General features: G+C 39.1%; 2 protein-coding genes and 2 pseudogenes across 3 annotated transcripts; 1 reads left to right on the top strand and 3 right to left on the bottom strand.

Annotated features, from left to right (window-relative positions):
* Positions 1 to 646: 646 nt before the first annotated feature.
* Positions 647 to 26,579, bottom strand: Olfml1 (olfactomedin like 1). Its single transcript, XM_003462464.5, has 3 exons — positions 26,020 to 26,579; positions 22,105 to 22,393; positions 647 to 2,968 (listed from the first exon to the last, which is right to left on the bottom strand). Exons 1-3 carry the CDS (start codon positions 26,146 to 26,148, stop codon positions 2,178 to 2,180), a joined length of 1,209 nt encoding a protein of 402 aa, XP_003462512.1. The 5' UTR covers positions 26,149 to 26,579; the 3' UTR covers positions 647 to 2,177.
* Positions 26,580 to 50,329: 23,750 nt separating this feature from the next.
* On the bottom strand, positions 50,330 to 238,043 carry Syt9 (synaptotagmin 9). 2 transcript variants are annotated; one of them, XR_010049865.1, is made up of 7 exons: positions 237,688 to 238,043; positions 184,187 to 184,538; positions 174,026 to 174,572; positions 107,909 to 108,029; positions 106,399 to 106,570; positions 104,238 to 104,362; positions 50,330 to 52,711 (listed from the first exon to the last, which is right to left on the bottom strand). XR_010049865.1 is itself a non-coding variant. In XM_003462437.5 (7 exons), exons 1-7 carry the CDS (start codon positions 237,830 to 237,832, stop codon positions 52,703 to 52,705), a joined length of 1,476 nt encoding a protein of 491 aa, XP_003462485.3. In that variant the 5' UTR covers positions 237,833 to 238,040; the 3' UTR covers positions 50,330 to 52,702. The 2 variants fall into 2 exon arrangements, 1 of the variants encoding a protein (XP_003462485.3); XM_003462437.5 differs by having other exon boundaries at positions 104,238 to 104,367; positions 237,688 to 238,040.
* LOC111754731 (U6 spliceosomal RNA) lies at positions 51,110 to 51,210 on the bottom strand (annotated as a pseudogene).
* LOC100724061 (poly(rC)-binding protein 2-like) lies at positions 140,528 to 141,624 on the top strand (annotated as a pseudogene).
* Positions 238,044 to 254,930: the final 16,887 nt, after the last annotated feature.

Raw genomic sequence — 254,930 nt, 5'->3', positions numbered from 1 at the left:
GCTCTTAAAGCTTCCCAAGTAATTTTTTTTTTTTTTTGGAAGGGGACAGGATCTGGCTTATAAAGTCAGAATGTCCTTGAACTCTCAGGGATTCTCCTGCCTCAGCTTCCCAAATGCTGGAGTTATAGGCACACGCCCCCATTTCCTGTTCACAAGTGATTATTACAGGCAACCAAGTTTAATATGCATCAGTGTAGTCAAGGAGACATCACTCCTCCCTCACTTAAATCCAATGAGAGACTCCAGAGCTGAAAAGAAACATCAGGTGTTGCAAGACCTGCATGCTATCAAGCAAAGTAGCACATTAACAGAAGTTTCCTGGAGAAAATGTCTTGACCTAAAAGAATTCTAGCTGCAGGGATATAAGTATTGGGGTGAGTTGTGAAGGGTAGATGTCAAATCCTAGTCCTTGCAGAATCCATGCAAATCCATGCATTTCCTGAATGGAAGATGGACAATTTATTACAGGCAAATTGTCCTTTTGCCTACAAAGGAGCTATACGTGCCAGACTTTCCCTGTGGATAATTCCACTCCATCCTCCACTGGGAAGCTGACCACTTTCCTCATATCTGAAATAGATAATGTTACTTTATCCATAGGGAAGATAAAGGCCCCGGACCCATGGAATGATTAATATCGCCATACTTACTTGTTCATAACTGCTTTATTCCACAAAAGATTTGGGCTTTCTCTACCATTCTACTAGAATTGTGGATAATTGCACTGTGTCTATGGGCTGGTTATTGTTCTTCTGCCAAAGATCTATTCAAATGCTATGGGTGAAAAATCTTCCTTCACTGCCTAAGGTCACAGCCAGAGCTTGGCAAAGACAGGCAAACAGCTGCAAATACACAAAGCAAGCCCTCTCATGTGACCAACCTGGAAAGACAGGGGCCTCAGCATGAGACACAGACTGGCACCACCACCTGCACTTGTGACCCAAACTCTGCTGAACTGAACACACACATGGAAAACATTCTGAAGAAGGTCCTCTCTAGAAGCACATGCTGCCTTCTGGACTAGCCCAGCATGTGTGCTGTGGCCAACAGCCACTTGCCTGCTATCTGGCTGCCCTCCAGATCCCAGAGTATTTACCAAAGGTCTCTGTGTATTGGAGACTGGTCACGGTAAACTTCACACAGGCAGCACTCCCTGAAAGCTTTTATACTGAGGGCATGTAGGCAAATATTTATTTATCTAGTGTCACTTTTATTATGGTTAAAGCAAGAAAAAAGAAGCAGATGACAGCTAGCTAAAAGACCCAGGTGGCGGGGTCTTCACTCTTAGGCTGCTTTTTTGAAGGAAGGAGTTTTTGAAAGACCAATAGGAAGACATGAAAGACCTTGTGCAGACATGAAAAAAATGGCTGAATGGGCAAAACTTATTGTTTTTAGGCTGAATTGCTGAACACGTTAAGTTATAAAAGACTGAGTGAGCAAAAATACATATTTGATGCCTCCTTGGGAAATGGAAAGACTATGAAGAGTGCAGTATTTTTTAGCTCTTTCATTCTGGAGTTGTGATACTTTGAATAATTCATCTAAACTCTTATCTCTAAAGGGGCAATTGTAAAGGCTTACAAATCTCACAATAGAAAAAGAGAAATGATGTGCAAACACTTTGTAGCTAGAAAGTGGCATCTAAATGTTAATGTATTTATTTGTTACATCCATCTACCTTGGTGAAACAGCAAAGCTACAGGAAATAAAGATTAAGTATAGATAAGAAATAGTACTTTTAGTTGGGTAGTGAAAAAAATTGGAAGAATATTTATCAAGAATGAAGAGACTGAGCAAAAGTTAGAGGAGAAAAACCCACTGAGTATCAAGAAGGAACATACAATTTGAACTGTTGGAAAAAGAGGCCAGAGCTAAAGTAGATGCTAGGGATCAGAGAAGAAAAAGCTGGGAGTAAACTGGATCCATATGTGGGAGGCCTTGAAATCTAAGAACTTTGGATGAGTAATAGATTCTTCCTAAAATTAAAAATTTCAAAATGATAGACTTATCTAAGCTATTGGAAGATACCTAAGGCAGAAACATCTGGGAAAGGATGCATATGTGTTCCCTTTCCTGGATCCTACTTGTCACTAGAAGTGTACTACAAGGGGATCTGGTCTCAGTGTCCTGGAAACATTAACCAAAATCATGTTGCTATCCTTCCAGGTTGCAATTCATTACTTCAAAGGCAGTTTTTTCTTTGTCTGGAGTTTGTAAATGATCTGGTTCCCTTCATTCCAGGCGTACAGTTGCTTATCTCTGGGGTTGTAATGGATCATGGAGTGACTTCTTGGCCGCCTGGGAAAGAACAAGTTGGGCAGGTCCTCGTCATTGATTGTACCCAGGGGGTCATAGACACATGTGATTCGATGAGGACCTTGGCCACCAAAATTGTAGACCACATAGAGAACTCCACATATGAGAAATGAGGCTTCAGCGTCCTGGCTTCTGCATGGAGTGTTCCATGAGTGCTCGATTCCCAATGTGTCAGGGTCAATTTTTGTGAGGACCAGATGGCTTTGGATACCTGGGCCTGAGTGGATGGCCCAGAGCCCATGCTCATCCACAGCCAGGTCAATGTAAGTGTTGGGGGAGTGCTGGTAGACCAGTGCTCGGCCTGCCCCTCCTAAGAGCAGCATTCTGTCTTCCACAGTCCTCTTCTGCAGATTATATTTGATTATCTCATTAGAAGTTCCTCGATTGTGAAAATAAAGAGAACCTTTGTAGAGCACTTGACCTGATCCCTGCCAGGAAAGTGGTAGGAGTAACTTTCGGGGAGCTGGCTTGGTGTTGTCCTCCATGAATGCCCGAATATTTGCAAATTCCAAAACAGTTTTGCTGCTGGATCCAATTAAAACATATACTTTGGGAGAGTCACTGCCAGCATCTTTCATCCAGGAGCCATGTGGGTCCATAGTCTTCTTCACTATTTTCAGGGACTTTATCCCCATCAGCATGTTGTCACAACCTGGCCAGAGGAGAAAAAGGAGAGGTTATTATGTAAATGTGAGATGTGTGTTTTCTGGAAGACTCATTGTGCCTGGAAAATCCTGTTGCCTCTCAGCTCTAATACTGGTGTAGAATATTCTCAATCCTCCGATGAAATAATGGTCCTTAAAGGAAGAGTTGCCTTCAGAAACTTCTACTGCAAAAATGGAAGATAGGTATTTATTTTATTTTCTCCACATAAACAGCATTTAAATCACAGTAACAAGCCAACTTCATTCTATCACCTCATTAGCCTAATCAATTGCTTTTTATCTATAGTTAGAATAAACTTAATACACAAAGATCAATCACGAGTTATGACATGATTCAGTGGATCAAAGAATAAATGAGTAAATCTGTCTTTGTTATATCCAGACTTCAGGATATAGTCAGTTATTTGCTATGACAGAGATCCTGTTCACTTAAAAAGTACTTGGGGCTGACGTAGCAAAAATGGCATAAGTGTGAAGTCCCATAATTCAGTTCCATTTACTAAGATTTTATTGGATATTCATTGTGTGTTAAACTTACAAGGCTCAAAAAAATGTGCTAAGTATTGAGGATAAAAAATATCAACCCACAGGGCTGGGGACTTAGCTCAGTGGTATAAGCACTTGCCTAGCAAGTGCAGGGTCATAAGTTTGATCTTTGGAAGATCATCTTCTAGTGAAGATGTGGCTCCTAAAATTACTGCAACACTGGAAGAACTCCGTTTACCACAAAGTTATGAATGAATTTTATTCATCAGACACTGAATATCTGCAAAATGTATGATACTGGCTTAGGGGTTATAAACTGGGATGCAATAATAAATTATGCATGGTTCTTCCTTATTATGTATATGACTAGCTGGAATGTAGAGCTTAAAATGGAATTTTTACAAAAGACGGACAGAGAGAGAGGGGACTTGTGAGGCAAAGGAAATTCTGTAATTAAGTTGAGCCTTAAAGGATGAATGGAGTTGAACACTTAGAGGAATGGAAGAGAACATTCAGACAGTTAGCAAAACTACTTTCAGGAATGTCCCCCAGGATTAGGTGAAGTAATACCTAATAGATTCAAAACAGTAAAAACTGAATACTTGCTATTGCCTCTACTAGGCCCAGAAGACCAAGCCATATCTAAGCCTAGAATCATGAGGGTGGGGCTAAGGGGTTTGAACTTTATTCTGTGAACAGGGAAGATGCCACTGAACCGTTTGTGCAAGAATAAAAGGAAATACGTCCATTCTACTGGTTAAAGTAGCAATCCACATATGACAGACTGTAGGAAAAAGGCTAAAATCAAAGAGAGCAATTAAAGGGCATTTATTATAAATAATGAGCAAAATAAAAGATAGCAGGAAATAGGGAGCTAGATTTCTCTCTAATGGAAGGAGTCCAAGAGATGGAGGTAGAGGGGAGACAGGGAAGGGACACGAACTAAGATGTGTGCGTACATGTCCACACCAGGACTGTAAACATTATGTACTGCAAACATCTACTAACAAAAATAAGTAAATAAAAATAAGACTATTTCAATATTTGAATATATAGAGAGAAACATATAGACGTTATATTTCTGTAATCAAAACAGGGTGATAAAGGGTCTAAACTAGACATGAAGAGGATGAAGTAAAAAGGAGGGATTTATATTTTGCTAGCTTTGCCCTGCTGGTTCAGCCTGTTATGCTTCCACCTTCGCATAAAATTCTTCTTTGTATCTCATGCCGCAGTATCTCTTACTTTGTGTCTCATGCTGTCAGTTTCCCTTAGTGTAAATCATGCATTATCCTCAGGGCACCACACTGCATGTGTGGAGCAATTCCACTTCACAGAAACCTATTTTCAAACTACTTTACCTCCTCCCTCCAATGGCTATTCTCTGGACATCCCTCTCCCCCAGCCACCAAACTGTTCCGTATCAGAAACCTACAACTCCAGTACCCTTTCCTCTACAACAGCATCTTCTCACTTCTCTTCCGTCCTCTCCTCTTGCATTTCTTCATGCCTTCCAGTCCCTGGGCCTCTACTTTCTCCTAGGATATCCACCCTCTCTTGATCCCACTTTCTTTCCTATCCAGCCTAAACTATGATAATAGCTCTCTCACCAGCACTCTCACACTCTTAATCCCTAGTTATTCCATAATAACTACCTGACAAATGTTTGTGGTCCTGGATCAGTTAAAACATCTGCCTGTGCTCTGCAGATATGAGTGCTGATAGTTAAGAAAAGAAACACACTGGTAAGTATTGGTGCCACTATACACAGTCTCTAACTTCCGTTCAACCTTAAATGCCATACCAATGTCCCTGGTGAGACCCCCATCTTTTGTGTAGTAACTGTCTTATATCTTTCTCTCTCTACTGCCTTAGCCTGAGGAAATCCATGGGCCTCTCTCAAATCCTGCAGAGGTCTGTACAATGGGAAGGGGAGTGGGTCATAAGAAGATCTGAGAACTCTGTGGATTTTCCACACTAAATGCTGATGTGAGGTGGTAGAAGGATGGACACATGGAGAGTAGTTCCTAACAGGTGCTGAGTACTCTGAGAGTCTCCCTCAGATAAGGTACAAAAAGCTGGATGTGCCAGTAGGGTGGTAATGGAATGACTGAACACAAGGAAGAGAAATGCACAGTCAGATGGGCCTCAGAGGTCCTAAAGTAAATAAGCACACTGGCAAAATTGTTTAGTTAGTCGATTGCCTGGGCAGCTCTTCAATCATATTTCCTTAATCAATTTTTCACCCACTATTAGCACAGCTTCTCTTCTCAAGCCTCCATCCTACCCTCCTTACTCTCATATGAAGATATTACCTCTTACTGAGAAAATAAGAGCACCTGGAGGAAAACTACATTATCTCTTTTCTGAGTGACTGCAGGAGTCTCCTAAGTGGTGCGATCCTTGCCTCCCATAATCCAGTCCCCACAACAGCCAAAAGCACAAAAGCACTGCTCACAATGGAAGTCACGTCAGGTGACCTGTCTGCTGCAAACTCTCCAGTTGCTTTCCTCCTCCTTCAGCATAGAGCTCGTGCCTTTACTGCCAGAGTCATATGCAAGCTGTTCTCCTCTGCCTGTCTGGTCTTCTCTCTCTCTCTCTCTCTCTCTCTCTCTCTCTCTCTCTCTCTCTCGCTCTCTCTCTCTCTCTCTCTCTCTCTCTCTCTGTCTCTCTCTCTCTCTTTTTGTCTTTTGAAGACAGGGTCTCTCTGTTCAGTTCAGGCTGGCCTTGAGCTCACTTAGTAGCCCAGGCTGGTCTTGAACGCACAAGGATCCTCCTGTCTCAGCCTCCTGAGTGCTGGGATTACAGGCCTGAGCCACCACGCCCGGCCATGCCCTTGTCTCTTACAACTCCCTCACTTTGTGCCTTGTGTTCAGCTATGCTGGCTTCTGTCGTTCCTCAGGTCGCTGGAGGCCAAGCGTACTCCTGCAGCAGGGACTTGGCATGTTTTGCCCCCTCTGCCTAGAAACATCTTCCCACAGATGCTAGTGTGACTCTCTTGCTTATTATCCTTAGGTCTGCTTCCATTTTCCCTAGTCACTAAGACCTCTTCTCCACACATTACTCCCACAAGCCCCACAACTCCTTGCAAGCCCCTTACTCTAGTTCATTTTTCTCTGTAGTGCTTATTATCTTCTGAGCTTCCATGTGTCTATTACCCCTCAATAGAATATAAAATCTACGAAAACATGAGTTTGTTTTATGTGTTTCATTCACACAGGAGGGACAAGACTGCTCTGTGCCTTCTCCCATAGAATATCATCTTGCATACCATAGTTGAGGATTTGATAAAGGAATAAAAGAATTTTTCAGTCACAGTCTCACCCAAAGACTGCAGCTGAATCCATGTTCTTGCTTCTTTTACTTTTACAAGAGTGAATCTTGTTCCTTCACCTACTCAAGAACTTCTCACCTGAAATGATCTCTCTCCTGCCTCAAGTTTCTCCCTCCTATGGGATATTCCCTTCAAGAAACAAACAGCCTATAAGACCATCTGCTCCAGAAAAAACTTTTAGCATGGCTCTGTTTCTCTGTCTTACTTTGTAATAAAACTCCTTGGAAGAGTAGTTCCCTTGCCTCCAATTAGCTCAGAAACCTCTCTAATCCGGTTTCTTTTCTCCAATAGTCCAATCAACCAGCCTACTCCATAGCATCAGTTCCTATCAAGGAACCTGCATTTTGCCAAATACAAGGGTTAGTTCTCAGAGTTTATCGTAACATATCAACAAAATTTGATTTGCTCACTACTGCCCGTAAAGTCCCCACCACCACCTTGGTGAAGGAACCCATACTAGTCAAGCACTCTGCCAGTGAACTATATCCCAGAATTTTTTTTAAAGATAGGTCTCACTAAATTATTCAGGCTGCCTTCAAATCTGTAATCCTCCTGCCTCAGCCTCTGCAGTAGCTGGAATTATAGGTATCACCACCACATCTAGTCCAAACTATTTCCTGTCTTGTTTCCAGGATACCCATCCTCATGTTTTTCATCTCATCTTTCTGGATTTTTTTTCTTGGCATTCATTTATTTCTCAGTTCCTTCTCATTGCCTTTTTAAGTACTCTATCTTCAAGTCTCTTATTTTCTCAACCTATAATCACTTTATAAGGTATCCCATGGCTCTGAATACCACATAAATACTTAATAATAATGGTTTCTAAATTTGTAACTTCACCCCCATATAGATGTCTACTTAGTCTCAAATTAATTTATCCAACTGCTTACATAACATGTTCAAAATTAACTTGTTGAAAGCAGAGGCCTTACTTTTAACCCACCCCCAACTTTCTTTTCTCATTCAGGAAGTAACAATCAACCAAGTTTCTTACCTAGCAGTCATCTTTGATTTTTTCCCTCCATTCTCTGTGATCAGCAATGATGACAATAAAACCTAACTTCGAGTTAGGACTTTATACTTAAATTGAAACACTCAAATACGCATCTCATTTTCTATCACTTGCTGTTCCCTCTTATTCTGTGAATCATCACTTCTTGTCTAAACCACTACGAAAGAGTCAAATTCGTCCACCTGATTTCATTCCTGCTTAGAAAAAGTAGATTTTCTATAAAGCACTAGCAGTAGTCTGTGCAAATCCCAAATGATATGACTTACCTACTATACCCTTTCCTCTTTAGACTTGGAATATCCTGATCTCTTACCTTGGCCTATATAATATGGCCCTTGCCAGTCACTAGGGTTTTATCCTCTATCTTTTGCCCCTTACTGCCTTGTGATTACACTGGCTTTCTTTATATTCTGTGAATGTACCAAGTTTGTATCTATCTGACACTCTTGAACTTAGAGTTCTTCTGCCTGGAGCATTCTTTTCCTTGATCTTGCCACCAGGGTTCTGACATACTTTTCATGTTTTATTTTTAATATTATCTCCTTTAAGGGCTTCTTGTGGCCACTCTGTCTAAAGATCTCAACCATGAAGTTATCCACTACAGTACTTTTTTTATTTCCATGAGCTTTTTTATTATACTATTAATTATTTTCTATTGTATTTATGAGCTCATGGTCCATGTCCTTAACTCGACTCCATAAGAAAGGGCCATAGTCCTCATGTTGAGTAGTGTAGCCCAGTGCCTAACTCAGTGGTTGAGAGTTCAATAAATACCTGTTAAATTAATGAAAAAAAAAAAAGAGTTTCATTTAAGCAGATGTTTTTCTAGGGTCTAAATTGCAGTGTATATCCTGAGTTCTGACCGCAGGCTCATCTTAAGTAAACAATCATTTGTAAAGTACTTTAAAGCTTTTAAGATACTTTCAAATCCATTATTTCATTTAAAAATCTGATTCAAGGTTTTCATGAAGGAAACTTATGCCAGAAGTGGGGATGAGGAGAAGCTCAGCTAGGAAGAACCAACTCCTAGGAAGTCAGTGCTTTCAGTGGCCACCTCTCCACTGGCTGCTACCATAGGCATGAAGGCCTTGGATGGCTGCACAATGGCCACAGTCAGACTTAGAGTGAGCTGCAAAAGCCTCTCAATCATCAGTGGGTACAGTGGCCCCCTACTGACATATATCACCAGCATAAGGATTTGCTTTCTTGTGGCCTTGGAGTCAGTGTTGTCCTGTTTGGTCTGGGGTACAGTTCCTGTACCATCTGGGAAACGTCATTCAATGCAGGAGCAGCTAACAGATGGATTCTCTATCATACTGAACTATTGGGAGTTACAGGCTGCATTGCAGAAGAGCTGCAATGAGCAGCCCTGTTTATCCCATCTCTGCTTGAACCCAAGAGCCCCTTCTCAGCTCCACGAGCTGACCCTATCTCATATGAAGGCTCTGCTTTTCCCATGTCCTGTGATGATCACAGAGAAAGCATGAGGGAGGCTGTCAGAAGAACCTCTTCCCCGTCAAGGAATAAACGCAAGGCCAAGGGAAGTTAATAAATATCTAACAAATACTCATAACATGCCTGGTACTGTCCTAGGTACTTTATATTAAATTATATCATTCTTATGATAAATTTCCATAGCAGACATTTTAATCCTCATTTCCAAGCGAGAAAAAATTAAGGCTTGCATAAGTTGCTTTGGAAAGAGCACACAGCTATGAAGTGGTGGGGAATGATCCTCTGAGCTTAGTCTGACCTTGGATGCAGGCCAGCCATGACACCTCTTGCCAACCTCAGGGCACAGAGGTGGGACGGATGTGCAGGGATGTATGCGCATGGTGGGAGGAGACAGAGAGCAGTGTGCCCTGGTGTGCCAGGGAAGGACAGATGAGGGCAATTTCTCAAGAGTGATAAGATACCTTCATTGACTAGGCAGTCAGTAGCCTCCAGCCTGGGAGGAAGGCCAAGAGGCTTGCAGTCGAGCTATGGAGGATCTGTGTCTAAGAACAAGGCAGAGTTACGTCTCACCTAGAAGAAGACATTTATTTAAAATGCAGAAGAAATGGACACACACATTTTTCCTTCTCCTTCTAGGCCTCCTTTTTAACATAGCACCTTTGGGGAAATAGTAAGAGAGTATGGGTACATGGTTTTGGTGAAAGAAACCCTGTTTTAGAAAAAAGAAACAGAATTTCTCCCACATCCTCACTCTGCTTTTCCTACCCCTTCCTTTGTGGATCTCTCTGGACTTGGTATCTGACTTTCTTTGTCTCTCTAGAAGGTCTTTTTGTCAATCCAACCTTAGTTCTACCAGCCATACAACAGGGGTTAGGCTGAATGCTCTCTGTACTTCAGAACTGATCTATAAAATTTACAAATTTCTTTTCTTTTGGAATTTAGGAAGAGTACATTTCCAGTGTTCCAGTAAAACAGAAAGTTAAAACTGTGTGCTTCTCTTGAGAAGAGATGATTAGCGGAAAGGAAAGGCTGAGGAAGAACTGGAAATAATAAATTTAAAACCTTTGAGTCCAGCTAAGATGCAAATTATTTACCACAAACAATGACAGGCAGGTTCTCATCTGCAAACAAGAGAATAAAAATCTGTAGTTTCCGCTGCACACAGAATTTGCAGGCAAGATATTAAGGTAGAATTCCACCCAAGGCCTCACAATAGATTTATACACATATATCACTTACATAAATCTTCTTAAAGCTTTTCCCCTGATTTAATAAAACATTCTCCAGACCTGGTAAGGCTTGTCCCTCTATAGTCAATCTGATTTTAGAAATATTGGTCCAGCTGCTGGTAGAGAATGATTTGGAGGAGGAGTAGGGATGGACACAGAGGGCAACCAGGCAATGAGTTTTTAAATGTAGTTCAGACCAGACATCTAAATAGCAATGGGCATGGACAGATCAGATGGATTCAAGAAATGGTGAGAACAAGAGAGGTCATCAAAAGATGGAGGGGAGAAAGAATTAATATATGTTATGGTTGTATACAATTCCCCATAATAAAGGTCCTAAGTATGTACTGCAGATTCCCCACAATGAATGTAAACATGTACTAATAAAAGTTTTTTTTTTTTAAAAAAAAGCTCTTAGTTAACTGATCAGATTGAAGGAGTCAGATGATAGCAAAGCATACTCAAAGATGGCAAAAGAGGATGCATAAGACAGAAAATAAACATGCGAGTTTCCTTGAGAAGACTGGTGAATCCGTTAAAAAGAAAAGAATTCTCTAAAACCATGAGCATTTTGGCTACTTTTCAAAATTCTGTTTTAAAACCAAACTTGGGGCATGTTGGTGCACATCTGTAAACCCAGTACATTAGAGGCTGAGGCAGGAGGATCGATGGCTTATGCCTAACCTAGGCTACATGGTGAGACCTTCTCTCAAAACAAAAATAAGTAATAAAAGGGCTGAAAAATGTAGTTCTGTGCAAAGATTCTGGGTTCAAGACCAGTAGCAAAAACAAAATAAAACAAAACAAAATTGACTTTTCAACTACATGAATTAGATTCATTTTAATAACATTTGTCAATACTTATCAAGTGACAAGATGTTAGACAAATATGATGCCTCTCAGACTAGCAGTCAGTTAAAAAAACTTTATGCTATTACCATAAAACTGTAGGGAGTAAAAATTAGAACTATTTACTTTTTTCCCCACACAGCACGTTTCAGATATCTCAGCAAGGTGCTCAAGATCCTTTATCTCCTTTCTTATCATTTCCCCATCACACTGGGGGGGTCTCTGGTCACCAAACTTGCCATAACCTTCATAAATTTTAGACTTTGCACATGTTTTTCCTTAGCTTACCCCTGCTAACTTGGACCCTACCTACCCATTCTTTAGAACAAGATTCTCTGACTGGAAGAATAGTGAGCTGCTCCTTCTTGAGTGTCCAAAGCGTCTTGTGCAGTCCTCTTCTGGGACAGCTGTCCTACTAACTTAAAATTGCTTGTTCCCTTTCTTTCCTTGCAAACTCTCTAGGCAGGGCTCATGTTTTCATTGCTTTTTCATCCTCAGTCCTTGGGACACAATATTTATCTCCTTTACTATTCAAACTCTTATATCTTACTATCTGTACTCAGGAAGTAGTTAGATTTAGCTAATGAAGTACTTGTCAGTATCCAAACTTGCTCTCTCAACTTGTGCATTATATGTCATATGTCAACTTTTTTTTTTCTTTTGTACTGGGGATCGAACTCACGATCTCACTCTTGCCAGGCAGGTGCTTATGCGCTGAGCTAAATCCTTGGCTTATATGTCAACTTTACATCACATAAACCAGCAGGTGCTGTTTCATTGCTGAGTGCTTCAGTGATGGATGGCAGGAAGAAAGAAGGCAGATTGTATGAAAGTGTACTAAGTATAGTTTGGCATTCCTACAGGACTATGAATCCAGGTTCAGGGTGAAATGGGGCCAGGTATATAATACACGTCTCATAAGTTGCTTTTGGAGAGTCACATAAAGTCTTTTGGTAAATCACATCATAGGTTTTTCTAGGTGACTAAATTCAGAAAATTACAAGGTAGCTTGTACCAAGACCTGGTATCTCTGTTGTTGATTAGCAACAGATTATGAGAAGTGTCTTGATTCATGATTCTTTATTTGATTGCTGATAGCATTGAGCTGAGACCATCAGGAAAGAATCTGAAAATTGCAAGGCTGTATAAATTCTGAGTGCCCAGTGACTGGAGCCCAACATGGACAGCTTCCCCCCCACCCCATGCCTCTTTTGGAAGAGGCTGCTCCTTACCTTACCTTAACACATTTTTCTCAGGAGCACTTGTTACACTGTCTCTGACATATTATAAATCCATTTACATATATAATACTTCACATCTCTCAACAGAATGTAACCTCCATGAGATACAGGGTTCTGTCCTGTCTCTTTTTATTTTCACTGATGCATGTTCCATGCTGAAACAGCATCCAGTACATAATATAATTTCTCAAATTTCATTATGATTATGGCAAATATCAATATTTATAACCAGCTTCAACAAAGCATCTTTGGGACTCTGGTGCTTTTAAAAGAATGTCCCAATTTCCTGAGCCTGACAGTTAAAGAACTGTTGTTCTAGACCTTCCAAGCTGGTCATCACGCGTAAGGGGCAAAGCATGGACGTGGTTGGTCCTTTAGGAGATTTTGGATCCAACAGTCTGCACTCTGCATCAATTTTCTGATGTTGCAACATCTCAAGTTTTCCAAGATTATAATTATGAACTTCTTGTTTTGATCTATTTCTCATTTAAAGATAGTTTTTACTTTTTTGTTCATAATGTTTTGTTGTTAAATAAGATTTTTACCAAACTGAAAATACAGAAATGTTCTTAATTCCCAGCTGTAGTATTATCACTCTCCTATTTGCCTAGTAAGAAAATACAGGCATTTTGATGTTTTCTAGTGGATTCTTCCTATGAAACATCTCACTCCACGCTGTTTTCTACATTTTCAAAGTGTGACCGTCTAGGGGCGCTTGCCACTTTGTAGTGGCCTTCTTACCTCCTCCAAACCACCAATCAGACCAGGGCTATTTCACACGGCCATGTTTCACATCCATGTTTTCACATGGATATTTGAATACATCACTGATGTGTTTTAAACACACTCCACTGTGCTTTCCACTGGCTTTATCTTTTTAAATTTTTATTAGTACCTGTTTGCAGTCATAATGATTATATTCATTGTGGGAAATTGGTGCATGTATATAACACATCTCAATTCTTTTTTAGCTTAGCTAATCTTTATTGCTACCTATTTCCATGTGCACCAAGACCAAAAGCCTGATATGGATGTAATTAGAGGTTATTGTGGAAGAATTGGCTCTAAAGCCAGAGTTGGAATTTGCTTTAGCCAAAAGAATGTTGTAAAAATGACCAGGCTAAGTCCCTGGCAGTCTGCTGAGTTTCTGTCCTATCAGGCATCTATCTTTATCATGAGAATGAGCCCGGGTCAGCTTTCTGGAGGATCAGAGCTCACTTGGAGGAGAGCCAAGTCATCCTAGCTGAGGTTTTTCTCAGCCAGCCATCCCTAGGAAATCCTTCACAGACCGCAGAGGAATAGATAGTCAAACCCAATCCAGATCAGTGGACCTACCCGGATGCTCTGCAAACTCCTGAGAAATGGCATCACATGATTATGGCAACAGACAACTGATATGAAGGGGGATGGGGCGGGGGACAGTGAGCAGACACAAAGGCAGAGGAGAAACCAGAGTGTCTGAGGGTGCTGTGTAATCCTAGATGTAGCAGGAATGTGAGGGGGAAAGGGGATGGGTGAAATGCTCTGAGGCTCAGATTCTTCATCTGATGTTTTAATGTTATTTACCTAGCAGGGCGGGCATGGTCATCAGACTAGATAACTAATAAATTGGCTTAGTGCAAACCTAAGCAAATACAGTAGTTGCTTCCACTTTTAAATTTACTTAAGGCTAGAACGTACTGATGTTCTACTTGGTTGCAGTACTGTGATAGACTTGGGGAATGAGGCATAAATAATGCATATATGAATAACGCATGTGTGCATGAAGTATATTTTCTGTTTTGAATATAGCAGGACAGACAGCACTGAACATCAGGGATAGGCAGGGGTAGAACAACATAGAGCTAAGAAATACTAAAAGTCCCTGTGTTTGTGTTTTCTTATCTGTTTTTGTAGTAAAAGGCAATATAATGCATGAAGTTTCACTAATCAGTAGTTTCTCTTTTTATACAGAAAAATAGAGCAGATTATTAAAAGAAAACTAAGCTGAAGGGAAGTTGTAAAAGGCTTTCTTTTTATCTTATTTTATGGGATTTGCTTGACCCCAAGGTGGAAGTTTCTATCAAAGGCAATAATGTAACTCTAGCAGGATGATCCTGGTGGCAACATAGGAGGGAGCGCTGGGGAGCAGACACAGATGGAAGGCAGGAAGGCCAGTTAGGAGGCTCTAGAAAGAATTAAAACTAGTGATGATGAGAGAGAAGTGCAGGTGAAAAAGGACATTTGTGCCACGCAGAAGCAAGAGTTTACTAAATGTAGTGGCAGGTCACACGAGGGTGGAAGGAGTGACGGAGGGGAAAGAAAAAGAGTCCTATTGTTTAAAAGGCAATGAAGGAAAAGCAAAGAATTGAAAATCAAGGCGGTGGGGGGAGCCCATGGAGCCTTCTTGGCCAAGGATTTACAGAGAGATTCAAAACAATCTATTTGTGCGTAGGAATCACCCTCCAACAGTGATCAAATGGACTTACATGGTCCCCATACCGTGATCCACAGAGACGGCAGAGAATGCCTGGATCAGGCATTCACTCTCTGAAGAGAAGGCTTCATCTTTGCCTTCCTTGGTGATAGGAGATGGCTTTGCTGGTTTCAGTATCTTCCTGCAATATTCCTTCAATCTTCTCTACTGTACTTTGCAGCCACAATCGCCTTTCTAAAACCTCTCTGTCTTTGTTAACAGCACGTCTGAACAGAACATTAAAAGTGAGATTTTTTTTTTTTTTTTTTTTCCTTTAGAGACCACTGACTTCGCCAAAGTTCCTCAGGCCTAGGAATAAAGAACTACCCCGAGCACTTCTTAGCCCAAAAGAATGGACAGAATATGTAGCTCCTGGCACCAAGAGCTAAGTCTAATTTTAATTCCTTAGGCAAGGGAGGAAAAGGTGTGGGCCCAGGAAAGCATAAAACAAATCTGCACTTATGGTCTTGATATATCCCCTCCCCCATTATTCCTTGCTATAAAAGACCCGAACACACCCATACACGCAGATGATTTGAGACAAACAGGCCCTGCTGTGTCCTCTAAGCTAACTTTGCACAAATCCTTTTTATAAAAATAAGTGGCCAAGGGTCATTGGATTTAGCCAGTAGTGAGCATTTGGACCTAAGTGACTGATAAAACCCACAGAGAGCCTGGTATAAATTACCGTTCCACAGAGCAGCAATATGGGAAGGTTGGCATGTGTGGAAAGAGCCTGCCTTGGTTTGAATTTCAATTCCACCACCTACTAGCTGTGGGACTATGAATAAATTATTTCGCCTTTCAGTGTTTTGGTTTCTTCCTCTATAAATTGAGGACTAATTATGATACTATCTTACAGGGTTTTGTTAGCATTACACAGAGATGGAAAACCTGTCAGAGCTTTAAATGATAGCAAACAGCTAGCTGTACACATGTGCCGTAGGCTTGCCACTAGTGGCCTATAAGACACATAAAATGTCTCCAGAGGCAGAGATAGGACAATAGCAGTGAGCTTGAATCCCATCTGGGCTACAAAGTGAGTTCAAGGCCAGCCCAAGCTACATAAGTGAGATCCTGTCTGAAAAACAAAACAAAACAAACCAAACACCCAAAACAAAAAACAAAACCCAAGATATGTAAAATGTGCCAGGCTCAATGACCTGACGTATAGTCCTTACTAAGGAGGCTGACTGAGGTTGGGAGATAATTTGAGCCAAAGAGTTTAAAATTTCAATTTAGGCAACATAGTGAGACTTCACTCAAAACCAAAACAAAACATTTATATATAGTATATAATCTTAAAGATTTCCTACTATACAATAAGCACTCAATACATATTAGCTATTTTTCACATCATTTTCATCCTCCATAGCTTACAATTATCTGTCAGTTTATCATAAAGCAGCTTGGCTCTTCTCTGTCCTTCATCCCTCTCAACAGCCTCCTCTGACCTGAGCAGTGCAGAGCAGCAGGCTTCACAGCACGGAGTCCTGTTAAAGCTTTGTGCCACCACATGCTGTTCCATTTGCTTAAAATGCCTTTAACTCTATTTTCCATTTAATGAGCTCCTGTCTATGATTAAAACTTAGCCTGAGGGTTCCTTTCCAGATCCCACAGTCCCACCCCCATCTCCATGGCAACCCTGCCCCTACCTGCTTAAGGCTTGCCCTTTAGGTGTCTCTGACACCCATGCAGCCCTTCATCAGAGCTTGGGCTGTTAGCGTGCTTTGTCTAGAAGCCTTCGCCTTTTGGTTGTAAATTTTTGTCTGTTGTTGCTCCTTGTAATTTTTCCACCTAGAGTCGAAGGTAGTACATGTTTGCAGCATTTGACATTCATCCTGGGGAACTGTTTGTACATACACAACACAACTTAATTCTTTTTATGTCCCCTTCCTAGTGGAAGGTTTCTGAGGATAAAGATTATTCTACCCAACATTCTGTCTCTAATGCTTAGCACAAGGCTAAGGTATAATTGGAATTTAGTTAAATATTTGTCTAATTGATGAATAAATAAATGAGAGAGAATGAGTAAAAGTTCTCACCACCTGGAATGATATGCTTGAGACATCTTGTTATAGTAGTGAGATTAGAGGTATCCTCACAGATAGCTATCTTTCAAGGGGATAAGTGAAATGGATAGGACTTTCTGGACTCTGGGGGAGCAAACACTACCAGAGATAGCACATGATAAGCTAGACTAAACACACACATACACACACACACACAGGAGCACCCATAATCTCTCCCTACTTACATCTGCATGTAAACCTTCAAACAACATCTTTGTGGTAAATATATCTGTTGCAAAGTATATTTCTCTTAATATTTTGGTCCACTCATCACACACTAATAGACTTTGAGAGCTTACTCACAGACACATTTTCTTTTGGCTTCCAATGAGTTTGTTTAGATATTTTTATTTTTTTGTTTTACTTTTAATGAATTTGAACATAGGGCATGCACATTTATCTATATAAGTGGATTTCAGAGGAACTTAAGCATACAGCAACAGACTTTCTTCTTTGAAACATGAGCTAACAAAAGATATCAGTTATTCAATTCAGCAGGATGAGGGTTACTTGAGGCAAGTTATGTGTATCCTCGTGGTTAAAGGAGCCGAACTAGAACAGGAAGTAAAGCAAAATCTGCTATAATGGCTGTTTTGACTGCCTTGAGAATTGTTTCCTTCAAAAGCTATTTACAAGTTAAAGAAGTTAATACTTTTATCCACACAAGAATGCAGCCCCAGGAATCTTCCAAACACTTCAGTTGGATAAATTCTCAGGCTGGGTGTCTGAGGCCTCAATGTCTTGCCATAAATTGGCAAATGCAATGTAAAAGTTTATGTTGGCAATGACAGTTTTAGTTCCAAAGACTTGGGATGATTTTTAAATTTAAGTTAGATTGTAACTTTCCTTCATTTGTTTTCTACATTGTTTACAAAAGTGAAAGAGGGGTAGGGAGGAAGGGAAAGAGAGAAGGAGAAAGAGAGAGCTAAGATTCTAAGAATTTTACTTAACCTCATAACCTCAAAACCTCTCTTGAGGACTGAGGTTCTCATATGGACATTTTTTAGGGATCACCTTAAAATAAAGGACAAGGATTTGAAAATAGTTTTATAAGGAATGGCTTCATTATAGAATTGCCCGTCTTGTTCATTATTCACAGTATCTGACCCTTAGGAGTTGCTAGACACATAATCCTAGGCGAAATGAGTACCATTTGGACCAAGACGTATTAGAATTCTTTGGAAGTCTCCTGAGACACAGACTGAACTTTCCAAAGAAGCTGCTTCATGGATTCCTGAGCTTAAAACAGAACCCTGTGATCTGACCCCAAGTGGCCCCTCCCTGGTCCATAACCCTAAAGTATTTGTCTCCATAAATGTGTTGACTTGAGTCTTCACGGGTTTTAACATAGGTATGTACTGTAACTAGCCCATTCCTGGGAAGCCAAGGTTAGATGATAAGAATATGAAACACTTCTAGGAGGAAAGGGTTCTCGTAAGTAGTAGCAGACTGAGGGTTGCTCTCAGGTAGACTTCTAAAATGACCTCCAGGGGCTGGGGATTTAGCTCAGCGGCATAAGCACCTGCCTTGTAAAGCGGGCAGTCGTGAGTTCGATCTCTGGTACCGATAAAAAGGAAAAAGACCAAAAAAAGAAAAAAATAAAATAAAATAAAATAAAATAAAATAAAATAAAATAAAATGACCTCCACCCAACTACATGCCCTATATAACCCCTTCCTGAGGTATGGGCTAGAGCTGGGTGTATGAGAGGACAGCACTCTATGGCTGTGTTACATTATAAGACAAAGGTGAAGGAATTTTAAAAGTATAACTAAGGTTTTAAATAATCTGATTTAAAAAAAATTTTTTTTTGTTTTTTTCTATCAGTACCTGGGATCAAACTCACGACTACACACTTGCAAGGTAGGCACTTATGCCGCTGAGCTAAATCCCCAGCCCCAGTAATCTGATTTTAAATAAAGAGAATTATTATAGGTAGGCCTGACATAGTAGGGTAAAAAGTCCTAAAAGAGGTACTAGGTACTTATATAAAAGAAGGCTTCTCCTCTCAGACTTAAAAGAGCAACTGTCACACTGTATGTTGCCTATGGAGAGGGAAGCCTCAGGACTTCATGGCTGAAGATCCTGCTAAGCTGTGCATAAACTTCTGACCCACAGAAAACCTTAGGTTATAAATCTGTATTGTTTTAAATTGCTAACTCTGCACTAATTTGTTGTATGGCATTAGAAAACTGATATAGGCACAGCAAAAAAGCATGAAGGCAGGGTTTGACATAACATATAATATAAAGCAACTCAGTGTAGGGAAATAAATTGATATTCTGAAGTCCAGGTGTGGACCAAGAACTCCTGAAAATAATAGATCAGGGGAGCCCTAGCCTCAAGTTTGTGATTGTTTATGTTTGCTTTTCCCTAAACCAAGCTTTGTAGACCCTGTCATCACATTTCTATACAGTTTCTATGGCCTACACCATGTGAGACCATGTCTTAGACTCTGAATACAGAAAGGAAGATGTCCATATATTATGGTCTAGTTGAGAAGTCAGATACACACATGCATGTGTGGCTTCATGTGATAAATGCCTGCATATGTTTATGTGTACACACATGCATACATGTAATACACACACACACACACACACACATACACACACACACACAGAGATGATAACTTGGGAGAAGAAGCAGTCAAGATCAGCTTTGCTGTTTTGTGAAGGTCCTTCCATATATATAAATCCATTGCAGATACAATGACTTTTTTTCATTGTTGATAATTAATAGAAAATAGAAACAAAACATCCTACACAGAAGAGTATTATGACCCATGTTGTGTTTTGAGAAGCCCTACATGAGAGCAGATGGATTGCAGGAGGCGGGGAAAGGGGTAAGAAGGATACTACAGGGTGTTCACATGTCCTACTCACTCCTCTGTCCTACCTTCTAGCACAGCCCATCCTGTACTGAAGGGCAGTAAGTGTCAGCTGAATCATAAATGAACACATCATAAGATGAGAGCTCAAGAGGCAGTGTTAATGGAAGCAACAATCTCTGAGCAGGTCAGAGAGCTGTTTATTCACTATAGTTGGGGGAACAAAGTTTTAAGGCCTTCAGGATCTGAGAGATGGGCCAGAGGGCAGGGTAGGAAAAAGTATGATACTCAGTGTCTGGGCCTCTGCTTGAGCTCTAGCTGAAGGGAAAAGGAGAAACTTCCAGGCCTGAGGGCTGAGGGTATCCAGGGTATAGGTTCAACTCAGCCTAGCATCACCATTCCAGCGGGAGAAACCTGCCTATGCCCTACTATGAAAGTTCAGGCACTTTAGCATCTAATCTCCCCCACGGACATTTTATTAATTGGAGACCTCTACCATCTCTTGTGCATATCATTAGAGTGCTCTACCACTAAACTACACTCTAGTTCCCCCATCAACTTTTTAGGAATCCTCTATTTATCCTTGGTTGGCCCATACTTTCTCTTTTCTCCTTTTCCTTCCTAGTCTCTATTCTTACTTCTAACTGCTTCCCTCTCAGAGGATGGTTCCTCTCAAAAGGGCATTAATCACTTGATCAATTGCCTCATAATGCAGATAAGATACCCTCCTCTTTTTTTTTCTGACTCACGGTTTAAAATGTTCTATTTTTGTACCAAAGCCCATCTAATCTCTCTGCCTGTGCTGACAATGCACAGGTATTGTCATTCATTTATTTTTTCCACTTAATTATTCCCTGACAACTATTTATTTGAACACAGGAAGTATTCTAACCATTAGCGGCTAAATGACCTAAGCCTAAAACTTGGAAAGTATTGTGTCGTTTGTTCTTTAGATTATGATTTATTAAGCCATGTGGATTCCACATATAATGACTCCCAAATTCACCTCCTATGACACTTAATTCCAACTCCATTATTTGCCCAAATTACTACAGTGTTCTGCCTGGTCTCTTCCCTCTTACCCTCTTTCTTTATATTACGCCTCTGCTTAGAATAATTTAATGGTTCTGTATAGCTCATCTGGGTCCTGGTGAACTCTCCAACTCAATTTTCCTACATTACTTGCCCCATACAGTTTCCTGTCAGATATTTACAGACCAATTCATTATGATGCTGCTTAACCTCGTGCCTTTATTTGCTGTGTCCATACTTGAAGGGTCCTCTGCTTGCTATTTTCTAACTCCTTTGTTAGGTCAAGTGTTACTTCATTTAGCAAGACCTTTCTTTTTATAATGGTCCATGGAGCTTATAAAGCAACTGCATTCAGAAGATATGTAAAACCCTTAGTACAGTGATAGACCTCAGTTATTGCCTTCTTTGCTTGGTGGAGTTTCTTGAATTTGGGGCAGACAAAAACTGCATATAAACAAAGTCTTCCTATTTGCAGTGAAACCATTTCAGAATGCAGATTATGATGGAGAGACTTTCTCTCTTTCTCTAATGAAATGGACTCATGTACAGGAAAATTTTCTTTTCATATGTGTGTTTATTGCTTGAAACTTTTTATCATAATATTGAGCTACTAGACATTATTCTTAATGGCCTGGGAGTGATTCTGATGGACCACAAGACTGGAGACAAATTCCCTGGATATCATCATCCCAGAAAGCACAGCAATAATCACTGCAGTTCTCAGCTCTGAGGATAAGCTGTTGATACTTCCAGTTTCAAATTATTATTTAGCACATGGGGAGTCACACCCTATCTTCTGACCACCAGATAAAGAATCCACCAATCTCCCCCTTTCCTGGAGAATCTGAGGCACCAAATCAAGATCTTTTTAGGAAGAGACCTCTTAGGCTGAGGTCTGACATGGTAGCCCTAACTTATGAGTTCTTTATAAGGTCTTTAGAAGCTCTTTGTGAAAAGAAAAGCAACCTGACACCCATTCTCTGCACAAGTTGTTCTTCTAGCACATGCTCACTAAAGCACACATCTGTTTCTTACTCATTGCTTGATCACACTTCCTGGCTGCACCACATGTGCAGCTTTCTGAGTGTGGCAGTCCCTAGAAGGGATGGTAAAGGATGCGGTTCTTACTTGCGTTCAGCAGAGTTCGGATCTTCTTCTCTTCTTCCATTTCTTGAAGTAGCATTTCTGCCATTGTCTTCTCCTCTGACTCCATGCATATGTCCGACTCTCGAAGGTATTCCAGATAGTCAATCTCCCGCTGGGCACGCTCCACTCTCAGTGCCAGGTTGTTTACTGCACTCTTGTATTCGCTTGTGTAGGTATGGCATCTTCCCAGCATAACAGATATGTTTTTTGAGAATTCTTGGAAGTCTCGAATGTATGCCCTTGTTGCTTGACTACATTTTTCCAGTCCTTGCTTCAGTCAGAAAATAAATTAACCAAGTTATTGTCAGTTAAATTATGTAAGTAATAAAAACAACTATAATTCATAAAAAAGATTAGAAAACTACAAATAATCATAAAAGAAAAAATAAAGATCACCCACAACCTTAAATTCAAAGGTACTATTGGTGACTTTACATGTAAACTTTGAAAAAGTTTTCCCTTGTATTTAGTGAGATATATATATATATATATATATATATATATATATGATTTTGAGGAGTGGCAATATAGCTCCATGGCATAATCTTTGACTAGCACAGGTTAAGTTCTGGCACTACAAAAAATAAGTAAAATAAAATACAATTTTAGTATATGTATGTTTTGTAATTGTATTTTTAACTTGCTGATATCTTGTCAGCATATTTTAATGCCAATGCCTATGCCATAAATTCTGGTGCTGATAGATTTTTTTTTTTTTTTTTTACATTTTAAAGTTATATTATCCAAGTGAGCATGGGAGCACACACCTGAAAATGTAGCACTCTGGGAGACTGAAGCAGAAGGTTCTAAATTTGGGCCTAGCCAGGCAACTTAGCAACTTTGGGAGAACTTGTCTCAAAATTAAAAACATATTTTTAAATACATATATCTATACCTATTTTTAAAAATGATGTTATGAGGCTGAGATTTAGCTCAACGGCACAAGTGCCTGCCTGGCAAGTACAAGGTTGTGGGTTCAATCCCCAGCATCAAAAAAAACCAAAAATGATGTTGTGATATATATTCACATTTTGAGATGGCTAAAGCAAGCCAATTAACATATATATTTTCCACACATTAGTTTTGTGTGGTAAGAAGACTTACAGTCTTAACAATTTTAAGGTATACAATATATTGTTACTAACCAAAATCACCAGAGTACAATAGAACACTGGAACTTATTCTGTCTAACTGGAAAATTGTGTCCTTAGACCAATATCTCCCTACTGCCCGTACCTCTCAGTCTCCATTCAACTCTCTGTTTCTATGAATTCAACATTTTGGATTCTAGATAAAAGTGAAATCATTCAATATTTGTCTTACTGTGTCTGGTTTATTTCACTTAACATAATGTTCAATAAATTCATATGTGGTGTCACAAATGACTATCTTTAATGCTGAATGGCATTCCATTGTGTATATATACACACACATATATATATATTTGTTTGCATACTTTAAACATAATTATTACTATTATTATCATTTTGGTACCAGGGATTGAGCTCACGACCTCGCACTTGCCAGGCAGGCACTTATGCCGCTGAGCTAACTTCCCGGCTAACATAATTTAAATAAGACAGCATTTCATTGAATTGTTTTCCCATTTATTATTTATTAATTTTTGGTACTTGGCATTGAACTCACAACCTCGCACTTGCCAGGCAGGCGCTTATGCCACTAAGCTAAATCCCCAGCTGGTCTTCCCATTTATTTATTCTGTTGGACTGCATTAGACTGACATAGCTTTCAATTTTTTGTCATTCAAATAAAGCTAAGAAAAAATCTTTATATTTACATTTTCATGTACTTAACTTCAGGATAGACTTCCAGGAGTAAGGCCCATCCCCAGCACCTGGCACAGGGCCTAGTGTATAGTAATGCTCAACAAATATTTGTTGAATCAAAGAATATATGAATGGAAATGGGATTGCTGAGCTAAACAGTGTGAATAGTTAGAGATTTTTGGCGCAGTTTCCCAGAATGCTTTTCAGAAACGTACAAATTTATGCTCCAAAGAAAAATACTGTGTGTAAGAGACTTCATTCTGAGACAGAGAGACAGAGCAAGAAGTAGAGGTTAAAAAAAAGGAGGGGGGGGGGGACAAGAAGAGAGACAGAAAAAGAGGAAAATTCTCTAAATCCATATCATTTTTGTTTTGCTTTGTTTTTCTCACCCTTCTGACCTACCCTTCCCTGGGTGGGAACTGTACCATTTGGTTGTTAAGAGAGTGTTTGGCCAACAGTGCCTGCCATTTGGGACTGGGATTCAAGGCTATGGGAGCACCAGGGTGAAAAGATCTACACAGACTTTACATTTCAATGTGAATTTGAAATTCACATTCAAAGGTATGTTATATCTTTGCCTGAAGACAAACTCAAGGAAATAGAGAACAATTTTTAGGAATTTCAGCTGGCTCTTATGCTGGGGCAAGTTGGTACTAAATGCTGAGCATAATTCTGGTGCTTTTAAAAAGATGAGAGTGAAAGGGAGGTGTCTGGGGAGAGAGCAAGCAAAGAAGCACCCGGAGGCAACTGGCCTGGAAACGTTTCATCTCCAGGCCTCTAAGCCTCCTCTGCTGACTGGATAATGTTAGGGAATGCATTCAGCGCGCTCTGCTGAGTTACTTTACCCTGACTGTAACTAGATGACCAAATAATTTAGACTTGAGGATTTTCCCAGAAAATAAGTATTGGAGATAAATGCATCTTTGAAAGAAGATAAATGCCATCAACTTAATTGGTACAAAAGCAAGATATTATCCAGTGCAACTGTGCATGCCTGTCATCCCAGCACTCTGGGAAGCTGAGGCAGGAGGATTAGACGTTTAAACCTAACCATGTTAAATGAGAGATTTAGTGAGATCTTGTCTCAAAATTTAAAAAAAAATTAAAAGCGTTGGGAATGTAATTCAGTACAAAAATCTTGGGCTCAAGCCACAGTAGGAGGGGGCAATGATGGAGGGCAAGGTATTAAATATGAACTAGTGGCTTTAAGTGCTGGGGTGTCTCAAAGACCAGGGCAGAATGTTGGTTATAATTGACCTTGAGAGCCTAGTAGGCCTACAAAAATGCTGTGCCTTGCTAATTTTACTGAGATGGAAACCTGAATATTTTCTGTTTAACAGTTCTGAAATCTGTTCATTTCAAAAACAAAACAAAACTAAGACTTAGCTTCTCAATGTACTATCATTTTTTATGCTGATCTCATGGTTTGTTATGAAAAGATAGAAGGAAAAATCTACAATCAGTTATTCCAATGCAATAAATAATTAAGGAAAAGTGACCAAGATTTAAAAATTTTTATATTGAATAAAATAAACGAATTTTGGTTGTCCAACATTCTAGACATTTATCCACCAGGCCATGCTCTAAAGTACATCCTAATGATTCAACACAAACTGTCCTCAATTTCTCAGAGTTGAAATCTCTTTATTAAATATCCAGAATAATCACATGGGATAAGTTCCATTATTATCTCCATTTTATAGATGAGAAAAATTGCCAGATCTAAGAGCAGAGTAAAACATGCTCAAGGGCTGCGAGTGGAGCAGTGTAGATTCTGGTGTAGGTGCCCTACACTGAATCTATATATATTTGTAAGTATAATTTTAGCAATGGACTTATAATGTCCTAGCTGGAAAATGTACATGAAAATAAAGACAAGGAAGTGTGGATAAATGAGATGTTTTCCAAACTGGGCGTGGCAGCATAAGCCAGAATTCCAGCACTTGAGAGGCTAAGGCAGCAGGATTATCACAAATTTGAGGTTAGCCTAGGTTACATGGTGAGTTCAAATCCAGCCTGAACTAAGTGTGACCATAATAATAATAATAATAAAAAAAGCTGATTTCTGCAAGGTATGTTCCCCATGTCAGGCAGCCCATATGTCACCTACCTCCAAGACTTGAAAGCGCTGGTAAATGTAATGTACCATGCCTGGGTCCTGGGCATACTGTGGTAGGGGCAGAAATGCTGTGAGGAATAGAACCAGCAGCACAGAAGCTCTGTGAAGGGCCACCATCATCCTGCAAACTCACCAGGAGTACAATCTCTTATCCTGTGGTTCTCAGAGAAGACTCAGGGGTCCAGGTAGTGATCTCTTTTACGGTGCTGGTGCTGTAGGAAGTCCTTGAAAAAAAAACAATGTTTTGCAGAGAGTAAAGTCCTTCGGCTAGTCCACCCAGTGCATGATCTCAGTTTGCAAACTGGTGATCAAGTCCAGCTGTTGGCAAGGCAATCCCTGGAGGCCTCGCACGCTTACTTGGTGCAGAGAACTTTCGGGGTCCAGCATCTGTTGCCCTCACCTTTGACATGTGCAGACCCTCTCCAGGCCAGTGTCTGTGTTCTGCTTCTAGGCCTGGGGTGTGAGTAAGGGGTGCAGTGAGGTCTTTTCTCCCCTCCTTCCCCTCCCCCCAGCTCTTTGCTTTTTACTTTTGCTTTTCTCCTCCCTAATAGACTCTGCAGTCCAATCACAGGCCTGACCCACACAAACCACCCCCAGCTTCTCAGAGTTAAAATCTCAGTTTAGTTTCTGGCAAAAATTTCAAGGATCATTTGCCAGAAGTTCTATTGGGGAACCCCACCTCTCCAGACTTCCTTTGCATTCCTGCAGCTCTTAAAGGAACAGTAAGGAGAATTGACATGAAGTACCCTTATTTCTGAAAAGTCAGTGCACAGGACTGCGTTGCTTTGCAAGTTGGGAGGTACAATTGGCTACACCACTGACAGCCCAGGCTGACAGCTGACAAATCTCAGCATTGAGCTCAGAAAAATTTTCTCAAGAGAGACAACAATTATTGATTCAGTGGTGCTTCCAGAGCCAAAACCAGGAAATGAAATTCTTTTGTAAGGAAATTCTAGTATTTTCTCAATCACAGTGTCAGAATTCCCTTTATGTAACTACACGCTAGAAATATACAGGACTCAACTCCCTCAGGTCCCTTAATAGTTGAAAAGAAATCATATCTCTCAGCAAAGTGGTAAAATTTCTCACTTTTACCTTTGTGATATAGGCTTCTACTTATCTCTAACTCTCATTCTGCGAGCTGGTTTAGGACTTTTCATGTTCTTTCTCATTCACCAACCTGGACTATGGATGGGGTATGGGAAAACCTCTGGCCAGGAGTCAGACAAACCAGAACTTGGTTTGATTTTGGTCCTTGCAAGATACACTAAAAGTATGAGAATTTTCCGCTGGTGGTCCTTGTCCCCAACAGTTATTCTTTCCTGTTTTTTGTCTTTTGAGACAGGGTCTTGCTTTGTAGTTTAGGCTTGTCCTTGAATTCACTATGTAGTCCAGGCTGGTCTCAAACTCAGTGATCTTTCTGTCTCAGCTCCCGGAATGCTGGGATCACGGGGTGCGGTGGGTACCTCCATGTTAGGTAGGTAGCCCATCCCTTTTTGGTAGATTTAGTCCCTCTCTACTCTTTGGTAGAGTCCCAAATGATAGCTCCTCATATTTAAAAACAACTCCTTTTTTTTTTTGTGAGATAGCACAATGCAGCACAGGCTGGCCTTGAGGTCACTTTGTTGCCCAGGCTGGCTAGAACTCACAGTGATCCCCTGCCTCAGTACCCCAAGTGCTGGGATTACAAGTGTGTAAACTAGTTGCACTTTAGGTGATCTTATCTCCTGAATCTTTTTTTTTTTTTGGACACAAGACCTTCCATTTCCCTATATCCCTGGCCTTCCTAAGTCTATTTAAAAATCTCTACCCGACTCAGACTCCAAGTGAGAATACTTTCTCTCAAACTTCTCATGCATGGAATTTATTAATCAAGTCTTGTTCAAAAGGGGCTCTGGCAATTTTCTTCCAAGAAAGCCTCAATTCCTAATTTGGAGAATATGAACCAAGATGGAAAAGGTTTAGTAGAGGAAAATTCTGAATTATTGCAATTAATGTTTGGGCAGTGTCATCGTGGGTGCCCCTTTCCTTAGCATTCCATAATGTTTTTCATTATCTCTATAGTGAAATTCACATCCAGTGTGTATTACTGGGCAGTCAGTGAGGAGAGGCTGTGGTAAAAGGCCTTAGGTATGGCACACATCCTTACTGCTGCCAGGGCTGCTGCTGCCTCTGTCTTACTGGGTTGGCATCTGCAGGACTAGGTTTAGTGCTGGCATAGGTTCCCCTCTTTCCCCCCAGTGCTTTGGACCCCATGCCACTGTCTCTGAGGTCATCACCTTCACAGCAGCAAGGCTGGCCTCTGATGACCACAACTTGTCTGGTGTGGAGAGCTTTATCTTTGTACTCCTAAGCAGAGGAAGCAAATCCCATAACTGGCAGGCTTTGCTCACTGGGGTGGATGACAGATTTACAGCTCTGTGGGACATCTCAAATTCTTATGACTAGAGATTTCATAAATCAGAAACAAACTGACTTGGGAGAGAGCCCTGGCTGTGATACACACTGGCCAGCTGTGGCCTTATTTATTCAGAGTGGTGCAACTCTACGGATGCTATGTTGGTAAGAATGAGAGAGATGACTTCCAGTAGGTTCACCACAGTTGGGATAAACTCAATCACTTTGCTCCATTGTCTTTCCTTATATTTACTCTGCCCTTGATCACACTGCTGAGGACAGTGGCTGATCCCATGTGCTTGGTCATTCTGCTTTCCTGCTGAGTCTCCCCAGAAATAAGCTTTAATCCTTTGTCTTAGTCACTTTTCTCATTACTGAGGCATATTACCTAATATCCAAAATTTAAAGGAGAAGCTTATTTGGGCTTAAAAGTTTAGCCCACAGTTGGCCAGCTAAGAGGCAAAATAGCAAAGTAAAGGGACCTGGGTGGAGGAAAGCTGTCAATATTCTTGTGGTTAGGAAAAGAAAGAGAAGGAAACAGTCAGGAAGCAAGATACAGCCTTCTTGGTTACACGTGCAGTGATCCACATCTTCCGACCAGAGCTGACCCCCTAACAGCAAGTCAGCTATATATACCCCATGGTGATCAATCGCCTTCCAAAAGTCCTATCTGAACACATGAGTCTTTGGGGCACAGCTTTCATCTAAACCATCCTACCCTTCAATACCCACCACTGTTTCTGCAGCATGGTTCAATCCTGGTTGCTAGTCCTGGATCTCCAAGCCCAGCTTTGAGGAGCTAACTATTTTGTCTCAGTCCCCAAGGCTGATCTTGCCAAGATCTTGAAGCTCCTTATAGGTTTCTTTGCCATTGTCATCACTGGTGGCTTTTTTTGGACTGTGTCCCCATATTAACTGACCACTTGATTTCTAGAATCTTCTCTTCTCCCAGCATCCTCTACTCTTTTGAGAGGTGCTACCTAGCTTTGAGGAAGTCTGTGAGATTCTGCCTTGTTGTGGAAGCCGAGCTGAGCCCAGAAGAATCACTTCTGGGGTATCCAGAACTCATCGTGGAGATACAAACACAATGTCTCCTTTTTTTCCCTCTCCTTTTGCCCCTTCTCTTTTCTTCCAGCTTTTCTCCTTAATTTTGTATTCATCATACCAGCCCCTCACTCATACCAAATAGCTATTTGCCTTGATGCCACCCTCAAATCCTTCACAAATCCTTTTACAGGAAACTGCATTATTTTCTGCATGAGTGGTTGGAGTAGGCTCTAGACAAATTCCCAGTGTTCTTCTCTAGATAAAGCATTGCCTGATTTTATGTCCTTCCAAAATTTTTTGGAGATAGGGTCTTGCTACATAGTTCAGATTGGCCTTCAACTCACTGTGTAGCTTAGGCTGGCCTTGAACTCGTGATCTGCCTGCCTTAGCCTCTCATGTATTAAAATTACAGGCATGTGCCATCACATCTGGCAATGCCAAAATTAAAGCTCTTAATAATGTTATTGTAGCCAATCTTTTCTTTCTTTCTTTTTTTTTTTTTTTTTTTTTTTTTTGTCTTTTTTAGTCAGAGTCTCACAATGCAGTTCAGGCTGGCCTTGAGCTCACTTTGTAACCCAGGCTGGTCTTGAACTCAAAGAGATCCTCCTACTTCAGCCTCCTGAGTGCTGGGATTACAGGGATGCACCACCATGCCCGGATTTTTGCTTCAGTTCTTAATATTGCCAACATGAATCCTCCAAAAAATCCATGTCAAATTGCCCCCAAACTCCTCCATGAAATTTAATTAGGTATTTTTACTTATAGGAATCTTACAGTCTCCACTTCTCCCTTTGTAACCAGTAAATTCTTGTTTATCCTTTAGGTCCTCCTACTAACACTTCACCCCCAGCCCAACCAGAATGACCCCTGTGTTGATCTTCCTGCCTGTCTCTATCACATGCTGAAGGCTACATCTTGGTGATGATCCATCCAGGTATTGGTGCTCTGGTAGAGAGGAATATATATATATATATATATATATATTCCTTTTCTTTTTCTTGTCTTTTCCCTTCTTTTATTCTCCTTTCACCCATCCCAATTGTTCTTTCCTTTGGAGGAGTTTTTTTTCCTTCTTTCCCACTATCTATTGTAGATTTTGGATCTTATTTACTCTTTCAGTTTCTTACACTAGGGGACAATGACAATGTTTTCCCATGTGAGTTTGATGTATTTCACTTATGAATATGGTTTCTAGTTGCATCTATTATCTACAAAAGCCTCAAATTTATCCTCCTTTGTAGCTCAGTAGTATTCCTTTCTATAAAAATACCACTGTTTTATTCATTCCTTGGTTGATGGGCATTTCAGTTATTTCCAAAATTTAGCTATTACGAATTGTGCTGCTATAAACATACATGCACGTATATCACTATAGTATGTTGTTTTTAATTCTTCTGGAAAAATACCAAAAATGGGAACAGCTGGGTCGAATGGGACATTTAATCCTAGTTTTTGGAGGAATCTCCATACTGATTTCCACAGTGGTTCTTCCAGTTTACACTCCTACTGACACTCCTCCCCCTACACTCCTGCTGCATTTGTTATTGGCTGGTTTCTTGATGACAAGACATTCTTTCTGGTGTGAGATAGAATCTCAGTGTTGTTTTAATTTGCATTTTTTGAACTACCAATCATGTTGAACATTTTTCATATGTTTATTTGCCATTTGTATTTCTTCATCTGAGAAGTGCATATTCATCTCAGATGCCCATTTCTGGATTGGGTCTTTGAATTTAGGGAGCCTGATTTTTTTTCAATTCTTTACGTGTTCTAGGTAGAAGTCCTTTGTCTGAGGAACAGTTGTCTAAAGTATTTTCCATTCTGTGGGTAGTCTTTTCACTGTCTTGTTGATGTCTTCTAATATGCAAAAAACTTTTAGTAAGATAAGATCCCAGTTGTTGAATCTTTGAAAGACTTTCCATGCAGTTTGTGTTTTGTTCATGAATTCTCTGTCTACCCCTATGACGTCAAGATTTCTATATATTTTTCCTTCCAATATATTTAGTGTTTCTGATTTAATATTTAGAGCTTGATACATTTTGGCTTTAGTTTAGTGCATTTTGGTGTTTGGTTTTTGGAAAGCCAGTTTTTCCAGCACAATTTATTAAAGAGGCTATCTTTCATCCAGTGAATATGTTTGGTCCTTTTGTCAAATATAAGATGATTAAGTGTGTTTCTAGTTGTTTCTGTATCTTCTAGTCTATTCCACTGATCCTCAGGTCTGTTTTTTGATGGCACCATGCTGATTTTAACACAGTAACTTTGTAGTATAATTTCAAGTCAGGGATTGTGATGCCTCCTGCCTTACCTTTGTTGCTCAGGATTACCTTTGCTATTCTAGGTCTCCTCTGTTTCCAAATGAATTTTAAGAATGTTTTCTCTAGATATGTGAGGTATACTGATAGTTTGATTGAGATTGCTTTAAATGTGTATAATAATTTTTGGGAGTATGGACAGTTACTTTTTTCTCATTGCTGGGACAAAATACCTGGTACCTACAGTGAAGGGATAAAGGGTTTATTTAGTTCACAGTTTGTGGAGGTTTTCAGTCCATAATCAGCTAGCTCCAAGGCAGAGTGACACATGATAGAAGACAGCAATTAATGGTGGTGGAAAACAGCACAAACAATAAGAGCAAAAGGGAAGGAGCATGGAGAGAAGACTCTGTCCCTTATACTGTATGTAGACCACATCCACTTGAGTGTAGGACTCACATCCATAATCCCAGCACTGGACCATGAGTTATTATCAAACTCTAGAAGCCCATCTCCATGACTGCATGAAGCTTTGAGGGGACATCAAGACTCAAACTATAGCAGTCATTTTCACAATGTTGGTTCTTCGTATCTATGAGCCAGCGTTGGCTTTCCATTTTCTGATATCCTCTTCAGTCTCCTTGTTCAGAGTACTGTAAGGTTCAATGTATAGATCTTTTACTTTGCTTGTTAGATTGATTCCTAAGTATTTCATTTTTTGTGGGGAAGCTATTGTGAAGGTTGTAGTTTCCCTAATTTCTCTCTCAGTGAGTTTGTTGTTTGTGTAAAGGAATGCTATTGATTTTGAGTGTCAGCTTTGTATCCAGTTATACTACTGAATTTTCTTTTTAGATTTAGAAGTCTTTTAGTGGAGTTTTTGGGGTATTCTATGTAAAGCATCATGTCATCTATGAATAATGATTTTTTTTGCAGTCTTTAATTTTTTTTTACACTTTTTTTTCTTTTTTCTTTTTACCGGTACCAGGGATCGAACTCATGACTGCCTGCTTGCAAGGCAGGTGCTTATGCTGCTGAGCTAAATCCCCAGCCCCTTTAATTTTATTTTGAATGTAGTAAAATACAACAGATCAAGACAGAATAAAGCCAACTAAGATCATACAGTGAAATTGGTACAGAACTTCACAGCAGGTTACTGGGATAACAGTAATAGGTATCAGAGTATATTTCATTATCTTTACAATAGTTGTTCTTTCAATCACGTATATCAAAATAAAATGAAATACAGAACATTATAGAACTTATCAAAACAGAATATTGAGTAGAGCATACCATTAATCAGAATAGAGCAAAACAGTAATAAAAATATTTGTCTTCAAAGAGATGGCAGAAGGAAATCCCCCATATTTGCTATGGTCAACCTCCCAGGAATGCTCAAATTTCTAGTTCCCATTTGCAAACGGGGGAACAGGAGAAGGAAGGTAGGGGAAGTGGGATGTTTGACTCTAGGCCGTGCACCAGTTTTGCTTACCAGGGAGGGGAGCTGCTTGCTTGGCTTCCCAGCGACCTAAGTTCCAACATGGCGTAGATGTCAGGAAACACTGGTGGTTCTCCCCCTGGTAGGGCCGCAGCTGGCCACATTGCAGCCTCTTACCGGGGAGGAAATAATGATAATTTAACTTCTGCCTTTCCTCTAGTTTTTATTTCTCTCTCTTGTCTAATTACTCTAGCTAATATTTCCAGAATTATATGGAATAGGAGTGGTGATAGTGAATATCCTTGACTTGTTCCTGATTTTAGAGTACTATCTTTCAGTTTTTATCCATTTAGTGTGATGTTGGCTGTTGGTTTGTCATAAATGGCTTTAATTAGATTGAGGTAAGAACAATCTATTCTGATTTTCTGTAGGGTTTTCTTTTAATCACGAATGAGTGTTGGACTGTATCAAAAGTTTTTATTCATCTATTGAGATAATTAAGTGATTTTTGTCTTTGCTCTGTTGATATGGTATAATATATTTATGTATTTGCTTATGTTGAACAATCCTGCATTCTTGGGATGAATCCCACTTGGTTATGGTGTATAATCTTCTTGGTGATTTGCTGCCTTCTGTTTGCTAGTATTTTATTGATGACTTTTGTATTTATGTTCATTAAGGGGATTAGCCTATAGTGCTATTTTTTTGGTTAGATCTTTCTCTGGTTTTGGTATCAGAGTAATACTTGCTTCCAGGAATGAGTTAGAGAGAATTGCTTCCCTTTCAGTTTCATTAAAGACTCTCAGGAGTATTGACATTAAATCTTCTCTAAATTTCTTATGGAATTCAACTGTGAATCCATCAGGACCTGAGCTTTTCTTTATTGGTTAGGTTTTTTATTACATTTTTAATTTTATTAACTGATATTGAGTTACTTAACCTTTTTATTTCTTAATTCAGCTGTGTTGCTTCATTCAGTTCTAGGAATCTGTCTATATCTTCTGTTTTTTCCATCCTCTGTGAGTAAAGATTTTAAAAGAAGGTGTTGATTTTCTGAATTTCTATAGGATCTGTAGTGATTTCACCCTTTTCATCCCTTATTGCATGAGTTTGAGTTTCTTTTTTCCTTTTTTTGCTAAGGGCTGGCTAAGAGTTTATCAATTTTATTTCTTCTTTCAACTAGACAATTCTTCATTAATTCTTTGTGCTGTCTTCTTAGTCTCAATTGAATTAATCTCTGCTCTGATCTTTATAATTTCCTCCCTTGTATGAGTTTTGGACTTGACTTGCTCTTCTTTTTCTAGAACCTTGAGGTACAGTGTTTGGTTGTTTATTTGTGCTTGTTCTACTTTCCTGCTGTGAGAATTCACTATAAATTTCCTTCTTAGAACTTCTTTCATTGCTTACCACATATCTCAGTAGGCTGTGTTTGAATTTTCATTTGATTGTTGATATTGTTTAATTTCTTCTTTAATTTCATCTGTGATTCATTGGTTATTCAGGAGGGTGTTTTTAATTTCCATGTGTTTATGGAGTTTTTACAGTTTCTTTTGTCATTAGTTTTTAATTTTATTGTACTGTGGTCAGATAATATGCATGGGGTAATTTAAATTCCTTTGCATTTACATAAGCATATTATATGGGCTAGTATACAGCTTATTTTAGAGAGCATTTCACGTGTAGCTGAGAAGAATGTGTATTCTGATGTTGTTAGGTGGAACACTCTCTAAATGTCTGCTGAGTCCATATGCTCCCAGGTTTGTTTGAGTTCTGATATTTTTTGGCTGATTTTTTTTGTGTAGTGATCTATCTCAGTGACAATGGGGTATCAATGTCCCCCATTACTACTGTGTTATTGCTTATTTGATTTTTTATGTCTATTATGTGCCTTATATAGTTTGTTGCTCCCATATTTGGTACATACAGATTTATGATAGTTATCTCTCCCTCTTGAAATTTTCCCCTAACAAGTATCTAGTAACTTTATCTCTTTTGATCATTCTTGGCTTGAAGTTCACATTGTCTACAAATGGATTAGCTGTCCGTGATTTTTTTCTGGGTTCCTGTTGCATGGAGTATTATTTTCCATCCTTTGAGTTTTAGTCTGGATTTCTTTTTGAGTTAAATATGTTTCTTGTATATAGTATATTGTTGCATTTTCTTTCTTTATCCATTCTACCAGTCTGTGTCTTTTGATTGATGAATTGAGACTATTTACGTTGATCATTATAACTGATTTATTTTGTGTCTTAGTTACTTTTTACTTGTTGCTGAGACAAAATGCCTGAAGCCCAAATTAAGAAAGGAAAGGTTTATTTCTTACAATTTTTGAGGTTTCAGTCCACACTCAGTTGACTCCAAGGCAGGCGGGCATGGCTGGACCACAGTTCATGGCAGCTGCAAGCAGCAAGCAGGAACCAGCCAAAAGCAAGACACACCTTCTTCCTGCCATTACATCACATCCTGACTCCACCCCTTCGTGGGTGGAGCACTGACACCATCAATCCAAGCACTAGACAATGAACCAATAACAAATGCACAATGCAAACTCATGAGGCCTGGGAGCCACAGACATAAACCATGACATTTTGGTTCAACTTTGTCATGTTATTTTCCTGCTGTTGGTTCCCAAATTTTCCTCTCTATTTAATTGCTTGCTCTGCTTGTTTGTTTCTTTCTCCTGTACTTAGAATTGTGGTCATTTTTGTCTCTGTCTAGAATGTTGTTCCGTTCCCTCTTCAATCGTTGTTTGTCATGGAAGTATCTTATTTCTCATTAATTTTGAAAGACAGTTTTGCAGGATACTTCAATCTGTTTTGGAAGTTATTTTCTTTTAGGAGCTGAAAAACTTCATTCCAAGCTCTTCTTGACTTGATGGTTCATGTTGAGAAGTCTATCATGATTCTGACTGGCTTTTCTTTACAGGTGATCTGTTGCTTTTCTCTAACTGTTTTCAACTGTTAGATAGTTTTATTGTGTTAGTGTGTTGACTGCCTGGGATTTTGATTATTATATGTCTGAGTGTAGATTTATTCTGGTTATGGCTGATTGGAGGCTTCTGTGCCACTTATCTGTATGTGGAATTCCTTTCCCATGCTTGGGAAATTTTCTGCTATTAGTTCTGCAAATATTTTTTATGTCATTTGTGTTGATTTATGCTTTTTTATTGATACAAATTCTGATATTTGTCTTTGTGTCATCTTGCAGCTGCTGAATTGTTATTTCCTGATCTTTTGTTCAAGAGACATTTTCTTTCATGATTGCTAGCTGCTATCTCATCTTGAAGGTCTGAAAATCTGTCTTCAGTTTCAAGTGGTTTTGCTAGCTTTCAGTGAAATGCTTAATTTCCTGGATATGTGTTTGAAATCCTTTTCATGCATTCTATTTCTTTTCTATATTGATCCCTCATGGTTTACATCTTCTATCATCTTTTTTTATCTATCTATCTCTAGATTTGCTGAACAATTCCTTTATAAATGTTGACTTTTTTAACCTGAGAGATTATTTCTAATCTGGTTTCTTAATGATTTGTTTCTTCAGTTGCTATCATTTCAGAAATTTCAGATGTGTCTTCCAATTTATTCTATGTCAGTGTCTCTTAGTCTTGTACTGGGTGGGCTGGAGGTCTGTAATTGCATTTTGCTTCTTCATATTGTCATTTTCTATTTCAAAAAAATTTAATTTTGTTTTCTGTGATAATCTTTGTGTTTAATTATATCCCTGGTGTTACAGATTATTCAGGAAAAGTGTATTTTTCAGGGATCTCTTTTGTATGTAGGAGACTCTTGGTTTGTGCCTGAGATAAGATCGTACCTTACCTTAATTAAGAGTGGTATTTTGATATCTATTTGGCTCAGCCCTTGGTCTTTTGGTGTAGAAATGTGGTGAATTTGTTACCTCAGAGCTTTCCAGTACTGCTATAGATGGGAGAATAGCTGATTACAACAGATATGACATCCTTGCTAAAGTAGTAAAATTAACAATTACAATAGCATCAAGCACAATTTAGAAAGTGGTAAACTGTGGCAACTATTGAATTTGTACTGTAGGCCATAGAAACAGAGTCTATATTCAAATAACAAAATGAATCATAAATTAGTAGTTTGTATGCATTGTGTTTACCATTGGTAGAGTGGTTTTATCATGTGGTGGGGAAATTTAGGGAGGATAGAGTATCAAACAAAGATAACTGGAAAGGAATTAGAAGCAAGGCTGGAGAACAAAGGATGATTGCACAATATTTGGGAAACTAGAGAAGGAGGTAGAAAAGAAGGAATGGAGGATTATTTGAGGGATTTTCTGAACTTGTTCTCTGTGTTTGGAGAATGGTATTAGTTTTCTGTGTCTAGAATTTTCCTCATCCATTTAGAAAAGAAAGGAGAAAAGAAAAAAGAAAGAGAAAAAAGAAAAAAAAGAGAAGATGAAGCAAAAGAAGAGGAAAGAAAAACGTTGAGAAAAAAAATTGTGAATATTAAATTCTGGGTTCTTCCCTAGTTGCTTGATGGGCCTGCAGAGACCTCAGTGAACTGTTGGCTCTTATTGCTTTTATTGCTTTGGACTTCACACACCAGTAGCCTTTCCTGTCCATTCTGTGTGACTTAGTTAGTACCCTACTGTGTCTTTGGCATTTCCTCTGGCCTCCAGGCCTTCCTGAGCAATTTACCTCAGTCATGTTGGTAGCAAGGGCAGGAGACATTCTTTGAAACTTCTGACATAGTTCACCTTGGTTGTGGCAGTGGAGATGGTGATGGAAGGGGCTGCCCTCTCCACTGTGTTCACTGGTTAAATAAAATAATCTTTTACCTACTGTCTTAGTAATTTTTCTCTTGTTTCTGAGACAAAATACCCAACATCCACAGTTAAAGGAAGAAAGGTTTATTTAGTTTAAGATTTGTAGAGGTTTCAGGTCATAATTGGGTGGCTCCAAGCCAGGTTGGCTTGCAGAGGAGAACCATTCATGGCAGGCAAATGATGTATATAGGCTACTGGCATTGCCAAAACAATCAGTGGACTGATTTATTTATTTTTTAAATTTTTAAATTTTTTTTGTCTTTTTCCTTTTTATCGGTACTGGGGATTGAACTCACGACTGCCTGGTTGCAAGGCAGGAGCTTATGCCCCTGAGCTAAATCCCCAGCCCAGGACTGATTTATTAATCACTCATCTTTAATCCTATCACTTTTAATTCTAGTATTGCACTGTGAGTTCATCATACACTCTAGATTTAGCCACCTCCTGAAAACTTCACCTATGATTGCATGAGGCTTTTAGGGGACATCTAGACACAAGCCATAGCACCTACTTATGTAAGTAGAAACTTATGAGTTATTTTAGATTCTTTTTTACTTTATTCCTGTTCTTTCAATCACTGTGGCATTAATTTTACTATCTAAATATAAAATGTGACCCCTTCTCTTTTATCTTACTGCTGATTCCTTCCTTCTTTACTTTCTACCCTTTAGTCATTTAATAAATATTTTTGGAAACCTATTGTGTTCTAGGTAATGGACTGTGCCCTAGAGGTACAGTGACAGACAGTAGATTCCTTATCCTTGCAGAAGATGTAGGCTTATGGGGAGACAATCATATGATACATAATTATAACACACCATAGTACTCTAATTATGCAGCCAGGGGTATTACAAAGGGAAGCATACAGGTGACATGCCTGAGCTCAGTAAATCAGGGATAACTCCTCAATGGAAGTACATCTGAGACTTGAAGGTTAAACAGGAATTAGATCAGTAAAATGGAATGGAGAGGAAAAGTAGGAAATATTCTAAGCAGAAGCAATACCCCATACAAAAAACCCATAAACTTCAGAGTTCTTAGTGAACCCAAGGAACTGATAAAAGATTTTTATGAAATTTCTACAGAATTGGGAGGATATTTTAGTTTAGGCTTTCCTCAAAATAGACCCTGATACCAATTTATATACAAGATGTTTCTTGAGGTATGCTTTCTGGGATAATACCTATGAGAGAATGAAAGAAGCAGACTGAGAAAAAAGAGAGGTTCAAGTACAATTCAGTTATAACACATGCTTCAACTCATCTCATAAGGAGCTCTGGAGCTAGTATTCATTAGATATGCCTTTAATTAAGCCAAAGCGCCTAGGCCTTGGCATTTGTGTACCAAGCAGTTATTGTATGAGGGAGGGTATATAACACCGGGTGAAGTAGCTTTCTTTGCCTAAAGGCAATGTCTGGAGAGGGACTGAGCTATGGGCTTTTAGTGGCAGCACTAAATACAGCTGGGAAAATAAGTATCTTTGTCCTACCGGATATATTTGGGCAATATTCCACAATGTTCCTTTCAGCAGGCTAAGGTGAGGCTGAACTTTGCCAAGTTTGTAGAACATGCCAGACATTTTAGGTATTATGGTAAAAACAAGAGAATCATTACATTTTCAAGTGAGTAACACAGATTTTTGCTTTAGAGAAATCTATCTAGAGGCCAGGAAAAGGATCAGTTGGAGCACAAGACTACAACTGGGGGGAAAGATTGAGAAGGCCAAAATGTAATAATGCAAATGTAGTGAAGAGAGAACTGCAAGGATGCCTTTGAGAAATATTTAGGAAATAGAATTAATGGGGCTTAGTTACTGACAGACTGGTAGAATGAGGGAAGAAGCAGGTTAATGTCCATATTTCTAGTTGTTTACTACATTCTGGCCCCTTCTAATCTATCTCACATTGTAGCCAGGGTAATGGAGCCAACATGCAAAATCTTATTATGTAATTTTTGGACTGAAGAGCTTTGATTGTCTGCCAAATATTTCCCAATAAAGGCTGAATTCCATAGATTTGGGAAGACTTTGAGGAACTTGTAGGAGAAGGGGAGGGACATGCATGAGAACATTCCAAATGGAGGGTAATGCATACGTATGTAGTTCTGGCCACCAAGCCAGCATTTTAGAATTGAGTGATCTTCAAAATCTAGGCTGTGCTAAACTACTGTCTTTGTCTGTTTGTCTCCTTTTCAGTTTGTAAGCCTTGTTTGGACAATACATTCTTGCCTGGACTAATTCCTGAATAATGGCACCTTTCTTCTTGGTCTGAGATTGGATTTGCCTTCAGAATTTGCCTTTTACCTAAATCATGCTTGCATCTACCTTCTGGCCAGGACATATTACCTAATGGTCTCTGTTATGATTTAGGTATAAAATGTTCCCCAAAGTCTCATGTTTTTCAAAAGTGATTGGATCATGGTGGTGCTATATTCATCAACAGATTCATCAACGGATTCATCCATTGAGTTCTGTAGCTCATCATGTATTGTTAAGAGGTGGAACCTGGTTTGACAGGTGAGTCACCTGGCAACATGACCTGGAAAGATGTATTTTTGTCCCCAGCTCATCCCTATTTCCTTACTTTCTCTGTGCTTCCTGAGTGTCAAAGGTTTAGCAGTTTTTCTCAACCATGTCCTTCCACCATGCTGTTTTTAACCTTACATACAGATAACCATGGACTGAATCTATCAAAACTATAAGCTAAATTAAACCTCTCCTCTTTTGAGTCGCGGGTGTTGGTGTTATGGTTTATGTTCAGTGGCCCCCTCCTAGCCTCATGCAATCATGAGCACAGCCAAATCTAACGTTTGTGCTTAGATTGGTGAGTATGAGTGCTACAGCCACCCAGGGGGTGGAGCCAACATACAATGTAATGGTGGGAAAAAGGTTGCTAGTTCACATCTTACTGTTTGCAATGGCCATGAATGGCTGCCCCTTAGCCATGCCACTCTGCCTACAGCCAGCCAAATATGGACTGAAACCTTCAAGAACCGTATGAAATAAACCTTTCTTTCCCTAATTTTGGGCAGCAGGTATTTTGTCTCAGCAATGAGAGAAAAGTAACCAAAACAGTTGGATACTTTGTCCTAGTAATGAGAAGGATGACAACTACAAGCTTTCAGAAAGGCATGTGGAAATTCACATGAATGCACATAAGCACTCCAGTCTATTGTTGGGGCTTATTTAATAGATTTTAGAGTAGGTTGAAAATCTTACATTATTTTGAGGGATCAGTGCCCTCTAGTTCTTACCAATCTGGATAGATTTTTGTGTAGTTTACTATAGTGCAACATATCCCACACATCTTTGAAGATCAAGTTCTTGGACATGCCAGATATATAAGCCTTGAAATTCTATGGACATGAAGCTTTATTTTGTAAAATGGCTAGAGAATGAGTCTTCATAAGTACCTTTTCAGAAAACAAGGCTTTTTCTCCCCTCTGGAAAATACTAAAACATTTTTTAAGCTTAAATATTTTAAAGAAAATTCTTCTCAAGCGTATTTCAATTGTGTTTACTCCTTAAAGCCATTCATTATTTTTTTTTAATGACATTAAAGTATGTTTATGAAAATCAGTTATTGTATGATCTGCTGAATTTCATAGGTAGTAAATGCAATTCTAGGATGGAATAAAAATGAAAAATATAGGGGACTTTTTCTTCTTCAAAGAGAATTGTAATGCAAAAACTAACAGCAAAGATTTGGTCTTTAAAAGAGTCTAACATGAATTGTACAGCCTCTTCAATAGAATGTCATGTGCATGGAGAAAATATAGGATTTTAAACTAGATATTAATAAGAGATTTCTGATGGAGAAGTTTTAGTAATAAGTTGCTGATATAGTTACTGAAGCAAGTTGATATTTTCTTATAAGTAGATATTTGGTTAATCATTTTAACCAAATGGCTGGGTGGGATCAGGTAATCTACATTGTTCCTTTAGCACCTGGTGACCACATTTAAAACTGCTAGAATACAGGGAGTCAGGCAAAAATCTTGTAGAAAATCCCATAAAGCTAATGAAATGGCAATCATAGAAATATTTGTGATGTCTGCAATCATTACATGTACACCTGTATTTACCTTCTTTCCCACACACACTGAGTCATCAGCTGTCACCAACTGCTATGAGTCACCACCAACTATCTTAGATTGCTATAACAAAACGCCATAGACTGAATGGCTTAAACAACAGACATTTATTTCTCAAAGTTTTGGAGGTTGTGAAATCCAAGATCAAAGTGCTGGCAGATTCAGTGTCTGGCAAAAGCTCACTTCTTTGTTCACAGCAGCTGTCTTCTGCCTGTGTCTTCACATGGGAGGGTGAGGGAGAGGGAGAGGAAGAGGGAGAGGGAGAGGGAGAGAGATCCTCTTCCTTTAAAAAAATATTAACCTCACGATGGAGGCCCTTCTTTCATGACTTCATCTAATCCTACTTCCAAATGTCATCATATTTAGGCTGAAGGTTTTAGCATTAGAATTTAAGGGAACTTGAACATTCATTCATTAGTACCTTCCTTCATACTTATTACAAACATCATAATCTGACATAAGAGACAAGTCTCCAAGATGCTCCCTTTACCTCCAGTCACCTGTTTTCACCCTCCTTCCTCATCAGGCCTGAGTACTCAGAGGACAGTCACTCAGTTCTGGACATTCATCCTCAACTCCTTGTTTTACTGGAAATACCTTTAGTTCAGAATCATCACAAGTGGCTGGCTATGGTACCCAAAGTGAAGAGCCTGGCTGTGCTTTCCTGAAGCCCCCAGGATTGGACAGCTACCTGCTCATCAGTCATTTAGTGGAATAGCCTAACTCTGGAAATAAAAACCATGTGTACCAGAACCTCAAGAACTCTGAAACCTCTTTCAGAGATTGGTTTAGCTTGGCATTTGAAAACCACCTGTGCAGTTTCGTAGAGCTGATTCTGTCTGGAGGACAACTGTCTGATCCTAACTGGCACTAATTGAATAAGGGACCCAAATGATGGTATGGCTGGGTGGGGTCAGGTAATCTACATTGTTCCTTTAGCACCTGGTGACCACATCTTTGCCAAGAGCTTCTGAAACCCTACAGACTAGGTGGGCTTTAGAATAAAGGTATACAGTCTGCAGGGAGGGTCATGATTACTGAGAGCCATTGTGGATATGGGACATGGGTTAGTGATTTCTGGAGGTGTGGAAGGCATGGATCCAGCTGGAGAAGACTTGCTGGCCAAGGGATGATGTGATGTTTCTTGATGGTCACCTGCATGGAAACGCTGTGTCTTACTCAGGCTGTGTCTCCCCTCAGAGGACTTTTTATTGATCACTGCTGTGGAGGTTACGAAGTGAAGTCTCTGTGGTTCTTTCATTATTAGCTAATGGGCAACATAATTTCATGCCGCAAAGCTCAGAGTTACCTGCTGCGTCCCCAGAGGTAGCTCTTTGGATAGGTTTAGCTCTGTGTCTTAACACAGCCTAAACATTGGGTCATTGTTTGGGCAAACTATTTGAAGTCTTTAGCCACTAGGGGGCAGAAGCTTCCCAGGGAGGCATCTGACTATGATTTAAGATTGTGGTCCTTTTCCTTTTCAGATTTGAAAAAAGTAAAGTACCCACGCATGTTATCTTTTTCTCTTCTTCCTCCCCTCCACCAGACAATCTGATTGATATTCTTAACCTAATGGATAGAACGGACTTCATGGTTTTATTTTCAAAACAAACTGAGCTACTAGGATGACCATTCCCGCAGTCAATGGTATCTGGCCCTAGAAATCCACGTCGATCCAGTGCATCCAGGGTCTGGTGTATGGGCAGTGCTGGCTGTGAGCCATGCAGTTTGAAAAAGGAAGGTACTCACTTTTGATATTCACAGACAACTGTTTTGATGTTATCAGGAACACAGAGCTGATGACACATAAGCTGTAGACAAACCTAGAGCTTCCTGAGACAAAGATTTCTATTGCAGCCCTGGGCAAGGAATTACAGACTGGTGCTTACAGAAGTAGACCAGGGAGGTAAGTGCACAGAACCCACCCCCCTTCCTGCCTCTGACTGTGAGCCATCCACACAGACTTTCCTCTTGTCATCCCTTGCTTCTTTGTCAAAAGTTTCCTTTCCAGGGAGCTTTTTGCTGCTTCTCTCCCTTCCTTTTCTCCAGCTTACTTGCAGGATCGTGATGCACTCTTGGTTGGGGGAGGTGGTTATAGAGAGAGCCTATTTTGATATTTAATCCAAGATAGAATCTGCTTTGCTTTAGAGAGGAGTAGTTCTGGTTTTCTAAGCCACATTAATGATGATAAGAATGCATCATTAGGTATTGTTAAGGGGCTTTCTGGACAAGTGAAATTCCTTGCAGATCCTTTGATAAAAATAAAAGCTCCCTGAAGATGGAACTAAGAAACAACAATGAGGGTGGAGAGACAGCTGATGTCCCGTGAAAATTAAAAAGCCTTTCTTCGAAGAAAGCCTGCACTTGAGTTTCTGTGTAGTACATGCGTAGTACTGCATAGCCCACTCCAGGGACATGACCTTCCCAGTGATGGCACAAGCATTTATTTAGACCAAGAGATAACATATCAGAGGTAGCAGGGCAGAGAGCGCTTTGGGCCAACCCTTTTTCCAATGAGAGGAAATGGATAACCACAGGGGTGGCCTCCACACCCGAGGCAGGAGCACAGCACTGGAATGAGACTCAGTCTATGACATTTCCATCGAATATGCTACCTCTAGGTCTTTGCTCAGTGCTGGTAGTCAGGTGCAAATACTACCTTCAAATGACAACTTTTGAACAGAAATGGCACCTCTGACAAGCCCTACATGTTCACTCTGAAATCCTTGACATTCTTTTATTGCACCCCATATCATGGGCCTCATGAAGCAAGGTCACCTCTAAGGATACCCTTGCTAGCTGAAGACTGGGTAGGGACATGAGTGCTATGGGGAATCTTGCACCAGATGAGAAGGGAGAGCTGCCAGGACTGCACTCCATAGGTATTTAAGGAGACAGGAAGCTTTTGAGACTAGCCTATCCATGCAAGGTTGGCAGGTGCATTAATGAAACCTCATCTTTCTGGAATTCCCATACAGCAATTTCCATAAGATCCAGAGACCTTGCTGCAGAGATATACAAGGTCAAGTCGCCCAGCTCTGATAGGGGCATGTTCTCTGCAATCATTTTTTCTTCCTCCTCCTCCTCCTCCCTCTCCCCACCCCTTCTCTCTCTCTCTCTCTCTCTGTGCATGTCTCTGTCTCTCTGTCTCTCTCTCCCTGATTGAACTTCAGGAACTTCACACATTTTAAATTTTGAGATAGGGCCTCACTAAATTGCTAAATTACTGAGGCTGGGCTTCAATTTGAGATGCTTTTATCTCAGCCTCCCGGAGTGCTGAGGTGTGTACCACCTCTTCATTCATTTATGTAAACGCTTTCTTGTATAAGATTTGTCTTCCTTCTAGAGTTTTCCTTGTGGAAACATCAGACTTAAAGGTTGTACTGTTCTGCTGAACTGTTCTCTTCCAAGTCAGAAAAGGACACAGGGATTGTGGGTTGCACTGAAGCTCACACACAGGAACAGTCCTTTATAAAGGTGGCTGCCTATGGCTACTTTTGCATCAGTTGGGAAAACTGACATAATACACACACTCAGCCAAATGGCAATGTTTGGTCTACCGTATATAATAAGCATATAAATAATTTACTGAAGTTATCCCTTGGGTTTCATTTGAGCCCACTGTTTATATCTTTTGAAATTCCACCTTTGTTTGTTTAAAAAATTTAAGACAATAAACTAAAACATAGGAATAAAGTAGGACACCTCACTGGGGCTTTGGGTGATAGACTCCCCTAGTGCCCTGCACAGGTGCACATATAATACACTCATGTGTGCCCCCACCGCAGTGTTTTTCTTTATCTGTTCAGTGACACAAACACATTTTCCTTTGCTTTGAGCAGAAAAACACCTTTCAGACTTAGGAGACAAAATCCTCTGTAGTTGCTGCCAAATGGCATTATCTTGATCCACAAAGTCATGTAGGCAGGCGATTTCATCTTGTCAAGAGTCCAGGACCACCTGCAACTCACACATGAAAGTCTGTGAGCGTGGCACAGGATTGACTGGATCTTATTCTTAATAAAACGTTTTGTATTCCCCCTTTCCATTCTGGAAACAAAGCTAGAAAACGTAGACCTAATGTTATGTTGGGCAATAATGCAGATTTGTTATTCGAAAGGAAGAAAGGAAGGAAGGAAGGAAGGAAGGAAGGAAGGAAGGAAGGAAGGAAGGAAGGAAGGAAGGAAGTTCACAAGCCCTGCTAGAGCCAGCTGACCCAATGACCCCCCCAACAAAATCTAATCTGAGTTATGGACACAGCATACAGACAGGGATAATGCATTTGTTTCTCTTTTTAAAATGTGCAATCTTTTTTGCAATGATATTCCTTATTTAGCCTTTTATCTTGTTTATATCTTTAATGTGTTTTCAAAGTAAGGATTTTTAAAAAGCTTTAAGCATAAAAATTTTTAATTTAGTTCTAAAGTCATTACTCTTTGAAATGAAGGCATGGCTTGCTTTTGGAAGGTTTATTTACCAGATTGTATAGTTCATGACATCATTTCTGGAATCCTGACAAATTTCTTTGGGTATATTTTTTTTTTAGGTATTTGAAGAAATGATTTTATCATTCTCTGAAAGCTTTGAATTTGGCAAATTGGAAAAATTGTCATTCTTTAATACATTCATATCTGGTTTAAATCCAAAATTAAGCCTGTGGATGCTGTCATCATGAAAAAAAGAATTTTATTGAAGTTGAGAAAATCAATTTCCTGGAGATGATGTTCACTTACTAGGAAAACCCATCGATATTCCTATATAAAATGCTGTTTTGTAATTTAATGCAATGGATGATAGCTACAATAAATTTAGAATTGAGCCAATAAAATGAACTTTTTAAAAACCACCTTTTCTGCATGGAAACAAGGCAATGCTTTGTCCTGTAAACTATAGGACATAATATTGACTATCATCAATATACTTCATATTGATACATATGCTTTCTCCATGGTCTGGCAATGCTACTCCAGCTTTTAAAGAGTGATCTGTCTTATGATATAGTTTAGAGAGGCAGCATCAGTGACTCAGAAGGACAGCATCAATGGCCTAGGTCCCTCTGGCCTGATTTTTCCTTTCTTATCAGATGAAAGTACCATGGGAATGACTGTCTGCTGTGAAAGTTTCACATTGGCCAACAATGAGCTTGGGACCCTGATGCTACTGAAGCTTACCCAAGATGCTAAGACTTCAGAGCCATCTCCCAACCCTTTAATCTTGGTGGCCTCCTTCCTAGGCTCAGAGTTCCTGGGCATAAGTAGGAAGACACTAAGGAGGGAGGTCACAGAGATAATTGTACTGCTAGTTGATTTTTTTGGTCCATGTGCCCAGGGGTCCCAGGCAGCAAGTAGCAAGCCTTTTGAGTGGGAATAGAAGGTGAATCCCTGTCACACTCCCTGGGAAAGGCTTGATCTGCTCTCAGAAAGAAGCCTTGTATCTGCCATCAGGGATGCCCAGCGAGGTCCATGACACTGCTCAGAACTTCTTTTTGCTTCATATCTGTCCGGAGCTCAGAGACCGGGACCCAGACTCACCTTCTTCAGCACCTAGAACATAAGCCAACCTCTCTTTTCTGGTTTTCCTTAGTGTTGTCCTACAGGTCTTCCTGGGTGGGACAATTTTTCTATTTCTTTTTCTCAGACTTCTACATTTCACTTTTATGAAGCTTAGCTTATTTTGGAATGATTGCAGTTAAAGAGAAAGTGGAACAGTGTATACCGTTCTGCAAAGCATCCATTCAAACATGCCTGTTCTCCGCAAAAGCTATATCACAGATAAGCCAGAGTTTCCTGAACTGCCAGTGGCTTCTCTCCAGCTTAGAAGATCTCAAAGTGCACCTCTGTAGCAGATGCCACTGAGTCTACAAATAGGGAAGTGTCCACAGTGACAGCCAAAAACTACTGAGTAGCATTCCCTTTGTGTTTGAGAGAGGTCTTGAGGAAGAGTCAAGTGTTCCTGCCAGACAGAAAATCTGGGTCTCACAGGGATCTCAATGACCACTCAGCCTCCGGCTGTGCTCTAGACCAGCAAAAGTCTCAGGAATCCTATTTGGGAGAGGCACTCTTTACAGGGACATGGAAGGGGACAGCAACAGGTACACAACCCTGTGTGTCTGGAGTGTACAGCAACCCTTGTGGCTCGACACCCCAAGCTGGATACTCTCAATGGCTCTCAATGCCCACCTGTGAAATGGGTAGCTATAGTCAGCTAAATGGCCCACAGAGTCCTCCGGGTCCACATACTGTTTGCAGAGATTATTTTGGGCCATATACACATCCATATTTGTGTCCTTTTCTCAGTTCATCAAATGGCTTGTATAATGTTGTGTGGAAAGTTATAGCAAGGTAGATGCATTAGAACTAGACCAGGGAATCAGGAAAAGAAATGGGCTAGACTTCTGCCATTCCTCATGGCAGAACTGTACAGGAGAAGGAGAGTAGCAAGACAAAACACTGTGGCCACACTAGTGATGCAGACTTGGTGCGAGATGACAGCTGGCAAACCGGCTGAAATTCAAACCAGACTTGATAAATCCCTCTCTATAAATTGGCTATGATGATCTTTGTGAAGACTTCATAAAAGGGACAGAACACTTCCACTTAGTATTTTTATCTCTGTTTTGGTTCACAAGTGAGAAGTTAAAAGGAAAAGAAAAGGTGCTAGACACAACTCTGTAATCCCAACATCAAGTTGCTGAGGCAGGAAGATTGCAGCAAGTTTGAGGACAATCTGGGCTACATAATACATTCAAGGTCAGGCTAAACTACCTGGTGAAACCCTGTCTCAAGAAAAACAAAAAACCCAGAACCCAACTCACACTTTTGCGTTATTAGTACAGTGACAGCAATTATATTTTCCTCTAGGGTTTCTTGCCATGTCTGTCAGGTCACATCGGTCACAACGGTGGTTTCTCCTTAGCTTATGTTGCTTAACTCTGCGTGGACAGCCACCACCCTGCCCTTCCCCATTCTCTATGCATGTTCAGCACCACATGTGCCCTCAAAGAGACGGCTATCTAGGAAGTCCTTTGACTCACCCTCCCCATCCTCCCCACCTCCAATCCCATCCCCAGCCTTTCCAAAGAGACCCTGATGAGCCACACTTTCCGGTATCACACTCTTGTGTAATCCATCCCTTCAATCCTGGCTGGCCCTGGGACTCGGCCTTGATGTGTAGTATGTGGAAGAAATGACTTGGTGTCATTTCAGAGAATACTTTGACAAATCTGGATTCTTGCAATACTAGTTCTGGAGATGCCAAATGAGTTCTAAAAAATCTATCTTGAGACCACTGTGTTGTGAGGAAGCCCAAACTTTCCATGTATAAAGAAATGCCCAGCCCTTCCCCAGCTATTCCAGTCACTCCATCTGAGGAGCCAGAATGACACCGAGATGATGCCAGCTTCAGCTTCAGGCACTATCTGGCAGCAGCCGTGCGACTCCAGGAGTGAGCAGTCATTTAAGCCCAGTCAACCACGTAAACAAGAGAGACAATAAATTTCTTTCTTTTTTTTTTTTTTTTAAAGTAAGATCTTACCACATAGTTCAGTTGGGCCTGAAACTTACTATACAGCCCATACCAGTCTGGAATTCACGGTGATTATCCTTCCTCAGCCTCCCCAGTGCTGGGATGGCTGGTGTATGTTAATAAATTTTATACAAATCATCATGTTTTTTTAAAAAAAACAAATTATGTTTTGCAGTGGTTTGTTACACAGCAATAGAAACACCTTCCACTGCAGGACAAGATAACAAGAAAAACAGCAAGCCATTTTCTTTATCTTTTGTTGGCCGTCCTGTCTTAAGTGTAAAAGAATGACTTTCTTCTCTTCGTGGGACTTCTGAATGGCTTCTGAAGGCTAAATCATAGCTTGGAGTTAGGATTGTTAAGAGAGTTTTGAAAGCATCCACACTGTAGAAATCTTTTCTTTTCCCTCCTTTTTTCTGACTGGTACCCCTCACATAACAGTATATTTCCTAGACATTATACTGCCTGAGAGATCCGCCCACGTTACAGGCCAGAAAGGTGTTCTGGTAGCAACACGCAGCCAGGACAGATCTCAAAGATGATGGCAGTGAATGGAGGAGAATCAGTGCCAGGAAGGTGGAGGAACACCTGCTCTCTTCTTTCTTGGCGCCAGCTCTCCCCAACGGCTCTTCCTAAGATCAAATTAAGGTGTTCTCTTTCTATTGTCATTTCCGTTTTTTTCCCAAGATACTTTAGTGTCTTTCTTTGTCTTTCAAAAGATACTGGAGAATTCTCTTCCCCCAAGTTCAATGACACAAGGTTTGAGTTTTCAAAAGAAACATTTACTAGGAACTAAAGGGCAACCAAACAGAATGCAAGAGAACACAGGCAGAGGTACAGATAGGCAGAAGGTGTTCACATTTATAACCAGCCTCTGGCCACACCTGTACAGCTAGCTAAAGCTTTCCAAACACAAAGCCACTTGCCTGCTACATGGACAGTGCTCTTTGCTGAACTGTCTCCACTGAGTCACGCTGTATTCATTCCAACAAGCCAATAACATATTCTTTAGTACCCCAAGGCTGCATATATGAGCAGCAAGATCCTGAGACAGGATCAATAGGCACAGTGGCCTCAGGACCTTCAACCCAGGCTCCCACTGCCAAGGGCAGGTCAGTGTTGAATGGGATGGCTGCCTGCTACTATCTACGAGGCCCATCTGGTTCGTTCGGGGACATTCTTCTGGGATCTTCTGCCTGGATCTAGTGACAATCTTTCTGCTCACTATCCTGCTGGCATTAACCCTTCATGCTTTGGTTCTAAAAACTGTTATGGTGGAGGATGTCTGAATGGGAGGGATAGGCAGAGGGAAACCTCGGTAAAGAAACCTGAATTTTTCTCACGTCATCAGACACAAGCAGAACTTGGATTCCTTTTGAATCCTCATGGTCAAAAGCCAGTAAGAGATGGAAATGATTAGACAGGCCAGGGAATGCATGAAGCTGGTATATAATAATACTGCCTCACTTAACAAAAGGCCTCCACCCTTTTTAGATCTGACATCAAGGTAGAGTTTCTTTCTTTTCTTTTTTTCCTGTGCAAAAATATGGAACGCTTCACGAGTTTGTGTGTCATCCTTGGGCCATGCTAATCTTCTCTGTATCATTCCAATTTTAGTGTATGTGCTGCTGAAGTGAACACCAGGGTAGAGTTTCCTATGCTAGGCAGATGTGGCACCCACAACTTTCTGATAACATCCAAAGATCCTGTTTCCACTCAGTCTCATATTAAAATGTTAACTCAAATGAATATAACGAGCTTTCTAAGAAAGTAAACCACAATTCAACTCTGGATTCCACAGTAAAGAAATTGTATGAAATGTTATCTTGGAATACAGATGTAAATGTGTGGAGGGGGTGTCTTGTACCATAATAGGACAAAGAGGGGACCACCAGGAAACAGCCCCTGGCCCTCTGAGGATATGCTGAAGCCTTTGGTTTCAGTTTTGTGGAGGCAGAAACAGTGAAGACGAGGTGCATAGCTGGCAGTAAATTGGCAGGAGGGAAATGAGTAATGAATGAGCTACCCAGGGAGAGCCCTTGACCTTCACTTTTGTAGTATCTCCATTCCCCAAGTGCTATGGAAGGGACACGTCTGCATTGAGAAGAAAACCTCTGTGCGTGGCTGCCTGAGCCTAGACTCTGGGCTGTTGCATATGGAAATATCTGAAAAGGCACATAGGCCAAGAAGGCCCCCAAACTGTGCCTTTCCTTCAAGGGACCCTGTCTGGTCTTTGTGATCTCATCTGACACCATGCTAAACCTATTTGTGGGGCTCTTCCCTCAATGAAAAATGTGCTTGGGAAAGGGTATTCCAGAATACATACTCCATTGAGAGTTAAACCTCTCTAGTGGGGATGGACAGTAAATTTAATTCTAATAACACCAGTTGAAAGGAAGTGGCTACTGGCAACCTACAAAATAATGATGTTCTAGAATCTCAAAATTCAGAATCTGGTTTTAGCAGAGAAAAGAACCATGGTCAACCGGTACTCTGTATGTGCACAGAAGGGGGCAGTGAATTTGCTGTGAACTAACCCTCCTTGCACTGCAGTTTCTCAGGGGAATGGCCTGCTTGTCCTATTATTCTCTTGGGGTTATTCCTTGTGAAGCTGTAGCACTTCTTGGGGTGAAACTATTCTCTGAAGACAGCCATTAGCTCAAAGGTAGTGGAATTTGAATTGAGATTTGCTGCCTATTTAGCACCCGGATATATTTTTAAATGTTCTAACCTTCCAGGGCATTCAAACAAGTAACTTCATGTTAGAATGACCACAGCCAGGGCAGGCGCCATGTCCCCATTACCAAGGGCCTTATATGAATCACTAAGAATCCTGGTCCTCTTGGGACTCTCACTACGTCACTTGCTTTCTTCCACAGTCCAATCTTGTTTCTTGGCAATGAGATGAGTTTCCCCCTATAACACATCACCTTGGGCCCCCTGAGGAAAGTGGCTGGACCATTCAGGTTCACCAAACCGAATTTGGAATGAGGGCCAGTTATTGCTGTGGTTACAGCTGAGCATTTGGTCGCTGGAGTTGTCTGGGTGTCGCTGGATGGAAAAAGTTACTTAAGATCACTGTGAGATGGTTGTCCTACTGTGTCCTTGGCACAAGCTGTCCTCTTATCCATAGTCATCGTTTCTGTAGGAAAAAGAAACAAAAACAGTGATTTTTTTTCACTGCACATTTTTAATATGCACCAAACAAGCGTCAGTACTGCAATGGATGCTGGGGAATGTAACAGACCATAAGTGGGATGCTTGCCCTAATTTCAAAGAGCTTCCAGAGGGATAGGTGAATAACAGAGGTGTAAATGACTGATGTGGAAACCTTTGAGGAGGCTGAGGAGGCCTACTGGGAGAATTTTGAAGGATAAGTCTTGAGTTGGTCTATTTAGGCTTAAGAGGAGCCCGTCAGGTGAGAATGAAGGAAGCCACTGTATGCAAAGGAAAGACCATGCAAAAGGCAGGAAAGAGCAGGATGCACTAGAGGGATTTTCAGGAAAGAGGTGACTGGACTATAGATTCAGGAGTGGGCTGGTAGCAAATAAGACTAGACTGGAGAAAAGGGGCAAGAATGGCACAGTATCACAACTTGCTTCCAAGCTGTGAATGGTGGGCTTTCTTAATGGAGCTGCAGACTTAAGATTTGCAGATTTTCAGATACTGTAAATTAGCACAAGCAGTTCAGCATTCAACTGAAATTCCACTCAGGGTGTTTTACAGTAGAGACTATGGATACTAATGCGTCACCCATCAAAAGAAAACTGAAGTCACCTCCATGATGAAGTAATAATAAAAAAAATTACACTAAACTATAAAAGGCAGAAAACATTTTCAAACTGAAACATATGAACTATTTTAGAAGTGAAAAGCTTGCAAGTGAGGCAATCCTTCTAGGACATTAAGTAAAATAATAAAAGCTGGGGCATACACAGTAGAAGAGAAAACATATCTGATTGTGGCCCTTAGCTTTGAAATGTGTGCATGTGGGTAAGCACACATACCCATCCCTGAAAAAAAAATGGATGTTTGTTCTGAGTCTAGCAGGAAAGGATGAACAGATATTTGTTTTCATATTGTGATTCATATTTAAAATTCTTAGGCTAGAAGCTACCCTGGAATGTCTTCCAAAGGCTCTACTTTCTAGATCTTGACTCACAGCAGGCTCTGGGTCTCCTAGCCCCTTGCTGAGCTGTATCCTGTGACCTATCCTTGAAAGCCCCAATTGCCAGAGCCGAGGTCGTTCCCAATTAGGGAAGGCAAGGTCTCAGTAGGGCCAGCCCCACCAATGAATGTGATCTGGAATTAGTTGTACTATTATCAAGGGGACCATATGCCACTTTCTTTAATTTGAATACTCGTTGTATGCTAGGCACTAGGTTACAAATTTTACACACATTTAAATGAATGCTGTCAGTTTCCTTACTAGAAGATGCAGTGATGAGAGATTGGTTTACACAAGGCCACACTGTGACTAAGTGAAGGAGGTTCGATGCATCTCTAGAGCAGTGGATCATCTCTACCAATGGTCTTTAAATAGAATCTTGTTGGGAGCAAACATTCTAGGGAAACTTGGGCAGGCAAATCGGGTCTGAAAAAGAGGCTCAGTTGTCTCAGAAGAAGGGCAATTGAGTATGGCTTGAATAAATCATGCTGCTACTCACCACCTTTTTGTCTTTTGGGACTAAGAGTGAAAAAAACAGTGGCATTTTTTTTTTTCTGTTTTTCTTTTTCGTTTTTATCGGTACCAGGGATCGAACTCACGACTGCCTGCTTGCAAGTCAGGCTCTTATGCCGCTGAGCTAAATCCCCAACCCCGAGTGAAAAAAACAGAACCAAATAAAACAAAGCAAACATATCACATCTTTCCAACTCTTCAACCTATTAAGTTGTTCAGCCAACATTTTTATAAATGCGGAATGAAGGAAGATTTTTTTATAGTTCAGAAGAGTGTTGAACAAGCGGAGATTGGATGGAGACTGTGGCCTCAACACCAGAGTCAGTGCTGGGGGTTTAAGCACCGTGGCCCTAACGTCAGTTGAACTTGCTCCAGGCTTGTTGCACTGGGCAACAAGTTACAGGCCCCCTGGGCTCCCAGGCAGTATCACGGGTTTGGAAGGTACCAGCAACTTCAGCAGCATCAATAGGAAGTAGTGATTCTAATCCTGTTTGAACAGGGGATTGTAAGTGAATTCAGTTGTACTGAGACATAAGGATTTGATTGGAATGAAATCAAATTGAAACCAAAGATGAGAACTGTCTCAAGAAAAACTGTAATGTATAGTGACATTCCAATCACAAAAATGACAGCTGACGTGAGACAGGCCATTGAAACTGATCTCAAATTAAGAAAATGAAAAGATGAGTGGAACATTGTATGCTACCTCCCTGTGAATTTAAAAAATGGACTTTGATTACAGGAAGTATCTAAGGGCATTGAGTTACAAAGCTTGTCAAGATCGGAAGTGATTCATATTACATGACTCAATCTTATATGTACTTAACACTTATGTTTTAGAATTTTATTTAAAAAGCACAAAATTTTAGGGCTTTGGGAACCATTTATTGTTTAGTACAGCTTTGCAAATGTGTACATGAAAAAACATCACATTGGGCCCATTTACAATTTGATTAGCTTCTCCCTTTTCCCAATGAGGGCATTTTACATTTTTGCTCCTTCTCTCTCTCTTCTCTCTCTCTCTCCCTCCCTCCCTCCTCTTTAAGAACTCAGTATGGTGGAGAAATAAGACATGTCAATATAAGTATACTATCAATCAGGAGACTGCAACAATAGCATAGAAAATGAGTTTGCTTGTGTAACAACTATTTATTGACCACTCACTCACCTGGCCCTAGCCTAAGAGGGTCACATACTTATGTCAATCATTCCCTGTGATAGATTTACATCTTAATAGGCAAGGTAACCAAATATAAGCAAAGCCAATTAATAAAGGCAGTAGGTGCCAGACCACCTTGGTGTCATGCCTTTATGGATCGAAATGTAGGCCCAGAATGGCAAATTATTGTGCTGTGCATGGCAGCTCCACAATAGAACCTTTGCAAAGGAGTCTCAGTCTAGAAAAGAATTGTGACTAGTTTAGACTGTGGAGAGGGGTGTTACAATCCATGTCAAGTGAGCCTTGAGGAAGAAGGTCACAGATGATGGCATGTGTGACATGGACAATGGTGTTTACTGAGAAAGGTTCATTTCATCCAATCTAGAAACAATAGCTCCAGTGAAGGCACCATTTGGAAGAGAAGTTGATTCTTTCAGATGAAGAAGTATGATAAGGAATTACTACAAGACAAAGAGTCCAGATGAAGTTAAGTGGAAGATATTGGAACTTGTTACACTACATTCACATTTGTTTATTGATTTATTAATACAGTCGACATGTACTGAGCATCTGCTGTTTGTGTTGAGCATCAGGAACACAAATGGTGCGCGACGCACAGCCTACTTTTGAGTGGTTCACAGTTATCAACAGAGGACAACAGAATCAAGGATGATGGGAAGAGACTGAAGCAGTCTCAGCTGGGAATTTGAGTATAGCTGCTTTGTGTGTGCATAATTCTAATTACCCAAATTAGGGAATAAAAGGGACAAATATAATTAACCTTGTCCTGTTCCACATCTGTGCAGTCATTTTACCTATGCAATGATGGACTTAAATTCCTGAATGACCTTTGTAATCTCAATTATTTTTGAGAATCTAAACTGATAATTCTGTCCCTACTAATTGAAATGGTAACACTGTAACACCAGAAAGGTAAAACAAATATGATGAAGTAATGATGCTTTATTTTTTTCTAGTCTTGCTAGGTAATTCAGGCCGGCCTCGAATTCACAGTGATCTTCCAGCCTCAGTCTCCTAAGTGCTGAGATTACAGGCATGTGCCACCATGTTTGGCAAGGTAATGAGGCTTTTGTGTTATATTTATTCAAGTGCAATACACATTTTGTTATCCTCCTTCTGCACTGTTTTATGCAGTTAAGCTAAATGTTTAACAATATGATATACCAGAAAATCATTAAATTTATGAATTTAATTGTATATTCGGGCGAACTTAATTAGTTAAATCTATAGTCAACACTTAAATACTTAGAAAAATCTACTGTACTAAGTGGATAAAGTTGATTTTTAAGATACAGAAATGCTTAATTTTTAACATTGTAATGCTTAAATGCGTGGGAATAAGTCTGTATAATATTTACTGAGTTTGACATTTGAAGTATTTGATATAATGAGCTTTTAAGTTTGTGACTTTAGTTTGAAATAAGGAAAATTTAGCTAATTAATTGCCTAAAAACTACTTATTTAGGGAATTTTATTTGCCAGATTTATAAGGTTTTAAAAATTTATTTCAAAATAATTAAGGGGACTTTATTAAATATAAAATTGGTGTTTAGAAATTTGGGAAGATTACATTAATGATCGAATTTAGAAATAAAACCAGTTGCTGGGCATGGTGGTGCATGCCTATAACCCCGATACCTCGGAGGCTGAGGTAGGAGGATTATCACAAGTTTGAGGCTGACTCGGGCTACATAGTGAGTTCAAGGCCTGCCTGAACAACATGGCAAGACCCTAACTCAAAAAACAAAAAACAAAATGAAGCAAAAGGATTAAAATAAGTTAAAAAATGAGTGTTTTAATTTCAAAACAAAATGAAGAGATTTACAATTATTATAATTGCTAACACTGCACAACGCTTGGTATGAACTGTTTTAAGAATATTACAAACATTAATTTATTCTTTACTACAACTCTGAGGCAGGTATTGTTACTTTTCTCTATTTTACCTATGCATGAAACTGAGGTCAAGAGATATTAAATGACTGCTTTACTAAATGCATTAGTTTCTTAGGCTTGCCATAACTAACTACCACAAAATATACAGTTTAGAGTGACAGAAGTTCTTTTGCAGTTCTGGAGACCAGCATCTGAAATTAAGGTTTTGGTGGTCCACGGTCCATCCAAAGGTTTCATTCCAATTTCTACCCCGTTGTCAGGTGGTATTCCCCTTGCCTGTCTCTCAGTGTATCCAGGATATTAGTTACTGGATTTAGGATCTATCCTAACTCAGTGTGACTCCATCTTAATTACATATATCTGCAAAGACCTTATTTTCCAATTAGGTCACATTCTGAGGTTTTAGGCAGACATGCCTTTTGGGAGGCTGCTATTCAATCCAGTAGCCCATAGTCTCCCATATCCAGGACATTGATAAGGCCCATGCCAGTTCCCAATCTTCATTTACATCTTATTTGACATATCTGGCCATTCTTTCTTCCTTTCTTCTTCTACTTTCCAGTATACTCACTCTCTTATATTGGTCACTGTGGCTTTAGGATCAATGATTTTGATCTTGGTGTCAATTTCTTGGTGTCAGTGTTAATGACTTTCACTTTCTCAGTGTTTGATTCTCTTCTCTTCCCTACCTTTATAGGTAGTGGATTGTGCCAGTTCTTGGCGTTTTGATCTCTTCTCCATTTTCATCTCAACCATTTTTATAACTATCGGCTAATCTTTTCCTGGAATTCTAGATGCCTAATTCTACCTGCTATTTGATGTTTCCTTGTGGACATTCAATAGATGTTTCATGCTTAGCTAGAGTAACTCTTGATCACTCTGTACAGGTGCTCTACATAAAATCTTCCTCAGTCACTTCATGGCAACTGTATTTTTCCACTTGATCAGGCCCAAAATCTAGAAATCAGCTTTCTCTTCTTTCTTTCACACCCAGAGATCCTGCTGGGTTTCCCTTAACAATACATCACTTCTCTAACCACTTCTTACTACTTTGCCTGTTCTGCAATTGTCCACAGCTCTGCTATTTCTACCTAGATTATAGCAATAGACTCCCAGTGAATAGTCTCACTTCCACCCTAGTCTCTCTTTAGTTTGTTCTCAAGATTGCGAGAAAGAGATCAGTTGTTTTTTTTCTGGTACCAGTGATCAAACTCATGCTTACCTTACACCACTAAGCTAAACCTCTGGCCCTGAGAGAGATCAGTTGTAAGCTCAGATCATGTCACATCTCTCTTGAAAATCTGCAGTGGCTCCACATTTGTTTCCAACAAGGAACCAAGCAGTTAAAAAAAAATCTATCAGGTTCTCTGTAGTCTGAACTCTGCCGATGTTTCTGATCTCGCCTTTCCTCCCCTCGCCCTCTGTCTCTGAAACCTGGACTCCCCTCACTGTGCCTTGTATAAACTTCCTTAAGTCTTTTGTATTAACTGTTCCCTCAGCCTGTAATCATAGCACTTAGAAAGTTGAGATGGGAGGATTTTTGAGAGTCTGAAGCCAGGCTGAGCTACACAATGAGGTCAAGGCCAGACCCTGTTTAAAAATAAAACATAAAAATTAACCTCCTTTAAACCAAAATACACTTCTAACCTATCTTGGTTGCTTTATTTTTCATAGCCTGTACTACCTTCAATATTACGCAAAGTGCTCATTTACAATGTTTATTTTCCATTTTTCCCACTAGAATGTACTTTAAATTAGAGCAAGGATTTTTTAAAATCTATTTTCATTCCACCAATGAAGTTTTGGTACCTACAGTAAGTATTCAAAGCATATTGGTTGAACAAATAAATAAACGAATACTTGAAATCCAGCATTTTCCACTGCAAAGGCATTGTTTTAAAGGAAGCTTGGCTATACCTTCCTGGAACAGAATATTGCAATACAGCAGTGATGCAACACAAAGAGACTTCTTGAAGATTGCTGAGGTAAGCTGAAAGCATGGTGGCAAGCATGGTGACTCAAACCATGAGGAATTGTGAGTTTCCAGGAGGATGTGGCCATGCATCTCCTTACCTACCTCTTAAATTAATATGGTTCTCTTACAAAGACCTTCATGGGAACTGTTAGAGCCTTTCTGCTGCTGCAAATCTCATCTGAGATGATTACTAAGACCTTGGCTGCTACTGTCTTATCTCTCACAGGTGTTGCCTAGAGCTTGGAGAAGTGTCACAAAGAAGGCAAGGCTCATTTAGTCCCCAGGAAAATGGCATGTCATTGGTTTTCAGAGCTGGTGTTCAGTCACTTTCATACATTATTAGAACTACTGTGTTGGCAGATTTGAAAAACTGACATGCAGAATCTAAGAAATCAGTAATCATTTTACAAGTTGTAAGACAGAAGAAATCGGAACCCTATCTAACAAGAATTTGCTCAACGCTTTAGCCAGGCATTTTGCCAGGTATGAGTTATACAACGATGAATAACACTCAGTCTGCATTGTCAAGGAGCAGCTGGATGTGCTGGGGATGACATACACACAGATAATATCAAGGGCACCAAATGCCAGGTTAGGGACAGGCACATGGTGCTTGGAGAAGACAGAATAGACATGAAACATGTAGCTCACACTAGAGGATCTTCAGGATATTTTTTGAAGAAAATGGCTACTGACCAGACATTTAAAAGATGAGCTGGATATGGCCAGGCAAGATAGGCAGAAAGGACAGCATAAGTCGGGAGTGGGTGGGGTACACATCTATAATCCCAGGACTCTGGGAAGCTGGAGCAGGACTGCAATCTTGAGTCCAGCCTGGGCAACTCAGTAACTTGCTGAGACCTTGTTTCAAAATGAACAGGACGGGAAAAAGGAGTAGGGGCAGTGCTGCAGATGAAGCCTCAGAGGATACAGCTCAGTGTGAGGGTTCTGATACTGAAAAAACGAAAAGAAAAGGATAAAAAGTTAGCAATTAGGTGTGACCCTAATATTTATAAAGTTGAAGGGACGGATGGGAGAAGGTCATAGAGGACCGTGACCACCAAGGAAACGTGATCTTGATCCTGCTCTGGGTAAAGGGAGGTTATTAGAGGACTTTGTCTAGGGAAGGAACATGGTCTGATTTATGTTTTAGGACATGGACCCTGGAAGCAATGTGGGCTGAAGACTGGATGGAAGAGCACCCTGGAGAGTTAAGAAGCCAGAGCTGAGTGAAGGTGTGGGACAGCGGAAACTCCTCTCCCTTTAGAGAGCCCGGTCACTCTGGGATGTGGGAGGGCTCGTGAGTGCAGACAGGAAGGAGGTTACTGCCTTGTGTAATTGAGACCTCTATGTGGTTTTGTTAAAACAACACTAGAGTGCTTAGAATCTGCATTTCCTGACATGAGAGAAACCCTGGAGGGAGCTGCACTCAGCCTGCTGTGTGTGTGGGTGTCTGTGCTGTCTCCTCAGGGTGCTTCCACCCACTTGAGGAGCTGTGCACAGCCTGTGTATTAGCTTATCCTCCCTTGGAAACTCTCACACCGACCAGCTTCCTCCCCCTGCTGACTGTTGTATATTCAAATTTCTCTGTGTATTGCAGACTACAGGTTCAATCAGCATCTGCCATAAATGTCAGGAGAGAGCCTAAATCAACTAAATACTCCAATTCTGTGTATCCTGACAGATCTTACTTTCCTTTGTCACTATGGGGAGGACATACTCTCCTAGGCCTCAGATCATTCACAGCTATGAGGGAAGCCATGCAACAACTAATTATAAAACAAAAATTAGCGGCTGTATTGGCCCATGTGAAGCCCCAAAGCACTGCGGGAGCACTTCGTTCTACGTGTGGCTCATTGGACACCTCAAAGAGGAAGTGGCACTTATACTGAATCCTGAGGATTGTGTAGGATTTATATAATGAGAAAATAGAGGAAGGTATTCAAGGTTAAGGAGGACCAAAAGGAAAGGTACAAGCTGCAAATTGATTTAGGGAACAGAAAGCAGTAGGGCCAGCAGTGGGAAATTCTGAAGGGAAAAGATATGGCCAAGTCTGGGTTCTTGCAAGGAAAGTGGACTCCAGTGAAAGGAGATGACTGAGGGGTGGCTGAAATTGGCTCTAAAGGAGGAAGACATGACAGGTCCTGGGGTGACCTTCTTAGGCACCTGCTGGAATCACATTCACTTAATGGGATGAATGACATTCAATGCAGCAAACGCTACCAGGAGAGGGTGATTCTCAGCCACAGTCTACAGAGGATGGAGCAGGTATAGATCGTGCGTCCTGCTTGGTTGAAGAATATCGCACTGACCAAATGAAGGTCTCAAGCAAGGTCTGCACCAGCCCCCATGCCCTTCACGCTTTCCTTTTCCAGGTTTAATTTATAGTCATGTTTTTCTCAGTTTGGGAAGAGAGCTCAGAATTAGTTTAAACACTGGAAAAGCATTTAAACACAATAGAATAAACATACCTAAGAGGTGGAACAGAACTCCATTTTAAAAAGTCAATTAAATATTTGTCATTGAACATTTTAAATCAAATCTCAGAGATTATACCATCTCATCTATTAATATACACATATACAACTAAAAGAAACAAATCTTAAATTATAAAAACATACATTATTTCCCTTAATAACATTAACAGTGGCTCCTTAATGTTACCTGATACCTGCTTGAGTTCAAACTTTTCCCAGTGGTCTCAAAGGTGTCTCTAAATAATGTTTGTTTGAATCAGAATCAAACACAGTTAAACACTGATATGCTTGATAGGTGTCTTGTCTTTCAGTTTCTAAGCAGTTTTCCAGTTCTGCTTTCCTCCTTTCATGCCATCTGTAAAAATTTCCACATCCTCAATTTGTCTGCTTTCTCACGCTGTGGATATGTTCCACAGTCCTTGTATCTCCTATAAACTGGCAGATGGATCCAGAGACTTGTTCAGTGAAATTTCAACTTTCTTTGAGTATTTCATAGATGATGTTGTGTTGTGCTAGAAGAGGAGACACATTGGTTCTGGTTCTCCTGTTTGTTTTAGGATGTAAAAATGATCACTGGGTTCAGATGTCCTGTCATTTTAATCTACTTGTCAGGTCTGCACCAGCATTTCCTCATTTTCATAACTGCTGATGATAGTTACTTAGTCAAGAGAATGCCAGAGACTAAAGCAAATGTCCCTATGACATTTTAAACCTCTGGATTAAAATGCAACTCTTTTTTTTTTTTTTTTTTGGGTTTTACTATGTAGTCTGTGCTGACCTTGAGCTTGCTCTGTAGCCCAAGCTAGCCTTGAACTCTCAGCAATTCTCCTGCCTCAGCCTTCCGTGTTGATAGATTACAAGTGTGCACCTAGAAAAATCCAACTCTTACTTCTGGATTAGCAGAAAACAATTTATTTTACTCTTTAAAGCAGTTTGAGTTGAGATTTTAGTTCCCAGAAACCTGATACTCTCCTTGACCAAGGGTATGATAGTTGTCTCATTCAAAGTACTCTGGGCATCTGATTAAGCAAGAGTCAGCCAAAGAATGGAAGGACTAAGTACAGGGTCTATCAACTAAATGGGATGGGCTTTGCCTGTACTCTTGTCCCAGCAGTCAGGAGAGGACACTGAGGAAGGTAAACACCATGGTTTGAATGTCTTCTCCAAAACTCGGGTTGAAAGTTAACGTGAAAGTCTTATAATGATGTTTGAGAGGTGAGGCCTTTGGGAAGTGATCTGGCCATGAGTGCTCTAAGCTCATGAATGAAATAATCCATTTATGGATTAATAGGTTAATAGAATAATGGATTAATAGGTTTTGTGAGAGTAACTCTGTTATAAAAAGCAAGCTCTCTCTGGCTCACTGGCTCTGTTTCACTATCTGATGCCCTGCAGAGCCTCAGGGCTTTGCAAAGTGCTCACAGGAAGAAGATCCTTCTGAGATGAAGCTTCTTGATTTTCTGCCTCTAAGATGGGCCCAACCTGAGAACTGGTAGCCCCATGGGAGAGAATCAGTGGGCAGAGTCAGAGGGCTGCTCTTCTGTGTGGTCAGGGGTCAAAGTAAAAGGCCTTCAGTCCTGGGGTGGGCAGTGCACAGGGTGCCTGCACTGGCCTTGCAGGTATCATGGGTGTGGCCTGTACCTTTTAGCCTGGGAATTCTTACCTGATACCTCAAGTCCAATTTGCTGTTAAGTAGCAGTACGTAAGGACAGCTTTTCTACTCTAGATGCTAATTACTTATAGCCATTATACACTTTCATTTATTTTACCTTTGACTGTGATTTATTATAGTTTGTTTTATTTTGTTTCTTGAAGTGTGTGTGTGTGTGTGTGTTTAATCTGCAATGCTGTCAGTTCCTTGTATAATGAGTGACCCTCATTATGAATAAATATTGAATAAATTATGAATTTTTATGAATAAAAATTCAGTTTAAAATTAAGAACTGGATTTTTGTGTGTTTCTTCTCTGCTTTTGCCAATACAGAATGATTTTCTAGCAAAGCAACTTCCTAACTATCTTTCTCTGCCCAGAGTTGGAATGTTGACCAGGAGCTATATCCCATTTGTTATCATTGGACTTTTGTTATAAGGTCTATGCTAGTTTCCTATAGAGACATCTCCAGGCACAGCTGAATCCAGAAGTACAGGGTACAGACAATGTCATCAGGATTCATTGTTTTTCCACATTTCAAATCTGCTTTTGTTTGTGTTATCCCATTCTGGGATTGAGGTCTACTGTTCTGATACCAAGACAGCAGTTAGCAACTCCACATTTATATCTTCATGGCTCTAGTCCAGTGGAAAGATGTGACTCTTTCTGATAGTCCAACAAAACTTCTGGGTGTAAATTGGGTTGTGTGCCAACTCTGAGCCAATTCCAGAATATGCATACTGGAATTATGCTGAATATGATGGTGGGGGTGGGAGTGTGTAGAGTGAAACTTCTGGAACTAAAGATGTGGTTGTTTCTACCCAGACTACGACTGAGGAGGTAGACTGAATCCTCAAGGAAAATGGGATTCTTTATCAGAAAAGGATAGAAGGAATACTGAATAAGCAAACTCAATTTTCACTCTAGAGTTTTTCCAACCAAGGTAACTAGGGAAAATCATGTTCTACTGTGGAAAAATAAAAGTGCTACAAATAAGCTGAGTCTTATTGGAATATAACATTTATAAACACATTTGTGGAGGGAAAATCTATAGACTAACATGCTACTAAAATAAATAGAAGTATTCTATTAGCTCTCGGGGTTTTAGAAATAAGGGCTTTTTCTGTTACTTGATTTTACTACATATTTTTCATTGCAGATTCTACTGGGTTTGGAAATTATGGTTATGTTTAAGCAGATGATTAAGGTGAAGAAGAAACAGCAGAAGAAAATAGCTGAAAGTAAATTATCAATTACATCACAAATCTTTTGGGAATATGAGATCATAAGGGATAGTAAATTGGTGAAGGGAGATCAGAAACAAAAGGATTCTCTTGAAAACTCTTACACATTGTTTCAATCTCACACTGTTCAATGAGCTACATAATAACAGCAGAGAAGAGAATAGCTCTGTGATCCCCCAAATGACTGTGCACAGCTCTGACAGATACAGCTGTCTTCATCCAAGCTACCACCAGCCAGGATGTGGGGTTGAGAAGCTTGCTGAGATGTGGAAGTGTGTACAGTTTTCCAGGAAGAAGGAACTGGAAGAAAAACAGCTGGAACATTTACACCATGTGAGATTCAGCTTGATGGGAAGATGGTTAAGGGGAAGATCCTCTGCTCAGGGCTGGAAATCTGGATCCAGTCTAAGTCAGTTTGGTGGCCACACTCAAGAAGCACCGGACTAGAAAGATATATGTGTTTAAAGCAACTGCATGGAAGCAGAAGGATCTTAGTTGAAGTCCGTATTAGCTTTTGTGACAGTAACTACCCCCTAAATCTTAGTTTCTTACAAACTAAGCACAAATGTCTGGCTCATGGTTGTGGTTTGGCTGCAGCTTTGCCATATGGGCAGTGGTCTGCTTCTATGTCTTTTCATTCCAGGACCAGACTGAAGGAACCTCTGCTATCCAGGGTGTGTTAGTCTTAAAACAGATGCCCAAAGCTCAAGAGAGTGGGTGGAAATGTGATGCTTCTTAAAGTCCTCCTTTGGAACTGGCCTATTGTCACCCCACCCATATTCTCCTGGTCAAGGCAAGTCACAGGGCCAAGTCCTAAGTTACTGGCATGTGAGACAAGGGCGTGGAGGAGGAATAAAGCTGTGAAGAAACACTAAAATATACCTCAGTCTGCTATCGCTATTTGTCTGATGATATTGGGTAAGTTACTTAAACCTCATCTGGGGAGACGACATCATTCACCTGATTACAGGGTAAGAGTTTGATAAAATGATGCATAGAGCACATGACCCAGTGCCCTAGATGAAGCAGATATTTGATGTAGGAAACTTAACATATTATTATCATTCTGGGGTACTGTATTATAGGTGAAGCATGCTGGTTTGTGAGGAACGAGAGGACCAGCACTGATGAGAAGGAAAGATAAGATAATGGGTGGGGAGGTTAGAGGGGCACAGGAGAGGTAGTGATCAGGCACACAGGAGAGGGCACACATTAGAGTCAGTGCTCAAAAACAGTGGATGGTGACTGAGTGAAGGGTACCTAGTGATGGATGCTCCTTTCTCAAACAAACGAGAGAACACTTTGTCTGAGAATCACGGTGGCTTCATCTTCCCAATCCCAGCACAGCCTGGTCATCCAATTTACTCTAGGTAAGGCAAATTTCGCCCTGAGAGACCATACTTGTCTGGCCTCAACCCCTAGCTTCTTGTATGTCCTGCCCATTGTCTCTTCTCCCCTCAATGCCACCCACATGATGTCCGTACGTCCTCTACTCAGAACAAGCACCTTTCCATTGTCTCCCATCTTCGCTGCAGATGCTTGCAGATGATTCTCCAACCATCACCTAACTTCTCTATAACCTTACTCCATTAAAACCTTCTATTTACTTCCTCACCTTAACTCAGTCCTGGTACTCCCTCTCTAAGACAACTGTCTTTTTGTAGTCCTTCCAGAAGAAGGCTATGTAAATTCCTCACGTTCTGTGCATCTCAGGGTGGGGTTGTGGGGCTGTATCTTTCACTCTCAGTATCTTGGCTTCTCTACCTTCTCATAACGCCTCTAGCCCTTCTCCCTGCTGCCATCAGTGATACCTTACCCATCCCTTCCGTTCCATAGGAACCAAGACCCCTGCTGCTCCTACCCTTCCTTTTCAGCTCAGGCCCCGCTGCTTCCACACCAATAAACTATGCCTATTTGGTGTCTCATTCTCAGTACTGACTCATGGACGTTATGGCCAGGGAATATCCAGCTCTCTGGGGAAGCTGGAGAGAACTGGCTCTAACTCACTGTTTGCTGAAGAATGATGTGTGTGAGGCCTTATAAAAGGTGAGTTATTTTGAGAAAATTCTTTGTGCTCTGTAACAGAGAAGATTTTGGACTTTATCAAACTATTTCAATAAGGCTGAAAAACAAATATGCGTGGCACAATATTGGAGACACAGTGGGTACAGCTGCCACTTTCAGCAGAGTTAAGTGGAATGATCGCAGCATGAAATTGTAAATAAAGTACAGTCTTTTTATTGAAGCCAGAGCCCTTACAGACAATGCTTTCTTCTTCAGATCAGGAGGTGTGCGTATTACTCTGTTCTTCTGCCTTGCGGCAGGACGCAGTGGGGATGCGGAACCCTGTGCAGAGAAGATAAGATGCTTTTGCAGTGTCTGTGTGCAGGCTGCACATTTAGCAGGAGCCATAGGAGGCAATGATGCTTTCTGAAGGATAAAGCCACGCCTAAGTAGGGCCCTCTCACAGCGTCAAGGCTGCTTTCTGAATAGATCAAGACAGAGGCAGATGATTCTGGAACCTTCTGGAGGACAGCCGTTCCTCATTCTGTCCACCTTCACTGCCATCTCTAACTTGTCCCAAAGTGTGAAGTCCACAGCCCCCTGTAGCCCATTGGGAACTCAAAATCCAGCATAAAATATTTGAGAACCATAACAACTTTTCTTAAAGCTCTCCAGAAGGGAAGATTTCACTCTGTGAGGTAAAGTATGGGGCATTGTCAGTGAGGATTTTTCCTATTCAGCTTTCAGTGTGGATGTTTAAACATGTACCCTTTTGAAACCATGCAACAAATATCAGTGAAGGACTCACAATCCTCAAGTCTACAAAGCATCTGCACACCTCATGCTAAGCACACAGGAAGCTGGACCACTGGGAATCCAAGTCCAGTCTCCTCTTTTCTCATTCAGCCACCACCGAGCACCTACTCACATATTGGGGCCTATCCAAGGGGTTTGGCAATTAGAAATGAATGAGATACAATCTATTTCCAGAGGATGCATTCCTCAGGAAGGAAAACAAACACAAAATTATAAAATAGCATTGTGGGAGATACCACAAATGTGTATCTACTCAGAGGTGGTTATATTTTGGTATTGTGGCAGACTGTTTATTGGTTACTATAACAAAATACTTAAAGAAGGCTGATTTTATGAAGAGATTTATCTAGCTCACAGTTTTGGGGTTTCAAGGGCATGACACTAGCATTGGCCTAGGTCTGGTGAGAACGCTCTTGGCTGTGTCACATCTGGCAGGAATGCATTTGTGAGGTGAGATCACATTTCCAAATGGAGCCAGAGCATGACGATCTCTTCTAGGGGTCTATGGGCCTCTGAGGACACATTTAGACCTAAGGGCCTTTAGGGGACATTCTTAAGCCACATTTAAACAATACCAAATGTGACCCTAAAGAAATAAATATATGTACCTCTCATCGGGTGTCAAAGGAAGCATGTGCAAAAGCAAAGTAACATCTCTGAGCATCATACTTCCAGGGTCCTAAAATTAGCTTGTACAGTGTGAATAAAATGTCAAGAGGCAGTGATGGGTTACAACTCTGGATATGAAGGGTCCATGTTGTAAAGCATACACTCTATGAAATTTGAGTTCTAACATGTAAAAAGAAGCAAGGGGGTACCAGAAGGAAAGACAGAGTTGATGTAAGGTGCCAGTCTAAATGGTAAAGCAGTAGACAGTGAGTGCCCTGATGTATTCACTATGGTGTGGGTGAGCTGGCAGCATCTGTGTCCTGCCCAAAGGGCTATGACTCAAGACCAACATAGGCCAGACCTGAGTAATACTGTCCCAGAGCACTGGAAGGCCTTGGTAATTCCTCAGCCAGCTTTTCACAGCAGACCTACACACTTCCACTGTGAAGTTGTCAAAGCCCATACACGAAAGAAAAGGGCACCAGGACAGATGGCCCTGGGCCCCATGATGGACATACCAGTAATGCTAATGCGTCCCATGCTTGCCTGCAAGGTTCTCTTAAGGACTTAGTTCTTACTGTCCATTGCCGGGGCATCATTTCATTATCCAGGAGCTTTTGTGAGAGGCTGGGAAATTGACCAGAAGCCAAAGTGAGCTCATAAACAAGAGAGGCAGGGCAGTAATGACTTAAAATTTCCAGGAGAAGCCAGCAGGTATAACTAGTGGATTGCATCTGCTCCTCTGGAGAGGGAATACAGGGTATCTGCATCCTGCTTCCCCTTGAGGGATTCAGCACAAAAGAGAAAAGGGGGATAGCCAGACAATGCTCTTCCTTCCCTTGCTTGGGTGGGTGGTCCAGGACCCAGCTCTTAAGAGACCATCCTACTCCACCTGGGGTACCAAATGCTTAAGTGAGAACTCAGGAAGCTGATATGCTATGACTGCCTCTAAAGATCACTAGACAAGAGAGGTCCAACACAAAAGTATGCCCTCCTGAAAGTTCTCAAAGTAGGAGAATTAGCATTTCTGGCCAGATCTCCATGAGCCTTACAAAGTATAAGTTCTAATTTAACAATGATAATTATAGCTAATATCCATTGAGCATACATTAGGTATTAGGTCCTCTTGTAAGTGTTCTCCATTTATTAACTTAATAACTGGGCTCTGTGGCAGCATCAGTACAGGGTTCCATGTGCTTTCCAGAGGCCTTTGGTTCTCCTGAAAGCACACAGTTCTCCCTCTGACTCTCTCCTTCCCATTTACATACTCGAGTATTAACACTGATTATTGAAGTCTACATAGTATACATTAAATTTCAGGCACTGTATTAAACACACTATATTCTTTATTTTTCATTTGTGTCTCACACTAGCACTGTTAGATAGGGTCTATTATTGTGTGGTTAAAGAATTAAGTAGAGCTGGTTGTGGTGGTGCATGCCTCTAATCTCAGCACTTGCGAGGCTGAGACAGGAGTGCCACAAGTTCAAGACCAGCCTGGTCTATGAAACAAAAAAAAAAAAAAAAAAAAGAAAGAGTTGAATAATCTGAGGTTTAGAAAAATTTAGAAAGTCACTCAAGGACATATAACTTAGAAGGGGTTAAGCCAAAATGCAAATCTGCTTTCTGAGCTCCTGTTTTCAAATACCAAATTCTTCCCTTGGTTCCCCACTTGAAAAGACCCCACTCTTAACTTTGAGTTAGTGGGTGGTGGATCAAGGCCCTTTCAGAATCCCAGCAGGGGAGGGTTCTCCTAGAAACTTCTTTGCAAAAGCAAGCCACCCTCACATCTGTCCCTAACCCTAACCCTAAGTCTTGGTACTAATCCTTCTCTGGGAAACCATGAACTCCATGGGAGATCAAAGCAAACTCCAGGCTCCTGGCTGCCAAGCCATTCCTACTTGGCCTTTTATGTGGCTCAGGCCTCCAGGGAGGCAGTGACCACAAGACAGGGAACACTCAGCTCTGCCTTCATAGGGAAACCACATATGTAGGCCTCCACTGGTTATGGAAATTGGGCAATTTTTCACTTAAAACCATCTGAAAACAAACTTCCCATACCTTCAAAATTATATATTCACAGAACATTTCTAGACTGGAATAGGATTAGATGGTAATGATTTAATTGATGGTTAAGTGTGCAGATAAAATGAATGTGCTGAATCCTTTCCTAATTATCTCTCCAAGGAGTCCTGGCAGCTGTAATTACTGTCTGAGGCCAAAATTACAAACCAGCTGTAGTTTTAAGAAAATGTGTTGCAGCCCCTAGTGGATCTTTAAGGAAAGGTCAGTCACTACCAACCAACACAGGGGTCCCCATGATCTGTGAAAGAGGGAGCATATCTCTTGAGAAGTTTGTATCGCAGACCTCAGGGAATGTTATCACTGCACACGTACCTGCTCTCTTTCTCTTGCTGGTGTAAATCTTTGCTCTTTTTTATTTTTGATTTTTCGAGTCAGGGTCTCACTACACAGTTCAGGTGAACCTTGAACTTACTATGTAGCCTAGGCTTGCCTCCAACTCAGAGCAATCCTCCTGCCTGAGCTTCCTGAGTGCTGAAATTATAGGCTTGTACTACCACACTTGCCTCCTCCTGCCCTTTCTTTACTAGGAAAATTTCACATACCAATCAACCATCTCTCACACTGGGGTGCTAGGAATGGGGGGTGTCAGTAGACTGAGCAAAGAAGGTAAGTCTTAAATCTTAACTCAGGGGATGCTGGAGGTATCCTTTGGGCCTGCAGGCTAACTGGTGCTACCAGTCCAATTTAGTGTCTATACCCACTAAGTGGGCAATAGGTCAAATTAGATTGTGTTCCACTTTTGGCTACAATAATCCACTGATCCAATGAGTCCAATCACGACCAAATTCTCTGTGGATGTTAAGTTCCTCTGTCTGAATAGTTGTGTGAAATTCATGTGTTTATTGAACAACCATCACAGAATTGTGGAGTTCCTCCACGTAAAGGACTGGGTATGCATTGGCTCCTACAACACTGATTGAATTATCTTTGACCAGACTTGGAACCTGCTCACAGTCCTGTCTGAGACATCAGGATCTCAGGATGAGGTAGTTGGATCAGAGAGAGTTTAGGATGAAGTGGACGTGCTGGAGATAATGAGAGAGCACGTGAGCTGATTTCCGCTGAGCTGGCTGAGACCCCGGTCTTAACTCAGTGACCTCTCTGCTCTGCAACCTCTCTCATGCACTCAGTGTTCCCAAAGTGCCCATCATGCTCAAAGCATGTGCCACTCCATGGTTCACTCTTCTATGCCCAAACCATGGATCCCAAGCCCTATTCTGCTGTGCAGGACTCTTGCTTGGTATGACTAACACAACACAACTGTTATTAATAACATAACTGCAAGTTATGTTATTAGCTACAAAGCAGGAAATCAGCATTTCTCTGTGGTAATTCCAGCACCTGGCAGGGTGCTTGGCACTTGCTCAGGAGTATTTCTTTCATAAATGAAAACAAGATTTAAAATGCTAGGGAGGAAGATGGCACAGGAAGGTGACTAGTGTAACCATTAACTACAGGGGGATCAAAGAACTCCACTCTCAAAGGGGAAAGGCTGCTCAATTCCAAATCTTTTTTTTTCAAGCGAAGATGTTAGGCAGTGGAATGAAGAAAATACACAGAATGATGAGCAAATCTCAGCTTGAAGGGTACATGAGCATGAGTTCCTTCCCACTCATATCTTCCACCCTTTGTTTCCTTCCTTCCCTCCCTCCCTCTCTTGGCCATGTTGTTTTGGAAGGAAGGTATCATGGATTTTACTGCACTGTGTATTTACTCCTCAGGGTCTGAACATCACATGGTACTGAGTGTCCTAAATATTGATTGATCAAACACCTCCGAGAACCCATCAGAGCCCTGGAGGATTACCTGCAATGACGTGAGTAGCCAGAAGAGGGCAGCAGAAGGTAGCAGAGTTAATAGCACAGGCCCCAGGAGAGAGCTATTTAATCTTTGAGGGACCTATGCTTGACAGTGGGTAAGGGTCTTATTATTTGTGTGAATATTTGGGGACTCTGGGAATAGCAGGACTGGAGAAAATTGTGTCAGCTGTCTAGTGAATCCCTTTGTCATAAAGGAGAGAGACCAATATGTGTGGAAACTGGAGAAGTCAGTGGTCAGTGCCGGGCAGCTGTGGGGTAGGGTCAGCCCTGTGGTACAAACGTGGGCAGACACCTCTTGGAGCTCCACATGTTCACTCAGAGGTTTACTGCCTGCTTCCTAAAGTGATAAGTGTCTGGGCCTGACACTGCCTTCATCCTGTTTGGGGGTAGAAATGGTGAAAAAAAAGGACCAAGAGTGATGCTCTCAGGCTCACTTCATAGGTCCCAGCACGAATGTGGGAATTGGTGGGGTCTGGGCGTTTTAGAAGGAAAACTCCTCAAGTCAGCCACTCTCACTGCAGGGCAGAGTGTGACAGACGGTGGGGTGGAGGCCATCAGGAATGCAGGCCCGGCTGTCATTTGGAAAGGTTTGCGGTGAAAGCCGCAGGACTGGCAAGTGGTTGGACCCACTTGGCTTGGCTTGCTGCTCTTTGGTGCTGAAGCTTGCTTGAACATTTTGGAATTAGCTAAGAAGTTATTTGATTCAATGAGGGCAGGAGATGGCGTCCAGAGTTGTTGTGGGAAGAAATGGGGGGCAGGGAAGGAGTTATGCCTGTAAGGTTGGACAATCCGGCTAGTGAGGGAGGGGATGGTGCTTCCCACAGTGGTTCTGAAGAAGGGGACTGTGAATCTCCAGAATTGGACCTTTTGGCCCACAGCACTTCAAAGTCCAGCAAACTTCTGGCCATGACATGTAAGTAGAAAGCCTGTTGGGAGGTTGAGGAAGTTTCTGCTTGCTTCTGAGAGCTACAAGAGGTACATTTTCCTGTGGAGATTCTCATGTCTGGACTCACTAGCTAGAACTGTATCCATGTTGCTACCAACTTGCAGGTGAGTCACAAGCAAGGATGGCCCAAGAGGGAGGAACTGGTGTTCTGAACACATCACTGGCCGGTGAAACTACAATCCCTGAACTCCTGATCTATCTCTAGATCCTCCGGTGGGATGACACATTTTCTTACTGTTCAGTTGAGGTTATGTCAGCATTCTGTTCTTTGCATCAAAAGTATTCCACTGAATATATATTACAGTAAAGTTACTCAAGAACTCGTCAGATACCCTGTCTTTAATAAAAGAAGACCTCCAGGAAGCATCTGCTAGGCTTCTCCCTCACCACTGGATTTCTATCTCTCCACTAGTGCTATGATTTGCTTTAGAAGCTTCACCTTTCTCTCTAGATACTCCCCTTGGAGGTCAATTCTGCTAAGTTCCATACATATGCTTTTTGAGGATTCTTTAAACCTCATCTGTGCATCTTTCTAGGCAACCACATCAGTGTATGTGTTTCTGTGTCTCTAGACATGGTTGACATGACTGAGTCTCAGTGATGCCTCCAAAGCTGTAGACATTGCCATGAGCTTTAAATTCTATTTGTTTTCCATGCAGAATGCACTGGGGCACCAAAGGCATGCACGTCTCTTTCCATTTTATTGCCTGTGAATAATTAAATACTTCCTGCTCTGAAACTTTTTATACATCTCATTTAACATCAGTCAAAGCAAGGGGTATCCTAGGTTGTCTGCTTTGTTCTATGGACTTCCTCTACCTCCTGGTATCAGTTTTTAAATCACAATGAAATTAGATAACTAATCTCTAAGCAACACAGTCCCCTATGCCTTTGTAAGACACACCACCTTCTTGGCTAGAAATGATTCCTTCTGGTATCTTAAGCAATGGCTCAGAACCTAACTCTGAACATCACCTTGATCTTTTAAGGCAACCACTGATCATCTCTGAGGTACTTCTGTTTTCCAGAGGCCACAGGGTAGAAAGAAGTAATGAAAATACTAGTTGTATTCTGAAACCCTTCACCCCTCCAAAGAAAACTTTCTCACCGCATCTGAAGGCACATACATGTTTTTCTCTAGGGGACTGTCTGTGGCTATCAGAAGCCTGACTTTGACGAGCTTCAGCAGACTCTATCATTTCTTACTCAATACCAAGAAGGAGCCTTGCCACTAGAAGTTTTGGTTCACACGATTCTCTGCGCCTAACAACGAAGCATCACCTTTAATCATATTCCTTTTAGCTTCCCTACAAGCAGCTTTCTTCATGTTCAAGTGGCTGCGGCTCTTTCATATCTGTGCTTCTTTCTCAGAAAGTCTGGCTTCCTTCCAATGGGATGAGTCTCATCTCCATTTGTGTCATTTTGGTTCCTCTAGTATCTTTTTTGTTCAGGACATTGCCATTATTCTAAGGTTTTTCTACTGTGGAAAACAGTATTGAAATGAAAAGAGGCCAAACACCTTTTCTCACATTTGCTTCTGGGACACTCCAAGTCCACCTATGTTCTAGGAGTCTTTGGGTTGCAAGGAACCAGTGTGAGTTTGGAAGGATGTGCTCATGGTGACTTATTATAAAAATACTCAGGGAACAATAATGTAAATGAATTTTCACAGAAGTTCCAGAGAGGGGGTCATGATAGAAATAGATACAGGAATTTTATTTGAAGTCTAAGGTAATCCCCAGGACCTCTGCCTCAGAACCTCTAGGTTTTCAAAATCTGGTGTCTGCTATTAATAACTCAGTTCTGTGTTCATCTGCTTTTATGTCTTCTTTTTATTATTTGGATTTTTAATCTCTGCATATGTCTCTTTTTGCTATAACTCTGAGATATTTCTTATATAGTTTTCTTATAACCTATCTAGACCTCCAGATTCTCTCTTTCACATCTTGTGACCTTTAAATTTCTTGACATTTCCAAGTTCAGTGATAGACTCTAACTGACCCAAGTTATCTTAGGGTATTAGGCCATGTGATAATCCACTAGGAACCCCATAAACTGGCTGCTGGGAGCATGTGCCCCTCTTGATCCAATTACCTGTGGCCAGGATGCACATAATGTCTGTCTTCAACAGACATTGGGGGTGGAGCCATGTGTGCATGCCAGGAAGTCTGAGGCACTGCAACATTTCCAGTAAGAATCTCTGCCTCTCACCTGCTCTGTCTCATCCTGGCTTTTTTTCCTCACTCCCATCAGTTCATAGATTCATCTCACCTTTTCTTTTGACTCGATGTTGCTGGACTGCAGTGCCTATAGCTTCGCCTGGGGTCCACTCCCAAGAACTGCTTCCCCAGCACCCTTGGCAGATGTGGCATAGTGTTCCAAGCACTGGCTCCTCTTGGCATCAGCATAGATACTTGAGATTAGACATGCTCCATTTTTAAATCTCAGTCCACCTTGCCTCTGACACTAATACTTCTCAGCCTCCTTTTCTTTGTTTCTTACAGCAGAGAAAGTGTGTTTCCCCCAAAAGATTAACATTTATTTTTCCCTAGGGAAGTCTCATCCCTCCAGGAAGTCACAGTGGCTCTAGTGACTTTCCTCTCCCTGTGTTATGTGCAGGTCTCTATATCCTGCATGTGTAATTTCAGGTTGTATAATTTCTTCCCTTGTCTCCTGAAATTTTGCCCTCTCTACGAAGCTGAGGTTTTAGGAGCATTTTCCAGGCTGCTTCATCCTTTGAATATCTTGGGGGTTGTTTGATTGAAACCAAAAGACAGCGATTTTTTGCTGAGTGGAGAGAGGTGCCCTCTCATATCAGCAATGGTCCCTTTAGAACTTCAGAATAAATGCACAAAGACTGCCCACAGCTGGACTTGGAAGTGAAATGGAGGAGGGAAATGTGCAGAGTCCTAGGAGGAGAGGGCTTAGCAGCAACAAGCTTCTGTACCAAGAGATGATGCTGAAAGCACAGATGAAATCTGAACAGGGGTAACATCCAAGAGCCAGGGGTGGGATGTGGGAGGTGCCACAGGTGAGGGAGTGGGGAACTGGTCTGAGTTTCAAAGAGCAGAGTAGAGCATTAGAAATAGGTTGGGTTATTCCAGACAATTTAAGTAAATTGATGGAAGAATAAGAATAGGACTGCTGGACGTTGGCAAAAGGCCCAGCAGGACTAAGGTAGGGAAAGAGGCCCTTTCAAAGCTGAGCCAGCGAGGTCTGCAGAGGAGGAGCTGGGCAGATCTGGGGTGCCCTCACTGGCCTCTCTGCGTGTCTGGAGGACTCTGGATTTCTGCGCCCAGACTGCTGGAGTTCCCTCAGGCTTCCAGGTGCAGTGAAGGAGAGAGGTGGGTTTGAGGCTTCCACATCAGCCTCCCCATTCCCGGCTTCATTTGGAGACCTGCTGAGCTCCCGATAGGTGGGCTGGCCCACACTACCAGCCTAGCCCAGCCTGTTTAGCTGCCGTGCCTGGCCATAGGTCTGCAGAGGAGGAGCTGGGCAGATCTGGGGTGCCCTCACTGGCCTCTCTGCGTGTCTGGAGGACTGTGGATATCTCTGCAACCAGGGAGGGTCCACAGGTTCCTGAAGCACTGCGGCCTGTGGTGAGTACCCTAACCCGGCTGCGATTGAAGAACTGTGGAGCTTCCAAGGGGCAGGTGGGCACACAGTGTCCCTGAGGCCCAGCTTGTCTGGAACTGCGGAGTTCTGAGCAGGCAGAGGAGGGCCACTGGTTCTGTAGGCCTAATGGCTTGGAGTAGCGCGGCGCCAGAGTCCCAGTAGCTCCAAACATAGAAGGGGATTTTCAACAGATCCTGAGGAAGCTTTCAAATAACACTTGAAACACAGAAATATAGGAAAATGACAAAACGAAAGACCAAATTACAACCTCAAACCTCCAGCCCATCTCAAGAAACCCTAGGAGCGATGTATATAGAAGAAAATATATCCCATCCACCTCATATATCAGACACAATAGCCACTGAAATTGACAAGCAACTCCAGGAAGCTTTAAAGAAATTCAAACTCGAAATAATCTCCCAGATAAAAGAAGAAATGATAAAAGAAATGAAAGAGATTCTAAATATATCTAAAGAAAACACAGATAAAAAATTGGAGGAATTAAACAAAAAGATAGAATCCCTAGACGAGCAATATAAGAAACAAACAGAATACATAATGCAGATGCACAGAGATATACAGGAAATAAAAAACTCCACTGAAAGTTGTAAAAACCGCCTTAATGAAAGTGAAGATAGAATTTCAGACCTTGAAGACAGGATTGCAGCTAGTGAACAGGAAAGGAAAGATCTTTTGAAAATAACAAGGAACCAGGAAACAACAATTCAACAACTGCAAGACGATGCAAAGAAGAATAACATAAGAATGATAGGGATTAATGAAAGAGAGGGAGACAACATGAAGGATGTCAGGAGGATATTTAGAGAAGTAATAGCTGAAAATTTCCCAAGCATGAGATCAGAAACTGACATCAGGATCAGTGAAGCATATAGAACTCCAAACAGTCATAACCAAAATAAAACTACACCCAGACATATAATAGTCACCATCCCAGAAATCCAACACAAGAATAGATTATTAAAAGCTGTCAGAGAGAAAAGACAAATCACTTATAAAGGAAAACCTATCAGAATCACAGCAGACTTCTCAGCACAAACGATAAAGTCAAGAAGAGCATGGAGTGAAGTATTCCAGATCCTAAAGCAAAATGATTTCCAACCAAGACTGATATATCCTGCAAAACTATCATTCAAAATAGATGGTGCAATACGATACTTCCATGACAAAGAACAGCTGAAGAACTTCATGAACACCAAACCAACCCTGCAAAAAATATTGAAAGACAGTTTAGATACACAAAGGAAAAAACCACTAAGCAAAGCAAATAATTAAACAGAACTGAAAGATAAAGATGCAACAGCAGAGAGATAACATTCCTACAATTAACCAGCATTTAACAGTAATAACCATTAATGTAAATGGTCTCAATGCACCAATCAAAAGAAACAGACTAGCAGAATGGATCAAGAAACAAAATCCAACCATATGCTGTTTACAGGAAACCCATCTAACCCAGAAAGATACTCACAGACTGAAAGTCAAAGGATGGAAAACAATTCTTCATGCAGCAGGAATCCAAAAAAAGGCAGGAGTAGCCATTCTGTTTGCAGACAACGTGAACTTTAAACCAACAATGACCATAAAGGACAAAGAAGGTCACTACATACTCGTAAGGGGAAAACTCCAAGAGGAAGAGATAACTATCTTAAATATATACGCACCAAACTCCAGAGCACCCAGTTATATAAAACAATTATTAACAGAAATGAAAACTCAAATTATCAGTAACACAATTGTAACAGGAGACCTTAATACACCACTGACACCAAGGAACAGATCAACCAGACAGAAAATGAGCAAAGAAATAACAGAACTGAATCACACCTGTGAACAAATGGGTTTGATAGACATATACAGAATGTTCCACCCAACAACATCAGAATACACATTCTTCTCAGCAGTACATGGATCATTTTCTAAAATAGACCATATATTAGCTCACAGAACATATTTAAGCAAATGCAAAAGAGTTGAAATCATCCCTTGCATATTATCGGATCATAGCGCTCTGAAATTAGAAATTAATGACAAAGGATACTGCAAAAATTCCGCAAACACATGGAAACTAAATAACACACTCTTGAGTAATCAGTGGGTCACAGAAGAAATTAAAGAAGAAATTAAACAATACCAAAAAGAAAATGAAAATGCAGATACAACTTACCGGAATCTGTGGGATGCAATGAAAGCCGTTCTGAGAGGAAAATTTATTGCACTGAGTTCCCACATCAGGAAAACAGAACGAATACAAATAAATAACTTGATGCTACATCTCAAACAGCTAGAAAAAGAAGAGCAAGTCAAGCCCAAAGCCAAAAGAAGAGAGGAAATTATAAAAATCAGAGCAGAAATCAATGCAATAGAGACTAAGAAAACAATCCAAAGAATCAACGAATCAAAGAGTTGGTTCTTTGAAAGAATAAATAAAATCGATAAGCCCCTAGCCAACCTTATTAAAAAAAGGAAAGAAAAAGCTCAAATTCATGCAATAAGAAATGAAAAAGGAGAAATCACTACAGACCCAATAGAAATACAGAGGATCATCAACACCTATTTCGAAAACCCCTACTCTCAAAAGTTTGATAACACAGAAGAAATAGACAGATTCTTAGAAGCATATGAAGTACCAAAGCTAGATCAAGAGGATATAAAACTGTTGAATAACCCAATCTCTGCTAATGAAATTGAGAATGTAATTGGGTCCTTGCCCACCAAGAAGAGCCCAGGCCCAGATGGATTCACTGCAGAATTCTACAAGAAATATAAAGAAGACCTAATGCCGACACTCCTCAAACTATTCAATGAAATTGAAAGGGAAGCAATCCTTCCTAAGTCATTCCTGGAAGCAAATATTACTCTAGTACCAAAACCTGAGAAAGACCCAACTATAAAAGAGAACTATAGACCGATCTCCCTAATGAACACAGATGCAAAAATCCTCAATAAAATATTGGCAAATAGGATCCAGCAAATCATCAAGAAGATTATACACCATGACCAGGTGGGATTCATCCCAGGAATGCAAGGATGGTTCAACATACGCAAATCAATAAATGTAATCCACCATACCAATAAAGCCAAAAATAAGAATCACATGATCATCTCTATAGATGCAGAAAAAGCCTTCGATAAGGTCCAACACTTATTCATGATAAGAACTTTACAGAAAATTGGAATAAATGGTCTTTACCTCAATATAATAAAGGCCATTTATGACAAACCAACAGCCAGCATCATACTAAATGGCCAAAAATTGAAAGCCTTTACTTTAAAATCGGGTACAAGACAAGGATGTCCTTTATCACCACTCCTATTTAATATAGTACTGGAAGTACTAGCCAGAGCAATTAGGCAAGAAAGAGAAATAAAAGGGGTAAAGATAGGAAAAGAAGAAGTTAAATTATCATTGTTTGCAGATGACATGATACTCTACATAGAAGACCCCCTAAACTCCATTGAAATACTCTTAGATACAATAAATAAATTCAGTAATGTGGCTGGATACAAAATCAATACTCAGAAATCAATAGCATTCCTATACACGAACAACAAAATTACAGAGAGGGAAATAAGAGAAACTGGACTATTCACATTAGCAAGCAAAAAAATGAAATATTTAGGAATTACTCTTACAAAAGAAGTGAAAGACTTATACAGTGAAAATTATAATACACTGAAAAAGGAAATTGAAGATGATCTCAGAAAATGGAAAGACATCCCTTGCTCATGGATAGGAAGAACAAACATTGTGAAAATGGCCATTCTCCCAAAACTGTTATACAGATTCAATGCAATCCCAATAGAAATACCATCAACATACCTTATAGATCTAGAGAAATCACTCCTAAATTTCATCTGGAACCAGAAGAGACCTAGAATCGCAAAGGCAATTCTAAGCAGCAAAGACAAAGCAGGAGGCATCACAATCCCTGACTTGAAGTTATACTACAAAGCAACAGTAGTAAAATCAACATGGTATTGGAATCAAAACAGAGCTGAAGATCAGTGGAATAGATTAGAAGATACAACCACAACTACGAACACACTCAACCACCTTATTTTTGATAAAGGAGCCAAGCAGGTTCACTGGAAGAACGACAGTCTCTTTAATAAATGGTGCTGGAAAAACTGGCTCTCCATTTGCCGAAAACTAAAGCTAGACCCATGTCTATCACCATGTACTAAATTAAAATCTAAATGGGTCAAAGATCTGAATATTAAAGCAGAAACACTAAATCTATTGGAAGACAAAATAGGTAGAAACCTTGGAGACATAGGAGTAGGTAAAGAATTCATGAACAGGACTCAAACCGCACGGGAAATACTTCCCAGAATCAATAACTGGGACCACTTCTTATTAAAAAGTTTCTGCATGTCAAAAGAAATCTCCAGCATAGTGAAAAGAAAACCCACAAACTGGGAAAAGATTTTAGTGAACTCTCTCTCAGACAAGGGCCTCTTGTCTAAAACATACAAAGAATTAAAGAAACTCAGACCTCCGAAATTCAAAGATCCAATCCAAAAATGGGCATCTGAGATGAATATGCAATTCTCAGATGAAGAAATGCAAATGGCAAATAAATACATGAAAAAATGCTCATCATCATTGGTCATTAGAGAAATGCAAATTAAAACCACACTGAGATACCATCTCACTCCTGAAAGAATGGCCAGGATCAAGAAAACCGACAACAAATGCTGGAGAGGCTGTGGGGAAAAAGGAACTCTCCTGCACTGCTGGTGGGAGTGTAGACTGGTACAGCCTTTGTGGAGATCTGTCTGGAGATTTCTCAAAAAGTTGGGACTGGAAATCCCATTTATTCCAGCTATTCCACTTCTAGGCATATTCCCAGAAGAACTGAAAGCATCATACCACAGTGATATATGTGCACCTATGTTTATAGCAGCACAATTTGTAATCGCCAGATCTTGGAAACAACCCAAGTGCCCATCAACTGAGGAATGGATAAAAAAGTTGTGGTATGTCTATACAATGGAGTATTATTCAGCTATAAAGAAGGATCACATTGAGATATTTATCAATAAATGGGCGCAGCTTGAGACCATACTCATAAGTGAAATAAATCAATCTCGCATGTGTGAATACCGAATAGTTTCCCTAATGTAAGTAATGATTCAAATATATAAAAATATGTGGTAATCATGATTCCCCATTAGGTGGCCTTGAAGCCTTATAAAGTTTTCACTCATTAATTAGAAAGGCTTTATTCTGGGCTTCTTGATATGAAAATATTTGAAGCTAGAGTATATGAAGTTTTACCCAAATATTTCAAGGAAAAAGACACTATGGTAACTACTATTAAGTCAGGTTATAAGGTGGTGAAGTACTAGGTTATTGAAACAGTCATGCTGTGACCTCTATTGTTATATTGTTATGTCCTGTTTTATCTCAATCTCCCCCTTATTGTTTCAAAAAAAAAATATTTAGTCATTTCTTATGTTTGTCTTAATTAAAGAAAAAATTCAAAAAAAAATTAGGATATATAAATAGTAACTCTTTTCGATTTCCTATTAACTTGTTTTGAAGTCCTGTAGTACTCCCACGATCTTGTTTTGACTGATTAGACTCTGTTCCATTCTATATGATAGTATCAAGTTTGAAGACATAGGCAACTACTTTGAAGACAATAAGATTCACTAAGATACCCATTCTGGTTTGACTATTGTCTTCTTTGGAAGTCCTGTAATGTTTACAATGCCTAAGTTTTATTGGTCTTGTTCTCTACTGTTTTGTCCAACTTTATAATATCTAATAAGATAGACAATTCTTTTTAAGGAAACAAGGGACAACGTTGATAACCATTGTTGATAAACTTGTACTCTGTTCTACACCATGTGCTATGTCTATCCTTGGTATTGACTGACAGCTTTGTTTTGCCATATTTGACTGTATTCTGCCCCCCCCCCAAAGAAAGTAATAAGCACTAAGGAGTAATAAAATCCAAGATGTGTAAATTTTGTTGTAAAAAAGAGAGGGAAAAAAAAAAAAGAAAAAGATCTCTAACGGGTATAACAGCAAGTGTGTTTGGGGGTGTTAAATAGCTGACTTTATCAATGTTTTTGGAACATTGAACACAGCTGTTTGCAGTCTCCCTGTTTGAATGTCCACCTTGTGTTCTTTGATACTGTGATTTGAGGAACTATTTTCAAGAAAATAGTGTGTAATCTACTAGCAGATAATTTCTTACTGTTATGGTTTTTTGTTTTGTTTTGTTTTGTTGTGTTTTGTAGTTCTGTATTGCGTGTACCCTTACGCCGCTTTGGTTTGTTTTGTGTTTTTCTCTTTTTCCTCTTAAATTTAAAAAAAAAAAAAAAAAAAAAAAGCTGAGCCAGCACTGGAGGTGGGCAGAGCTGATTCCGGCACACTAGAGTATGCAGTCAGTGTGCAGAGAAGGTCTGGGTACCAAGAGCCCTGGGAGAGAAGAGATAGACAATTGGCTGTACTTCAGTTCTGTTAGTTGAGGCAGGTGGTGTGGAGTTATTCCATAAATGCTGGGTATGTCCTGAGAATAGCACAGGACACTTTCAAACTCTTCAGAGTAATATGCACTTGCATAGTTGAGCGTGGTGGCATCTGCCTGTAACCCTAGCACTCTGGGACGTTGAGGCAGAAGGACTGCAAGTTCAAGCTCAGCCTGAGTGACGTAGAGAGAACTTGTTTCAAAATAAAAGCTGTTTTTTAAAAGGGCAAGGGGTGTGGCTCAGTGCAAAGGCCCTGGGTTCAATTCACCGCCCCCAAGCACTCTCATATGCTATGGAGACAAGAAGCAGCCATGGAGCACCTGGGGTTATGGGAAGCACAGGGACCCCTCCATACTCTGAGAAGGTGGGACCCTGTGTTTGTTTCAAAGGCAAAGTTTACACATCAACTATACCCTCTCTCTCCTGCGTCCAGCTTTCCTTCACTACTGACCTTTTCTCAGCCTATAAAAATGCTCACATTTGCCTCTGAAAGTGAGAATCTCCTTTCCTTTCCTTTCTTATTAGTCTATTTTTTGTTTCCCACTTTCAAACAAGAAACTTGAAGGAGTTGCCTATAGTCATTAACTCTAATTCACTTTGCAATTCCTCCCTCTGTCTCTACCCAATCAGGATGCCGCCAGATAGCATTAGTTTACCGAAACTGTTCTCCTTGAGGAAAAGCAGACCTAAAACCTCTGAGCAGACAAACACACAGAAGCCAATAACATCAGGATAAGCTATCAGGTTGAGGGATGATTTAAAAATATTACCAACTTTAATGTGAAATTGATTTGAACAGGTTTCAATATTCCCTGCCTGGTCATGGCCTGCTCCACAGACTGATACTGATATCCCAATACCAATCTGTCTCCTTATGCCTCTTCCCAGCCTATGCCCCCTTTCTTTACTCTTTGTTAGAAGATCAACATCATCTGAGGTCCTCTGCAGATGCTGTTCCAGAGGATTTGTTCCCCATCCTCACTAGGCCTCAGCAGGAAGAGGTTGTAAAGTGTAGTATCTGCCTATCTGAACTGAGGTCCCTTTTCTTCCTTCCTTCCTTCCTTCCTTCCTTCCTTCCTTCCTTCCTTCCTTCCTTCCTTCCTTCCTTCCTTCCTCTTTGGTAGTGGGGATGATACTCATGGCCTGGAGCTTGCCAAGCAGGTGCTTACACCGCTGAGCCACATCCTGGCCCACTGAGGTCCCTCCTCTCCTTAGGGGGTCAGAGCTGAGTCAGGAGCCCCCTAACACTGCTACCAGAACCAGGGGAAAAACAAACTCTCTCAACTCATGGAAGGCTGTCCCTAAAAAGCTGAACTTTCTGACATGTGCTTTCTCAAAGGAACTGTGGGCTTAAAATTCAGGCTAATTAGCCTTTTGTCAGCAGATTACAGGCACAGGAATTTTCATGGAAAAAGGAGGTGAGCCAAGTGCTATCATTCGTGTGACCTTAGATCTGGAAGGGAATCTGACTGCCAGTCAGCTAAGAAATGGCAGTAGGTAGGAACAGTGTATGTTAAATGGTTAAAATTTAAGTAACTTTGTTGTGAACTCAGTCATGTCTTTGAGAAGAGTGTCTTTGAGAAGGTAATACATGAACAGTGCATTCTGTCAAATTCCACTGGAGCATGCGGAAGCTCCTTAATCTCTCCTCTCTCCTTGTCAGCCTCCCCTTCCCTTAACCCTCATCATAACCCGCTTCTCTATCATTCTGTAGCTCAGTAAACAGCAGGACCATCCATCTGGTCAACAAAGAAGCCTGGCTACCATCCTAAACTCCTCCCTCTCACTGACTGCTCACATTCAGTTTTAGCTCACAAATCTTTGAAGTCCATTCTTCCCTGTCCATCCCCCCCTGTCCATCCCCTCTGCTTCTGCCCTCTTCAGGCTCCAGTGTATCTCACACGGACCGCTGCAGCTGTGCCTGCCTCCAGCCATCCCTCCTGCTCACCTCCTCCAGATGGTCAGTGTGATCCTTTTTAAACATCAAGCTGCACACACCGCATCTCTTAAAATCATTCTGAAGCTCGTTTACTGCCCAGCAGAAAGGTTAAACTCCTTTCCCCACCTTTTCTGGCCTCATTTCCAAACCCCAGGAGTCCTGTATTTCAATCATCTGAACTCCTTGGTGTCCCAAGTACCGGCCTTCCTCTTTCACAACTCTGTACCTTTGAACACATGGATCTTTATTCTTTTCCTTTTCTTCTTGCTCAAGGGGAGGACTTTTACTTCTTTCTAAAAGCCTCCTCAAGTGGGGCCAGTGTGTGTCCTTGGTCACCATCGTCTCCCCTATGGAGGGTCGGGAACTTTCTCATTTATGCTCTCAAACAAAATTTGAAAGCACCATCCTGTATCGCTTTTATTGTTTTGATTGGTTTTATTCTGTTCTGTTTTGATTTTTATTATGTCTTATGGTATGGGGTTCATATTTTAAAGATAACATGAGGCATGATGGGAGTCATTGTTGATTTCCTATTATCTTGTTTAAAAGTCCTGTACTGGTATCATTGTTTCATTTTGATTGGCTTTATTCTGTTTCACTTTGTTTGGTTTTATTCTCTCGAAAATAAAAAAAATTGAAAGCACCAATTATGTAATTAATGATAATACACTAGAACAATTCACAGTCTTCTCCACCAGACTCTGCAAAGGCAGGAGTTTCATCATCAGGCCTGTGTCTGCAGCTCTCAGTGTGGTACCTGGTTCTCCTCAAGGGAGAAGGAGCCATGTGGAGCCTTCACCTCAGGGAGCTCCTGGTGACAGGGGCACACAGCTCCAGGGAGAGTTGCCTCTTCTTCCCTTTGTAGCTTTACACAACACTGCTCTGCAGTGATAAATCCACAGATCATGTCTTTATATTTAACCAAAGGTTAAATAGTTGTGGTAAAAATAATTTAGTTGTGTTCAAGTAAATGTGAAACAAACTCAGACATGAAGTGACCTATGCAGAGAAGAGAAGATAAAAACCAAGGCAGGGCGTTGATTTCTAGCAAAGATAAACGATGAAAAGTCTAGAGTTCCAGTGTTTTGGAGGAAAGACCAGAAAAGATGATTCCAAAAAACATGTATGCAGTTGATCATGATTTGACATATCCCAAGTAACTCCCATACTGGATCAAAACGACACCACCCTCTCTGAAAATACATATAATTTACTTCGGTGTTTTTCATACTGAAAATAGTGACCTGTTATTTGGTTTTGATGTCAGTGGTGAGCATTCTTTTTAAAAAATAAAATTGAAAATTTAAAAACAGTTTCTCACATCAGTCTCTGTGTTATTTTATGGAGCTTTTTGCTTTAGTTTTAATCTGTGTATGATGATGTCAAATGTATTTCTTGGTGTTAATCATACCCCAGAACATTTGAGGCACATCGCTCTATTCTCCGTATAACTGAGAACTTGCTGAAACACTGTGTCACAGCTTATATTCTTGACACCAGTTTTGCTGAAGCGTTGGGAATTCCAAAAGGCAAAGAAATGAGACACTTGGAACATCCCCCAGAAAGTTATCTTTATTTGAGCATAGCAACAGCACCACTGAAAATTGGTTGCTGAAAGACCTGAGTGGAGTTACATTTTTTCCCAAAATTTGGTAGTAAATTTTAATTGCTGCAGAAAGGAATCAAACTTCACTATTGGATTCTATACTTGGTGCTTTCAGATATGCTAGAACAGAGACAGCGAACCTTTTAGAGCTTTCAGTGATACAAACAGCCCACAGTGGCACAGATGTGCCGTAGATTCACTACCGTGTGGCCATTTTATTTAAACTAATGTCCCCATTTACAGAGGAGGAAACTATCTTTAGAGAGATCCAATAACTTGTTCAAAGCCGGCAGCCCTAGGTGGTGGAGCTGGCATGACAGTCCCCTTCCTGTCAAAACACCAGTGACAATACCACAACCGGGCTACTCTACCAGAAGTTTAACTGAACTATGCTTTTCTGGGATTAAATGATTTTACTTCTCTCAATTTTTGGCTGCTCTGATCGTAATAGTTCTTGTATTTACTATTTTTTTCTCTAATCCCCTCTCCTCCCTTAAATCCCTCTTTCCCTCCTTATTTACAAAAACTTTGTTTCCATTTTTTCTTTTCCCTTTCTTTCTTCCTCCCTCCCCATCCCTTGTTCCCCCTCCCACTGGAATATCTTATTCCTATTTTCCATTATCTATTATACATTTTTGTCCTTATTCATCTTTTCAAATTCTCACACTAGAGAAACAATGTCATACTTAAACATGTGTGCCCAAATTTATTTCATGTGAGAGTATGGACATTTTTTTTCCTTCTTTCCCTTCCTTCCTTTCCCTCTTCCCTCTCCCTAGTTCCTCTTCCTTTTAAATAAACTGTTGCATTTACCTGCTGTACACATTCAATTTACCAACTGAATTTAACCTCAGGAATGAATTCAGCAAAAAACAAAACAAAATTCCCCAAACACTCCGAAACAAGACACTATGGTATCAAATGGTAAGACTTTAACCTGTTTTAGTATGCTAAGAACTAATTTACATTTGTATCTATATACACGTGTACACACACACATATAAATAGATAAAAAATAATCCAGAATCACATGGAAGTGTCAGGGACATCCAGGCTGGGCCAGACTTCACAAGTTTTTAAATCCTGAATGCAGTTTTACAAATCATCATTTTTAAATTCAAATGCAAACTCACATCAATCCCTCTGATGGCAATGCCTCCAATTTCCCTTCCCACAGTGCTGCCAAATTCTGTTTCCTTTGGTCTCAATACTTCTCTTCCAGAGCTATTCTTTCTTCAGCTTGCAACAACATGGAAGAAATCTTACACACCAGTCTCCCATCTCACTCACTGCTTTCGCCACTAAGAATGTCCCATCAGTAGCACAAAGCCTTAAAAACAGAGGCCACCTAAAGTTCTCTGAGCATGGAGCTGTGGTGATGGAGAGGGGGCTCAGTCCTTAACTTCCAAGGCCTCTCTGCTAGGCTAGGAATAAGGGAAGCATCAAATCTGGTCTACATTTCTTTTTTTAATCCTCCTGCTTCCCTATAATTCTTTGTCTCATAGAGTTATCTTCTTAGTCTGTCCAGCTGATTTTCCAATTAAATTATATCAGTCCCTGTTTATAGTTGCTCAAGGACTGTCGTTTAAGGTGTGGAGCTGCTCTACTTCCTCTACAACAAGGGGCTCAGCATTATATCCCCAGTGTTATTGCTATTATTAATTCTGCCCTTAGCTCCTGCTACTGAGGAAGCCCACGCTCGGCAAGACTGTCTCCTGGGCTCCCATGAATTCAAACACAATCTGCAAAGACAGGGAAGGAAGCTACACCTGTGCTTGGGGGCTTTGGCAAGATATAGGCTTGAATCAGTAAGAGTCACATCATCTTGCCTGAGTAGTCCTTGCAGACTCCGATGTGACTCAAAAGTTCTTTTCTTCCTTATTATTCCCTCTCTTGCTTTCAAGCCTCTCTTCTGGCAGCAGCAACTTCAGCGAAAAGTGACTTCCTTGTAACAAAGAGCTGCTTTCTCAAGGCCTCTGCTCTTAACTCTTTTATGCCCACTGATATGTGGGAGGAGAAGGACTGGGGCTGGTGCTGATGATACCTCTTGGGTGAGGGATTAGACTCTGTCCTGACCCAATGTGACTGATTTCAGGCCCCTGATTTCTCCATGTTATCCTCAGAGTGCAGGGGTTTTCAGTTATGATTTCTTTTGCTGAAAGGATCTCTGGATTCTCATTCTTGATTTAAGATTTATTTTTAAGTAAGTCCATATTCACACAACATGTTGGTTTCACACTTAAAAGACAATGGAGTCACATGATTTGTAAGTAGTGCTCTAAAAGCTACTCTCCTGGAGGTAAACAGTGTGCAACTTTTAGGAACATATAATTTAAAATGCAGCTGGAAAAATCTGATTCTGTCACCCTCACCCTCAGCTACATGACACAAGGACCAAGTTGATGTCATCCTTCAGGCTCAGGGTAAAGAGGCAGACCCATTCTCTCATGGCTTTCATGCTTCACGGTCTTGTGATATACTCTTCCATAGACAAGAGGCTGTCAGTAGTTGTCACCTCATTCCTGGACTTTGTGTATCAACGTGAGTGGAACATACACAATGGTCACCTCCACTACCAGGTTATCCTCCAAAAATGATCCCACTTTGATCCTTAAAACTGGTCATAAAGAACTCTGCCATACCCTCTTTAAAATCCTGATCCTAATCCCTGTTGGGAATCTCTGTCCCTGTGTGAGGGCGCATCACTGCTCTGGAGGGCCCCACCCACTATCCCTGCTGGGAAGTTTCTTGAACCAGGATGAGAACACCAGATGCTCAGCCAGATAGCTTATTTATGGATTCTGTGAGCCGCACTGCTGTCAGGCCAATTCCCATTTCGCCTAGTGAGTAGTATTGCTGGTCAAACTCAGCCTTGTTACTTCAAGTGACCTTGACTCAAAGCAACAAAGAAGATACTTTAATCCTTCGTTTTGCTGTAATAAAATACCTTTGATTGGGTAACTGATAAACACAGCAATGTATTACTTACAGTTTTGGGCAATAAGAAGTCCAAGATCAAGACACTAGCAGATCTGGTGCCTGGTGAGGTCTAGCTCTCTGGTTCAGTGTGCCTATTTGCTGTACCCTCGCAGGGTAGGCCTCTTTTCTAAGACAGACATGCTTTTCTGTTCATGAGGACACAGCCCTTACAACTGAGTTATTTCCCATCTTTTAATACTACCATGCTGGGGATTAGGTTTCAACATATATTGTGGAGAGGGTAACAAACATTTAAACCACTACTGAAGTAGAATGCAGATAAAGCCCAGTGGAAAACACAAACAGATGTGGATTTATTTGGATCTAAATCTCTGTGCCCCCTTCAGAGACTTCATTAAGCATTAATAACAGGGAGGAAAATCCAGAATGTTTATATTTTTAAATTTAGTCAGTCTTAATCCCTTTGGATGGCATTTACTTTCTTGATTGGTTTTATGACCTTTCTCTAGTAAACTGTCAATCTGAATACTCACTATCAATATGTACAGTGTCTAAGCATGCACCATTCAAAGCCTCAGCTACCCAGGAAGAAATCACACTGCTTTCCACCCTCATTTATAACTGCTTTCCTTGCTGACAAAATCAGAGTACAACTCACTATATCATATTCCTAAAAGTTCAAGTTGAATAATGTAATTTTTAGAAAATCTCCTTTCTCTAAGCATTTTGATTATGAATGTCATATTTATGTCCTAAATTTGAAATGAGAGAAAATATATATTATAGCACTGTTCACTGTAGGCTTTAAATTTATTTGTACAAATAAATTTTACTTTCAAATAACACACTAATAAAAGACACAGTTGCTAAAATATTGTTAGAAAGCATAGATTTTCACTTTTCCTCTGAACTGATGAGCTGAATGAAGTATAACATGGGAGACGCTGATAGCGAAAGATGGTTATGTGACTAATGTTCACTGCTGAGCAAGCCTGGAACTAGTGTCACCAGTCAGAATCAGAGCAAGCAGAAAAGACATCCAGTACTCAGGAGGCAACTAAAACATATTCATGCTGCCAAGGCGTGAGTAACCACAGAAGTAGGCAGGCTCCTTTGTGAGTTCTCATGTACTTTTCGTTGTTGGAGAGCAGGAATGAAAGTTGACCACCCCAACACAGTTTACTGCCCACAGAGAAGACTCTATATTCATTTGACTTTGCTATTCTGTTTTCATTACCATAACTTGGCTTATTCCAAGAGACTTGCTGAGAGAGGTAAAAGTTGAAAATAAGATTATTTTTCATTTCTGCGACTTCCAAAAAACCAGCAACTATTTATTAGAAAGCATTTGTGGAGTTCAATACCCCCAGACCCTTTGAATCCCAGGTAGGACATCCTCACCTTGCTGTGTTAAATCATGATCCTTACCCATTCCTGACCAAATCCCCACCTGCTTCCCTTGTTATACTGAAAGAACCATCTTACACCAGACTTCTAAATATCAATAAATCAGACCCCTTTCTATCCATTACTAGGGAAAGCAACATGCTCAGCTTTATCCCAGCAGGTTGTACTGATGATGTATGGCAGGCAGCATCTGACAGGAGCACCTCTAAAAAGACAGATTTACACACGCAGTGGGCTTCTTTTCTGCTGGATACTCCACTGTCAGCCCAGGCCCTTTCCCAGGCAAAGGCTATCCCCCTGGGGACCCGCCATCAGGAGTAGGCGTGGTTCCTTCTGTGAGTAAAATAAACTATGTTGATCCATTTTATCTATGAGGAAAGAACCTGCCTGTCCTATCCTGTTAACAATCACCTCTGAATGCAGTTCCTAGAGATGGAGGGAGCCCAACTCAATCCCATTATCACCCTCCTTCTTATTTAATAACTATTGGAGTGTGACCCTCCAGGGCAGAAACTGCTGCTGCAAGGACATTTGTGATTGAGAACGGAGTCAAGATGTAGTTGACTTTCTGTTCAGGCAGATTTGTTATTTTCCATCACATTGATGTTATTTTTTGTACCTCTAGTATTTACCTTAAGCACTTTCTTGTTTTGTATGATTACATTCTCTCCAGATCCTTCCAGAAAGTTACTGGTTTTATATTCCATCAGAAGATGAGAAAATATGCTTTTTTCTACAGATAATCCAGTACAAGAAATAAGATTTGGAGAAATCTGAATGGTCTTGGCTTGGCTTGCTGACCATACCTTCTAGCAGCTGTGAACACAATGCCCCATTAACATTAACTGTGTGTGCTTCTCCAAACTGCATTCTGGGCACTTACACCAACTGGCATAAATACTAAGAAGTTTGTTAGTGTTTGCATGTCTCAAACATGTGGCACATTTTTATGTTCTTTGTGATCAATCTGCTGAATTTCATCATTAAAATTTTTTGTAGTTGTTAAATCTCGAAAATAAGTCTTTTGCACTGTCAAAATATCCTATTTAGCTTTATTTTTCTCTTTACAGATAAATGGGTGGAAGGAGTCATTACCTTATGTAAAATGCTGCTGAATTATTTCCCTGGTAAGAGAAGCCAACAGAAGAGCTAATCTCCTTGTCATTTCCCTGACCAGGTCTCACTCAGGGTGCAGCAGTCTGCTGTCCAGCATTGGGATCTCTCATGAAAGGAGAAAGTGAAGTATTCCAGGTGCTGGTTGCCCATATTAGCTTAAGGAAGGTCCACCATGCTTTATTAAGAGGCTTCAGTTGTTCTGAATATTTCTCAAAGTGCAAAGCCAGTGTCATAAGATGGAAGTTCTCAGGAGCCAAGGGAGGAAATGGCATCAGCTTATGTACCTCTCCTAAGCAAGAGAAAAGGTAATCAAAGCTTATAGTTTAATGAGGGATACTTCCATCTGAACAGCGTACTGCTGAGTCAACTTCAGGGACTTTTCCACCTGGAACTGACTTCTACTTCAGATTCCACTCATGGAGGATTCTGGAAGTTCAGAACTAAAGAGACCCAGTTGATTTCATTATATATCTCATTTATTTATTCTTTGATTGAGTCATGTAATACTAAGTATTTACTTATCAGGTATGGTATTTTCATTGTCTATAAATCATATCATCCTGTGTTGATTACTTTTCTGGTTGCTGGGACAAGATATTGGACACCCAAAGTTAAAAGAGGAAAGCTTTATTTTGCTCTTAGTTTGTAGAGTTTTAAGCCCATTAATTGGCCAGCTCCAAGGCAAAGTGGCACATGGCAGAGGGGCAACTGTTCATGGCAGCAGAAGACAGTAACAGCAAGCAAACAAGGGAGAAGAGGGGAGACAAGCTTCTTCCTATGCCTGATATTGTATCCAGTCTACCAGGATTAGGGCAGTACCAAGCCAACTGTGGAATGTTCCAGCAATTACTCACCCTTAATTCCAAAACCCTTAGTCCCGACAGTGAACCATGAATCAGTCACAAACTCTAGATTAAGCTACCTCCAAAAATCCCTGTGTAAAAGTGCATGAGGCTTTGGGGAGACATCTAGACACAAACTATGACATATCTCACTCATTTTAAATCACTGCTATATATTTCTGCAAGCTGAAGGCAGATCCCATAAGGTCAGTGATCTGGTGCCAGCTATTCTCCCCAAAACAGGAGCCTTAAAGCCAGGACTTGTTCAGTAAATAGAAACTATTCCAAACTACAAACATGCTCATTAAATATTGAGGGAAACCTTGACATCATATGCAGGTTTCTTCGTATGGTAGAAAGAAGAGAAAGTAGTATACCTTTGGCAGAAGAGATGGAGAGGGTGATGAGATTCTCCTTTTACTTTAGACTTGAAATCCCAGGTTCAGATGAATTTTGGTGGAAAATGAAGGCAAATAAGGCCACTGGGCCAGCATGAGCAAGAACCAAGTAGAAATGACCGTGTAACTACACACGTCTACAGTAGCACTGAGGCTGCCACAGCTCCATGAGTCCTTTCCATCCACATCCTTTCTCTCTGCTAAATCTGCTCTGAAGACAACAGAGAGCTTACATGGTTCACTGTATCACTTCACAGTCATGTGGAAAGCCATGCACTTATTCTTGTCAGTCCCTCTGTCTTGCTAGGACCCTTATCAAGAAATCTACTCCTAAAACTTCTGTTGGATTGGGTACCAGATCAGGTCCCGTTTCCATGACCCAACCTGCAGAACCTGCCTGAGAATTGTGGACCTGAAAGACTCTATGCAGGCTCTGCTGAGGATCTGATAAATATCTAGCAATAGTTTGACAGTGTAACTTCAAGACAAGATTGGATGACTGGTACATGCTTTCAGTTACAGCCCTAAATTTATATCTTTAATGAGGCTGAAGGTGATAGATAAGATTCTGATCATGTCAGGGTGTATGGAACCATAACTGCTCCACACTACACTGGAAATTGTATAACCCTGAGTAAAGAGGAGCAGCAGGCTCATTTAGATGGTCCCAGCACACTGCCAGAATGGTGCAGAATCTTTTAAGCATAACACACATATATGAACAAAGGCAGATTTGGAAAGAGGAAGATTGAGCCACATTTGAGTATTCCTGAGTAGAATTTTCGGTGTCAGGATTTTTCACCTCTGTCAAGCAGGGTAACATTGCTGATCTTTTTCTACATATGTTCTGATTGTATTCATTTCTTTCATTCGCCTAGAAAAGTAAAATTTGATTTAATCAAATGCTGTTTGCCTCTGTTTTCTTCATCAAATCAAGCTTACTACTCATTAACACAGAAGTTGCACACTGCTACACACGGAAATGACGAACACCTGGAACTGTTTCCTATTATTCTCCTTCGAAGCTCATGATGTAGGTCAGCTCCGCATGCAGCAACATGACCAGACCAACACCCTCCAGTCTGGGCTGTCCAGAAACAGGCACTCTAGCAAGGGATCCTCTGGCACTCTCCTGCCTCCTATGTCTCCATGGGGGGATACTCCTACCGCCAATTCCCAGGGCCCTGCTCTAAGGGAGGTTACACCACTTTCTAAACCTTTGACATTGTGGGTAGCAAAGCAAACGGTACTGGCTGACCTTTGAGTGTGCAGGGAAGCCATCCAGAATCCCTGATAGAGTAACGGATTTTTGAACTCATTGGCTTTGAAGACTCCATCTGCTACCTGCCCTGGCAAAGTCAGGGTATACTGGATACAACCTGAGTAGGCTGCCAGACCCCTGCAGGGTTCAGGGTTCAATCCTAACCTGGTACCTCAGTACCCAGCAGTGAAGATCTGTCAGGCCAGCCTTTTGTCACAGTAAATCCCAACTCCTCCTTTCATTATCTCTGCTTCTCTATCATATGCTATGTGTGTATATACAAACATACGCACATATCAAGAGGACTGTGATTTTGATCCAAAGCAGAAACTTAAAAGTATAACAGGAACTTATCTTTACAGCAAAGGAAAAGTGGTAAAGAAACAGAACTAAAGTGTATCTGTCTGCAAGTCCTCAGTGACTTCTCCTACCCCCAATGGAGATGATGGCTCATGGAAGGGGGTTCTTAGCCTCTCTGTCATTATCCATGACCAATGCAAACATTAAAGATGGCATTTCCTTGTCTGATACAGTTCCAGGAGGACACACAGAAGCCTGTCAGAATGAATGACATACATGATAATAGTAACTGAGAAAGTCACTGAGAATTGTTACGTGCCAGCCATGGTATTGCACTTCATGTAAATTAACTTGTTTAAGCCTCCCAGTCACCCTAGAACAGCAACACTGTTATGGCTACTTTACAGATGAGAAGACTGAAGCAGAAGGAGAAACAACCAGCACACAGCAGCAGAGCACTGGGAATCTAGGTCCATCCAGCCCCAGTGTGTATGTGTTCTTGCGCCCTGTCTACAGCCTTCTCTGCCCAAACTGTGGCCAGCAAAGCATGGCCAGCCTCCTAGTGCTGCTTTTCATCTCTTCTGGTACCATTGCCCCAATTCTGCCAGTTACATGTTTATTTCCAAAAGGGGAAGCATTGCTTCTCCTCTTGGGATGGATCTGGAGTCCAGGGCATTACTTCAAAGAGACAGAAAACAACAAGGAAGGAGTGCTCTCCTCCCCGTTTGCCCTCCTATTAAGGCGCAGGCAGTTCATTTCCGTAGCTCTGTTGCAACAACTGAGAGAGGACCAAAGTGATTCTAACTGCTGTGCAAATGACTCCCCAGTTTCAGTGGTTAAACTCTGAAGACATTTACTTCTCACTTACATAACTATTGAACAAAGATTTGCAAAAAGTAGTACACTCATGGCTTAAGGAAGATCTGCCAGGTGACCCAAGTCACAAAGCACTTTCCCTTCAGCAATGAAGGAAGACTCCAAGGCCTGTTTTCTACCCTTCTTTTGAGTAACACCTTTGCTGCTGAGAGCCGGATATGCCACTCTCACTAAGAGTTCCTCCCTTGCTATGGTCATTGAAGAAGAACTGCTTTTGTATGAATGAGGACTCAGCTCTCAGCTCTTCCACAACCCTCATTCTTATCCTTTTCCTATTTCCTGTCACACAACTTTGACGCTACTAATTACAAGTAAGAATTAAAGTTGGCTATGAGTTCTAAGGTGCAGAAGTCTACTACAATTTGCCATTGTCCATGGCAGGCCTGGACAAATTAATGAGTGCATAGATGACTTTCTTTGAGAATTCTACAAGGACTTGAAGAAGTGAGGTATAGTTTAGTCAGTGTCGGTCTCCCACCTATTTCTCAAGTGCTTCCAAGGTCCTCTGAGTTTCTCTTAGGGATTAATTTTGAGTCCAGGAAAGAAAGTCTTAGTTTTCATGGCCCAGGGGCAAAGATGTCTTTAGGAGCCTGCAAATTAGGGGGCCTTAGGCACTCCTTGAATACACTCAGAGGCCCTGATGCTTGGAGTCTCCCTCCTGACCCATTCCAACAAAGTAAGTGTCCCTCTGTCCTGAGAACTGGGCTAGGGATTTTGCTGTCTCTCCCACAGTGGACCCACACATTTATTCTAAGCAGACACCTGGCTATCAATGGCGGACACTGGGCAAAGGTTCTGATCCCACCCCCTCAGGATGACTGTGCAGGGAGGGAATGGCTCCATCACCAGGAGAACCAAGGAATGGTCCCTGTTTGGAACTCAAAATACTCTCATAAATAACTGCTTTCCAGTATCCTTGTTCCCAGGGGTTCTGGTCTTTTCATTTGGTCAGAGCAGAAAGCAAGAATGCTCTCACAAGTCTCCTCCAAACACAACAAATGCCTCTTTCATCTCTGCCCTGGTACTACTTTGCACAGATAATGCTCATGGTCTGCACTTTAATGATTAACTTATGCACTATCTTCTATTTCTCTTATCAGCTGTAAAGGTTACAAGAGAAGAGAGAGCTTCTTATTCATCACTGTATTCTCTATATCTAAATGACATTTGATTCTCAGAAATGTTGCTTAGTAAGTAAATTACTTTTGAGGGAATAAAATTGAGTCAATGAACAAAATAAATGAGAGGAACTGGCAGCTAGTATAGGGAAAAGCCTACAACTCGGCAACCAGCTTACCCTCAGGTGTGCAGGTGTCTGGGTCCTCCCACCACACCACCAACCAGCAGCCAGTGCAGGGAGAAGCTGAGGACTTGGTAACCAGCTTCTCTGCAGGAATCCAGGTATCTGGCTCCTCCCACCACACTAGAGGACCAGCAACCAGTGTGTGTGGGAAAGTCCAGTACTCCATAATTGGCCCTCATGCTCATTTTTGTCTTCTTTTCTTTTGTCTCTTTTTTCCTCTTTCCCTTTTTTCTTCCTTCCTTTCTTTTTTCTCCATTTTTTCTCTTTTCTAAATGGCTGGGGAGAACTTCAGGCACAGAATATTAATCCTATCCCCTAAAACTCAAAGAACAAGTTTATATAGTCACTCAAATACTCCTTCACTCTTCTGTATCCTTTTCTTTAGTTTCCAAAATCTTGCGCAATCATCTTGTCCCCCAGACTTGTTTCTATTTCCTTTGCAATTATCTTGGTTTTATACGTTATCATCCCTAAATCCCCACAAGAGGGTATAAACCACCCTACCAAGGGGAAACATTTTGCATACAAACTCTTAATTGATGATTGGGTCTCTTACATAATGATAGACTTTGTTCCTATGGTCTAAAACACAAAATCAATAGTTACCATAGTTTGTCAGTTTCTAAATTGTGCTCAGTGCTACAGATATTGCTAATTTTACTACTTCAGCTAGGATGTTGTATCTACTATAGTCAGATGTTCTATCCTCTGTAGCAGTGTTGGGAAGCTCTAGGGTAATAACCTCACCACAGCTGTATATAAAAGGGCTGGAAACTGACCCAAACAGATACCAATCTCCCACTCTTAATAGACTGAAATGATAGGATCTTGGGACAAACACAAACCAAGAATCTAATACATAGAAGACATCCCTGAAGAACAGACTTTTCCTAGAGAGGCCTTTATACTAGTAATATGGCTACCTACTTAAAAACTCACAAGCATCACCATAGGAAGCAAAATAAAAAAATTTTTCCAACATAAAATGACAAGACAAAAAAGCAAAATGTAATCTTAGACCTCTCCCCACCCAGAAAAAGGCCAGGAGACACTGACATAGAAGAAATTGGAAGATGTACACCTGACATTTCTGAAATGATAGCAACTGAAGTAAAGAAACAAAATCATGAGCCTATGAAGAAAATAAGATCAGAAACAATCACTAAGGTAAAATAAAAAATGTCAACATTTACAAAGAAAATGATTGGTAAATCTAGGATAGAGACAGATAAAGAAATATATGGTGAGGAAACTGTGAAAGAAATATAGGAAAGAAATAGAATGCATGAAATGGATTCAAACAGACATATAGGAAGTTAAAAATTCCATTGTAAGCTGGCAGAATCAACTTGAACAAAACAGAAGACATCCTTTCAGACCTTGAAGACAGGGATGTGGCTAGCAATTATAAAAGGAAAGATCTCTTGAAAAGAACAAAAGATCAGGAATCAACAACTCAACAGCTGCAAGACTATGTAAAGAAAAATAATGTAAGAATAATAGGTGTCAATGAAAAATCAGGAGTCAACACAAACTCCATAAAAACTATTTGTAGAAGTAATAGCAAAAAATTTCCCCAAGTGTGGGAAAAGAATCTGGCATACAGATGAGTGACATATAAAACTACAGCTAACAGTTTACAGTTATAAATCTATACTCAGATATATAATAATGATCTCAGAAATTCAGTACAAAAACACAGTACTGAAAATTTTTAGAGAAAAGAAACAGATTACCCATAAGGAGAACTAATTAGAATCATGACAGACTTCTCAACACAAATAGTCAAGTCAAGAAGAGTTTGAAGTAAAGTGTTTCAAGTTCTGAAAGAAAATAACTTCCAATCCAGATTGAGGTATCCAGAAAAACTCTTTCAAAATTAATGGAGAAATAAGATACTTTCATGACAAAGAACAACTGAACAAATTCATGACCACCAAGCAAACACTACAAAGGGTAGTGAAGGATATTCTAGAAAAGACAAAAATGACTACAATCCCAAGAACAACAACAGAAAGAAACCACCAAGCAAGGCAAGCAACCAAACAAAGGCAAAAAATAGAGAACCAAGAGCAGAAAAATAACATAAAAATAACAAGTCAATACATACTGGTTATTACCACAATGTAAATGGCCCCAGTTGACCAATCAAAAGAAACAGACTGGCAGAATGGATCAAGAAACAAGACACAACAATATGCTGCATACAAGAAACACATTTAACTCAAAAACAAATTCATAGTCTGAATGTCAGAGGATGGAAAGCAATACTACATGCAACAAGAAGCTAGAAAAAAATAAGGGTAGCTACTCTGTTGTGAACTTCAGACCAAGAATGATCAAAAGAGTAAAGAAGCTCAGTACATTCTTGTTAGGGGGAAACTTCAAGAGGAAGAAAAAACAATCATAAATATATATGCACCAAATATGGGAGCACCCAATTATATAACAAAATACTAATAGACATGAAAAATCAAACAGGCAATAACACAACTGTAATGGAAGACCTCAATACTTCATTGTTATAAAGAGATAGATCAATTAGACAAAAAAAATCAGAAAAGAAATAACAGAACTGAACCAAACCTATGAACAAATGGACTTAGTAGAGGTTTTTACAATGTTTCACCCAACAACATGAGAATATGCATCTTCTCAGCTGAGCATGGGGATGTTTTCTAAAAGACACCATATACTAGCCCATAAAACATACTTAAGTAAATGCAAAGAAAATTATCCCATGCATATTAGGCTGATGACAGAGCAACAAAATTGGAAATTAATGACAAAACAAACTGCAAAAAGTGCATAAACACGTGGAAATTAAATAATACACTCATGAACAACCAATGGATCACAGATAAAATTTAAGAAGATATTAAACAATATCTATAATCAAATGAAAATGCAAATACAACTTAATGGAACTTGTGAGATGCTATGAAAGCAGTCCTGAGAATGAAATTTATAGCACTGAATTGTCACTCCGGGAATATAGAATGAGCACAAATAAAAAACTTCATGTTGTACTTCAGACTTCTAGAGAAAGAAGAGCATGTCAAGCCCAAAGTCTATACAATGGAGAAAATTATAATGATCAGAGCAGAAATTAATGCAATTGAGATTTTTAACAATACAAAGAATCAATGGATTGAAGAGTTGCTTTTTTGAAAGAATAAATAAAATTGATAAACTCCTAGCCAACCTTGCCACAAAAAAGAAAGAAATAACTCAAATTCATGCAATAAGGAATGAAGAGTGAAATCACTATAGATCCTGTGGGAATTCAGAAGATCATCAATACCTACTTTGAATATGTTTACTCAAATAGGATGGGAAACAGATTGGACAGATTCTTAGAAATGTATGAATTACCAAAGCTGAATAAAAATGATATAAAAATTATGAATAACCTGATATGTTTATGAAATTAAAAATATAATTAAAAACTTACCAACAAAAAAAAGCCCAAGTCCTGATGAAATCACAGATGAATTCTACAAGAAATTTAGAAAAGATTTTAACATCAATACTCCTCCAACTCTTTAAAGAAATTTAAAAGGAAACAATACTCTCTAACTCATTCCTGCAGGAAAGTATTACCCTGATACCAAAATCAGAGAAAGGCCCAATCTTTTTAATTACAGGCCTACCTCCCTAATGAACATAAATGCAAATATCTTCAATAAAATACTAGCAAACAGAATGCAGAAAATCATCAAGAAGATTGTACAACATGATCAAATGGCATTCATCCCAGGAATGCAAGGATGGTACAACATATGCAAATCCTCAAACATAATACATCATACCAACAGAGCCAAAGACAAAGATCATATAATCATCTCAATAGATGCAGAAAACGTTTTTGATAAAGTCCAATATACATTCATGATAAAAAAAAATCCCAGAGACAATCATAATAGATGGTCTTTACCTCAATCGAATAAAAGCCTTCCATGACAAACCAATAGCTAACATCATACTAAATGGACAAAAACTGAAGGCTTTTACTCTAAGATCAGAAACAAGACAAAGATATTCACTATCACCACTCCTATTGAATATAGTTCTGAAAATATTAGCCAGAGCAATTAGACAAGACAAAGAAATAAAAGAAATAATTAGAGGAAAGGAAGAAGTTAAATTATTTAAGATAAGATGATACTCTACATAAAAGACCCCAAGAATTCTACCAAAAGACTTCTACATTTAATAAAGAAATTCAGTAGTGTAGCTCAATGCAAAGTCAGCACTCAAAAATTAATAGCATTCCTATACACAAACAACAAACTCACCGAGAGAAATCAGGGAAACCATATCCCTCACAACAGCATCCAAATGGTAAAATATCTAAGAATCAATCTAACAAAGGAAGTAAAAGATCTATACACTGAAATTATAGTACTCTGAAAAAGGAGACTCAAAAGATATCAGAAAGTGGAAAGATATCCCTTGCTCATAGATAGGAAGAACTACCATTGTGAAATGATCATATTTCCAAAATTGTCATACAGATTTAATGAAATCCCAATCAAAATACCTTGAACATAGCTCACAAATCTAGAGAAAACATTCCTAAATTTCTTCTTGAATCAGAAGAGTCCTAGACTAGCAAAGGTAATCCTGGGCAACAAAGGCAAGGCAGGAGGCATCAACATCCCTGATTTGAAATTATTCTACAAAGCTACTGTGATAAAATCATCATGGTACTGGCAAAACAAAACAAAACAAAACAGACCTGAAGATCAATGAAACAGCTTAGAAGATGCAGGTACAACTACAAACACACTCCTCCACTTTATCTTTAATAAAAGGGCCAAACATATTCACTGGAAGAAAGATAGCCTCTTTAGTAAAGGATGCTGGAAAAACTGGCTTTCCCCAAGCCAAACACTAAAGTGCACTAAAGTCAAAATGGATCAGAGATCTAAATATCAAAACAGAAACACTAAATTGATTGGAAGGGAAAGTAAGTAGAAATCTTGAAGACATAGGGGTAGGCAGACAGTTCATGGACAAAGCACAAGTTGCATGGAAGAACTTCAAAGAATTAACCACAGGGAAGTCATTAAAATTTTCTGCACATCAAAAGAAATCACCAACAGAGTGAAAAGACAAGTCACAGAATGGGGAGAAAATTTTAACCAACTGTTCCTCAGACAAAAGACTTCTACCTAGAACACATAAATAATTGAAATCAGCCCCCCTTCCCAAATTCAAAGACCCAATCCAAAACTGGGCATCTGAGATGAATACACACTTCTCAGATGAAGAAATACAAATGGCAAATAAATACATGAAAAAATGTTCAACATCATTAGTTGTTTGAGAAATTTAAACAACCTTGAGATTCTATCTCACCCCAGAAATAATGGTTATCATTAAGAAATCAATCAATAGGGACTGGAGATTTAGCTCAGCGGCATAAGCGCCTGCCTTGCAAACAGGTAGTCGTGAGTTCAATCCCTGGTACCGATAAAAAGGAAAAAGACCAAAAAAAAAAAGAAATCAATCAATAAATGCTGGCAGGGCTGCAGTGAAAGAAGAGCTGTTCTCCACTGTTGTAGAGTACAGATTTGTACAATCACTGTGAATATTAGTGTGGAGATTCCTTAAAAATTAGGATTGGAGGTCCCATTGGAATCAGTTATTCCCCCTTCTAAGTATCTTCCCAAAAGAATTAAAAACATCACACCACAGCAATGTATGTGCACTCATGTTTATAGCAGCACAATTTAAATAGTTAAATCTTGGAAATAATGCAAATGTCCATCAACCAAAGAACAGATAAAGATAATGTGGTCTTTTTATACAATGGAGTACTACTAAGCTATAAGTAATGATAAACTCAGGCCTTTATAAGTAAATAGATGCAACTAAAAACCAGTCATAAGTGAAATAAATCAGACATGCTTGTGTAAATATCTTATTGTACTCCTAGTGTAAGAAACTCAAAGAGTTATTAATATCCATAAGGTATAAGATATTGTGCCCTGAAGGAAAGAACAATTGGGGTAGGGGGAAAAGGATGGGAAAGAAAAAAGATAAATGTATACACACACACACACAAACTCAAAATAGTTAGGCTAATTATACTACTCATTTCTTTTAGTTCATTGAGAAGAATGGTTTGTCCTTATATTGTATGATCAATTTTGCATGCCTATGTCTTAAAGTCTGAAGATAATGACACAATATATTAACCAGTGTTGATTTCTTATTACCTTGTTTTGAAATTCTGTATCATTGTTTTTATTGGTTTTTTTCTTTTAAAAAAAGGAGAGAAGAATGAATAAACAGTGACACAGAATGAGTGAATGCATGAGGATGAAAGTACCGGAATGGTGGCCAGTTGCCTCTAGGTAGGCTACCCTCCTTTTCCTACAAATAAAATCTTATTTGCAGCTGGCCACCGAACAAAAAGAATATATTTTGCATCTTTCGCTACCAAGAGACTTGCTGAAAGTCATGCTTTTTTACACCTTTTCATGGCCTGGAAAACATGTGATGGTTGGAACTTAGCCACCACACTGCATAATGAAGTGACTTGAAGGAAACAAATCCCAATGGGACCAATGGGGACAGTAGAAGAGAAAGACAGAAGATATCTAGGTCTCTTTTCATCCTGGATTCACCGTAATAACACTGCACACTGTTTCCTTCTGGATCATTTGCATATAGGAAAGAAAATTCCATTTTACCTACTGTTGTTTTGTAGTGCATTGTTTTTTATTATATAAAGTTGAACCTGATACTTAACCAGTTTACACAGAATCACAATTGGTGCCAGAGCCATTCCTGGATTAAAGACCTCTTTTCTCTCAGGCTCAACAACAGACTCAAGACAACACCTGATAGCTTAAAATGCCACACTCACCCAGATTCTGCAGATGCCCTCTGAATGCCAACCCAAAGCCATGATGTGAAATCAGATAATTTTGATCTTTTAAAAAGTCGATCAAAATGAGTGATGATCCCTGATAATGTTCAAAACTTACTAGACTGATGGGAGTACAGACTGAACCTCAGATTGAAAGCAGGTCCTAGGAAATGTAACCAGGGAAACGTATCTTTGAGGTAGATCCCGGTGCTCTGATACTTTTGGTGCTCTTGCATTTCAACAGTAAAGCATTTACTATCTGACGAAGTACAGCACACGGGGGTCGGGCCTTACCTCCACCAAGGAATGCCAGTGTGCGATGGGCTTCCGAGGGTATGACAGCATTTCGCTCCAGTGGTCTCGGCCCAGCCTCTCAGCCTCGTTGCCTACTTGACACACACCGATGATCTCATTGTGACCTACACTGTGAAAATGGCCCACAATAGTTTTTTCTTAAAATTTTGGTATATAGGAGCAATGGCTATTCAATTAAACTGATGGAACACAAGAGGAAGTGCTGTTTTTTTACTCCCTAAGTAAAAACTATAGGCCAACCTTAATAGCCAACAGGACTTGGGATTTGATGCTGTACCTGGCTTTCCTAACGCTGACATGGTTTATTTTGTTCCCAGGAACCCTATGTTCAAAAAATTTCCTGATATATGCTAAGAGTACCTTTTCTGGTTCTAGAACTGGGTTGGACTTCAAGCCCATATAGTAAATAGGGAGCCCATCTGAAAGACTTTTCTTGTAACAGTGGCCACCAAAATTCCTACAAGAGGCAACCAAGGATGAGTAATGGAGCAGCTCTGAGGCTGCAGTCATGGGTGTTGAGCCCACAAACAGCATAGCATGGAGGAGGCTCCTGGATCTCCTTGCTCTCAGTTTGCTACAGAATGCTGTCATCATGTGCACTTCCCTCTTCCCATCTGAGACCAGTTTTTACTCTTTGGCCCAGCCTGATATCCCAACTATGCAAATATACTGGCTCTTACAGCCTTAGCACTAATATTTTTGAAAATTTTCCTGGGTAGGTCTCTGCGTTAGGACAATTTCTTTTTATTAGTGATGTTTTGTTGTTATTAAAATCTTTTCCATAAAGGTATCAGTTATCCTTTAACTCTTTGGAGTCGACGGCCACATATTTTTTTTTCTGCAAAAAATGAGTAATTTTTCTATTTGTGTGTGAGTGGCAAAGAGGATTCAAACATGGGGTTTGTAGCATGAAGGGTATTTGAATCTATGCTCATTAAAATTAGATGTATAAAGAAGCCCCACGGATTCTGTTATGGATTTTTCCAGGCCAGATTCATGAGTTTACTAATAATTAAACTGAGCCAGAGATCACATAATCAGATTTGTCAATGCAAGAAACTTGGCAAATAGCTTGAAAAGTGCTGGCCTAGACGTCCATAGCTGGTGGATAATATCCCCTCCATCCCCTCCTGGGGCTTGACACCACTTGTGTTGTGTGTTGCCCAGAGGAGATGTGACAAGTGTTACTGTTCAGCATGGGCTGTCTCATCCAAGGACAGCTGTGTTGGAAAAAAGTGTTTAGTTCATTGAAGTCGCCTTGATGACATTTCAGAGGTATGTGGAAAAATTTTAGCTACAAATAATATTTGTAAGATTATATTAGAAGTCAGAATGATTTTTTTCTTTTATAATTGTGCCCAGACCACGTGGGAGGTTTCTAATTAAAAAGAGACTTTGCATTTCAGTCTAATGACTGGTTTAACATGTATAATTCCCTGTTGGTACTTCCTTTGCATATTAAAATGACTGTTTTTTAAATCTGTCCTTTAAATACACAATTGGCTACAATGCAGGCTATAAATATCTCTCTGTGCTGTATTAATTAAAAGTCTAGCATCTTATACATTTTAATGTACCCTGTCACCCACACTGATTCTAGCATTTTCAAGAGAACATTTCTGTGTTTGCTTTCAGACTTAAATGGATGGAAATGATCTTTATTAAACAGGCTGCAAGGAGGAAAGAAGGGAAAAAAAGATTGAAGTTAGTATTTGGAAATATTGATGGTCTGGCTAGAGTAATCATTCTACTGTTTTGAGTGGAATCTTTCCCCTAAATGTAGACAGGATTGTGAGGCTGTAGGGAAGACCCAAGGGGTCACAGTTCTCCAAGTGCAGATTCCAGGAGGTATGTAGAGATGGAAAAGGGAAGAAGTAGGCAAATAGCAAGGGTAGAGGCAAAGGAGATAAAAGGAAGGGAAGAAAGACTGGAGGAGCTGAATGAGAGTCACTGTAGCAACCTGAGTCTACGGCATGCTTTGGAAAACAGTGACTCCTTGTCGTCCTGTCTTCCATGTACTACCTGTTCATCATTTCCTGTGGCTTTGGACACCAGTAAAAGCCCATGGCTACTAAGCACTCTGCCCTCGCTGCCCTGGGCACAGCAGACTTGCACTGAGACATAGCTGCAGGTATCTCACCGGTCATAGTCCATGACTGCTATGGACAAGTGGATTTGGTCAATGTTCTCAGGAGGGACATCAAAGACTATGGCTTCATTGTAAACAGGATTCAGCGTGTTCCTCTTGGTGGATGTTTTCCTCTTTTTCAGTCGCCTGCCATCACACATCAGTGAGACTTTCACATAAGGATCTGTACAGAAAGCAGAAGCAGGGGCATTGTGAGGATAAATGAGATTAGGAGTTCACTTGTAGAACTCCTTTACCAGCCTGGTGTTTGAGGATTTTAATTAATGTGGTATCCAGGACAGTGACGAGTTAGAATAATTAAGTCATTCATTCAAAAGAAAGCATAGGACAGTGTCTTCTAAAAATGTGTGAAATTTAAAAATAGTGTAAAAACATCTGTTACAGAATTAAAAAACATTCCAGATAGAATTTGAAACCTGCCTGACTGTGATGGAAATGCACATTGGGCTTGGAGCCCCCAGTTCTAAACCATACCAACAATGTTTTCCTAAAGATCAGGTTTTAAAGAGAAGAATTCCTAGAATTCCTGTCTTCCTAGAGGATAGGGGGATCATCTGGGAGTGAATTGGAGGGGATCACAGAGCTGTGTAAAGGCCAAAGTATGGATACAAAAAGAAAAGTAATTATCCATCACGGAGAGAAAAGACATTGGTTGGCATAGGTGTGACACTGTGATAGAGGGACAGGTGACAAGGCTGACCTCTGCTCCTATTCTGGTCCCTTAGAACCTCACTGCTCCATCTCTCTGTACCTGTACAGACACAATGCCCTAACCCATTACTCATTTCTGGAGGGATGTAGAGGCCAGAGGGGTCACATCAGTTTTTCTGCTTAGAAAAACAGGGCACAGAATACAACACATATCATATCTTTGATTTTGGAGACTATGACCCAGTATGTACTGGGTGTCTGTAACCACATTGAGAGAGTCCCTATCTAGGTTGTTTGTGAATTTCTATCATGGGAACTGCATGTTGAGACAATTTTGGGTTAGGATTTAGAGTTTAAGAGATCATGCTTGACTCAATGAAAAAAACCAAACAGTATAGCTCCCTGATATAAAGATGAGATGGTCTTTTGTCTTCTAGAAGCCTGACAGTGAAATCTGAGGAAGAGGAACCAATAAAAGAAGCCATATCAGCATGTGCAAACTGCAGGTCCCATTCAGATTTATGACTGTATAGTGAGGGAGAAACCATAAGAAAGAATAGTAATAAAATTAACATTATACAGCATCTGTTTTTATGACTTTATATGTATTACTCAAATTTTCAACCACCCCATGAAATACATGCTATTACTCTCATTTTACAGATGGGAAAATAAAGTCCAGAGAGGTTAAATGACTTAAGCCAAGGTCACACAGCTATGAGGCGGAAGGACTGAGATGATACCTAAGCAGCTTGGTTCCAGAACCAATGTGCTTTATTACTGTGTTAAAAATTTCATGACGAATGGCCTTAGAAACAGATGAGGAAGTCTAATTTTGAGGCTGTCTTACCTGATGCTCCTGTTATGTCCATTGCCTTTAAATTCCTTGCTTTTATGATGGTAATGGTCAGTCTACCAGCCGTGGGTAGATAGCAGAGGGAAAACATCAGCTCTCCAAGATCCACATTGTCCTATTGGGAAAGCACAAAGGGAAGCATTACAAAGTGTCTCCAGCTGGTGTGCAGGAGGCACAGCCTCAGGCTCGCACTGGCGGGAACCACTCTGCACCTCTTTTTTCAGCTCAGGAACCTCTGGCATCTCTGTCTTTCAGACCAGATACAGAGAGAAGGGCAAAGAAGCCTCACCTAGAGAAGCACAGCCCATCTTTAGTCAGCAAAGTTGAGCCACACACAGTTGTCCAGAGACTGGCGCTGGTCCCCAGAGCCCAGAACACAGGCTCCAAGGAGGAAGTCGCACCTCTTCAATGGTCCTGCATGGATCCCCAGCATGGCTCCACATATCCACATATCCTATCACAGTTCACACAGAGGCTGCACCGCAGCCCCAGCCTAGCCCAGGCACTCTGCCCGTTGCCCCACATGCCTTCCTGCAGTATTTTATATCAGGCCCAATACACCTATCCTGCTTCCCTACACAGCCCCTCAAATTAGCCAGTTTCTCTGCACACTCCTGCATATCCCCCACCTCCACAATCCCTACTCTCATTCAGAACATTGCAGGCAACCTGTGCCCCCCAGCACATGTTTTCTAGACCCTGGAATCTTCTAGCTCCTCATAGAACTCTACACGAGTGCCAGGCGGTGACCCCCTCATACTTACAGCCCTGGATGTTCCTCATTCTTTGAATTGTCCTGCATGGAAGAGCAGAGCTGCAGCCCCCAGAAACCCCTGCTGCCTATCCCTGCAGTCCCACTTGACACAGTTCTTCCTTTCTCCATACGTGACTTTAAATCACCACTTCCCCTCTTCAGTGGAAGATAGCAACTTGGGCAGCATGCAACCATTCAAATAGGTCAGGAAACACAAGTCTCTTTCTCCCTTTTTTAGCCCACAGAGAGTGTAACCAGGCAGAGAAAAAAAGCCAGTTTATTTAGTTTCAATTTCTGAGAGGTACCTGAGGTTATCACGCTGGGTGCCTGTGTCTAATTAATACAGTTTCATACTGACAGTACTCTGGGGAGTCAGGTCTTTGCCCTCAATATCCACAGCCTCCCCTTCCCTCCTGGATTCTCCAAGGATGTTTCTATTTTTAGAAGCACAGACTCAGCTCTCTAAGGTCACCTCACCCAACCTCTCCAGCTTGACTGCTTCCACAGGAGGATGAGGCAAAGGAATCTATCTGGTGGGTGAGGCAGAGGGATTGCTCTCTGTCTTCATGCACGGGTTGCCTTGCCCAAATAAATTACCTTACCTTGCAAGCCAGGGTCCCCAGGAACCTCTCAAGAGACCCAAGTGGCCAGGTCTTGCCTTTTGGGGAGAGGCTCAGATGGGGGGACAGTCCTACAAGAGCAGGGGTTTTACGCATGGCAGCTTTGTGATGCTGGGCTTGCTATTGTTGGGAGCAAAGTCTGCTCCCTCTGAAGACAGGACTTATCTTCTGCAGGTGACAGAGAGAAAGAGAAGCTACAGCAGTCTACAGGTCATATTTCAGCTTCCTTACTCCTTGGCCCATTCCTTTGCCCTTTGACTGGTTCTCTCACAGATTGCTGCATTGCACCTATTTTATTCTCTCACCTCACCTTGTCCAAAAAATCTTGCTTTTATAGGGGCAACCAAAGTCATGTCTGTGAACATTTGTGGTGAGGATTGTTGCCAACATGTAAAAGGAGAACTGGAGGGGAAAATGGTATACTGTTGATTCTCCTGGAGAAGCTTGCCATGCCCCTTTTGCTAATATGTTTCTTTTCTCTCTCTTTCTCTCTCTTTTTAAATACCACTGGAGATCTTCACTGTCTATCTTATCATCTCTAGTTTTCTTCCAAATAGTTGTCCCCATCTTCACACACATTGAATACATACTGAACATTATAGACCTAATTTAATCAAAACAGGATGATGAAGGCTTTTTAGGTCAAGATCTGACATTGGGGAAGTCAATAATGACTGCCATAATGTCTCTCATTCTCTTCGTAGTAGCTGTCCTTATCTTTATGTCTGAAACTGAACATAAGAGACTAGGCTAATATCATTCTGAACAGTGAATAATAGCATTGCTAGATTTTATATCATAATGCTACAGAATTAGCACTGGGTATCTTAGTGTTTCTTCTTCAGAGTATTTGTTCATTACATCATGCATTCCATAATCTGTTCCCGTAAACTGTTTAGAAATTCTCCTCGTGGGGCTGGGGATTTAGCTCAACGGCATAAGCACCTGCCTTGCAAGCAGGGGGTCGTGAGTTCGATCCCCAGTACCAATAAAAAAGAAAAAAAAAGTGTAAAAAAAGAAATTCTCCTCATGTGAGAATCTCTACATGTATATCTATTCTTTTTGTATTATAGGGAAAAACAGATCAAAACAAGACAACAAAATAAATTTCTAGAAAAATATGAGATGAAAAAGACATATAAAACTACAATATTAGGTGATCTACAGTAGTTACTATGCTTTCTCTTTTCAGTAGAATTTTCAATAGAATTGTCTATTTTCTATTTTCAGTAGAATTGTCCACATCATCAGATATAATATAATTGAACATAGCATTACATAGCTATTTTAATAAAAACACAAATTTGGAGACATTGTAGGACTTCAAAAGCAGTTTATAATCAAACCGGAATGGGTATCTTATTACATCTTGTCATCTTCAGAGTAGTTGCCTCTACTTTTAGACTTGATACTATCAAGCATACCAAATTTGAATAAAATCAGTCAAAGCAAAATAGCAGTCTAACAAACCAGCTTCAAATAAGATCAGTCATAGTAAGACAATGTAAGTAATACAGGGCTTCAGTTTAAGTTAATAGGAAATTAAGGATAGTTGCAGTAGTATAGCCTGATATTTTTGGGATAGCTGTCTGTGCCCTCAAATCTAGTATAAGTAGACAGACTGGAACAAAATAAAATCAAACTAAACGAGCGATAAGACTACTGTGGCTTTTAAATCCTGATACACTAATTAACAATGTCCTCTGCCTTCCTTTTTTAGGTAATTCCTCACCTTTCCTTTTTCAGGATGCTTTGTATATTTTGGGTCCCACTAGTTCCTTTAGTTTTTAGATTAGGGGTCAACCCGTTATCTATCTGAGTGGTGCTGAACCTTTTTACCCCTGAGCATGATCTTGAGCTGTATTCCTTGACTTACTAAAGCCACAGGGTATTCCTTCCTTCTAGCTGTGTAGTTCTACACTGCCCAAAAGTGTCATAACTTTCCAAACTATTTGTGGCTGCTGGATGAGTTGTCCCTATTTCTCTCTGGTTTCCTGTCACATAAAGCATTGTTTTCTCATCTTTGACTTTCAGTTTATTAACCCTCAGGTTAATTTCAGGTTGAGTATATTTCCTATTCAGAGCATCTCAATGGATTCTGCCTTCTAATCTACTCTGCCTGTGTTTCTTTTTGTTAGTATCAAGGCTATCTATATTAGAGATTATAGCCCACCTTCTCTGCCTCATCTCTGTTATTCTATTTTTCTGCTATTATTTGTCCACTTTTTTCCTTCATTCCACTGTCTGCCCCGTTCATTGAGGCCACTCTGCCACTGTTGCTGGAATCCTGGTATTTTTTTTTTTTTCTCTCTCTCTAGAATGTCCTTCAGTATTTTTTGTAGGGTTGGATTGGTGGCGATGAACTCCCACAGTTCCTCCTTATTTTGGAAACATCTTATTTCTCTATTAATTTTGAGAGAGTTTTTCAGGGTACATCAATCTGGTTTGGAAGTTATTTTCTTTCAGGGCTTGGACTATTTCCCCTCAGGCTCTTCTCGATTTGATAGTTTGTGTTGTTAAGTCTGTCATTATTTTGATGATTTTTCCTTTGTAAGTGATCTGCTTCTTTTCTCTGGCTCTTTTAATATTCTGTTCTTGTGGTGGATTTCTGGAATCTTGATTATTATATGGCTGGGTGTAGATCTGTTTTAGTTGTAGTTGGTTGGAGTTCTGTATGCCTCGTTTATCTGGATATCATTTCTTTTTCCTATGCTTGGGAAGTTTTCCTTAATTATTTCTGTGAATAGCCTTTATATTTCATTTGTGGTGACTCATGCTTCTTCGTTCATGTTTTTTATTCTTAAGTTACAGATCCTCTTGTCTTCTAGCCTTTGAATTGTTACTTCCTGGTTCCTTGTTATTTTTAAGAGGTCTTTTCTTTCATGATCACACATTGTAAATCTCTCTTCAAGTTTCAAATGACTAACTTTAGTTTCTGTCAAGGCATTTTGCCAGCTTTCAATGGAGTTTTTAATTTCCTGGTAATCTCTTTGGATCTGTATCATGCATTCTAGATTTTGTTTATATTCTTCACCAAAGGTTTCTCTTCCTTTTCTGGGTTCCTCCATTCTTCCATCTGTGTTTTCTTAAGAGGGGCTTAGCATTTCTTTTATTTATCTTTTTATATCTTGCCTCCCTTGGATTAGAATTTCAGTTTTAAGTTCATTTATGAAGTCACTAAGGTATTTCTTTATGTCCGCTGATGTTGTGGCCAATATTGCATGATTGCTGCACTGGTTCTCTTCTGTATTTACCTCTCCTGGGCTTATTTTCCCAGGGTCAGTGGCTGGAGGTTTTGTCTTATCCATTGCTGTTGTCATGTTTCTGGTTTCTTTCAGACAGGTGTGTGGTGGTGGTGTCAAGCCCTCTCCATATTGCTTACAGTTTTTCCAAAGCATGCTGCCTGGGGTTTTGCTGCCCTCTCCAGTTTGCTGTTATCTGAAGTGCATGCAGGGACTGTGGCCTAACTGCTCTTCTCCGAGCCAGTCATCCAGCAAGTGCCTTCAGCAACTTAGCCTGTGCTTTGCGGACGTCACAGGGTTGGAACAATTTTCATCCCTGGCTATTGGGTCCCAACCAGGGGCATGACTGAGCCCAAGCTGATCCCACCAGTCTTCTCTAGGCCAGGGGCAGCTGACTGATGCCACCGCGGCACCAGACTCTGCCCCACTCCACGATGTCTTCCAGCCAGCCTCACCTGCTGTGGGACCCAATTTCCAGCACTCACCACGAATTAATGCAGCTCTCTACTTTGGCTCCACTCCATGCTGCACTGTGTCCTTTTGCCAAGGGCCTGCCAAGGGCCCGCCAGAGGCCCGGGACTCACCAACTCCCATTATTGGTGGCCATGGCTTCAGCGTGACCTTGAATCGTACAACTCAACGGTGCACCCAGCACAGTGCGGGACCAGTCTCAGTGAGTGCGTACAGCTCCAGTCCTCCACCTGCATTTTTCCTTCCTCTTCCTATTTTTCTTTTTGTTTCAGATTCCTGCTGGGGTCGTGAGAATAGCCTCTCCACTCGTCAGGTCCTCTCCACGTTGTCAAATTCTAGCGTCTGAGCTGTTTTTCCCAGAGAGGCTCTCTACCCAGCTACCTAGCAAGCCGCCATCTTCTTCTCCAGTTTTGCTAATATGAACTGAGTTGTTCCCATTGTTGGAGAAGCTAAGGTTCTTACTGTCACTGAGGATGGCTGTGGTACTTTTTGGGGGAGCTCTGATCTTTACTTTGAGTGTCGCTTACTGCCTGCAGTGCAGATTCCTCAGGATGCTAGCACAGATCCTTCATCCTGCTGGCACAGACTTTCTAGTTTCCACCACTGACCTTTGGGCCATCTCAGTGCAGATCCTCGATACAGACTTTCATGACACATTGTCATGGGCCCTAGGTCTGCAGCTGGACTCATGGAGGACATTGCCATGGGATCTAGGCCCTCAGTTGGATCCTTTAGGTCTCTATTGTGTGGATAGATCTCTTGCATTCTTCTGCATTTGACTTTTTAGGTAATATAACAAAAAGATCTTATACATTATGTGTCCAATATTAACTCTATTGTTTTGTCACTCTGACTACAACAACACTCATAATCAAGCCCCTTAATATATATTTTCTGAGGGCCTGCACTATGTATATAACTCATATATAAAGTCTGGGACATGCAAACTCACTCAGTTCAGTCCATGCCCTCAAGGCTGATGTGCATAATTAAATGTGACGTGTCAGATTATTTCTGTACTAAGTATGTTTCATTTTTTTCCCAAAATAGACCCTATTCATAAATATTTATGCTATAGGACTATTTGCTTATGAGTTAAAAAAAATCAAATCTCAGACTTGATAGTGTACTCAGAATGTGACCTATAGTTAAAGCTCACATTTATACTTTTTCAAGTAAAAATAAAAATTAAAGGAATTGCTATAAAAGAAGAAATGCTTGGTTTGGTCTCTAAGTGATTTAAAAAGAAATCTAAAATTTTCCAAGTTATAAAAATAAAATGGTAGGGGCTGGGGATTTAGCTCAGCGGCATAAACGCCTGCCTTGCAAGCAGGCAGTTGTGAGTTCGATCCCCGGTACCGATAAAAAGGAAAAAGACAATAAATAAATAAATAAATAAATAAATAAAATGATAATAAAATCAATACAGAAAATTTCGAGTAAACTAGTAAAATATCCCTTTTCTCAGCTCTATACCTACTATACCACTTCTTTCCCCAGAATAATACAGTGAATAATCATCCACATTTTTTCCTTTCATCCATCCATCCATCTATTTATCCATTCACTTATTCCTTTAATATCTGTTACACTGTGAGTTCAGCACTGCTCTTTCCAGATTGGGAGCCGAATCTGCAGTGATGAACAACATCACGGGGTACGAATGTGTAAATCTTGATGTTTGTAAATATTCCCTTAGACCACTGGTTTTCAACCAGGTGCAGCTGTGCTCCCCCAAAATACATTTGAGAAAATTTTGATTGTCCAAATCAGGAGGATGATAACATAAAACATCCAACAATACAAAAAGAAGCCTCTCCCTACAAAGAGTTATTTGGTACAAAATGTCAATGGGGCCAAGGTCGAGGAACTCCGATTTACACAGAAGGGCATATACTCTTAATGAAAGTTTTCCTCAAATGCTGATAAAAGTCAAATGCAAAGGAATGGTGAGGTATCTGGCTTCTTTGTCAGCCTGACAGGAATCAGATACATAGAAGTTTCACCAGTGACTGACTGCCCATGAGAATACAAGGGGAAGGAGAATGTCATACAAAGAAATGCTTCATTTGCTCCTGCTTTGTGTGACCAAAATTCAGAACTGTTGGCAAGATATTTTGGGAATTTTTGAGCAAGCATGTGTGAACTCTCTATCTAACAACTGTATCCCCTTCCTGTGATGTTTGCCAGGGGTGCGTGGTCTAACTAATGTACTTTTACATTCTTCTTCTTTCCTTCCTCTGGTGAATTTCTTCCCAAATCCATGAAGTTCTAGAAGCATTGCTGCAAGAATTTAGGGATCAAAATGTTAATTCTCCTGTGCTTTCTTAGGACAAAGAACAAGGATATAAACCAAGCAGGATCACTTCAAGTTATCCCTGGCACTGGAAAATCAATATAGAGAAACAAAACTTCTCATTTTGTTGGGCTTATTCATTGTAAGATACGAGAATACAATTGTTAAAAAGTTAACCTACATAAGCTAAAGATACATACTATACCCAAAGGAAACACTAAAATAATACAACAAGGAGTTGTAGTTAGTAAGCCAACAAAGGAGAGAAAATGGGTGTTTTAAAATATCCAACTAACCCAAAAGAAGACAAGAATAAAAAAAGGCAGAGAGAAGACAAAATCAACAAAAATTGTAGTATAAACATAAGACAATTTTTAAGATGGTAAATTTAAACTGAACTATTTCAATAACAACATTAACTATAAATGAGCTAAATATTTACATTTTAAAGATCCTGAAGCGAAGACATATAGTGCAATTAAATTACTGAGGCTTAGTTCAAGTCTTGACTCATCACTTAACAATTCTGTAACCTTAGATAAGGTAAGCGATAAGCGATTTCTCCATTCCTTAGTTCTGTTCTCAGCTTTCTCATTTGAACCTTTTTTTTTTTTTTTTGTATGGGATTGAACTCATGACCAGGCAGGCGTATAAATGCCACAGAGCTAAATCCCTGGCCCCTCAGCTTTATCATTTGGAAAACAGAATTAATACCTAAAATACAAAGGATGTAAAAAAAAAAAAACTTTTAACATATACATACAGTAGATAGAATGTGGCTGCTATTACTATTATTACCCTCACAAGTGTTAGGATTCAGAAAATGATACCCCAAAATAGGGTGCTTCCCCATGCTAAGTACTTTGAACTAAAGGACACGGAGGACCTCAGAAGCAATCTCTTTCTGACCACCTCCTGCCATTCTTTATCTATTACCCTTTCTCATTAATGGTGGCTCAAAGAAACTAGAAACTCTTTTTGTCAAACTAGTTCTTAGAAACTAAAACTCCTCTTCCTCAAAGCCAACCATAAAACCTAGAAAGATTCCTCCCTGCCTTTCTATTTTGGAGTTGGCCATAAAGAAATTGTCTGACCTATTTTATCTGATAGTAGGCCATTAAGACCCTTATTCCAGAAAGGGTCCTGCATTATACTCAGGAGGAAAGAATACAATACAAAGAGGCCAAGAAGATCTGAACAAATGTGTGGTTGTGATTCCTTCCATCAGTCTAAGGAGGTAGGCTACACTCAATCATATTTCTATACGCTGTCCATTATTCTTCAAACATAAGCATAAAAATATGTTGCCCCAAGTCCTATGCCTTCATTTTTGAAGCCTCATTTGAAATTTTGGTTAAATAAATTTGTTATGCTTTTTTCCTGTTAATTTGTCTTTGTCAGTTTTTGTTTGAGAACTAGTGAGAAGCCCTAGAAGGGTTGAAGAATTTTTTCCTCCATACAATAGTCTGTGTACTCTTTAAAGGTGAAAGCCTACTTGTTCACCTCTCCCAGTGGGCTGCCACGCAGTGATGACTTTTTTTATTATTATTTTCTTTTTCTCTCTCTCTTTTTTTTTTTTTTTTTTTTTTTGGTGGTACTGGGAATTGAACCCAAGGTTTTTGCACTGAGCTACAGTTCCAGGACTTTTTGTTTTGTTTTGTCTTATATTTCATTTTGAGACAGTGTCTTGCTAAGTTACCAAGTATCTCAGGCTGGGCTTAAACTTGTGATTCTCTTTCCTCAACATTTAAGAGCCTGGGATTACAGGCATGTATCATGACACTTGGCACTACATCTTACACTAATGAAGTCATGAACAAACGAAGAGGTATAAGGATCCTTAGACATGTGTTGCACTCTTAGTAGCTTCCTGGGGCTTTTTGTTTAAATGTCCAGTGAGCCACCAGCCTATGAGACATCTGGTCTCTCATTTCCTGCTCCATCCCCACCCACCCTTTACCAGCTCACTGAGAAATCCTGATCTTAAAGAAAGTAAATCCTGTTCTTTCAAAAGTAAAACAACAACAGCACCAAAAACACTTTGTAAGACACAGCAGCAAAAACTCATTTATCCAGTTCGTGTACTTCTATTTGCAACATTCTCACAAGTCCTACACTAATGGCCCAAACCTGGTCCACCTTACATAGCTGCCATTAATGATGCAATCACTCTGTTTTCTCAGAAATCCAACTGTATTCCCCATACTTTCTCCAGACATGACAAAATTGGCAAAAATGTCCTTTTTCAGTGACAGATTCTACAAATAATTAGCATGCACTGTTAAAGTAACTGTTGATTGCACTTTATTTATAGATATTAACATGATTAATTGCATTGGAAGTGGGCCAGGAGGATGACACTTTCTGAGGTGGTGCTGAGGCACAAGTGAGTCCACAGCCTCCACAGGATGGTGGGAGAGGGACCTGTACCTTTCTTCTGTCTGCCGTAGTCCCTATAGATTCTGAGTCTAATTCTGTAAAACTGATCTCCTTTGGAAATAATTTTCTTTGATCTGTGATATATTTAGCTAGGAATGGACAAGATAATAACACGAAATATTCAAATACATGTTTACAATGAACAAAACCAAAATTCATAGCACTATTTTTATCTAGTCTTATCCAGTCTCCTGGCTGAATGTAGAACTTATATATGGATGACTCTAACATTTGCAATTCTACCCAAGTCTCTTATGGACTCATATATTCAAGTGTCTTCTTTAGATCTCTATTTAATAATATTTTTTAAATGGAGCTAATTTCCTTGTCCTGCTTCTAGCTTGCCTACCCAAGCCTTCCCCATCTTGGTGTGGTAAAAACCTCCTTTCACAAGATGAAACTAAAAACCTGGTAGTTATCATATTTATGTTCCTCCTTTTCTTTCATCCTCCCACATCTGCAAGTCATGTCAATTTTCCCTCCCAAAATATCTAGAGTGTGCTCAACTTTCTCTTTCTCTATGATGATATCCCATTTCAAAACCCATCATCCTTCACATGCACTACTACACAATTGTGAAGGCAAAAGGAGAAATGAAGGCAGAGGGCAGAATGCTGGCTCTGACATGCTCATATTATAGGATTCTGACCGACAGCTCATGGCTGCTTAAGGCAGTAGGAAGCTCTGTGGGTTGCTTCCACACCCTTTTGCCTGTACTCCAGCATGTCTCTTGAGTTAGGTCTAACGTAATGATGAGTACTGAGGGCATGCTTCACGAAAGGACTGTACATGGTTCCTTACGTCCCATACAATGAATGGGGTTTTCCCCTCTCAGGGTTCTAGAGTAAGACCCCAAGGCTGGAGAGCTCCCATCACTTCTACGCCCACAGGCCATACCCACCTGCTTACCCTAGTGCTGCAGTGGCAGATGGGCATGATGATAACACAAAGAAGAATTTAATGACAATAAGAATGGTAACTGGTGATCTAGGCAACCTCTTTCCCTCTAAAAATAAGTGCTTCTGAGCTGTCTGGAATCACAGGATGTCTGGTTTTGGACTGCTGGGATTCGAGAACTTCATATTTCAAAACACATCTAAACCAGGGAAGATGTGGTGAATTTCGCAGACATTCCCTCCAGTGACATAGCTAGAGAACAATATTTCACAGAAGGTTTACTTGGTACCTAGTTTTTCTCAGCAGTAGAGAGAAATGGTGTCTGCCTCCTACGATGACAGGACAGAGCTTCACCACATGGCAAGGGTTGAGGGCAATTCCTGGCAGACAAGGAGACCATATGCCCACGAATAAAAAGCTGAGCTTTTTTCCCAAGTAAAGTAAGCTTGATGCTCATCTCAGGTATGTTATCAGGATTGATAAGCTGTAGTTTTTGAACCCTTCAAAAATCATCAGTCATAATAAGTTCATTAAAAATAAATAAGCGCCAGACAAACATCACTTACTTTTTAAACTTGGGCTATTGGCCTCACAGATCAGGGAGTTTTTGTTAGTCTAGTAAATGTGATCTTGGCTTGATGTCTGATAAGCTTTCTTTAGATATCCTTATAGATAATCTGGATGATGTAGCACAGGTTTTGGTTAAAGAGAATTCATATCTAGTTGGACAATTTTTTTTGAGACGAGGTCCTGTTATGCAGTTCAGCCTAGACTTGAATTCACTAGGTGGTCTTGGCTGGTCTTAAACTCATGGTGATTCTCTTGCTTCAACCTCCTGAGCTTTAGGATTACTGGTGTATATCACCAGGCTTGGCCGGACAATCATATTTTTAAAGATTGCCAGTTAAAACTACCTGGGTATCATCCAGTTCTGTAATTTTTCATCAATGGTTTAGAGAGAAAATAGAACTTGGGTATGTCACAACAGATAAAATAAGTGTATTGGAGTCCACGTTTAAGATCTATAAAAAGTCTAACAAACAGGAAGATAGATAAAGCCTAGCAATACAAATTTATCGAGATAAAAAATGATTTGAAGGCCTAAAAAGTCAATGATGTATTCTCTAGAGAAGACAAAACCTAATGCTTGTGAAAATAAAAGGCTTATGATTTAATCTTACTTTGGATCAAAATGTGATAAACCTGCCAAAAACTAATTTTACTTTAGGCTGTATAAATAGAAGTATAGTTTGAAGAGAAAAGATATATATCAGACGTTAAGTTACTTAGAACATCTGTTCTGTTCTGTGCATCTTGATTTTGGAGAAAAGCAAATTGTTGGAAGATAGTGATAAGAGCAACTACTATGGGAAAGAATCAGGACTATATGAAGAACAATAAGGAGCTATTAAGCATTACGGGAAGCATTCAAAGAACATAAGATTCCTGTTAGCATTAATTTGAATTGGTGTCACACAGAAGAGAGGCTAGATATGTTCTTAGTGGTCTCACTAAGGTTTAGACTAGGTCCGTAAAGTGGCAGTTGCAGTAAAATTTAGAATCTTCCCTGGCATTTCCAAACATGAGCTGTCTGTCTGGAAATATTGAGTTCCTCATGTGGCTAGCAAGTTTCTCTGCTTTAGAGAAGAATCAAGTATCAGGAAGGGGTCTTTTTAGTCCAGATCTCCTTATCTCAGACATTAGCTGATAAGTAAGGGGAGACAACAGATTTCTGAAGCAAGACTGCTAATGAATTGTGATTAAGAAGATAGGGTTTGGTGGAATGTAGAATTGTATTTGAAGGGAAGATTTGGAGATTAAGGCATCAAAAACGTGAAGACTGTTGACTAATAATGCTTAAGTCTGCATTCTTGGAACCTGTGAACTTTATAAGGGGACAGGAGAAAGAAAAAATTAATTCCAAGCCTTGGTGCCCCTGGGTAGGAATTTGGAATTCTGGAAACTTATTTTTTCTTAACATACTTCCTTAATAGATTCTTTGAAATTCACATGTGATTTCCTTAATCCTTCTATTTTCCCAGGGAGCATGTCTAGCCAAAGAGAGTCTAGCTAAAACAAAGAGAGCAGTTTCAAAAATCAAAGGGCTACAGAGGCTTTAGTGTTTACTTTGAATGTTCAATGTTCCTATTCTGAAAAGAATTTTTACAGATTTATCAATTCTCAATTTAAAAAAAGTAATTGCAGTTGAAAATTTACAATTAAAAACCCTTAGGAATATTAGAGCGCACTTAGAATTTAGCATTGTTTATTGGCTTTGCTGGATACCATGTGTTTCACTTACTTTTGAAGAAAAGAAAGCATTAAAATGAGTTGGAAATAATTTTTTGAATTCACCTTGCATTCTCAAAATCCTTGACATACAAAAATTTCTGTCAAAACCAAAATTTCATGCAGTTTATGGGAGACGAGAAGACAAGATTCTCTAATAAAGTTACTCTCCAAAGAGAAACATGACATCCAGTGAGTTAAATCAACAGTTTAGTGATATACACAAAGAAAACATACCATTTTTCTTCTATCATGGATGGAGGTTTGCTCCAAAGACAACCACTCATGGTTCTTTTTATATTTTTAAAAATACTTTAGTGGAGATAAGTACTACCCATCCTTCATTCCTTTTCTGTCTCCATTAACTGTTCTTTCAACCCTATTATACAACCCTTACAGTTCAGTATCTGGGTCACCAAGTCGTGTTCATTCTACTTCTGAAATATGCCTTCATTTCAGATCTCCCTCTCTTTTCAGTTTCCCTGAGTCTCTGAAAGATTACTCAGTAGCAATTTACACCTTCCAACCCATCCTCCATGTAAACACAGCTATGATCACTTCAGTCCCTGCTTGAATCCTTTGGTTACCCTTGGATGCTGTTAGGTAAAAATCTAAGACAGCTACGCTAGCTGTTCTGTTATTTCTCCTCACACCCCCTATTCTCCAATCAGTAGGAGCCATTCCTTATTGCTCCCCTCTCCTCTTTCATTCTTTTGTGTGCTGTTTCTTTTTCCTAAGACTCTTACTCACTTTTCTAATAGCAAAATGTTTTTTTGCCTCTGTGAAGACCCAGATTGCCTAGTTTTATCTTCTGTGCAAACTTTGGGGTCTCTCTGAGCCTGTGCCATCTGCTCTGGCAACTCTGTTCAGATTTCCACTGTCATATGAAATTAGGGATATTTGTTACCAAGACGCTGAAGGCAGAAGCCATGTCTTCCATTTGGCACATTTATCTGGGGGCTATGGCTAGGGAGGAGAACCCAGAGTCAGAGAGGTTAACTTGCCCAAATTCCATGGCTATTCAGTGCTGGAGCCATGCCCTCAACCAAGCAGTCAGACCAAAGAGCCCTTAGTGCCCCAAGTGGGGAGCCCTTTCATAGTTCAAGAGGCTCCTGGGGCTAACAAAGGAGAGAAAGGAGACCAGGTTCTTTACTGTTTGGTGGCTTTGAGAGGAGCTAGATTGGGGGCTACAAGTGTTCAGATTATTCCCTTTACCACACAATGTTTTCATCCTTAGGGCTGAAATTCTCTCCCACTTTTTAAAAAAAGTTTTTATTTTTTCTTGGTACATGTTTGCAGCACATAATGTTTACATTCCTTGTGGGGAACTGGTACATGTACGTAATACATTTTAAATCTGTTTTTAATCTCCTTTCCCTTCCCTTCCCCATCTGCTGACTCCCTTCCCGTTTGAGAAGACGCTATCTTCCTACTTCTCATTATCTATCTTTTATTTTGTTCATTATTTACTAGAACAACTTTTGCCCTTCTAGCTAGTGGAAAAAAGAAAAAGAGTAATAAAAACTACCTTGACTGAATCTGATTTGAGAACTGGGGCAGCTGGTACTTTAGCAAAAGAGGATCTGCCTTTCCTCCAAGCATCAGCATCAGATCACTTTCCTCTGTATACACCACAATTTTATAATACTCTTGAGGGAAATAAGAGATTTTTGTTATAATAAAAGGCAGTATGGTTGTAATCAGGGGTTATCTGAAATGTACTTCAAACAGGGACAGTGATTCTCTCTCTTGCTCTCTCTCATTAAATGAGCAAATATATGTAATCAGTTAGCACAGTGTCTGAAATACACGTTAACTTATTATCTACGTTGCCGCACACCTACGAGATAGGCCTGGTACACAGAGGTCCATTATACATAATCTTAGCACACCACTGAATGAACATCAGTGATCTCTACAGGGAGTGGCAGATTGACCAGGGATAGCTCAAGGCAGGAGCTTATCTCTACAGCTGAACTCATATTCAAAAACACTTGAATATCCTCATCTGCAATCTGGATAAAGGAGACACAAGCATGCTAGAATAATTTCCTTGGGAGCAGAAAGAACTACATAGGAAAGAAAACAAACAGGATATCCACTTGGGAACAGCAGGGGATTTTTGGATATCATCAGAGGTTGAACCACTTTCTATTCCCATGAGCTTCTGGCTCTGTTATGCTTTATATCTAGTTCATCAAAGCCTCATGAGTTCATAGATGGGGATCTAGGGAAGTGAATAGATCATGGGTGATTGATACAGGATTAGGCCACTGAAGTTTACAGATGGTTATATGTTGGGAGATGAAACCTGGTGGGAAGGAATGGATTGCTGTGGATATGGCCTGGGAGAATATATATTCCTCCTTTGATTGTTGCTGCTTCCTGCCTGCCATGCCATGAGTTCTTTCTCCTCTAGGACTGAGTCACAGTTCCAGTCCTTTATTTTAAAAGCATTCATTTATTCAACAAATATTTGTTGACTATCTACCATGTACCAGGCATTGTACTAGATGCTAGGAATACTTTGACTTACCATTTCTGAAGTTTCAGTTCATGACTAGCAGATTCAAATGCACAAATGGAATAATGGAGTCTGCTGGGAAAGAAAGTGCCTTACACCACAGTGACCAGGAAGCAGAAAAACAAAGGAGGAGTCAGACTTGGAGTCACAGCCCCCAGTGACCTGCCTCCAGTCAGGCCCCAACTCCTAATAGCACATTTACTGCATTCAATAGAGTGCACCCACAATCCAATAACTGTACAAACACAGGAGGCTTTTGGGGGGCACCCTAGATCTAAATCATGCCACTGAATTATATGTTATATGGTGAAAAGTGTTACTGAAAGAATAAAAGGAAATAGAATCTGGTAGAAGGATATGAAATTTTAAATAGAATGGTAAGAGAAGGCTCCAGAGACTACATTATCTAAGAGAGGGGAAAAGGAAGAAATTTCTCTAGGGAAAGTTTCTCTGGTTAAACAAGGCAAAAGGCCCTGAGGCAGGGGTAAGTGTGAGCAATAGCAAAGAGGTCAGTGTAGCCCAAGTGGAGAAAATGTGTAGGAAGTGGTAGGAGGATAGCATAGAGATAATATGGGGAGGAAGGGTATGAATCCCATAGGCCATCGTAGAGACTTTGTTTTTTACTCTGATGGAATGGAAAATCACTAAATAAATTTTGGGTAAATAAGTGACAGGGTCCAAGCAATAATTTAAAAGCACCACTCAAGCTTCTAAAGGAGAACAAATTTGAAGGGGGGTTGGGATGGAACAATTTAGAAGCACAATTACCAACTGAGAAGCCACTGCAAAAGATCAATTACGCTATGCTATTCAAGTTCCCATGGTTTTTAGCTAATTTCTTGACATTACCTTTCAATGATTTTAATCATTGAAAAGTACACGGTATAATTTTTTTAAAAACCTATGGTAAATGTTTAAATTAAACAAATTTATTACAGTCAAAGACATATTGCCATTAATTTCCCCCATTCTGTCTTATTTTGAACACATGCCATTGTTTGTTACTTTCTAAAGTATTTATGGAAACCCTCTTTTGTGAGTGCTTTCAGTTGCACTGCATTGGGTGCTTTGATATTCTGAAATGATTCAAGACATTTACTTCTCATGGTCATTTGGGCTTTTGGGAAAAGCCAAGAGTTACTCAGTACCATCTGGTGAATAAGATGGATAAGAACACAACATAATGGTTTTACAAACCTAGCTTCTTATTGGATGGCACTTTGCAACAGAATTCACTATATATTTGATCACACCATTTCTTAGTTACTTTTCTAGTTGCTGAGACAAAATACTTGACACCCAAAGTTAGAATAGAAATTTACTTACCTCAAAGTTTCACCCCATAATTGACTGGCTCCAAAACAGGTGGCATGGCAGAGGGGCATTGCAGAGGAGGAACAGTTCATGACAAGGTAGGGCAGGTAGAAGGCAGATGTCACCATGACAACGACAAGCTACAAACCAGTCCTTCCTGTCCCTTATATTCTTATCTGCACCTTTAATCCTAGCATCACATATTCCAGACCCAGCCACCTCAGAAAAGTCCCACCTGTGATCACAGAAGGCTTTCAGGAGACATCTGGACACAAGACATAACAATTCATAAAGACACTCCTGAAAGAGGCCTTCCAGAATATCTGCAGAAAGATATGATAAGTCTTTCTACCTTTCAAGGTTAGAAAAGTATTTTGAGGAGGATTAATAGTAATGTGTCTTTTGCTGCAATAAATTTTTAACATTTAAACATTTACTGAATATTTTGATCACATCTCACATTGAAGTTTCAGCTCCTCATCTAGCCAGGCTCTGTACTATGTGGTAGGGTCACAATATATGTAGAACTGTATATTCTCCCTAGGAGCTCAGAGATAGCAAAGGGAAAGATCATCTAGGACAATCTAGAAAAGTGTAGAATGCTAACTGTTCATCAGAAAGCTTTCTTCCAAAACCTAGGGCCCCAATCACACCCTTTGCAAGTATCTCTCTCCATAATCTCCATCATACAGTAAGTAAAGGCTTCCACACTCTTATCTGAGAGAAGAGAGTCTAAGCATTAGACTGAGTCATGTGAAGCTGTCATTTTTTAGGTCAAAAATGGGAACATCAGCAATTTCACATAGTTCAACCAATTACCTGGCTCAAGGCCAGTAGGAAATGCTTCCTGCTGCCCTAAATGCTGTCACTCAATGCTCTCCAGTTTAATTCCTGAGAACTCATTCCAAGATAAAATGTGAACCTGAACAACACAGAGTAGACAAAGATGACAACAACGTCTCAATACCGGTACCTCAGTTCTTCCTTAATTGGTTCTTGGAGGCATGATGAGTACCAAAAACATCAAGTACTAAACAAATTGCATAGTCAGTGTTATGGTTTGTGTTTAGATGTCCCCCAAAGTCTCATGCCATCACAGGTGTGGCTTTTTCAGAGGTGGCTGGATATAGAATGTGTGACACTGGAGTTGATTCATGGTACAACACCAGGATCAGGGGCACTAGGATTAAAGGTGTGAGTGCTACCTGCCCTAAATAAATTGTATAAGATATAAGCTAGAAAGAGTTGTGATCATCCCTTGTGAAGCCTGTCTGCCATGCATTCTGCCTTGGAGCCAGTCAATTATGAACTGAAACCCTCACAAGCTATGAGATAAATAAACCTTTCCTCCTTTAACTTTGGGTGTCAGGTATTTTGCCTCAGCAACAAGAAAGTAACCAAGATAACTGGATAGGATAGTGAGTCACCACGCAATTGACACCAACAAGCTCTGTTGTACATGCTAAGTATCACACAGTGAATACCAGGATAAAAAATTTCCCATCAAAGTGTCTCTAGTACCAAATTTAATGAGTTTTAAAGCATTCAAACACTAAGGTACGATTGAATTTGTGGCAGCTGGACCAGGAACAAAAAGGTAACTAAGGTGTCTTGGGAAGCCCTAGAGCTCAGCATAGACCAGTAACCACAATATGAGAAGAAGATCCTAAGGTGTAGAAAATCACTTACGGGCAAAACTGGGAGGGGAATGGAAATGACGTTATAGCACATATTGTTGATTTATTTATAAATAATGCCTGAGAAAAACATAAAAACAATGTTTCAGATCTTCTATTGAGATTACTATAACACTGAAACCAGTAATAGACAAAGATGCATGAAATATGCAAGTACTTCCACTGAAACAATAACAAGTGAGCAATAAAATATATGCCAAGTTTTACAGGAATACAATGAAAGATTCCATATAGTAACAAATAAAATCTATTAATACACCTTTACCAACTAGGATTTATTTATAGATGCATGAATGTTTTAAAGTCAGTAGGAATGTAACAAATCACACTAATGGCTTGGTAGAGAAAAAACATACAAACAGCTCCATAGAAAAATATAAAATTTGAGATTCAGTCTTCTTAAAACAAATGCAAAGGTCAATACTGTAGCATTAATGACATAATCAAGTTCAGCAAAAGAATAAAGCCTCCTGCTTCACTCCTATTATTTAATAGTCTGGAAGATTCTAGCCAGTATTGTAACATAAGAAAAGTTCACAAAGAGTAAATTATTGCTTAGTTAGAAATACAATCAAGTGAAAAAAGATGTTGAAGTTGATGAGACAGGTGGCTAACAAGAAGCATACCAAAATAAAGAACTGCTACAAATCACAAATCAGATGATAAACCAATTAAATCCAACTAAAAGGACCAGAAATTAAAATATAAATTTAATAAAGAAGATGCATAAAAAGGTGCCCTAAACAGTTACAAAGAAATTCACATAAGCTACCCTAACCAGAAAAGCTAAAATATAGATGACAATACTAAGTACTGGCACAGTTGTGAAGCAACTGGAACTCAGCTGTGCAGCTGGTGGGAATGTAAAATAGTACTTTGAAAATCCACTTGTACTTCTTATAAACAGAAATTCTATTCCAGGAATCCTACTCCTATAGCTCAAGATATATAAAAACATGGAGTTGTGCAAGAATATCCATGGCAGCAACATTCATAATAGCCAAAAGACAAAAGCAAAAACAAATCAAATGCCCAAAAGCAGTGGGATGGAAGCACAAATTCTGATATATCCACATAGTGTAATATTATTCAGCAAAAACCAAACAAACAAAGAAATAAAACCTAATGATACACTCCACATCATGGACGTGTATAAAAAGCCTTATGTTGCACCAAAGAATTCTCTCTATACACCTATAGGTATGAAGTACAGAGACAGGAAATCAGAGATACAGGAAGTAGCTAGTCTTAGAGCAACTTACTGGAGCATTACTCAAAGGAACTTCTAACAATGATAGAAATAGACTGTTTTGTTTTAAATGAAGATTACATGTGTGAACACAAATGTCAAACCTCTCCAACTAAGCACTGAAGAACTATGCATTTTATTAATTACAAATTGGATTTCCATTTAAAGATGACTTTTTTCTATATGCAAGGGTGCAAGGATGAAAAAAAGATGTTTCAAATGGTAAATTTCCAATTCTTTATGATACCAAAAAAAGTACATGGGAGAAGTCTTAAAAAGAATATGAAAATCTAGATTAAAAAATTGCATATACTTTTACTAAATTATTTTTAAAAAGAAAAAAGTAGATGGAGATTTTGTATATTTTGGATATAAATATTTAATGATATAAAATAAAGATAATAGTTCACTCAAAACTATTTGTGAATATAACTAGATTCCAAAACAATAGCACAATTCAGTTTTAACACATCTTCTCTAAATGATTTAAAAGTTTATTTGCAAGATTGAATGAATAAAACAATTAATTTTTTGGTCATTCGTAAAGTGAAGATGGAAGATTTACCTTACTAAGTAGTAAGGTTTTTTTTATTAAGATATCACAATTTTAATGTACATCAGGAAGAAGAAAATAATGAAAAAATAATAATCTAGTTTACCAGCTGTTACGTTGGTACATGATGATCTTATAAAGCATATGGAATACAAATGCACAAAATTTGAAAAGCAGACTTAGATATTATAAAAGGATTTCTATTCTCTAGAACAAATCTCAGTAATCCATTAGTAGCACAACTTTTAGCAATGTGTTTCCATTATTTTCTTTCATTTACAGTAGACACAACAATCAACAGGCTTGTTGTTAGAGAGTCCCTGAGGGACAAGAGTAAACAGCTTTCAAATTCTAATCATTACGATATTTATGCTCCTTTTAACATTACATTTTAAGTCTTATACTTTGTAGCAGCACCAAACTGTTAAAAGTATAAGTACAGAAAGATCATGATTTACCAAAATTGGAGATGCAAACCTCACAGATACCAATACATTTCATATTAGGAGCATTCATACTTGCAAACAAATAGCAGAAGCAGCTCACGGGTCTGCCAGACACTGTCACAGCTTTGCTGCTGTGTATTTACTACTGTACAGTGTGATGGTGTACAATAGTGCAGTGCTCAATCAGAGCCTAGGATGCCTGGAAGCAAGAGGAAAAGCAGTGTTGATGTGAAGGAACTGCTAGGAAGTGCAAAGCAATACACATCGTATATTTGTGTCAAAGTTGTAAAGGATTCAAGGCTTACAAGCAATCTGATTTACGAACATTTTCCTGAAACAGAACTCCTTTGTAAGACAGGGACTTACTGTAATTGTTATAATATTAGTAGTTTAGAAAATACTAGCTTATTTAGACGAGATTGAGATAACTATTTGGGAAAAACAAGATCATAAACTTACACATAAACAAATTAATCCCAAAATATCAGATTACAAAGAGGAATTCATAGAGTGATCTTAGCCTTGTTACAAAAAAGGTATGTGTGTGTTTGCTTATGTTTAGGTTTTTTTTTTTAAACTTTATTTGAGAAAAAGAAAAAAAAGCAAAAAAAGGGTACAAGTTATACAGAATTTCAGAAAAAAAATGAACAGTAGGAAATCACTAGTTAATGGATTACACATTGTCATCTTAGAAATATTTGTTCAAGTTACAAAATTAAAGGATATAAAGTGGACGTTCAAACAGCGAGACTGCAAACACTTCTGTTCAATGATCCAACAAAACTCAATAATATCATTGTCTATCTTAAACATTTAAATATACATGCAGTTATATCATTTAGAGCACTTTCTTTTCCTCTCTTTTGTACAATGACTATTACACATTTTGGGTTCCATTACTCCCACAGTTCTTATTACTTTCCTTGGAAGAGAATAAAATGAAATGTTACATAACAGAACAGAGTCAGTCAATCAAAAGGGTGGACATAATAGATAATGTAAAAACATAATACAAGGTGATCAACAGTGGTTACAATAATGCCTCTTGCTATCTTAAAAAGAATTGCCTATATCATCAGTGATAATAAAATTGAACAAAACAGTAAAGAACGAAACCAACAAAACCAAAACATTGGAGACATTATAGGTCTTCAAAAGTAGATAATAGTCAACCAGTATGGGCGCCATAATGAATCCCACTATCTTCACAGCTGTTGCCTAAACTTTCAAACATGGTACTATCAAGCAAAGCACAATAGAGGAACATCAGTCAAAACAAGATGGTGAGAGCAATACAGGGTTTCAAATAAAGTTAATAGAAAATCAAAGTGGGTTACTATAATATATCCTACTTTTTTAAAATTTATTTTTCCTTTAATTAAAAGGATAAAAATAAAGAAGTAAATAATGAAATGGAGATTGAGATAAAAGAGGGCATAACAACAAAACAGTGCAGATAAATACATAACCATTTAAGCAAAATAGTGTTTCACCACAAGATAATCCCAACATAAAAGTAGTTACCATATTGTCTCTTTCCTTGAAATCTTTGAGTATAACTTCATATACTGTAGCATCAAATATATCAAAACCATGTAAAACCATTCAAGAGAATGACAGTATTACAGGGCATTTAGAATCAACTAACAGATAATGAACTATGGTTTCTGTATAATCTCCTTGTCTATAAAAGTTTTTGTTTATACTATAACGTATAATAAAATCAGGTAAGATACATGTTAAGACCGATGGAGACAGAAGAACAAAAGCTTGATGGGATTTCAAAACAAAATGATACCAAATTAGCACTACCTATTATGACGTTATTTTCTCCAAAATAGCTGTTCCTATCATCCAATATTCTCTGCCTCATTTCTCTTGAGCTCTTTTTCTGTCATTAGTTCTCAGTTTGTCTTCTTCATTTTGTTTTCTCCTCTATTCATTGTGGCCTCTCTGCCACTATTTCTGGATTCTTCGTATTTTTCTTTTTTAGAATATCCTGCAGTATTCTCTGTAGAGTTGAATAGGTGGTTGCATATTCCCTTAGTTCCTCTTTATTCTGAAAGCACCTTGTTTTTCCATCAATTTCCAGGGATAGTTGTGCAGGATATCTCAATCTTGGCTGGAGGTTATTATCTTTCAAAGCTTGAATTATTTCCCCCCATGCTCTTCGTGATTTGATGGTTTGTGCCGAGAAGTCTGCTGTAATTCTGATGGGTACTCCCTGTAAGTGATCTGTTTCTTGTTTCTGATGGCTTTTAATATTCTGTTCTTATATTGGATTTCTGGTATTTTAATTATTATATGCCTGGGTGTTTGGGTTGTAGGTAGCTGGGGTCCTGTATGCTTCATACATCTGAGTATTTTTACCTTTTGCTAAATTAGGAAAATTCTCCTGGATTATTTCTGTGAGTAGCTTTTGTAGTTCATTTGTTTGTGTCCCTACCTCTACTTTTATGTTCTCAATTCTTAAGTTATAGATCCTCTTATCATCTTCTAGTCTTTCTATTGTTGATGTTTCTTTCTTTGTTATTTTTAAGAAGTTTTTCATTTCATGCTTCCATATTATAAATCTGCCCTCCAGTTCAGATAATCTGTCCTTAGTTTCTTTCAAACTGTTATGGCAGTTTTCGATAGAATTTTTAGTTTCCTGGTAATCTCTTTGAACCTGCTTCATGTATTCTGTGTGTTCTCTATTTTCTCTATCAAACAATTCTCCCGTCTTTTTCTGTTCTTCCATTCCTCCATCTGCTTTTTCTTGGGTGGTGCTTAGCATTTCTCTAACTATTCTGCTTATGTCTTGCTTCAGTTCATTAATAACTTCATTCCTGAACTCATCTATGAGGCTCTGGAGATAGGGCTTTATGTCTATTGGTGCCATGTCTGCTATTGCCTGTTTCTCAGGATTGGGGCCTGAGGAGCCTTCCTTGTTGCTCCCTCTTCCCACATTCTTTGTTCCTTATATATGCAAGCATATATAGGAGGCCCAGCTTTCTTCCCTGTCGGCCACAGTCTGATTGAATTGCACCACCTAGGTATTGCCACCCACCGCAGCGCACCAAGGAGTTAGGGACTGGGCAGCCTATGCGGGGCCTGCCTCTCCAGGTCAACCTGCCTAAAGCTTCACCACTAGGGTGTACCTCCAGGCGCTGGGACCTGGGTTGTGCTAGCCTACTGGGTCTCAGCCAGCAGCATCACGCAGGCTACGCACTGCCCACTAATCCCGCTTGAGAGGGGGATATGTGACTGAAGTCATTGCAGCACCCTGTTCCGGCAAGTCTGCCTGGTCCCAGAATGTCCTCTGTTGGAGCCTCCTTGACTGTGGAAGTGTCCCCGTTTCCCTCACTCACTGCAGGTCGATGCATGGCTCCCCACCCATCCCGCTCTCAACTCTGTTCACTGATTCCCGTTCTCAGAGCTTTCACGCATCTCTTTCCCTACTGAGCCGATTCAGGCACAGCAGCGGCAGCAGGAAACCCAAATCGCATTTTCCAATGGCGCGGGCTCCAGCTTCCACACTGAGGCACAAGATTGCATTCCCAGTCGGTTTCTCTCAGCCCAGTTCGTTCTTGGGTCAGGAGGGTATATCTCCTCTTGCTTAGGATTCCACACTCCACACCATTCCTGGATTCTAAGCTGGGTCTCTCAGAGAGCCTGCGTAGCTGCTGCTATCTGTCCACCATGTTCTCCCGGAAGTCCCAATATTTAGGTATTTTAAAAATCCTAAAGTAACTACAACCCAATAACAGTATATTCTTGGATTAAGAATGATCTGATTATTACTGAGTAAGTAATACTCAACGAAGAGGCTGAGACCTGGCATTTCAGTGGGGTAGAAGAAAAGCCTGCTGAGGACAGTTGTGCATTTACAGCTGAAACCTCAAGGCCCAGGGATGTTACAGTTCAGAGAAGCTGAACTCTAGCCATAGAAAATCCAAGATGACAGCATGGTCTTATGACAGGGGAGCAAGGAATCATGGGAGGTGGATTTAGAAAGTCATGTGATCCGATGGGAAGCTCCCAGAAGGGGACCCAGCTACAGATATCCTTCAGTTCCCATGAAGGTTAACTCACTGTGACTAGTAGTAGTGATATGCCAAATTGACTGGATTAAGAAAAATTTAGGGGAGATCCAGAGAACATTTCAGACAGATAGCAGCAGCTATGCAGGCTCTCTTCGAGACCCAGCTTAGAATCAAGGAATGGTACAGACAGAGGAATCCTAACCAAGAGGAGATATACCCTGCTGACCCAAGAATGAAATGGGCTGAGAGATACCAACTGGGAATGCAATCCTGGTGCTATAACAGAAATGGATAAAGCCTGAGTGTGGAAGCTGGAGCCGGTGCCATTGAAAGCCGCGATTTGGGTTTCCTGCTCCCATGGCTGCATCTGAATTGGCTCGGCAAGGAGAGAGATGCGCGAAAGTGCTGAGAACAGGTATCGGTGGACGGAGTTAAGAGCTGGGCGGGCGGAGAGCCGTGCATCAACCTCCATGTGAGTGAGGGAAACTGGGACTCTCCCACAGTCTAGGAGGTGCCAACAGAAGACATTCTGGGACCAGGCAGACTTGCTAGAGGGAGCTGTAAGTGCCTAGCCTACATGACGCTGCTGGCTGAGACCCAGTAGGGTAGCACAACCCAGATCCCAGTGCCTGAAGGTGCACCCTAGTGGTGAGGCCTTTCAGTAGGTTGACCTGGAGGGGCAGGCCTCACATAGACTGCTTGGTCCGTAACTCCCTGTTGCGCTGCAGTGGGTGGCAACACCTAGCCGGCGCAATTCAGTCAGACTGTGGCCGACAGGGAAGAAAGCTGGGCCTCCTATATACGCTTGCATATATAAGGAACAAAGAATGTGGGAAGAGGGAGCAACAAGAAAGGCTCCTCGGGCCCCAATCCTGAGAAACAGGCAATAGCAGACATGGCACCAATAGACATAAAGCCCTATCTCCAGAGCCTCATAGATGAGTTCAGGAATGAAGTTATTAATGAACTGAAGCAAGACATAAGCAGAATAGTTAGAGAAATGCTAAGCACCACCCAAGAAAAAGCAGATGATGGAATGGAAGAACAGAAAATGAGGGGAGAATTATTTTATGGAGAAAATAGAGAACACATAGAATACGTGAAGCAGGTTCAAAGAGATTATCAGGAAACTAAAAATTCTGTCGAAAACTTGCTTAACAGCTTGAAAGAAACTAAGGACAGATTATCTGAACTGGAGGGCAGATTTATAACATGGGAGCATGAAATGAAAAACTTCTTAAAAATAACAAAGAAAAAAACAGCAACAATACAAAGACTAGAAGATGATAAGAGGATCTATAACTTAAGAATTAAGAACATAAGAGAAGAAGTGGGGACACAAACAAATGGACTACAAAAGCTATTCATGGAAATAATCCAAAAGAATTTCCCTAATTTAGCAAACCGTAAAGATACTTAGATATATGATGCATACAGGACTCCAGCTACCTACAACCCAAATACAGCTACACCCTGGCATATAATAATTAAAATTCCAGGAATCTAATATAAGAACAGAATATTAAAAGCTGTCAGAGACAAGAAACAAATCACTTACAAGGGAACACCCAGAATTACAGCAGACTTCTCGGCACAAACAATCACATCACGAAGAGCTTGGGGGGAAATAATTCAAGCTTTGAAAGATAATAACCTCCAGCCAAGATTGAGATATCCTGCACAACTATCCCTGGAAATTGATGGAAAAACAAGGTGCTTTCAGAATAAAGAGGAACTAGGGGAATATGCAACCACCAATTCAACTCTACAGAGAATACTGCAGGATATTCTAAAAAAGAAAAATACGAAGAATCCAGAAATAGTGGCAGAGAGGCCACAATGAATAGAGGAGAAAACAAAATGAAGAAGACAAACTGAGAACTAATGACAGAAAAAGAGCTCAAGAGAAATGAGGCAGAGAATATTGGATGATAGGAACAGCTATTTTGGAGAAAATAACGTCATAATAGGTAGTGCTAATTTGGTATCATTTTGTTTTGAAATCCCATCAAGCTTTTGTTCTTCTGTCTCCATCGGTCTTAACATGTTGTATCTTATTGTGATAGTATAAACAAAAACTTTTATAGATAAGGAGATTATACAGAAACCATAGTTCATTATCTGTTAGTTGATTCTAAATACCCTGTAATACTGTCATTCTCTTGAATGGTTTTACATTGTGTTGATATATTTGATGCTACAGTATATGAAGTTATACTCAAAGATCTCAAGGAAAGAGACAATATGGTAACTACTTTTATGTCGGGATTAGCTTGTGGTGAAACACTGATTTGCTTAAATGGTTATGTATTTATCTGCACTGTTTTGTTGTTATGCCCTCTTTTATCTCAGTCTCCACTTCATTATTTACTTCTTTATTTTTATCCTTTTAATTAAAGGAAAAATAAATTTTTAAAAAGCAGGATATATTATAATAACCCACTTTGATATTTTATTAACTTGATTTGAAGCCCTGTATTGCTCTCACCATCTTGTTTTGACTGATGTTCCTCTATTGTGCTTTGCTTGATAGTACCAGGTTCGAAAGTTTAGGCAACAGCTGTGAAGATAGTGGGATTCATTATGGCGCCCATACTGGTTGACTATTATCTACTTTTGAAGACCTATAATGTCTCCAATGTTTTGGTTTTGTTGGTTTCGTTCTTTACTGTTTTGTTCAATTTTATTATCACTGATGATATAGGCAATTCTTTTTAAGATAGCAAGAGGCATTATTGTAACCATTGTTGATCACCTTGTATTATGTTTTTACATTATCTATTATGTCCACCCTTTTGATTTAACCGATTCTGTTCTGTTACGTCACATTTGGTTTTACTCTCTTCCAAAAAAAGCAATAAAAACTGTGGGAGTAATGGAACCCAAAATGTGTAATAGTCATTGTACAAAAGAGAGGAAAAGAAAGTGCTCTAAATAGTATAACTACATGTAAATTTAAGTGTATAAGATAGACAATGATATTATTGAGTTTTGTTGGATCATTGAACAGAAGTGTTTGCAGTCTCACTGTTTGAATTTCCACTTTATATGCTTTAATCTTGTAACTTGAACAAATATTTCTAAGATGATAATATGTAATCCATTAACTAGTGATTTCCTACTGTTTATTTTTTTTCTGAAATTCTGTATAACTTGTACCCTTTTTCTGCTTTTTTTCCATTTTCTCCTTAAATTTAAAAAAAGAAAAGAAAAGAAAAATCTAGCAGATTAGTAAGGCACACTTCTAAGTATGTCTGAGGGATGTTTCCAGACATATAGCCCAGCAAACTGACGGGAGATGACCCACTCTGGTTTTGGATGGCAGCATCCTATAGGTTTGTAGTCCTGGTGGAACAAAAGGAAAAAAATAAGAAAGATGGTCTGCGTTTCAAAGCTGCATTCTGCTTAAATGGGTGTACCTTTTGCGATTGCCATTACTTATGGACATTAGATTTCAGCTTCTTGGGCCTTTTTTTTTAAAAAAAAAAATTATTAGTATATATTTACAGTACATAATGAACACATTAATTGTCCCAACCTGTGGGTAAGTCCATGGAGACCCTAGAGGAAGAGTGGGGATGAAAATGAACAAGAGATGCAAGAAACGGAGACAAGATGATGAAGTTCGATCAAGTCTCATTTATTCAAGGTAGGAGTATCAAATATACAGGGTATTAGGGAGGAGGAGTTGGGTTCTGAGATGTCAGCAGGCAACTTAGCAATAGTGCCAAGACCTAGGGTGAATTATAGGTCAATTCAAATTTCCCGCGCATGGGCTCATAAGGCGGGCTAATTAGCATAATTCCTTAACAAGCCAAACAAGTTAGGGAGGCAAGTTGCTGCTTAACTACCAAACTTAACTCCTTGAGGGAGTTAAGGTGGTGTGGCCTGCAGATATAAGGTGACAGCCAATTACAGGGCTTTCCACAAGTAATCATGGAGGATGTATACATGCATATAACACAAATCCAATTCTTTTTAAATTTTATTCCTTTCTTCTCTCCTTCTTTCAATCTTTCTCCTCCACCCTATTTACAAAACGTCTATATTCTCTTTTTTCCCTTTTTCCCTTTTTTTCTCCTCCCTGCACCCTTCTTTTGTTCCCCTTCTCACTTCAGCAAATGGTAAAGTACATATATCAGAATATAGATTATTTATATTATTGGTTTCTCATACGAGAGAAACAATGTGATATTTGAACGTATGTGTTTGATTAACCAGCAATTCTGCAGGGAGCTTCTGGACCTTCAGTCTCAGACTGGTGCTATATCTTTAATCTTTCTTGTTCTATAGCCTCCAGATTCCTGGACTGAGCAGCTCTAGATCCTCTGGCTCTCCAGCAGGCAGAAGGCCATTATGGACTCTCTTGCCTCAGATCTGACAGACATACCCTTGCACAGAGTTAGAGTTATGTAACTAACACACTTAGTAAAGTAAGTAGGGTTTCCTTCAGGGGAGACTACAAGAATATAGGTCACATCAGAAGAACAAGGGACAATGTTTAGTATTAGTGCCCCAAATTAGGAGCACAAGGGCTACCAGTTATGTTATAGTGCTTATGCTATAGACTGTGGACTAACACTGCACAAGAATGGAGGGGCAAAGTGGTATTTATCAACAATATGTGTGACTGCTGAGGATTTCTAACTCTGCTCATATAATTCCAAATTTTAAGTCACTTTGGTAACTAGGGCTACAATAGCAACAGAAAAAGCAAAAATTAAAAGAGATGAAATTTCCTGAAAATGTCAGTAAATAGAAAGCAATGAGAAGCAGAGGTTGGTGAAAACTGTTGGGGAAAGTACTCTAACCAGAAAGTTCAATTCACTTATTGATTCATTTACCTTTTCAAAGTCACTTGTGGCATGGGAAGCCAGGGTTTGCACTGAGTAAAGGTGAACAAAAGTCATCTCTGATTCTGCAAAGTTCCAATCGAGTTTTCTCAGAAGTGCACAAGAAATAAAAAGCCCACTTACACATAATTGGAATGTGACATACTATAAGGTCTGAAAAGTATTTATAGGCTTGCAAAAACAGAAAGTGAGAAATTTGAGTTTTTCTTCATTTTTGGATGTGAAGATATCATGAAATGTTTTTATCCATGAATTGAGAAGAGGAGAAAGGATAGACTTCTTAAAACTGGACTGTTAATTTCTCAATGAATCATTGATTCACATTTCCCCACTCCATCTAGAGGATTTCTAAGTAGTTACATCAGTTTGTTTTTCCTTTCACAGCTATGAAGACAAAAATGCCCACTACTCCATTATCATTGCTCTTCCTAAGCCTTTTGATTACTGAAAGGCTGCACTGACTGAAGGAGTAAAGGTGGAACCCGTGCAGGTGGGCCTGGGAGAAGGGGAGTCAGAGGAGCATCCTCACTCAGCCAGCCTGACACAAAACAGAAGACCCCTGAGAATTCATACGACCTGTCTGGGAGGCAGATCTTACTGTCTGGACAGAAGGTTCAGTTTAGGACAGATTCGTTTTTCTTTCCTTTCTCCCTCTAGCATTTGCTCTCTCATCCATCTGTCACAGCTGCAGAGTTCCCCAGCCATGAAGGAATCTGACCCCAAATTCTATTTTAGTCCGAGTAATGCCTGGCATTTATCAGAAACAAATGCAACTACTGAAGACAACTAATTCTGCCCAGGCAGGTTAGTCTCTTCAAGTGGGTCACAAAAGGATCTTAAATATCCATTACAGACTGTATTAAAGCCAATGAAGTGACAGGAGAGAATTTTCAACAAGCCAGTGAAAAACTGGAGATCACTTCTGTCTTTGTCACGCTCTTTAATTTTTTTTTTTTCAAATTAGTGTCAGCTTTAAAGTGAAACAGACCTGAGGTTGGTCAATCCCATCTCTATTTCCTGCATGACACAAATCATAGCTCTGAGTTTGGGTAAAGTCTACAACATTTATTTTCATATCTGCAGGGTGAGAATAACAGCATTTTTTGGATTGTGTATGGGAGAGGATCAGGATATTGTTAGTAATATATCTCTGACACCAGAAATTCATCAAAATATATCTGTCATTTACTGATTGAGCAGATCTCCTATTCATTCTCAAATTTCATGCCTTTATTCTTTAACAATTAGAAAATGACTTGGCTTCTTACTTCATGGAGAAAACAGAAGTCATTGACGGGCATTTCGTAACTTGCTGCCAAGGTCATTACTGAGAAGTCTGAATCTTTAGGCTCCTTCCAGGATCAGAAGCTCTATGCCTCCTCATGCTGAGCACTCTACCCCAATACACTTTCTCAGAAAGTCAATGAATTATCTCTGCCTTCCTCGTCCTTCATCACTTCCCTTTGTACTAGATCCTCCATATTAATGTTATTAACATGTTCATTATAGATATATTATGTGCACATGCTAACTTCCAGTGATGAAAGAATCATTATGGACTGCAAACATGTGCTAATGAAAAATAAAATAATTATGAGAACATATTCTTTATATTTGAAAACTGAGATTATGTAATTTATGAAACAGTTCTAAAATATAACACAGTAATGTTGAGAGTAATGGAAAATGTATACAAAATAATCAAAAGTTCATATAATATTAAACAACATAGTCTTTAAGGTGAAAAGCATTATTAAACATAAAGAAAGTACATGCTTCTGATTTTGTACCTAATACTCAATCTCCTTTCTTCTTGAGTAATAAAACCTTAATTCAGTTGGGGTACCAATGGGCCAATGGGCCAAGTTAAAAACTTTCAATTTTCTAGATTCTTTTGTAGCAAGAGATGATCAGTGGCCATGATGGCCACAGTGTATAGGTAGAAATTTACTAGGTCATGTTTTGGGGCAGTTCATGATTTTCTTGATATAAAGGAAGAATTTTAGTTGACATATGACTTTTTTCCTTTGACAGTTTATGATTTTCTTATAAGTAACACCATGTTGTGGCTCAAGATAGACAAAGCATTCAGTGACTAGGAATTTCAAAATAATATACTAAAAATGGAAGAGGAGGAAATTAGGATATCTGTCCTTGAAAACTTCTTTGAAGAGCATGACCAGCCTTGAGCTATTACTAGACTTCTTATTTCTTGAGAAAAATGAAATCCTCTTTCACTAAGCCAGTCTACTTGATTTTCTATAACATGAGGGGATCTCATTTCCAGCAGACATAATGATATAATGAACAATTTTCCAGGAAGATATAAAAACCTTGAACCAGCACATATCCAGAAAGAGAAATCAACAAATTCACACTCACAAGTCAGCAAATGATAAAGTACATATGTCAGAATATACATTATTTTAAAAACACATTAACTCTTCAATCTAAAAGACATGTATGGAATCCTACATTCAACAACAGAAGAAAAGACATTCTTGTTAAAGAATCATGAAATGGTTACAAAAACTGACCACATATACGAATACAAAGCAAGTTCCAGTAAACCAAAAATTTTAACATTTTTCAGACAATATTCAGAGACCAAAATGCAATGAGTATCAAAGACAAAAAAAAAAAAAAAATCAAACAAACCCACAAATTTAAAAATTTTAAAATGCCCAGACTAGCAAGACAGCAGCCAGAATAGCTGCAGCCTCTGCCCTCTCCTGGCCGCCCTTTGATACCCTTCACCTGCCCTGGGATCTCTTTTCCCTTTTGTCCTCCTCCTCCACACCTGCTTCCTTCTCTTCCAGTCCACAGGGCCCCCCCTACCTTCCTGCCCCTATTGTCCCTTAAACCCTCCCCACCTTGCAGCTTTTGGCTCTGATCCTACCAGTGACCAAAGCCTTGACTACTCAAAAAGCCCATAATACTTGACATGGACACCGGTGTAATTCAAGGGGGATTAAATGTCACTCTCACCATTCTGCTACTTAGCATGGAAAAGAAGTTGGTGGTATCATAGGAAAGAAAGGACAGTCAGCTAAAAAGATGCCTGAGGAGAGTGGTGTATGTATCAGCATTTCAAAAGGGAATTGTCCTGAGTGAATTATCACTTTGGCTGGACCCACTAATGCCATCTTCAAAGCCTTTGCTGTTATCACTGACAAACTGGAAGAGGACATCAGCAACTCTATGACTAATAGCACAGCTGCCAGTAGTCTCCCAGTCACTCTAAGGCTGGTGGTCCCTGCTAGTAATTGTGGCTCTCTCACTGGAAAAGACAGTTGCAAGATCAAGGAAATATGAAAGACTTCAAGGGCTCAGGTCCAAGTGGCAGGAGACATGCTCCCCAACTCAACTGAATGGGCCATCACTATTGCTGGTATCGTGCAATCCATCATTGAGTATGTCAAACAGATCTACATGGTCATGTTGGAGACTCTCTCCTAGTCCCCCCACCCATGAAGGTCATGACCATCCCATACCAGCCCAAGCCAACAAGTTCTCCAGTCATCTTAGTAGGTGGCCAAGACAGGTGCAAGCTTTCCCCACACCATCCTGTCCATGTGACTCAACCCTGACCTTGAGGGACCACCTCTACAGGCCTATATCATTCAAGGACAGTATGCCATTCCACAGCTAGATTTGACCAAGCTGCACTTGTTGACAATGCAACAGTCTCATATTCCCATGACACATGGCAATACTGGATTCAGTGGCTTTGAATCCAGCTCTCCAGAGGTGAAAGGCTATTGGGCAGGTTTGGATGTCTCTGCTCAGACTACTTCTCACGAACTCAACATTCCAAATGATTTGATTGGCCGCATAGTTGGCCATCAAGGCACCAAAATTAATGAGATCGATCAGATGTCTGGGGCGCAGATCAAAATTGCGAACCCAGTAGAAGAACCTACTGATAGGCATGTTACCATCACTGGATCTGCTGCCAGCATTAGCCTGGCTCAATATCTAATCAATGTCAGGCTTTTCTCAGAGAAGGGTGGCAGAGGGAGCAGCTAGAACAATGCGGATTCATCCATAACTCTTTCTGCTGTTCACCATCACCCATCTGTGTAGTTTCTGAACAGTCAGCGATTCAGGTTTTAAAATAGTTTGTAAATTTCCAGTTTCTATACACTTTATCATCCACTTGTGATTTTTTAATTAAAGCATTTTAATTCCTTAAATAAAAATAAAATTTAAAAACATATTTCTAAATACTAATTGAGAAAAGCGATTATTATTGAAATCAGAAGCTACTTAGAAACTTTCAATTTGACTTGTAGAATACAATGAAAGACTACATCAAAAAGTTACTAAGACTGGGTGCCATGTATGGGCCACTGACAGGAGAACCAGACACCAACTCTTTCCTGTGAGTCAGTGTCATTCATGGACTGCAGGAAAGAAGGAAAACAAGAAGCCAACAAAAAGCCAAGTGCTTCCTGCAAGTTGGTGCCATGTGTGGGCCATGCAGGGAGAATCCAGTATCAGCTTTTTCCCACGAGTTGGTGGCATTTGTGGACTGCAGGGGAGGAGATAAAGAAGCCAACAAGAAGACTAGCCCTCCCTGTGAATCAGCCATGTGTGGGCCACTGGGAGGAGAACTAGACACCAAACCCTTCTGGCACATGGGCTGGGAGACAAGAAGAGCCAAGGTCCCCACCTACCCCCACTTAAGAAACCGGCTGATTTGGAGAAACACAGGCTGTGATGTGCTTGCAGTGTTCAGTGTTTCACTGAATTTGTAGGCCTCAAGCCTGTAGTCTAATAATCTATTCATAGGACAATGATACACAATGTAACATCTATGGGGGATTTCCTGCTGATGGTGGTAGCCATTGTTAATTCCCTATTTTCTTGTTTTGCAGTCCTGTATCATTTTCATTGTTTTATTTGGTTAGATTTTATTGTTTTGTCTTGTTTGATTTTATTATATCTGATGGCATGAGCAGCTATCTCAATGATAGCAAGGTATATTATGGTAGCCATTTGGGATTTACTATTACCTTGTTTTGAAGTCCTGTATTGCATTCATTGTTTTTTTATATTGGCTTTATTCTGTTTTTATGTTATTTATTTGTATTCTTTTCAAAATAAAAAGTACAAAAAAAGTTACTAAGACTCCAAAAAGCAGAAGCAAAAAACAAAACAGAAGAGAATAATATTGAAAACAGAGAAAATTGTTTCTTTGAAAAGCTCTAACAATTTCATTAAATCCTTGACAAAATTAGCAAGCAATAAGGTGAATATATTGGAAACTTTCAGAAATTTATTTTTTGGTACTGGGAATTGAACTAACAACTTCGCACTTGCCAGGCAAGTGCTGTGCCATCAAGAACAGAAATGTTAAAGAATACTATTACCCAACTTTTGCCAAGAAATTTGAAAAAAATAAAATGAAGTTACCAGCTTCTGAATCAAAAATAGACAACCTGTAACAAAACAAACAAAACAATTTCTATTAAATCAATCAAGCCCACCATCTAAAACCTACCTCAAAAAATCCCTTAAAAAAAGAGGACTTTACAGCTAAGTTTACCTTTCTATGCCAAACACTGAAATTTTAAAAATTTTTGTATGAAATTAATATTACCTAGAAAAATTCAAGACACAAGAATTTGAAGAGGGTACATTTCATTGTGTTTCATTGTTATAGGGGTTCCAAACATCCACAGGTCACCAGGCATTGAAAGGTTAAGTAACCAACATTCTCTGTTATACAAATTTTCCTGGAGAATTTGATTCCTTTACAAAGGAATTTTCTCCAATTCATTTTATGAAGCTAGTATGATCTTGAAATCATAACCAGATATGGACAATAGAAAACAGGGGAGTTATAGGCTAATTACCTTTATGAATATTCCTACAAAATGCTAAATTATAAGCAAGCCAAAAAGCCAATTATGAAATAATAATATATCATGAACAAAATAAAGTTCACTGCCAACTTTCAAGGATGATTTTTCAATAACTGAATACCATATTCTACCACATATGTGATAGAAATGGAAGACAGTATTATTTTCTAAATAAGTTAAAAACATCACTTAGTAAAAGTTCATAATTCATCCATGAATGTTACCAATATATTACCAAATATTTGATATGAATCTTTATAAACCTTTAGTCTCATTGTTATGGTATATGTCTGGATGTCCCCTCAAACCTTCATTCAGGGTGATGGGTGGCAGACCTTTCGAAGGTCACTGGATCTAGAGTTTGTGATTGGTTTATTGTCTAGCGTTGGAATTGGCAGCGTGAGTGCTGCACCTGCCCTAGGGTGGGCAACCTGCATCAATATAAGGGAAAGAGGCTTTTGGTCCCTTTTGCTCCTTTTTGCTTCTGTTGCTTTTGGTATCTGCTGCTGCCATGAACTTTGGTGCCTCTGCTGCACTGCCCTGCCTTGGAGCCAGCTGATTATGAACTGAAACCTCTACAAACTGTGAGCTAAATAAACCTTTCTTCCTTTAACCTTGAGTGTTGGATATTTTGTCTCAGCAATGAGAAAAAAATGACCAAGACACTGATAAAAGATGAAACGTTCACCGAATACATCTTATTTAGTGGTAAAAATTGGAAATTGTTACTTTAAGAAAAAGACAAGAATATTTCTTTGGACCACTCTATACAAAATTGTATTAGAGGATCTAATGATTTACCAGATAAGAAAAATAACAGTAGGCAGGAGAACTGGAGAGAAATAAAATTGTATTTTGTTAAAAATGACAATATAAAAAGAACCTGAAAACTAATTTAATAGACAAACACAAAAGTATGTTAGATATAAGATCAACATTCAAAAATCAATATGATTTTTATTCACCACACCAGAAAATATAATTTTAAAAGGAGACAACTTTAATACTAATACTACAAATGTACTGAAAGATAAATCTATAAAAATTATAAAAGATATTAAGGGGAAAATATCGAATGGCATAAAAACACCCTTTATAAAATGATATTTATCTAATTGTCATTCTTTATCTCTTTCCACTAATTTTTCTTCTTCATAACACTTACCATCCCTAACATTATATGCATGCATGTATGTGTGTGTACATATTTTTTCTTTCACTAGAATGTAAAGTCCTCAAAGCCAGTACTTTTTCTCCTTTTATTCTTTGCCACATAATAGCATCTGAAATAATGTCTAGCACATATTATGGTCCAATAAACATTTTTGAATGAATTAACAAGTATCTAAATCAATGGTGAAATAAATTAATTTCTATGAATAGAAGAAAATCAATGTTATTAAGATGTCAATTATGGTCAAATTAATACACAAATTCAATGCAATTTAAATAAAAATAACTCACCAGAGTAGACGAACTTTCTTGTAGCACTTCTCACTATCTTAATTAAATAATAACTTGTGTAATTATTTGTTAAATATCTGCCTTCCTCCTGGTTGAACCACCATAAAGGTAAAGAACCTGGGACACTGCAGCCCTGTGCTTGACACATGGAAGTCGTTCAACATGGAACGGTGGAAAGTATGGAAGTGCATATACCTAATACTGCAAATAACAAAGTGTTTACTAATAGAAAATAAAGTGAATAACTATTCACCAAATAATTCATCAAATAATTCAAATAATTCAAGCTAAGTGGAGCTTGAATCACTGATGGTTACAATTCCTTTAAACTACATTCACTTTGAAATGTGACAGATGTCTCTAAAGAATTCACAAAGTCAAAAATTGGTTTTGCTATTATTTCAAATGCTCCCAAGTCAATTTGGGTGATTAAATCATGGGGAGACAGGAGCATCAGGTGAGCACAGAGGAGTGATGTGCTGCCTGGTGTCCTCTACTCTTCCCTCCCTAAGGGATTGGATTACAAGTAGTCAAAGGAAAGTTGGCAGAAAAAGGAGAGTCCCCCTGCACAATGCAAAGGCTGTCAAAGGTGCAACTGTTTTTATTTGCAACTGCTTTTATTTTACTGCACTGAAATACCGAAGTAGACATTTTACCCAAGGGACAATCGAGATGCTGAAAGTCAAAGAATCAAACTTCAAGAACTATAAAAATAGCTCAAATTTTTAAGTGTCACTGGTAAACTCATCAGTGTTTCCTGCTGTGTTAGGACTGTAATTGGGATCTATTCAGGCAGTTAGCTCTTGGAACTAGTTCCTCCACCTTTTGATGGGCTCATTTCCATGTGTTGACCTTAAATACAGAGACCAATCTCAGCTCCTGGACAGACTCAAGCACACTGTCTGTTCTCTCAGGTGATAAACAAAAGAGAATCTACTGTCTCTCTGAAATGAGGTAAGTATATTCCCAAATGAAAGCCGAGGGAAAATCTTGAGAATTACCAAAATAAGAAAAGGTTTCATAAGCTCCCAATTAGTGCAGGACTCTGGGCTTGGTTTATTGTAGAAAACACAAGACAATCAGGATAAAACCTGGGACCCTAAGCAACTCCTGGTATAACTGGGAGAGAAGATCTGATGTGAAAAAACAGCACAATTGTTGACTAGCTATGAGAATCCTGGAACTCTTAAATTCAGCTGGAAGTGACAATGGACACGATCCACTTAACTTTGAGAAGGCTGCTCTCCTCTGTCCATTTGACAAGGTGATCTCTAAGGCCAATTCCATCAACCTCACTTTTTGATCTCCATTTTAAAACTCATTAACAGTATATAAGAGCTATCCCAAGGCAGTAGCTGAGTGTCTATTTAGCTGCCCAATTAAAGGGTCAGGCATTAACTGCAGTAGAATATGGAAGAAGGTAGGCTAACCTGTATCAGATCTTCCTTCTGGCTAAGGAAATCAGGGAAAGATGTAATGTAAACGTGAGATTTGAGTGGGTGGCCAGAAAGATTAACAGAAGGGACAAGAGATAAAGAACAAAAACTAATTTCTTTGCAGTGCTTCCCTATTACATTGTTTTGTAGCAGACACAGAAACATTAATCACGATAGCAGATAAACCAGCAAGGTAAAGAAGTGAACTAGAGATGAAGGAGTTCACCTGATTTCCCAGAAAGCTAATGGGAAACCTCAGTATATCTGTAGATCACCTGAGCACAAGTGTATCCTTAGCCAGCACACAGGTGCCAGCTAGGACATCTGCCAACCAAGCAGTCTGATGGCAGAAAAGAGCATATTAACTTCTCAGGTTTCAGGTAGTGTCAGGTATGGGAAAGTGTGAGAAAAGTAGCAGAGAGAAAACCCATAGAAATACACTTTTATCTTGGTCGTGGACCTTAAAAAGATAGTAATGTCTATTAAGATGCTTACTCTATGACAGGCAATAGTCCAAAGAATAATTGATTTGCTTTCTATATAAACTCCTTTGATAAACACAGATTTATTATGTTTATGAGAAATGATGACCATACGGATAAACGGTGACCATAGTAATTAGAGGGAGAGGCATCCGGGGAGAGTGTTACTAAGTGCAATGCTGTCTCGGTGGGTATACAAAGAAAGATGAAGGATATAGTTCAGCTGACCCTGCCGAAGTTTGGCACCTATACTGCTGACAACAAATTATAAAGCGTCACGGTGGGTCCAGCCTATGAGAAGCTTGAAGAGCACTGTGCTAAGAATATGGGGAAGAAGAACCTCAAATCATTCAACTTAACAGCTCTTCAGCACTGAGAAAGGGTTATGAGTCAGAATAAATTCCAAGTCCATGACCTGGGTTCCAGTAGAAAAGCTCTGGTGTGGATCCCTCAGAATATGTTCCTTATGTTGGGTATGTTTGTAGAGTAAGAAGATAAGTGATGTGAGTGAGAAAGAAGACACAAGTTGGTCTTTCTGGGGCTTAGACATCAGAATCAACATGAACTAAGACATGCATGTTTTCAAGATGATGGCCAGCCCAAAATGGTCTATGGGTAAGTTTTGTGTTTTATCACAAGAGTGATAGAGAGCCAACAAAGTGTTTAACCAAGACAGTGATAGATTTTCTATGCAGGTCACCATAGTGGCAGTAGAGTGAATGGACTAGAACGGTAACAAGGAAGCAACATAGATCAGAGATGGCCATAGATGGCACATGTGTCTTAGAGGTGAGCAATGTGGTATTCTGTAATACAGTGAGGAAATCAACTGCTCTTTGTTATTGTAAATATTAAATCTACTTGTAGTTAATATGAAGATAGATGCTGTCACCTTCACTCAATCTCAACTAAAAGCATTAGTTGAAATGGAGATATTTATTTAATATCATTGATGATTAACCATATATACTTTCAATATTGTTGCTTGAGCTATTTGCTAAAGACCATAAAACGCAATTATTATCAATAAGGCAGTTAAAATATTCTGTTTGTCTCACTAAATTCTGTATGTCTTAATAGGTTCATGATAATAAAACAATACATGAATATAATTGATAAGAAAATCTAGATGTATTGGCAGTCCACACTCAAAACTATTTTATTGACAGAAGTGCTTTGAATCAGTCTGGGGTTATTTAGGAGAGAGAAACTGTCTAGTAATTTGGACAGGGAAAGTTTAACATAAAGAATCATTAACTGTAACAGAAAATGAGATGAATGAGGAATTGGCTGGCAAAAAGCAAGGAGAACACTAAAGAGCACAGGAACGGCTGTCATTCCTGGGGCTTGGAGAAATCACTCCAGCAAGAGGCCCTCCTCGCCTCAAAGCTGAGACCCTCATCTTGTTGGGCACAATCAGAACTTGCTGAATGGCAGAGAAGTCTCTGCAGTATGGTACCCATAGAATTTACTGGAAATGTGGCCTCTGGCACGTGCCAGAAATCTGTCTGTTAGGTGTCAGGAAAAGCTCTTCATGGGAACACACATCTCAGCAGAGACACTCTGAAACAAAACCTCCCAAAGGGGTCCTAGAGGAAGCTGCTGGCCACTGGATGCTTTTGATTGCCCTGATTGCTGTGGCTGCAGGGGCTGGGCACAGGGCAGGCCACGTGAGTTGTGGAGCTTAGTATTGACACAGCTGGCCGACTGCAATTGTTAGAGAAGCTAAGCCTCCCTCAAGAAGCCCAACGAGGGCTCACCAAGCTTAGGAGAAAAATAATCTTCCTCTTGCAATGCCTTTCTGGTAGCCTCGGTCAACTCACTGTTCCAGGTATGAAAGGAAAAAATATTTTAAGATCCTTTTATGGTTAGGATCCAAACTGTTTCCCCAAAGCCTTATGTTTTTGAAAAGTAATGTTTTTCCAGAAAGAAATACTGATTAACAATTTCCTCCATCTTGATGAATAGATCAGGCCAGTGCTATACTTATCAGTAGGTTAGCCCACAGCTAATCATAGCTAACTTGCTTGCAATTAGGAGGTAAACTAAGGTGGGAAGAAGCAAGTCTCCTGGCTCTGCCTTGAAGGATTGACCTCCCTCCTGAGTCACTCCTTTTACTCCCTTGGCTGCCATGATATGAGCAGCTTCCTTCTACCATGACCTTCTTACACTGGAGCCAGCCAAGCACAGAGTGAATTTCCTACAAAATGTGAGCCAAAATAAACTTCTCTTCCTTTAAGTGTGGGTATTAGGTATTGTTTCTCAGAAATGGGAGAGTGACTAAAATAGGGCCTGCTTTGGCTTTTCCAGAGTAAGTAATGATAGACGCATTTGGAACTGAGAGGAAAGTAATTTATAGTTGGCATGTGTATTTCAAAAATTTTTGGAATATACATACATACATATATATATATATATATATATATATACTCACACACACATATATGTGTGTATATATATTTATAAAATATATACATGTTTAAAATTCTAGCAGGTTATGTAAAATAAATATATACAAAAACAGAAAGAACAAAGATAAGAAAATATAAGCAGAAATCTTAATATTTTATTTTTGCATCCCAATGTATTCCATTCTCTTATTCCAACTTAAGAGATCAATCTGTCCAGCCAAATCCTTCAGGGCCCAGAACAAAACTGCCTTCCACAATGCCTTTTTCCTGTTCCTATCTCACAGGATTCTCTGCATATTAGGTATATTTGTATACATCATGCTCTATATCACTACTTTACTGTTTCATACGTATGTCTTATCTTTTCTGACAATTTTAAGGGAAAAGTATAACAGTATTTTATATTGTTCCCATAAGATGGAGCAACATCACAGGTTAGTTGACTCACTGATTACTTTTTAAATAGCATCAACATTCACCTTAATGTGTAGCGTTTTTTTTTTTTTATTCAGATCATAACCAGTTAGAAATACCATAGTTTTCAAATTTTAAACTACAGATCTCTAGATCTTATTGTCACCTAGGGATAAAAGGTGAATGAGTGTTTAATAAAGTTCACTGTTTGGTGTCTGTATTGAATGTCCCCTTCATGACTTCCTGATGAGTCTACATAAACCACTGTCAATCCCAGTAGAGATATTCAATGCAGCTGTACAAACCCAGCTGACTTGCTAGATAACAGCTGTATGTGCCTAAATAACAGCTGTATAGAAACTCCTGAGATTCTATATTATATATACCTATGCTTTTCCAGGAAAGAAAAAGCCCATTTCTTTTGAGAGTTAGAAGCTGGCTTGAGGCAGATACTGCTCTCCCATGGGCAAAGTCTCATGTACTTCAAAAACAGATACTTCCCAAACTCTTGAGGTGTGATCAGTTGTCTGTTGAGCCATTTGGCCAAATAACCACACAGTTTCCACCATTCATCCCTGCTCAAGCTGAGGACAAATGTAAACCTGCATGGAAAAGCACTATCTGAGAGTCATTTTGCTCAGTCATAGCCCACCCTGTCCTCACTACTCCCATGCAGTTTATTTCCTAGAAAAAGCATTCACAAACCAATCACCACCAGGTCATCCATACAGCAAGCTCTGGAATAGATTGGTTAGTTACTCATTATTGCTTCCTTTATTCTTCTTACTCTCATGCCTGAGGGTCTGGTAATGCTTGTAAAATAGACAGCAAGGCCTGTGTATTCAAATACCAGCCTATATTTCAAGAAAGCACACTGTTTGTGTAAGAATACACTGCTTACTGGAGCAGTAAAATGTTGACAAAACACAGCTTCGTCTCATCTCAAGTTTCTACTTCCATCTTCACAATCGATGAGTATTCTGGAAAGTGCATCATTAATCCCATTACATCATCTTATTGAAGACACTGGGATGGTGTTTACAAAAGGAAATGCTTTCTTTCTCCCATAAAATCAATGATGACAGGGTAAGGCTCTGGGCAGGGAACGAGCAGTCTGGGGCTTTAGTTGGACATACACAGCTTACACACAGGCAGCTCAGAACTCAGAAGTTGCTTTCAAAAGTAGGCCAGCATTCCCACTACCTCGTGCAATAGGTGGCTGCTATGGGAGAGGCCGCCTAAAACCTTGGAGACATTTTGCACTGACTGTGGGAGCTTGACCCTGGTTAGCCATATCCCTGGTCAATTAGCAGACAGCAGACTTTTGAAAATACAACCACCACCCCCAAACAAAAGACAGATTACACAAATTATACTTTGCTTATATAAGGATTTTGGGAGCTGTTAAGCTTTTAGTTTGTTTCCTCTGCAAAGTCCATGATATTTAACAATTAAGAAATAAGCAATATATGCTATTTATTATTTTTTAAGGAGGAAAAAAAAAAAGAAAAAAAACCCTTAAAAGCCCTAGGTATTTATATAAAAGTAAGGCATTTTAAAATATCCATTTAAAGGCAAAAAACATTAGATCACGAAAATCATGGATGTTATTACCAAACTGCTACCCCATAGCTGACTTTATTCCATAAATAACTATCACAAATATAATGATAATTGATGATAGAGTCAGGATTAGGAGTCCATTGTAAACTGTTGTTTTATCCCCTATTCAAAACTTATATTGTTCTCTACCTCATATCATCTGGTGACAGGCTGAAAGTTGATAGTGGCAGCAGTAGCAATGTCATAAACAAAAGGAGGAGCTAAGGCCATGAGCACTAAGGAGAGAAGACTAGATCTGAAAGAGACAGAAGGGAGTGAGCCACAGCCTTGGGATAAGAGAGGAGAGAGGAAGTCAGTCAGGTCACAGACTGTATTTTAGATTCTGCATCCATAAGAAAGAAGGGGCCTAAAGGATTGGAAAGAGGTGATGAAAATTTGTGACCTGCAACATAGACAAATGCATATGAGCAACTCAGACAGGAGATGACTTTGGCCATCTTTCAAACTGAATTTAAATATCTACTCAATATCTACTACAAGAGATATTAATTGCTCTGCTGCATAAAGCAGAGGGGCTTCTGGGTACAGTGCTAGTCTCTCCTTCATCACCCAAATAGCTCAAGCTCAAAGCTTGTGGTTGACTGCAGCTACATCCTCACGAGTCATATTAGTGAGAATTCATTGTAAGCGAAGCTATGTGGAAACACCATTACTTGCCTTAATTGGTTTATTAAAGTATTACTTCCAACTTCAGGTAATATTTTCCCAGAAAGAAATACTGATTAATAGTTTTCTCCACCTCAATGTCTTAGTACCCTATCTGGAAATCTGTTTGGCCAGCCTGTTTCTTATGCAGCTATGATGTATTTGCAATTCAGCACAGCTAGTTTAGAGGTATACCACTGTGGGTGGGTCCTATCGGCATGAGTGACCTCACAGGAATATAATGAAAACAGTGAAATACAAGTGGTTCTCATAAATGTGCTGGATTCAAATTGCGATATGAACTCATTTTTATTCTAGAGTTCATAAGGGCACTTTTGGCAGCATATTTTTATACAAAGACAGATCTTTTGAAGAGTAGTATAGTGGAGGTGGGATGAAGCCTGGCTTTTGGTGCATAGACTTAGAATAGATTTACATTCTATCTTTTTCTTACCCCCACCTACTTGTATTACCTTAGTTAAATAATGATTCCCTCTGTACCTCAATTTCTCTTCACGTATAATGAACATGATACCCACTTCATGTTTGTGATAGTTGACGGGGAATAGAAGCAGTAAAACTGGAGTCTGGCTCAGAGGAAGTATGCAGGCTCTTGATCCACTTCATCCTTCAGAAAGGGCGGCAATTCTGCCCAACAGGCACTCCAGGACAAAGGGATAAACCTGAGTGCGATGTTCTTTGACTAATTTGATGATAAGTTTTGTACAGGGATGGCGAGAGATGAAAACTTGTTAGGACAGATGTTGGCAGTTTTACAGGGCTGTAGGAAGCTTAGGAAGCCTAACTTCTATTACCTGGAACCTCTTCTAAAAGAGGAGCTATCCTCTTGCATTAGTTTTTCCATTGCTAGGACAAAATACCTGACACCTGCAACTTAAAGAAGTTCATTTTGGCTCACAGTTTCAGTGGACTCGTACTTGGTTTGCTCACTCCAAAGTAGAAATGATATGGCAGGAGGGTATTACAGAGCAAAAGTGTTCCCTGCATAACAACTAGGAAGCAGGAAGAGGCAGTGGGGAGGAATAGTGACCAGAATGCACTCAAGTTCCACTTTCAGTGACTGATTCTATCCAGCCAGGCCCCACTTCTGAATGTGCAATTTTTGGGGTCATTCTAGCTCTAAGCCACAATACACCTGGAGGGCTGCTAGGTACCCTGTGTTCTGGCGCTTGGGATCTTCTCTGTTTACATCTCTTTTGCATCCTATTGGAGAGTTTTTAGACAATTTTCCTTTCCCTCAGTCTCTGGGAATCCTTGTAGAAGTTTCCAACCTGCAAGAAGGGGAGTTAATGGTGCTAACAGTAGGCAAGGGCCCACTTGAAGTTTTCTATGCAAAACTCACTTCTGAATTTTCTGACCCTTTGAGAGCTACTCCCCAAAAGGTATAGGGAATTCAAACTCAAATTAGGATGTGTGGCCCATCTGACAGAACCTAGCAGTACTCCTGCCTCCAGCTTTGACACTCCAACTTCCTCAGGATCAGTCAAACAAGGCTACTTCTATAACTGCTAGAATTGAAATATACATGGAACAGAGCCATGGGGCCCACGGTTGGGCATGAAATTTAAAAGACAGTAGAAGAAAAATCTATTTCTTTAAAGGGTCAGTTGAATTCCTAAAAAATCACCTATCCATAATGTGAAAATGAAGAAGAATTTTCTTCTGTTTTTTAAAAAGGAGTTCTGATAGCTCTGATACCTGGAAGGGATTAAATGCTAAAAATAGCACAAGATATTGAGAATGCTGAGGGAGTATGCAGTTCATGAAGCAGAGGGCAGTAAAATCTGGCATTAAATGCTAACAAGAGAGGAATTCTTCAGGATCTATGAGTCAGGGGGAACTTCCTCCTGTAAATATTAAACAGTATTATTTAATAGCAGCAGAACTGTGGCTCTGGTTACCCATCCTACTCTGTTAAGAAAGCACTTTGTGTCCAGAAAGGATCTCAAACTAATCTGAAATGAAGATAATGAGCTATGGAGTCGACTCTCTAATGCTTCCTTGTTTTGAGTGAAGCCATGCTGATGGCCTGGTGACATTTGCAGGGCCATCTGGTGACATTTCTTTTTGGGAACAGATTAATAGAGACTGGGGAGAGTGGTAGAGTTGGTGCAGGGGCCAACACAAGATTCTCAGGTGGCTTCCTGGAACTGTGTATGTATTTGAAGAGGGAGGTCCCCCCCCCCTTTTTAAATGAGGATGCATTTAAACTATAATTATTAAACACTTCACCACCTGCTGAGGGACTACTTCAAGGAAGAAAAAAATCCTTTTAATTTAAAAGCTTCACTCAGTATAAAACCCAGGTGTTGGGAAAAGTCCTTTATTAGGAAATTATAAATACTCCTTCCCCCACTCCTTCAGAATAAAAAGGAGAATAAATGTAGCTACAGGCGAGATGCTCTTCTTGGAATTGTTTCTTGTATGAATGCCACAGATCTAGCCCCCTGACAGCCTGTGGTTTCTCTTTCTGCTTCTATCGGCTTCAGTGTGCCTCACACTGAACTTGTCTGTTGAAAGAATAAATGTTTTATTGGGCCTTAGACCATTTCCTCAAGCTCTCCCTTAACTGAACTCTCCATCCAGTCTCAATACAGCAAAATCAAAAGCCTTTCAGTTTTGCTTCTCATCTTTTGAATGAGCTGCCATCTACATGCTGCCATCCAGTTCTAAATGGGGGCACTTATCTATAAACTTCTTTTTTCCAGGACTCACAGCATCCTTTATTGCCAAGATGCTGCTCCAAAATTGAAGCTCAATGTGAGACTTTCCTAGTGTCTGGCCCTTGGTACACTGCTTTGCTTTTGTTTGTTTGTTTGGTTTTTTGTTGTTGTTGTTGTTTTGTTTTTGGTACCAGGGATCAAACTCATGACCTTGTGCTCACCAGACACTTATGCCACTGAGCTAAACTCCCAGCCTGCTGCTTTGCTTTGATTTGAAGAATTTGACTTAAGACTGAATGCAGAATTGGTTGATTGACCAGTGCTAGCTTCTCTTCCATGTATATACTAACTGTGATATCAGCCTTTAAAATGAGAGAAAGCAAGACAAACTTCATTTGAAGGATATACTCTGGTGACTTTTGCTTATCTGGAGCTGCTTGGCTGGCAGGGAAGAATATGCAAGGAACCACGCCCTGTCCAGCTATTCAGAAAAGAAACCCACCCACCTGCCGAGAGAGTTCTATGGGACACAGACCTCTGTGCTCAGCTTCTTCCCATAAACACATTAATTTCCGGGAAGGAAGCTTGCAGAATCATGCCACAACCACATAAAAACTGCAAATTAAGAACTATGGACAAAGATTATACAGGAAGATATATCAAAACTTTTTAACAGTGGTTATTTTTGGACAGAGGGATTATGAGTGACTCTGTTTTTAAAGTTTTCTGCAATTTAGCAGATTACATAGTAAAGGAGGAAGCTAACATTTTTAAAATATAGTTTAAAGCTTAAAATAGATCAGTAAAAGTGAGACTGAGGTTTAAAAGTAACATTTTGTAGCTGCTCATAAAAAAATCACAAGACCAGTACATCAAAGGGACCTGAAGGCAAGGACTATTTTATATTCACTCTCAGCACACAACCCTGTCTCATGCCTCCCTAAGGAGACAGGGCCATCGGGTGGGGCTACACTCAACTTCGCACTTTCAATCCTTAAATATATTTGCACTTGTATCAGGCCTCAGCTTCCCACTTGAGACATGGGGTGAAATGTCTTATCAAAAGCCAGTCACCTGCTCTGTTCTGGATCCCACTAGCTCTCACCTCTCAAGGGGTTTCCAGCCATGAGGCCTCCCTCTGATGCACACCCTCTTTTTCACATCTGTAGGCTTTCCTACAATGGCTCTCACCTAGTGTCTGGCCAGGATTTAAAATATCTGGTACCTTCAGTCTTGCAAAAACCCTCACTGAGTTCCATCCCTCTTTGTAACCAAATGTGTCACAGGACTATTTGAACCTGTTGCCTCCATTCTTTCATTGGTCCTAAGGGCTCCATGGAAAATTGCTTTAGTAAAGTCACCAAAGACTTCCACATTGCAGGATCCAGTGGATTATTTTCAGCCCTTTCTTAGTTAACATCAGTGCAACTTTTGATCTACCCGAACACTCCGGGTTCCTTTAACATTTGTCTCCTAAGTTTCATGATACAATCAACATTTTCCTTTCTTTTCTTTGGCATTCCACTTTAGGATATGTTAAGGTCCTTGTCTCTACCTAAATTCTAAACATCATATTCTTAAAAAATCAGTCCCCTTCTTTTGTCACCCTACCTTCTACTAGTGAGCCACTTCATCAACCTCTATCATTCAAATACCATAGACAATATAATTTGTATATTTGTAAATTTATATTTCTACTTCCAGCTGTTTTTGAGCTCCACATCTGTATATTCAACTGCTTTTAATTTTTTAAAATACTTCAATGTTTCCCAGTTAGAACAAACTGAGTATGTTAAAATGAAACACATGATCTTACTGACTCCAAAAAGATTCCACTCTATTTGTCACCAGTGTTTTTCATCTCAGTAAATACCAACACCTTCCTTTAAGTTGTTCAAGATGGAAACCAGAAAATCAATTGCCTCTGACAATGAAAAACTAAAAATGAATTTACTCTTACCTCTTAAATAACTAAAAGTCTTAACAAAATACTACATAAAACAATGGTTTCCAAGATGTTAGACATCAGGACATGAAGATATATGATCCCTGAGAGACAGAAAAAAAGTGAAGTGAATTCTATGATGTCCTAGCTCACTACCTAGAGTTTCTAAGACAGTACGGAACCCAAGCAGAACCCCATGGTGCCCTCATTTGAGTAAATAGACTGGAGAGTCTGGAGAGGCCAGCTGAGGGAAATTTTAGAGGTCAGAGTACTAGGGAGAAGAAACAGACACAATCAGCAAGCTTTAGTATTGTACACAATCAGCAAGATCTATAGTATTGTACTATAAAACAGTTATTGAGGAAAATTAAAGATAATACATTAGATGTGATTGGGAAGACTATTTTTAAGATTCTAATTTTTCAATTGATTTTATATTCAATGCAATCCTAGTCAAAACTCCAAAAAATAATGTATACAGATAGATATGATTTTATAAAATTCATACAGAAATGCAAAGGATCCAGAATAAACAAAACAAATTTGGTAAAGTAGGGCAAAATTGGACCATTAATATTACCTGATTTCAGAATTTAAAAAACCAGTGACAATCAATACACTGTGCTACTACAGTAGAGACAGAGTGATGCAGAACAAACCTATGAATGTGATCCACTGATCTTTTTCGAAAGTGCAAAAGGCAATTGTGTACATACAGTCTTTTTAAAGAAATGCTAGGATAATTGGATAGTATATAGAAAAGAAAAGCAGGAATTTGGGCTAGGCAAAGTTTTTTGACACACCACTAAAAAGCATAGTCCATAAAGACAAAATTGATAAAACAGACTTGAGCAAAATTAAGAATTTTTCCTATACAAAACACAATTTTAAGAGAATGAAAATAAATGCCATACCTTGGGGGAATACATTAGTGCATCATATATTGGATAAATGACCAATACCCAGAATACCATATACACAGAACTCTCACAGTAAAATAAAAGGGGAAAAAACAACTGAAAATACAAAGGATTTGAGAAAACACTTTTTAAAGATAAAAGACATTGTACATAAGCACACAAAAATGATCAATATCAATAAGTCACTAGGAAAATTCAAAACCAAAATAAGATTGCATTTTATACCTCTTTGAACATCTAAAATTAATGACCAACCCTACCAAGAGCTAGAGGGAATGTAGAATACCTAATGCCTTCATACACTGCTAAAAAATGAACAGCTATTTTGATAAACAGATTGGTAACTTATAGAAATGTAACCGTACAAGTAGAAATTTATCTGTGCTACATTTAGAAATGTAACACATGATTTAACCATCCTATTCCCAGATAATAGTGCCAGAGAAATAAAGACATGTCAAAAAAATTCCTTTTCATGGTAGCTTTGTAATATACCAAATTGAAAATAAACCCGATGCTCTTCGGCACATGGGCAGTTGATAAAAAAGCACCACGTATATGTATGCCGTGGAATAGTATTCAGCAATGAAAGTATCAAACTATTAATGTACATAACAACATGAATAACTTTCAATTATCCTAACTGAAAGGAGCCATAAAATAAAATGCATGCTGTCTGATTCCTATTTATATGACAGTCTAGAAAGCCTCACCATAATCTGTAGAGACAGACTACAGATCAACAGTTCCTGCAGATGAGAGATGGAGATGTAAAAGGAGTTTACAAAGTGGCATAAGGAAAATTCTAGGGTAAAAAATATGTTCATTATTTTGATTATGGTGAATTGTTTTACAAATGTATACATATGTCAAGTACTGTCAAGCTGTATACTTCAAACATGCAGTTTTTTGTATACCAATTATTCCTCAATAAAACTGCTTTAAAAACTTTCTGGAATCTGTCATTTTTCTCTGTGTCTGTGATCACCACCTCAGTAAGAAACGCCATCTTTCTCATGACTTTCTACAAAGCCTGACCTTTCCCTCGCAGGCTGCTCTTGTCCACTGTGCACTATAGCCAGAGAGATCTTTTAAGAAGAAAAATCTATTCATGTTACTTCATTACTTAAAATTTTCCAAAAATTACTCATAAGAACCCCAGAATTTATTTTGGCCTCTTACTGAGTTCTAGTCTCTCTTCCATTTTGTTTCCTTCCCCCACACTCCTTCTTTTTTTTTAAATCATCCTGTACTTTCACCTCCTGAGCTTGCCAAAATTTGCTGCCTCAAGACCTTTGCATGCTAGTTCCTATGTCTGGTCTTTATCCTTCTGCAGCAAAACACCTATTCAACCTTTTAGTCTCAGCTTCAGGGTTATGTCCTGCAAGCTTCCTTTCATGCACCAGGACAGGCTGGGTGCACCTGGAACATGTGCCATCTCTTTCATAGAACTAATCATATGTAAATAATTATCTGTGAGATTTCTTGTTTATTTCTGTGCCTTCTTCCCACATTTCAGTCTCCTGAGACCATAAGCTCCAAGAGAATAAGGACTATTATATATTTGATTCCTAGCACTGCTTGGCATTTAATGAGTACTCAAAAATATTTATTAAATAAATGATAGAGATAGAACTAGAGCTCACTTTTAGACCCAAAACTCACTCCCTGACTTCCAAATTGGACTTTACTCAACCCACTCAATCAAAAAATCTGTCCTCATGTATGTGACAGCTAGGTATACTTTTCCCATAGTTATTTAGGTCTCATATTGCTAAGCATTAGGAAATGCAATGGATGCTATGAGTGTAGGTCAGTGGTAGAGCACAGGCTCAACTACCCTGCACCAAAAAAAGGGGAGGAAAGAAGATAAATGCAATGGAAGGGCATCTTTCAGTATGAAGTACTTTAAAAGCCACTACCAAGGAAGGCTAGCAATGAATTGATAGATCAGCTGGAGTTTTTAAAAAGTAATCATGCTTCTTTTAAATGAGGCATATATTCTAGCAGTTTTAGCTCAAGACACCTAACAAAGAAGAAACCCAGATGGGCACCATGCTACAGAAGCAGGGTTCCGCAGGAAATGAAGCCTGGCTGACCACTGATCCAGCACGACCACATCTTTAGCAGAGCAGTGGCCTAGATTCTTCACGTAGCTGAGTGTGAGAGGGTGGGATGATAAAGATGGCAACGTGGCCAATTTCCGAAGCAGCTTCTTAAGAAACAGCCTACTTTCCATCCTTTCACTCCCCCACCATGTTTATTTAGACTCTCCTTAATTAGAGCATTTCAGCATGGAAGCATAATCCAATCTGAAGGAAAATTTCCCTGGAGAGCCATCTGTCAGAATTAGACTACACTTAGCTACTGGACAGCAAGGCCGTATTGTAAATATCACAGACTGCTTTGATTCTCGAAACTTTCAAATTTCATTTTTTAAGCAAGCACATGCCAATCCTTGGGCTAAGGCTTGCTGTCAGGCAGCTGGCTTGCTGTTTTGGACAGTAATGTTTCCACGGGTACAAAATCATTAAAATGTAGTGCTGGGGACATTCTACCTGGCTGGTCTCACTTTTCTTCTAAGATGAAATTGCTGCCCTTGACAATTCTGTTAAGCTGTTCCAAATCTATAGATGAGTTTTTTTTTTTTTTAAATATAGTTCAGTTGTCACTGTAAATTCAACTGTAGACTAATTTAACTCTACAAGGGGGATTCAAGTGAAGCCGACTTCTGCTCCCTGCCTCCCTCTCAGGAGCAGCCAGCTTGCCATGCAGACACCTGCCTGTGGTATCCACGCCAAAGCAGCAAGCCAATTCTTGCTTAGGAAAGAAGAGTGCAGAGCGAGAAACGGGGTAAAAGGGTGCTTCTCCTTTCTCCATCATTTCCTACATCTGGGAAGTCTTGTGAGCCAAGATCTCTCCTCTATCATCATAACCCTTTTCCCACCATTAGGATGTATTGCATTGCCTTCAATTCCCTTGACCAGGCTGCAGCACCCATTCCTCAGCTGCTCTGGGTGTTGCTGTTAACAGCTCATGGCTGTATCTTTCCTAAGAGAATTCCCCTCACCCGACGGGAACTTCCTTAACTATGACTGCCCTCTGTGTTCACAGGTAGCTTGTATCTGTCTTGTTTCAGTGTGGGAAATTTCCCCCTCTGTGGTGCTTCATGCTCCAGACATTCCTGTGGGTACAAGCCCAGGACAGACCCCCAAACCCGTCTTCTTAGCTCTCTTTTCTAGCCCACCTGCTTCACATATTTCCTTAAGGGTTCATTTGAGAGCAATCCCTCAATAAATCGCTTATACAATAATATCTCTCAGCCTCTGCTTCCAGGAATTCCAACTTAAAAGACACACACACTATTTCGGAGCAATCATTTCATTCATTCACTCAGAAAGTATTTAACTGTGCATCTCCCAGGTTGAGAATAGAGCCCCAGGCTTTGTCCTCAAAGCACAACTAGTCTAGTGGAGTGGGCAGAGATATATGGACAAGTCAATGGCTTCAGGATGGATTTTTAAAAATCCTCTATTGCTTACAATTCTTAAATTATAAGAATACAGGAGATTTGTAAGTAAGGGAATAGAAAAATATACATGACAAAAGTATCTAAAAGGAAGGTTTTATAACTCTAAATACTGAAGTCATGTCGAAGGCAAAAAGCATTACTGAGGAAATCAAAGACACCCAAATAATGATAAAAGTTCAAATAGGCAGAAATATATAAAAAGTATTTAGGTCCTAGCTATAAAAGAGATATGAAGTAAAAGTAGCTAGAACTATTAAAAAGAAACTGAAAATCTATCATTGAGGTAGGAGATTTCAAAGCATGCTTTATCAATAAATAATGACAGATTGACAAAAAAGTATCAGTCAAGATGCTGAGGTAATAATCATCTTTTCAAGTGCATGTAGAACATTTGTAAATACTGAGGTGTAGAAGAATATAAAATAAACTTCAACAAATAGTAAATAATCTGTAAAACACTACTGAGCCATATACTAATTAAGTTAAAAAGAAAATGGCCACAGATAAAACATAATAAAAACATAATAATATATTATGAAGGACTTCAATGTATTTGAAACAGATAAAATAAACAAATTTCTAGGAAAATCTCAACCACCAAAACCTTTGGAGAAATAGAAAACTTGTATAATCTCATAACCATCAAATGAATTGAATAAATTTCCTCCAGCACAAACACCTGATTCAGAAAGTTGCAGAATATGTTTTACAATACACTGAAGGAAACGTTTATTTGATTTTACATAAAATCTTCAAGACAATAGGAAAAAGAACTCTGCATAACACATCTTAATGATTGGCTTTGGTAACAGAACTAGATGAAGACAGAATAAGGAAATAAAACTATAAGCTGATTTGACTCAAAAATTTAGTTCCAAAAATCTTTTATAAAATATTAACAAGTAGCTGATATGAAAACCTATAAACATTTATGTATAGCTATGTACTTATATATAAAAATGAATACATCATAAACATTTTCAGGTAACCTAGAAACACAGCTTTCCGACAAAATTAGAAAATATAGCCATAAAATACACCATATTAGAAGATAAAAGGAGAAAAACACATTGTCACTAGATTCAGAAAAAACATGATAAAATTCAACATCCATTCAGGTTTTCAAACAGTATATAGCCAATATCCGACTCCATGGTAAAATATTCAGTGCATTCTTCTTAACATTTGACAAAAGGCAAGGATTACTCTATTGGTGTTTGTATTGGTATTAAGGAAAAATGATAGAATAAAGTCAGAAGTCAAAAGAATGAAAAAGGAAAGAAGAAACAGAGTGATCAATATTCATGCATGGTATTTGGTGTGATGAAAAATACACGGAGCGTTTAAACTTTAAAAGATTATTTCAGTAAATAACATATTGCCATTAATCCCCTTCAACATCCTCCCCCTGCATCTAACACATTTATCTGATCCTCTTCCCACTTTCTCAAGCACCTCTGGAAGTCCTCTTTAGTAAGTAACTTTAGTTTCATTGTTTAGGCTGCTTTGATGTCCTGAATCAATTCAAAACATTTACTTTCACTGTCATCCTGACTCTGAGGAAGAGCCAGAATGGTACCAGGTCCAGTGAATAAAGTGGATGAGTACAAACTGTAGTGTTTTTACAAGCCTGGCTTCCCCTTGGATAGCACTCAGCTGCAGTATTGAATGTATTTTTGATCATACCTGATAAAGATACTCAGCCACCCAGAACTACTTCAGAAGATGGTAGGAACCATAAGATAAGTATTTGAGAGGATGAGGTATTTTGAAGGGATTAATGGCAATGTTTTTCACTATAATAATTTTTTACTCATGTACCATATGTTTTGATCACTCCTTTGTATAACTGTATAATAGTATATAAAACACAAAAGAATCTATGGAAAATTATCAGACTTAAAATCTAATAATTAGCACTATCATGTGTGGAGAGAACACAGGCAGATGGGCTCACATACTGCTGGCAGGATTGTAAATTAGTTAGTTTACTAAGATACACTTTTCTTAGACTCAGAAATTCGATTCCTAGGTGTACACCCTAGAGAAATTCTTGCATCTATTTACAAGCAGACATGTAAAGCAAAGTTTAATACCAATATTTTCTGAAATTCAAAAAGTAATTAAAAATATCCAGTGACAGGAGAACAGATGAACAGATTAATAAATTGTTATGCTGTGTAAAAATGTTAAAACACCACTGCAAAAAGAACTATAGTTATATATAATAATATAAATTCTTCTAATACATATAATATGGAAGAGGAATACATATACTGTAATTTCTTCCAAATAAACTTTAAAAATAGGTAAAACTGAGAAACATATCCTATGTGGCAAAGCAATGAAATTGTATATCAAATTCATTATATTGATTACCTTTATAGAGGATTCTAAGGATAAAAGGGGGCACACGGAGCATTTTTCTTTCTTTAGTTAAGTTCTATATTGACTAATGCTCATTTTGTAATAATTTTTAAACCATCTACATACATTAATATGGTCATACAAGTGTCATGCACTTCTTCTAAAAATAAAATACTTTGCCCTGGCAACCACGCTAGGTGACTTGTGGTTTCATTAATTCCTTCCTTCAGGTGTTCTGTTCCACAGCTCTGCGACTTCTCAATCCTCTGAATAATCCAGATGTCAGGGGGATTATATACCAAGGGAGCACAAGAGAGTGAGATGGAGCAGATCCTCATTAACCCACAGCTCTTCAGATCTGTGATGGTCAAATTCTCTGCAAGTCTGCATTACAGAAGGAACCAGGCTTTCCTGCCAGCAGCTGCAAGCAAGGGCTTTCTTTAACTTTTTCCAAGTTTTTTTAGCCTGTAGCACTAGCTAACGAAGCAGTCTAGTTTTTTTTAGCACTACAGTGATACACTGACGCTGGCTGCTATCAACTTGCAGCAGCTTGGAAAGCTAACTGTGGATATCTTTTGCTAACTTTATCTTCAAAAATAAAGTTTCACTGGCAACATGAAATAAGCTCATGGGGAATATTTACACCACATGAATTGACAAATGCTATAAAACAACTCCCCTCTCTCTCTCTTACTTCTCCACTCGGCAGCCAGTTGTTACCCATCTAGAAAGGCACCACTGAATATGACACAGGCATAAAATCATACAACAATCACTTGTAACTTATGAAACAATGGAATGGAACTAATAACTTCAACGCCTGCCCATTTGTACTCAACAAGCATCCTGGATGCTTCCCTGAATACTTATACCTTCTCCTGCCTATATGGTTCTGAGATAGGAGAAAGGGGCCCAAACTGCCTTCAAAGTATGTTTATTCTATGGCTTTCCTGAACTCGTTGAGGTGGGCCACTCTGGGAGATATATGCTTTGGCTACAGCAAACTTCAGTCATGGACTTATCACAGACGACTCTACTCTACAGCCCTCTGGACAACTCCATCCTTCTGAGTTCTCTTCAGTCAGATTCACAAAGGTCCCTTCCCTTACCCATGTCCATTCTCTATTTGCAACCTTCCCCAGAGGTCAGTCTGTACTGTCCCTCTTCTACTGCAGCATAAATTCTACTAAAGCTTCTTGTCAATGGCATATTCCTGCCCATTTGTGATTTTTATTTTTGAGACAGGATCTCACTATGTAATTCAGGTTGGCCTTGAACTCATGGTGATTCTTCTGCCTCAGCCTCCAGGTGGTGGGATCATGCACCCCTGGATTTTTGTCTCAAGTAATATATCTTGAACTGTTAACAGCAAGGGCTGCTGGCACCAAGAGAGGCCTGTGGTTAAGGCTGGTAAACACAAAGATCACTGTAAGTAGAGCATTGAAAGAGAGTAATAGAGAATTTCTCAGAGTATTCATCATCTCCAGTGGTAAGAAGAGTTTCTGAAGACTGCCAGTAGCTGCTTTCTCTCAAAGGTGGGGATGCTAACACTAAAAGAGTTACAATTAATCAATTTGTGATTTCTATGTAAATTGAGCAAAAGAATCCTCAGCTGACTGGTATCATCTACATGGTCCACTGGGAAAAAGATCCCTCTACAGTACCCTGAAGAGGCAGACAATGATGACAGTCATCAGCAGGCTCAAGAACCAGCCCATGGCTGATTTCCATCGCACATACAGCTAAGAATACATGCCTAACCATTGACAGTTCCAGGAGTCTACCTCGATCAGGTCTAGAAATGGTCTGTGGCCTATAAAGAGTCAGGATAGGGAAACTCTCCTATCAGTCAATACAGAATATTGAAACTTGGCAATAGTCTACAAATCAATTTTTGATAGAAACATAAGAGTTGCTAATTACTAAGATTAAATGTTTATTCTGTACTGTTCTCTATTCTGAAGTAGAATCAGTATTAGCAGAAAGGATACCTCACGACTTGCTGTTAGCATGTAGGAACACAGGCATCTTCTCCAAACCAGAGTCTAAATGAGGTGACCATAAGTCTCAAAGAAAATCTCTGAACTAGTGCCTAGGCAGGAAACTAAGAAAGTGAGTTTTAAAATGCTTCAGGCTTGGGGGCCAGTGACAAATGTCAAGCATACAAGCACAACAGCCAACATTCCTCCAGACCCCCAAGCCCAGGCTACCTGAAATTTGGGCCTTCCCCTAGATGCTGTTACCTGTCTTGTTAACTGATAAAATCCCCCACAAAAACGCATTTATTATTACCGATCTGGCACTAGTAGCTGAGAGGTTTAATTAAGCTATCAGTTTTATACTCAGTAATTGCCATTTTGTTCTTCCTCAGGATAACAGGAGGATTAATTTTTATTTGAATGTTAACATTTATAAAACTCATACTCTCTTTGGAGGAATAAAAAATTAGAAGAGATTAATTATAGGTTCAGATATGTGTAACATCCTCCAGCCCCGTCATCCCTAGAGTCTAACCAAATGAAGCCCCATGAAGAGCTTCATTTTTTAGAGGTTGGGTACCAATTGTAAATGAGTAAAATTTAGTCTCTGCACTTAACAGAGTTGTCTACTGGGGTGGAAACAAACTCAAACAAGTGCATAAAAGACATTATGAATAATGACAGAATTACAAGGTATCTTGGAAGCAAATACCAGAAAAACCTACCCTAATCCAAGGCTCAGAAAAAGAGTTCTCAGAGGAAGTGGGATTTAAGATGGGATCTAGCAGAGAGTTAGCAGGAAAAAGATAAAGGAGAAGTAAACCAGTATTTATGGTCACTTTGAGCCACCTTTTTCATCAAAAGACTCAATCGGGCACTATAAGAACTTAGTGTTAATTCCCATTTAGTCAGTATTCAGCCATGTAACTCAGGTTGAAATCCCTAATGGCTGGCCCTCCACCCCAATTTTATCTCCTAAATATTCTATGAGTTCATTCAATTTAAGGCAGATGTACTATACACAGAATACTGTTCAGGTAGTATAAGTAAAAACAGCCTTTTTAAACAAACATTTCAATAGGATGAATGTTCACAGTATTTCAATAGGAAGAATGTTCACAGAAAACCCTCCACATACAAACATGACGCTATACAAGTTTTTTAATGGGTAGCAGAGCTTATAGGACAAAAATAGAATTTTTTGGGTGCCAGAAACAATAAAGAAACTTGAATGCACAAATACAAGTAAATTCTGGAGCTGCAACTTGAATGAAGGCAGCTGTAACTCTCTGGTATTTAGAGGACTGCAGGAGAGTCCTGCATAAAGCTGGAGAGTCTCACCTAAAAAGGATAAACAGAACTCCTGGCTTGCATAAATAGGTACTAGAGATACATATCTATCATGAACTTGCTTTAAGAAAAGAACAAAAATCAGGGCCAGGGGATCCGCTCAGCGGCGTAAGTACCTCCTTGGCAAACTCAAGGTCAAGAGTTCAATTCCTGACACCAAAAAAAAAGAGCAAAAATGGTTGCTCTACTAGTTTCTAACCACTAATACAAACCTGTATTGGAGCTTATATTTATTCATCCACTTGTCCAAAATCTCTCAAGCTCAAAATTTAAATTGTTCCATACTGTTAGTTCAAGGCTGTTGACAGAAACAATCCCAAAATATCTTTGAAGATATTTTAAACCCTTGGCATTTCCTACGGACAGTTTCAGATCAGATGAGTTTACAGACGTAAGTCTGAATACAAGAGGCAGCAAGGCATAATGAGATTGAGACTATGGAAATGTTAAGCAAAGAATCACAGTTGCAGAGATTATGGCTATGGTTATTATGGGGAACAGAATACTTACAGAGTTATGAAATATATATAAAATAATTATAGAAAAACATAAAACATGTTGAAAAAGGAGACTGTTAAATATATTAGATAGGAAAACATACCAAACAATGAAAAGATGTAAATGGATGAAAACTTTTTAGAATTGATCAAAGAACACAAGCTGATATTCAAGAATCCAAACATCTCAATCAGGATAAATAAAAAGAAATGCCCACTTAACCATATTATAATTAAAAAATAGAGCAATAAAGAGGAAAAACAAGATCTAGAGAGCAGTAAGAAAGAAGAGGAAATTTACATTCAAAGGAATGAATATCAGACTAAATTTTGACTTTTCAAAAGAAAAAACTGGAAGTCAGAAAAAAACAAAATGATAACTTCACAAGGACAAAATCAAGGTAACTTATGTGTTGTATGTTTCAAATTTTTTAGTTCCAGAAAAACAATATTTCTTTCTTTATTGTCTGAAGCTAAGCAGAAGCCAGAAACTGAAGGAGTTTCTTCAGCATGAACAAAATAAAAGCTCCTATGCCTCCAGAGGCGCTGAGCAGGAAAATAATAATCCCCAAACCAACACTATAAAGCAAAAACAGCCTTGATTTCAAATCAGACAGCACAGTAGGACAGTAAATCACATGTGCCACTCATGCACATAAATGCTAAATGAAATACCAGCATAATGAACCCACTAGTGTACTAAGGTAACATATCAAGCCAAGTTTGTATTATTTTAGGAATATAAGATTTATTCAAAATTAGAAAACTAACATAATTGACCAAAATAACAGACTAACATATAATATTGGCAAAACAATTGCAATTTTTAAAAAAAGTCTCAGTAAACTAAGAATAGAGAGATATATTCTTAATATGATTAAGATATGCACAAAATATCCCTAGCAAAATCATACTTTATGTAAATAACACTTAAAATAGGGAACAAGTCAAGGATGCCTACTTTCACATTTATTATTTAGCACTATGCTATAAATTCAAATTTGTGCATTAAATAATAAGAACAACAAAAAGAACAAAGACATAAAAAAAGATTAAAAGGTACAGATTAGGAAGCAACAAACAAAACTGTGATAATTCACAAATATCTAATATTTACAAAGAAGTCTGAAGAGACTATAATCAAATTATAAGAATTTCTGGGCTGGTGATGTAGTTCAAAGGTAGAGTATTTGCATAGAACTAGTAGCTAGCTAGCTACAATACATATGCACATATAAATATATATATATTATGTTTCAAAAGATTTTCATACAAAAGATAAACACTAAAAAGTTTCAACTATTTATCAGCAATAATTAGAAAACACAATTTTAAAACAAAAATTAGGTATCTACCAATAAATTTAACAAGACACATGCAAGATCCTTATGTAGAATATTATAAGGAATGAGTGAAGGATTAAAAAAGAACCAAAAATGTGGAGAAATAGAGTATGGTCATAAATAGAAAGACTCAATATCATAAAAGATGTAAAATTTCTCTAAACTATTCTAAGACTTCATATGCACCCAAACAAATTCCAGAAAGAGTTCTGTTTAACTTGACAATGCAATTCTAAAATTAATGAGAAAAATCAAGTGTCAGCCAAGAATGAAGTAGGCTGGATGATTTGCTCTTCCAGATGCTAGAACATATTGTAGAACAATAATAATTTGCAAATTGTGCTATTTGTAGATAGACAAAAAGAACAATGGATAGAAGAGAAAATCCAGGAACAAATTCATCATATACAGAATCGTCATATAAGACAAAGTACACAAGGCATATTATTGAGAAAATTTGGCAGAAATTTGTTTATTCGTTTAGAAAAATAAATAGATGTGTTACCAGCTGCATATTTGTGCTCCTCCTTGGAATGCGTATGTTAGAGTCCTGATTCCAATGTGAATGGTTGGAGATAAAGCTTTTGGGCAGTAATTAGAGTTACAAGAGATCACCTTTGTGTGGTCCATTCTATATGAAATTTAAGGCCATAATGTTAAATAAGTCAGAATCAGAAAATTAAATATTTCATGGTTTCTCTTATAAAAAGAATCCCCAAAATAAATTAAGAGTAAAAAAAAGAGAAATGGGAGGAAATAAGGAGGCAGATTTTGAGAGTTGGGAAAGAGAATCAAAGGAAGAAGAAGGGGTAAAGATAGGAAGGGATTGAAAATGATCAAAAGGTGATATATACACGTACCAATTCTCCAAAACAAATGTTAACTATTATCTATTACGAACATACCCTAAGTAAAAAAAAAAAAAAAAAAATAGGGAGAACAGAGCTGACTCTCCACAATCGGAGGACAGAGAGAGAAGGCAAAAGAACCCCATCAGGAACACTGCTGGCACCTTGATCTTTCCAGTCCCCAGAACCGTAAGAAATAAATGCCTTTTGTTTAAACCACCCAGCCTACAGCATTCTGTAAAATAGTCCAAACTGACTAATACAAGCTGCCTATATAGGGTGCTACTATATACAAAAGTTCCATTCTGAGGAGGACTAAATTATATTTGAGAAGGTCAAAACTTTAAAACTTCTAATAGAAAATATAAGAGAAACATTGTTATGACATATGGAAAAAATTCTTAAGACACAAATGTCTTACAATTGAAAATATTGTTATATTTTATTGAAACAAACATAACCTCTACTTAACCGAAAGACACCATAAGAATCTCTTCTTATCAAAAGACACCATAGGTTGAATACAAAAACAGCCACAAGTTGAAAGATAATATTTGTAATATAACCAACAAAAGATTTGTAACCAGACTAAAAAGAGCATATCTGAATTAACATGTAAAAGGATAAATTAGAGGAAAGCATTAAATATTTCCAAATAAAAGAAACATGATGATCAATAAATAGGAAAAGATGGTCACCCTGGCAACCAAGGAAATAACAACACGCTATTTCACATGTACACACATACAGTTCACCACTGTGACAAGTGTAACAGTTGGTGAGAAAGTGTAGTAGTAGTAACTGTCACACTTTACGAGTGGGGGGGGGAATCAATTTGGACAGCCAGTCTGGAAATGATCTGATCATTATCTGGAGAAGTTCAAGACATATATTTGTTATTTCTACCATGGATACACCCTAGAGAAATTATTGTATATGTTAACCAAGTGATGTGTACAAAAACCTTCTGCAATATATTTCGAATCACAAAATACAAATAACTACCCAAAGTCATCAACATAAAAGTGGCAAATTTTATGCATTAATACAATGGAATATAACATAGCAGTGAAAATGCACAAACCACAGCACTCCATTCATCTCTGTTGTGAAATGCCACAGATAACGTTGACTGAAAGAAAGAAGCAAGTCACTGGAGAACTATGAAAAGCAGAAACAGACAAAATCAAAATCTATATTTCCTTACACATGTGCGCACATACACAGACAAACAACACAATATAAATAAAATTCAGGATAGTGGTTTCCTCTTGCACTAAGAAGGAATATTATAAAGGAGGAAAATCCTGGTTCAGCTAAAGTACTGGCACAGTTCTTCAGCTGGTGATTTCATGCCTGTTCATTTAATACTGCTTCATTAATCTGTATGTATTACATACGTGTATGATATGCCTCTAAATTGAAAAATGAAATCTTGGCAGAAAAATGAAATCAGATCTTTATATAATCTGTGTACACAGTTACATTAAAAAAATAAATGTAGTCCAAACAGTCCCAAATAATACTTTTTAAGTGGAATTTTAAAACAATATGGTCTGGGGATATAGCCCCGTAGCACAGCACCTGCCTGGCAAGCATGAGGTCCCGAGTTCAATTTCTGGTATCAAAAGCAAAAATGTTGCAGAGTAAAAAATAACCTGCAATTCCATTCTTAGAATATCTATTCATCTGTGGCTATCACAAGGCCTAGAAAAATACTTAGACTTTGCCTCCTTGGTAAGTAATCTCACATTTTCTTAATTCTATGGCCATCTAGGATACTCCAACAATGGACAGAAACTCAACTACGAAAGCACAACAGTGGCAGTGATCTCAGGGCCAGAGGTTTTGAGAGCCTGCCACTGTGTACTCCTGTCCCATGAAACCTGCTTGAATGCTGCAATCAGGGATCAGCCTTATCCAGGATTTTATGAACACAAAGTGTTACTTTCCATCAAATCTCTAGAAGGCAATAGCAGGATCCCATTTGAACTTTTTAATAACTTTTCCAGCTATTTTATGGAATGTATTTGTCAAAAAACAGAAACTGGTATTTTCCTAGACGGTATGATCCCCATACCCTTTCATGAGATCAGACCTAAGTCCCAGGCTCATCACTGTGGCTGGCAGTGTCTCAGCTTCCACATCCAAGAGAACATAATAAATGTCAGTGAGAGAGTCAATTCTTGGACCAGTCATATCTTGCCATGGACGTCCTGCCTATTTTGTTTCCTTAAAACTTCTTAGTTGCTTTCTGATTTTGACAATTGGGGTTTGAGAAACAATCCTTGCTTTTATCAGTATCCATTTTCGATTTACGTATGTTACAATCTTTCCTGATAAAGAAGTCCGTTCCTTTTGCAGCACTCCAACCTGCTACTCTTTTCTTTCCTGGCATAGTAGTAGTCATTAAAGTAGTGGCAAGCATACCCTCCTGCCACACTTTGCCTACCTGGATAGCAGGAAAAAGCTAGTACTTTGTGATATGCGGAGAGAAAGTATTTCTTGTAACAGCCACAGTGTGAGGGAGTCCCCAGTTTATAACAATGGCTGAGAACAAAACGGTACACTAGTGGTACTATTTATTTGGTCATTAGAGATCTTGTGTGTCATGGATATACTGGTGAGTACATGGCACATCTGCCTTCTCTCCCTGCTCTAAATTGGATTTGACCTTCTATAGATTCATTGTACTATTCTCTGTGGCTACGTTTCAGACTGTTATCTTTGTAACTTTGACTCTGTGAGTCTTATATTTGAAAATACGATGCCAACTCTGCTCCATCACTCCCACATCCAGGGCCGAATTTGAGGATCTGAACATGCAAGTGACACTGAGCCGATATGAGAATATGAGCAAGGACATAGCAGAGTCAGGCAATGATGTCATAGCTGCAAAATACAGTGAACTGGATGTCAGGACCTACTTAGTGTGAGCAACCTAAGAAAGCTCAAAAGAAAATGTGATTAGAAGAACAGATATCTGCTATCTGTTAGGGGACCACTAGGAATCAGAAAGTAGAAAACACTGAATGTGACTCATATAGCTTCCATAATAATTCTTAGAAATTTCAAAATACTGTTAAAAACTTGTCTCTGGAAACATACAAAGAAGTTCTAGATTAATAGCTATGGCCTTGAAGCCTTATAAAGTTTTCACTCATTAATTGGAATGGCTTTATTCTGGGCTGTTCGATATTATGGCCTGTGATGCAATGAACAGCTATTTTGAAGAAAACAAGACATCATAATAGCTAATGCTCATTTAATACCATCTTGTTTTAAAGCCCCACCAAACTATGGCTCTTCTGTCTCCATTGGTTTTATCATGTTGTATCTTGCTGGATATTACCATATGTGGTACTATAAACAAAAATTGTTATAGGCAAAAAGACAATATAGAAACCATTGTTCATTTTTCTGTTAGTTGGTTCTAAATACCCTACAATGCTTTCATCCACTTGAATGGTGTTACACTGTCTTGATATGTTTGATGCTATAGCATATGAAGTTATATTCAAATATTTCAAAGAAAAAGACACTATGGTAACTACTATTAAGTCGGGTTATTTGGTGGTGAAGCACTAGGTTGCTGAAACTGTCATGCTTTGACCTGTATTGTTATGTTGTTAGGTCCTCTTTTATATCAACCTCTCCCTTATTCATTTAAAAATTATTTAAATTTTTTTTTCTTTTTTAAACTAAGGGGAAAAATCAAAAGAACTAGCAGGATATATTATAGTAACCTTCTTGATTTCCTATTAACTTGATTTGAAGTCCTGTAATACTCCCACTATCTTGTTTTGACTGATTAGACTGTTCTGCTCTGTAAGATAGTATTAAGTATTAGAGTATAACACGGCAATAAGATTCACTTGATGCCCATTCTGGTTTGACTATTATCTTCTTTTGAAGTTCTGTAAGGTTTACAATGTTTAGGTTTTATTGGACTTATTCTCTACTGTTTTGTTCAACATTATAATACCTAATGAGATGGACAATTCTTCTTAAGGAAGCAAGAGGCATTATGGTAACCGTTGTTGATAACCTTGTACTCTGTTTTTACCTCATGTGCTATGTCTATCCTTGGTTTTGACTGACAGCTTTGTTTTATCATGTTTGATTGTATTCCCTTACAAAAAAAAGTAATAAGATCTATGGGAACAATAAAACCCAAAATGTGTAAATTTTGTTGTAATAAAGAGAGGGGGGAAAAAAAAAAGTGCCCAAAAGGATACAACAGCAAGTGTGTTTAGGTGTGTTAAATAGATGACCATATTAATATTTTTGATTGGATCATTGAACACAACTATTTGCAGTCTCAATATTTGAATGTTCACTTTGTATGCTTTGATCCTGTGACCTGAATCACTGTTTCAAAGATGATAGTGTGTAATCTATTAATTGGTGATATCTTACTGTTTTTTTTTCTTTTGTAGTTCTGTATTACTTGTACCCTTACACTGTTTTGCTTTGTTCTGTTTTTTTCTCTTTTTCCTTTTAAATTAAAAAAAAATAGCTATGAGAATACTAACATGGATTTATTGCTTTACTTTCCAAATAAAATAACGTTTGTTTCCATGCTAACCAAGAAGCACTACCCACCCCTAAATGAAGAAATGTTGGACTCACATTGGTGACATATTCGATATCCTTCCAAAGGACGCACTCCCTGGGGAAATCAGCCAAGTCTAAGAAGTGATCCACTACCACTTGGCCAATTAAGTCGTGGCGAGAGAACCTGTCAAAATCATACACGGAGAAGTGAAGCTTCCGAGCTTCGAGATCACTGTAGGGAACCGGAAATAAAAACACTTCATCAAACACAGGGTTCAGGGTCTTTCTGTGAACTTTAGTCTGGTGTTTTGTTTTTCGATCAGGAAGCAAGTAGATTTTCACATAAGGATCTGAAGTTCCAGAAAAGTCCTTGGCAGGCAAATTGACAGCTTTGTGAATCTTCACTATGAGCTGCTCTAGGTCGCAGTCATATTTTAAAATGAAGTTCAGTTTCCCACAAGCTTTGCTGTTACTTCTTTTCTCATCATCATTATCCAATGACCTCTGTTTATATAACTCTGGTTTAATTCTACCAATTCCAGTCAACTGTTCCTGTTTTTGAAGCTGCTGGATATTGAAGTCTGGGTTTGACAGGTTGAGTTGTCTTCGGATTGAATTATGCCTTGAATGAAGAGGAAAAAAGAGCAAAGTTATAACCTCATTAGCTATGGATCTTTCCCAAACTTGTGCCTGAAATGTAGGTAGACTGTTATGTTCTGTTAAGAGCTTAGATCTAGGAATCTTTTTATTTTTTTCCCCCTTTTTGGCCTAAATTCAAAATACTCATCAATGTGAATAAGCTGCTGCCTAAGGCTTGAAGCTCAAAATTGAGGCTTGGTATTAGGAAATGAACTTATCAACATGTGACCTAGGAGTTTTAAAGGTTTACTGCACATTCTAAACTGTCTAATGTGCCATTAAAGAAGCTTATCTGACTGCTGGAATATAAAGATTTGGACAAGCTGCTTATAAAAAATTATTTAACTTTATGGATGATACCCTAAAAATTGAAATATTTAGCTAAGTGTTGTCTTAAAAAGAATACATCTCTAAATTACATACGATTTCCTGTTACTGTCTTACAGCTTTAGAAAGATGTGAATTCCTATGGGTTCAAATCAAATCATTGCATCATAAGAACACTTTAGCTCACATAATGATATACATGACGGCACATGTCTACTTGCAGGGCATTGCACGGGCCCTGCCATGTGCAAGTGACAGCATTGAGACTGCACCTTAGCTGTACTACTTGGATGATCGGGAGGTTTCATTTCTGAAATAAACACTAATGGCAAGAAAATTAAAAGTAAGCAAGTATAAATGCAAACAGCACTTATATGGATTCAGTAAGCAAACATTTGATTCTGACATTTGCAAGTTAAATATTTGCCGGTGGAGATTATTGGTTTAAGTTAGATGTTTCTCTAAAATTCTCTTTAAAATCTCTATCTGTGTGGATCCTCACAAGTTGGAAGAAGTAGTCATTATCCATAAGGTTTCTTTTAAGGTTACTTTTGCTTATTTTTAGCTCAGTGTTCAGAATCCTAATATTGTGTTATACAGAATCACTCAACAAATAACCTTAATTAAAATAGCATCTCCAGTGGAAGGTGAAAGGGAACAGCCAGGCCGTCTCTGCGGGATGGATAAAGTGTTGGTGAGGCAGAGTAAACAGTCCCATTTGTCTTCTATTCCTTTCCTAAGACTGTTTTAAAATAAAGATGTAAAAATGGGATTAACATCCCTTGAAACATGTTTGAAATGATACTTTGTCATCGTAGATCCTGTCATGCTAAACATCCCCTTTCATCCTAAAATATCCTCCTAATCACTAATCATCCATGTGGTACAACAAGAGCACTGCGACAGAGCTGTCACTTGTACCTGTCACACCCAACAAGTCCACAGCAAGCTGACATATCCCTGTGACAAACATTCCCACATGTGCAAAAACAGTGTAGTCTGAATGTCTCTGCCATGAGGTTTTAATTTCTCACAGTGAAATCCACAATCTTAATCTGCATCTGGTGACAGGAAGGTGGGAGATGCTAAGTACCAAAACTGGCTCTCCATACTAGTACGCCCAGGCTATTTCTTATGCGGAAGTGGAACAGTTGTGCTGCTACAGGAGTTTAATCATGCTATTGGTTTTAGTGGGTAGACGACTGGCAGAGAGCCGTAAATAGCCTGTCCCATGCGAAGTCAAAAGGAATGGTACCAGCCCACCTCCCTTTGCTACTGACCTTTTCCCACAGGCTAGATTCAAATATGGCCCTAAAACTTTGGCATTGAATCAAGTCCTACCATTCTTAGTGGGGACTAACTAGTAGGACTAACTAGTAGGGACCAGTATGGACTATTCTAGTTGCTATTTAGTCAGTGGTGATATTTAGATGAGGTGAACAATATGAATGTTTAAGTTTTTAAAGTTTATTACAGTAGGCTAGGGATTTAGCTCAGTGGCATAAGCGCCTGCCTTGCAAGCACATGGTCATGAGTTCGATCCCCAGTACAAAAAAAAAAGTTTATTACAGTAAAATAGACATTGCAATTAATCTCCCTTAAAATATCCCCTTCACGTCTGACATACTTATGCCATCATTTTTTCTGCTTTCTGACACACTCCTGGAAGTTTTCTTTTGAGTCTTTAGTTGTATGATCCAGGGCATTGCCTCAATGCCCTGGATCAATTCAAGAGGTTTATGTTTCATGGTCATTTTGACTTTGGGAAAGAGCCAGATGTCACAAAGTCACACAATGACCAATCTGGTGAATAGGGTGGATATGGATACACTTAATGTTAAATGATCCTACCTTCCCACTGGATAGCACTCAGTAGCAGCATTCACCATATTTTTTATCGCACCTCAGACACAAAAGGACTTGCAGAATTGCTTCAGAAAGGGACAGGAGCAATGGGATAATTGGAATGAGGGGTATTTGGAGGGAATTTAATGGCAATGTCTCTTCTTTTAGCAATTTCTTAAAAATTTAAACACTGATGGTATATTTTGATTTTTTTCCTTCTAATAAAAGTGAACCCACTGGATTCTTCTTCTTCTTCTTCTTGTTTTTTAGAACTGGAGATCAAACTCATGACCTCGTGCCTGCTAGGCAGGCGCTTGTGCCACTGAGATAAATCCCCAGCTCCTTGGATGCTTCTTCTTGAGACTGGAATTTGATGCAACAGCAATCCTTTGTCTATACCCAGCCCCAGGCCCAGCCATGCTGTAGCCTTTCTTCCCAGAGTGGCTCCTGAGCAGACTCTGCATAATGTTACCTTGGAGTTTTCAGAGCACTGGCTTTAGATTTATTGCATCACAGCAACATTTGTCTTCATCCTTATCTGTAGCACTAAGCCTACCAAGTACATTTTAATTTAAATTCAAAATACATGAATTTGGCTTCTAAGCAATGGAACATTCTGTTGTACATGTACATTTTCTTAGACATGAAACCTGAGATTAGTACTACATGTTCAGCTTTTCCTAACCATGATGGATTGCCAGCGGGGAAAGTGGGTGGGCTGGGGAGAGCATTACAGAGATTTGTACTTCAAAGGCTAAAACAAATCCCATTTCCTGAGACTCCAATTGCACAGGAAGCTCCCCTTTCAAAATTCTAATACAACCAGATTTTTCTAAAAATCAATTACAAATATGAACACTGTTGCCTAACCAAATACTTTAGGAGTTAATTTCATTCCTAATACTTTTCTCCCGATCCAGAATTCCTATTGGCAAAACAGCTGAATCTCACTGTAAGGTAGTGGCTTAAAGCAGATAGCAAAGTCTGTAACAGGGAATGACAGTTTGTCACTGCCTGGGGCTCCTTTCAGGAGGCACTCAGAATTTACTGAAGTTAGGGGGTGGGAAGTATGAAAGATGAGAAGTTCAGAATAGTCAGAGAACCAGGGTAAATGGTAACTTCCCTCCATAACCACAAGAGCTCTAGGAGCTAAGAAATAGGAAAGTAGAACAGCGGGATGGTTCCAGAGACAGGAAGAGATGGAGGAAATAGGAAAAACAATATTCTGTAATTCTCACAGACTACCCAAATAAAGGCAAGGTGAGCAGGGGGGCAAGACCAAAACAAAAGGAGGGGTGATCCACAGCAGTGTGTCATTACCTGCGCTCTACAACCCTAGATGAGATGGTCAATGGAAGCGGTCTTAGGTTCACAGTGCACAAGAAGTTCCCAGAGCCAGGGATTTCAATGGATTTTAACAATCAAATGACATCCACAGTGACATCGAGTGAATGTTTGAAGAGGTAATTTGTGTCCAAAGCCCATTCTTTTGAGCAGGTCTGGGGATCCTGTATTGGTATGGACAATGAATAGAAAGAGGAGAAAGTAAACTCCACAGGGAGGCAAGTCCAAAGAGGGCTCCTCTGTAAACACGCCGCATGCTAGCCCTGCCTCTGAGAAACTGGTTACAGGGGTTGGGAACTCTCTGTTTCCTTTACCGCCTTGTCAGGGCCAGTGGAGGCAATTTCCTGTCATGGAAAAGACAAGGAATTGAAGGTACACTAAAGCTGGTCTCTGTAGATCTGAGTTACAAGGTTAATTGAGTTGAAAAAATATTAACAAAATTTGTAAAACAGATTTCCTATTACAAACTCAAAAACATTTTTGCCCTTGAAGAAATCTGAGACTTGTACTGAGCTCTAACCATGAGTCAGAAAGTGAAAGAACCTAGGGGCCTTAAAGGGGCTTTTATTCCCCACTCCGCTTTTCTCAAATGTGAATTAACTAGTGCCAGCCCTCTCAGTTCCTGAACCACCAAACGATGTCCATTGAGTTCTAAGAAAGAGGACATTACTGAAATGCAACAAATGTGAATGGGCAAAGCAAGGTGTAAAGAGGAGTGAAAGACAGAAGGAAAAAAATGGATACTGCATGCACTGAAAGAAACGATTGGCCAGGCGGATGAGGAAATAATCCTACAAGAACTAAAAGCAGCAAAGGGAAGTAAGTTACTCAGAGGTTTGAGAACGTAGGAACAGAGAGAAAAAACTGAATGGAAATTTTTACAGAGGAGACGGTAGTTGAGCTGGGCCAGCCTATTCAATTTGGCCTCATCCATATTCCTTTCCACACTGATGTTAAAGACTTCAGTAGGGAAAGTAACTGAATTTTCATCTTAGTGCCAGCTTTCTAACAGGATCTTCAGCTCTTTGGCCTCAGAACTTCTAACTGAATTTTCATCTTGGTACCAGCTCTCAATGGGATCTTCAGTTCCTTAGCACCAGCAATTTTCTCTGAATCTCCTTATATCTTTTTCTGGAGTCCACAGTATTTTTTACTCCAGATCCTATAAAAGAGTCAGTGCATAGAATCCCTAGAAACCTTCTCATCTCGGTTTCCTGTGCGACTACAGGAAAGCACACTGTCTTCTATGTTCCTTCGCCTCAGTGGCCTCACCTGGAGATGAAACCTGCCCTATCCTTTTCCTAGTTGTAGGGTACCAGTTTTGACCAGGTTTCAAGGGCCAAGGAGAGAAAAGAGCAAAGCAAACTATGATTTCAGAACCATCACTGGTTTCTTTCATACAATTCAGTCAAGACAGAAAAATATAGAAATAGTGGAGATAGGATCCTCTTTTTCTTCTTTGATATTCCCCTGGTGACGGAGAAAGCTGGGTTTTCCTGAACCTGTCCTGGGTCTAAATCAAACCTCATCTTTAGAAAATTCTAAATGGTACAAACATAGCAGGGGGAGTCCTGCACAGGGAAAGATATAGTTAGTACACTACAAAGGCAAGGCAAATAGGTAGCTGAGGCTTTCCTGACTTGGCATCTGGGAGCTTTATGGTAGAAATCAGGCTCTGGGGCCAGTGAGGTATATGATTAAGTACAACTGGATACACTAAAGCATGACCACCTTCCTCCCATTCTTTCTCAAGTTAAACAAGTTTGAAACCTTGGTGTCACTTTAAATGCTTTAATCTTCTATAACCAGCATACACCTTTGTCCACCAACACGTTCTCTACAGTAGATCGTATCATTTACTCTTTTCATTCCCATCGTTCTTAAATGGATTCAGGCCTTTGCTACTTCAGTCTTTCACTGTCCTACTGTGTTAGGTTTGTGTCTGGATGTCGCCCAAAACCTCATGCAATCGTGGGGGCTGGGCTTTTGGGAGATGGCTGAATCTAGAGTTTGTACCTGATTCATGGTTCAAAGCGAGGATCAGGGGTGTGAGTGCTACACCTGCCCTCATGTGGTCTTCTGTGAACTGTTGCCCCTCTGCCGCATGTCACTCTGCCTTGGATTCAGCCAATTATGGACTGAAATATCTATAAACTGTGAACTAAAGAAAATGTTTCACCTATCATCTTTGGGTGGCAAGTTTCTCAGCCATGAGAGAAAAGTAACTAAGATACACTGTATCTAGTCTTCACTCCATTTCATAATCATATATATTCTTTCCAGATTAATCATCTCCAGGAACAATTTGAGCACTTCAAAGTTTTTAACTGATGCTCTTCTTTGCATCTAGTTGTTGGATTTCATGGAGTTGAGATAGGTCTTGACAATTTTCATTTTAAAAATTGTCAGTTTATTAAAATTTGAAGGAATAACTGTTTTACATTTTTCTCTCTACAAAATATATAGCTTAGTTGAAACGTATTACTCATTCAGTAATTACAACATTTAGTCTTTGTGTACTACTTACTGGAGTTGTGGCCAGAAAGGAAGGGATCCAAACTGCAGTGTGATTTTTTTTTCAAATCCCGTTAGTGTATTTTTAACTGCCTTGATCGCTTAATTGAGGGAAAAAGTTTAAAACTGTTTAACTGAGATATTCTTCATGAAAGCAAAGTCTTCCACCAGTCTCACACTACTACAGATTTCACTCATTTTATACTTCTGGGTCTTTGCCATTCTTGTCAGCAGAACAACAGAAAAGTACTGAGCAATTATTTTCTCAGCCAATCATGGCAATCTGTTATGTGCCAGTCATTGCAGTAGGGGCCGAAACAGAGGAAGAGACAAATCAGTTGTGATCTCTGAGCTCACAGAACTCATAGAAAGGGGAGTATCGGTAATAAATAATCACTTGGAAATAGTGCTCAATGCTGTGCAGGCATGGAAATAAGGCAGTGTGAGAACTCAGACTGGGAAGATATAGAAAACATTCCATTCTTCAGGTGGAATTTAAGAATGTTAAAGCTTCAAAAGATCCAGGAAGGCCAAAAATAAAGGAAATGCATTCCTGGAAGAAGGAACAGCACGTATTAAGTTATCTAGGCTCAAGACACTTAACCAGGAGAAATACTAGCATAGCTGGAATATTATCAGCTTTTTTCAGGCAAAGCCGGCTACCGAGTTCATGTGAGCAGTGTCTTAATAGTCCCAATAAGGAGTTTCTGGTATGGGTAGTTCTGGTTTCATAAAACATGAACTGTTAAAGAGGAAATTTGAGAAGTCTTAAAAAATAAAAATGGGATGGAGTTTCATCTTGGGACAAGAATCAGGAAATGGAATAGATGACCTTTCCAGGTCCCTCTATTTTGAAGATACAGGTATTTTCATACATTTAAAGTACAGACCTTTATTAGAAAGTTCTGGCATTGAAAAGTGTTGCAAAAATTAAGATGTCCATATTCCTAAAATGAGAAATTTCATCCAAACTGAGAAGAATTAACAGAATTTTAGATGGTCTTAATGGTAATTAACTAGATTTGGTCTTAGAAAAACAATGGAAACTTATCCTGACCAGAAACATTCTTAGATATAACAAAGATCATCTTTGGTCTTGTCCAGTCTGCACCACTGTGAGTCAAATATATTCAGTCTGAAGAGGACAGGTGAGGTTGAGATTTTCATTGTCAGTGCTGTGACAAAGCTATGCCCATTGTGGTGATAGGGAAGATGCTCTTAAATGGGAGTATAAGTCTGTGCTCTGGGCTGAGGTGCCCAGACCCTGGGGAAAGCTTTAACAGCTGAAGAATAGAAGAAAGAAATGACAGCAGTGAAAAAGTCAAAGACATAATGAGAAACAGGGCAGAAGAAATAATAGACATAAGGGAACATCTTAAAGCCATCTTAGTAAAAAGTTCTTTTCCTCTTCCCAAATATTTTTACTTAAAAAATGTTAAAAATGTTTTAGAACATGAAAAATAGTTCATTTAGTTTTCCATTTTGTCAGTAAAAACATTTGCTTCTTCATAATGTTACACAATCGCTAAAGAATTAGAGAGCCCTACATCACTAAACAAAGATACATACTTCCATGCACAACCCATAAAACTAGGTCAATTGTAATTTTAGATATGAGTGGTTTAAATGCATAATGATGCAAATTGTTAATACTGGGTCAAATGCAGCCAGAATGAGTTTAGTTTTTTAATGGCAGTTCAGTTATTACTAAACCTAATTTGGCCCATCATAAAAGATAATTTAATTTCATGTCTCCAAAACTAATACAAATCTAAATGTAAAATGTATTTTACAGAGATAATATCTTTGCTCTTCTCTTTCCCCCTTCAACCCAATTTATGCAAATCTGAAGATAATTTCTTGTCGAACAAATTTGTATTTCTTGACATATGAAGTATTTTTATATTTTTAGAGAACAAACATTGTAATAATTAGTGATATTATTGATACTAGTTCATTGGAATTATATGGTAGAATGCTCAGACCCAACCTAATAAAAACACAGTTTTATCACCTAGTGTTAGAGGAATTCAGACAAGATAAATTACATGCAAAGTAAAAGTGAACAGGCGACAATTTCAATGGAGACATTATCTGAAAAGCGCCAGGTCTTGAAGTACTAAAAGAATTTTATTGTAAGTCTGCACTACCACATGAACTCTGTGACAGCATAAAACAGAGCTCTAGTTATATTTAAGTTTTAAATCAGAAGAGAAATCCTAGTGATAAGATCTGAAGATTTCTTCTAAATCAAATGGCAAACAACTACCCACTTCCTTACAGTGGAATATTTTAAGTTTAGCTCTTTGATTCAGAATTGGAGATGATGCTAAAATAGGTTTCTGAAAAAATTAAACTATAAACTGTCATATTCCATCCCACTTAACATGAATGAGCAGAGCCTCTAGGATAAACTTGATTAACATAAAAAAGGGTGAAATTGTATTTATGCTTCTAGAGAATAAAAGGTTTTTTAAAAAAATTCCCAAACTGTGTTCATATGTTTCAAATAATAGCACATACGACTCCTCTGGCTATCACTCAAGCAAATATTTTCACTTTAAAGAAAATTGCTTCCGGTATCTCTTTTGCTAAGGTCTCTTATTAAAAACTGCTTTTTATATTTAGTAATTTAGAACTCACTGCTTAGCCTCAAAGTCACCTTTGTAAAATCTGAGTCTTAGGAGGAGCCCATTTCAAGGGCAGTGGTGATGATAACAGTAATATGAAAAGTTAAACAGCAGTACTTAGTAGGTGCAGGCCTAGGTAAGCATATGTTATCATTTCTTTCTCAGAAACGCCTGAAGTTTATTACTATTTCTGCTCCTCTTTTACTGAAGAGGATGGACACATACAAAGGTAATTTATTCAGTGTTACATATGTAAGTAAAGCCAGTTCATTAGACCCCAGAGCCCACACACAGTCTCAATTAGTGCACTTTGCTATTTCTCTACTGCTGACGAGTGCATCACTTTGAGACAATGGGAAGAGAATGACCATAGGCGTGGGCACTCCGTAGGCCTTATAAAGACTAAAGATGGAAAAAGACCTTGGCCACATTGTGGAATCTGAAGATTGCTAGACTAGGCCAGAGTCACAGTGAATAAATTCTATCACACTACAAGTATTCTATAAAAGAAACAATGCTAAAAGCTCAAGTTCTGATGTTGAGGTAAGAGAGTTCAAACCTCCATTCAGGTGCTCAGTGCCTTTGGAACTTAATTTCCTTGACTTAGGTTTCTTTTGCTGAAAAAGGAAAATGATTATAGCATCCATTTCACACAAATTTGTAAGCTATAATAAAATAATGCATGTAAAGTTTATATATCACACTTGTACACTGTAAATCATAACAATGTTAGATAATATTTTTATGGATTCATAAGAGACTAAAAGCTCAGGAACCTTAATTCTGCATTGGAAGCACAGTTTTCCTGTCATATCCAAGTGTCTAATACTGAACAGATATCTAAAAGGTCAAAGGCTCCTTGGCTAACCAATGATGCAAAAAAGAGGAATAGGGTGGCCCTAGGCTTGCATTCAGAAAGGAACGGAACATTACTGACCGAGTCGACGAGGTTGGCTCTGTGACTTGGCGTTGCATCCGAACCCCATGGGCACAGTTCTCCTGGACCCCCGGCTGGGTAGAGAGGGGAATGTCCGGGGAGGTGTGGCTGATCTTCATGGAGGAGTCAGGGCAGGGCGTGGGTGGGTCTATGAAGTCCTCACTGTTCTCTTGCTCATTGGTCTCGGTGTCTGTGTAGTTAAGAGGCTCCTGGTTGTTGTCTTTGCTACCAGAGAACAGGCCTCGTTCTCGCCAAGGAACCCAGCAGAGTTTCCAAGATACGAAGAGAGATACGCCAAAGAGGGCAAGACCACAGGCAGTGACCATGAGGGTCAGCAGGCTCACAGAGATATCTGCAAAGAAACAAAGATCCAAGGTCAGTTTGACTGTGCCTCCCACATCTACCCTTTGCATGGCGCAGGCAGAATGACTCTCACCCATTCATTCCTAAGGAGCTGTCTGCAGGAGGCCAGGCTTGGTGATATTCCTGGGTCCCCTGATTCTGGGCCAGCAACAGTGAAAACTGAGATATAACCAGAGACTAGTGAGCAAATCACGGGGGATATAACATGTAGGCCATGTTTAGAAGCAGTAAGCAGCCTAAGGCAGCAAGAAACAAGACATTCCCAGAGGGACTAGGAATCCCTGGAAATCCACTGAGACCCCATTCTGTAGACAGCACAAATCACACATGTTCTCTGAACAGGGCACTTTCAACTATCCATAAAAATCCCTCTGTCATTACAGATAGCTGTGTAATACAATCACAGAATTAACTCATGACTTTTTAAAACAAGAAAAATTGAAAGTACTTTTCTGTTTTTGCCACTAACTTTTAAGGATCTAGGCAAAATAAAGCCCAAATCTTTTGTGGGTTTTGCAGCCACAAGGATACCCACCACTAAGTGGTCATGTCTTCAGGACTCAGCACAGACTGTCATGGTTTGAGATTTCCCAGTAGTAGACCCTGAGATACGTTTGCAAGAGTGAAAGGTTGATTTAGGTGAAAAAAACACAAACAGGAAAAGAGGGGGAAGTAGTACAGAGAAGACAGCCAGTAAATGGTGCAGTATCAAGTTGGTTACTTGAAACAGGGCCCAGAGGTTAAGGCTACCAAGGAGGGTCCACATGCCTCAGTTACCCCACCAAGAGGGGGAGGGACCTTGGCTATTTATCTACTAATTCCTTTCAGTCACTGATTTCAGGACTTCTCTCAAAGCATATTAAATACCCTGTGTGTCAACCTGTTGCACAGATAATCAAAATGAGCTGTGGTGGTTGGAAAAATTCCTCACTTAAATCAGTGCAGGGGTCATACTGAGATCAACAGGCACATACTGTAGTGGTGACGGCATAGCAAATGGCAAGTAATGAGAGCATCTCTTCATGGACCACAGCTCCATGGCCATACAATATCCAATGTCTATTCTTCTAGTTTTCAGCTCAAAGTCTAGCCCCATTCAGGGTCCCAGCCACCCTACTATAGGGTCAGGGAAGCTAAAGCATCAATCTGAACTCATTCCTGGCACTATAATCTTAAAGAACAATCCTACCTATCCTTAAGGTGCTATACTACATTTAGGAGCTCAGAAGTTTTGCCTCTATGGTCTATCATTAATATCTGTAGTGCTTCTCCCAAATTTTTCTGAAGTTTCATTTTGGGCCAGATACTATTCTAGCTTGGGAAATACAATGGGGAGCATGACACTTCATATCTTCATAATTGATGCTCTAGTAAAGGAGAAAATCAGAAATTAGTTAGATCCTTACAATATCAACTAGCCATACCAACATTCTGTGAACTGTAACAAGTTGTACTCTTTCTGAGGCATGCATGAACCTTATGGCAAGCCATTTAGCTATGGAATCAAGCTGATCAACTACCACCTGCCTGCTTTTCAACCTGACTCTGAAGACACCTGACCATTATGAGGAAATGATACATTGTTTCTTCAAAAAAGCATTTGCTTCTGAAGGTCCATCACTGCCAGCTAGTGATAGGACTAACATATCTCCCCTCAGCTTTCCAATCACATCTGCCCTTGCCATAAAATGATGTTGCATTTCTGAAAACACTAGGACTGTAGTTTCAACCTGGGAGAATGTACTCAAATTTTTGTCCCTTTTGTTTTCTCAAATTGCTGAAATGGAACAAGCAATGGAAAACAATGAAGGGTAACCCGGTTTAACTCTGATCCATTTCTGAACCAGTAACTGAAAGGAATTTCTGGAACTGTTTTTGGAAAAACCAATCAGCTCTGAACACTTGGCAAAAGCAAATGAAGAAGCACTGAGATTTAAAAAAAAAAAAAATCCTAAGTACAGGGATGGGAGATAAGGAGAACAGTTGTTGGGGGCAAAGTAAGGAGCACTAAAACCCATATCTTACAAAGCTCCAACATAAGGTGGGGCTCATTTGGCTCTAATAGCTCATATGGTGGAGTGGAAAATTTATTGGTGCAGATTTCTATGAAAGGTGATAAAAATGGGGTCATAAGGAAGGGAGAGACCCTTTCCAGTTAACCAAGCTGTCATAGATAATATCAACCTCTAACCCCTAGTCAGGTATAGTGATGCACATCTACAATCCCAGCACTCAGGAGGCTGAGGTAGTAGGATGCTATAAGTTCACAGCTAACCTAGGCAACACAGTGAGGTCAAGGTTCGCCTTGACTACATGTGTCTCAAAAACAAACAAACAAATATCCAAAGGGAGTAGTGAAATCCCTTAATATATTTCATAATGAAGGTAAAACTCCCTCCCTAAGAACTGTTAATTACTTCAGTTTTGTTCTTACACAAAGACTGCTAGGAAAACACCAGCAAAGCTAGAAGGGGGCATTCTGGGTGGCAGTGGGGTTTAGGAATGTGAGGTGATAACTGTATTATTTTTCACTGGTCACTTTCCCCTACTGCAGTGCTCAACTCTAAGGGGTTAGCATAAATCCCAACCTTCTGATATTGGTCTTAAACATATGACTTGCTTTAGCCAATGGAAGAGGACACAAGAGCTCTCATCTTGTAGAGAATTCTCACATTACAGATGATCTCCCAGGCTGATTCCCATACGAAGACTTTGCACATGCCCAAAGTCAGAATGAGGAATAAATCTGACTCAGGCCCTGGTGAAGAGATGCAAGTAAACCACAGATACCTGAGCAAAACCTAAATATTTGGTATTTGAAGTCAGTAAGATTTTGAAGGGATTTGCTACCGTGGCAAAAAAAAAAAAATTGACTAAGATGCATGACCATGTAATTTACTGTATAAAGATGGAACATTTTAAGACAGAAAAGAATTTATATTAGTAACTACTGTAAATGCGACTGACTTACTTAACCCCTGAAACTAGGACATATGGTCACCTTGGACTTAAGAATCCCACATGAACTCTGAACTCATCAACTTTATACAGCATGACAGGCTTAAGTTTGGCAGGGACAACATGCCAAATAGTTTAATGTACTGGTCAACCTTTAGCTGTACAACAGGGCCCCTGATCCAGCTCAAGAAAAATTCTTAGTAGCTTGTTGCCTCATTTCTGGCATGTACAGTCAAAAAGCAGTGTGCTCATAAATCCAGTCATGATGAACCTTGACAGCAGAGAGTGTCTCCATTTCAATAGGAAATGCCAAGGACCTCAAGCAGTTTTTACTACACAGAAAGCATTCAGGAAATGGTGACACTCGCTAGAAGAGTTCTACAGCCTCCTGCTTTGTCAACCATGAATTGTGAATGTGTAGGTTGTGGCCTATAAACTCTAGGGGCACTGGTAGAACCAAAGTCTTACAGGTTTTTGTGCATGTAGCTATTGCAAGAACTTTCTGACAAAGAGAGTATATTTTTTCATATTCACACAAAGATGCCATGTGAATTACCAGCGTGCCAAGGAATGCTTTGCTGGTCAGGAAAAGTCATCGGTAGCTTACACTGCCACACCAGCCACTAAGTGTAATAATCTGAATTTGTGCCACAAATAACTCTGTGCCTTCTACATACTCTATTTGTACTTCTTTTCTCTTTCGTCAGAAAGAAGTTAGGGTCACTAAGCCCATTCTCCCCACTTTAGACCTCTGAACTCAGCAAAGGGAGATGGAACACCACCTCAGAATTACAGACTAGTTTTATGTACAAAGAGAGAAATTATTAAATGTGATAGTAGATATGTGGTTGTTTCATTATTCATCTTTAAAGGATATGAGTTCATTGTATCTACTCTGACATTCATGCTACATTACATAGACAAATTGTAAACAATAGTAACAATAAATAATGAGAATTTTTTTTAAAGACTAGGACCAGCATAACTGGTCCGCTTGTCTTAGGGTCAAAGGAATAATAAGATGGTTATTCAAGAACTAAAGCAGTTAAACAGCACACTGGACGTGCCATTGATTTGGGGGTTGAGAATACCGAACAGGAAACCACAGCAAAAGCTATGCAGAGTGTACCTTTTTCAGGAGAGGAAACATGAAGTGAATGCCCCACAATTAAACCCTAGCCATAGCACACAATGTACCACAGCAATGTCCCTGTACACCACACTCGACACGCTGTGACACTTCTGGACTCAACAACATCCCAGTTGGACTTGTAAAGTTAAAAGATTCCTGTCTTGGAAAGCAACTATCAGTATTACTGGCCAATGAATGAAACATGTGAACACTCTTACCCTGCATAAGGACTGAAGAACAGTAGTTGCCCTCCTAAACCATAAGGGCCCCAGGAAGAACACATGAATGAATAGTAAAAATGAACAGGAACAAATGAGGCAAATCAGTAGCACAAAAGAAGCTAACCAAGCTGAGCCATCAGAATAAATGGCCCCTGACATGAACCAAATGAAATCGAGGCAAATTAATTAGTGTACTGAGATTTATGCAACTGGGGCTAAGAAAAAGAAGTATGACTGCAGAAGTAACCAGAAACAGACACCCTTGAGATCGCATCTCATTCAGAAATAAAATATCATGATTGCCTAACAAAAGAAAAATTTAATAAAGTTAAGGAACTTGACTGAATGTGAACCAAAAACACAATAACAAACCAACCCAAGGACTTAGGAAATATAAGCAAAAAGTATGGAACATTGGACATTTATCCAAAATGTCTGTAATTTAAAGTTTTCAAGACTAGAATAGAGAAAATGAAGGTAAAATTCATAAAAAGAAAAATTCTGTAGAACCAAAGGCCAAATTGATAGGGATTCCCTGAGTGCCTATAATAAAATACTGTACTACTTTAGATGCATTACCATAAAGTTTAAAAATACCAAGATTGAGAAAATTATAAATTTTAAGATAAAAATCATAATAATAATACAAAAAATTAGACCATACTGGCATCAGACTTCCCATGCAAAATAGTAAATAATGAAATGCATACAAGCTTCTGAGAAAAAGAAAAATATAGTCAATTTACAATTCCCCACTCAACATGCTAGAATTGCAAAAAGCTCTTTTTACGTGCATAAGAAGTCAAAAAGATTACTTTGCAAGCATCTATCATAGGAAGTGACTTGAGGATTACTGTAGTAGATTTAAATAAGACAGGAGATGCAATGTACAGGAAAAATTGTGCTTAACTCAAGAGATCAGTGAAACAAAGTCCCAGTATATGAGCTGAGCCCAGAGCCAGTCCAGCCTGGAGCAGCCATGTGATTAATCATCTAAAACCATTATATGGTGAAACACATGTGAACCAAGAAAAATTTGAACTGGAAATCTAATATTATAAATTATTGTTAATAGTATCTGGGCTCAAATTTTTATAATTGGTTATGTTTTATAGACACATACAGAAATACACAGGTGATGATGATGTCTAGAATTTACTTCAAGTTAAAGATAAAACAAAATTGACCATGAGTTGATAATTACTGAAACTAAGTTTTGAGTAGGTAGAGTTTATTATATTATTCTCTCACTTTTATTTATTTGGCACCGGGAATTGAACTCAGGACACTGTGCTTGCCAAACAGGTGCTTATGCCACAGAGCTATATCCTTGGCCCTATTGTCTCACTTTTAAAACTATCTGACAATTCCTTAATGGGAAGTAAAAATATAACATGCTTAACTACAGGGAAATGTTGATCCTTAAATTCAATCTTACTTGGTCTTCAAAATGAAGTCTAGCATCTCCATTTTTAACAAGCATCTCAAAGAAGTCTGATGCAGATGATACACATGGTGTTTTGGTAACACTGAAGAAATCTAAGCACAGAGAGAGAGACAGAGACAGAGAGAAAGAGACAGAGAGAGACAGGGAGAGAAATAAGAGAATACAAGATGCTTTCCTGATACAATGAAAATTATGTTTTGGGGTCTAACATAGATAACACGGGCAATTTGGTTAGGAAATTAAGCTATGGAGAACCGAGTACATTGCAGGGTGCCTTGCAGGGAAAGTGGTAATGTGATTATATATATTATATTGAGGAAACTGATAAAACCAGACAGGAAACACTGTATTAGAATTAACCAGAGAAATCAACCAGTGTACCCCTTGTGAGAATTCTCTTACCAACATCTCTTTTTTTTGACTACAAATTCTTTAATATTTCATTTCCTGTATTTTTAAGCCATATACAATGAAAGCATCTCTTACTTTTGCAATTTAAAAGAATAAAAATGTTACTGTGAACCTAAAACTGCTCTAAAAACAGTCTATTCAAATAAAAGTAAAGAGGGGGCTGGGGATTTAGCTCAGCAGCATAAACACCTGCCTTGCAAGCAGGCAGTCATGAGTTCGATCCCCGGTACCAATAAAAAGGAAAAAGTAAAAAAAAATAAAATAAAAAATAAAAAAAATAAAAGTAAAGAAAAAGACAAGGGGGTAAGAAGAGGAGATTGTTGAACTTAAACATCACAGAATTCTGCAATTATTTAGTAAAGAAGAACTTAGCTCCAAATATACCTCAGCAGGCTAGAGGACATCTTGTGAATAGTGACCCTTATACCACAGTAATAGATGTAGAGCTAAAATGCACTGGTAATTGAGTCGTCTTGGAATGCTCATATCACAAACACACTGCTGTGTGACTGCACTGTAAGCATCATCACATACTAGTTATGATCACAGATCCTCAAGTCACATGAACAGGAACTATGCAACCTTAGATAGATTTCTCTGTATACTAGTTTATCATAGTAATGTTGGGATCATATCAGCCTCTATCTCTTGGGGTTAAAATGAGTCCTTAGAAATGTACTGGTGCTCAATAAATCTCTTGTTGATTTTGGTTTTTCCATGACATATCTCAGGATCAGTCTGAACATAAGTCTGTTCCATATACAGACTTACTCTTATCAGTAATAAATGATCACCTTGGTTACTAAATAATGAGGCCTCCTGCGGCTTCATGAAATGAGGTGGCATCATGCAAATATCAGGTACTCAATCAGTGCTTAGTGAACTGAATTACAGAGAAGAGAAGGAGCTTCTACTGAAAATCATAGTAACAATACTTGTATTTGCTAAGAACTGAACCAGGAGCAGCAAATAAATGAAACAAGTCTTTTGCCGGCAAGAACCTGCTAGTCACAAGAATGTCAATGGTGCTAGTCACAATTTACAGAGTGCCAGGAAAGCCCAGAAGTCAGGGGTAAGTCACTGCCCTAATACAGTCTTCTTTATCTATCCTAAAGCACCTAGACAAGGCTCTCTCATTCTGTGGTTCTTCTAAAACTTTCAAGTGACCTTAGATTTACAATGATGTTTATACCTAGAGCAGAAGCCATTACAATAATTCCCATTAGTAATGCTGGTACACTGGAGAGTATGATATAGGGTCATTTCTCATTTTTATTCTTGGAGCAGATATGAGGTTCTCTTAGCACTGGCTCATGGTGAAAATTGCAAGGATTAAGGGGCATTAACTTGGGCTTGCAAGGACCATACCAATAATATAATACTGAGCCAAGTAAATAGAGCACATAGCTGCCTTAACTCCAAGAAACCCAAGGGTTAACAAAACGAATCAGAACATAGAAACTGGCAAATAGCATCAACTGCATTGTTTTGATATGAAGAGATAAACACTGTGTTACAGTTTAAAACTCAAGGGTCCACATATTCAGTTACAGCTTTAGAAATGTGACTGGATTATAAATGTGCTATACTCATCAAAGGATTTATCTATGATCTGTTAGGAGGTAGAACCTGGTTCTGGTGGCATTACTGGGGTGTGACCTGGAAGGGTATGTTCTTGTTCCTACCCAGCGGCATGGCTGCCACGGAATGAGCCACTATCCTCCACCGGACCCTTCCACCATGCCATTTTTGCCTTGCATCCAGCTGACTGGACTGAACCAACTGCGAACTATAAGCCAGATAAACCTCTTTTTCTTTAAATCATGAATGCTTGGTATTTTGTCCCAGCAATGGGAAAATGACTAAGACAATCTGTAACAGGACTATGTGTCTGGCCCTCAGCTCCTTTCTTCAGGAGCTTTTCAGATGATTCTGCCTGTGTAACTAAGCAGCTGGCCTAAAATTAGTATTGAAAGAACACTTTCTGTTGCACTTTCTATTTGTGAAATGCTGTCTCATGGGTGTGACCAGCTCCTCTTCACACCGGTGTTGCCGCCTCTACCTTGGCCAGATGGGGCAGGGACTACTGATGTTTTACAGGACTGGAGCCTTAAACATTCGAATCTGGATTTTAGCTCTTATGCCCATAACCCTTGACCTTCAAAGTATCTGAGTTCTGCTGTCTACATAACATGAAGCTTGAGAGTTATGATCAGATTTGCTTCTGTGTTTCTTGTCTGGTTGCCCCAGAAAGTTATTTAATTGGGGGAAAAAGCTATTTTGCAAGAATAGTTTACCACTCATTCAATTGTTTGTGAAATCCTACAATATTTCTGTGTCTTGAAATTCTGGGCTGTGTAGAATAGAAATGCTCAGATGTGATAGAAATTTCGTGAATTAACAGAAAATCAGTATACAAATTATTTTAGACAATGGAGAACATCTGTCTGAAAAGAACACTGTTATGGCTTAGATATAAATGTCCCCTAACTCTTGAGTGTTCAGAGATGGGGACTTTGGAAGATGACTGGATCATGGGGGTGCTGTACCACTGATGAGTTCATAACGGAATGTGTAGTTAGGAGGTGGGTCAGAAGGGGGATGTTATGGGGGTATGGCATTAGAAGAATGTATTCTTTTTTGTTTTCGTTTTCGTTTTTATCGGTACCAGGGATCGAACTCACGACTACCTGCTTGCAAGGCAGTTCCTCATCCTCTTTCTCTACTTCCTCACTGCCATGGGCGAAACAGTTTTCCATTTTCCTCTGCCATGCACTTTCACCATGTCATTTCTGCCTGGTCATTTCAGAATGATTTGGCAATGTGACTGGATTAGAGATGTGTTGGTCTGAAATGACCAGGCAGAAATGAGCCAAAACAAACCTGTCTTGTTTATAGTGAGTAATTTATCCCTCCAATATGAAAATGACTAAGACAAACATTTTGAAACAACACTCAAAAACACAGGAGGACAGTGAGCAGACCAAAGGGGTCAGCAAGCCTCCTTGGTATACCCATAGAAAATGAGAGCCCTTACCCCACTGATGTCCAGCTGTCACATGCTGGAAGACTGAGCTGCCTGTGACATCTCATGAGCAGTTTCTCATCTCTATGTTGGGGGCAGAAATTCCTTCTCTCTTGGCCTTGCATTTGTATCTGTGTAAGTTTATCATAGAGCTTTCATAGTGTTTCTTGACATTCTTTTTAAGCCTACCACTGTTGCACTGGCCCAATAATCCACACCTCCCATAGGACCTTTTCCAAACTTTTTTAGTTGGAGTCCTTTATTAGGCCATATCTGATCTTGCTTTGATCCAATTTATGTTTAAATCTCTCATCTACCCTGTGAAACAAGATCAAAAGGTTGCTGACAACTACCTTTGTGAATAAGCATTTAGAAAAATTCATAGAGCAATATATAATGTAGGATGCTTCCTCCCATTCTTGGTTTGCATGAGAAATGACTTTTTTCTAAATGATCCCAGTTACTTAAAGAAATGAGTTACTTGATTAGAAAGTTCTAGTTTAGTCCTTCTTTCTTTTTTTTTTTTTTTTGACATTGTCCAAGTACATACTACATGGAAAGTTTACTGTGGCTCCAGACCCCAGAATTAGCCAGGATTTTTCTCCTTTTCCTTCCACAGACACAGATGGATGGCTTTAGAACACGGTTTTGATCTTTAACATCTGGACTAGCTGAGAGCAGACTGCACATGTGTTCTGTGTGAACGCTCCCTATACTGTTATGGGGCTACCAGGCTTGTACTGGTGTAACATTATACCTGATTGCGTCAACTGGATTGCCTTGAAAGCTTCCCAAGGGATTAGTGGAACACATTTAAGGGTTATGTCTGGGTGGAGGTATGACACTGGATACTATATATGGTCCCTTCCCCTTCCCCTCTGGTATTGTCCTATGTTCTGCTTCCTGATTGCCATGAACATCTTATTATGCCATGTCTTTCTGCCATGATGTTTGTGCTGTGGAGCCAGCTAACCATGGACTGACTCCCTCAAATCATGTGCCAAATTAAACTCCTCCTCCTTCAACTTGTGAATGTCAAGTACTGTATCTGTGATGGGAAAGTTCACAAATACAACTGGCATGAAAGGAACAAAACGGGGAAGATTTGTTTTTTCAGGGCACAGAAGTTGAATAAAAGGCAGGATAGATGAATTATGACCTAAAGACCCTATGCAGACTTGTTTTAAACAAACAAGACACCCTCCAGACTGTAATATTTCTTGAAAGAGGGAGCAGAGCTCCTGGTGAATCCTGGGGAATTGTTGGGGAAAATAGGATAGTGAACTATACGTATAAGTATCTGCAAATTCTTGAGGTGCTAGGGACTCAAGTACACAATTCTGATTCTAAAATGATACTTTCTCTTCTAAAACTGAGAGTTTAAAATTCTACACTCAACTCCACATTTGTACGCGATGCCCTTTCTAGTAGAGAACCTCTTCCAATATCTAACTAATACGGATGTATGTCCCAAAATTCACATTATAAGTCTTGCATCAGGGAACTATAGAATTTCTATTCACCACCCTAAATCCATGCTCCTCTATTTTCTCCCCTATTGTTGATCCATATGAAATATAGCAAGGAACCCCTTGTTTTTTGCTTCTGTTAGGTTCAGCAGATAGGAGGCCTTATTGGAAAATTGTAGGGCAAGAGAAGAGTGAGTGCAGTTAGAGTATGCATTCCCCCACCTATCTTTCTGCTAAGTCACTATGGTGAATTTGTTCCTCCACTGAAAGCCTCTGTATCATCTCTGGGTTCTTTCAGGCCTATGTGTCATGATATCTCCCAATATTCCTAGGTCCTTGGGTCCTAAGGTACTCCTTTATCCTTAGCTGGTTCCCTCAAATTTTGAACGTATTTTCATAAAAAGCTCTTGTATTCAACTTTCCTCAAATTATGTAGTTTAATCACATTGCCTACTTTCACTGGGATCCAGACTGATTCACTGCAGTATAAGTTGTTTTCTATTCTAGACCCTACCTCTAGTTACCCACTCAACCTTAGGGAGCTTGTACTCAATGTGGGTCTGAGATTCCCAGTGTACAAAATGAGATGCAATGAGATGGAAGGGGTTTCTAGATCTCATATTCTGAAATGCAATGAGAAATTCTGTCACTAAAATATCCTACAACGCAGCACAATGTCTGGCACACACAAGGTGCTCCATGTTTGATGAATTATAAAATTCTAAGCTATGCATCATTTCCATTTTATATCCATTCCTTACTCCACTAAAAATGTAGTTTAGGACAAGGAACTGCCAAAGAAGCTGGGTGTATGGAGAGCTATATTTAAGATTACTTGTTCATCATGATAAAAATAATATAATATTCATACTTTTCTGAACCTTTAAGATTCCATGGAGGCAGTGCAGCACAGCAGAAGGTGCACAGGCCCTGGAGACAGGCATCACTTATTAAATTAATTTCACAACACATTGTGTTGAGCTGCTTCTTAGGAATGTATTATGTAACTATAGGAACAGTGACCTATAGAGTATGTGCCAGAAAAATAACATCCTCAGGAGAAATTCTTTGAGCTGGCTGATGTCTCCAAATAGTTTTGCTTCTATCACCAAACTAACTCTGGAAGAAACTTCCTAAGAAATACTCCCAGCTACAAGGCTGTTTAGAGACAGATAACTAGTAACTGAATTAGAAGATGAGCTCTTGTATCTTTGTGTTTAACTATCAACTTTCCACAAACTATAGATTTGAAGTAAGTTTCCCTTTAGCAAATATTTCATGCTACTAAAATGAAAGTAATTCTTAAATCATTAATGTTTACTGGCACTCATGCATAGCAAGTGGCATTTACTTATCATAATGATTACTAATATTGGTACACAACCAAGAAATGGAGTATCTAAGGAACACTGGTAGGTAAAGAAAAAATATTTAAGCTTCAACACAACTTATTCTGGACTCTAACCAGAAGATACACATAATAACTATTTCTAGAGTTACTGATGTGAACCGGGCATGGTAGTGCATGCTTGTAATCTCAGCACCTGAGAGGCTGAGGCAGGAGGATCACTGCAAATTTGAGACCAGCCTGGGCTACATGAGCTCAAAAGAGGCCAACCTGCATAGCAAGACCTTGTCTCTGTCTGTCTGTCTGTCTGTCTGTCTGTCTCTCTCTCTCTCTCTCTCTCTCTCTCACACACACACACACACACAAATCCATTCAGTCACTGAGAGAGGTCAACCCTATCTCCATTAGCCACAGAAATTCTGCATGACAGGCAGTAGGTAGAGCCACAGGTATGAACAAACACTGATATTTTTTTCATAAGACATTTCTACAGTCTCACTTCTCTTTAAACCATGGGGTTATCTTCAACATTTTAAAAAATTATAGAAAAATATACACAATACAAAAATTTATCATTTTAAAGATTAAGTATATTCATTCCATACTGAAACTCTGTATGCATTAAATATTAACTCTACATTCCCCATATTTTAGGGCCTGGTAAACACCATCAACTTTTTGGCTCTGTGATAAACCAAACTGTCTACAAAAACAAGTATTTCATCTTGCAAGGGTGCATGGAGAATAAGTGGCATCAGGATAATGAAATAGAGGCTCCCTTTTTAGTTTCTAACAAATTACAGAGCAGAAAAGATCTGGATCCTCCAAAAATGATATGTCAAATACTTTGTGCTCTCCTCCTATTTCTCTGTTACTATTTACTAACTTATCTGATGGAAATATTGAGCTTTGATGGACTAGGTTTTTTTTTTAATAACACAATATACGTTCAGAGTGGAAAGATGTATAAAGAGCTTACAATAAATGGCATAGAAAGCTGCTCCTTACACTTAATTTTTGCAGCACTGTCCAAGGGTCTCTAATATAGACACTCAGAGTCATAAGAAGAGGAAATGAGCATCTATTCTCTCTGACATTCTACACACTGCAGATTAGGGGAAGGAACAATATTTCATTAGGAGCAGGTTTTAGTCCTGGATATTATGGGTATTTGGGAGAGCTATGAAGTTGTATGTATTGCAAAAAAAAAAAAGCATCAGTTTTCTCCTAAGTTGATATATTTATACTTTTGTATAATAATGGATTATTATATAATAATGTATAATATGCATTAATTGCTAATTATATAATAATGTATAATAATGGCATAATGATAATAATGGCTCATCCTTAATAGTTTCGATGTCTCTTGATTTCTGTTGCATTTATCACTGCGTAATCCATGTATCTTCCAGAACATCAACCAATTTTGAGCTTTTGCGAATCTCTGTTGCTATTTTATACCTACGATTGCTGGAACACGAGTCTTTATCTGCAGAGGTACAGGAAAAGCCTCTGTGCTACTATGAGTTGTGTTTTCCTGTGAGTGTGTTATTGGGAATATGGTGGAGAATAATGTCAACAGAAATGAGCCTATTGCTTTGGGACTGCTATCTTTCAGCTGATCCTTTAGCTTCTGTAATCATCTCCTTCATTATGTTTTTACTGTTGCTTTCCTCTGGCATCACTTCTGTTGTCTCTGCTTTGCTTCCAGCTAACTTTGCCACATGCATATGCCCCTTCCTGGTGTACCACTGGAGACGTGGCCTCAATTTCTTTCTCTTCTCTAGGTGAGACACGCCTGCCTTCTGTAATGTTTTTATTTAGACTTCTCATAATTCATGTCTCCAGTGCTCATATTTCTGATATTTAGAGAACACTTTTAATTCAAGTCCATACAGTGTTGTCTTGGTTCACAAACTTGATTGTTTCCCTGATTCTAGTCACAAACCAAGTTGGATGAAGATTGAGTCAAATTCAATGTTAAATTTAATGTTGACTTTATGGGGAAATCTGATCTGATTCTCATCCAGTTGTTTACAATCAGAATCAAGGAGAAAATTCAGTTTGTGAACCAAGGTACCACCGTATCTGTATAGACAGTATCCCACAGTAATGCTGCTTAGACCCATAATGCAGGATGCTGATGAATCTCCAGAAGGGTCCGGGAAGTTCTGCACACCCTCAGTAGAGCACGCTTCCATCCAGGGCCAGAGAATCTGGTCAAGGTCATAAAACATCTTTTTGTAACCTCCTTCCCCACTTCAGTCTCCAGAGCATCATTTGAGATGTTCCTGCAGACTTTCTTCTTTACCCAGCATTTACATAACACTGTGCTGTAATGTGATTGAAAGCTGCTAATTTAAAGAGTTGGGTAATGTGAAAAATGAAGCAAGAAAAAAATATAAATACCATATTTTAATTGAAAATATTAATTCACATTCTTTTCTTTAAAATGAGTTTATTTTTTATGATTTATTTATTTTGTCTTTTTTTGAGACAGTGTTTCATTATGCAATTCAGGCTGGCCTTGAACTCACTTTGTAGCTCAAGCTGGCCTTGAACTTGCAGCCATCTTCCTGCCTCAGCCTCCCTAGTGCTGGGATTACAGGTGTGCATCATCACACTTGGTAAAATGGGCTTCTGACTGTAGTTTTGTATCCTTACTTACATCAAAAATACCCATAACAAAGTTTCTTTATGAATATCTTGCATTTACGATAGAATAATAAAGATAATTGTGGAATAATATGAAAGAAGAATGCTTCTAGATTTCTACCAATGTTTTCAATGTTTCAGTTGCTCCTCTATTCCTCACTCATAAATATCTTTCAAACATACTGTGCATCCAATTCAGTTTTCATAGAAAAACATCTTTTAGTATTCATTATATCACTATATACATTATTTAATTAAACTAGATAATTACAACAGCAAGTACTACAAAAAAACAAGTTTGGGGATAAAAAATAACTATCTTAGTAAGTATTCTGCTGACCTTATATGAGCAGTAATCAATGTAGCTAGTAGCGAACCTTTGATATGAGAGAAGTCAGTACATTATGGTGTTTCCTAAAATGTTTTCTAGAATAAATAGAAAGCCCTGATAATTCAGGACATTGGTTACAGAAGCTTCAAAAGGGCTAGGGATATAGTCAGTGGCACAGTGCCTGCCTGGCAAGTGCAAGGTCATCAGTCTGATTCCCAGTACTGAAAAAAATAAATACAATAAAAAGAAGGCTTCAAAAGTTCCATCAATAGTTTGCAGGTTTGCAATGTTTAGCTGTAACATGATCTAATTATAGTCATCCTTTGGATACTCGCTTCACCCTTAGACCCCAAAATTGGTGATGGCAAATCTCTTGCATGCAATGCTATAGTATTTGCACAGAACTTTAAAATCATCTCTAGATTACTTATAACACCTATTAAATATAAATTTTTTATGAATAATGTTGTACTATATTGCGTAGTGCGAGGTGACAAGAAAAAAAAAGTCTGTGCTATTTTAGTACAGGTGTAATTTCTTTTTCCTGGATATTTTCTATCTGCCGCTGGTTCAATCAATGGTTATGGATGCCTGGAGGATGCACAAGGCAGACTGTACAATACAGAATGTAAATATTGCACTATCACAATGTAATAATGTAGTAGACAGCTACCACACTCATTTTTTTTTTTTTTTTGTCTTTTTCGTTTTTATCGGTACCAGGGATCGAACTCACTACTGCCTGCGTGCAAGGCAGGCGCTTATGCCGCTGAGCTAAATCCCCAGCCCCTACCATACTCATTTTATGAAGTGGGGAGTCAGATGTAAGGTCTAAAGTAGATATAATAGCAAACAGAAATATGAACTCTTTTAAGTTTAAAATGTAACCAATAAAAGAACTCAAAAGAGTATAAAAAGTAAAAAACTGGAAATGAAAAGGAAATTCCTTGTTTTTTTGTATTTTGTCCTGGGGATTAAGCCAGGGCCTGTGCATACCCAGATTTTTTTTTTTTTTTTTCACTTTTGAGATGGGCTCTAAGTCATGAAGTTGTACAGGCTGAGCTTGAACTTATCCTCCTGCCTCAGCCTCTCAGAGGCACAGAAGGGCACAGAAGGCATGACCAAAAACCTAAAACTAGAAAAAGGTAAATACAGATGGTTGCTTTGAAGTAGGTATGAACTGAAGTTTTTCTTTCTCTCTTTCTCAGCAATGTGACTTTAAAAATATTGTACATATATCACTTGGATAATTATAATTACAATTGTAAATAAAATGTGGAGAAGTTAAATATAACAAAAAGAAAACATGTTTTAAATTGGGAAGCCGAAACATTCCAAGTTCTGACTAATGAGGCTCTGTCTTAGGGGAGACAGCTGCCAGAAAGCACCTGCGAAGATATCTGTTCTCAGAAACTTCCCACTTCGCTGTGCACAGGCTGCCCTGGGCAGTGGAGAGCCCAGATGGCTGCTGACCGTCCTGAGTCACATCTGCCCACAGTGCCCTGGGAGGTGAGCTTTTAAGGCATGGCAATCAGGCACTGCACATCACGAGGCACTTTGAGGCTTTTGATGCACAGCCCGTCTGCCTCTGTGTGCTCTCACCCCTTCCACTACCTGACCAAAGGATATTTAATAGCAACCCTCAGTCATAGTTTCGTGTCTCCCTCTGACCCAGAGCCATGAAATAAGCTGCATGTTCACTGAGACCTTTACATATCCAACTTAGCTTGATGAGAAAAATGGAAAAATGGAGTGAATGCTCAAAGACGGGTTCCATGACCTCCCTCCAGCCATAAGATTATCTGATTTTACCTTCTGTTTTTTTATAATTCTGGACAAAGTTGGTATGTTTGCTTTATAAAATGCATGTTTTTATTATAATATTAGGAGAAAAACTTTCTTACAGTATATTAATTTTTACTTGAGGTAATATTCAATGGCCTGTAGGAGACCTTGTATGACTGAAATAGAGCCAAGTTGCTGGGTCACAGCCAATGCCCACAGCAGGAAAGAACAATTAACAACTTCAGGCAATTTTGTGTTTATATTCATTCAGCAAGCAAAGTTCTGTTTAAGTAGGCCCCTGTGCCATAATTACAAGGGTCAGTTCAGAAAATACTGATAGAAGCCAGGTACCTGCAGTGGGAAATTCAAACACACTTCAGGAAATGTTCTTGAGGAGCATAACAAAGTTATTTAACAGTCTGCTTGCAAGCATGACTGAGGAAACAGGAAGGGAGGACATGACTGTGTATTAGAGGTACATTATTTATTCCACGACTATCCAAAAAATTCTACCAGAGAAACAACACTCCACAGTGCTATTTTAATAAGAATTTTCAAAAAGATTGTGGCTCAAATCCTAATATCTGTGCACGCAGCAGATAGCTCTAGTTCAGCTCCTAAAATGAAAACTTAATTCTATATCTGGCTTTGCACAAATGGATGCACAAATCTATTCTCATGTTTGTAATCAGGTTCCCATCAGATTTTAATTACAAACTATATATTCTTTTATAGAACAGGTACAGAAGTGGAAAAACAAAATAGCAACATCGTATCATCAGTGTAATCAGAAAAGCTGAAAAAAAAAAGCGTGAATCATAAATAGTCTTTCAAGTTTGACAGGGGAAATCCGTTCTACTGGGTCTGACCTCATCTGTGTTAGAAATCCTCTCCACTCCGATGTCCAGAGACAGGACGCATTTGTTAAACATGTTAGTGCTCTGGCTTAGAAAAAGTGTATTTTTATACAAACATGAAAATATTCCAAAACATATCTGTTTCCTACAAAAAAGTGGGACATAATCTTATCATGTATTATTCAGAAAACTTGACCCTCTTTAGTAGCGGGCTAGTGTTAGCTCACAAAAACTTGTAAGAGCCAAATATTAAGTATTTCAAGAATTTTAAGACTGGCTATACAACCCAGCAAATATTAAAAATCAAATTAGATAAACATATTAAATACATTATAGCAAAACAAAGGTAATATCCAAAATGCTCACTCCCTACACATTTTACTATTATGTATGTTCTCATAATAGCTATAGGATGGAAATATCAGATAATGATATGCTACTTGACTGCATATTCAGCAGTATAACTTTGGTAGCTTGAAATGAACCGTATTGGACATATTTGTGAGACTAAAACTGCAACCATCACAAATCAGGTTTGATTTTTTGTTTTGTCAATATCTTTAAAAAGTGATATTTTACTAAAGTGACACAGAAGTTTCAATAGCATGATGAAAAGTGTATCATATCCATAGCCAATGCACTGTGAGTGGCACACAAATCTGAGGATATATTCTTTCAAGTTCAATAACCATTATCTGATTCGAAACAGAAACTGCTCATCTTACTGATGAACAAGTGAAGTTCTGAGATGTGTCTCTTCACTTTCACCTTACCTGTTAGCATAAATGAAACTATCAACCAATTTGTTGGACCTACACTCATTTGTGAGTTGCAAAGATTGCTATAGATACAGGAGTTTGACAAAATTAGGGAAAGCGTTCTGTGGTAATCAATAGCAATGTAATTAATAAAGTACAATGCTTATTATAAATTGTCCTGCATGTCCTTTTTATGAGATGTGTATATATTTGTGCATATTTTCATTCTGGTGAGCTGGTTAGTATGCATGTCCGCCACTGCCCCCAATACAGGAAGCAATGAAGACTGACTCTCACGAAGTTGCATACACCAAGTTTCTCCTAATATGTCTACTTCTCTTTAAATCAGGTCCTTAATTAATGCACATTTCCCTTTTTAGTGCTTTAAAGATCTGCCTCATCAGCCTCATTTTTGCAACATAAGTAGCTGTCACCAGATGGCAATAGGGTTGGGTTTGATCCTGGGCAGTTAGCTAGAGAGAAAGATCAGAAATTTCTGAGTCATAATCACATGCAGAAAAATGAATCTGCTTATGAAACAACCCAAGAGTTCCCATAGTTCTCCATTTCTTCCTTCACAGTAAATTATCTTATATTTGAAGCAATAGTTATTAAATTTATATGCGCTTAATAACTGTATGTGAAATTGCTATAAACATAGATTCCTGGGTTGTAACTTCAGAGATTCTGATTCTAGGTGAGGCCCAGAAATCTACATTTCAAATAACCACCCCCAAGTATTTCTGATGGGTGGAGGTGGCTCATGGTTCATGATCTGAGAAATGTAGTATTATGGGATACTCTGAGCATAAACATGGTAGTTTGTCTAACTCCCTGCTGCTTTCTGAGGCAGACTCTGGCTTCAGCAGGCTGGCCATAAGGGGTCTCTTCCTGCCTTTCTGGCTTTTCTTTCTGCTGGCAGAGCCGCACCCCACCTACTCTTTCGCCAACTCAGTTTTTTTGTTGCCAGTGGAGGAAAAAAAGATATGTGCTGGTTATCATAAACAGCCTAATGAAAAATCTTGCCCAGATCGAGAGGGACTCTACAAATAAAGGAAGCACAGGCGGTTTACTATGCCTCGGTTTTAATAAGACAGTGCAGTAGCACCTTTTCTAAGTGCTCACCAGCCATCTGTTAATTTGGCTTAGGATTTTGGCAGGGATGGACACCAAGCTTACAAGTTCTGAAATTCTAGATTCTATGTAGCCTCCTCTGTGAGGACTGGGCCCTGTGCCCAAGTCTATCTGTTGGCATTGTTGACTCCATTGGATATTTTCTGGCATCTGTTATCATTAATCTCTCTCCCCAGGCAGGGAGACAGTTTCCTTTTTGGCTTGAGCATACGTTAAAATAATACATTTCTGATTATTCTTTGGATGTTCCCAAAACACCAATTCATTCTGGCCCTCAAAATTCCTGAAAGTATCTCCATAGCATGTGCCTCCAGGAAGTTCCTAGATATGTATGTCTTAGGTTTCTTCATTTGTTTGTCTCTAACCCTTCTAATCGTGCTCATTTGCACTTGCTCCCAGGATAGTGGGCTCTCTTCATCTTCTCCTCTTTGCTTATCAGAGTTAGAAGGAAATTTTTTTTTTCATTACTAAAAGTTGAACCCAGGATCTTCACATTGAGCTGCATTTCTAGCCTTTTTAAACATTTTAAATTTGGGACAAAATCTCATTGCATCTCTAAAATGCCCAAGTTGATTCTGAACTTGTGATTCTCCTGCCTCAGTCTCCCAGATTGCTGAGGTGACAGCTGTGAGCCACCACACCTGGCTAAAATGGGAGACTCTGTAAGCTCTTTCGTGATTTTCATTCATCTTGAAAGATTTAGAATCTTACGGTATAAAATTATACTGTTTTATTCACTTTAAATATTTCATATCTTATAGAACACAAACACATATTCAGCCAAACTAAGTCAAATATAATATCTAAAATAAGGTTTAAAAAAAAATAATGTTCTATCAACCAGATACCAGTGTTGTCCCGGATGCAGCCGTAATAAGCCACACTTAAGCACCTTAAGTGTTAGGCCCAGAAAAATGTTGCAGAAACCCAGGACTTGCTAACACTGAGTTTTAAAGCCATTGTGCAAATTCAAACATCTACCTCAGTTTGGAATTGGTTTTTCTCTGCCATTTAAGTAACATACAACATTCCTAGCTTTTAACAAGTCTACAGAGTTGCTGGCACAGTGCCTTTCTTAGTAAATCTTTACATGCCACTGTGACAGAATTGTCCAAATGAAAATATACTGGGCATGATTTCCAACAAGTGGATGACAAAGTTCTGCAACAGGAACATTTATTTTCACATTAAAATCTCAAATTCACCATGTACTCTGGAGGAAAAAGCATTAACTTTCAACTAAGCATATGCTAATCTTTCGGAATTACCCATTAAGCCATGTGCTAACATTATATATACACTATATATATGTATATATATATATATATATATATATACATATATATATATATATGATATTAGATTATTATAGTTTTAATTTTTAATTTACTACTATTATTTGTGATGCCACTAAACAAAAGGCCTTTGCACTAAACTACACCCCAGTCTTTCTTAAATTTTTCACTTCTTTTCTAAAAACACACACACAAAAGATAAAAATGATCCAGAATTTAAAAGAAAAGAAATAGGAAATTAACACTAGTTGATATATTGCATATTGCTATCTTGAAAGTAGTTGTTCAGATTGCAAGATTTAGGGATGAAAAAGTATTTAAACAATCAGACAATGAAAACACAGCTGTTCTTTTTGATGAACAGAGATTAGTAGTATAGTTTTCAATTTTATGCATATTTACACACACACACACACACACACACATATATGTGTGTGTGTTATATATAATCTTTTTCCTTCTTTCTTTTCTCCTTTCCCCTATTCGGGTTGTTCTTTCCTTTTGAGCACTTTCCCTTTCATTTTCACAATATGTATTACTCATTTTGCATCCTATTTACTTTTTTTACACTAGAGTCTGATTTATTTCGCTTATGAGTATGATTTCTAGTTGCATCCATTTGCCTATAAAAGCCTCAAGTTTATCCTTCTTTATAGCTGAGTAATACTCCATTGTATAAAAATACCTTATCTTTTTTATCCATTCCACAGTTGATGGGCATTTGGGTTGTTTCCAAGATTGGCTATTACAAATTGTGCAGCTGTCAACATGGGTGCACATGTGTTGCTACAGTATGATGTTTTCAATTCTTCTGGGGAAATACCCAGAAGAGGACTAGCTGGATTGAATGGGACCTTTAATCCTAGTTTTTTGAGGAATCACCACACTGATTTCCGCAGTGGTTGTACCAGTTTACACTCCCACCAACAAGGAGAAGGGTTTCTTTTCCCCACAGCTCCAACAAAATATAACCACAAAATACAACCACACAATTACTCTGTTACAGAAAATATTCCATTTTATTTGAGAAAGTCCTTCAGATTACTATGATAAAGCAACAAATACACCCTATTTCCAATGGTCCTTATTTATCACTCATTTTTTTTTTTTATTTTTTGGAAGTCAACTTTGGTTCTAATAAGACAATGAGGAAAGTAAGACATGGGCACCTTCTGATGAGGGTAAACAGAATGTTATGTAACATGAAATTAATTCTCATTTTGCAGATTATATTAGTGTCTTTTAAATTTTGGAGAATTAATTCCACATCATAGTTTGATTACAAGGACCATAATTTAGTGTAAAACATTGATCTAAATGAACCATTCCTTCTTCTATTGAATGTTTTCTATTCAAAATTTATCAAGTGCCTATTCCACATCAGGCACTGAGTTACATGAGGGAATAGAAAGGCAGACAATTCGCATCCCTTTTCCTCCATTAGTTCCTTAACCTAATGCCCAGCCAGATAATGTTTTAAATGTAAGCACAGTGGCAGGAAAAATAAACAAAAGTAGAGAACACAAGTGACTTCAGAGCTGAGGTTTAAAAAGAAGGATTAGGAAGAATTCTCAAGAAAAGACAGGGTTGGGGAACATGATTTATTCTAAACTAGGAGACAGTTTAAGTATAGAGGCAAGACCCTGCAGCAAACTCTTCTCTTAGGATAAAGTAAGAGATGGCACACTGTGTGACCTCATTATTCTCTCTTATATCACGTGCAGGAGCCTTGACTTAATACTGTTACAGACTAGAACTACTAAACAGTTTACAAATGAAAAGAGCATGTTCATACCCATTTTTTAGAACAATTACTTTGGCTTCCAAAGAAAATAGAGGAAATAGAGTTGGGTAGTTAAAGAAGGAAACGGGAGGCACATTAGGAGACACAGGAAGACAGGGAAATGTTTGATGGCCTGAAATAGGGTGGCAGTCATAAGAATGGAGATGAGAAAGATTTTTTTTTGGAACTGGTAATTGAATTCAGGACCTTGTGCTTGCCAGGCAGGCACCATGCTGCTGAACTATACCTTCAGCCCAAGATAGGAAAAATTTGACAAATAATTTTGAAGTAAAACTAGTGGAAATTGGTAACTGGTGGATGTGGGGAATAGGATGAGGAGTGTGATAGTGGCAATAAAAGTTTCTGAAATGACTCCAAGTTTCTGATTTGAGAGGCTAGATGTCAGAATTGTGTCACCAGTCAACATAAGTCAATCAATAGTTGGGAGAATAAATGACTTTTTACTCAATATCTAGGCATCAGAAATTGTTCCAGGTACTGCAAACAACATAGTAAAGTAGACTAGTAGAGCTTATATTCAAGTGGGAGAGAGCAATCAGTAAACAAGCAAAGAATATTATGTAATTCTGAAACAGTATCTGTGCTCTGAGAATAAGTGAAGACAGGGAAGACAAAGGCACACGTGGGGATGCTCACCGAGTGAGGAGGCCAAATGAAGTGAGGGATGAACCACATGGAGTCTGTGAGGTAAGAATTTCAGGCAAAGGAACAAGGGTAAAGGCCAGTGTAAAGGTCAGAACAATTACTCCAGTTTCAGACATGTTGGATTTAAGGTCCTTTCACCTATCTGGAGATGTCAAGGACTTAAATAAATACACACATCTGGAATTAAGTCAGAGTCCAGACTGGAACATGGATTTGAAGTTATCAGCATGTTGGTGGCTTATGAATTTTGAGATTGGAGATAACAAATTGAGAAAAATGCCCAAGCAAGAAAGGTATTGAGCCAAGATCAGTAATATGAGAAAAAGCATTTATGGGGCAAGTGGAAGTAAAATGAAAGCGAAAAAGAATATTGGGATTTCCTGCTGCACAGTGCTAGAGACTACAAATCAGTGATCACCACTTTAATGAAGCAGCATTCCAACAAGTGAGATGTGTCCATTGGGATTAGCAATTAGCAAGTCACTGATGACTGCAATAGGAGAAGCCACAGAGGAGTGGTGGGTGTGGGAATTGGACTATAGTTGTTTGAAGAAGATAGGGGGGAAACCCAGTGTGTTAGTTAACTGTGGTGTCAGCTTTAATAAAATGCTTCTACCTGCAGGGTGCCGCCACCGGAAGGCCCTTTTCTCTACACCCCAGTGTGGGCAGAGAAAACCAGGATATCTGCCTCTGCCTGGCAGGTGCCACCACCAGAAGGCCCTTTCCTCTTGCACGCCCAGCACAAGCCGAAGGAGACAGACAGATCCACCTCTGCCTGCTATGCACCACTAACAAAAGGCCATGTCTTACAAGCAGCCAGACTGGGAAAGAGAACCAACAGATCCACCTTCACCTTCAGGGAGCTGTCACTGGAAGGTTTCATTCCTGTAGGCAGCCAGCAGGAGCAGGGAAACAGCCAGGTAAGCCCTGTGCATCCCTAGGCCACCATTTGAGGCCCTTTGGTCTCACAGGCTGCCATCATCCACTAGCAGAATCAGACCAACACACCGCCGTGTGTCTGCCAGCATCATGGGAGTCCCAGTGTAGATACACAGGCTGAGAGAAGCAGCTCCACCGACTTGACCCCTGATCCTCAGTGAAGCCCCGGTGCAGCTGCATAACTCTGGAGAAGCCCACTCCACACCCTGTTACCTCCTTGTAAACCTGGAACTAGAGGGAACCCAGGTGCCTGTCCCATCCCCCTACACTGCCTAGGGGCAGCCAACACAGGAAGTGCCTGGGACCTCACAACCAGTTTATTGGGAGGAATCCAGGAAAATGTCAAGATGAAGGAGCAAAGGACAATCTCAGACCTCTAGCCCACATGGAATGAGTCTGGGAGATACGGTCATGGAAGAAAGCAGAAATCATACACCTGAAATCTCTGAGAGGATAGCAACTGAAGTAAAAAAACAACTTCATGAGATTGTAAAAGCAGTCAAATCAGAAATAATGTCTCAGGTAAAAAAAGAAATCACAAACATACTGAAAGAATTGTTCAGCAGACATAAAGAAGACATAGACAAAAAAGAGGAACATAGGAAAATGATGGAAACCTTGAATGAATGTAGAAAGGAATTATAATGCATGAAACAGATTCAAAGAGAGATGCAGGAAATTAAAAATTCAATCAAAAGCTGGCAAAACCACTTGAAAGAGACTGAAAATAGACTTTCAAACCTTGAAGACAAGATTGCAGCTAGGACTGTGAAAGGAAAGATCTCTTAAAAATAACAAAAATAATAGGAAATAACTCAATGGCTGCAAGATGATTCAAAGAAGCATAATTTAAGAGTGATAGGTATCAATGAAGAAGCAGGAGTCAACACAAATGAAATTAAAAGGCTATTCACAGAAGTAATAGGAGAAAATTTCCCAAACATGGAAAATGGATCCGGCATGCAGATAAGTGAGGAATATAGGACTCCAACTAGCCATAACCAAAGCAAATCTACACCCAGACATATAATAATCAAGATTCCAGAAATTCAGCACAAGAACAGAATATTAAAAGCTATTAGAGAAAAGAGACAGATCACCTCTAAAGGAAAACCAATCAGAATCACAGCAGACTTGTCAACACACACCATCAAGAAGAGTTTGGAGTTATGTGTTTTGAACCCTAAAAGAAAACAACTTCCAACCCAGATTGATCTATCCAGCAAAATTACCTTTCAAAATTGGTGGAAAAATAACTCCATGATAAATAACAACTGAAGGAATTCATGACTCCCAAACCAACCCTACAGAGAGTGCTAAAGAATATTCTAGAGAGAGATAAAGATGACCATAGTTCCAGGAAGAGCAGCAGAGGAGGATCACCAAATTAGACAGACAACTGAATGATGGAGAAAAGTGGAGGGCCAACAACAGGAGGATAGCAGGGCAGAGACAAACCAATGTATGTTGGTTGCAACCATTAATGCAGATGGCCTCAGATCAGCAATAAAAAGAAACACAGGGAGAGTAGATCAAGAAACAAGATCTGTCGATATACTGTATACAAGAAACACATTTAACTGGAAAAGAAATTCATAGACTGAAGATCAAAGGAGAGAAAACAATTGTTCCATGTGACAAAGAGACCAAAAAAAAAAAAAAAAAAAAAGAAAGAAAGAAAAACAAGAGTGACTTGCCTATCAACTGCAGAATGGGTAAGAAAGATATGGTATTCTCATGCAGTAGAAAGCTACCCAGCTATAAAGTAGAATAATCTCAAGGCTCTGGTAGGATGCAACTGGAGATCATGTTCATGGCCGAAAGCTTGAACTCATATGCATGAACCCTAGCATATGAAACAGAAGGAATTAACAAGATTCAAAAGCAAAATAATTAAAGAGCAAAGGGGAGGAAATGTTTGGGAGGAAAAGGTGGAAACTACTGTCAATTTCTTATCGTCTTACCTTGAACTCTTGCATTGTTTACACAATTTTGTTAGGTTTGCTTTTGTTCTGTCTTGTTTTGTTAGATTTTATGCTGTCAGATGGTAGAGGCAGCTATTTTGGATATAATGGGATATTTTATGGTAATCATGGTTTCCTATTATATTGTTTTGAAGTCTTATAATGCTTTCATTCATTGGTTTGATTGGTTTTATTTTGTTTTGTTTGATTTTATTGTGTGATGGTATGAACAGCTATTTTGAAGAAAACAAGACATTATGGCAGCCATTGCTGATTTACTATCATCTTGTTCTGAAGTCCTACCATGCTTTTGTTCTTCTGTTTGATTGGTTCTATCCTGTTGTTTTATTTGATTTTATTATGTGTTAGTATAAACAATTTTTTGAGGAAAATGAGGTATTATAGTAACCATTGTTCATTTCCTGTTATGTGGTTTTGAAGTCCTGTAACACTTTCACTTTTTTGAATGGTTTTATACTATTTTGCTATGTTTGATATTATTGCGTTTGAAGGTATGCTCAACTATTTCAAAGAAAGGAGACATTATGGTAGCTACTGTTGATATCCAGTTGTCTTGTTGTGAAGTACTGTGTTGCTTGCATTGTTCTGTTCTTATTTGCTTTGTTCTGTTCTCTTTTGTTTTATTCTCTTTAAAATAAAAAATTTTTTTAAAAAAGAAATGCTTAGCTTACTGGTTTAGCACAGTTCTGGGTGTGTCTGATTGACCGATTTACTAAAGAGGGAAGATGCACCCAGGTATGTATATGGGTGGCATCACCCAATAACTCTGCAGTTGGGATAAAATAAAAAAGGAAAGAATAAGAAAATTTCACTTTTGTGAGACTTCTGAGGAGCTTCAGTCTTCACCACTGCCTTTGTAAGTACATCTCCAGGCCTCCCACACAGGCTTTGTAGCTTTCTAGTACAGACTGATCAGCTTCCTGATACAGACTCCATGGAACTCTTCAGTGAGCTTCCAATATTTCACTGTTGACTGGATCCTTTGGTTTCCCTGCATACAGACGGCCTTTGCATCCTTCTATACCTGACTCCATAGGTGGCTAATGTGAGGCTACCTTGTAAAATATAAAAGAGAGTAGAAGACAATAGAATAGGAGTGGCAGCAGACAGGACATCTCCATTGGCAAATCTGAGAGTTAATCAAAGTTTTACTGAACTGCCACCAAGACAGCTGCAACTATCTTGGATACCCTGTACCTGCTTAGGGAGATGTTCACTCTGACTGGAGCAGGCTTGATTTGAACTAAGCAATAGAAATGAATTGGAGTAATCAGAAGGCTTGAATTTAGACCAATTTTGGATTTAGACCAATCAGGAGGCTTGGATTTGAACCAATCACAGGCCTGATGCTACTATATAAGCAGCATTCCCCACCCACTTCTTAGATTCATCTAGGATGGCTCTGGGTTTTTCTTGTGCACTGAAACCTCCCTCCCCATACTGCAGCCTAAGTGCTATACAAATAAAGCCCATTTCCAGTGATCTAGTAAATCTACTTGGGATTTTCATCCTGAGTAGTATGGGAAGAGTGGTTGCAGAACTGTAAATTTTAGGGCCTGTTAGCCCTGAAGAGCTCCAAAGACTAGCAGCTGAAAGAGATCACCAGCCACCAGAGTTGACCGAGAGCATCATCCAGCATTAACTGGCAGCAGCAGAGACCATCAACCGGAAGTACAGTCTGATGAATCCAGCATTAACCAGTAGCAGCTGGCAGTGGCACAGCAGAGAAACCAGCAATGTCAACTGATAGCACCTGGCATTAACTGGTGTCCACCAGTGGCATCAGGGACCAAAGTCCTTACACATAGCGCTCAAAGTCTGGAGCTGCTACCAAGGCTGCACTTGGTCACTTCATGGTTTCTATTAAGCATAAGAAACCTCAGCTGATTGAGGGTAGGTACATTCACACCACAGTGTCAGTCCCAGAAGTTCAAGGGCATGTCCAGTTCCACCCATCAGCTGAGGTGATAGGTAAAGAAAGGAAAACCTGAATAATGACAGAGAAGAGAACCTAGCTGTATAGAAAGAAACTAGCCAAAATAACAGCATAAAAAGATGAATTTAAGAGCTATAAGTAACGATCACAGTGAAAATATGAATCGCATAAAAGGATTATCAATAAGTCTTGAAATATCAGGATAAACGGGCCTCACTGTAAGCAAAGGAACAGAAAGATCTAACTAATCAAAGGCAGTTCAATGTAACACAAGTAAGCAACTCATAATAAGACAATCTCAAAGGACATACAAGCCAGAAATAGGAATAGACTGCAAAGGTTTTTAGATAATCTACCAGTAGTGAAATCAGGATTATTTCTTAAATGAAATCATGTGATTTGGAGAGCTCTCTAATTTTGGAGATTGAGTTTATGAAGGATGATACTTTATTACCCCAAAACATCATTCAGATATTTTTCTGACATACCCATATTCTGGCCATGAGACTCAGAATGGCACTTCAGGGTTTTGGAAAGAAGCCAACCTCCAAGTCTCTGTGTGATTAAACCATCACTCCCCATCACTCAGAGAGCATCACTCCCCCATTTTATTCTAATTTGATTCCACGTGAAATACACTCTGGATTCTTTCCCCTATTCAACCATCTTCTTTTACTTTGATTTATCTTGGGTAGATATAATTGGGCTATAATTACTAAACTAGGCACACCAAAATGAATGGACATGTACAAACCAATAAGAATTGTATAAAAAGCCAGTAGAAAATAAATAAACTATCATAATTTCAAAATGAGATTTGAAATTGCTTTTTATCTCAGGCTCATACTCACACATGCATACCTCAAACACACATTTCTGAGTCCTTCTTTCATTCCTCAATTTATTCCTATTTCTTCATTCTAAATGAAATGGTTGCCTAAATAAGAAATCTCAGTCTTTCCTTATACCTCTCTCCTACTGTACTCCACATCCTGTGGGTTCTATCATAAAATGGATCATTATTACCATTTGGTTCAAATTTAAACTTTTAACATGGCTCACATGACCCTTATTTTCTGACTTTATCTTTCACTGTATAAACAGTCCTCACTCTTAACTGCTAAATCCAGTTCCATCAACAATAAACTCATTCCATTTCCCTTAAATGATTTCCTGAGACTCATTTTCATAACTTCCAAGACTTATTTATCTCTTGTTTGAGGAAGTCTCTCTTGTACCATCTCCTTCAAGTTTAGGTAAGGTGGCTCTCCTGTGTGCACATACACACCACACTTCCTTACTGCAGTTAATTGCAACTGCCTGTTACTTATTAATATCCTGCACAAGCACAGGATCATATCTTTCTTTTTCCAAAGTAACTGTAGCACCATGGACAGTATCCAATATGCCTGAATAGCTATATTATATAAAATTCTCACTTGAGAAAAGTAACAAAAGAGAGCCAATAACAAGTTTGCAGGATGAAGTGAAGCAAAAGAGTGTAAGACAAATACAGAGAAAACACTAACAAATTAAGGCACTAGAAGGTGGGTAAAGAAGGGAGATTATTGGAAGAAGGGAGGGAAAGCAAAAATAAAAAGCTGGTCAGGAATCACTTGTAAGCATTGCTGTGGAACATAACAAATGTTTCTACCAAGGACATTAATAAAGGAATAACTTTAATTGATTTCTAGCTGCTAGGCTCTGTACAAATAAAGATCTCATTCACATTTTACAATTCTATATGGGACCATTATTATTTTCATTTAGCAGATTAAGAACATTGAGGCACCAGAAATTAAATAATTCTCCCCGAATTAGACAACTACTAAGTAATGAAACAGTTTCCAAACCTAGTTTACATGGACTGCCTAGCACATATGCTCTTCCTTAAATATGTTCCCATCTAGTAAGTATTCAAATGTAGAACAATGGCAGATTTGATGATTTAAAAAATTGAAAGCACCAAATCATAAATTAAGCAGTGGTTTGGCTCTTTATACCTCAGATTTTGCCTTTTACCTTATGTTTCTATCTTACAGCTTCTTTAAGAGAGGGCAGAAGATCCTGAAAGCAGTAGCCACCCTCCTATGGGAAACTGCAATCAGAAGCATCCATTCCTTCCCAATTACTCCAGGAAAATGTGTGGCCGGAAGGCCAGGACCCAGGACCCATCTCTTGCTATTGGCCCACTCAGGGACGGAGAGGCGCATGGCACTACTAGTAATTCATGCTATAGAGTCCATCACTGGCTTTTCCTTGGCCAGAAATATTCACAAGTGTGAACTTCTGGAAATGCAAGGTTTACAGCATACATGGCCCTCAAGCAAGGCACCCATAAGGACCAAAGGAAAATGCTTCCTAAACTGACATTAAAAATGGGCTTGGAGCAAAATTAATATATTGAGATTTTTATAGTGGAGAAAGTATGTTCTCTATCTTTTTCCAAACTTCTGTAACAATCAAATAGCTTTGTCATGATACTTAACATTCACAGCTAGGAGGGAAAGAAGGCTACTCCTCTAGCTGAACAAAAGCTCATATGGTGCCTATTATGCCTCAGATTCTTCCATTTATGTAAGTCTTCCCTCTCCAACTAGAAGCAGAGTCCTTAAAGACAGAGCCCTTTGCAATCTTCCACATCTTCCTCACCTTTTAAACAGACTAGTCTCTGCAGATTTTATCTATAAATACTCTCCACAAATGATGAAACTATGCATGTATTTATATTCCTTATGCATCTAAACATCAAAGCCAATATCTTCTGATGAAACCAGCTTTTTATAAGAAATTAATTTTAACTGATTCAATTCATCATGTAACAGTGGTTACCAAGGATACCAAATAGCCAAAATCACTTGGCTCCAACTTGCTTCTTAAATCAAAAGATATTAACAGAAAACTGGGAAGAATTATTGTGTCTAAGTAATATGACTAGAAACAGTGCCCCCTTCAAAGTCCCCAAGTCCCAAACTCAACATTTCAGTCTATAATAACTAAAACTACGCAGATTTTTCTAGGATTTAAATTCAGTGATTAGTATTTAGAAGAATGACCGCTAATAGTTTCATTTTAATTCATTTCTTGATGAAGCACTGAACTGAGAATGGCTACTGATTTGATCTTATCAATTTGAAAGCAGACAATTCTCATCATGGCAGCTAATTGAGCATTCAGGTTATGTCACCGAGTCTGTCCTAAATCAAACAGCCCATCAGTGTATATTTATTAACATGGGGTAGCATTTAACAGATGAACTTAGGATGTGCCCCTGAGGGCACAGAATGTATAAAAATGCTCACAACAAAAACTAATCACTTATACAGAGAATGTATAAAAAAACACTCAAAACAAAAAAATACTTTTAAATTTTTTTTTAAAAGTATACATAAGACTAAGTGTCCATCAATAGATGAATGAACAAAGAAAATGTGGTATTTGTACATGATGGCGTACTACTCTGCTAAAAAGAAAGATAAAGGTCATTTGTAGGAAAATGAATGCACCTTGAAACCAAACGCTGGGTGAAATACATCAGACACAAGAGCTTAAATATCACATCATTCTCTTGCAGGAGAAAAAGAATAAATACAGAGCAAAGGAAAGGACAAATAATTGGGAAGTAGGAAATTATAACTTTCTCAACCAATAAGAGGACCAAGAGATGGAAGGAGGGGAGAGAAAGGGAAAGAAAAGAGGATGAAGAAAGGAACTGGGATGTGTTAAGCACACGCACTGACTCCGCACAAGGAATGTGAGCATTATGTACTGCAAACATGTACCAAAAAACAACAAAATGAAGGATAAAGAGATGGATAGAGAGAAGAGTGAGGGAAGGGAGACAGACAAAGGAATTAAGATGTGTTACATACACCTACCAACTCCACACAAAGAATGTAATCATTAAGTACTACAAACATGTACTAATAAAATGATCTGGAAAAAGACTCGCTGCTGTCTATAATGCATCACTGTACATTCACACATTGAAGCAAAACCAGAGAACTGGTACTGTCTCTAAGAGGCACAGGTACCATATTTCTTACTAGTTAATGTATTTCTGTACATTTTAAGAAAGTTAATTCTCTGGTAGGTTTTGAAATTATTTTGTCTCACTTTGTGGTTTGGCTTAATTGTGTTTATAATATCTTTCACGAAAGAAAAAAATGTTTATGTCATTATGTTTGCCAAAAATCTATCAGCCTTGTCTTTTTCAGCTGTTAGCTTTAGGATCATGTTAAAGGAAGCTTCACCTACCTCAAATATGACAGAAACTGGAAGTGGCCATTCAGTATGTTTTTCCTGTTTTCCAAAATAACAAGAGTTATACCATATTTGAGATGACAGTATATCAGCTGTCACAGTATAATGTTTAACCTCTATGTAGCAAGGTAGGGCCATGTGACTAAATTCTGATCAATGAAATGAAAGCAAAAGGTTGAGTAAGACATTCAGAAAGAAGAGACTCGGGATTGGAGTAGGGTCTTTATCTTGTCCAGGGAGATAAATGTGAATGCTGGCATTTCAGAAGCTACATTAGCTCATGAGGTACAAGGCAGGATAGAAAGAGAAATCTGAGTCTTAGGACAACTCAAATCTCCCAGACCTGGGCAGCTATCTTTAGATCTCTTTACAGGAAAAGCCTTTTAAATTTACCTTTTGTTTTTAACTAGTATTATTTTGTTGTCGTAAGAGTAAAATTCTGATTACAAAATGATTGTCATATATTTTCCTTTGATGTTTTAATGGGTTTGTATTTTATAAAATTTAAACCACAGAAAAGTTTGGAGATCAGGAACATAAAGTTTTCCCCAGATAGACTGCAAATTATCTCAAGATCATTTGCCAAGTAACCCATTTTCTCCTCCATTGATTTGAAATGCCACCTTACCAGATAGTATAATGCCATGTTACTTTGCTTTTATTCCACTGGAGGGTTTTCTGTAATACTGTATTTATTTATGTCTGAGAAGTAGAAGATTATCTGAAGTTATCTGAAGACAGTTGAGTCTAGAGTTAGAGATTCATATAAAGGGGAGAAGAGCAAGACAGAGGCCAAATAACTGTGAAGCAAAATCAAAGTCTAAACTGAGATGAAATTCTGCACATGACAGCATAAGATAAAGGGAAAGCACTCTGCACCCAGAGCACCTACACTCAGATTCAGAGTGCCTGCACTCAGATTGTAACTCCAGGACTTAAGAGCCTTGTAGGGTCAGAGCCTTGTAGGGTCAGACAAACCACTTAGTCTGTCTATGCTTTGGATGTAATAGGGATAAAATCAAACCTACTTCAAGGCTGATGTGTTAAATGAGTGACTGCATAAAAGCTTAGAACAATATCTAGCACGAACTCCTACTAAGTATCATTATTGTTATTAGTTGTAATTGTTAGCGTCACCACCAATCATTACCCATCACCTAATCACCATCATCATCATCTACGTCGAAAAAGATACTGGCTTTCTGTTTCCTAAAATATTACAAAGAAAAATACTGAATTTGATCATATGCTTTCCTGGCACCAGCTAAAATAATTACATTTCTGTAAAATACCACTGCATATGAGATACCTTTTTACACTCACTAGATGACGATAGTAAAAGACTAATATGCCAAATATTGGCAAGGCCATGAAGAAATAGGAATCCTTAAACATTGCTGATGGAAATGTAAAGTAAAAATAGTGCAGTTGATTTGGAAAATAGTTTGGCAGCTTATCAAAATGTTAAACATAGATTTTGAAGACAAAAAAAAAAATGGGGCTGGGGATTTAGCTCAGCGGCATAAGCGCCTGCCTTACAAGCAGGCAATCGTGAGTTGGATCCCTGGTACGGATAAAAACGAAAAAGACACACACACACACACACAAAAAAAAAAAAAAAACATAGATTTTGACCCAGAAATTCTACTTCTAGGCATATACTTAAGAGAAATGAAAACATACATCCACATAAATATCTGTACCTGAATGTTCTCAGAACGTTTACTAACAGTAGTCTCAAACTGGAAGAAAAAGGCAAATGTCCAAAGACTGGTGGTAAGTGGATAAATGAACTATAGTAGATCCATGTCCCGGAACACCAATAACTAATGAAAAGGAAAGAACTTACGATATGTGGTGCAACGTGGCTGGCTCGCAAAAACACTATACTAAGTGAAAAAAATCCAAAAGAGATTACATATTATATGGTGTTATTCATATGAAGTGTCCAGAAGAGGTAAATTTACACAGCCAGAGAGTAAGTTAGTGGCTTCCTACTGTAGGAATTAACAGTGAGTGGCATAAGGGTTCTTTCGTGGGGTGATGAAAGTGCTCTAAAACTGATTCACAGCAATTCTTGCACAGTTTGTAAATGTACCAAAAAACAATTGCAGTGTACACTTAAAATGGATGAATTATGTGATATATAAAATATGCCTCAATAAAGCTGTTTAAGTGAGGAAATGACTGGATATAAACTACAGAAAATGTGTGAAGACTGTTTCTTATTTTGCTTAAATATAGTAAAAAATGATAATATTTATATATGAATAAAAATACCTACTAGGGTGATAAAAGGCTTCCTAGTGCTTTCCCGTTCTGGTACTCTTAAAACTCTATCACATTGCAGTACATCATTCTTCTAGTTTAAAGCCATATTTATTTTACTATTATATAACCGAATTTATGCATTTATGTGTTTAACTGAGACTGACATCAAGATTTTTTCTATTATCTAAGTCAACTGTAGTGTCTGTGTGATCCTCACAAAGTCGGTGGAGATGCTTTTTCTTTATCTTTTCCATGCTATGGGCTACTGTTCAAAGTATATGAATTCTTAAATCATTGTAAAGGACAACCTGATAATTTTATATCAAAATAAGTAATGTGCATAGGTTTAGGTCTAGCAACTTTAACTCTCATAAAATTTTAACATTGATTTTTTTCCAAGACAGTGGAAATATTTATGACATTTATTTAATTCTTGTGCTGTTAAAATTTTTTTGCCCTGAAAATTTAAAATAAGTTGCAGTGATCATTCTAACAAATATAAAGGATAATGCATCACGTGATATTTGCTAAATCTAACCTAAAGAAATATCTGGAACTACAGCCTTTTATGCAGACATTTCTTTAACAAGTTTTCAATTTCTTTCAAATATTTTTATACCTATTCTGAGATGTTTATGCTTTCTGCTCAGTCTGTTTTTCTGTATCATTGATAAACATGGCACTTTTTTGGGATTTTTTTTTTTTTTTTTTGAGATAGATGTAGTTCAGGTTGGCCATGAACTCATTTTAGCCTACGCTAGCCCTTCAGATCAAGGTGATCCCCCTGTGTCAGCCTCCCAAGGGCTGGGATTACAGGCATGTGTCACCACACAGTTTTTATGTACTTTTTGGTATCTTCTATTATTCATTTGTTACTCATTTATTCATTTGTTACTCATTCTTTACCTTTTTTGTTTTATATTTTTATTTTTCTTATAGTTTTTTATCAGGAAACTACTCAATTGTATTTCAAAGAAAAACATGGTGGTTTTGTGAAGACTACTTCTTTGTTTTTTGCTTTATTATTTTTTACTTTCTAACTAATGAATTTTCCTTTTGCCTTTACTCAAGCTCTGCTACTACTTTTCTCATTTGCTTTGTTTTCCCACTTTCAAGCCATTGAATTCAATGCACTTTTCCACTGCTCTATTTCCTGTAAAAAAGAATAGAAAATTTCATCTGAATATAGCTTTGGATGGACTCTCTAGTTTGATTATGAGGTACCATTTTCACTGTATTCCCAATGTCTACAGCGTTAGCATCCATTTAGCTTTTTTTAAGTCAAGAGATCTCAGAATGAGTTGTTTCAGGTGTTTAGGGTTTTGATAGTTTTGAATGCTGCTACTTATTATTCATTCATTGATAGTTTTATTGCATTATGGTCAATAAATGGTATGGATACAACTTTTACCTTTTGAAGTTAATGTTTCTTTTATATGGTTAGGCCATGTTCTCACAAATTTTTTAAAATGTTTCATAAGCATGATTTTTCTCATGAGGAGTACATAGTTCCATAAATACATTAATTGAACTCTCAACTGTATCACTTCTACTTTATAGTTATTTTGTGTATATTATATAGCATTATTAGTGAAGTAATCTCTAAATTCTGATTGTTTTAACTGGTAACCTTTCAATAAACTTGGTTTTATATATCTAAATATTACTTCACCAATTAAAAATTCATGACTGCTGTCTTCATAATTTACTATTTACAAACATAAATCTCATAACATGTTGCGTTCTGTATATTTACTATAGGAATCTTAGTTTAACCCGCATAGAAGCTTTAGAAAAGAGCAGACAAAGCTATTATAAAATTCAAAGGGAAATATTTTGCACTTATTACTTTAATATATTTAATGAAACCATTTCCTGAACATTGAAAGAAATGAGTACTACAGAGCTTAACTCCAATCCTCTCTGACAATTCCCTATATTCTCAACTGCATTATTAAAGCCCGTAGTTCCTACCCACTTTTATCCTGGATCAGATTAGATGATTGTGCATAGTGCTATGGTATACAATCACACATCACCTTTAACTCTGCAGTCAAACTCTATAGAGCTCTTGTTTTGTGAATCTGCCCAATAACTTCCCAAATTACACATACCGAGGCACTGGAAAGACAGTTATGATTAAATTACTGAAGCGTAAAAAATATAAAAAATTAAAAGATAAAAAAATCAATGGAATGGGGGGAAAAGCTGTGATTTTAATCTTTATCAGACTATCCAGTGGGTCTTTTGGGGATTAGATTTCCCCCAGAGGAGCTCTAATAATCCACACATAAATAGCTACAAAAAGTGTCAAGTCAGAATGAATGGATTCTTCTACCAATAGCAGCACATGGAAGAAAAACAGAAACACTATGGGGGATTTTTTAGACTCTGTAGACTCTTTGAAATAGATTTTGTAACATGATGAATTTTAGCTCCTTCAAAATTAAAGTAATACACACAAAGTGCTTTAAAAATCCAAGAAGAAGGATGAGCTATAAATTTGGGATATTACATCTAAAGTAGTAGTAACAGTAGAACAGATTAAAGAGCAAGCAGTCCTGTTTTCTCATTTTCTCTGAAATAACCTAGGAAGGCTCAGAGATAGCAAGCAAGGCCAGCTACTGGCATCCATATTATTTGAAAAACTAAAATTGAAAATATATTTAACCTGGGACTCTATTGTACGTGTTAAAGGTAGTTCTAACATGGGCTCATTTATTTCTAGCTTCTTGCTATGTTTCAAGGGTTTTTCTGACAAAAAGTAAGCATACTGGAAAGTGATTTATAGCCTATGAAAATCAAGCAATTTGCCTAACCTTATGACCTAGAGGTTTTTTAAGAATTTATTTATCATAAATAAGGAACAAATGAAATTCAATTACATGCTTAGTAATCAAGAAGACTATGATTTTAGTTAGTTCTAGAATACCACAATTACATCCTGCAACTTGATTATCTGCAGACTTATTATCAGTTGTACCAATGACAGCTGTACTTACTAATAATTTAAGGTTATCCCCACTGTGGCTAAGAAAATACTTTCAGTATTCTATAGCAAATGTATTTTTTTTGAGATAGGGTCTTACTAAATTGCCACATTTCCCAGGTGGAGCTTGAACTTGTGATCCTCCTGCCTCAGCCTTCCAGAATGCTGGGATGACAGGTGTGTGCCACCAAACACAGCTTAGAAATGCATCTTTATATTTAAATTGTTTCACTTAATATTTTATAAAAGTTTTATATAGATGGTTTGAACATTTATTTTGACAATGAAAAAAAGTAATCTCAATTTCTCGAGCCCATTATTCCATGTCATTTGCAGCTCAGGCTGCATATCAGACTTGTATACACAGATATTTTTGGTGTCACCCTGAAGACGATTTATGGGGCAATTATGTCTTTAAAGTCCCCACACACCACTGATTATGATGCACAGCCAGAATTGAGAATCACTGTCCAAAAACCCTTAATCTGTAAAGAGCCTTATAGGTAAACCATTTCTTACCCTCGATTCCCAATAAGTTCATCAAATGGTCTACCAGTGAACTAACATGGATATTTCCCCTGGTTGCCACACATAACCTCCAACTCAATGTGTTTAAAATTAATCTTATTATTTTACCACAAAAGATCCATGAGTTCAAAGTAGACAATCCTCCCTGGCACATATACGAGATACTCAGGAATCACGATCCCTCTATTTCATTTCATTGTCTTAGGAGGTATCTACTTCATTAAAATATCCCCTCAATGCTTCTGCCTGGCTAAAATTGATAGTCTGCCACCTGCTGATAATTATCTAAAATCTCCCAGCTCTGAATCTCTTCTTGCCCAGTGCCACCACTGTGACTCAATGACACATCCTTGTTGCAGACATCCTATCCTTTAAACCACTTCTCTCATTGCTGGACTAGTCCATTTGCCAGCTTACTGCCATTTTTTTCAAAACTACATTCACTGTAATTCTTGGTTAATTTAAAATTCATGTAGTGACAATAAGTCTAAGCCCTACTTCTTAGTTACTTGAGCTTCTCTCTTGCAATAATTTATCCTCCATCCTACTTCAAGCATCACACCATAATCACATCTTGGAACTCGTCATACTAACAACTGCAGCAATCCCACCATCCTAATTTCAAACAACCCTCCTTCTGGTTCCTTTCTCTCGAGTGCATTCCCAGCAATCACCTCACCCATCCAGGACCCACCATTCATTAATCTACCCAAGTCTTCATACATGTACATCTTTCTGACCTTATGCCTATGAAATTAAGTGAGTCACTAATTACTCCATACTATATGTCATACACTATTTTTGCCATATATATATATATGGCAATATATATATATGGCATATATATATGCACACACACACACACACACACACACACACATATATATCTAGTTGCAAGGATACACTAAGTTTAAACACAAACCCTCTCTTTCTTGCCTCACAATACAGCTGGACATAGTAAAAGAAAAACACATGTCTACACTGATAGATGTCACCTTAACTTCATGATCACCAACTTGAAGCAATCCCTTAGTACTGACTGCCAAGCATACCAGGTCTTTTACCCATTCCCTTTCCCATTGTCCTGACCCATCACTTCTGACCCATCCTCACTAACAGCTTCTAACCCTGCTATTTCCTTTCACTAAGGATAGAAAAGCAATCAGAAGGCAAACTTCTATGAAATTCCCATATCATATCTACTATCCTATCCATGTATCCTTTTTTAAATAATTTTTTACCTTAAAGAGCGTAAAACCAAACAAAATAAAATAGAATAAAGCCAATCAAAACAAAACAATATAGGTGATACAGCATTTCAAAACAAGGTAACAGGACATCAACAAAGGCTACCAAAATGCCTCTTGTCTTCAAAATAGCTGCCCATACCATCAGACATAGGAATATTAAACAAAACAGAACAGAAAAGAGCCAATAAAAACAAAACAATAAATGCAATACAGGACTTCAAAACAAGGTAATAATAAATCCAAAATGGCTCCCATAATATATATTATCTTTGAAACAACTGCCCACACCATCAGATATAATAAAATCAAACTAGACAAAACAGAATAAAATCAAACCCAAAAAAACATGAAAGTGATACAGGACTTTAAAACAAGGGAATTAACAATGGTTATTGCCTTTAGAAGGAGATTCCCCACAGATGTTATACTGCATATTGTTATCCTCTAAACTGATTATCAGATTACCAGTTTTAGGCCTGAAAAATCATTGAAACACTAAACACTACAAGCAATAAGTTGTACTTTATTCAGCAACTACGATCTCAGCCTGTGTTTCTCCAGATCAGCAGGCAGCTAGTAGCTATTGGGGGCGGGGGGAGGTACCTTGGTTCTTCTGTCTCCTGGTCCACATGCTGGGAGGGGTTAGCGTCTGGTTGTCCTCCCTGTGGCCTGCGCAGGGCACCAACTCACACATCTATCTTGACTCCCTGGCAGTGAATGGACTGTTGAAAAATTCACCTACTCAGCACGTCACTCCAGCAATTCAGTCCTTTGTGTCATTTTTTCCTTCTTTCTCTCATACAAAGTTATTTTCTCTTTTTAAAAATCATTTTCTGCTCTTCTTTTTCTTCAATATAACTCAAAAACTGCTTATATTTATTTTCTTCAATTTCTCTCCTCTCATACTCATTTGAAGAGATTTTAGTCAGACTTTCGCTAACCTTGCCTGTCCACCATTTCTCTAAAGTCATTTAAAGTCACCAATGAAACTCATGTTGTTAAATGCGGTGGTCAGTTCTTCCGTCTCACACTTGATCAGTCACCAACATTTTATGCAGGGATTTGTTCCCTCTCCACAGGAACACTTTCTTCACTCCCAGGCCACCACGCTCCTAATGCTTCTCCTCCTTTTCTTGATGGTCTTTTTCTCCTTATTCATTTCTCCTAGCCTTCCCACCAACTGTTTGATTTCTTTTATATCTTCTATCACTTCTGTTTTTGAGGGAAGGTGTAAAAGTTTAGTTTATTTAAAGGCAAAAGAAGAAGCAAAGTGCAACAAAAGGGCTCAAGAAGAAACAGCTCTCTGAAAAAAAGTGTTCTGCAGAGTAAGAGCAGGTCAGATAAGGTACGAAGAGGGCCGGCTGGTGAATAGGCTCACACTGACCCATCTGCCTCTCAGGTCAAGTGCTGTACTCTACTGGTTATATCTTTCCCAAATTCATATCTTTACATCAGTAGCAAAGTTTTTGTGAGAAGGCAAAAATGAAAAGTGGGAGAGAAACCGGCTCTGCAGAGTGAGCCGGGACCAAGTAAATAGAAAAAGAGGGAGAGAACAAGACAAAAGTACATGCTGCACTTGGGAAATGCAATCTGGGCCTCGTGAAAAGTTACGAAAGCCCCAAAATTCATACATTGAAACTTGTCCCCCAGTGTGATATTATTATTAAGAGTTGAGCCTTTGGGGAGTAATTAGAAAATAAGGGCAGCATCCTCATGCATGGTGCTTGTTTTAGTCACTTTCCTTGTCACCTAGCACAAAATATCTGACACCAGCAACCTAAAGGAGGAGAAGAGGTTTATTTTGGCTCATGGCTCAGAAGTTTCAACCCATTTTTGGCAAACTTAAACACAGATACACAATGGTTAGGGGCCTGAGCCGAGAAAAGCTGCTCATATCACGATGATGGCCAGGAAGCAGAAGGACAGAAGCCAGGGAGAGAGATACGCCATTCTCCATCACACTCCCAGAAACCTGTCTCCCTGACAAGACTCCACCTCCTAATAGCAAGTCAGCTACAGCACCTTTTTCACTAATCACTTTCCACTAGCTCCACCTCTGAGTGTATGAACTATGAGGAGATAGCTAAATATAAACCATAATAGAGAGAAGTCAAAGGGAGCTTGTTATCCCCTTCTACTGAGTGAGGATACAGAGAAGGTGCTATCTAGGAAGAACTGAATCTCATATATATGACACTGAATTTTTGATGCTTTGATCTTGGATGTCTCAGCCTCCATGATGAGATATAAATGTTTGTTGTGTATAAGCCCCACAGTTTTGTTAATTAAACTGAAAGCTTACCTAGTTCCTTGGGTTTAAATTTTATCTTAGGTGCCTGAATGTCTACCTGTAGTCTAGACTCCTTCCTCGAACTCCTGGAACCTATACCTGTCTACCCAAGGACACCACTCTCACAAGTCTCCTTCTCTGTCCTCTATCACAGATTTTATTCCTCTACACTAGATCTTTCCTATCATCATTCCTAACTCTCTCAACTAAAACAATAAATACACATTCTTTGATTTCATGTATTTCCATGAGTGGCTAGTACTCCACTGCTCTGTTATCTATAGAAAAATAATTTGCAACAACATTCACAGCTACCAATTTCCCACCCTACAATCTCTCTTAAGGGCACTCCACTCAGGATCTTGTTCTGACCCCCCTACAAAAGCTACTTGTCAACATTACTTCCAATGACCTCCACCTCACTGACTTCAGCCATCAGTACTCAGTTCTCCTTCTGTTGACCTGAGGGTGGCGCCTGTTACAGCTATTCGCTTCTTTAGTGTGGTCAACACTCTTCCTTGGACTTTGTCCTTCATTTCCAGTCTTTTTTTATTAGTTTACTTTTGTGAGCCCTTAACTTCTAACTTCTTAGAGAGTTCACAATTCAGTCTTGATCCTCTTCTGTCTCCTATTCACACAGCCTTCCTACACTCAGCCAGACTGATTTTAATACCATCTATATGCCAACAATCCCCACGTTTACATCACTAGACCAGCCATCTTTCCAAACTCCAGGCTCACACACCCATCTTCATAGTCTGTTTTCCCACTTGAGACACTCACAAGTGTTGCCAAATTGATCTGTCCAACACTGAGCTCCGCATCAGCACCTTCAAACTTAAATTCTCTTAGAATTCTCTTTCCCTGGCTACTCAGACCATAATCCTGGAGTCATTTTGGATTCCTCTCTTTCATACTCTACATCCATCCATGAGTACTCCCATCAGTCCTACCTGCAGACTGCCCAGAAATGAATCACATTTTACTACCTCTCTCCTATCACTCTGACCCAGGTTATCCCATCGCTCATCTACAGTCTCACAGTAATCTCAAAACTGCTCTCCTTGATTCCATACTTAGCCCTCTACAATCTACTCAGAGTGATTCTTCCTCATCCTAAATCAGACATTATCCTCTTTCTGTTTAAATATTTCTATTGGCTTTCTAACTTCCTTTTTCTTACTTTACAGTTAGGTAAAGCAAGAAAAATGCAATGGCGTGTAGGCTCTAAAATCAGTCTTGTATCACCTTTCTGACCATATCCATGGCTGCTCTCCTGGCCAACACTGCTACAAGCTGACCAGTCCCTGGCTAACACCTGAACCTGCCCAGCCATGCTTCTGCCTCAGGGCCTTAATACCTCCTGTTTCCCTACCTGGAATGCTCCTTCCCACAACATGTGCATGTCTTTCTCTTGCATCTCCTTCTAATTAAACTCGTACATCAACCTCTCAGTGACATCATTTTAGTTTCCATGCCTTATTCTTTTTCCATGGTTTTGTTCCATACTGCTTATCATTTAACTGTACTGCATAATTAATTTATATATTATCAAATTTTCCTCTCACCAGCATCTAAGTTCCATGAGGATACCTTTCTGGTTGTGTAAGTACTATCGTGTGTGTATGTGGTATCTTGATATTGTACATACACACAGTCACATTGCACATGATGTCATTTTGGTCAACACAGACTGCATTTTGATATGACCAACAACTATAGTGAATGCTTACATTTTGAAAGGTTTATTATGGTAAATGTTACACTGCCATTTATCCCTCTCCAAATACTCCACCCTCACTCTGAATACACTTATCGTGTCATTCTTGCCACTCTATAGTCCTCTTTTCTGGGCATCGCTACAGGTGTGACAAAGAATACAGTAAGTACAGCTCCTGAGTGCTGTCCAACAGAAAGGCAGGCTTGTGAGAACATCATGGTGTGTTCCCATCTACTTTGTTCACCAGATTTGTTACTGCATGACTTCTGGCAATTCCTCAAAGTCAAAAATGATCATTAATGGTAAATGTTTTGAATCAGTACAGACACTGAGACAGCCATAACAGTGTAACATGAAAGAGGACTTCCAAAACTGCTTCAGAAAATAGCAAGAAGGATGAGACAAGAGTGTTCAAAAGAACGGGAAAATTTTGAGGGGGACCCATGGCAATACATCTTTTAGTATAGCATATTTTTTTAAATTAAGCGTGCCAGTTTCATTGTACCTCATAAACTTTGCTTATCACAATGATGGGACACACCCGACTACTGAAAATACTTCAGTTTGTATCTGCGATAGTGCTGTAGAGCCACTCCAAAGTTCTGAGCTGAAGATAGAAGACAGCAGATTCATCTCTTAATTAGATCATGTTAGAGAAAAGATAAAGGCTGCTTACGTATGAAGAGGGAGTGCAAACAGACATGAAAAGTAGTAAGGGCATTCAATTACCTTAAAGAATTGTTCCTGCAACTTGGCCACATCTGGGTAAAGAAAACAGGACCATTTCTGCAGCATGGCTTGAGAAATGGACACTGGGAGACCTACCACGTGTACTCTGTCCTAGGTCCAGTGATACCAAAGGAAACAGACTGTGTGTGTTCACAGACTAAATGATTGCAATGCAACTGAACACAATGCTTTTCCATCACTAAATAACCAGGCAAGGAAGCAAGATGTCACTGTTGGCATAGATGGAAATTGTATCTGGAACACAGATGTTTGAACCAGATGACTATGCTTGCTAATGGCAATTTTACAACGACATGTAATTACATTGAGTTTCAGGGTAACATGATCGGGCACATAAAATAGGTAATCTTCCATTAAGTGATTGCAATCTGAAAGTTCCCTATCTGGGACAGAAAGCACATCATCGACATAAACCAGAGCATATTTGCCATGAGGAGTCTGGGAGGTTTAAAAAGGTGAACTCAAGACTTCTTCCACCCAGAACTCTCCTGGACAGAATGAACTCTTAGGGCTTTTCAGAGTAAACTGTATTTTGAAGACTTCTGTGTCAGAGTGCTTCACTCCAGTCCTCAGCTGACTGGGACATGGCACACAAGACCTCCATGATTGACCAAGCATTTACTAGAAGTGTCACCTCTCAACATTCCTAGCACACTGCATTTAGTATTTCCAAGAAGCCCATCTCGTCTGCCTTGAAGCCTTTGTAATTTCCTAGAATGTCCATTCCATCCGCAAATTTCTAGGCAAACTGCTTCACCCAAAACAAACTTCTCTAGGAAGACCCTACATTCTCACTCAAATCAGCTAATCACTTCTTTCCTCTGTCCTGCACTGTATCCAGTACACATATTCCTTCCTCACTTCATTAATTGCAATTATTATTTTATGTCAATTCTATAGGGAAAATAAGCTCAACTGACGTATCTTTGAACTGCTGATGCTGAACCTAGTACGTGACATGTAAGAGGCACTCAGTGAACGTTTTTTGAACTTCTCATTAGAAAAGATTAAATCAGTGTAGCCAAAATAAAAGCTACAAAAAAAAGCAAAGGGTAGAATGAAGTGCTATGACAAAGAAAACACTAAAAAGATAAAAATTACATATTTTTCATATTTCAAATAAATAAAGGGAGTAGTTTTTACTGAAAAAGAATATTACAATGAATATTACATTATTTGTAAGAATATTACAAAATATAATATTACAATTGTATTTTAATGCATCACTGAAATTTTAAAAGGAAGTACAACATAATGGATTGACTTTAAATAAACTGAGTTAACTCACTAGACAGTGCTCTATGAGTAATTTGATAAAATATTTACATTCTAACACAAGCCAGGTGGTAAAAAAAAAATTAAAGAGTCTCAAAAGATTGGCACATAGTAGAGAGTAAACAGAAAATTCAGTAAGATGAAATATGAGTAGGTTTTGAAATATTCAAATTATTTGACCCTACCAACAATAAAATACAAATTGAAACAACTAGATAACTACTAAAACTCTATTGAATTAGCAACTCTTTGTTCTCATTATACCACCTACTGTTAGTGGATTTACTATTGACATGCAGCAGAGCTAACTGAATGGATTCTAAAAATCAATTTCAGCTCATTGTTGATAACTTATTATTAAACTTTTTCCCCAGAGAATGAAGAGGACTATAGATATATTATCTATGTTCATGAAAAAGTAGAACCTAGGGGCTGGGGATTTAGCTCAGCGGCATAAACGCCTGCCTTGCAAGCAGGCAGTTGTGAGTTCGATCCCCGGTACCGATAAAAAGGAAAAAGACCAAAAAAAAGAAAAAAGAAAAAGAAAAAGTAGAACCTAGAAAAGTCCCCCAAAAATTGGTTAAGCGAAAGAAAAGTATACTGTTTGGAATACATATGTTATCATAGTAAATAATAATACAGTAATGGTGGTCAAGGCAATTAGTATTACATAGTAATAATAGCTAGTGGCTGATTTGTTTAGCATGTACAATGTGCCAAGTATTTGAAACACATTATGAAATAGCTTATTAGTATAACATGCATTATGAAATAGTTTATTAATATGAAGTTTCCAGCTTTACAAATAAAAATAAAAGATGATTAGTTCAATTCAAATTTCAAATAATAGATAACTATTTTGTATATTTCATACATATATTATATATTAGTCACCTGAAATTTAAATTGAATTGTCTTCCTGTATTAAATCAGGATACTAGTAACCCAAATATTAGTAATACATTTTCCTGATGATAAAACATATAGACTCAATAATGTGTCCAGGGACACATAGCTAGTAAATAGTGAAAAAATGCTATGTCTACAGAAGAGTAGAAAAAAATTTGTCTACAAAATGATCACAAATAAATAAAACATATGCATCTCCACAGACCTGGTTGAAAGAAAACATACACAAATGATAATACTATCAACAATATCTATTTATCAAACAATTTCTTTAGCATTTGCTCTGCGCTTTGTGCTATAGTAACCAGTCGGTACCATTTTACAGATAAATAAAATGAAAAGTAAAAATTTTTTTGCTCAAGCTCACAAAGGTAGAAAGTATAAGGTCAGATTCAGAATTCAAAGCTCTTGCTTATTCCACTTTTTTATTGTGATATCCTTGATATTTCTTTTCTTTCAAGTATAGCCCTACCCGTATCAATGAAAAAGGTTTTATATGATAAAATACACACATCAGGCCACAAGCATATTTCAAGATCTGCAAAGCCTACTTTTCAAGGTTTGCTTTCATTGAATGCCTAGAGCCTATCAAATGAAATATTTGAAACAAAAAGTCATGATGCATAATTTTGGCTGCCAGGAAGATCCACTATCACAGAGCAAACTTCTCTATAACTCAAGTTGTGATTTCATTCAGAAAGCAGAAATACATACTCCATAGTTACTCTTTTAAGATGAGATTCCCCTCCAGTTTATGCCTCATAACCTCTTCCCCTTTCTTTAAAGGCTTTAGTGGGTTAACCTGTTAGTTCTCTCAAGTCTGTCTGTTAAGGGATTACGAATTTTTTGTGAGCCAAGAATACAGAAAATCACACATGCACAAGTGCAAGTATGCATTTCTTATGAAAGCAAAGCCTGCACTTTCCACATAACAGGGAATTTCAGGGTGATTTCCCTTAGGTGTCAGTTTAATTTTTCTTTCAGAGTTTTGCCCACATCAAAAAGTGTGTGCTTTTGATTGTCTATTCTGAGAGATGCAGCTGGCCACACCACTGTCTGTGATGCCTTTGCTACAGTGTGCTTTTGTTTTTCCTCTTGATAATTACCTCATGACTAAACCACTCAGTGGTCCATGTAGAGGAATCCCACAGAGATGAAAACACACTTGTTTAAATAAAATATTTATGAAGAAGCCCTAAAATGTCACCAAAGTAAATGCAAATTGGATCCTCACATATTGTGCATCCAATATACCACTCATTCCTTAGAAGACTATTTCTGATTGCAATTAACATTAATTTTTAAAAGTTAACACCATTGTACAAAATCACACCAAAGCCCATCATCAAATTCCAGTACTCTAAGATCAACTGTCTTTTGACTGTCTTGGCAATTCTGAACTAAATCTAACATGTTATTATGATGATTATTTTCAAGATTTTTCCATAGAAACTATATTTAATTATTACTTTTTTTGTTGTTTTTTTCCTTTTTATCGGTACCTTTTTATCGAACTCACGACTGCCTGCTTGCAAGGTAGGCGCTTATGCTGCTGAGCTAAATCCCCAGCCCCTAATTATTACTTTATATGTACATCTGCTAGTAAATGATTTCACTGTCATTCAACACTAGGCAACATTAGTGAAGACCATTCCTACCCTTTAATGAAACACTACTTGGATAAGATTTGCATATGTGGTTTTGTTTCCCACTTTCAAATTTGATGAACATAATAGAGTCTCATTATAGTTTTCAAGATCCCTCAAAATAAAAGTGAGGCACAATATTGTCGAGAATAGGAATCCAGTGATGATATAAACTGTACAAGGGTCACTGAAAAGTACCCTGGCTTTTGATATCATCTTTCCTAATTCTGGAAAAAAGAAATGTGAGCTGGGCTGAGAAAAGATATGAGAATACGTCTTCTATCTTATGGTCTCAAATGTTGCCCTGTACCTGTATGATCAACTGAGGAACTACTTTAAAAAATATGGACACCAGGTCATATCGTCAGAGGCTGATTTAATTGGCTTAGAGCACAGCCTGGTCACTGTGAGGCTTTTGTTATTTTGTTTTTAGGGCTAAGTTACTGAGGAACAGCTGAAATTAAAAACCATTAATCTTAAAAAAAAAAAAAAAGTTTGCCTGAATAGAATTGTATTTACCTTTGACTTAGCAAACATTTTACAGACCTTGGATACAGACACCAAGAGCTCATGAAGAACCTCTTAACTGTGAAGTTAGAACAGCAACGGAAAACCAGCATCTATTCATACTCAGAACACGAAGGTAATCTCTGGAACTACATAAAATTTAACCTACACTTGGGAGTTAAATCCATTATACAAGTATAGAAAGTAGATCTTGGGATGACTGTTATACAAAATATTTTGTAAATTTTCATTGACAATAACTCCTAAATTCTTAGTACAGTCAGCCTCCTGGAGCTGAGGGGTTCAACATGAATTCAACCAACCACAGATTTGGTATATTCATATCAAATTCATACAAATCAAAAATATTCATAATAAAGTTGCAATGACTATGAACAGTTTTTCTCATCATTATTCAATATCTAGAGTATAAGTATTTACATACAATTTACTTTGTATTCAGTATTATAAGCATTCTAGAGGTTATGTAAGAAGTTGTACATAAGTCTTATGCAAACAATACAGTACTTTATGTAAGACTTGAGCATTCTTATATTTTAGTATCATCACAGTGTTGGAACCAGTATCCTACTAACCCTAACCCTAACCTGAGAAAATTGTAAATGTGACTACCAACAAGCTCCTTTGATTTATACCCAACTGTTTTTTATTTTTTAATGATGTAATGATTTGTGGTCTTAAGCTAGTTTACTTCCCTGCACTTCACTTTACGTGTGTGTGTGTGTGTGTGTGTGTGAGCTTGCGCGTATCATCTGTGCCATGCTTCCTGAATTTTAATATGCCCACAACTCACCTGAGAATCCTATAAATACACAGATTGACATTTATTCAATAGGTCTCAGTGGGTCTGAGATTCCACGGGTCTAACAAGCTACAAATGCTGCTGCCCACGGACCAGTACCCTGAGCAAGGTCTTGGAAGACCATTAAGAAAACCAAGTGAAATAACTTATATAATGCTTGGCAAAAACATGGTTGGTACCCTACTGCCTAAAAAATAAAAACACCAGGAAAATGACAAACTCTGTTTTAAAACTACAAATTATATGATTCAATCCTCCTTTCAACTACAGATGTGGAAACGATGGGCCTATAGAAATTTACACAGTTACCTCCTAAGAGTGAAAGGTATACAATGGAAAAAAAAAAAGGATGAGACTCTTGACTACACAAAGTATAATCAAGATAGGTAAATAAAGATTAAGAGTGTTTTTGGGGGGGCTGGGGATTTACCTCAGTGGCATAAGCACCTGCCTTGCAAGCAGGCAGTCGTGAGTTCGATCCCTGGTACCGATAAAAATGAAAAAGACCCCCACCCCAAAAAAAAAAGAGTGTTTTTTGTTCCCTTCAAAGAAAATCTAACAATAAATGCTGCTCTAAAACCAGTTAGCCCCTTCATGGTATAATATCCAGCTACTGCCATGAGCATAGACCAGCTGGTGATGTTAAAAATGTTCATACCTCAGGTCACTGTTCAACTACCAGACATCTTGGCTATTTAAAGAGCCATCATACATAATGTGTATAAAAAAGCTAGAAACCAAACAATACAGAAACCTCCTGATTCCCCTTCCCAGTTTGTCTCTTCCTGAAATCATCTTCTTCTGTTCAATAAATTGAGTTGCTTACGTCAGAAGGCTTTGGGGTCATCCTTAACTCATCTCCATCCTTCACATTCCTTCATCAATAAATACTAGTGGTTGTATCTTCAAGTTGTATCCATAATGCAGTTTCTTCTCATTATCTCCATTACAACTACCCTGGCCTATCCTAAACTACTACCTTTTTCTGGATTTCTAACAGGTTTCTTGGTCTTCACCCTGGCTTGTCTACACTACTTTCTCAGCATAGCATCCAGTGCTCTCACAGCTCTGCTCAACATTATCTAAAGCTTTATATCTCATTCACAATTAAAACCAAATTCCCTGTATTAGTTTGAGATCCTCCATGACCTACCCTCTCCAACTATGAAGGATGTTCCTTTAACAGTCTCCCATCTCCATCACCTTGAAGTCACTGTTCCTTAAATCAAAGCAGTGGTGCTCCTGCCTCAGAACATTTGCACTTGCTCTTTCTTCTGCTTCATAATCTTACCGCTGAAAAAAATGAACATCCTAGAAGCACTGTGACTGTCTACTGGGAATTACATCTGTTTCTCTCCTTTTCTAAGTAACATATTTCATGGAGCTTGAGAAAATCTACTACTACTGCAGGGCAGCCATGAACAGACAATATACACAGAAAGGTTGAATAGGCCAAGCATGTGGGTTCCTTCACCGAAACGGAAGTCATCCATTTACAGCAAAGCTGCCTTCTGGATCCATATCTCAGGGCTGCTGTACGCAGTTGTTCTAGCTCCAACTGCACAATAGCAGAGGCGCTGTTCGCACAGTTTTGTGCTGTGCAGCTTCTCCAACCACTTAGCTTTTAGGCTCGGAGATTAAGGCCACTCTTGGCTTGGACAAACAGCTTCAGAGAGATGGCGATAAATGCATCTGATGTAAGAATTAATGTGAACAGGCGAAGAAGGAAGGAAATGGAGGGAGACTGGCTTGAGTTGAAGTGCCCTGAAGGAGAGGGTGTACTTCTGATGTCCTCTTCGACCTCATTTCCTCTTACCTTCTCTCTTCTGCCTCACAAGCAGGCTACTTTCAGAGACAAACCAAAGGGCCAGAGGGGCATGCAGCCACCTCAAAACCATGTGCCCTAGTTTAAGAAAGCAGAGCACTGCTTTCAAGAATCTCTAAGAGCAGCATGGCCGGCTTCTCTATTGCTATTTCTTAGCCAAGGAATCACATTCCTCTTATGAGGAGTCTGATTCTTTGGTGCAGCACAGGAGAACCTGAGAACAGAATCTGGTCCCTGGACTAAAAACAGCAGAGACAGAAAGCAGGCCAGAAACATGTGGTATATTCAGCATGCAATTCAGTGGCAGGCCTCATCCACCTCCTCTTACAGCCAAAGATGAGAACTTCTGTGGGGAAACAAGCAGTACACATGACACATCATCGGGTAAGGAAGGGAGAGGGTGCAGCACAAAAGCTTGCTTGGAGCACAGCAAGTTAAACAGTGATCTTGTTCCTGCTGTGAGGGACAGAACTTCCCACACTTGGGACACCTTTCTGGACTCCTGTTGGTGACAGGAGGCACTCCCATTCTCATCTTTGATCTACACAGCACACTGTACCCAGCAAGAAACCACACACAGGCTGGCCACTAAACCTTGCAGAAAGTCACTGGGATCAGTATACGCCACCTAACCCTCCCTTTTGAAGTAATCATTTGGTAAACTTATTGATGTAACCCAAGGTCATGGGGAACAAAAATCTTTCTTTCTCAAGAGGAAAAGGATTTGAGTACAGAAAATCTGTTATAAACTTTTAATAGCTGCCTTCGCCCCACACATGCATTTTGAATATTCTATCAAGGATATGCTATTTAAGTTAGGTTCCCTGTGACTCTGTTTAGGAGTCAAATAAATCTCTAATTCATCTTTCGGGCAAATGTATTTTTATGTAATGGATTGGCTTAAAATGAAGTCAAGCCGTACTAAGTAATTTGTACAGCAATAGTTCTTTGCCAATATTTATACACAGGAATAAAAAAGGAAAGGTCATTTTCTCATCTCATTTTAAACAACCCAACCACAATATGCCTTTATCTTAAAGTATTTAAGTTAGGAGAATATTCGAGAAAACTATTTCTCCAAGTGAGAAACATTTGAAGGGGATGTATTTTCTAGGGATCAGCAGTGGATGAGGAGAGACAGGAAACCCAGAGCACTTGGAGAAGGCAAATGGCTCCACTAAAACTCCCCCCTCCAACCTTAATTGGTCAAATGTCAAAATAAATGAACTTTCCAAACTTAGATTCTTAACTTTCACTAGGGTGACTTGAGGTGTCCAAGCCATGACCAGCAAGCACTCTCACCCTAGTGGGCTCGGTGAGGGCAGCGAGTAGAAACAAAGTCCAGGCCCAGGTCGCCTCTGCACCTTGCGACCCGCGGGAACTGGTTCAGGCCCGGCAGTCCAGGACCCAAAGCTCCCCGTCCCCAGCTCAGTGTCCCCAGCAGATCCGTCCGGCCCTTCTCACCCCAGACCAAGGAAAGGAAGCAGGCGCTCCAGAGCGAAGATAAGCAGCGCCCAGTGGGACTTAGCCTCAGCCCGGGGCCGTCCTCAACTCCCAACTTCCCAGAGTTTCCCCCGGCCTCATCTGTCTGCTACAGCTCGGGAGGCCGCGGCGGCCTCCGCTCGTCCTGGGCGCAGAGCTAGGGAAGTGAAGAGCGCAGGGAGCGGAGCCCAGAAGCCCCGGCCACTGGAGCGCAGGTGGCGGGTGTGGTCCCTCTAAACCCTGCCCCAGCCCACCCAGACTCGGCCTGCGCACCGCCGCCACCACCCGGGTCCCCGCCGGGTTCCAGCGTCAGGCCACGGTGCGCGGCTCCTCGATCCCTCTTGCGGCTGGGTGGCCACCCCCTGCCCTCCGCCGGTGCGCGTCGCTCTTCTGCCTCAGGCCCGGGTGCGGCCCCGCAAGTCTCAGCCTAGGGCCCCTGGGTCGCGCCGGACGGCAGCGGCGGTGGACTCACCTGGGTCGCGGAGCCGGGGTCTGGCACGGTCCCGCAGGTGGTAGATGAAATCTTGGCAGCTGTCGTGCTCCAGGGCCCCACGGGCACAGAGCTCGGCCAGCAGCTGCAGCGCCTGGTGACAGAGCGCGTCCCTGGCCCCGGGCATCGCCCCCCCGCATCCTCGGACCGCGCCGGGCAGGCGGGCGCGGGAGACAGCCCTCCGCCTGCCAGCTCGGAGCCGCCGCCTCCGGGCGGTCCGCGCTCACCGCCAGAAGCCCGCCAAGAAGCGGTCGGAGCCCCAACCCCAGCCCCAGCCCCCGCCGGTCCGGCTTCCCACCGGTTGCATGCAGCTCTTCGCCAGCCGGTCGATCTGGCTTTCTCTCGCTCCCGCCCGGCCCCTCAGTCCCTCCCTCCACGGGAAAAGGAGGTGGCGCCGCACAACCCAGCGCGCCGCGCTCCTCGCGCTCCGCCCGCCACTCGCGGCCGCCAGGGGCGGGGCCGGGTCAGGGGTGCGCGCTGCCGGGTAGGAGTGCGGCGGCCCCGGCGCCGGAGCGCTCAGGAACTGGGGGCGCTCGCCGACTCCTGGTGGAGCGCGGGACTTGGCCTGGGACCATGCGCTCGGAGCGGCCGCGCCCAGGCTTGGAGAGTGTGAGTCTGTGCGCGGTGTAGGTGCTTTTGACACCCTACTCCTCTGCTCTGAAGCAAACCAGGACAACTCCCCTTACACACACATACGCACACGCACACACATCCCCACAACCCTAACCGTGTATGTCCAGTCCATATTCTTGGGTGGAAAGCGCGAAGGGTGAGGTATGGACCACACCCGCGGGGAGCAGAACGCCTGCTTCGAAGTTTGAAAGTGCCACCTGGGCAGAAACCACGGGCCTAAGGTTGCCAGATGCCCCAGTGCGTGGTTTAGGGCCAAGATTTGCCACCAAAGGAAGGATTTCGACCAGTGTGGTCATTAGAGAAGGTGGAGACGCTCACATCAAAACTAAGGGCAAATGACTCTCAGGAAAGGTGCTGAGGCTTGCAAGGAGCTTCCAGGATCCTGCCTGGTTTTCTAAGCAACTGACTGGATATTTGAAGGCTATCAATGTGTCTCTATTTGAAGGCTATCAATGTGTCTCTAGCACCCAAGGAAGAATATCACAGAAGTCTAGGTGTTTGAAAGGCACCTCCGGGGCACCTCTCATTCATCTCCTATCCAGTCTTTCAGGCGATAAGCCCAGAAATAACCACAAAGTATTGAGCTATTTGTGTGTGTACCAGACACTGTGCCACAAGTCCCCTGGATATACAGTATAATCTTATTTCCCTTGCAAGTGCTGCTTAACTACTGTCCCCATTTGTTCATTGAAAAACCAAGGACACAGAAAAGTGTCACTTGTCCAGGTTCTTGTAGAGGGTAAGAGCTTTCCTTTCCTTCTTTCTCTTATGTATTTACATGATACTGGTGTCATCAAGTTTCATTCTAGAACAATTACGAGAATTTCTATAACTGGTACCTGGCACTTTTAACCATAAGGTTATGCTGACCCTAAGGACAGCATATGGGAAATCATATTGCACAGAAAAGTAATTGGAGATTCCACAGAGTGTTCATGCAACAGGCAAGGTTTGAAATCCTACTGTGGATGGTGCTAAAATTTCAAGGAGCTTGTATGGGAATAATAGAGACAATGCTAAGTTATAAAGATAATGCCATAGAATTATGAAAAGACAGGTAACTAGGAAAACGAGAGAGAAGAAACCAGTTGGAAAAAAAATCTCGCGGAAGACTTTGACAGGGACTGGTCCTCCAAAGGAGAGAACACTTACAGGTGGGAATGAAGAGAGCATGATGCTAGGCCTGGCAGAGGAATGCAGGGAGATGTGCGTTGAAGCTCATGGACAGGTATCACTGATGCCACTGTGTCAGAGTGGAGCTGAAGGTGATTAGATTCACTTAAGAAATGACTTCAAGAAACCAGGTAAGATACAGTTACCAAAGGCACTAGCTGATTGTCAGAAACAGTCAAATGAAAGAAAAAAGAAAAATGTTTGGCTGGGTCATATAATGAGACCCTGATCACATTTAGATGTATTAGCCTACAGTTGAGAGGAAAAGACCAGCACTCATCAATGGAAGGGCACAAACTTATGCTACCACATAGAATGGGTTCCTCCAAGAAAGAAGAGCTGGAAAAATGGAAGGGAAGTCGGGCATTTAAAATGCAGCTTAACAAGGAAACAATGGAAAAGGAGAAATCAGAGAAGGAGGAAAGGCTGGCCAGAGGAGAATCCTGGAAGTCAAGGTGGAAGGAGTGTTTCAAAGAAGATAATTGACCATCAACTTTAAAATGGAGTTTAAAGAAAGGACAACTAAGAAATTTCCTTTGGATGTGAGACATCCAAGAATTACAATAGTTACTAAGCAACCAACTTTGAGTAAGTTGTTTGTGTCAAAGGTTTCCCATCAGAAAATATTACTATGTGCATTACTAAATTGTTAATGACATTACTTAAAGTAGTACATTTAAAGTACTTAGAACGTGCTGAGGCATCATATGGGCTGTCAATATATATTTTTATTGTTGCTATTATGTATCTACTACAGTGTGCTAGGTGATGAACACATTTTCTTAATTTATTACTTAGAATATCCCAAAGTGGAAGCTGCTATTGCAACCATGAGCCACATACAAAGTTTTGATCCTTGATAACCTACATCTATAACACTGATCCCCTGGGGTTATAATGGAGCTGAAAAATTCCTATAACCCGTGATACCTTAGCTGGCATAATATTGTAGCTTGATTCCTTACTCACAGGTTTGTGGCAATGCTGGTAGAAACAAACCTATGACATTCCCAGGCATACAAAAATATAGCTCCTGCAATTATGTACAGGACATAATACTCAGTAATGATAACACATGGCTGTTACTGGTTTGTGTATTATTATACTTTTAATCATTAGTTGAGACCTATTTTTAAAAAGTTAACTGTAAAACAACCTCTGGAAGGCTCTTAGGAGAAGGCCAGAAGAAGGTATTATTAGGCTAGGAGATGACAGCTCCATGTATGTTTCTGCACCTGAAGAGCTTCTAGTGGGACAAGATGTGGGGGCAGAAAACAGTGATATTGATTGTCAGAAACAGTCACACACTGTTTAGCCTGTGTAGGCCAGGCTAATGTGTGTCTGTGTGTATGTCTTGGTTTTTAATAAAAAAATTTTAAAAAGTGAAAAAAGAACAATTTAAAAATAGAAAAAAGTTTAGAATAGAGATATAAAAAATGCTTTTGAACTGCTGTACGATGTGCTTTAAGCTAAGTGTTATAAAAGTCAAAAAAAATTTTAAAGTTAAAAAGTTTACATGTAAAAATATTATCGTAAGCTAATGTTAATTCTGAAGAAAAAACTTTAGTGAATTTAATGTAGCCTGTGCATACAGTGTTTGTAAAGTGAATAGTGCTAGAGAGTAATATCCTAGGCTCTCACATTCACTCTCCACACGTTCACTGTCTTTTCCTGAGCTACTTCGAGTCCTGTAAGCTTCATTTATGGTAAGTGCTCTAAACCATTTTTTTATCTTTCATATACAGCAGTTTTCCTTTTCCTTTCCATAGTTAGGTATACAAATACCTTAGCATTACATTTGCCCATGGTATTCAGTAGCATGCTGTGCAGGTTTGTAGCCAAGGAGCAATAGTCCATACCATATGACCTAGGTGAACAGTAGGCTCTTCCATCCAAGTCTGTGTAAGTATAATATCATGTTAAAACAGCAAAATCACCTAACAATGCATTTCTCATCATTAAACAATGTATGTGTTGGGGCTGGGGATTTAGCTCAGTGGCATAAGCACCTGCCTTGCAATCAGGTGGTCGTGAGTTCGATCCCTGGTACCAATAAAAAGGAAAAAAAAATAATGTATGTGTGCACTTCCTTTTACAAAGTGAGAAATAAGATAGTTAAATAATTTTCTTAAGGGAAAATTGGTAGATTATTTCTAGAGACAAGTGCAGGCATTGGTTCCATTCCACACATCCTGAGCAACAGAACTTTACAATATTTCCCATTAAGAAGTCAAATCTGCTTCCCTTTTCCTTGATGTGGGCTGGCCTTATTTTGATTACTAGAAGGCACATGATAGCCTGAGCTGAGTCTAGACTTTAGGAGTTCTTCCAATTTTTGCAAGATAGTGCTGGAGAGAGGCACTGAAGAAAAAAAAATGGGGAGAAAGACAACACACAAAAGGAAATGAATCTTTTTCCCTCTCAAATTTTTATGTTAATGCCCCAACTCCCAATGTGGCTAGTAATAGAAACAGGACTGAAGCTGATCTTTGTAGCCCCAAAGCGTCTACTGTTTTGCAGTTCTAATACAGTGGCAAAGGTGCATTCAAAGGGACAGAAGATTAAAGAGCAATTGGAAATTGAGGAAATAGCCTGCTGACATATACTACTATCCCCCAAATATATTTTTTATTTGTTGAGCAAATATTTCCCAGGTTACTCCTATGACTGAGAAAGCATTATAGGCCCTGGACATATATGAGGAATGAGCAATGATGCCTGCTTTCGAAGGCGGTGCTTCTCGGTCTAGTACTTATCTTGGCATAGACAGAAAATGAAGTGTTTTTAGAAGGGTATTAGAGACAAGGCCACTGGGGGATAGTAGGGCCTGAAGCTGAGCATCAGCATCTCAACCCAAAAATAACCCGTTTGTGGAATACCAGGCTTCCTTGGTGTCCTTGTTAGGAAGTATTGCTGTTTAGACTTCCAATCTAACAAGTCTTTCAAAGATTAAATTTGAAAATGCAGAAAAGGTGATAACTAAAGGGAAGGCACATAGAAGGGAAACTGAAGCTAGGGAAGACCAGAATGTTTCTAGCAATGTTTCTCAAAACAAGGTTCACTGGCTCTTTGCTCCAGAATTGCCCAGGTTTTTTTTTTTTTAATTAAAATGCTGATTCCTGAGATTCACCCAAATCTTTAAATTAATTTTTTAAAAACTAACCCAAGTTCTATGGTTTGGATATTTGTTTCCCTTGAGAATTCATGTTGAAATGTAGTTGTCATTGTGACAGTTTTAGGAGGTGGGATCAGCAAGAGGTAACGAGGCTGTGAGGATTTAGTCCTCATAGATGGGATTAATGTCATTATTGAAGGACAAGATCAACCCCCTTTCAGCCCTCTGTCTCCCTGCCCTTCACCACATGATTACATAGCAAGAAGGCCATTGCCAGATGCTGGAACCTTGATCTTGGGATTCCAAGCAACCACAGCTGTGAGAAAATAATTTTTTTTTCACATATTCAACCTTAGGAATTCTGTAATAGCAGCACACAACAGACTAAGTCAGGAGTACTATTCCTGTAATGATTCTGAAAAATGGGAAGTTAGAGAGCTTTCTGTTTATATCCTGAAGAAAACAAACCTTTGGAAACAGGCACATGAAGTTGGCTTGTATGCTCTCAGAATAACAGCATGAATGATTATCACTGATAATTATTGAACATTTGTTCTATACAATGTACTTTATGTATATTACAACATTGAATCCTGGCCACTTCACAGGGTACACATTATTCCTCCATTTTCAGATAAGATAACAGTCAAGAGAAATTTAGTAACTTCTTCCAAGGTTCCAGAGCTGATAACTGGCAATCAGAATTCAGGCTGAGTTTGTCTGGCTCCAGAAACTATGTTGTATATGCTAGATTTTTGCTTTGAGTCACTGCAAAACTATCTTTATTTCTTATTTGAATTGCCCAAGTCCTCTATCAGCTTATCATCTTCTACATGTACTTAGTTGCTCAAAATGCTTTGTGACCAACATGTGACATGCAGTTCTTCTTGTTCCCTTTGCACCTCAAATTTCCATGTTTCTGGTTCAATGACAGCACCCCAACATGCAATGGATAAAATCCTGTCAGACTTTCGTACCTCTCTTATACCACATCCTGATCCCAGCACTCAGATTCTGCACTTGTGAAATGGTTTGGGATTCCTAATTGCAGAACTTCTATTAATCATCATTTTGGTTGATCCAGTTCTTTGCTAAATAATTCTTTTAACAAAAGAATGAAGATTCAAGTGGCATGACTGGTTCTTTGTGAGCTCGTGCTATCTCCTAATGATTAACAGTCCCTTGAAATGTTCACAAACCTCTTGCTTAATGAACCAAAATAGGTATTTGTTCATCCTTGTGCTTGCTTCAGAGATGAAGTGTAATTTATCTGGACCAAGAGATTAGAGATGACTTCGAGCTCATATTTTGTGACAGCCACACTCTTTTCTTGGCCATTAATCTCTTTTTAAATCTGTGAGCTTCATCCTTTCTTGCTTGAAGTGAATTTTCATTGTGAGAGAAATGAAAGCAATTTGGGAATTGAGTAGCTAAACTTTGTCAATGCAGCTGTTGTCATTGAACAATTACGCCAAGGAGCAGATTGTTCTGGTATGTTCAAAATCCCTAGTTCTCCTTCCTAGACTGTGTAAGTTACTTCCTAGTTTTACGATTGCCGACTACAAAGTTATAACTTCTACTTCTTATACTTTAAAGGAAATAGAGGTTCTGCATGCTTTAGAATTTAAAATTCCACAGAAGGAGTATACTGAAAGGACAGAAGACAATGTTCCAGGCCAGAGGCCTGACACTCCTTTGCCATGTCTTCTTAGTAGACACTCAGGGTTCATTTGTTTGTCCTGACACTCTTTGCCATGTCTTCTTAGTAGACACTCAGGGTTCATTTGTTTGTCCTGACACTCTTTGCCATGTCTTCTTAGTAGACACTCAGGGTTCATTTGTTTGTCCTGACACTCCTTTGCCATGTCTTCTTAGTAGACACTCAGGGTTCATTTGTTTGTCTGTTTAGAATAAGGCCAAAGAAGGGAGCAGAGGTCAGATTTCAGCTTACTGAGATTGCGAAAAACAGGCCTCAACATTCTGTACCATCAAATAAATTTTACAATCAAAACCCCAAAGCTTTTGTAACCTGGAGCTACCTTTCAAAATGACCAATATTTCTTAACCTATTGAAGTATGAGAAACTGCTGCATCCCTCCTGTATGCTTCAAAGAGATTACAAAATGATGACATCATATTGGCTAAACTGTGCCACAAGTGGTCATGTATTATATAATATCCAACAAGCTAAAGAAAAGCCAGAAAAATGATCTCAAATATTCAACAACATCCACAGCAAGCTCCCTCCTTGCTAGGTACTGAAAAATCAATCTAAAACAAGTTGACCTGATTTTTAAAAGAAAATGTCAATGTACACATTCATAGGTGAGAATATGAGTGCTAAGCACTAAGAGTTTTTAAAATCCCTTTTCTAGATTCTTTGCTTAGTTCCAAATGACTGTGATAAAAAAAATTCTCTTATTCGATCCCTGGTACCGATAAAAATGAAAAAAAGACAAAAAAAATTCTCTTAAGTACACAGACAGAAGGGGGGATGGAGGGAGAGAGAGAGAAAGAGAGACAGACAGAGAGAGAGAGAGAAGATGTTTATGTTACCTTTTTGGTCTTATCCTGAAGACCTTAAGAATACTACATGTTTGTGTAAACCTTTCATTTGTCCAAAGAATCAGGTTCAGGTTGCTGAGTTTAGTACAGTATTTAATCACATTTAATCAACTAATGCATTAATTAAATTTCATTTTTAAGAGAATAAAACCATAAACAGAATAAAGTCAATCAAACCACTGTAAGTGACACAGGACTTCAAAACAATAGGAAATCAACAATGGTTATGATAATGCCTCTTGTCTTCAAAATAGCTGCAGATGCCTTCAGACATAGTAAAAATCAAACAAAAGAGAACAGAATAGAAACAATAAAAACAAAACAATGAATGCAATAAAGTACTTCAAAACAAGATAAGGGTAAATCCAAAATAGCTACCATAATATACCTTATTATCTTTGAAATAACTGCCCATGTCATCAGATATAATAAAATCAAACAAAACAAAATAGAATAAACCCCAATTCATTGAACCAATGAAAATGATACAGGACTTCAAAACAAGATCATAGGAAATTAACAAAGGCTATCACCTTCAGAAGGAGATCCCCCAGAGATGCTACATTGCATATTGTTATTCTTTGAATAGATGATCAAACTATTGGCTTTAGACCTGCAAAGTCAGTGAAACACTAAACACTACAAGCATTAAATTGTATTTTACCCCCATAGCTATCATTATAATCTGTGTTTCTCCAGATTAGCCTGTCACTTATAGTGGGGTAGGGGGCAATTGGCTCTTCTTGCTTCCCAGTCCGCATACTGAAAGGGGCTGGCGTCTGGCTCTCCCACCAGTGGCCTGTGCATGGTGCTGATTTGCAGGGAGAGTCTGTTTCTTGGTGACTTCTTGTTCTCTTCCCCCTAGCCTGTGACTGACCACATTAATTAAATTTCTATTGAATGTCAAGTAAATTTAAAGCAGATGGATTTTGTTTTTAGCACAATTTCAGTGCTGGATCTTAAATATCGTATTTAAGCTTTCTTCCTCTTCTTATATCTTATGTTAATTAATTAGTTATTCCCACAAAATAATTTATTTCACAAATATTTTTCTACAAATATTTTTCATGATTATTACTCAAAATTTTATCTTCATAATGTTGATTTCAACCCCATTGCAAATTTCCTTAATTTCCTTTTCCATGTGAGATACATTCTAATTTCCTTCTTTCTCGTTCTCTTTATATAAACTCATTCTGCAAAGCTTTTATCAGGAAGCAAAGTAAAATTTGTAATACCAGAGGTCTGTTTCTCAGTTATTATAATTATTATATAACAATTATTTTTACTATAGTGTTTTGAGTCCATGCTTTAAAGGTTGCCAGTGCTCTAAATGCATTCATACAATCTCCATACCTATTCTGTGAAAATATTATTATTAGTTCTCTCCACTATTCAGTTGAGGAAACACAGCACAAAAATTCAGTACCTGTGTAAGATCACAGAGCTAGTCAGCACTGGAAGAAGGCTGTGTGACTGCTCAGTCCTGCTGTCCATCCACCACTTCTCTGCAGATGGGCATGATGAGATCCCACAGGCCACATCCCAGATGAACAGGCTTAGACAGCCCCAGTATGAGCAGCACTGCCCTTGTGTCTCCCCCAGCCCTCCAGATTTGTGCTTTGATTTTGTTTTCTGCATGTGATGATAGTGAGAATCTGACAGTGTTGACTTGCGCCCTGTGTGGTTTTTCCAGACTGGCTTGCGTAGCCATTTATAGCCAACACTTATTGAGCAATTGCTCTGCACCACAGCTCGAGGCTATGCTTAATGTGCTTTTAATTTAATCATTACTACAATCATTTGAAATAGTTACTATCATCCTGATTTTATAGATGGGAACACAGAAAATCTGAGTCACCTGCCCAAGGTCACGGAGGTAGTAAGCAGTGAAATAGAGATTCAAATCCACATCAGGGAGATTCCAGAGACTGGAATTTAACTGCCTCACAATATGCTTCCCTATGAATCTCGCATCAGAACTGCCTGACAGGATTTTTCAAATTTTGTATACACTCTTGGAGACTTTCATAATCTCTTTGGACAGCTGCAGGGGAACCAAATCCATACTCTAAAATGCATTATATACAGCTTACTAAAGAATTGCTCAAAGCCCAGGTGATTATGCTACAAACTACAAGCAAAACACTCTGGGGTCCTATTATTTTGCTAATCCAGTCTCATCTGATGAAGAAATTAGCAATCATACTGGCAACTGAATCTTCCCTACTGACTTCGTTCTGATGTGCATGATGCTTGCACTACTTTTCTGTACTTCTTCCTCTCATATCAACAGGAAGTGTAATTACACACAGAGAACTCAATTTGTCTATCTGCAACTCATTAACCTTCAGATTTCCCATAGAAGTTTGCCACTAACTGGACATACATTTTTCTCTGGTTCAATAACTACCAGAGATGTCCTCCATTGCACAAATGTTTTCTCTTCTGTCTTGCAGTATGTTCCTAAGTTCCTTTTGTCTTTCTCCTTTTCACATAGATCTCTTAAATATGTGTCGAGAAAAACAGACAAAGAGATAGAAAGAAGTGTGGGAAAGGAATGAGAGAGACAGAGACAGAGAGACAGGGAGGGAGACAGAACTAAACTCCTACCATCTAGTTTGGATAAGAATGAAAAGAGTAATATTTTCTGGGCTAAGTCATAGGAAACAAGGATTTTATTTCTTGTAATACAAAACAGCATCTCTGGATGCATGTGGTTGTAGTAAATAGGCTAGTTTTCCTCTTTGCATCGGTTTACTCCTTATGGAAGAAGGTTTGTTTTCAAGGAGGTTTAGAATCCTTCAGGTTCATCAGGGCACAGGAGAGACCCAAGTCAAGGGCTTATTTTGCATTTTGTGAAGGGTCTTCTGAATTAACATTTCTTTTGAAAGATTTTCGTGTGTTGAAAGGAGACTCATGCAGTTCAGATAATGAAGGTTTTATGCAAAAAATGAACTTTAATGAACCGTAGAGGGCTGCCAGACTTTGAGGATTTAGTTACAAGAAGAGAGGTATATTTTTAAACAATAATTTTAACCCCCATTGATTAAAATAAAAGCACATGCCTTAATTTTATTTTAGATCTACAACAGCAAGATCATTACATATCAGTTGTCCTTTTGAAATAACTCTGTTTAAAGCAACATAATGTAATTTGTGAACTGCTTTAAGAGCGCTATGTGAATAAAATAACAAGAGATAGTCTTGTTCATTTTTTGTTTTAAAATGTTTGGAACATTAAACAATATACTCAGAGCTTATTGTGTGAGGTTTTTTATCCTTTGCCTATGACATTTATAAAGAAAATGTCTTGCAAATATTATTCAAGGAGGAAAAGTAGACAGGCTTTCTAAAGTGGTAGGTGCCCCCCGTCAATTGTACTCTTATTTTTCTTCAGTCTACAGTGGGTTTTAGGATCAAACCAAAGTGAAAGTCATTTAAAGAAAGTTCAGTATGAAAAGCTTTGAATGCAGATGTAAGTTAAAAGGCTGAGAGTAGCTATTACCTTCAAACAGGATATCCAGGATGGAGCAGGATGGGGCAGGATGGGGATGAATTGAGACTGAAGAGATTAGAGAACAACTGCTTGGCCAACAGTGTTTTATTTCACAGTTCCTGCATGCCAGGAATCAGAATTGCTCAGTTGGATGATTTTGGTTAACTGTGTCTCGTGAAATTGCAGTGAAGTTGCTCAGAACTGTACGCACAAGGGCTTGGTTGGTGCTTCTTTTCAAAACATGTACCAAACAGCTATACAACAGTTGATCAAAATATACAGTGAATGCTGACATTTTTTTTTAAAGGATTTATTATGGTAAAACTGCACTGCCATTAATTCCTCTCAATTTGAATACACTTATTCTTTCATTCTTGCCACTTTCTGAAGCAGTTCTATAAGTTCTCTTTCATGTTTTTAGGGGGTGTGATCAAAAGTATGGTGATCAGTGCTGCCAAGTGCCATCCAATGGAAATGCAAACTCATAAAACCATCGCAGTGTATCCTTATCCATCTTATTTACATGATTTGGTGCATATGACTTCCTCTTCCTCAGAGTCAAAATGAACATGAAAGGTAAATATTTTGAGTCCATTCAGCACATTGAGGCAGTCACAATAGCACAACTAGATTCTTGCCAGGCAGGACTGTCTGCAAAGAGCATCTTGTTGGCACCAAGGAGTGACCCCAGAGTGAGTGACCCAAGAGAGAGATAAAATCCAAGACATAAGCCCTAGTCTTTTATAAGGTAATGGTAAAATGATAATCACTTCTGCTGTGTTTTATTGACTACTCCAGTGAAACCCTGGTACAATGTGGGAGGACACATACAAGAGTGAATACCAGGATATAGGAGTCATTAGGGATTATCTTAGAAGCTGGTTATAAGAGCAGAAACTTCCTCAGACATAAATAGAATGTGTAAAACAGTGTAAGCTGGATGTGGTGGTGCACACTTGTAATCCCAGAACTGTGGGAGGCTGAGGCAAAAGGATCAAGAGTTTAATTCTACCTGGGGCAAATTAGTGACTTAGTGAAATCCTATCTTGAAATAAAAAAAATTAAAAGGGCTGAAAATGTACCTCAGTGTGAAGACCCTCAGTTCAATACCCAGTATCACAACAACAACAACAACAACAAAAAACATGATGGCTAGAAAGCATGACAAATATTCATTAGAGTAGTACTTTGCAAATCTTTTCACATGATGTCTGGCATGAAAAATGATTCTATGTATTTTTTCATCACAGTCAGGTAGAAGGATGAGTCTCTTTGGGTCCAGACCAACCTTGTAGCTTCAATCAAACCAGTCCTCTTCTATTTATAGCAGGGAGGGTGGAATCAATATCATTTATATCCTTAACCTCTTTATCCTAACTGATGCATTTTTTTCTTCCATTATTCTCTCCCACTATCTTTTCTCCCACAACCATTTAATTCACAAGTTAAATCACACTAAGTTTACTGCCTAGCCCTCAAATGTCTTTCAAGTGCACTGAAGTTAAACCCATACTCCTTTGTTTTATCTACAGTGTCCAGTGTAACTGAGCTGTCCTCTACACCATTTTGTTCACATTGTTCTCTTTCTGTCCCCAAGTCAATAGCTTTGTATCAAGTCAGTGGTGTTCCAACTCTTTTTCCCCATCTTAAACACACCTCTTCAGCTGCCTCATTTTTTTCACGTTAACCTAAACATCATCTTCTCAAAGAGATATCTGCATTGCCCTAGATCAATTCTCCATTTCACCACAGTCTGTTTACTTCATACTACTTATCACTACCAGAAATTGTTTTCTTGTTCTATCAAATTACACATATTTGTTGAACATCTAATATGTGCCATAAACTATACAAAGTGCTATGTTTGCTTGTTTTGTTATTCTCATCCTCATTCTTTCTACCAACTAAAATGTTCACTTCATGAGGGTTGGAGACCTTGTCTGTCACGTTTTTCACTAAGAATCTAGCATCCAAAATGTATTATTCATGACTCAAAAGAAGTGTCCAGTGAGTATTTCTTAAATGAAAGAAAATAGATCTTGAAGAGCAACACTTGGGTCCAGATGGTCCGGGGCACATGAGAGCGCGGGTCTGGAGATTGGCAGACACTTAAGAAGCATTATCATGCATGTAAATCATGAGACAGAGTCCAAATCACCATTCTGGATGTGGATAAATTGAGAAGAGGAATAGAACTGTGTGAACTAGCAGCAAATGTGAGCCCATGTAGACAAGTTAATTTTCTTTGGGTTGTCATCTTTATACTCATCTTAACACAGACCCACAATAGCAATGACAGCTATGATGGGTTAAATAGAGCCCTCTCCCCAAATTACTATTTGAAACCTTACAATATGATCCTTTGGAAACAGGGTCTTTGCAGAGGTACTTGGTTAAGAGTTTGGACATGAAATCATCCTGGATTTAGAACAGATTTTTGATTCAGTGACTAGTGTCCTTTTACAAAAAGAAATGCAAGATAAATGCACAAAGAAGGTAGTGACTGAAATTACAATACTGTAACTACAAACCAAGGGACACTAAGGAGCTGCCAGAAGCTAAGAAGTTGTAAGGGGCAGGCATGGCACCTGCCTGTAATTCCAGCACTGGAAAAGCTGAGGCAGGAAGTTGTGCACTATGTAGCTTGAGCTACATAGTGAGTTCAAAGCTAGCGTAAACCGTATAGTGAGGCACTGTCTAAAAAAACAAAGAAAAGAGGATTTTTCCCTAAAGTCTTTACAAAAAATGTGGCCTTACTGACAATTTAGTTTTAGATTCTAGCCTCTAGAACTCTGAATTAATCCTACTGTTTAAACCACCAAGTGTATGGTCACTTGTTACAGCAGCCCTTGGAAAATAACACAAAAGCTAAGCTAGTTTATTTTTTTCCTAAGCATAAAGTAATTCTTCAATAATTCAGCCAGGCAAGTTTGAAATCAACAACTTGTCCAATACTTGGCCAAGAGCAGAAGCTTTAAAAAAATGTTTGTCAAAATAAATGTTTGATGACTGAATGATCTGGTATAATGTAAAAAATACCTAGGAGAGATATATCAAAACCTTTCAATGATTCTGTTTGAATATAAAGAGCCAAAAGCATCTGAGGAGCCTGACCTTTTCCTGCTGGCTGAAATGAAAATGTATTAGCCTTGTATGTAAAATTATACAAGAACTAAAGTTAAAATGGAAAAGAAAACAGAAGGGGTTGGAAACATGTCTGTGATTTTTATGCCAACTTTAAAATATCTTCCTTAAATTTATATACAAGATTCAGATATTTTATTATAGATGCTAACCACTGTAATGGATGGAACTCTGGACTGATAGAAAAGTTACTTGGAGTATTATAATTCTCAGCTCCCTTCACATCATGTCAAGTTAACAAACTGAATATCTCCCAGATAATTATGACTCCATCAATCACTGGGGGATCCATGAAAGTAGCAGGTCATCTTACCTGCAAGACTTCGTCACCTAGAAAAGGGACAGATGGGTGAATCCAGCTAAGAGAAAAGGCTGTGCTGACATCTTCATAAAGTTACAAAAAAATATAAAGCAAAGGACAGAATAATTCTATCTAGACTAGTTGGTCTACTTTATTAGATGAAAAACTACAAACAACCAACAAATATATTTTTTAAATGCTCAGCATTGCTGATCAGTCAAGAAAAGCACATTAAAACAACATAGGGATTCTAGCTCACACCAAGACAAATGCTTGTCATCAATAAATCAACTAATAACAAATGCTGTTGAGGCTGTGGGGGAAAAGGAACCCTTTTTCCTTATGGAGACTCCTCAAAAAGCTAAAACTAGAGGTTCCACTTGACCCAGATATTCCCCCGCTAGGTGTCATCCCAAAGCAGTTAATGGCGATATACCACAGGGATACATGCATATCCACATTTATAGAAGCATAATTTATAATAGCTGAATCTTGGAAACAGCCCATATACCCATCAACAAATGAACATATAAAAATGTGGTACTTATATACAATGGAGTACTACTCTGCCATAAAGAAAGATAAACTTAAGATTTTTTTTTAGGTAAATGGATGCACTTTGAGACCATAATCCTTCATGAAATAAGCACAAAAATTTAAATGTCACATTGTTTCACTCATGTGAGAAGCCCAGAGAATAATGAGCAAAATAGATGAGGGAAAAGGAGGGAGGAATGGGAAAAGGGACATAAAAGGAAAAAAAGAACAGAAAAACATGGAAATAAGAGCTTTTGCAAATGTAGGGAACTGTTGCAAATGTAAGGGAGATTGATCACCTGTGGGGCTAAAGTAAGTTCAGTCCTAAAAACACAGAGTGCTCAAAACAAGCCACATAAACTGTTCCAGTACCAAGAAGGCAAGAGGTCCAGCCCAGCCAGGCAAACAAGTTGCTAGGCTATGGGGTTGAAATTGACATTCTTCTTTGAAGGGTATAATTAAACATGCTACAGTGATTGAGCAGTTCCTTCTTTCCCACCAGGAGAGTAAAGGCTCCACCTGATCCCAGCTTTTGTCTCTTCTTTACTTTCTCATCCTCTTGTGGTCCTTCACCCCAAGAACCTGAAGAGCCACATGGGTCACAGCATGCAAAGGAGGAGGGGAAAAACAATTGAAGGGAGGAGAGGTAAAAGGGATTTAAAAAAAATAATTGAGGTGTGTTACATACCTGTACAAATCCCTCATGGTAGATGTGCTCATTATTTACTGAAAACATGTACTAATAAAACAAAATTCAAATAAAATAGCATAAAGAAGGATATCTGATTGTATAACCATAACAAAGTTATTTAAAATCTCCTGATATATGAGTTCTCATTGTCAAATTGTATATTTGACAAGACACAGTCCTTTTAGGCATGGACAGTCTAACACTGATCTTGGATTAATCAGTTTCATAGGTTAGTTTCATATCCCTTATTAGACCATCATGTAGAATAATGTCTCAGTCATCTCTATCTCAGTGCCCAGGAAACTGCCTGATCCATAGCAATTGATTGGTTGAAATTTATCTTCCAGCTTATTCTAATGTCTCAGAATCAAGTAGAAGTCACATCTCAAATTAACAGAGCTTAAAGAACTGTTTAAATATAAATGTTAAATATGAAAAGGACTAGCACCTTTCCCTAGACTAGCACTTTACCCTCATAAATGCTGCTGATGGACTTGAAAAGGGCTCTATGCCTCAGTATTACTTTGATAGTAATCTATCAAAAAATTCCTTCTTCTGAACTAATGTCAGCTTCTCACTTCTACATGAGCTTCTTTTATTCTTAAGCTCTGTGACTAGTATGGATCTGAATGTGTATATATGTCTTGAAGATAAGTGTTCATATGTAAGGGGTGTGTGTGCACATGCATGTATATGCGTGTGTGTGTGTGTGTGTGTGTGTGTGTGTGTGTGTGGTGCATGTGTGCATACAAGTCAAGATATGCTCTGAGTGTGTGCTTGTGTGTGTTCATTATTCCAGTGATAGGTAGGGGAATGGTTAGCAAAATTCCCAGCCCAAGCTCTGGAACCAGAAGTCTTTTTCCAAATTAGAAATTCTACCCCAGAGTGCAAACATGGGTAGATCTCATGCTGGTTCCTTGCCAGTCTTGAGGCCTCCATTCCCTATCATCAGGCAGAGGACTATATTCACTGTGATATATTAAATAAAGATGACTGTGGAAAAGCTCAGAATTTTTCTTTGGAGTGTTCAAAGGTCAAAACCCAGCAAAGTTGGTTTTCTCATTTGTGTGGATGATGGTTTCTTTGTCAGAAGAATTGATGTCTAGAAAGTTTTATTTTTCAGACAATTGTTTTAAGACTTGCTCTGTTCCCAGCAAGGCAGCAGTATTAATAATTTGTGTTTTCAGAAGAGAACACAGAACCATAAAATAAAAAAAAAATTCCAAAAAATCTGATCTCCCTAGTTTAAATCATATTGTCTGAATGAGTACATATGAGTTAAGCCCCACTTAGACTACTGTGTTAGCAAGTCCAAGTGTGGGACCCCAGAATATATCCCATGAGTACTAATATTAACTTGGGATTTTCAGGAAACACAAAATAGCCCAATGTTAACCACTAGCTCTGTTTCTGGGTCAGAATGACCCCTCAGGCAAATGGAGCATCTCTGCACCAGGGAAGCTTAAGGATTCTTTTCTTGTCCACCATCACCTGGTATTGGCTGTGATACTGCAGAACTAAAGGCAAAGTCAGAGGGAGCCCATGTGTGAAGCTGTTCATGTTCTTA

The sequence above is a fragment of the Cavia porcellus genome, unplaced genomic scaffold, assembly GCF_034190915.1.
Source record: "Cavia porcellus strain 051 isolate PalLab524CR breed Dunkin Hartley unplaced genomic scaffold, mCavPor4.1 scaffold_9, whole genome shotgun sequence".
In the NCBI taxonomy this organism is placed as follows: Eukaryota; Metazoa; Chordata; class Mammalia; order Rodentia; family Caviidae; genus Cavia; species Cavia porcellus.
This window is presented reverse-complemented; position numbering and strand designations above follow the sequence as displayed.

Excerpts from the sequence above, each read along its gene's own strand:
- Olfml1 (XM_003462464.5), bottom strand. The coding sequence starts at position 26,148 with ATGATGGTGGCCCTTCACAGAGCTTCTGTGCTGCTGGTTCTATTCCTC. Across the intron at positions 22,394-26,019 it reads AGCGCTTTCAAGTCTTGGAG|CAAGGACTGGAAAAATGTAG; the intron begins GTAGGTGACATA and ends TTCTGACTGAAG. Across the intron at positions 2,969-22,104 it reads CCGAACTCTGCTGAACGCAA|GTTGTGACAACATGCTGATG; the intron begins GTAAGAACCGCA and ends TCCTCTGGCCAG.
- Syt9 (XM_003462437.5), bottom strand. The coding sequence starts at position 237,832 with ATGCCCGGGGCCAGGGACGCGCTCTGTCACCAGGCGCTGCAGCTGCTG. Across the intron at positions 108,030-174,025 it reads ATATCGAATATGTCACCAAT|GACAATGTGGATCTTGGAGA; the intron begins GTGAGTCCAACA and ends CTTTCCCAATAG. Across the intron at positions 106,571-107,908 it reads GGACATAACAGGAGCATCAG|ATCCTTATGTGAAAGTCTCA; the intron begins GTAAGACAGCCT and ends CTTTCTGTACAG.